The following is a 233,322-nucleotide window of genomic DNA, read 5'->3' on the forward strand; positions in this document are numbered from 1 at the left end:
GTGCTGCACATGGTGCAGCAGTGACCCCGGACTCTCAAGTGGCCGTCTGAGTGACTGTCATTGATTTTTCTTGTTCGTTAGATAAAGCTACCGAACACCGACCACCCCCTAGCTCATTAACTACAAAGAAAAAAGGCAGATAAAGTGCTCTCCCTGTGTGGCCGCTGTTCGTATGGATAGCGCTATTCTGTAGTTTTTTCCCACAAATTAGGGGTACAAACACTACACATGAGCCAGGGAACAGTTTGTGAATTTGTTCGGGTTTTTAGACTTCCCGAAATGGTCCGACCGCTACCTTGTGTGCGGTCGGTCAAATTATGACCTCCATGGAAATCCTGAACCAATCTGGGGGATTTTTGGATATGTTGGTCCACCAGATCGGTGCTATCAGGGATATTACTTTTTTTTTTAGAGTTTCCATGGGTTTTGAGGTACTTTCTGGTTGTTGTTTTTAAACCCCGTGCATGGGGACCTGCATATAAGCCAGCCAATTGGCCTGAATAAATTAATTCCTGTTTTACCCTTCATGTAGTCTAGGCTGATGTTTTGGTATCTGTCTGATTTGCTAGTTGAATTTACTTGGATGCTGTGTTTCTTCTGGAGAACGTTCGAATAAGCACCCGAACTGCCAGCGTTCGTTACAAACGACATTAAGCTGTAGTGGTTCTGGTGACTATAGTGTTCCTTTAAGAATTGCATTTTCTCAATGAAAATGACTGGCTCCTAACTTTTTTAGCTGGCTCCTAGATTCCAAACAAATGTGTCAAGTCCTGCTGTGAAGACTGAAATGTCAATGCCATTATTATATGAATGAAGCACAAAATTTTTTTTTGCCATAAATCCACTCGAGTGCACTCTGTATGGTGGATATATTTTGGATGTGAAACTGCACCCTGGTTGAAACTGTTGACTCTTTGAGTGCTGTATTGTTATATGTATATGTTTATATATCTATGTTGCTATCATGTTTATAAAACTTTTTTTAGAGTCAAATAATTCTTTGTATATATGTATATATTTAGCATATTAAATAATGTAGCTATATAACAAAATGAAAACAATTTTTTTTCGTAGTTTTGCTTATAATATTTACAATTTTAACTGTGGGATTTTTATTGTGTATCGTTTCACCAGAATCCTTTTGGCGCCTCGTCATATGCTCTCATAGACTTTTCTAGACTAGAACCAGCACAGTATTGACAAGATCAGTAAGGTCAAAATTGTAGTCCATAGCTGGGTTCTGGTCATTGGTCCTTTTGGATCACAACCCACGCTGTAGTTTACAAAAAGCTGTGTTTAAAACCGTGTCCATTGTGAAGTGTACCTGCAGAAATGAAGATTAAATTCTTACACACAGCGCTTGTTGGTTCTCATTTGTATATCAAGCTAGGAACTCTAGGATCATTTTGGAAACATGACTTGTTGGGTTTCCTTTCCTAAGTCAAACTTAAATATGCAGATGATACACAATAGTATTTTTTTTTTTTATTTACAATGAGAAGTTTTGGTTTTGATCTCACCACAAAAAGTCAAGCACCATAAAATATCCCCATATATCCTTCTTTGTCTTAACTGGAGCAATGCCTTGTGTCTTGGATGTCAATCATTTTTTCAAAGATATAGTGCAAATATTGCAATAGGGGAATTATCCTTTTAAAGATAAACGTTTGCAAAATTAGATATGCTGGAAGCAATCACAGAATACAAAACTGCACCATGGAAGTATATCATTGTAAAATGTAGACTCCTTCTGGGTAGTTTAGCTAGGAGCATTTTGACGCTATTTATGTAACGATTACCTCATCACAAACATACATTCATACAATTCAACAGAATTAAGCCCTGCGCTCAAACTCCCACTACTTCTGGGTGGGAGCATTGACTATAGAACACATCAACCCCAATACATACAAGAAAAAAGTTACTTGCGCATAATCCAAAATTCCTATGCACGTTTAAATAACTAGAGTTAATTTAAATTTAAGCACAGGGCTTAATTCTGTATGTTTGCTTTTGTATTACACAGCCATCTTACAGTGATGCCACCCACACCATGTGTTCCTTATTAAGGGTTAATATATGTGTTGGGTTTAGAAAAATACCTCTCTCTATCTCATCACAGGTTGCTACAGGGCCGCCATCAGGGGGTGACAACCATAACGGTTGTCACGGGCCTGGCAACCCACACACTTAGAGCCACCCGATGGGTCCTATATCTTCAGGGGACCGGTCAGCGCTGTGGCCGTTGTATAGCGCGACCGGGCCCCTTTAAAAAAAAAAAAGCAGCCGCAAGTGCTGCTGGGAGGAAGTGGTTACTTCCTCCCAGTACACTCCGCACGGGAGGAGCGCGCACGCGTCAGTGAAGTGGGAGAGCCAGGCAGTGAAGAGGCAGCCGCGCCGACTCCCATCATCCCCAGCCACCCTCCTGCAAAGAAAAGGTAAGAGACAGGAGGGTGGCTGGAAAATTAGCTATGTCTGTCTGTCTATGTATGTCTGTCTGTACCACTACATATGTATGCATGTATGTCTGTCTGTATATATGTATGTCTATGTATGTCTGTCTGTCTAACATGCATGCAGACAATGTATGTATGTCTGTCTATGCATGTATGTCTACGTATGTCTGTCTTTATGCATGCATGTCTGTATGCATGTCTGTGTGCATGCATGCATGTCTGTCTGTCTGTCTGTATGCAAGTATGTCTGTCTGTAGGTATGTCTATGTATGTCTGTATGTCATTATATATGTATGTCATTATATATGTATGTCATTATATATGTATATATGTATGTCATTATATATGTATGTCATTATATATGTATGTCATTATATATGTATATATGTATGTCATTATATATGTATATGTATATGTCTCCCTCTCCCCTGCCAGCACATGCAGGTGCTAGCCCTGCAATGTGCCTGCGGACCGGAGGGGAGATCAGAGGCAGGCACTATGCTGGCAGCCGACGGGGGAGGAAGAGCGAGGACACGGGAGCTCAGCCTGCAGCTCCTCTGGGTCCTCCTCTTGCGAGCTTAGAGCGTTGCCGCTGTTACCACGGCAACGCTCCAAATCTCGCGAGAGTGAACTCTAGCCCTTGAGCTACGGGCTAGAGTTCACTCTCCACACTCTCCATGCCTTATAACACACTCTCACACCCTACACACACATTGCCCCTCCCACACATATACTGCCCCCCCATACACACACACTGCCCCTATAAACACACAAACTGCCCCCCCATACACTCACACTGCCCCCATACACACATTGCCCCCCCATACACACATACACTGCAACTGTCACACACACATACACTGCCCCCCTAACATACACTGCAACCTTCACACACTGCACCCCTCACACATTGCACCACTCACACACACCACTGCTCCTATGTCCTATGACAGCCCCATTTCCCAGCAGACCTCAGGTAAGTTGTCAAACTGTTCTTAAACGGTTTGACTACTTACTCTGGGAGGGGGTCCCGGCACTAATGGCACCATAACCACTACACTGAGCTGTAGTGGTTATTGTGTCTGGATTATTTAGTTAAATCATCTACAAGTGCCCCTCCCGAGATCAGGCTCTGGATCTGCCACTGACCCAGTGGGCATATTTGGAGGCGGGCCCCACGGGGCCCAGACCCTAAACTGAGTTAGGGGCCCCAAAATTTCTGGTGGTGGCCCTGGGTTGCTACCATATAGTGGATTACTTCATTAGCCTCTGTCAAACTTATGGTTATATTTCACTTTTGTGTTTTTGCACACAACAAAATCAGCCTGTCTAAGCCTGGAGCTCTAGCTCTGAGCATTGCCCACCTTGAGGTGGCAGGTAGACATGAAAAACATTTAAAAAAATATTCATGGGGCGGAGCCTGGCAGCGAAACGGGCCGGTCGCCATTGCCGCGAGCTCCGACAACCACGGGCTCAATCCGACGGTTATCGGATAAAAGCATCACCATCCACCGGCGCAAATAACACCATCTCACGGAGGGGAACCCCCGGAACCGACCGATGCCATTCCGGTACACCCCGAAGCAGGCTAAGCCCAAAACTAGAACCCGGGCCTACCTCCCATCAGCCCACCACGGCCTGGATTATTTGTTTGACGGGGACTTCCTGGACGACGCGTGGGACACGTCCCAGCACAACTCCGACCACGGAACCTTCGGAATGGGGCGCAGATCGCAGAAACCCCAACCAGGTACAGCACAGCCTGATATCAGCACACTGCTACTAAAACAAACACCCGCCAAAATGGCGGCCGTATAAGGCCCTGTTCCCCCTCCAGAGCCTCACTCAGTGGAACATAGCCCTCAAGGGGTTAAACAGTCAAACCTCATACCCCAGCAGGTTACCACTGCACTTGCCACTAAACAAGACCTACAGCACATGCAAAACATGCTGCAAGAAATACAAAGCTTACTGGCTGCAGATCTGCCCACCCTCAAAACCAGCATGCAACAAATCACTGACAAAGTATTACACACAGAGGGAGAAGTAAAAGGGATCCAAAAAGAACTCACCTCGCTGCAGGAATCCCTTTCCCAAATGCAACATACTCAAAGAAACTTGGAGGTACAGATGGCAGCCCAAGAAGACAAACTCAGAAGCAACAATATCAAAATACGTGGTATCCCTGCATCAGTCTCCAGGGGAGATCTACCTCACTATGTGCGACGTCTCATGCAGTCCATACTTCCCCCCGGGGTGGCAAGGAAACTCACCTTTGCCGGAATATACCGACTACCCACTCCAACACGGGCATCCACACTCCTCGCTGGAGACGTAATACTCCGCTGCGCCCTTCCCCAAGACAGGGGACACAATGTCGGCACTCAAGGGCAAGACGCCACTCGACTTTGAAGAGTCCCAATTGACTTTTTACCAGGACCTAACTAGAGCCACTCTCCAATGGAGAAAAACCCTCAACGACTACACCAGCCAGCTACGCTCAGTGGACATACCATACCGGTAGGGAAACCCTCTGGTTACACACCAAGGACACACGTACAAAATCACTTCAGGGACTGAAGCTGCCTCGCTACTATCAAAACTGGGTATACCAACCAAGACCACCCAGATCGCTTCTCCCGCTTGGGACCCAGAGACGATCGAACCATTCGTCCCGAGGACACAGAGAATGGACACCCAGGCCACTTGACAGGATGGGGGGGGAGAAGTCTCCTACCCCAACCTGCTCACAGGCTAAAAATTGTAATTTGCCGTTTACCTATGGTTTTTCTCCTTTTTCCTCTATACTTTTTATCTTCTAATGTTAACGTTCTGTTGATTTCTCCACGACCTAAGAGCATGCCAGGGATGGCGCCGGCACGCTAGTGCACCAGGAGAATGTGTGCTGCACCAGGGCACACACCTTCCCCCCCGACAGCCCCTAGGTTAGGGCTACTACACCTCAAGAGTAGTTTAAACAGACCAAACAGTAACCTCTAGACAAACTACTCCCAAGACGACACGACCGTCACCACAGACCACTTACCAGAACCACAGATCCATTCAGGGGACATTCCCTCCTTATAAAACCTCGACTCCAAGCCTAACGCTGACTTGGTACAAACTTCTCTTCTAATCTATGCCCTAGAAATGGACGCCCACAAACCAAATAGTACACCACACCTAGTATTATACCAACCCACTTCCTAGGTCTTACGACGTTTCCTAAAATATAAAAATTGTGCTAAATTACAACATATGCAATGTAACTCTGAAACTGATATATACATGTTAATGTCCACTATTGTATGTGGTTACTTTACCCTATGTTAAACAGCACGCAAAAATAAAGAATTTAAAAAAAAAAAAAATATTCCTGGTGGTCCGTACACTATATTAATTGCAGTCCTTCTTGGTTATAGCACTCTGTGGGGGAGTCAAAGGGTGGCATCAGTATTCCCATTCTACCATTTGACTTCCTCACAGAATGCCAGACTGGAAGCAGCAATTGATATGGTCCACTCTACCACTGACTTGTGACTGCACCAGTAGCCCACTGGACGAGCAGGGAATGCATTATTGCCCTTCCAGCCCAGGAGATAAGCAGGAGGCAGGGCAAATGTTTTACACAAAAAAAATGCATTACAGTAAGGAGCCGCCTCACATATTACTCCCCCCACACAGAGTTGGATTGGGACAAGAATTCAGCCCAAGCACTTAAAGGCAGAGCAGCCCTAGGAAGGGCGCAACCCGGGAGGCACCAACGGATCCAGCAGGGGGGGGCAACGCGGCAATTGCCCCCTCTGAGGCTCTCCTCTGCCGGCTAATGCCAAGCGCCAGCCCTGCAATGTGCCTTCATGGACCAGAGGGCAGATCAGAGATCAACCTCCCCTACCGGCTGCCAGCACGGTGCCTGCGGACCGGGGAGGGAGAGAGGACCCAGGAGCTCAGCCTGCAGCTCCTCTGGGTCCTACTCTCGCGAGCACGGAGTGTAACCACGGCAACACTCCGGATCTCGCAAGAGTGAACTCTAGCCCTGGAACTGAGGGCTAGAGTTCACTCTCACCACTGCGACCACCAGGGATCAAGAAATGTCCCCCCTCCTCCCTCAGTAAAGGTAAGAAGGGAGGGGGGGACATAAATGTATTTAGTTTTTATTTTTAAAAAAAGGGAGATATCGGGTGAAACTAAATTTCAAATTACATATTTATTTTAAAAAAAAAACAAAAAAAAACAATATGTAAAGTTTTCTCCCCATCCTTCTTCCTTACCTTGATCATTGGAGGTAGGAGGAACCATTTTCCCCGGTGGTCCAGTGAATAAAGAATCTGATCTACACCCGTTGGCAGGTGTAGACCATGTGTACAGTGCCTGCGCTGTGCATCAGTGTGCAGGCTGACAAGTGAGATTTTAAATCTCCCCACCGGCCACAGAGCTCCCTCTATGGTCATGCAGCACCAGCTCCCCTCATCTTCCCTGTCGACCTTGACTCATTACCTTCGTGGCCCACCGGGCATTTGCCAGTCCGGGCCTGCCCCCACACATTGTCTCCCTGTCACACTCACATCCAAGTCTTGTCCCATTCAATAGCCCTCTCACTCTGCCACAATATACCTGTAACACACACCCTCTAACACTATCACTCACCTCCCAACTTTCACATTTACACTGTCACTCTCACCCTCTTCACATTGACACACTCACCCCATAATCATGTATATGTAGATATATACATACACAAAGTTTGGTTCAGAAACACTGACACAAGATTTATTTCAGCTGTTTGCTATAATAAGTTCATGTTACAGTTAAATAATAAATATGGGCTTTCAAAAGCAGTCTCTCTGCTTTAATTGAGGGTATTCACATGCAAATTGGAGAAATGGTTGTGGATTTACACCTCTTCAATATGTAGCACCTTCTTTTTCAAGTAACCATAATTAATTGGACAATTGACTTAAAAGCTGTTTCATGGACCTTTCCTTCATTATTTCTTCATCAATTAAGCATGTAAAAGGACTGGAGTAGATTCCAGGTGTGGCATTCGCATTTGGAAGCTGTTGCGATGAATCCACAATATGCGGTCAAAGGAGCGCTCAGTGCAAGTGAAACAGGCCATCTTTTGGCTGCAAAAAAAACCCAAAAAACAATCCACCAGAGAGATAGCAGGAACATTAGTTTTACATTTTGAGAGTAAAAAAACGCACAGGTGAGCTCTGTAAAAATAAAAGGCCTTAACGTACAGGGAAAACAGTGGTTGATGATTGTAGGATCCTTTCCACAGTAAAGAAAAAATCCCTTAACATCCAGCCTAGTGAAGAACACTCTGCCCCCCACTCAGCCCTCATTAACCCCCCTTACTTCCCATCCAGCCCTTATTATCCCTCCTCACTCCATCTCTTACCACCCATCCAGCCCTCATTAACCCTCTCACCCTCATCCAGCCCTCATTAACCCCCCTCACCCCACATCCAGCCCTCATTAACCCCCCTCACCCCACATCCAGCCCTCACTTCATCTCTCATCCTACATCCAGCCATCATTAACCCCTTCATCCTGCTTCCAGCCCTCATTAACCCTCTCACCCTCATCCAGCCCTCATTAACCCCCCTCACCCCACATCCAGCCCTCACTTCATCTCTCATCCTACATCCAGCCATCATTAACCCCTTCATCCTGCTTCCAGCCCTCATTAACCCTCTCACCCTCATCCAGCCCTCATTAACCCCCCTCACCCCACATCCAGCCCTCATTAACCCCCCTCACCCCACATCCAGCCCTCACTTCATCTCTCATCCTACATCCAGCCATCATTAACCCCTTCATCCTGCTTCCAGCCCTCATTAACCCTCTCACCCTCATCCAGCCCTCATTAACCCCCCTCACCCCACATCCAGTCCTCATTAACCCCCCTCACCCCACATCCAGCCCTCACTTCATCTCTCATCCTACATCCAGCCATCATTAACCCCTTCATCCTGCTTCCAGCCCTCATTAACCCTCTCCCCCTCATCCAGCCCTCATTAACTCCCCTCACCCCACATCCAGTCCTCATTAACCCCCCTCACCCCACATCCAGCCCTCACTTCATCTCTCATCCTACATCCAGTCATCATTAACCCCTTCATCCTGCTTCCAGTCCTCATTAACCCCCTCACCCCAAATCCAGCGCTTATTTGCCCACTCACCCCACATCCAGCACTCATTCCATCTCTCACCCCACATCCAGCCATCATTACCCCCCATCCTCCTTCCAGTCCTCATTAATCCCCACATCCAGCCCTCATTAACCCCTTGTTCCCCCAATCTAACCCTTATTATCCCCCTTCACCCACCATCCAGCCCTTAATCCCTCTCTCAGCCCTCACTCTTTCACCACCCCTTCCAGCCCTCATTAAGCCCCCTCACTCCCTCTATCCATTACTCAACCCCTCTGTCCCCACTCTTCCCCTGTACCTTATGTCTGTGTGTAGCGTGGCTGAGCGGTACCCAGTCTGACAAGAAGTGCTCTCTCAGTGAGTACTTCCTGTCAGCTGCTGTGCTTGGCCGCTCTACACACAGAGAAACCGGCAGGAGGGGAGCGGCACCGCACAGTGCTCCACTCCTGCCGGTCACCTAGTGACCGCGGGGCCCAGGCCGGTTCGGCAGTGCACCAGTTCTGAAGGTGTGGTGCCCACGGTCGCAAGGGTTGCAGCTGGGGCCAGGCCCCCTGGAGTGACTGGACTGGTCGCAGCTGCGACACCTGCGACCGTGGTAGGTACGACACTGGTACCAGAATATTTGGAAGAGAAAAGTATGGAGGAGGCTTGGAATGGTTCATGATCCGAAGCACACCACATCATCTGTTAAGCGAGGCGGCGTTGTGATGACATGTGCATGCATGACTTCCAATGGCACTGGGTCACTAGTGCTTATTGATGATGTAACAGAAGACAGAAGCAGCCAAATTAATTCTGAAGTGCATAGGGATATATTGTCTGCTCAAATTTAGCAAAGCTGATTTGACGGCGCTTCACTTTACAGATGCACAATGATACAAAGAATACTGCAAAAGCAACCCACAAGTTTTTTTTTTTTTAAGGCAAAGAAGTGGAATATTCTGCAAAGGCCGAGTCAATCATCTGATCTCAACCCCATCGAGCATGCATTTAATTTGCTGAAGACAAAACCTAAGGCAGAAAGAGCCAAGAAGCAACTACAACTGAAGACAGCTGCATTAAATGCCTGGCTAAGAATCACAAAGTAGAAAACCCAACATTTGGTGATGTCCATGCGTTCCAGACTTCAATCAGTCATTTTCAATTAACATTTTATTTATGGTTGTGTTAATTTGTCCAATTACATTTGAGTCCCTGAAATATGGGTACTGTATAGGGGAATGGTTGCAATTCCTAAACGTTTCATACAATATTTTTGTTCAACCCCCTGAGTTATTTCCAGACCTAACTGTATATAAGTGTGTGAAGTCACTTTCTGCTTATTGTGCAAGAAACATAGTTGGTGCAGAAAAAACTGATTGTATTGCATAAATTAACCTTTTTCTAGCCAAACAACATCAAACACGATTTTCTTATAAATTACAACTTGCATTTGCATACCTCCAAACATTAGGAGGTATGAATTGAAGGAAAGAAGTGGTTGGGCCTAAAGGGGCATGGCGGTGAGACCACTTTTGTCACTAGTAATACCATAAATGGATGATCCTCTCCAGGAAGTGGTGCAGCTGCCCTGATAAGGCAGCCTCTGTGGCTGGTCTCACTCAAGGAAGATCATGCAGACAGGACTGCTGAAACACTCTTTATATGTTCCTGGTGCCCTCAACTCAGAGCGATTACATCTAATGATGTAGTAGCACTGTGCCGATTGCGGTCTGTATTCTGGCATCCATGGATATATGACACCAGGTAATGATATCAGACAGTGGAACAGAAGTCTGAAACTGGGCATACACTTGGCTTATATTATACATTTATAGTAATTGTTAGATATTATTATTTTATTATTTATATAGCGCCAGACATGTAAATATAGTTAAATCTGCTTATAAAATACCAGACCATTTAAGATTTTAATATTTATGCAACAAATCACTTTATTAATTTTTTGCAAGAAAATGATGTCATGGCATGATCTGTTTTATAACAGACAAAAATAAATGCATTGCTTTAAACTACTTCAAGCTACCCTTCCTCCATTTTCAACTGGTTATATTATTCTAGGGAAGCCATTTCAAACCAGTCTCAAAGGTTATACAAAAATAAATGAAAAAGTAGATGTATAAGATAATGCAGTACCGCCCTCCCCTCCCCCCCCCCAAACAATATAGTAATAAAAAAGAAAATGTTTTACTTATGTGCAGCTGCTTCATAACCACTATGGTTTTCCAATAAGAGCATGCATGCATATAATATAGAGAAACAAGTAGAACAAGGGCAATCCAGAATACCAAGTACGGTATAATGAAGAACAACAGGAAAAAAAAAAAACATTTCAGGTAGACAACTCTTACTCAATGTACAATGCCCCAGTCTCAAAGGTTGGTAAAGGAACACTATAGCCACCCAGACCCTTTCATCTCAATGAGGTGTTCTGTGTGCCATGCCCCTGTCATTTTAACTCTGTAATGTAAAACATTGCCGTTCTGCAGTTGGCAGTGTTTAAATGCAGCGCAGGACCAAGAATGTGCTGCTTGGGTCCAATAATTAAATGTTGCCCACCCATCTCTTTACCAAAACAATGACCACCAAAATAAGCCAACATCCATTATGTTGTGCAGTTTGCACAGTGGATACACTGTCTGTGTTTGTGTAGAGGATACATTGTGTGCGTGTCTATAGTTGATTTAGTGTCTGTGTGTAGTGAATTAAATGTGTGTATAGTTGATGCAACAATGTGTGTGCAATGTCTGTTTGTGTATTGAATGCAACGTGTGTGGTGGATGCAGTCCGTGTGTGAAGGGGATGTAGTGTGTTTGTTTGTGTCGTGTGCGTAGTGGATGTAGTGTGTTTGTATAATGGATGCAGTGTTTGCATAGTGGATGTGTTGTTTTCTGTAGTGGATGCGGTGTGTCTGCAGGGCCGTCTTTAATTTTGATTGGACCTTGGGCAAGCATTTACTTGGGCCCCCTGACTACATATAGATACACACAAATACACTTCTCGACACACATGCAGATAAACACTGACTGCATATATATACACACAAGAACATACAGATACACACAGACTACATATAGATACACTGACACACAGATAGACACACACAAAGATACACAACCTGACACACATGCAGATACACAGATACATCCACTGACATACATGCAGATACAAAGGTACACACACTGACACACATACAGACACACAGATACACAACCTGACACACATGCAGATATACAGATACAAACACTGACACATACAGATACAAACACAAACGGACAACATACAGATACAGAGACACACACAGACAGCCATACTGAAACACACATACACAAGGACATACAGAACCACACGGACACTGACAGACTCACACACACAGACATGCTGACAGACATACTGGCACACATACACACAGACAGACAGCCATACTGAAACACACAGACACACTGACAGACAGACACACACAGACAGCCATACTGAAACACACACACACACACACATACACATACATACTGAATCACACTGACAGACACACACACAGACATACTGACACACTGACAGACATACTGGCACACATACACACAGACAGCCATACTTAAACACACATACAGACATTTTGACACACACAGACAGCCATACTGAAACACACATACACAGACACTGACTGACTCACACACACAGACACTGACTGACTCACACACACAGACATGCTGACAGACACACTGGTACACATACACTGACAGACATGCACACATACAGACATACTGAACCACACAGACACTGACAGACTCACACAGACATACTGGCACACATATACACAGACAGACAGCCATACTGAAACACACATACACGGACAAACACACATACAGACATTTTGACACACACAGACAGCCATACTGAAATACACATACATACTGAACCACACAGAAACTGACAGACTCACACACACAGACATACTGGTACACATACACTGACAGACATGCACACATAAAGATATACTGAACCACACAGACACTGACAGACTCACACACTGACAGACATACTGGCACACAACACAGACCACCACACTGAAACACATACATACTGAACCACACAGACACTGACAGACTCACACACACACAGACATACTGACAGACATGCACACATACAGATACACTGACAGACATACTGGCACACTAACAGACATACACTGACAGACAGACATACACACATACATACATACTGACACACACACACTCAGACACTCATGCAAAATTTGATAACCACCCTCTAGTTTCTTACCTTTTCCTGGAGGGTGGCTTCCCTGGGGTCCAGTGGGGTGGCTGGGAGTTAAGCTCTCGCTCTCTCCCAGCCTGGCCCCCTCCGGAACAGCTCCTTCCTCCCAGTGCTGCCGAAAAGCAAGGGCCCGGTCACGCTGTTAAAGCGCCACAACGCCCAACCGGGCCCCTGCTGACACAGGCCCACTGGGTGGCCCTAAGTGCATGGGCCACCCGATGGGCCCCCCATAGTTTGTGGGCAGGGGGCAAACGGAACAGCTGTCTTGGGCCCCCCAGCAGGGACAGGGCCCGGGGGAGCTGCCCTGTTTGCCCCGGGTTAAAGACGGCCCTTTGTGTCTGAAGTGCTTGTATTGTCTGTTTGTTTGCAGGTTTTTTGTTTTTGTTTAAGTTTATTCCCCCCCTCTCTGCCTTTTACTTGTGGTCAGGGAGGGGTACACTGGGTTCCCTGGTGGTCACTGACAGCCACTAAAGTTGCTGCTATATAAATAGCAGAGTGAAACTCAGCTATTCCAATCAGATGGTCTCACAGACATTTTGTCACACCTGCTCACTTGCTTCCCAATTCTATGGTGTTCATAAATACAAGCCCTAGCATACATTCTGCCAATAGGTATTAAGGAATCTTTACATGTTTACAGGGTGACTGGTAAAAGAACAGGTCAAAAATATTATATGTTATGCATTGATATCAGAAATTAAAGGGACAGTTTAGACTGCTTATGGCACCACAACAGCTTCATCTAAGTGAAGTTGTGATAGTGCCAGGAGGCCCCCAGACACACTCATCTTCTCGATTGGTTTAACCCTAAAGTTTCCTTCAGCATCAGTCTGACTGGAGGAAACTCTAGGGTTAAACCGTTCGAGAATGGTTTAACCTCTGAAGGTGGGAGTGGGCCCAGGGCCTTGTGGCACCATAGCAACTTCATTAGGTGAAGTTGTTATGGTGCCTGGAATGCCCCTTTATACGATGGAGCATGCCAACAGAATATGTATTATTCAAAGTAATATGACAGAGGCTGTAGGTTATCTTTTTTTGAAATGAACAAATAAATATGAAGAAGGAATATTTAAACCTGCTCTAATATACAATAGGCCTATGGTGGTATTCCTTTGGTTTAAGGCTGTTCTCCCCCTAGAAGGCAATCACATTACAGCCTATTGTTCATTCCCTAAATATTCATTTTTTTCCATCACATTCATAGATGATCAGTTGCATTTGTAATCGTGGCCCATTCAGGGAAATCATTCAGTTGGAAGAGGCTGATCCCCCAGGTGTTAATAGCGACCATAATGATTCCCAGACCAATAACATTTACACCCAGTCCTGCTTTCACCTAGAAGAACACAGAAAATATAATTACTGCAGGCACAGAGAGAATACTTAAAAATACTGTAACTATACATTTTATTGTTTATTTGTGAATTGCAACTTAAAGCAGAGGCAAATTATTTAAATTTGACTTTTTGTACACAATCCTATCTTTCTTTTCACTATTAAACAACACATTTAATGGTTTGATGCTTGTAGAGATATTCACTAAAGTGAGAATTCTCTGGAATTCTAAGTGAATTCAAAGATAATTCAAATCCAAGGCCACGATACATGATCTCTAAGCACAGCTGACTTGGATAATTCTCCTTTTTGGCCTTACATTGAAAATTGACTTTGAGTTCTTATCATAGTTCACTTTAGTGAGTAACCCTGTCTGTATTTAGTCTGACTTCACTGTCACTGGACCATGTACCCATACCTCCCAAGTGTCTCTATTTAACAGGGGCAGTCACTATGTTGGGCCCAGATCGCTCTGCCCCTCTTTTTTTAGGAGATCCAAATTGTTGGTGTGTCTGAGTATAACCGTGCTTCACAGCAAAATTACTGTCATTAACGTGTCTCTAAACTACATTAAAAGTGTTTAGAAACCAGTCTGTGGAAATAAGATACATTGTTCTTGTTTTAAATTACATTTTAGTTGCCTAAATTGTTACTAGTAAGTCACCTAATATTTCTCAGAACAGTCTGCCCCTAGCCATGCTCACATCCCACTTTGTTGATTTGAAATGTTGGGAGTCATGTGTGGCTGAGCAATGTGCTGTTGTTGTGCATGTGTGGTTGATGATGTAACACGTGGCAGGAATTCCCAAATAGCATCCCAACGCTTCATGTCCCAAGTTAGTATTAGAGTTCCCCTGTAGAGGAGCCTTGAGGACCATGGATGCATGTGCAGCACTCACTGCATTCTGCCAATGATTCTCTTGTCGTAAAGAATCATTAAACGCAATCATTCTCTATGACAGCAGTGATGCTATTGCACATGTGCACGTGATGTGACGGTATGCCTTGCTATGAGAGCAGGGAATCAAAAGTCCTTTAAAAAGCTTCAGAGGTGAGGCCTTCTAATTATTAAAATATATACATCTGGAGGCTAGAATATGGAGGCAGGGGGGCATTGCAGGAACTAGAACAGCTTTAATTATATAAAATTGTTATTGTGAGTACAGTCTCATAGAATATGAAAGTGCTTCTTTATTGTGCACATATGAAAAAAGAACCTCTAATTTGTAGCAAACAAAAAGCTTAAATTTGAATTTACCGTAAAACATGCACATTTACAGTATTTTGGAATAAGGCAAAAAAATTATTTTTCGCAAAATGAAATATACCACTGGCTGTGAAAGAGCTGATGAATGTATATATGTGTCTTACCATATCCTTGATTTGACAGTGCCCATAATTATATACAATTGCATTCGGCGGGTTTCCAACCGGTAGCATCACAGCAAATGAAATGCACATGGTAACAGGTATTAGAGTGTACAGCGGATTGATGTGCAGGGTTTCAGACTAGAAAAGATCACACAAAAGGTCTCATTGCTCAACAACAGGATGATACAGGAGATTTATACAGTTGTGTTTTGCAATAAACTACATGTGTCACAAGGTAATACGTCTAAAGAATAACCAAAAAAAAAAAAGAAAGTGCCAAAACATTTTTTGCTGTCAAAATATAATTTCTAGAAATCCAGTGGAAAACTTATTTTGTTTAGATGATGTATTGCACAAAATAAACAAAACAATTTTATGTGAACAGATTTTTCTCTGAAGAAAAAGTAACACTCTTTTTTTACTTTCGTGAAACAGTGCAGTTTTTTTCTTCTTCTCTTCAGCCAATTTAAGGCTATTTAACTTTTGACTTCTCTATTTGTTAGATACCATATTTGTTTGTGCCATATAATACATAGTTACATAGCTGTCTAGGTTTTGAAAAAAAGACTAAAGCCCATCAAGTACAACCTTTAAACCCATTATTTTATGCTGTTGATTCAAAAATTCAAAAGAAGGCAAAAAAACCCTAGTTGTAGCCCTTTCCAATTATGCCACCAAGAGGGGAAAAAAATTACATGATTTTGCTATTTCATGACGAATAGTCACTCTTTCATAAAAGACATGGGGGTGAGTATTGCTTTACCCTTCCTTTGCTGTCCACCAATAGCAGCAAAGAACAAACACAAATAGAAAAATAACATATAAAGTGACACCAGCCAATCCCCATTCAGGTCCCAGTATAACCATAAGTACCACCCCCAAACCTTCATCTTTCTTTGGTGATGAACAATAAACAATAATAGCAAACAACAAACCAATAATGTAAACATGAACAGTCCAGGACACACGATCCAACACGAGCAACTTCACACAGGAAACAGTCCCATCAAATTCTATGGAAACATGACATCCAATACAGGAGAATCTTCAAACCTAAGCTACACGTAATGAAGGCAAACATGGGACGTAGCAAAGATCACCTTAGTGTCACACTGTGGAGACAACAAGAGAACAGGAGCCTAGTGGTTGAAATAGAAGTGCAGCTACACCAAGCAAACACTCATAATTCAGAACTCAAAGAACATTAAATATAGATAAAAATCAATGACTAACAAAGCACATGCCACCAAAGCATAAAATAAACATCCAACACTGTTTACTAAGTACTTTAGAAACCTACAAAAGAAAGCAAAACAAATAAATGGGAGGGAAAAAACTAAATATACACAAACCAAAAACCACAAAGGAGGGACTATACTTGCCTTTGTGTCTTTGATAAAATCATGACTTTTTGTCATGAAATAGCAAAATCATGTAATTTTATGGCAAAACGCGGAGGCTCATATTGCAACTTCAAAGCTTCTCAATAAAAGTAGTAGAAAACGGTGAGACCGGGCGGAAACAAAATTAGCGAAAAGTAGATTCCCATGACCAGTCGTCAGTTCTCAACAAATCCTTCAAATGAAAAAATCTGGAAAACAGGCACTCCCCTGAAAGCGCTCTGAAAACAAATATAAACACCCCAGCTTGTTGCATTATCCATTTAACCCAACGTGCCAGAGTCATGCTTGAGACCGGTGTGTATGGAGGACAACAAAAAGAGATGCAGAATGTAACAGAATTATATATTATGCCTGGACACTCATACTAGTCACACAATGGAACATACAAAGAACCGAATGACTCGTTACAATTGGATTTACCATTACCCACGAATGGACTCAAAATACCGAACACGGGACCACCTTGGTGGGTAATTAAGGGATATTTTACCTCCCAGCTTGTATTCAGCCATTTGCATGGTCCAGCACGAATCCTTTGTGTAAAGTATAGGTGGCCGCCATTTCGGGACTTTGCACGTGTTAGCGGCCATCTTACGTACGAACAGCGGTGTTTACCAGCAATCGTCTGGAACTAAAAATGGAGACGCAAACAGGCGAACACCGCTGAGACCTCCAGGATCACGTAACTTCGTGCTGGACCTACCTAACGATCCGCCGTTCGGTAGAAAACCTTAAGAGACTATGGGGATTCCAGCGACCATAAGGATTCGACTGGATGGCAGAGTTTTCATACCGTTTCACCGTACGAACGAGGACCGACCGCAAGGCCAAAACGTATGGAACTATTTTCGGCTAGTTTGCCTGTGCGGTCGGTCAAAACTTTGGAACCCAATAACTCTCGAACCATTTATCCGAATGGACTGATTTTTCGATATGTTGCCCCCCTGAATGAGAGCGGTGCTATATTTAAAGCTGTACCCCCTGTTTTTGGGGTACATCCAGAATGTGGGTGAAATACTGTATATGTTAATTGTGTTAAATGTTTATCTGAGGGGAGGGGACATGGGGGTTGTACCATGTATATGATTGGTGAATTTATGCCTCCCCCTGGGTGTGCCCTTGTTGTACTAATTTGTAATAAAAACCAGGCTGGGTGTGCCAGCACCTCAGTTCTTCTTGACCCTTCATAACGTAGCCTCGTCTCGTTCTTGAAAGGGGATTATTTTGGATTATTGCTCTGCTCTTTTTACAGCTGAACCTGACTCTTCCTCTGGATATCGTGGATGGGATTATACCAGCTTTACTTTGACACAGCAGCTTGCAGGGAAAAGGACGTCTCCAATGGCTGATACCCTCTCACTACCTGGGTAGCCGTTACACAGAACTGAAGCCTTCCGATAAACATCGGTATGATTCTCATACTTCTTCAAACAGGCAACTGGACACAAGGCAAGAGTAGAGGGAAAAGCTGAGTATGACACAAATTTTATTGCAGTCTTAGTATGTCTGGATATGTTATATACCACCCCATCAGGAGTGAAGGAGCGCCAATCAAATTTCAATGCTCGGAAATCAGAAACCCTCTTGCAAGAAATAAGGCAGAACAGGGTGACAAATTTGATGCAAGGTAAGGTCTGAGTTAAATGGCCAAGAATCGAAAAGTGAAAGCACGCAGGAAACATCCCATGTTGTAGAATATCCAGGTCTATAAAAATGCAAGAGCCTGAAACGCTTCAGCAGACAGGAAACTAGAGGATGAAATCCACAGCCAGGCGAACCAACACTGCTGACTGAGTGCCACCCATATGGTTGATGTAACGAACTGTGGAGTCCATGTGTAGACAAATGCAAGTATTGGCACTATTCCTCAAGACATACTGAATCACAAAAGACACAGCAAGAAACTCCAGCGTATTGAAATAAATGTGCATCTTGTCTGGTGCCCAAGACCTCCAGTCGACCTCCGCAGTGAGCACCCCAACTGTAAAGACTGCCATCTGAGTCTATGGTTAAGTCTGGCTTAATTTCGTGTATGGCCTTGCCGTTCCCGGAAGACAGGTTGGATCCACCAGTGAAGTTTGTCTTTTGTTTCGTAGTTGAGAGTGATAAGATCTGCATATGAGGTGCCGGAGTGCAAATAGGCAATCTTCAAATGCTGGAGTGCCTGATAGTGTAGTGGGGCTGTAGTAGTGTAGTGGGGCTGGAAACTGATGATGCCAAGAGACCTATGATCTGGACCAAATGCCTGAGAATGATAAGTGGCGACAAAGGGTTAAACACAGTAGGCAGAGTGTTTCACAATTGATGATAAAACCCAGTTGATAGAGTACCCACACATCTGATGTTATGGCTAACCAGGCCTGAAAAAATGATGGAATCTGCCTCCTAATCATAAATGGAAGGTAGCATGGTGACTTACCGGCAGGACGTCTTGCACCCGTATTGCCTCTGTTTCCTCTGGACCTCCACTGTCTCCCTACGAATAGAGTATTGGGCCTTGTCCAGGGCCATGAAAGCTCCCACAAATCTACCCAGGTATTTTAGAAAAGTATCCCCAGGCGTGTGAGGCAAACAGAACATGCAGGGGAGCGTCGTCTGGACCGCTGATGTTGATCTTGCAAGACTACCGCGAATCTATGCCCAGATTGGGCCAGAATTTGGCCTGAAAATCAAAAGTGATTTCCAAGAAAAAAAGGGTGCGAGCATGGAATAATCTGTTAGGGAAGAGACTGAACCCGAGAACTAACTCAAGGAAACATTGAAAATGGCATAGGACAAAAGCCAAAAGGGAGAGAGGGTAAAATGGGGAACAAAAAGTCCCCAAAGGCAGTCTGGGTGCCATGGAAGCAGAGAAGACACAAAATCAACAATGTACACATAGAACATAAGCCAAAACAACAGACAAATGAAATAAATATAATTACCAATATGGATACCGCCCTCTCCTGGATCCCAGGGCGCAACTGGGCCTGAGGTTGGCCAATCCTCACAATGTGATTTGCAAAAAAGTAATGATGGTCCAGGCACTCAAGTTCAATCCAGTGGGCAATTTTTTTGGAGAAGAATCAAAACTATTTTGATTCTGCTTCAATAAATCTGCACACTGGATTGAACTTGAGTGCCTGGACCATCATTACTTTTTTGCAAATCAAATAAATATGGCAGAGACAAAACATATATCTGTTTTTGGAGCAGCAAATAAAGAGGGGGAGTTTGTGGGTGGTGCTTATACTGGGACTTGGATGGGGGTCACTGTATATATATTTTTTTCTATTTGTGTTTGTTCTTTGCTGCTATTGGTGGACCGTAAAGGAAGGTAAAGATATGCAATAGGAGTCTCTGTGTCTTGCCATACAACTCTTGACTCCATTATGGAGGACTTAGATTTATCCTTGGATCAACAACTTGTTTACATACACATAAATAATATGCTTGGATATTATGTTTATGCAAAAAAACATCCAAGCCTTTAACCCCTTAACGCCACTAGGGCTTACGGTGCCACCTCGCATTTAGTGATTCTAACTGCTTTTAGGGCGGCATAGTACGCCCTAACAATCGTTAGCTCCCCAGCCGCAATTCACTTACCTGGACCGGCGATCCACAGCGATCCTAGTCCAAGGGACACGAGTCAGGAAGTCCCCCTGCTTCCTTTCCGGCCCTCCAGGGCCATGTGATCCCGATGGACGTCGCAAATCACATGGCCGCAAAGCAGTCTATGAGACTGCCTGCAGGGGGACTGCCTGAGTGTACATACACTCTCTTTAAGTACACTCGCGAGTACAGACATACCCCTGAGTGTTCATAAAGGTGCCTCGCGAGTACAGACATTCCCGCGCCTCTTCTGTCGGCAAGTAATTACGAAATGGAAGGTTCTATTCTCGCCCGGAGCAGCTCAGTTCAGTGTCTTTGGGGCAATAACTCTTCATACCTTATGACATGGCACAGGTTAATCATCTCAAATTAATAATGTCTACTCCTAACTGAATATATATATATTTTTTCTGCCCCTACATTGTCCATATTCTGCAATCGGCGCCATCTGGTGAAAGGGTTTACCCTGCCATTTTCTATAACTATGACATAGCAGCTTAGCTGCATTAGCCATAATTCTGAGGATTCAAAGTTAAACCATAAATGCTTAAAGCGATGAGAGGTGTTTCTAAACAAAGTGTGCAACTAAGCTGCTAACAAATACAAATTGGCACTGTATTGGCAGAAAATGGCCCAGTGTGCAGGTTTATTTTACTTTTCCTCACAGTTTAAGGTTGTCAGATGAGTAAAACATTAAAGATAAATGGTACAATCTGGAATTGATACTGGAGAAACTGACGGAAGCCAAGCACAGAGAGATGGACACAGGTTTCTTCAGGAAGGAAGAGATTCTTTATTCGGTTCACCGATCGGCACTCAGAGGGACTAATGTCACCAAAATACAACAAGTTCTGAGCCCCGGACAATAGTGTAGGCTCCTTATATAAGCATGTAACTCCACCCATAAGTAACTCCACCCACACATTCTCTTACCCAATCAAACGAATAAGAACTAACTTCCTGTTTGACCGCATGGCTTGCCCAGCACAATGGAGGAGGGGAATACTACATCCGGTATTCTCGCACATGCTCCGTACACTACTGATCGTATCTTTGCCACGTGCAACCAACCGACCGATACACCAGTATATGCACGTACACATGCCACGTGGTAATCTTGGCCTACTAAATTTATTTTTACAGAGATTCCACCACATTCCCCCCTTTGATGCCTCTGATATTTTCACAATTACGGAGGCATCTCTTAACCTTAGTTTGCATATACCTCAGGTTGCCATGAACCAGACCAGACTTTGCGACTAATGACGTGAATCCCTCAACATTCTTCTTCCTGCACTAGTTCTCCCTGATTTAGAGCCTCATATCTATATATGGCCATTATCTGTGCAGCAGCCTTTCTCTCTGCTATATTTTCTATAATGCCCTGCCTAACTACCAAAGGAACAAGACATGGTAGGAGAAGACACAGCATTAAGATTAGCATGACTCCACCTACCAATGCCTTAAGTCCTCCAAACTGCTCATACCAATTACCAAACCAACTACTTGGATTATACCCTTTCCATACCTGAGTAGGCACATGCGCTAGTTTAACCATATGGCTAGTAAGGTCAGCTATTGCTTGCCCTTCATCATCTATTTGAAGACAGCAATTACTTAGGTTAAACTTCCCACATACACCTCCCTCTACTGCCAATAGATAATCCAAGGCTAATCTATTTTGGTAAACGGCTGTCCTCATCCTAGTATTATGCTTCGCTAGGAGATTGAGCGCTTGTGATGTCTCATTGGTAATTATCTCAACCACTGCCTGTAACCTTATAATGCGGTTGAGCATATATATTGGGGTTCTATATCCGAAAGTACCATCTTCTGCCCACGTGGCTGGCCCATAATAATCTATGATACGCTGGGGAGGCCATTCATTATCTTCCCAGGTACCTATCTCTAGGCGTCCCCTTTTCTTCCTATGATTCACATCATATACTTTAACTCCCAAAGTCTCACCTGTTTCAATAGGCAACAAGAAGAAGGATGGTTTGAGCATACCTAACACACATGCCCCTTCCCAGTCCTGTGGTAACTCCGAATAGGCTTTCTTACCACAGATCCAGTACAAATTTGCCGGGGCTTTCCAACTAGATGTGATAGATAGATCAAACCACACGTCCTTTAAATTGGTATAACTTGCAAACGGGTTAGGTGGTTCTGAGACATTTGAAGCCGACCACCAGGTTGTATTCTTTGTATTATCATCATAAACTTTTTGCCCTAGACAAGTTAGTTCTCCTACAGATGTGTTAAACATTATTCCTTTTCTTGCTATGCAAACATAACCTATGATGGAGGTCTTTAATCGCCACTCAGATTTACCTCTAACACTCATTTGATAATCGGCTTGAGAAGATATTATTTGTTCAATTGTCTCAGAACCGGACATTACCTCCTTTGCTTCCCAGGGACATTGGTCTCCCATGTTAGTACCTCCACATACACAGCAGTTGGTCACATTAAGACTACCAGCAATACTTTCAGCTAAATCAATAAACAGGTTTTTAGCATTATGGGGGATCTTATTTTCTACACTCATCTCTTCATAAAAAGAATGGAAAACCTGATGAGTTTGGGATGCTACGGTATCGGTCTCTATCCCTATAAATAATATTGTCCCAGGATCTAAACCCGTCCCATATATCTGGAACCCAAATAAGTTACCAAACCTATCTAAAAATTGTTCAGGATTATTAATAAGTATATGGACTGGGTTACACTCCATAGACTTACAATACGGTTTGGTAGGCAACTTAATAACAATCATATCCTTATCTACTGTCTGTCCCCAAGTTGCCCACCCCACACAAGACCAATATGGGCAATAATTATAATCCCTATCTGGGCATTTTGGACTTACGTACTTATTTTTACTACTGGGACAAATATACTTATCGTTAGACCCATACGTTCTCTCCCATTTAATATCCCCACATACATTCCACGGCTTTCTACCACTTGATATCGCCTTACATGCATCAAATAGCAGAACACCCAAGGAATGTACGGTTTCTAATACTGTTTTATTTATTAGGGTCCCCTGTGGATCTCCATTCCGGAGGGTCAACCAAATCGTACGGGGTTGATACTCTGGATTGAAGCACTTAGGGTCTCCTACTCCTAAATGGCATACACTATATTCTATACCTAAGTATCTACACCTAGACACATATCCTTTACACTCATATTGTGAATGCCAAATTAGGGTCTGGGAAATATGATTACCTGTTATAGTAGTCTTAATGCAAACCTCACAGCTAGGTGTGTCGGTACCTCTACCTTCCTGAATATTTAAAAACACAAAAATACACATTATCAAAAACACTTATTTCGACGTCTTCATCCTCAGTCTTCGTCCGTGCGATGGCACCTCAGCTTCCAGGATGTAAGGGCTGCAAGGAATGGAGTTCTGCTCTACCCTTCACAGAGGTCCCTTCGAGACACCCTGGCTATGACACGTGGGTAAGTGGTCAGGCTTTATTATGGCCGTCAAAACACTCACTTACTGATCTCTTTAAATACAATTGTAATCCCAATATCTCCTCGTCACTCCGAGTCGTGCGCTTTAACCGGATCTTGCAGGGATTCTCTGGATCTGGTGTAGCTTGCCAAGAATCTACTGCTGCTGGTTTAACCCTGGAGTGATGAATCCACAGAGTCACTTCAGCCACCTTTATTGCTGTAGGGGTAGACAAAAGAACAACATAAGGAACCCTCCACTTAGGCCCTAACGGTATACTGTTCCACTCTTTAATCCACACTTGATCTCCTGGATGATAGCTATGAACAGGGGGATAAATATTCACAGGTAATCTATCTTGTACCCATTTCTGTACCTCCTCCATAGTTTTACCCAACTCTACAACCTGCTGCCGGGTAATTCCTTCTCCCAACTGACTCAAATCCCCCCTTAAGTTACCAAGTACGGGAGGTGAACGCCCATACATGATTTCAAAAGGTGAGAGACCCATCCTTCTGGTAGATGTATTACGAATACGTAACAGAGCTATAGGCAAAAGAACATTCCACTTAAGCTGAGTCTCTTGACACATCTTTGCCAACTGGTTCTTAATAGTTCTATTCATTCTTTCTACTTTACCAGAGCTCTGAGGTCTATATGCCGTATGAAGCTTCCACTTAATACCAAGCATATGAGTCAGTTGTTGTAGGCACTGATGAACAAAGGCTGGACCATTATCCGATCCTATAGAGCATGGTAGTCCATATTGGGGTATTATTTCTCGTAACAGGAATCGTACAACTTCTCCTGCTTTCTCTGAATGAGTAGGACATGCTTCTACCCAGCCTGAATAGGTACACACATCTACTAGTAGGTAGCGATGTCCACCGGATTTAGGCATTACTGTATAGTCTATTTGAAGATTGGACATAGGGAGTCCCCCCATATACTGGACTCCTGGTGGTTTCACTGGTCCTTGCCTTGCATTGTTCTTAGCACATATTACACATCTTCGTACAATGGCTTGAGTCAAGTTGGACAATCTTGGTATGTAGAAATGTTTTCTGAGAGATTCTTCCATACTATCTCTTCCAGAATGTGTCCCGTTGTGATAGTTCTGGACAATTTCTACAGCTAGTGATGCTGGAATGACTATTCTTCCATCTTCTAACTGATACCATTTGTTCTCCAGGTACTAACCAGCTTCAGTCTTTAACCACTCTTCTTCTTGAGCTGTATAAACTGGAGTCCATTGAGACAGTGGAGTCGGTATAAGTGCAGCTATATGTTCTACATATTCCTGCCTTCCTGATTCAGCGGCACGCTTAGCTGCATTATCTGCCATCCGATTTCCTTTGGTTACATCACCATCTCCTTTCAGATGCGCCCGACAATGTATAATACCAACTTCTTTTGGTTCCCACACGGCTTCCAGTAGTTGTAATATTTCAGCTGAATTCAATAGTCCTCTTTCTTTATACAAAGCTCCATGGGCATGAGTGGTTAAAAACGCATACTTGGAGTCCGTGTAGATGTTCACTCTTAAACCTTCAGCCAATTGTAACGCTCGTGTTAGTGCAATTAGTTCTGCCTTCTGTGCCGATGTTCCTTTTGACAATGGCCGTGCTTTTATCACTTTGTCTATGGTTGTTACTGCATATCCTGCAAAGCGAATCCCTTCTTTCACATAACTACTGCCGTCTGTATAGTACTGGACATCAGGGTTCTGGATGGGAAAGTCACGAAGATCTGGTCTACTTGAGAATACTTCATCCATCACCTCCAGGCTATCATGTTGACTTTCAGTAGGTTGTGGCAAAAGGGTAGCTGGATTTAAGGTGTTAACAGTCTCTAAATTTTCACACAACATAGCTGATACTTAGTCATGCGGCTGTTACTAAACCAATGATTACCTTTATAGTCTAGCAACGTCTGTACTGCGTGCGGGACTCGCACATAGAGTTCTTGACCCAGAGTGAGTTTATCGGCTTCAGCTACCAGCAGGGTGGCGGCAGCTACGGCTCTTAGACAAGGTGGAAGACCACTGGCCACTGCATCCAGTTGTTTTGACATATATGCAACAGGTCTTTGCCATGATCCCAAGTACTGTGTCAATACTCCCACAGCCATTCTTCTTTGCTCGTGTACATATAAGTAGAATGGACGTGTATGATCAGGTAGACCTAATGCTGGGGCACTCATCAAAGCCTTCTTCACATCTTCAAATGCCTTTTGCTGTTCAGGTGTCCACAGGAAGGGATCGTGTTCTGTACCTTTTATAGCTGCATAAAGAGGTTTCGCCAATATCGCATAACTGGGAATCCATATCCTACAGAAGCCTGCTGCCCCCAAGAATTCCCGCAGTTGTCTTCTATTCTTGGGTATTGGTATTTGGCATACAACTTCTTTTCTCTCTGGCCCCATTATTCTTTGACCTTCAGAGATATGGAATCCCAGATACTTGACAGTTGGCTGACACAACTGAGCTTTCTTCCTGGACACCTTGTATCCTGCCTTCCAGAGAATGTGTAGTAGATCATGTGTTGCTTGCTGACATATTTCTCTAGTAACTGCTGCTATCAACAAATCATCTACATATTGCAATAGTACACACTCTCCTGGGATGGACTTGAAATCCAGTAAGTCTTGACTTAAAGCTGATCCAAATAGGGTAGGTGAATTTTTAAACCCTTGGGGCATTCTTGTCCAAGTCATCTGGCGTTTCGCGCCCATTACAGCATTTTCCCATTGGAATGCGAAGATACACTGGCTTTCCGCAGCAATTCGAAGGCAAAAGAAGGCATCTTTGAGATCTAAGACAGTGAAATAGGTAGCCCCGCCCGGAATTAAAGCAAGCAGGTTATATGGATTGGGCACAACTGGGTGTATACTTACGACCGCATCATTGACTGCTCTCAAGTCCTGCACAGGGCGATACTCATCTGTACCAGGCTTTTGAACAGGCAGCAATGGGGTGTTCCAGGGGGAAGTACAGAATTTTAGGATACCATACCTTATGAACTTATCCAAGTATGATTGTATATTCTTCTTGGCCTTTTGTGGGATATGATATTGCCTTAAGCTCACTGGATAGACCCCAAGTTTCAGTTCGATTCAAATTGGTGGGATATTGCGAGCAAGTCCTGGTGGGTTGTTCTCTGGCCACACTCCTGGTATATTAAACAAGGATTCATCACTCTTAGGGTTTTGGCTAGTCAACGCTGTATAAAGTCGCCACTCTTCTTCCTTTGGTACAGATATTGTCATTATACCTGAAGGTCCTTTGAACTTTAAAGATGTTGTTCCATTTGGTAGAAACTTTATCTGCGCTTGTAGTTTTGACAACAAATCACGTCCTAGCAGTTGGACTGGACATTCAGGCATATAAAGGAATTGATGTTTTACTACGTGGCCTCCCAATGTACAGAGTCGACTTTTAAGAACCGGTTTAGCAGCACTCCTTCCAGTTGCTCCTATTACGGTGATGGTTCTTCCAGATGGAGGAGCAACTAGGTCAGTCACCACCGAATGTTCAGCACCAGTATCGATCATGAACGCACTCCTTTTTCCCCCTATTGATACATCGACCATAGGCTCCGCTCGGCCAAGGGGGATAGAGCCCGGTCGGTATCAATAGTCCTCCATTACCGTGTCAGCCAATCCTACAAAGTCCCTATCTTCTCTATCGCGGTATCTCTGCGCTGCTGGATAATACCTGTCTTCTCTAACACTTCCTCTATTGCTACCATTATTCCCTCCAGGACCTCCTCTACCTCTCGCTCTGCCTCTATAATTACCATATCCTGCCCTAGGTCTGTCTCTCTCATACTGTTCCCTTTGTGGACACTCACTTCTCCAATGCCCTTCTTCCCTACAGTACGCGCACTGATTCCTACTCAGGGGTTCCCTATTCCACTTACTATCGCCTTTATCTGCTCCCCTATACACCTCTTTTTCCCTTCTATCTGCGCCTGCGATCGCTACCCCTAGCATATCTGCCTTTCTACGCATCTTGCGCTCTTCCTCTTTCTTCGTCTCAGTTTCCCTGTTCATATACACTTTATTCGCTACCTCCATTAGTTGGGTTATGGACATCCCTACGAACCCCTCTAACTTTTGTAGCTTGCGCTTTATATCCCCGTAGGCTTGGCTGACAAAGGCAGAGTTAACCATCCGTGAATTCTCAGGGGCCTCCGGATTAAAGGGGGTATACAAGCGGTATGCCTCCAATAATCGGTCATAAAAGACACTGGGCGATTCATCACATTTCTGCAATACCTCAGCCGTCTTAGACATATTAATCGCCTTCTTTCCTCCAGCTTTCATGCCAGCAATAATAGCGTCCCTATAAGCTTTTAAATGAACCAAGTCTGCACCATTGACATTCCAATTTGGATCGGCATTTGGATAATGTGCTGTGGCCCATGCTGCTGGGTTGGCCTGATTTTGTGTACGGGTCTCTTCTTCCAGCGCTTTAGTTGCCGCTTGATTTATCCTAGTCCTTTCCTCGTTATTAAACAATGTCATTAATAATTGCTGGCAATCAGCCCAAGTGTGATTATGTGTCTGGACTATTGAAGTAAACAGATCCGTCATGGCTTGAGGCTTTTCGGTGTAAGAGGAGTTATGGGTCTTCCAATTAAAGAGATCGGTGGTCGTGAAAGGGACATAGATGTAGACTGGATCAGCATATTGTATCTGGCCGTCATCATTAATGTGTGTCGGGCCAGGAGTCAATCGAAGTGGCATTTGATAATGTCGGGGTTGGAGAGTACCGGTCAGTTGTCGGGTTAATATGGGGCTTCGTAGGGATGCGTCAGTTAGGGGTTCCGGTCGAGGGGTAGTAAGACAAGGGGATGGGGAAGCTTTACTATGGGGAAGGTTGGTGAGTAGAATATTCCGGGCCGGGCTAGGGGGAGCCTGACCGGAAGCTAGATATGGCGCCAAATCTGGGTATGTGGAGTTAACGGAAGCAGGTATCGGAAGGGGAGGGTTTAACACAAAGGGGCTGGGCTCTGAGCTAGAGGAGGAAGTAGGTGGGGACAACGGGGCAAGGGGAGGAGCGTTTCCAGCAGCAACTCCTCTTCCTCTTCCGGTGGAGGAGGAGTAAGGGGGCAGCATAGGGATCTCAGACTCAGGGGGCGTGTCCAAAATGGGCGTAATTATGGCCTTAGTGGACAAGCGAGTCCTGGCCACCATGAGGCGACATTGTTCCTCGTGGCATACTCGGATCCATTTTGGCGAGTCTTTTACGGCCTGCCTCCAACAATCAATATATGGAAACTGGCCGTAAAGTTCAGGCCTACCTGATACAGCCACGTGTACACGCTGTACCAGATTAGGATCCAAACTGCCACGTGGCGGCCATGTGGCAACCAAAATAGGCCATTCCCTACTACACAATGTAATCAGGCGTGCTGGAGACATCTTTACCCCAAAATCACATGCTTTATATCCCTTTTTAAAATTCTTTATCATACATCCTAAGGGATCCAAAATCGTCGAATCCGACGCGCCCATACTTAACAATGGAGCGTCGTTTCCAACAGAAACTATACAAACACTCTACCAACGGTCACACCCGTTCCCTTGGCAACAGCACCACGTGGAACAGTTACTAAGTGAAACGCACACAACAAAACACTCAGGGAATTCCCGTACACACACAGCTGTTACACCAGTCACTAAGTAACTAATACTGTGCCCTTTGGCGAAACTATACAGTCACCCACGCTATAATTCCCTATATTTGAATTACCCGTCTATAACATACCCCAGTAACATCGTCTTTACAAACAGTAGTTACAGTACGGTTAGCATAGGTTAAAGTACAATTTAAAGTCACAGTACAATTAGTAGTGGTTATGGTGTTAAACATGCAACATAGATGACAATTATTAGTACTTATTTACAGTGTCAGTAATTATACATGGTTATGGTACCGTGCGCTATAATACAATTACATACTATTCACACTCTCGCTAGACGGCAGAGCTCACGCTATCTAGCAAGATATACACGCTACTCCAACAATCTTTAACACATATACAATTCCCAACTAATCTATTGGCCAGTACCTTGATGGACTACCTAAAACTATCTACATACGTTTTGGTTAGCCACACTGCCCAAGCACCACATATAGCGAACTAGAGGGCGGAATTTACAACAGTACCCTCTTAGTCTATCTACTCTATCAATAGTCTAGTGGGTTCCAAATTTACACGCCTTCCCACTTAGCCAAGATAGGTTGAGATCTAGCGAACCGAATTTACACAGGCGCCGCTTAGTCTCCCGGTCCCTCCGACCTAGCGAACGTAATATACACCCTAGAACGCTAGTCTAGACAAGACACCGGTGTCCGGCTAGGGCTATTTACACCAGAACCCCGCCTGACTCCAAACCAAAATTAAACGGGCTTACTAAAGGGCATTTAATTGAGCGGTGCGCCTTCGCTCCTTCCCTCCACTGGAGGGGGCAGATTCAAAATAACCCCTTATGGGCCTACCGCACAATCGGTATCCATTACCCCTAGTGGGTCCGCCGTCTAAAACAGCGGTCGTCTTACCTCCTCGTTCCTGAACCTGAGTTCACACTCATCGACGGGGACACCCCAGCACTTACTACGTAGAGGCCGATGATCTCCTGGACAACAAACCAGTGGCGCCGAGACGAAGGGAGGTCCACGCAGAAGTTCAGGGGTGCAGCCGTAGAGAACGTGGGCAAAGATAGACCGTCTCACGCCTCTGCTTCTCAGCTACCGTTGAACGATGAGCTTCCCGGCCAATGCACCAAATGATACCGGAGAAACTGACGGAAGCCAAGCACAGAGAGATGGACACAGGTTTCTTCAGGAAGGAAGAGATTCTTTATTCGGTTCACCGATCGGGACTCAGAGGGACTAATGTCACCAAAATACAACAAGTTCTGAGCCCCGGACAATAGTGTAGGCTCCTTATATAAGCATGTAACTCCACCCATAAGTAACTCCACCCACACATTCTCTTACCCAATCAAACGAATAAGAACTAACTTCCTGTTTGACCGCATGGCTTGCCCAGCACAATGGAGGAGGGGAATACTACATCCGGTATTCTCGCACATGCTCCGTACACTACTGATCGTATCTTTGCCACGTGCAACCAACCGACCGATACACCAGTATATGCACGTACACATGCCACGTGGTAATCTCGGCCTACTAAATTTATTTTTACCGAGATTCCACCACAGAATGAGATTGTCTTCAGACTGTTTGTTTTAACTGAACAAAAGCCCACTGGAAATAAAATCACTGGAGATCTGCAGTTGCATGTCAGTTATGCCTGTAAATTACTATTGCAACTCAGTACATGCATTGGGAAGTGAAAAAAGGTATTGCTTCACTTTAAGTACATTTTTGTTTTACATACATGCTCTGGTCCCATTGTGTACTTAAAAGTGGGGTATGCCTGTATGTATAATATGCTAATCATATGTTTTAATTAACTTATAATATATTATACATATATTAAAAAATATACATGAACATTTTTTTATGTCATAAGGATATATATATATATATATATATATATATATATATATATATATATATATATAATACAATTTTAAACAAAAATCTGCACACCAGTCAAACCAGAAGATTTGCTTTTCCCACAGAAATCACAAATCTGCAGTGATGTTACTAACGCAAAGGATTCTGGGTGGGCATATGCAAATTAGTTTAACAAAGAATCCCATTTTTGCCTCATTGCATTTTAAACATGCATTCCGTTGAGTCTGTGTTTGCTGTATACAACAGCTTTGAAAAACAACTTAGGAAAATATGCAAAGCCAGTGAATCACTCATGGACAGTTGTGTCATTGTTAATGCAAATTATCAGCATGAGGTTGGTTACTGGTTTTCTACTGAGGCTTGGTGGTGCTTGGGAAGCAAAAACCAAAAAGGTTATGGTGGGGGAAAAAAAATTGTGATTTAAAACCCCTTCCACCTGAAGTCTGTGGAGAGTGAATACAATGTTAAACAAAAATCTGCACACCAGTCAAGCATGAGGCAAAAATTTGATTGTTTGTTAAACTAATTTGCATATGCCCACCTAGAATACTTTGCGGTAGTAACATCACTGCAAATTTGTGATTTCTGTGGGGAGACTTTGCTGAACACAAATACGAGTGTTTTAAAAAGTAAAACTTATCACGACAATGATAACACCAGTAAAAGTGCAGTTTTTGTAAAAAAAAAAAAAATGCAAAAAACAAATAAAAATGCTAACTTTGGCCAGCGTTTGTACTGGCTACTACAAAAGACTGGAAATACCCCATTTTGAATACCCTGGGTTGTGTACATTTGAAAATGATATGCTATTATGAGGTTAATTCACATTCCTGGGCTACCATATAGTCTCAAAAGGCAACATAGACCCAGCAAACCAATCTGGCAAATTTCAATGTGCAAATATGGAGAAGGGGAAGCCCTACATTTGACCCCTATAAGTTTGCAAAAACCCATAAAACCTGTACATTGTACTCAGGAGATGTTGCTGAACACATAGTGGGGTGTTATTTGGCAGTAACATAGGAGATGATAATCCATGCCTAAAGTACAATGTGTGTGAAAAATAACACAAAAAAATGACAAAAGTTTGACAAAGACTGGTGGTAGAATTAGTGCATGGAAAGTGTTAAAATGCCACCATTTGAAATACCCTAGGGTGTCTAGTTTTCAAAAATATATGGTTTGATGGGTGTAAATTACATTGTCCGGCTTCAAAAATGTCCAAATAGGACTTGGGTGCATGATGACCAGCTGTGAAAATTCCAAGTTGGAAAATTGGAATGGGCACCCTCCAAAAAAGGTCTTTTAACCCCCCCAGAGAACCCAACACACCTATACATGGCTGGTATCACTGCACTTAGGAGATGTTGCTGAACACATATTGAGGTGTTCTTTGGCAGTAACCCTTAAAGATCTCAGTAAAAGTATTCTTAAATTGCAATGTGTGTCAAAAAAAATCAGCATTTCTTTTTTTTTTTTTTTTGGCATAGATTGGTGGTAAAATGGTTGCATGAAAAGAGTCAAAATATCCCAATTTTAATACCTTGGGTTGTCGTCTTTTAAAAAATATATACATGTGAAGGGTTATTCAGGGATTCCTGACAGATATCAGTGTTACAATGTATCTTTTGTTCATTTTGAAAAAAAAATGGTTTGGAAATAGCAAAGTGCTACTTGTACTTATTGCCCTATACATTGCAAAAAAAAAAGCTAAGAACATGTTAACATTGGGTATTTCTAAACTAAGGATAACATTTTGGGTGTTTTTTTTGGTGGTTGTAGATGCGTAACAGATTTTGGGGGGTCAAAGTTAGAAAAAAAATATTTTTTATAGTAAATTATATTATATGATGAAAATAATGGTATCTTTAGAAAGACCATTCATTGGCGAGAAAAACGGTATATAATGTGTGGGTACAGTAAATGAGTAGGAAAATTACAGCTAAACACAAACACCGCAGAAATGTAAAAACAGCCCTGGTCCTTAACGGTAAGAAAATTGAAAAACGGTCTAGCCACTAAGGAGCTAATATGAAAGAGTTGAATTATGGTTGAACAGACATATAGTGAAAATTCCAGGTTTTGTGTACGTTTTGTTTTGACCACAACTTGTACAGCTGAATCCGTCCTTAAGGAGTTAAAAAAAAAAAAAATCAAATCTGATATGACAACCTGTTTAGGTAGAGAATTCCACAACTTTTTTTTTTTCCTCCTAAAATAACTAATTCCTCTACTGTAAGCACCTTTCTTCCAGTCTCAGTGGATTACCTCTTGTTTGTTCTATATTCCTTCTAATGAACAGGTTAACACATAGCAGTTTGTACTGACCCTGTATATATTTGTGTAGTACTATCATATTCCCTCGTTTTGCTTAAGAAAATAAAGGCAGTTTTTCTAGTCTTTTTTCATAACTAGTGTTTTCCATCCCCCTTACAAATTTTTTAGGTCATCTCTGCACCTTTTCTAGTTCTACAATAGTTCTACAATATCCTTCTTTAAAACTGGTGCCCAAAACTGCACGCATGTTCAAGGTGGGGGTCCATTGATTTATAAAGTGGCAAAATTATATTTTGATCACTCTGAAACTGCTATGTTTACAGCAGGCAGGGTTAATCCTAGATGGACCTGGTACCCAGACCACTTCATTGAGCTGATGTGGTCTGGGTGCCTATAGTGGTCCTTTAAGTTAATTGTAAATGGTATATAACTGTATTTGTATGCACGTTTGAATATGCTTGCACCTGAGAAAGACCCGGCTGTGGTTTGAAACGCGTTGTGTTTCCTATCCTATATATACTATGTGTACAGAATAAAAAAAGCTTTTTTTCACTTTGGACCTGGAATTCCCTGTTCCTGTGAGACAAGCTGAAAAACTCTCAATATTTGAGGAGCTGATGTGCCTTATAAGTCCAAAGCCAACTTACAATAGGCTCTAAAAATTGTGAGTGTGCTGACCTTGTATAGACCTTTTATAAATATTCATACAGGCTATACTATGTATTAATTTATTTCCTGTTTTATATAGGAAACAGTGCAACTCTTAAAGAAATATCCTTTGCCAAGTGTTTATTGTTAGGTAAACGGTATGTGTGCGCTGAACACCTTTTTCTTGGTTTACATTATCCATATCATATACAATATACATATATGTAAAAACAATAACCCACTCACACTGTGTAGCTCTAGGTGGATAGAATGTGGATGGTATAATCCCCATCTTGGGGGTGTAGATGGAAGGCTCTTGATATGTCTTCAACTCAGTATATGTAGATATGTATAGAGAAAAGGCAAATACATAGCATAGTATACCAGAATTATATAGGTATATGCATAGATAACCTACTAACATATCAAGAGCCTTCCATCTAAATCCCAAAATGGGGATTATACCGTCCACCGTTTTCTTCACTAATCACCAGTTTGTTTATTATTAGTGCAGCATTTCTTTTTCTTTTAATTTATTTCTTGCACATGTACAGGGAATAGAAATTTCCCATGTTTATGTCTTAGCAAAAGAGGGGAGAATCCCTGTTGGAGAATGCAGCCACTTTCTTGATTATATTATAGTACTTTTACCCAATACATGGATGCTTGGGCCTATATTCAAGAACCATAATTGTGCCCAAGATTTTCTAATTAACAAATAATTAACTATATCTGTAACTTAAAGGGACACAGCTTCACCTCATTGAAGTTATTATAGTGTCTGGATCATGTTGCCATTCACTTATTAAACGTTAAACCAGTTTTAGGGCTTTTATGTTAAATGTGTGTTTCCAACAGTGCACCCCCATGAGCCTGAGCAGCAATGGGTGGCTGTCACTAGCTGACAATTGATTGCTTTAGGCCGATCACACTGGCAATTGCTGACATTAATCAATAGGTATGGCTAGAGGGAAGAGTGTAATCTCTGCTTTAGCCATACCTTCAGGAAAGGGGGGGGGGGGGGAGGGAGGGGGGGAGAGGCACTGGAGGTAAACTGCATTAAAATGGTTAAACAACAAATTGTGAGACAGCAACAGAGGACTCCAACACTATAACTAGTTTGATTAGATAAAATGGTTAAAATGCCTAAAGTGTCTGCTATTTATTACACTGAAAATCTAAGGCTTCTTTGTCTCACGAGGACCTAAACATGAGTGCAATGATAAAAATAGAGAATTATTAATACTTACCAAGCTGCACAGTATAGGCAAGAAAATTGTAACAGTGGCTGGGTTACTAACAAATTCTGTCACAGCAGAGACCAGCATGCAGGCGAGAAGAGTCACAGCCCAAGATGGCAGACTGCTGAGACATTCCATCTGGCGTCCAATCCAGAGGGAGAGCCCAGACTTCTGTTGAAGAGATACAAATACATCAAATCACTGCTATCCACTGTATACCAAATGTTCCACCAAATCAATTTGACTAATGTTGGAAGGTACAAGCAAGAAGTGCTTATTATCCAATAGGATTAGTTGCCTATATCAGGGGTAGACACTTTCAGAAGCAAAAATAAGACTTTGATGTCCCTTGATTTGCTGGATTGTTTTTTTTTTTTTTTATAAACTTGTTTGTTACCATATGCTGTTTGTGTTGTCTGTCGGTGATGCAGTTGTTTCTAGGTTGTATTTGTGAGAATGTTGGCTGTACTATAAAGTGTACGCGCACAAGTAGTTTGTGGTAAGCCTCCAATGCACACTGCCAGGGCACACAGTTATACATTGCCACATACACTACTAAACTCACACAATGCTAAAAACACACACAATGCAGCATATACACACTTACACTGTTACAAACAAACAAACTGCAGGACACATTATAACACACAATACAACACCGCACATTGATAATCCTGCTATTTTTAGCTATCCCTCCTTTTTGCTTACCATATAGCAGCTAGAGGGTGGCTTTCCTGGGGCCCAGTGGGGACTGAGCTGGCCATGCACAGGACACGATAGATGTCATAGTTTACATCCATGCTAGCAAAGCAACAATACTAGCTTAGTAGCTCACTTTCATACTAGTATCCAATGATAGCAGATGAAGATATAAAACATCAAGCAACACATATAGGCCAAGGGTCAGCAACCTATTTCATGCAAGATGTGGAAATCTGAGGACCTCCCCTGGAGGTCAAGAGGTAACGACTAGTTTTCAATTGTAGTGGGCAGTGAGGGGCTGCCCTCAATTCACTTGTGGCAGCCCTGGTAGAAACTGATCCTTGATCACTTTCTCCCAAGCACCTGTGAAGGAGACCCCATGCAGGAAGTGAGTAGCCTTCTGGCAATGGTCCGAATGTAGCCTTGGCATTCCAAGCTTTCGTATGAAGAAGTCACCAGCAGAGTTCCAAAATGACCTTCTGTGAATGAGGAATCAGTTAATTGTTGGTGGGTCTTGAATGAAGGAAGGTGGCCTTGAGGTGCTGCATCAACAAATAATGCCCACGATCTGGATAAATTGCCTCGATGGCTGATGAGAGAAGAACTACAAGACGCGTGAACATACGCAGACGTATGTGAGAATCCGTCTGATCTCCTTCCTGATTGATGCGATCTTTGACCATGACAATCAAAGAACACACATCACAGTATCGATTTTGAACCCCAGGAACTTGATGACCCATGAAGAACCAACAGCAACCTTTCCCAATGTACCACAAAGCCCACAGATTCCAGTAAGAAAACCACAAATCTTGTCTGACACTGTCGCAAAAATGTAACAAATCGTCCAGATTAATGAAACAATGCATGACCCGGGAATTAAGTCATGACTGGCTTTAGACTTTTGGTGAAACACTAGGGGGCTGAGCTGAGCAGGAATGGAAGGCAAATAAACTGGCACAGGCGACTGTGCCATAGAAACCTGAGGAATCGATGACACTCTGAAACAATCAGGACCGAAAGGTAAGCGGCCTTCAGATCAAGACGAGTAAACCAATTTCCCTTCTGGAGGAGATCTTGCAGAAGATGGGTACCTTTTTTTATTGAAATACCCGTAATCATTGAAGGCATTGAGTTGTCGGAGGTTGATAATCAGATGGAAATCCCTTGTCCGCTTGCAAACAAAAAATATATTGTTGAGGAAACCTCCATCATCCGGTGTGAACTGAACAGCGCCTTTGTCAAACAGGGTGTGAATCTTCTCATCTATGAGGCAATATTGATATACCGAAACCTGCAATGGACATGGTTCTTGAATGAGGGTAAAATGAAACTCTATAACATACCCCTACACCATATGAAGGATCCATGCATCCAACAAAATTATCATCTATTCCTGGAAAAGCAGAGAAAGTCAGCCGGCAGTGAACAACAGGGAGTAATTTGTTAACAAGGGGCTCACCTATGTACAGTCGAGCAGTACCTCTGCCTCTGGTTCCCCTTCCACATGTTGGGAGGAAAGGGAGTTTCAGACTGTTGACTCTGGGAAAAAGAAGTAAGAAGACAGGTTGATAACCTCTGGGGCCCAATGGCCAGTAACAGCTGGAGGCATGGCCCTGCTGCCTAACAGCCCTCCCTAAAGCACCCCTGGATGGAGGTGCTCTAAACACTTTCCATAAGAAACTATGCACCTTGATGAGAGTGGTGAACAAGTTAACATGTTTTTGCAACTCTTTGATGAACAGCTCACCAAACCAGAGGCACACGGCTAGGTGTGACAAATCTTTTGTGTCCAGGTCAGATACTTTTGGGTTGATCCGCGCAACAGGGTGGCCTTCCAATGTTCAGTTGACAAGCTGCAGCTCATTCAAAATAATGCATTAAGGAATGATGACCACACTGGGGTGACCCAGCCAATCTATAATTTAGGCAGTAACTGGGGCTTACTCACATATAGCCAACTATGCAATCATACTGGTCATAGACGCCTTGAGGAGGGTAAGGAAACATGACAGGGCAACTATAATAATGAGACTGTTTTGTTTGAGTAACAGTATCAATTTAAAACAGTGCAGTCTGCTGAATAATATTATTGGAATGGGGAACCTAATGTGCACCAAAGAATCACCAGAGTGAGAAGCCAGTCCATCCAGCTAGCAAAGGTAATAGTAGAGACCGGCTTATGAGGGCGCACATATGAAATCAGAAACTAACCTGACCCTGATGCACGAAGTGATGCCATAACTTCAACATAACAGCAAAGGGCAGAAAGTTTAGGGAAATCCCTAAAGTACAGATAAAAAACTGGTAGACTCACACACATTGAACAGCAGGGACCTTACCCCTGTTCCTCAACAATGCAGTATAAAGCAAGCAAGGACCTATGCACCAAAGTGAGGCTCACCCCAACATGCAGCAGGGATCCAACATAATCCAGTATAATCCACATTAATAAAAGAGATGTCTGTAGCCATTACCTCGTGAAGGGGGTAATTGGAGCTTAACAGGGACCTACACAGAGCCGAGGAGGCCTATCTCAGTGAGTAGGCCAAAAAACAAAGCGACCACCGAGGGTCTTGCGATACTGCAATCACCAAGATAACTGCTGCACGCAAGCAGTCAGTAAGAAATGCCTCTTGTGGACAGAGCAGCACCAAAACAAGTATCCACAAGTTCAGCCCCACAAAAACCCAGAACACCATGAAAACGGAGAATGCCAATCGAGGACGTAGAGGAAAAGAACAATATATGACAACCAATGAAGATAGATACAAAGGAACAGAATGGTACAAAAAGGGGTAGCAGGACAGAGACAATCAATCCAAATAATCCAAATAAACAATCACCATAAAGAACAAACTTATATCAAGAACGTAAGTCACAGAAAATGAGAATATAGGAGCAGCAAAGAAAGAGGAGGGCTCTTGTTGTTCAGACATTATATTACTAATACTAGTTTTTCATTGGTTGATGTTTATTTGTTCTGATTTGTGCTGCTATAGAGTTTTAGTAAAGAGAGAGTTAAGCAAAATATGAAGCCTTCTGACAGTTTTACCCAATCAATGGCACCCCTGGCCTTGGCTTCCTCTTTCAAGATTCTCAGCAGCGGAAGAACAGTTCTAAAGGCGATTGGGCGCTAGATACTGAACTTTGATGTTAAACTTAACTGGAATCAGGGGAGGGCTGGCAGCCTTAGGCCTGGGGGGCAAATCCAGTCAAGTGGCCCATTGCACCAAGAGGAGAGTAAAAACACCTTTCCCATCTAAACAGACACACTCACTGACAGGCACACACACACTTGCTGATTTGACACACACTTAGAAACACACAATCACTGACAGGCACACACACACACAGTTACAGGCATGCTGACTCACACAGACAGACATACTGACAGACACACACACAGACAGACAGACATACTAGCACATACTGACACACACACTGACAGACATACTGATACACACACTTTTAAAGCCAGTAGACAGGGGCTGAGTAAGGGGACAGGACTGTAGTAGGAGCCAGGGGCTGTAGTGGGGGCAATGAGCTGTAATTGGGGGGATTATAGACAACCTGTAGTGGGGATGTTATGGGGGCTGTGGTGGGGGGCATGGAGCTGAGAGGGGGGGACAGGAGCAGAGAGGGGGTTGCAGGAGCTGAGAGTAGGGGACAGGAGCTGAGAGGTGGGGTTGGGAGCTGAGAAGGGGCGACAGGAGCTGAGAGGGGGTGACAGGAGCTGAGAGGGGGTGACAGGAGCTGAGGGGGGGGTGTCAGGAGCTCTGAGTGGAGGACAGGAGCTGAGAGGGAGGGACAGGAGCTTAGGGGGTACAGGAGCTGAGAGGTGGGTACAGGAGCTGAGAAGGGGACAGGAGCTGAGAGGGGGAGACAGAAGCTGAGGAAGGAGGACAGGGGCTGAGGAAGGGAGACAGGGGCTGAGGAAGGGGGACAGGGGCTGAGGAAGGGGGACAGGGGCTGAGGAAGGGAGACAGGGGCTGAGGAAGGGAGACAAGGGCTGAGGAAGGGAGACAGGGGCTGAGGAAGGGGTATTAAAAAAAAACCAAAAAACTACAGTGTATTCCCCCCCTCCCGGAGTCTTACCAGGAGCAGGAGGCAGGAGCCAGTAGCCAGCAGTCAGTGGAGTCGGCCAGCCTCTTTCTGATGATGTCAGGAGGAGGGGGCGTGACTTTCTCTGTTCTTCACCCAGACTCCCCAGCGGTCCTTGGAGAAGAGCAGTGGATGTCAAGCCCCCTCCTCCTGACATCATCAGGTAGAGGCCGACCGACTCCATTGACTACAGGCTGCAAGGAGAGTGAGGTAAGTTGAAAAATCCGCATCCCCAGCCAGAGGCAGGGGATTTGGATTTTTCCTTTTTTTTGCTGGATGCGGGCGTCCCTGGGTTTAGGCCGCATCCAGCCCCCTGTGCCATGCTGCCTCTGACTGGAATGTTACTTTTACATACTTGCTGTACATAAATATACATCTGTGCATTAACACACACATACATGCAGTGGGTTATACCACTGTAACCTGTCAAATGGTTTTGGTACACTTACCTGGGTTCTGCTGGGCACCCACGCTGCTTCTAGTCTTCAAGCTGCAGAAGGTGGATATCAATTTTACCACATGACAGGAGGCTGTATATCTTGCATTAACTCTCTTCACTAACTCCATGGCAGCAAAGAAAAAACAGTTGAAATGAAATAAAGAACACAGTCAGAGTGTATATAAGTGAAAGCATTTCCAGAGCACTTCCTCTTTACTGCTCCATCACAAATCAGGTCAGAGTACTTGTTCTATGCCTCTGTTTTAAAACTGTACTTATTGTATGTGATTACTATTTTAATTTCCTGTGGGGGTGGCAGGGGGCTATCCTTTATCTCCACCTCTCTAGTGGGGTTGTTTATTTCTCTGATTGGGGTTCTGTCCCCTCTCTCCCCAGGCCTTCTCTTCCCTGAGACCGCCTATTCCCCCCCCCCCCACCCCGGTGACTATGTTCGCCACTTACCTTGTTTTCCCATGCCGTTCGCATTAACTTCAGTGCGTTCAGGCAGGGGATTTGTGAATTTAGGCACGAAAGGGATGTTCACAAGTTTTTCCCGTCTGCGCCTATTCTGTGCATAACGTTCGGTGGCTTGCTCACGAACTGGACGTTTGCAGTGTTTCCTGTTCACATACAGTGTTCGGTAGTCTTTTTTAAAAAAAATTTTTACATTCTTTATTTTTCCGTGCATATGAATTACCGGTAGTCGTTTTGTCAATGCCCCAACAGTAGTGACAAACATTCGATTATACATAGCTTAACATTTAGAGGCATGTAGTTCTATAGCACATTTTTAAGTATGATATGATTAATTGTCGAAGTTATACTTGGGCTATTCTGGTGACTGTACATGCAGTGTGGGTACATTATGCAGGTCGATTATATGGGCTAGTGTGCTTTAGCTATTTAACAGTGTGTCCATAAGGTACACATTCCTCTATCTAATACATGCTATACTCTTGTGTCCAAGTGAGTAATTAAACTCTTATGACTTTTCCGTTAGACTATTCATAATTTTAACAAGCTCCGTTAAACATTTGTGTCGTCAGCGTGTAATAAAATAAGATAATATGCAGCAGATACATCAGCACATTTTTAAAGAATAGGAAAACGGTTAAACTAAGGCGCTGAGAAAGGTGAACTGTGAGACAAGCGTTTTAAGGGCTGTATATGCCCAGATTAGTCTAGCTAGGGTAAACAGTGATAAATGTAGTAGAACGAGAGGAGCAAATCATAAGCAACTCGACATTAAGTGCAAGTGAAGCATGCCAAGTTAGCTGGCATTTGAGTTAAACATAATCACACATGTAAATTCAAACAATATGCAGCTGCAACGTAAAACAATAATGCTTATTGAGGTTTTTGGTACCGGAGAGGGGAAAAACTGGTAGAGTGCTATGTTCGCAGATACCGTGTGGAGATGGAAGGTAAGTGATCGGTAGCCTGTAGTAAGTCCCAGTTCATGAGATCAGTTCACCCGATGCCAGCTAGTGTCAGGGTACATTCCCCGAAAAGCGTGTGTTCAGGGTCGTGCTTTGTCCGCCGGGTAGGTCCCTTGGGTCTTGGTGCGGTATTCTGCTCACGGTGGGTGTCGTAGGGGTCTGGGCTGGGACCGGAGTTGGCGGCTCGGTGTAGGCAGGGTAAGTCCTCCCCTCCGCCCCAGGCCATCAGAAGGGCCGACATCTTAGATCCACAGGTCCGGCTTTCACGAGGGGCCGAACCTCTCTCCCTGTTGGAGTGGTAGGGGGTCCCGGTGGTCGGCTGCTGAGTGCGGCGGCGAACCCTCCTCCAGTGTGGGCGATGTCTCGAGGTAGCACCCCCTTCGGCCTGGGTAGGCCAGTAGTAGGTGGCACAGGCTTTTGTAGTTTCGTTGGGCCCGAGGGGGGCCCCCGTGCTTCACGGCTCTCACCTCTCCGGTCTGTTTCCCATGGCCGTGCCGGTTTGGTCGTGCAGGGATACCGCAGAGCTTTCAAACGCTGTGGTGGTGTGGGTGGACACAATTTGCTCCGCAGTTTCCGCCCGAATTCTTGAAAGTGTCCAGTCGGGTGAGTATGTCGCTGGAATGCGGGAGCCACGTTTCCTCCACCATTATGGTGGAACTGCGAGTTTGCAGGTCTGTTTTAGCTTTTACTCCCCATGGTTGCGTGAGGATCAGCTCTCCCAGCGCGGGCAGTGTGGTAGAGTCTGACCTGGTAGGTCTCTGTCTGGTTCGCCGGGCTGAGTGACAAGCTTCCGCCATTTTGGAGGCCCCTTCCCCCGTTTTGCCAGGAGATGTCGCGGGCTCATGTGGAAGGAGCCGGGCGGGGCTCTCCGGCTGGCGGGGACCGGGATGTCCATGGGGGGGGGGGGGAGGTATTGCACCAAGCTCACTGTTTGCTGCGTGCTTCTGGCGGGAAAGCGTACGCCTTTCTCCACCGCCTCCCTCAGTAGGCCCTAGTCTGCCGATGCGGTTCCCGGTCACCCCGGACATTGAGTTTGGTGTCTCTGGGTTCGGGACGGTTTCCCCAGTCCAGTGGGCCCTCTTGTAGGAGGATGAACGCAGGTTAGCCAGAGTTATTCACCGTTTTTGTGCTCGGAGCTAGTTCAGAACACGTCTGCCCTGTTTGGTAGTCAGGCCCCGCCCCCAGTGTTCGGTAGTCTTATGCGAACGGATCGTTTGCGGAATTCTGCGTTCGCGTCTAATAACATTCCCTTTTACATTCGTATGTTTTCCTGCTAGCTCATTTCGCAAGCTTTTTATACCATTTTAGCCTTGGTTCCTGCGAGACCCACGGTGGTCATCTTGTTGGTGTTGTTAGTCATGGATTTTACTCCCATCACAAAGAGGCTCTCTGTGTTTTTGTTTTGTGTTTTGCAGTCCAGCTGTGCTGATACTGTCAGGGACCTGGTCAGGTTGGTGTAATACCCCGGGTGAGTGGGACCGCCAGTCAGGTATACCCTAGTATTCTGGCAAGGGGTGAGCCTCCATTTGGGTACTACCCAGGTGCTGCTGAACAGAATCTGTATTTGCAATTCCGGTTTCCTGGGTGAGCCCCAATGATCATAAGAGTCTGCTTAAAGGAGCACTCGTTTTCCTGGCACTATAGGGTCATTAGGTCCCCCCCACCCTCATGGCCCCCCCTCTGGGTGCCTATAGTGGTCCTTTAATTGATGCACCCACAACACCTACAACAATTCTACCCGGAAGTGGGCACAAGACAACAATACCCCTACTACCGGGGATCGGACAGAGGCCGCGGAGGTCACGGACGTGCCCGTGCAAGATTCCCCACAGATAAGAGACCATCAGTTACATGTGTCTACTTTTATCGTTACTGCCGGCCGTATTTTTCTTTTTTTCCAGAATTTGAAAACTGACGGCAGATGCATTGGTGTTACAGACCGTCAAAGGTTATCTTATCGAACTTCAGACGTTCCCTATACAGAACCACCCCCTCCCTCCCCCCCTTGCCTCTTCCCCACGGACGCTTATCTCATAGAATTGGAATTCTGCAAATCACGCGAAGGGCGCATTTTTCAACCCGCACTCGGATGAGGGGGCTTCTTCAGCAACATGTTTCTCGTTCGCAAGAAAACCGGCGACTTCAGACCAGTGATTAATTTGAGGGATCTAAACATACATATTACATACCATCACTTCAAGATGGAGGGAATCCACCTCCTCCGAGACCTCCTACAAGAATGGGACTGGCTTACACATCTAGAGCTCAAAGACGCATATCTGTCGATCCCACTTCAAAAAGACAGTCGCCCTTTCCTTCGGTTCCTATGGCACGCCATCCCTTGGCAGTTCACTTTCCTCCCTTCCGGGCTCAGCTCTGCACTGTGGTGCAGAGGCGGCTCTCTAATTAGGTGATTTAGATGGTTGCCTAAGGCCTCGTGCTGATGGGTGGTCAGAGACCAAGGACCCGACACAGGAGGGGGCCCGGCGGTTTGCCCATAATCCTGTCAGTCTGCCCGGGAGAGAGACAGCCGTCAATCTGCAGCTCCAGAAGTGCTGCAGACTGAAGTGTCTTGCGATCTCCCGCCTGTCAGAGCGTTGCTGCGGGTTACCACGGCAATGCTCTGACTAGAGATGGCGAGATTAACTCACTCCCGGAGCAAACCAGGGAGCCGGACCACCAGGAAGAGAAGGCGCCCACAGGACCACCAGGGAAGATATTAATGAACCCCCTTTCACAGCTCCTCCATCCCCCCTACCCCCTGTTACTGCCTCTCCAATCCTCCTACCCCCTGTTACTGACCCTCCACTGACCCTCCATCCCCCTCACCCCCTGTTACTACCTCCCTACCCACTGTTACTATCATACTACCCCTGTTATTGCTCCTCCACCCCCTACCCCCTGTCACAGTCCCCCCTACCCCATGTTAGTGCCACTCCAGCCCTATCCCCTGTTACTTCCCCTCCACCCCCCCTATACTCTGTCACAGCCCCTCCATCTCCTCCACCTACCTCCCTACCCCTTGTTACTACCCCACTACCCCTGTTACTGACCCTCCACCCCCCTACCCCTGTTACTACCCCTCCAACCCCCCACCCCCTGTTACTACCCCCTACCATCTGTCACTGCCCATCCACCTCCTACTAACTGTTACGACCCCTAACCTTTTTACTGCCCCTCCACCCCCTACCCCCTGTTACTGTCCCTTCATCCCCCTACCCTCTGTAACTGCCCCTCCACCTCTCTACCCCTGAATAGCCCCTACTACCCACTGTCACAGCCCCTCCACCCTTACCACCTGTTACTACCCCTACCACCTGTTACCACTCCCTACCCCCTGTTACTTCCCCTCCACCCCTTACCCCTCTAACCCCTGTCACAGCCCCTCCATCCCTTACCCCCTGTTACTGCCACTCCACTCCCCTACCCCCTGTTACAGCCCCTCCACTCCCCTACCCCCTGTTACTGCCCCTCCACCCCCCTACCCCCTGTTAGGTTCAAAAGAACTGTCTATTAAGCGCTCTCTGGGCGGCCGCCGTTCGTATAGCCGAATGCCACGTGGAACAGAAAATGGTGGCCATCTTGTTTGCACGAAAACAGGCAGCAGGACTTGGTCGTCGAGTGTCTGGAACTAAAATCGGACACTCGACCTCCTGAACCACCGCTGAAACTACCACCGCCTGCTTCCTTTAGTAGCCGAACAGCCAGGAGAGCGCCATTCGGTGGTTTGGTTCATACAAACAAGGGGAGCAATCGCTCCTATTAGCCAGGAGGATCCATTCAGGACTTTATTCGTTTTTATGCCATTTACTGAATTGACCGACTGCACACGCTGAATTCGTGGAACTGTTTTGGGCAGGAGCCTCGTGTGTGGTCGGTAACTTATGACTTCCATACTTTTTGAGAACCCCTGAACCGATCTGGGTGAAATTTGGATATGTTGGTCCCCCAGATCGGGGCTATCAGGGGATATGTGGGGATACCTTGTGTGTAAAGGGGTGTTCTAATTTTTGGGAAAATTGTGTGCCCTCTGCCTGGAGATAATTGAGTTATTCCTTAACTTATCTCAATATCTCCCAGGCAGAGAGAGGGCGGGTGTTACTGTAAATCTGTATGCTGATTGGTTATTGTCTTTGTTTACTGTGGGAGGTCCTCTTGCAGGAGGATTCTCATAAAAGCCAGTGTGGCCTCAATAAAAATCATTCCTGTTACACCCTTCATGAAGTCTAGGCTCATGCTTGGGGAATATTCTACTTGCTGGGGATAATCGTCTTGGAAGCTGCATTCATCTACACTATTCCTCTATCTCCTAACTGCAGTTATAATCACTTATGCTCAGCTATGGGGAAAGGAATAGAAGACTGCAGTACCATAACCACTGCAGGTCTCAACAGTGCCACACTTGGCCTTTTATGACAATAACCATGCAAGGGGCACTGCCACACGGACCTTGTGGGGAACTCTGTTACAAAGTCACAGACCAATAAAAACAGTGTTACAGTGCATGACACTCCCATATACAATACAATAAGCCTTCCCTTTTACTTAGGAGATAATTGAGTCAAGCACTATACTCAATTATCTCCAAACACAAAAAAACACACATTTTAACAAAACCCCCAAAATACCTTAAAACACATAAAATCCCCACAAAAACATCCCCTGATAGCTCTGATCTGGGTGACCAACATATCCAAAAATCACCCAGATCAGTTCAGGAATTTCCTGGAAGTCATAGTTTTTACCACCCCACGCATGGCCCCATGCCCAAAATGGTTGCATAGAATCGCGGCTAAGTGCCGTTGGCGACCGAACGGGAACCGCAAAGTCTTTTGAATGCCGAAAATAGTTCCATAGATTCGCGGCTAAGTGCCGCTGGAGGACCCATTTGGATCCGCGAAGTCTTCATGCCGAAAATAGTTCCAGGGCATTCGCGGCTAAGTCCCCCTGAAGTTTATTTGCGTCCATGCGAACGTCCGCCAGGGAGCTAGTGTTCGGTTCTATGGAAAGTGCTGAACCAGGGGAACCAGGGGGAAGAAAATATGGGTCTTTACAGTCGTTGACTTGGCCCGTAGTCTTTTGGCAAGAGGCTGGCCAGCAGGCCCCTCCAAGCACCCGTGACGAGGTTCAGTTCGTCACAACCACACCGCAAGCAGCTACCCCACACACATATGGTCCCAGACACATACTCTTAAAGACATACATTCACACACAAGGATACTCTCGGTTAGACAAATGCTTTCATGCACATACACAGGTAGACAATGCCAGACACACTCAGAAATACACACACTAGCAATATAGTGCTTTTATGGCGGGCGGGTCAGTTTCGGATATCTTACAGGCGGCGGACTGGTCACGCAAATCTACGTTTCGGACATTCTACTTCCATCCACTGTCTAACGCTGCATTTTCTCTTCTTCCTAAGTGTTAAAATTGCAAAATATGAAGCCTCCTGTCATGTGGTAAATTGAAGATTATACTAGCGTAGTGTACTAATAATCTTAATTTTACTAATGACAGGAGGCCATAAGACACATTTTTGTAGTACTTTATAAGTCTATATGACGTGTATGAGACTTATTATCGGTTATGGAATTTTCATTCTTGCATGTGTGAATAATTCTAGTTATGATAACATCTGATATTGTTAGATAACTTTAATCTTATTAACATCTGCTCACTCGATTCCGTATCACTGAAACTAGTCTCTTTTCTTTCATCTTAACCAGTCATCAGCACCTATGGGAGGAATTAGTTTCCCTTGGATTTTCATACAAAGTTATCCATTTGGTTATGGACTTGTGATGTCGCATTTGTCAAGAGGAAGTGCTCTGGATATGCTTTCACTTATATACACTCTGACTGTGTTCTGATTGGTTTTTTATTTCACCTGTTTTTTTCTTTGCTTTTATGGAGTTAGTAAAAAAAGTTAATGCAAAATATTCGCCTCCTGTCATTATTAAAATTAAGTTTATTAGTACATTAGGCTAGTATAATCTTTAATTTTGTGCAAGGTAGGAGCTCATTTCCTGACTATAAACTGATGCTTTCTGCCAATTAATTAATTCCTATCTTGCACAGAACAGACTTCTACAGCTTCAGAAGTGAGCAGTGTGGGCTCCCTGGAGTACCCAGGTAAGGATTGCACCATAACAATACAGATTGACAGGTTAAAGTGGGATAGCACCAGGGAACTCCTAGCACTAAACCTACTACAGTGAACTGCAGTGGTTATTGTAATCGGAGTGTTTCGTTAAAGAATAGACAAATATGAAACACGGTTCATGCATATATACGTTTAAAAATATTTCTATTGTTTGTTATATTTTTATGTTTATTGATGTTGTTTTTTTTAATAATCCAGTTTTCTATTCTGAACTAAAAACCTTTTCAATCAATTTTTATTATGGCACTGTAAAATTAATTACACATTTTTAGTTTGTGTTTTTGATTTAATGCATTTCCATAATCCTTAGCACCAGACTTATGAAATTAATGCTGTCCTGCATATGTGTTAAACACAATGAATTGTATATCACACACAGAAAAGTTTACCTTACTCCCAGCAGCCAAAGCATATCCCCCTCCAACAAGAATGACAATCTCCCAAGGCATGTGCTTCTGGAACTCTGACCAGGTCAGCATTGGTCCATCTGCATTACTTTCTCCGTCACTGCCCTTGCTGTCTTTTTCTTAAACATGCAAAATTGCCGGGGACATAACATATTATAATTATACAGTTATGGCAACCATTAATCTAGCCCAATGAATATGCAACTGTCACATTCTCTAAATCAGATATTATTGTAATATGTGTCATCACAGGGCAAGGGCTTTCCAACTGCAATGGCAGAGCCACATAACCCTTCTAACTGTGGTTAAGACTATAATCATCTGTCTTCCCATGTATCCTTGGGATGGCGCCCTGGTTTCACATATAGTACATTTGTAAACAGGAATGCTTGATGGTGACTTTCCCAGCTTCACTGGAGCACTGTACTATACTCTGTCTATAGTTTTATATATATAGTAGCATTGCTACACAGTATATTCAGACATACTTTTAATTCTATATTAATCTATATTAATGCTATATTAATCAGAATGCACCTGTCATGGTTGATTATATATTTCCTACCTGTTCTATGTTAAATTTTGTATTTATTGTGTATTAATATTGTTTTTGTATTTTATTGTACCCTAATTGTAACAATGCAATGATTTGTTGACCCAGGACATACTTGAAAACGAGAGAAATCTCAATGTATCTTTCCTGGTAAAATATTTTATAAATAAATAAATATGTGCAGTCAGGTTTTTTAGTAATTGAGAAAAACAAGTAGCAAGAGAGGTGAGAACGGACAACAGTTCAATTAGCCTGCCCTTCGGTGGGTCCCCGATCAGATCTCAAGCTGGTTTTAGCTCATCATTACAGAGACAACATATCTGAAGCATATCAGACTGGTCCCACCCATACGGGCAGTCCAGATCCGAAATGCCAGCAAGTTCCCTCTGCCCGAGAGATACAGCAACCCCAGACGATCATTTCAACCTTGTAAGGTATCATCAGTGAGGCATAGCTAATATCCCTCTAGGCACCGTGAGCAAGGAGTCCACGTCTGGATTGCCCTTTAAACTTAAGGAGAGAAAAAAAAGTAGCAAGAAAGGTGAGAACAGACAACAGCTCAATTATCCTGCCCTTTGGTGGGTCCCTGATCAGATCTCAAGCTGGTTTTAGCTTATCCAATGCCATTACAGAGAAAACATATTTGAAGCATCGCAGACTGGTCCCACCTGTACGGGCAGTCCACGTCCGAAATGCCAGCAAGTTCCCTCTGCACGAGAGATACAGCAACCCCAGACGATCGTTTCAACCGTGTAAGGTATCATCAGTGAGGTATAGCTAATATCCCTCTAGGCACCGTGAGCAAGGGGCCCACGTCTGGATTGCCCTTTAAACTTAAGTAGAAAAACAAGTAGCAAGAGAGATGAGAACGGACAACAGCTCAATTAGCCTGCCCTTCGGTGCGTCCCCGCTCAGATCTCAAGTTGGTTTTAGCTAATCTAGTGCCATTACAGAGAGAACATATCTGAAGCATATCAGACTGGTCCCATCCGTAATTGAATTCACTAAATTGTAAATTGACAAGTGACTTGACTGCATTGAAGATTTTTTTTTTAACCTTGATGGGTTTTATCTAGATTTGTTTTAGTCATTTGTGAACTCAACAAAACACAGTGTGTATTGAATAACCTCCTAGGAGTCCAGTGTTACCAAAATGACAACTCAGAGGGCCTCAGACCTTATCTTCCCATACATCAAGATGTATGCAATCCTATCCACCTCAAGGCTTACAATGTCCTTAGTTATCAAACTAAATCATGTACTAAATTAATAACTCATAGCAAGTTACCTGATTCCTTCTTCCCATTGCAAATAAAGGTTGGTCTCTTGGCAGGAATTAGAAACAATAAGAAGCCAAGAAAGACTGAAACAGTGGCATCTGTCCTGTATCCTTTCCTAAAATCAAAGTAGAAACCTGGAGTTATATTTATCACAATATATACCTTATTAGTAAAAGAGGACTGTATGAGCATGTAGGTGATCTATACAATATTCTAGATATAAGGAACAGAACTTGGCTAAAACTACAATTCAAAACTATTATTCTACGAATAGAATACTATATTTTTTAATCTACCAGGAACTCCAGTAAAAACTGAAAAAGTCTCAAACTACTTAAAAAAAGGAAAAAAAAAGTATAATTAAAAAATAATTATGCTGAGTGCCAGATAATGGCCTCAAAATATAAACACTTGCATATTTACACTCACGGTCTTGTATATATATTCCTTTTTTTTTCTTCACATTGAAGTAAAAGTATCTCTCTACATAAATGCCGACATTTCAGTCCCTGGTCTGGACTTTCTTCAGGACAAATAAAATTTACGTTATAACAAATCGCACTATAAAAAGGGAAAAAATTATAAATAACTAGCTTACCCACAGTGCAGGTGTGATTGCTCTGTGTGATCCACTGTGAGTTCAAATGCATGAATGTGTCCCACACCCAACGTGATCCGTATATGTGCAGCCATTGTCATGACAACTATTCGCATCACAGGGAATTTAAAAAAATATTACATACTGAAGAGTATATTAAACATAATCCACTTTATTAATCAAGAATTTTTATTAAGCATTAGCACTTTCTGCAGTTTTGCTCTTAAGCACTTATCCCATTATAATGGGTAGGTATAAGAGTAACCATGAAAACATGGTATGCGTATCCTGCACATAAACCACATTGCAACACTACAGAAATAAAACATTTTTGACTCCCTGAAACATGACATGTAGGGATCACGTTGGGGTGGGACATGTTTACACATTGAAGCACGCTGGACCAATCGGGGTAAGTTCGTTATTTCCTGTTTTCCTTTTATATAGCACAATTTGTTATAGGGTACTTTTTATTTGGCCTGAATAAAGTCCTAATCAGGGACTGAAACGTCTGTATTTATGTACAGAGATACTTTTCCTGGCCATATCCATGGCGGTACAACAATGGGTTAGCTCCTCCTATTCCCTGATAGGAACCAATTAAATAGAGTTTGAATATGCCCTCCTACCTCCCAACCCTCGGTCTTTTTGTTTCTGTCATATTCCCTATAGGACAAAAAAGTTTTATGGGTAATTTTAAGGGTCTTATTTAGAATCTCCAATTTTCTTTTTGGCTTACCAAGGGTTCATTACCCCTGGCTCCAAGGGAGTTCAGCCTCTCTACCCTTGAGGAGTGCCCTTCAGTGACCAGAGGCAACATCTTGCTGTGATCTTAGAGGTAGCAAGGAAGTTAAATGGACAAGGACTTGCTTTTTTGAACTCTCAGAACTCTACTTGGCTTTCCTGGAATCCGTTGCTGCTGTTTCCTCAATGTTTCAAGTTATTCTTAATCTGAATTCCGTTCGCCATTTTAGATGTCTGTCTGATTCCACCTTAATTCGAGGTCGAAATGCATTAAATACCAGGTTTGTAAAATGTTCTTCTTTCCCGAAGGTGAATTTCATTCAGGGTTTTTATAACCTCCAATTGTTCACACTTTTTTGGGGGAATTAGGTCCACGTTATTGCGCATGTTCAGTCCAAACATTCAGGGTTGTGCATGCGCAGTACGTAAGATATCGGCCATATTGCACTGACTTCATTATGACGTCTCCAATCCTATTTAAAGCTAAAAAATTTGAAGTCTGAATTTGGAATGAATTCCTTAGTAATTCTGGGATTATCCCTCAAGACCTCAAATATGGATTTGTATTTGTCTATTGCTGATAAAAGGTCACAATCTAAGAGTCATAGGAAAGCTATTTAGTTTTTAATTAATTTCTCGTTCACTAGGCTTGTCTATAAACAATAGAGAGCAGTTCACTTACATTCCCTTTCGTTACAGTTCAACAGGGTAAAAGTCAAGAGATTCAAAAGGGAAGTCTACCAGGAAGCATTTGTGGGAGGTGTGCAATTCTAAAGCTTTAGAAGGGAAGTGCCTCTGCGCAGCCTGCCTGAAGGCAGCAGCAGGCCCTTCCATCTTACTCTGGACATCATGGACTTCATCAAGCAAGTGGTGTCCCAGGGTATTAAAGAGGCCAGTCAGTCACGCAAAAGACCTAGATACCAAGGACCGGCTTGGTCCAAAGATGATACCTCTGAGTCTGATATAGAAATATAATCCTTGCATTAGGCTTTCTCTTCTGAGTAAGAATTACAGCATTATCCAGATAAACTACCTACAACCTCGTTGATATGGTCAGAGCAATAGCCAGAAATATAGTCCTCTAAGTCTCCGCCAGATGAGCTCTCTAGCTCAGAAGCTGGATGAAGGAAGGCATTTTTACCTCAGGATTGCAGACCTTGAAGATCCTTCAGAAACAGGAGATAAATAGTACAGAAGGATCTTTTTTGATTGCAAATCCTACCACACAGACTGTGAATATGATAAGTCTTGGAGAGGACGTCACGCTTCTAACAAAGGTAACAGATCTAGAGGATCAGCATCAACTAAGAACTCCAGATGATTATGATGGCCTGCACTCCCAATTAGGAGGAGTAAGAGCTTGTCTGCTTATATTTTCCCCCGTCTGTCAGAATTCTATCCACGACAAATGGGTTTTAAATATCTTGGCAAAAGGCTATTTTCTAGAGTTTGACAACTCTCCTCCAGGTCGCAGCTTCCAGATCACAAGGTGGCCAGGAAACAAAGAGAAAAGAGAGGCTCTAAGAAACTTCATGACAACTCTTCTAGCAGAGAAAGCTATCATAAAGGTCACAGAGGAAGAGAAAATGTTTGGTTTCTATTCTCACCTATTCCTAATCAGAAAAGCAACAGGTAAGAGACAGATTCTAGATCTGCACATTCTCAACAAGTATCTGAAAGTCAGAATGTTCAAGATGGAGTCTCTCCAATCAATCTGAAAGGTGATATTTCCAGGCCAATAGCTGATGTCCAACGACCTAAAAGACGCATATTTTCATGTCCCTATTGCAGTACAACAATCAAAGATTGGCAATAAAGGGAGAACACTTTCAAGCCTTCTATTTGGATTGATCACTGCCCCTCGAATTTGTACCAAAGTCCTTGTAAGTCTAATCGTAGAGATAAGTAAAAATGGCACTGCTATTTACCGCTATTTAGATGATATGCTTATCCTCGCAGATGACAGAGAAACTCTTCTGTCTCATGAACATCTTTGTATAATTACATTGCTAAAACAGCTTGTTCCTTCACAGAGCATTATCTATTTGGAATCCTTCTTCAACTCTTTCCAAGGCAAAGTGCAACTTTCTCAGGACAGAGGATGGTGCCTTCAATAAAATATCAAAGAAATGTTGCCTGTCAGTATAACTCCAGCACAAAACATCATGAACCTGTTGGGATCCATGTCTTAAACAATCAGACTGACAAGATGAAAGATGAGACCACTGCAAAAACATTTTCTGAGACAGTTTAGGTCAGGTAACCTTTTTCTACCCATCATAATTCATCCCAGGGTATGTCCTTCTCGTCTATGGTGGCAACAAGAAACAAATCTATACAAAGAATTCCCATTAGAAGTTCCATGGTTCATCTTGACTACAGATGCCAGCCACTGAGGATGTTGAGCTATTTCTATAGTCATCTGCCTTTATTGGCTTTATGAATTGCATCCTTCACTACAAAATGTAGGATGTTGTCACATGCAGTGTCCTGGAGGAGGCTTCAAAGGGGATACAGCACTCCATGCCTCCATGGCTGTTCCTTGAAGTCCTCTGCTGGTGCCAAAATCCACAATGGTAGCACCACAGTGGCAAGATGACGGCCATCACATGGATGCATACTTGGTACACAGTGGGGAGTAGAGGGAGCCATGGATGGATCAGGAAGTGGAGAGACTATGATGTAGAAAAAAATATGCTGAGTACCAGGGTGCATTATGTAGCTGCTGGAGGATCCGCGTAAAGGGAGGTGGTGACTGGTAATGTGACTTGGTCAGCTTTTTAAAACCCAGGCAACTCCCCCCAATCAGTGCTTGGTTGTTCTTGTGTTTTGTAATAGACTCCTTGGGATTTGTGCTTTGTCTTTCCCAGTTCCTGACTCTTTTTTCAGTATTGTGACTTCTCGGCTTCTGACTTTTAAATCAACTAAACAGTATAAACGCACTCTCAGATAACAAGAACCAGGACTGGAAAAAGAAACAAGGACAACCAGGAAGTATATATAACATATACGGGGTGTGACTGGTTACAAAGGGCCATGATGTCACAAGTGTGTAGACATCTTAAAAAGTGCCACATAGGGGGCGTGGCCTGGAGCTCAAGCGCAGCGGTCGCATGTTGGTGTAGCTCCGTGCTACCACGGCCTAAATTTAGCGGACCAAGCACCTAAAATGCGGAAAAAACTGTACCCACGACGATGTCACAGTCTAAGGGTCGCAGGCAGACTGAAAGGAGCGACAAAAGTGATTTTTTTGCCGCTCTGAATGCCCAGGGGAAATTGCCAGTGAGACCGGAGGAGTCTCAAGATGGCGCCCAAGATGAAACCTCTGTACTGCAGGGACAAACAACAGCGGATGGGCCCGCAACTCAAAGCATGATCCAAAAAATGCTGGACGCTATGTACCAAAAGTTACAACTTACCCTCCACACATCACTTAACGAAATCAAGTCTGAAATCCATGATCTGGGCACACGCACGTCGTCATTGGAAGACAAGATGGCGGACCACGCTGAAGCTTATAATGTCATGCGGGCTGAAATGAACGAAATGCAAGACACAATGGTGGCATATGAGAACAAGCTGGCAGACATGGAAGATAGATCCAGACAAAATAACCTGCGCTTGAGAGGGATTGCAGAAACGGTCAGCACAGCAGATCTGCACGCATACATACAGGGGCTGTTTAAACTCCTTATCCCAGACTTGCATCAAGACATGCTCCTACTAGACAGGTACCACAGAGTCCCTAAACCGAGATTCCTTACATCTGAAGAGCCCAGAGACACCCTAGTGAGACTCCACTACTTCCATGTAAAGGAAGATATCATGAGGGCAAACAGACAACGCCCGAACCTACCATCACCCTACCAAGGGATTACAATCTATGCTGACATATCGGCAGTAACGCTGAAAAAACGGAAATCCTTTGCAAGCATCACAGAGAGCCTGAGGCAACATAAGAAGCCATATAGATGGGGATTCCCAGTTAAACTACTGGTTATGCACGAAGGCAAGATGACAGCCATCACGTCTCCTGAAGCGGGTATTCAAGCATTGAAAGATTGGGGCCTACCACCGCCGAAGACACCACCCCGAGGCACAGGACGGACCACACTACCTCCCACGTGGAAGAAGATCACCAGAAACAGATAGGGCCGTAGCCCACAACCTAAGACTGTGGCAGGTACCTCATAGAGACACTGAGACTGAGACTCTAAAGGGGAAAAGTGCCCGCCAAGGGGTCCAAGGTCGGTAGAATCACCATGTTTTTACGGTTACACTCCTAACCAACAAGGTAAAACCGGGGACCTGGGGGCAACACAATTGACTTCTCCAACCATGGGACTCCTAATGCTACTGTTACTGTTAATGTTAATTCTAAAGGTAATTTTAATGTCTAAGATAACAGGTGCGAATACCAATGATCCACCCAATACAGGCCGTAAGACCGTTGTGGACAGGCATGGAAGAAAGATACTTCCTACCCCACTGTGCCAAAGTTAGGCACCAAGCCATTGCCATGGCAGTATGTTTAGTTTTACTTGTTTATGTTCATCTGTTAGACCACCATGTTTTTCTATGTACACATTCATTGCAGGTACCACCTCACACCTCAACACCCCCAATAGCGCCACCTCCGGATGGGAATAGCCCCACACATTGCAAACGCCACAGGGAGCGGACACCATGTTCGATGAAGCTGGGAAAGGTGTCCCTCCCAAAAACAGATAACACTAACACACCACAAATCGTAATCCGACTGTACAACCCCCCATGAAAATATACTCTCATAATACTAAAGGGCTTAATCACCCAGCGAAGCGTGGGCTGCTTCGAAAAGATTTGCAAAAACTAAAACCCGACATAGTGTGCCTACAAGAAACCCACTTCAAAGCCAATGCCCATTCACCTCTATTCCGACAAGACTACCCCCACCAATTCCACGCCACGTACTCCAATAAATCGAAAGGGGCATCAATACTTATTAGTAAGGATGTGGCGTTCACACTAATATGTTCGGAGGTAGACACAGAGGGCAGATATGCTATGGTGGTGGGGACGTTTAATGGGGTCGTATATTCCATTGCAAGTGTTTATGCCCCAAACAAGGAACAACGAAACTTCCTCCACAAGGTGTTCAAAAAATTGTCGTCTATAAGCCAAGGCATAGGGGTGGTTTGTGGCGACTTTAACCATGTACTAGACCCTCTGATAGACACCACTGGACCGCATACACCAGCCAGACTGAAACCGCTTAAGAGACAAGGCAGGGCAATACAAAAACTGCTCTAAGACAACCATTACTATGACGTGTGGCGAGCATTACATGTGGGAGAAAGGGGGTATTCATTTTTATCCACTGTACACTGTACAATACCTACTCACGCATAGATGGCATATGGATTGCAGGCCAACATCTGGAACAAGTCAGGGACTGCTCTATAACTCAATTAACGTGGTCAGATCATGCGCCAGTAGTGGCGACATTGACAGACTTATACGACTCCACACATAGAAGCCCATGGAGACTAAACGCGTCGCTTCTTACAGATAGTAAATTCAGGAAGACATTAGAAACAGAGCTCGTTCACTACTTTACAGAAAACGATACGGGAGACATATCCCAAAGCACACTGTGGCAAGCACATAAATCAGTAGCCAGAGGCCTATTGATAAAAAGAGCATCACATTTAAAAAGGTTGGCGCAAGCACAGATGAGGCTATGGCAAAAGGAGCTGCAGGACCTTAACACCCAAAACCAACATGCCCCCACACAGGAACTAAAAAAGCGCATTATGGAGATAACTCAGGCCATACACACAAAAGCCATAGAAAGGACAGGGCTACACCTGCAAAAACTAAAAGCCAACCAATACTCTCAGGGAAATAAAGCAGGCAAACTAACAGCTAACCTCCTCAAAACGAAGCAAGCACAACAGAAAATAGCTTACTTAACATCGACAGAGGGACACAAAATAACAGCACCTAAAGATATAAGTAACACATTTGCAAAATACTATGCCTCTCTGTACAACCTAACAGAGGATGCGAACACTCATCAGCCCACCCCTCAAGAGATTAGTTCTTACCTACAAGCCATACCCTTGCCAACATTCACACTGCAACAACAACAAATACTCACGGCTAGCATAACTACCAAGGAAGTAGAAGAAGCTATCAACCTACTACCATCGGGTAAGGCGCCGGGCCCGGACGGTTTAGCAAACTGCTACTACAAGCAGTTCGCCCCCATCCTAACGCCTCACCTGACAAAAGCGTTTAACGAGGCTACAGCAACACAACAGTTACCGTCCGAATCCCTGCTTGCACACATCATTACACTTCCAAAACCGGGCAAACCACCCACATGCCCTCAAAACTTCCTCCCAATATCCCTGCTTAACACTGCCGTCAGGCTGTATGCAAAGATCTACGCAAGGCGACTGAGTGGAATGCTCACACAGATCATCCATACAGACCAAGTAGGGTTTATAAAGAATAGACAAGGGGGCGACAATACAAGTAAAGTACTTAACATTGTTCACAGTATCCAAAAACTAAGAGTGGGATGAGTGCTAGTGTCTTTAGACGAAGAAAAAGCCTTCGACCGACTGGGATGGGAGTTCCTAGAGCAGGTCCTCAGGAAGTTTGGGGTACCAGAGGAATTCATCTCAGCGGTCAAGGCTCTATACCACACACCAACAGCGAGGGTCATCAATGCAGGTTGTCTCGGAACCTCTCAAAATCACAAACGGCTCCCGACAAGGTTGCCCGCTGTCGCCCCTCCTATACGTCATGGCCCTAGAACCCCTAGCAGCAGCAATTAGACAACATTCCTCCATACATGGGGTAACAATAGGAGATAAAGAATACAAGGCGAGTCTATTCGCGGATGACGTCCTTCTGACCCTGACACAGCCCCACATATCACTTCCCAACCTCATGGCTACCATCACGGAGTTTGGGAAACACTCCTACTACCAGTTAAATGTCACAAAGACGCAGGCGATGGGGATGGGGCTGCCAAAGGAAACACTAGCTAGACTCAAAGCGCCTTTCCATTTGACTGGCGAGGGGACCACTTAACATACCTGGGCATACGCATCCCACCGAGTACCGACAAACTGTTAGAACTCAATTACACCAAGCTTCTGAAGGAAACAGCAGCCACACTGGGATTGTGGGAAGGGAAATATCTATCATGGGTAGGAAGAATTACAGCGCTAAAAATGATGCTGCTCCCAAAACTCCAATATCTTCTGAGAACCCTCCCCATAAAACTGCCACTCGCGTATCTGACCTCCTTCCAGAGACTGATAACCAGATTTGTGTGGGCGAACAAAAAACCCAGGGTAGCGAATAGAACACTACAAATACCACTAAGAAAAGGGGGATTAGGCATGCCAAATGTACGTGACTATTATAGGGCGGCCCAACTGTCAGTGATCAAAGTAGCAACGGCGGGAGGGGAGGCTCCACAATGGACAAAGATAGAATCATACTGGACACAATGTACATCCCTCAAGGAACTATTATGGCTACCACAAAAACTCCGACCCCGACACATACTCCCATTAGCAACCACCCAACTCACACTGCAATTCTGGGACGAAAACAGGAAGAGGGAAGGGACAGAGGGGACACTCTCTGGGGACGCCCCAATCTCATGCTTAGCAATAGGGATCCCGACGTTTGATGCAAAAAAATGGTCAGAAAGGGGTTGCTCTAAGATTGCCCACATGTATCAGGGAGACCAGCTAATGCACTTCCCAGACCTCCAAGCTAGGTACGGCATATCCAGCAATGCGTTATTCTCATACTTGCAGCTGAAATCCTTACTCACAGGGATATCAATAAACCACCAAGGGTCAGCCACTAACCAATCCATAGAGCATCTATGCCTCTCTAGTAAACCTCCCAAAAAAACGATCTCCAAGATCTATAACGCGCTCATAGACGACAGGTCAGACCCAGGCATGACATTCCAAAAGACATGGCATACAGAATTGGGGCAAGACATAGATGAGGAACAGTGGCAAAGGGCGTTTACAATACATAAAGGCAACACACGATGCACATCTCATCTAGAAACTATCCGAAAACTGCAATATAGATGGTATAGGGTACCCGAACAATTAGCTAGGATTTATCCGAACACTCCCAATGTATGCTGGAGATGCGGGTCAGAAAAGGGTACAATGAGCCACATCTGGTGGTCATGCAAGGAGATTGGGGACTACTGGGAAATGGTAGAAGGAATAGCTAAAGATCTAATGGGCAGGCAATGGAAACTTTCCATCCAACAATGCATATTATTCATGTTACCACAGGCACTGACCAGAGTTGAGGAGGCTCTGCTGTTCCACTTGCTGATAGCAGCGGTGACATTAATAGCCAGATCGTGGAGGTCACCATTGCCTCCAACCAGGGAGGCTCTCATGAAGCAAATATCACTAAACTGGCAATACGAAAAAATGGCAAACACACATATCGGATTCAAAAAACACGTAGGGCCAGCTAGCGAGAGATGGGAAGAGTACAGGGGGGAAAACAAGGCAAAGGACCGAGGTGGGTCTTAAAAGACAGGAGGGACGGATAGTTAAGAGGGAAGAGGGAGGAGGGAAGCATGGAGGCGCTCACTACATAGCGCAATACTAACGTAGATGACAATCCCAACAACCACGAGAACCCTTAAAGAAAAGGGCACAGACCATAACAACAGGAACAGAGCTAGATAGCAGCTAGTCACCACACCAATCAGAAAACACCGCAAGAGAGTGTAAGGGGCGTGGAAGGGTGTTGATATTGTATTAATGTATTAATGTATAATGTTAAGGTACAACACTTCTGATTGTCAGGGCATGGTATGTCAACACTCTAACCCCAACCAATTTCCTTTCTGTACCCATGTAATGATTGTAGTATTAATGTATTACTGTACAATGTTAATGTACAATACTTAGGATTGACATGGCATGGTATGTCACCAATTGACCCCAACCCTTTTTCTTTTCTGTACCCCGAGTTTATTTTTTTTTGAGAAAATATTTGAAAAACAATAAAAATTGTCAAATTTAAAAAAAAAAAAGTGCCACATAGACTGACATTGCTAAAGGAGACCAATGGGAGGGTTCCGTGTCATATATGACGTTATAATAAGGCAGCACAAAGCTAGGGATGAGTGGGTGTGCATCAGAATATAGAGGAGACATCATTTCTGTGATAGTATGGTGCCACAAGGGACAGGTATTTTGGCATTATGGACCCAAAGGGCAGATTGGTGCCAGCCAGATCCCCCAACCAATTTGACATCATTTGGCTAATTGCCTGTAATACGTTTGCTTAAATGTACTTTTTGTTCATCACTTCAGAATGTAGCAGGAGAGCTTGTAGCCTTGTTGCCCTACAGACATCCTGACATGTTGTTAAGGTTGGACCTTAGTCACTACCACACCATGTCCAGGTATGGTGGGTATGCTGGACACTAGGAGCATTCTATAAATATGTGGTGAGGTGCAACCACTGACATATAGGTTTAGCCAGTCACTCCTTCAGTAGTAGCACACAGGAATGGTACAGTGATGGTAGACACAGATGGTGGTAGTTGGGTGCGCAGAATCAAACTTTGATGTGGTGCAATAGATTAGCCTTAACCCATCATCTTGTGGCTGAAGAAGATGGATTTGCATTGATTGCAGTGGAAGCTGTTTCAACAATTGCCTATGCACTAGCACTTGGTTGAATAATGGGAATGGAAGAGGTAGTGTTAATAATAATGTGACTGGGTAAGCAGTTTCTCACTCCAACTTGTTTTAAGTGCCACTGGCAGTAGCTAGCTAGATAGATGCAGAAGTAAGCTAAACCTAGACTCTCAATATAATCAGTGACACAGGCTATCTCTCACTCTCACACAGCACAGGTAAAACATACTACATCACTGCTGGTCTATCTCTCTAGGTAGCTACAGTCAAAGTGTCTGGGAGAATTTAACTTGGAACCGTAAATGTTGTTTTACTGCTTCTCCTTTTTCTCTCTCATTTGGTTAGTTGTCACTTGATCAGTAAGTAATTTAAGTACTTACCTACTGTCCCCAAACAATTAATAATTTATTTTTCTAAATCTTGATTGGACAGGAGATACAGTCCACATGATGGCACCTCAAAAAAATTAAAATAACAGCATCTTCTCCATTCCATGAACTGCACTCAAAATGACAACTCAAAATGAGCATGCTTGGGTGTTGCATGAGCCTTTTGTTCCAGGATTCTGGTACTTACAGTGAGGGAAAAAATATTTGATTCCCTGCTGATTTTGAACGTTTTCCCACTGACAAAGAAATGACCAGTCTATAATTTTAATGGTAGGTGTATTTTAACAGTGAGAGACAGAATAACAACAAAAAAAATCCAGAAAAACGCATGTCAAAAAAGTTATATATTGATTTGCATGTCAATGAGTGAAATAAGTATTTGACCCCTTCGACTTACTTGGTGGAAAAACCCTTGTTGGCAATCACAGAGGTCAGACATTTCTTGTAGTTGGCCACCAGATTTCCACACATCTCAGGAGGGATTTTGTCCCACTCCTCTTTGCAGATCCTCTCCAAGTCATTAAGGTTTCGAGGCTGACATTTGGCAACTTGAACCTTCAGCTCCCTCCACAGATTTTCTATGAGATTAAGGTCTACTCCAGGACCTTAATGTGCTTCTTCTTGAGCCACTCCTTTGTTGCCTTGGATGTGTGTTTTGTGTCATTGTCATGCTGTAATACCCATCCACGACCCATTTTTAATGCCCTGGCTGAGGGAAGGAGGTTCTCACCCAAGATTTGATGGTACATGGCACCGTCCATCATCCCTTTGATGCAGTGCAGTTGTCCTGACCCCTTAGCAGAAAAACAACCCCATGTTTGATGGTGGCGATGATGTTCTTGGGGTCATAGGCAGCATTCCTCCTCCTCCAAACACGGCGAGTTGAGTTGATGCAAAAGAGATTGATTTTGGTCTCATCTGACCACAACACTTTCACCCAGTTGTCCTCTGAATCATTTAGATGTTCATTGGCAAACTTTAGACGGACCTGTACATGTGCTTTCTTGAGCAGGGGGACCTTGTGGGCGCTGCAGGATTTCAGTCCTTCACGGCTTAGTGTGTTACCAATTGTTTTATTGGGGACTATGGTCCCAGCTGCCTTGAGATAATTAACACGATCCTCCCATGTAGTTCTGGGCTGATTCCTCAACATTGTCATGATCATTGAAGGTAAGATCTTGCATGGAGCATCAGACCGGGGGAGACAGACAGTTATTTAGTGTTTCTTCTATTTGTGAATAATTACACTAACTGTTGGCACCTTTTCACCAAGCTGATTGGCGATGGTATTATAGCCCATTCCAGTCTTGTGTAAGTCAACAATCTTGTCCATGACATTCTTGGACAGCTCTTTGGTCTTGGCCATTGTGGAGAGTTTGGAATCTGATTAATTGATGGCTTCTGAGGACAGGTGTCTTTTATACAGGTAACGAGCTGAGATTAGGAGCACTCTCTTAAAGGAAGTGCTCCTAATCTCAGCTCGTTACCTGAATAAAAGACACCTGGGAACCAGAAATCTTGCTGATTGATAGGGGATCATTTACTTATTTCACTCATTGACATGCAAATCAATGTATAACTTTTTTGACATGTGTTTTTCTGGATTTTTTTTTTTTTGTTATTCTGTCTCTCACTGTTAAAATACACCTACCATTAAAATTATAGACTGATCATTTCTTTGTCAGTGGACAAATGTTCAAAATCAGCAGGGGATCAAATTGTTTCCCTGACTCAGTGGCGGATCCAGGGGGGGGCAACGGGACAATTGCCCCCCCCGAGATTCTCCCCTGCCGGCTAATGCAGGTCTGGCATTGTCCAAGTGCCAGCCCTGCAAAGTGCCTGCGGACCGGGGAGGGAGATATTATACACAGCCCTGGTCAATCAGCATCTCCTCTATCAGAGATCTCCCTCCCCGGTCCGCAGGCACTGTGCTTGCAGCCGGGAGCAGAGGGAGAGGGAGGAGAGCGGACCCGGGAGCTCTTACCTGCAGCTCCTCCGGGTCCTACTCCCGCGAGCACGGAGCGTTGCCGCTCTTTGATGTTGTACTGCAATAGTGACATAGAAAATATGCATCTTGTAGGACGTTGAACATCAGCTATTGGCTTTCACATACTTGTTGAGAATGTGCAGATCTAGAATCGGTCTCTGACCTGATGCTTTTCTGGTTAGGAATAGGTTAGAATAGAAATCAAATGTTTTCTTTTCCTCTGGGACCTTTATGATAGCTTTCTCTGCTAAAGGAGTTGTCATGAAGTTTTTTTGAGCCTCTCTTTTCTCTTTGTTTCCTGGCCACTTCGTGATCTGGAAGCTGCGACCTGGAGGAGAGTTGTCAAACTCTAGAAAATAGCCTCTTGCCAAGATGTGGACAATTCTAATGGTAAACCACAAAATTTGAACAAGAAATAAGGAAACCTGTCTGTATTTTGTGGACACACATATGTACCTGTTTCTGTTCATTACAACAGCTTTTGGCAGATATTTACTGAAAACACTGAAATCAAGTCTTTGTTTCTTCAGGAATGTATAAGAAACACTTACTTGTCAAATAAAGATTCCCATCCCGGCACAAATCCTGGCTCACGAGTAAACCACAGGATTGTCATCAAAATGAAGAAAAAAACTGTAACTTTCTCTGGGTAGCTGTAGAGAGACATAGGAGGAACATGTACAATCATGCATGCCTAAACACCAGCCTAGGATGATACTCAGTTAATACATTAAATACATATCTCAATAAATCCCTTATATTACATCCCTTAGGCTTTAAACTCTCTCCCACTCTCCTTCTCGGGGGGTTGGGAACATGTCCACACTAAACATGTCCGCTAAACAGCCGACAGCGAGCAGCTGTTTCTATTAAAGGGACACTATAGTCACCAGAACAACTACAGCTCATTGAATTTGTTCTGGCTTTCCTCGTAGAGATGAAATGGCTCAGAACAACACTTCTGATGATGTCAGTCAAGTAGGCAGATCAGGGGCAGAGCCAGGAGCTGTAAACTTGAACAAAAGTAAGATTTTTCTATATTTAGGGATGCAAAGGGGAGTCAGGGGGGTTTGATGGTGGTTTTAACACTATAGGGTCAGGAATACATGTTTGCGTTCCTGACCTTATTGTGTTCCTTTAAGTCTCGAGATAAGCAAAACTTGCCTTTCAGGGAGCTTATTTTTAAAGTTGCAATGGGTCTTAATTATTGTGGCCGCAGAAAAGAAGTTTGAAGACATAAGAAGACTTTTTTTTATTTTTAGAGGTATTGGATTATTTTTTGTGTGAAAGGGGTAGGCTGTTTTTTTTTCTACAGGTAAGAATTACACCAAAATATTTTTGTGCCCCTATTACATAAGTTCCAGGCAGATTTAAAACAATGGTCATACCCACGTATATTGTGGCATAGCTGAGTAGCAGTGGTTAAATTAACATTTGCCGAGACACAACTTGCTGTGTCTGCCTTAGGCAGGACTGACTCTTCCCAATTTTTAGAAGTACCATAAAGCTACAGCACTTCAGAGAATTGCACATTGCTCCAAAGCCTAAACAGTGGGTGATGATAGATTTGGGAGGAGTAGACATAACTTAACCTTTGGCAATCTGGATTAGGAGGTTGGAGGCATCGGAATGTAATAATAGGGCTTCCCCAGTGATCTAGATGCTTCGGACTTGTCAATACATAAGGCTAAACATACATAAGGCTAAACATATCTCTCCCATGCTGGGTCCCCTGCTGCCTCTGACACACATCCATGGAATCTGGTGGGGTAGAGGGGTTCCATCTGGGCCTTGGCTTGTTTTTGGTGGGGAGGAATAGTTAGGTCAAATATTTTCTGCTGCACAATGGGAAAAAGTTTTAATTTTACAGCACAAAAGCTTATTAAAGGACCACTCTAGTGCCAGGAAAACATACTCGTTTTCCTGGCACAAGAGTGCCCTGAGGGTGCCCCCACCCTCAGGGTCCCCCTCCCGCCCGGCTCTGGAAAGGGGAAAAGGGGTAAAATGTACCTTTTTCCGGCGCTGGGCGGGGAGCTCTCCTCCTCTTCTCCGCCTCCTCTCCGCCTCCTCTCCGCCCCGTCGGCTGAATGCGCACACGCGGCAAGAGCTGCGCGCATTCAGCCGGTCGCATAGGAAAGCATTTACAATGCTTTCCTATGGACGCTTGCGTGCTCTCACTGTGATTTTCACAGTGAGAATCACGCAAGCGCCTCTAGCGGCTGTCAATGAGACAGCCACTAGAGGATTAGGGGGAAGGCTTAACCAATTTATAAACATAGCAGTTTCTCTGAAACTGCTATGCTTATAAAAAATTGGGTTGACCCTAGCTGGACCTGGCACCCAGACCACTTCATTAAGCTGAAGTGGTCTGGGTGCCTAGAGTGGTCCTTTAACTCCCAAGGCAAGTGTGACAAACTGCTATCACTGAGTGCCATACCCACGTGTACCCACTCACTTGTCTAGTCACAATAGACCCCAAAGACTTGATCTGTGGACTCACAGGGGGAGTGTCCAACCAACAGGCCCATCGTGGGTCTGGCACAGGTCAGTCTATTTCTATGGGGGGGAGATATGTGATGGATAGCCTGATTTGTCTGGTGCGGGCCACAAGCTTGCAGCGCCATTTTTGTGACTGTTTTACATGTGTCTAGATGTCGCTATGTTGGGTGCCTGTATTCTACATAGAGCAGTGTGTGTGTCTGTATATGCAGCTATGGGTCAACAAAAGGGCAACAGCTCTATAGACTAAAAAGTATTGCTTGTCTGTGCCTCTCCCCCTTCCTTTTCTGAATGTATTGCTTGTCTGTGCCTCTCCCCCTTCCTTTTCTGAATGTATTGCTTGTCTGTGCCTCTCCCCCTTCCTTTTCCTGTCCTAGCAGGGCGTGTCCGAGGGACACTGCCAGCCCAGTTTAAACCAGCTGCTTTGTCCCTCCTCCATCCCCCATCAGCTTCTTGGGATTTAAACCCCTGTTGTTCTGTGTTGGAGACCCCTTGTAGGGGTCTGTCTCTGTAAAACCACGTGTTACCAAATAAACATAGTTATTTCTGTTGTACCCTTCATCAAGTCTTGGCTGATGTTTGGGTACCCAAGGGCTCTGATCACTGTTTCACTTGGGATTTGGGAGACTTACAATGGGTATACTCAATCGGAATATAGGGGATCCGTTACAGCAAGTACATACACTTTATTTGCTTTGCTACTTTAGGTTGGTGAAACTGGGGGATTATTGGTAAGGGCAGGGCCGGCGCTACCATAAGGCGGCCCAGGCGGCCGCCTTAGGGAGCACCGGCCCTGGGGGCGCAAAACCAGGCGGACCGGAAGGAGGGAAGCGCACTGCGCTCCCCTTTATCCGGCTACTACTTGTAGCGTGGCCGAGCGCAGCCCTTACCGTTCCGCCTGCAGATCCCAGCCTCCGCCCGCCCACCTCCTACCCTGCTGTCTGCCGCAGGCTGTGTGGAAGGGGCGGGGATATGACATCATATCCCTGCTCCCTGTGGATCACTCAGCGTGGCTGGCGCACAGTGATGAGGCTGCGCTGCAGGACAGGACTCCAAGGAGCCGGACAGCATGCACCCCAGGGACACGCTTTAACAGATGTAAGTATGTAATTTTGTATGTATGCATGCATGTATGTTTGTTTGTATGTAACTAATACAGAGTAATGGGGAAGAAAACTAGGGCTTAAATGGCTAAATGTATTTTTACATTGCTTTGTAATAAAAAAAGGAAATGAAGACTGTGTAAACATGGTGTTGAAATAAAAGAGGTTTACATTTTCGGAATGAGAAATTATGGATACATTTTAAACATGTGTTGAATACTGCTGAAGGAAAGTAAAAAAAAAATACATTACTGTACAATATACATTTGTGAATAAAGCTAAACTATTACCTTTATAATAAACACAATATATACCATTGAAACACATAGGAAAGTGCTTCAAGTTAGGTTTAGAAGTATAGTATAATGTGGAAAAAAATGATTAAGATTTTTTGTTGCTTAAAAAATCATAATATTCCAGTCCTAAACCACATCTATTTTGATTGTATGTTTGTCTCTGAAGGTCTATATATATGTCTCTGTATTCATGTATGTAACTGTATGCCTTTATGTTTCTGTATGTATGTATGTATGTATGTGTCTGTATGTATGTGCCTGAATGTCTTTGTATGTATGTTTCTGTATGTCTGTCTGTATGTATGTATGTATCTGTATGACGGTATGCCTCTGTATGTATGTATGTGTCTGCATGCCTGTATGTCTTGTACGTATGTTTCTGTATGTCTCTGTATGCATGTATGTAACTGGATGTATGTTTGTCTCTGAATGTCTGTATATATGTCTCTGTATGCATGCATGTAACTGTATGCCTTTATGTCTCTGTATGTGTGTGTCTGTGTGTCTCTGTATGCCTGTATGTCTTTGTATGCATTTTTCTGTATGTATGTATGTGTCTGTATGACGGTATGCCTCTGTATGCATGTATGTCTTTATATGCCTGCATGTCTCTGTATGCATGTATGTCTCAGCTTGTATGTCTCTGACTGTATGTCTCTGTATGATTATTTCTGTCTTTGTATGCCAGTGTACCTGTATGACGTTGACTGTGTGACTGAAAAATGATGCCTGTGTGCCTGTGGCTTGGGAGGAAAGACACACAGGTGAAGATGCATTTTTTTATTTTTTTAATGAGGGTTGGGGGCGCCAAAATGCATCTTCGCCTGTGTAACTAAAAATCCTAGCACCGGCCCTGGGTAAGGGTATACTGTAGCATTCACTGCTGGTTTACCTACTAATGTTTAGGCTTTCCATGCATAATATGGTCATGTTGAAACACCTCTGAAATTATATAGTGCCAATACTTAAAAGGGACCTGCGAGTTCTGCTACATTTTGCTTTTTGTTTTGATTTTTGGTCTTGCGTTACCAAACATATTTCACGTGCATAGAGACCTTTGTGTCTTATTGTGTATTCTGTAATTACTAACATTTTGTAATTACTCAAAATAAACTTAAATCCTAGACATATGATGTACTCTGTAAACCAGTACAAATAAATTAATGTATTTTAAAATACTTTCATTAGCTCCAATAATTATACACACAATAGTATTTCCAAACCTGTGAAAAAAATGCTCTTTTCCCCTTTTTTCTTGCATTTTTTTGTATTGTTTTATAATAAAGAATGTATGAAAATTTATATATGTATATGTCACATCAAATGAAAGCTGTTTTTGCCCCTCATAAGAAATAATATGCTCTAAGACTAGAGACCTAAAATTTCTGCTCTAGGTAAATCTGTCTTATTGTGATGTCTTATTGTCCTCTGAATGTGAGGTTTATTTAGTCATCTTATTATGATTATATAATAGAGTAAGCTTCACTGTGGTGATTTGTAGTGTAGTTTTAAATGGTTTCCTTGATACTTGGGATAACATTTTATTTAATAAATCATTTAGCTGGAGTCAATAATTATTTCAAATTAAGGTGTTGTGGTCTATTTACATATCCATGAGTTTGTGGTTTTTGTATTAACAACTCTGCTGAGTATCCATTTTGTGTATCTTCTACTCTTAATTGTGTCACACCCTCGAGTGCGTTGGAAGCTTTAAGTCCTAATGTGGAGTTAGCTGCAGCATAAGGAAACATTTCTCTGGGTCGAAAATAGTAGTTCCAAAAACGTTATATAATAATATGTAATGGTGCTGTAAATGAAAAAGATAGAAATTGCGGATAAAGACACACATAGCTAAAATTGCTTTGGTCCTTAAAGGGACACTATAGGCACCCAGACAACTTCAGCTCATTGAAGTGATCTGGGTGCAGTGTCTCAGCACAATTAAAGGGACACTATAGTCACCAAAACAACTTTAGCTTAATAAAGCAGTTTTAGTGTATAGATCATGATCCTGCATTCTCACTGCTCAATTCTCTGCAATTTAGGAGTTAAATCCCTTTTGTTTCTGAAAAAATGGTTTCACTTTCAATCAGAGGTAACTTACTTTAAAAGTTCTTAATCGTACACAGGAGGCTTCTGTGGGGTCTAGCAAGCTATGAACAGTGCAGGGGATAAGAAGCTTTAAATTAAACAGAATTTGCAACGAAGGAAGTATAAACATAAGCTGACTCTTTACAGGAAGTTTTTAGGAAGGCTGTGCAAGTCACATGAAGGGAGGTGTGATTATGGTGCCTAAACAGAGTGATTTAATTCCTAAATGACAGAGAATTGAGCAGTGAGACTGCAGGGACATGCTCTACATACTACAACTGCTTCAATAAGCTAAAGTTGTTTTGGTGACTATAACCCTATTTATGACAGTGAGCTTGTATGTCAGTGAGCTTGTGTGTGTCAGTGTGCTTGTCTGTAGTGAGCTTGTGTATATGTGTCAGTGAGCTTGTCTGTAGTGAACTTGCTGGTGTTAGTGAGTTTGTGTGTGTCACTGAGCTTGTCTGTAGTGAGCTTGTGTGTTTGTGTGAGTAAGCTTGACTGCTGTGAGTTTGTGTCAGGGAGCTTGTCTGTCAGTGATCCACAAGTAAATGTTGCTTGAGACCCCTGCTTTAGTGCATTTATGTCAGAATACAATTTATGTTAGACTACAATTGTGAAGCCAGGTGGAGAATATAGGGAAATGTAGTCCAAGAAAATCTGGAAGGCAAATATTGGTAGAGATTTGTCTTCATTCTAAACATACCTCATTTCACCCAATTTCTCATATTCATCCTGAATTCTTTTCTCAGACATTTCCTCCTGTTTGGTCTTTTTCTTCTTACTGAGAGAACATGTCTCGCTGAAGCTGGAAATAATCAGGAATAAATCAAAATTTCCCTTAAAAATAAGATAACGTAAACTCCTTGATCTGGTCATTCCTGTGCTTTGTTTGTAGCCCTGATCTGTATTTCATTCCAATTAAATGAGCTTTAACAATCTGATTTATTTCCAGTCATACTCATAGTGATATTCCCCCCAATTTGAACCTTGTCAGCCTACCATTGTTATTGGAAGTATTGTGACTCACAAGTCACAAAAAGCCCTTATTAATAATTTATATATTATCCAATAATCTTACAGTATTTTGCTATAGAAGTACATAAAAGAAATTAGGTTTTTGAGTGTAAATTTGTTGAGATTAAAAGTCCACTTTACGTTGATAATGTTTTTTTTATTTTTTATAAATTCTTTATTTTAGTTGTGCTTGGAGTAACAGTAATCGAGCAGAGCCACAACAGCTGCTGCAAGCATAGTCGTAGCATTTCACATTGCGGCATTTCAAACAGCACATTTTTGTTATAATATGGAAGTAACAAACTTTGAGGTATCATCGATTTGTAGTGGTTAATAAACATGCTATAACATAAAGTGGTCAAGCTAGGCAGTCGTGGTAGTTAACATTAACTAGTGAACATGTTACACGCTAAACTAGGGATGTACACGATATACGTTTTTTTCGCTTAGGGTTATGCTCCTATGAAGGTGTTTAGCACTGCGTTAGGAGAGATCAAAGGAGAGACAAAAAGGTAAAACAACCGGCATTTACATCACAGCAATAGAAATGTTGCATGGTGGGTTTTGTTGCCATGGAGTTGTGGTTCAGTTGGTGTCATATATGTGGATATGTGCACTGTGGTGCTAAAAATTCTGGGTGTAGCTTGTCTAGGTCTGGCTTGTTGGACTTGCTTACTAGTACGACATGTATTCTAGTGTGATCTTTAATGCTCTGTTACATATCTATGCATGGGAACGTGCTAATCTAGGCACACATCTCGCTGGGAGGTTTTCCAGGCATCTTGTTTAAGATTGCGCGGAATGTCTCTGTTCCCTGCTCACGTGGCGAACGATTGCACCCGGCGGCGTTCAACCAACCCCACTTGCGGGCCATGCTGGGGGTATTTCCTCTTGTCTTCTGTCTCCTAGGTCGTGGCTCAGTTTATGATAGTGTCCCCGTGGGTATCTAGGGTGACTGGTGTGGTGGCATCAGGGCCGTCCAAAGCTTCCAGCCCGGGATTTTACGAGGGTCACTTCCCAGTGTCCAAGGGTCCCTTTACCTTGTGGGCCCTCCGGAGCTCCGCTGCCCCGAAGCCACTCCGGGTATGTGGACGGTGGGTCGGTCCGTGGCCCTGTATGACTCCCTGCCCAGAAGGAGGTTTATTGCTCCGAGTAGTCGCTGGGATTAGCGGGTTGTTGTGCAGGGGTGAGCGGTGTCGTTGGCTCTGTGCGCGCTGCGATTGTTTTGCCGCGCCCATTTTACTCCCTCCTCATGGTGGCTTTATTATCTGGGTTTCGTTTTTAATTTCCGCGCGTTTTTGCATGCGCTTTTCAAGCTTATGCCAGAATGCTGTAAAGAGTGCATCTAACCTTGCTGTGTAATCCACATAGTCTGTCTGACATTCTTCTGGTTGCTCCATGCTCTCTCTGGGTTGATTCAGTGCTTTTGCAGCTGTAGTTCCAGGGGCACACTGAGTCTGTTGGGTTTCACGCTTTAGTGTGGGGTTGTTCGTCCCCAGCGAGGACCGGGATATCCTCCACCGGTCCGGGGTGGGGGGGGGGGGGGGGTAGCAGGGATGTTTCAGATTCTCGCTTGTGAGCGTGCCCCCGTCGGGAGATCGTCCGTCTCCCCCTGACTTCAGGCTCCGCTCTAGTTTAGGCCGCATCAGGCAGTTTCGTGGCGTTTCTGTTCAGGACGGGCATCATCCTTATCCCCGGTCGGTACTGCATCGCTTGCCATGCACCGTGAGCTGCTGGCGGTGATTCTTTTAATCAGAATTAGTGTGTTTGGTTCTCCAGTGCTGGAGCTCTCATGAAATGCGACCGGCCATCTTGGCTGTCAAGCCCCGCCCCCCACGTTGATAATGTTTTAACATTGAGGATGCCACTTTCTCCAAACAGTCTTGAAGGACCAATAAAAGTCTTGTTTTCTTGGTCATCTCTACTGTAGTTGGTGACACCAGCTATAGCTACAGTATACATCAGCCCAAATACATTGAACAAAATCATAAATAAATCAAATAAATAAATAAATAAAAATTATCTGCACTTTCATGACCATTGAAATGATTTGGGACAGTGTGAAGTTACTCTTTTTTTGCATTTGTTTTATGTATTTGGACTGATACTATATACTATATTATAGCCATTGCTATCTCCCAGGAATATTGGGAGTTTGAGTGTAATGTTCAATTTATGTCTGTTTGCAGACACATGAGTGTTGATTTGACATTTGCTGCCCTACACAAAATATATTTTTTCAAACTTTTCCCCATTTCTCCTCATTGTATTGTGAATTTGTGGCCTGGATTGAGCAAACTAGTGTATAAAATTATTACAAATCTGTTAGTGTAAATGTTTTCCGAAACCTTGAATTCCTAGTAAAATCACTTAGATAATAATAAATGCATATTGTTTAAAGGGTGGTTTAATATCTATCAACAGTGAGAGACATATCAATGTAATGGCTTATTGACAAGCTGATCCTTTATTAAGTAAACGTGATGACCCCTTCACTTACAGAAGGATAGGGTTTGTCATGACATATCCACAGCTTTCTATGTTATGTCAACTCATGAATCTCTCAACACATTAATAGTGTGCTGCTGTTCTCCAGGATCTCAAAGAAAGCATAGTCAGAAACAAGCACATGCTGTTCAGCCGGGTTTTCAATGTGATCCTAACCTAGCAGAGGTGTGTGTCAAGGATTTATTATCCCCCCAGCAATGCCTATAATCACTCAAATGAAAATAAATAAATAAATAAAGGCAGCTGTTGAAATGATAGCTGAGAACAGCAGGTTTCTATGTACATTTCTCTGTTGTATAATTCTTGTACTGATACCGGAGAAACTGACGGAAGCCAAGCACAGAGAGATGGACACAGGTTTCTTCAGGAAGGAAGAGATTCTTTATTCGATTCACCGACCGGGACTCAGAGGGACTAATGTCACCAAAATACAACAAGATCTGAGCCCCGAACAATAGTGTAGGCTCCTTATATAGGCATGTAACTCCTCCCATAATAAGCTCCACCCACACATACTCTTACCAAATCAATCGAACAAGAACTAACTTCCTGTTTGACCACATGGCTTGCCCAGCACAATGGAGGAGGGGAATACTACATCCTGTATTCTCGCACATGCTCCGTACACTACTGATTGTATCTTTGCCACGTGCAACCAACCGACCGATACAACAGTATATGCACGTACACATGCCACGTGGTAATCTCGGCCTACTAAATTTATTTTCACCGAGATTCCACCACATTCCCCCCTTTGATGCTTCTGATATTTTCACAATTCCAGAGGCATCACTTAACCATAGTTTGCATATACCTCAGGTTGCCCTGAACCAGACCAGACTTTGCGATTCCCTAAAGACATGAATCCCTCAACATTCCTCTTCCTGTACTGGTTCTCCCTGATTTAGAGCCTCATATCTATATATAGCCATTATCTGTGCAGCAGCCCTTCTCTCTTCTATATTTTCTATAATGCCCTGCACAGATCTAACTACCAAAGGAACAAGACATGGCAGGAGAAGACACAGCATTAAGATCAGCATGACTCCACCTACCAATGCCTTAAGTCCTCCAAACTGCTCATACCAGTTACCAAACCAACTACTTGGATTATACCCTTTCCATACCTGAGTAGGCACATGCGCTAGTTTAACCATATGGCTAGTAAGCTCAGCTATTGCTTGCCCTTCATCATCTATTTGAAGACAGCAATTGCTTAGGTTAAACTTCCCACATACACCTCCCTCTACTGCCAATAGGTAATCCAAAGCTTATCTATTTTGGTAAACGGCTGTCCTCATCCTAGTATTATGCTTCGCTAGGAGATAGAGCGCTTGCGATGTCTCATTGGTAATTATCTCAACCACTGCCTGTAACCTTATAATACGATTGAGCATATATATTGGGGTTCTATATCCAAAAGTACCATCCACTGCCCATGTAGCTGGCCCATAATAATCTATAATACGCTGGGGAGGCCATTCATTATCTTCCCAGGTACCTATCTCTAGGGGCCCCCTTTTCTTTCTATGATTCACATCATATACTTTAACTCCTAAAGTATCTCCTGTTTCAATAGGCAACAAGAAGAAGGATGGTTTGAGCATACCTAACACACATGCCCCTTCCCTGTCCTGTGGTAACTCCGAATAGGCTTTCTTACCACAGATCCAGTACAAATTTGCTGGGGCTTTCCAACTAGATGTAATAGATAGATCAAACCACACATCCTTTAAATTGGTATAACTTGCAAACGGGTTAGGTGGTTCTGAGACATTTGAAGCCGACCACCAAGTTGTATTCTTTGTATTATCATCATAAGCTTTTTGCCCTAGGCAAGTCAATTCTCCTACAGATGTATTAAACATTATTCCTTTCCTTGCTATGCAAACATAACCTATAATGGAGGTCTTTAATCGCCACTCAGATTTACCTCTAACACTCATTTGAAAATCGGCTTGAGAAGATATTATTTGTTCAATTGTCTCAGAACCAGAATACATTACCTCCTTTGCTTCCCAGGGCCATTGGTCTCCCATATTAGTACCTCCACACACATAGCAGTTGGTCACATTAAGACTACCAGCAATACTCTCAGCTAGATCAATAAACAGGTTTTTAGCATTATGGGGGATCTTATTTTCTACACTCATCTCTTCATAAAAAGAATGGAAAACCTGATGAGTTTGGGATGCTACGGTACCGGTCTCTATCCCTATAAATAATATTGTCCCAGGATACAAACCCGTCCCATATATCTGAAACCCAAATGAGTTTCCGAACCTATCTATAAATTGTTCAGGATTATTAATAAGTATAAGGACTGGGTTACATTCCATAGACTTACAATATGGTTTGGTAGGCAACTTAGTAACAATCATATCCCTATCTACTGTCTGTCCCCAAGTTGCCCACCCTACACAAGACCAATATGGACAATAATTATAATCCTTATCTGGGCATTTTGGATTTACATACTTGTTTCTACTACTGGGGCAAATATACTTATCATTGGACCTATACGCTCTTTCCCATTTAAGATCCCCGCATACATTCCACGGTTTTCTACTACTTGATATCGCCTTACATGCATCAAATAGCAGAACACCCGAAGAATGTATGGTTTCTAATACTGTCTTATTTATTAGGGACCCCTGTGAGTCTCCATTCCGGAGGGTCAACCAAATTGTACGGGGTTGATACTCTGGATTGAAGCACTTAGGTTCTCCTACTCCTAAATGGCATACACTATAATCTATACCTAAGTATCTACACCTAGATACATATCCTTTACACTCATATTGTGAATGCCAAATAAGGGTCTGGGAAATATGATTATCTGTTATAGTAGTCTTAATGCAAACCTCACAGCTAGGTGTGTCGGTACCTCTACCTTCCTGAATAATTAAAAACACAAATATATACATTATCAGGTGCATTTCTCTTGACGTCTTCATCCTCATTCTTCGTCCGTGCGATGGCACCTCAGCTTTCAGGATGTAAGGGCTGCAAGGAATGGAGTTCTGCAGGTCCTCTCTTCCCTTCACAGAGGTCCCTTCAAGACACTCTGGCTATGTCACGTGGGTAAGTGGTCAGGCTTTATTATGGCCGTCAAAACACTTACTTGCTGATCTCTTTAATCACACTTGGAATCCCGATATCTCCTCGTCACTCCGACTGAGTTGTGCGCTTTAACCAGATCTTGCAAGGATTCTCTGGATCTGGTGTAGCTTGCCAAGAATCTACTGATGCTGGTTTAACCCTGGAGTGATGAATCCACGGAGTCACTTCGGCTACCTTTATAGCTGTAGGGGTAGACAAAAGAACAACATAAGGACCCCTCCACTTAGGCCCCAACGGTACACTGTTCCACTCTTTTATCCATACTTGATCTCCTGGATGATAACTATGAACAGGGGGATAAATATTCACAGGTAATCTATCTTGTACCCATTTCTGTACCTCCTCCATAGTTTTACCCAACTCTACAACCTGCTGCCGGGTAATTCCTTCTCCCAAATCCCCCCTTAAGTTACCAAGTACGGGAGGTGGACGCCCATACATGATTTCAAAAGGTGAGAGACCCATCCTTCTGGTAGGTGTACTACGAATACGCAACAGAGCTATGGGCAAAAGAACATTCCACTTAAGCTGAGTCTCTTGACACATCTTTGCCAATTGGTTCTTAATAGTTCTGTTCATCCTTTCTACTTTCCCAGAGCTCTGAGGTCTATATGCCGTATGAAGCTTCCACTTAATACCAAGCATATGAGTCAGTTGTTGTAGGCACTGGTGAACAAAGGCTGGACCATTATCCGATCCTATAGAGCATGGTAGTCCATATCGGGGTATTATTTCTCGCAACAGGAATCGTACAACTTCTCCTGCTTTCTCTGTACGAGTAGGTCATGCTTCTACCCAACCTGAATAGGTACACTCAACTTCTAGTAGGTAGCGATGTCCACCGGATTTGGGCATTACCGTATAGTCTATTTGAAGATCGGACATAGGGAGTCCCCCCATATACTGGACTCCCGGTGGTTTCACTGGTCCTTGCCTTGCGTTATTCTTGGCACATATCACACATCTTCGTACAATGGCTTGAGTCAAGTTGGACAATCTTGGTATGTAGAAATGTTTCCTGAGAGATTCTTCCATACTATCTCTTCCAGAATGTGTCCCGTTATGATAGTTCTGGACAATTTCTACAGCTAGTGATGCTGGAATAACTATTCTTCCATCTTCTAACTGATACCAAGTGTTCTCCAGGTACTTCCCAGCTTCAGTCTTTAACCACTCTTCTTCTTGAGCTGTATAAACTGGAGTCCATTGAGACAGTGGGGTCGGTATAAGAGCAGCTATATGTTCCACATACTCCTGTCTTCCTGATTCAGCGGCACGCTTAGCTGCATTATCTGCCATCCGATTTCCTTTGGTTACATCACCATCTCCTTTCAGATGCGCCTGACAATGTATGATACCAACTTCTTTTGGTTCCCACACGGCTTCCAGTAGTTGTAATATCTCAGCTGCGTACTTGATTTCTTTACCCTCTGAGTTCAATAATCCTCTTTCTTTATACAAAGCTCCGTGGGCATGAGTGGTTAAAAACGCATACTTGGAATCCGTGTAGATGTTCACTCTTAAACCTTCAGCCAATTGTAACGCTCGTGTGAGTGCAATTAGTTCTGCCTTCTGTGCCGATGTTCCTTTTGACAATGGCCGAGCTTCTATCACCTTGTCTATGGTTGTTACTGCATATCCTGCATAGCGAATCCCTTCTTTCACATAACTACTGCCGTCCGTATAGTACTGGACATCAGGGTTCTGAATGGGAAAGTCACGAAGGTCTGGTCTACTTGAGAACACTTCATCCATCACCTCCAGGCAATCATGTTGACTCTCAGTAGGTTGTGGCAAAAGGGTAGCTGTATTTAAGGTGTTAACAGTCTCTAGGTGCACTCTCGGGTTCTCACACAACATAGCTTGATACTTAGTCATGCGGCTGTTACTAAATGATTGCCTTTATAGTCTAGCAACGTTTGTACTGCGTGCGGGACTCGCACATAGAGTTCCTGACCCAGAGTGAGTTTATCAGCTTCGGCTACCAGCTGGGCGGCGGCAGCTACGGCTCTTAGACAAGGTGGAAGACCACTGGCCACTGCATCCAGTTGTTTGGACATATATGCAACAGGTCGTTGCCATGATCCCAAGTACTGTGTCAATACTCCCACAGCCATTCTTCTTTGCTCGTGTACATATAAGTAGAATGGGCGTGTATGATCAGGTAGACCTAATGCTGGGGCACTCATCAAAGCCTTCTTCACATCTTCAAATGCCTTTTGCTGTTCAGGGGTCCACAGGAAGGGATCGTGTTCTGTACCTTTTATAGATGCATAAAGAGGTTTCGCCAATATCGCATAACTGGGAATCCATATCCTACAGAAGCCTGCTGCCCCCAAGAATTCCCGCACTTGTCTTCTATTCTTGGGTATTGGTATTTGGCATACAGCTTCTTTTCTCTCTGGCCCCATTATTCTTTGACCTTCAGAGATATGGAATCCCAGATACTTGACAGTTGGCTGACACAACTGAGCTTTCTTCCTGGACACCTTGTATCCTGCCTTCCAGAGAATGTGTAGTAAATCATGTGTTGCTTGCTGACATATTTCTCTTGTAACTGCCACTATCAACAAATCATCTACTTATTGCAATAGTACACACTCTCCTGGGATGGACTTGAAATCCAGTAAGTCTTGACTTAACGCTGATCCAAATAGGGTAGGTGGATTTTTAAACCCTTGGGGCAGCCTTGTCCAAGTCAGCTGGCGCTTCGAGCCCGTTACAGCATTTTCCCATTGGAATGCGAAGATACACTGGCTTTCCGCAGCAATTCGAAGGCAAAAGAAGGCATCTTTGAGATCTAGGACAGTAAAATAGGTAGCCCCGCCCAGAATTAAAGCAAGCAGGTTATATGGATTGGGCACAACTGGTTGTATACTTACGACCGCATCATTGACTGCTCTCAAGTCCTGCACAGGGCGATACTCATCTGTACCGGGCTTTTGAACAGGCAACAATGGGGTGTTCCAGGGGGAAGTACAGAATTTTAGGATACCATACCTTATGAACTTATCCAAATATGATTGTATATTCTTCTTGGCCTTTTGTGGGATATGATATTGTCTTAAGCTCACTGGATAAACCCCAAGTTTCAGTTCGATTCGAATTGGTGGAATATTGCGAGCAAGTCCTGGTGGGTTGTTCTCTGCCCACACTCCTGGTATATTGAACAGGGATTCATCACTCTTAGGGTTTTGGCTAGTCAACACTGTATAAAGTCGCCACTCTTCTTCCTTCGGTACAGATATTGTCATTATACCTGAAGGTCCATTGAACTTTAAAGATGTTGTTCCATTAGGTAGAAAGGTTATCTGTGCTTGTAATTTTGACAACAAATCACGTCCTAGCAGTTGGACTGGACATTCAGGCATATAAAGGAATTGATGTTTTACTACGTGGCCTCCCAATGTACAGAGTCGACTTTTAAGAACCGGTTTAGCAGCACTCCTTCCAGTTGCTCCTATTACGGTTATAGTTCTTCCAGATGGAGGAGCAACTAGGTTAGTCACCACCGAATGTTCAGCACCAGTATCAATCATGAAAGCACTCCTTTTTCCCCCTATTGCTACATCGACCATAGGCTCCGCTCGGCCAAGGGGGATGGAGCCCGGTCGGTATCAATAGTCCTCCATGACTGTGTCAGCCAACCCCACAAAGTCCCTATCTTCTCTATCGCGGGGTCTCTGCGCTGCTGGATAGTACCTGTCTCCACTAACACTTCCTCTATTATTACCACTATTCCCTCCAGGACCTCCTCTACCTCTCGCTCTGCCTCTATAATTACTATATCCTGCCCTAGGTCTGTCTCTCTCATACTGTTCCCTTTGTGGACACTCACTTCTCCAATGCCCTTCTTCCCTACAATACGCGCATTGATTTCTACTCAAGGGTTCCCTATTCCATTTACTCTCGCCTTTATCCGTTCCCCTATACACTTCCTTTTCCCTTCTATCTACGCCTGCGATGGCTACCGCTAGCATATCTGCTTTTCTACGCATCTTACGCTCTTCCTCCTTCTTTGTCTCTGTCTCCCTATTCATGTATACTTTATTGGCTATCTCCATGAGTTGGGTTATAGACATCCCTACGAACCCCTCTAACTTCTGCAGCTTGCGCTTTATATCTCCGTAGGCTTGGCTGACAAAGGCAGAGTTAACCATCCGGGAATTCTCAGGAGCCTCCGGATTAAAGGGGGTATACAAACGGTATGCCTCCAATAATCGGTCATAAAAGACACTGGGCGGCCACGTGGTGGCCATGCGGCAACCAAAGTAGGCCATTCCCTACTACATAAAGTAGTCAGGCGTGCTGGAGACATCTTTACCCCAAAATCACCAACAGTATATCCCTTTTTAAAGTTTACAACATACATCCTAAGGGATCCAAAACCGTTGAATCTGACGCGCCCATACTTAACAATGAAGCGTCGTCTCCGACAGAAACTAAACAAACACTCTTCCAACGGTCACACCCGTTCCCTCAGCAACAGCACCACGTGGTACAGTTACTAAGCGAAACGCACACAACAAAACACTCAGGGAATTCCCGTACACACAGCTGTTACACCAGTCACTAAGTAACTAATACTGTGCCCTTTGGCGAAACTATACGGTCACCCACGCTATAATTCCCTATATCTGAATTACCGTCTATAACATACCCCAGTAACATCGTCTTTACAAACAGTAGTTATAGTACGGTTAGCATTGGTTAGAGTACAATTTAAAGTCACAGTTCAATTAGTAATGGTTATGGTGTTAAACATACAACATAGACGACAGTTATTAGTACTTATTCACAGTATCAGTAATTATACATGGTTATGGTACCGTGCGCTATCATACAGTTACACACTATTCACACTCTCGCTAGACGGCAGAGCTCACGCTATCTAGCAAGATATAAACGCTACTACAACAATCTTTAGCACATTTACAATTCCCAACTAATCTATTGGCCAGTACCTTGATGGACTACCTAAAACTATCTACATACATTTTGGTTAGCCAGACTGCCCAAGCACCACATATAGCGAACTAGAGGGCAGAATTTACAACAGCACCCTTTTAATCTATTTACTCTATCAAAAATCTAGTGGGTTCCAAATTTACACGCCTTCCCACTTAGCCAAGATAGGTTGAGATCTAGCGAACCGAATTTACACAGGTGCCGCTTAGTCTCCCGGTCCCTCCGACCTAGCGAACGAAATATACACCCTAGAACGCTAGTCTAGACAAGACACCGGTGTCCGGCTAGGGCTATTTACACCAGAACCCCGCCTGACTCCAAACCAAAATTAAACGGGCTGACTACAGGGCGTTTAATTGAGCGGTGCGCCTTCGCTCCTTCCCTCCACTGGAGGGGGCAGATTCCAAATAACCCCTTATGGGCCTACCGCACAATCGGTATCCAATATCCCTAGTGGGTCCACCGTCTAAAACAGCGGGCGTCTTACCTCCTCGTTCCTGAACCTGAGTTCACACTCATCGACGGGGACACCCCAGCACTTACTACGTAGAGGGCGATGATCTCCTGGACAACAGACCAGTGGCGCAGAGACGAAGGGAGGTCCACGCAGAAGTTCAGGGGTGCAGCCGTAGAGAACGTGGGCAAAGATAGACCATCTCAGGCCTCTGCTTCTCAGCTACCGTTGAACTATGAGCTTCCCGGCCAATGCACCAAATGATACCGGAGAAACTGACGGAAGCCAAGCACAGAGAGATGGACACAGGTTTCTTCAGGAAGGAAGAGATTCTTTATTCGATTCACCGACCGGGACTTAGAGGCACTAATGTCACCAAAATACAACAAGATCTGAGCCCCGAACAATAGTGTAGGCTCCTTATATAGGCATGTGACTCCTCCCATAATAAGCTCCACCCACACATACTCTTACCCAATCAATCGAACAAGAACTAACTTCCTGTTTGACCCCATGGCTTGCCCAGCACAATGGAGGAGGGGAATACTACATCCTGTATTCTCGCACATGCTCCGTACACTACTGATTGTATCTTTGCCACGTGCAACCAACCGACCGATACACCAGTATATGCACGTACACATGCCACGTGGTAATCTCAGCCTACTAAATTTATTTTCACCGAGATTCCACCACAGTACTAGGTGTACTAGGAGCAGTGTTGTCTGACATAAACAACCCGGATGTTTATGAAGTATGATGTTGCTTACAGTATTACAAAGGTTCATAGGAAACACAAACCTCAAACATTTTGGTTCTAAGGTATAACAAGACTAGTGTAGCGCTTAAAACAATTATTGTACTGTTAAATAATTAATGTACTTTACCAAATAAACTAATAAATAATAAATTACAAAAAGTTAATAAAATAAACAAATATAAATTGTTGCTGTGCTTAGACAATCAATGGTGTGTAATTAGTAAAATACCAAGAATTATGTGAATGTGCTTTTCAGTCAATTTAGCTCAAATTAATCTTTCCCCTCCTTCGGGATTCTTCTGCCTTATTTAACTTTCAGGGAGAAGAATACCGTGGGAGGGATGGAGTCCCTTACACAAGACTCCAAAGCTAAAAAAAGAGAGTCAGCCTTTTGGCTCTAGCCTATGTGAGTAGGCCATCTAGGGGCACCATATAGAATGTGTACAATTTTATTAGATTGTCTGCACTATTGTGTGTTTTTTTTTCAGAAGATCTATGTAAACCGTGAAGATAAATGTATTACCGTGTGTATCACAAGATCACTTGAGAAAAATTGCATATCTGCACAACAGATCTTATAACACTCTATTGAATTGCTCTTTATAGATTGTGACAACAAAGCAATACTTTGTTTAGTTTTTATATGCACTTTATTGGATTGCACTCTGTACATTGCGATTATAAGGCAATATTTTTTTCCTGCACATTCACATATTTCTTGGTATTATATTACACATCATTGATTGGCAAAGCATGGCAACAATTTATTTTTCACACAGTGCATATTGCATCTATTAACTTTTGTCATTTCATTTTTATTTATTTATTGTTATTACATTTATTTTTCTCTTAAAGCAGATAAAAAATTATTTTATAGTGCAGTAATTGTTTTACACGCCCCACTAGTCTTGTTATACAATAGATTTTCTATTAGGGGTATTAACCCCTTAAGGACACATGACATGTGTGACATGTCATTATTCCCTTTTATTCCAGATGTTTGGTCCTTAAGGGGTTAAAGGGAACACTTGATAATTAAGTTTTTCACAACATAGGAGCACAGTTGTTAAACGATTTTTAAGTGCCTTTACACTCAAAACCTCTTTTAGTATTTAGGTTGTAAGATTGATAATTACTACTAATTATTACTTTCAAGTAGGAGTTAGAAAACCAGGAGTTGCTTGGAGTGGTTTGTATACTGTGGAGAGTGGTTTGTATCAGTTGGTAAAGTTTAAAAAAAAAAAAAAAAAAAAGGTTTTGTTTTTTTTACATTTTTTATTTTATTTTTTTCTGTGTTCTGGTTTTTCCCCCTCTTTTGTGCTGCTGCTTGATTGATTGGGGGGATTGTTCATTAATTGCACCTGTGTGGGATTTGTATCCCCATAAAGGCACACCCCTAACTCACTGAGCTTGCTCACATTACTTGGAAGCAGACTCTATTATGTAGACTCTTTCAAGTAGGAGTTAGAAAACCAGGAGTTTAAACTATCAAGGTAATTTTTTATTTTTATTGTTCTGTATCTGGGGAAATGAGTGTTAGCAAGATTGCTGGTTTAACTCAATGCACATCTTGTTGCATGTATGGATGCCTGGATGTACCCGTCCAGGGTCCATACCTCTGTGATGGTTGTGTGCGAGTGGCTTCTCTGGAAGCTCAGATTGGAGATCTCGAGAAGCAAATCGCAACTTTGAGGGAGATCGACAATCTTGAGAGGACTCTGCTGCTGACTGAGCAGAGTTTAGTGGGGACAGGTAGTGGAGAGGGAGAAGATAAGACAGATGGGGAACAGGCATGTAGCTGGGTGACAGTGGGGTGAGGAAGCAGGAGGGAGGGAAGAGGAAAGGGCTAGCTAGTCCTGTTTTGGTGCAACCTAGCAGATATGCCTGTTTGAGGGAAGATGTTGGGAGCATCAGCTCAGGAGTAGCTGTATTAGAGGAAGCTGTTACTTCTAACAGCCGAGCTAACAGCCCCCCTAATACGGGCGGGAATCAAAATGTAAGGAAGGCAAGACAGGTTGTGGTGGTAGGGGACTCTATCATTAGGAGAGCAGATAGGGCAATCTGCTGCTCTGATCGGCTCAACCAGACAGTTTGCTGTCTCCCGGGTGCTCGGGTCCGGCATGTTGCTGACAGAGTGGATGGATTATTGGGAGGGGCTGGGGATGACCCAGTGGTCATGGTCCATGTTGGTACCAATGACAAAGTAAGAGGAAGATGGAAGGTCCTAAAGAATGATTTCAGGGAATTAGGTAGCAAACTTAAGAAAAGGACCTCCAAGGTGGTATTCTCTGAGATATTACCTGTGCCACGCGCTACAGTGGAAAGGCAGCGGGAGATTAGAGAGGTTAATGCGTGGCTGAAGTCTTGGTGCAGGAAGGAGGGTTTTGGGTTTTTAGAGCACTGGGCCGACTTTGCGATTGGGTACAACCTTTATAGTAGTGATGGATTGCACCTAAACGGGAGAGGGTCTGCAGTGCTGGGGGATAGGATGGCTAGAAGGTTGGAAGAGATTTTAAACTAGTAGTAGGGGGGGAGGGTCATAGCAATTTACAAAATGGAGATAGGACAGAAAGGAGATGGGCTTTAGCACAGTATAAGGAGGGCGGAGACGGGGGGAGGGGCAAGCTCAGAACAGAGAAGCTGTGTAATGTAGATAATTCACAAAATATACAAGTGACGCATGGTATTAAATGTATGCTTACTAATGCAAGGAGCCTAAATAACAAAATGGGGGGACTAGAGGCATTAGCATACACTAAACAATATGATATAATAGGCATAACTGAAACATGGTGGGATGAGACACATGACTGGGCAGTTAACTTAAATGGGTACATGTTATTTAGGAAGGATAGGAAAAACAAGAAGGTTGTTTGTATGTCAACCATGATTTAAAGCCAAATCTTAAGCAAATGGAATGCGATGAGGAAAATGTGGAAGCTTTATGGGTAAATATCTGCTTGGGGGAAAAGAAGGGAAACCAACTATTGGTTGGGATATGTTATAAACCACCTAATGTTAATATTGACGAGGAACAACAGCTGTTTGAGCAAATTCAGAAAGCTGCAAATTTGGGTAACACTTTAATTATTGGAGATTTTAATTACCCGGACATAAATTGGGACAGAGGGACTAGTAGCTCAGCAAAGGTTTTTAAACTTGTTAAATGACACCTTCATGTCACAACTAGTACAAGCACCAACTAGAATGGACGCTTGTCTGGACCTGGTTTTAACAAACAACGTTGATCTTTTGACCAACATTCAAGTAGGTGAGCACTTGGGAAATAGTTATCACAATATAGTGTCCTTTGAAATAAACTCAAAAAACAAAAGCACATGGGGTATACTAAAACATATAATTTTAAAAAGGCCAATTTCAATAAGTTAAGGGAAGCTTTACAATATATTCACTGGCATAAACTCTTTAGTGAAAAGAACACTGAGGATAAAGGGATCATCTTCCAACAAATATTAGAAAGGTACATTTCTCAGTATGTACCATTGGGAAATAAATATAAAAGAAACAAATTAAAACCAATGTGGCTTAGTAGAAAAGTAAAACAAGAGATTCAAATTAAGAAAAGAGCATTTAAAGCATTTAACCCCTTAAGGACACATGACATGTGTGACATGTCATGATTCCCTTTTATTCCAGAACTTTGTTCCTTAAGGGGTTAAATCGGACAAATCAGATGCATCTTATAAAAGATATAAGGAAGCAAATAATGCGTGCAAAAGGGCAATTAGACTTGTTAAACTTCAAAATGAAAAAATGATGGCTAAAGAGAGCAAAACCAACCCCAAAGCATTTTTCAAGTACATAAATAAAAAAAAAAAAAAAAAAAAATGTAAGTGTAGGTACACTAAAAACTGAAACGGGGGTGTTAGCCAATGAAGACCAGGAAAAGGCAGGAATTTTAAATAACTATTTCTCCTCTGTATATATTAAGAAATAACCCATGGCAATAGATGTGCAAATGCTACTAAAAACTTGCAGAATAATTGTCATTGGTTAACTGAAGACAAGGTGCTGCAGCAACTAAAGAAAGTTAATATAAATAGAGATGTCCTGAATAGTTCGCTGGTGAATAGTTCCTGGCGAACATAGCTTGTTCACGTTCGCCACGGCGGGCGAACATATGCGATGTTCGGTCCGCTTCCTATACGTCATCATTGAGTAAACTTTGACCCTGTACCTCACAGTCAGCAGACACATTCCAGCCAATCAGCAGCAGACCCTCCCTCCCAGACCCTCCCACCTCCTGGACAGCATCCATTTTAGATTCATTCGGAAGCTGCATTCTTAGTGAGAGGAGGGACAGTGTAGCTGCTGCTGATTTAATAGGGAAATCGATAGCTAGGCTAGTGTATTCAGTGTCCACTACAGTCCTGAAGGACTCATATGATCTCTGCTGTAAGGACAGCACCCCAAAAAGCCAGTTTTAGAACATCAGTCTTTTTTTTTCCTGTGTACTCTAATTGCAGTTGCCTGCCTGCCAGCGTGTGTGTCAGGCTCACAGCGTATACTGTGCCCACTTGCCCAGTGCCCTCACTCATATCTGGTGTCACAATAGCTTGCATTTAAAAAAAAAAAAAAACATTTTTGACTGTGAAATAATAGCAGTCAGTTTCCTTCACACATGTGCGTTTCAGGGCCTGCCAGGGCACAGTGTCACACCAGTGCAACTCATATCTGGTGTAACAGTAGTGTACATTTAAAAAAAAAAAAAAAGAATTTTGACTGTAACAGATTGAATAGCAGTTAGTTGTCTGCAAGCGTGTGTGTCAGGCCTACAGCGTCTACTCTGCCAACTTCTGCCAGTGCACAGTGCCACTCATATCTGTTGGCACAGTAGCTTGCACGCATAGTACCACTAATCGAAAAAAAAAAATGACAGACAGAGGCAGGCCACCCCGCAAGGCCCTAGAAAAATGCTTAGTGTTCAGAGGCCACGTACCCTGAACTCTGAAAGTTCTGAGGACATAGTTGACTGGCTAACACAGGACACCCAATCTTCTACAGCTTCCGCTCGGAACCTTGACGCACCATCCTCCTCCAGTTTAGCTTCGGGCACCTCTTAAGTTACCACTCGCCCGCCTGACGCCACTACCAACACTAGCACTACAGCCGCTTCACTTGATCTGTCAGAGGAGTTATTTACACATCAGTTGGAAGAAATGAATGATGCACAAGCATTATTGCCAGAGGATGTAGATAACAGCGATATGTCTCAGTCAGGCAGCATTACACACATGGACGTACGGTGTGATGATGATGATGTTGTACCCGCTGCTGCTTCCTTTGCTGAGTTGTCAGATACAAGTGAAGCGGTTGATGATGACGATGCGTCCGTGGATGTCACGTGGGTGCCCGCTAGAAGAGAAGAAGAACAGGGGGAAAGTTCAGATGGGGAGACAGAGAGGAGGAGGAGACGAGTTGGAAGCAGGGGGAGGTCGTCGCAAGGAGCTAGTGGCACAGTCAGACAGCATGCATCGGCACCCGGGGTCAGCCAGACAGCCAGACAGCACGCCAATCAAAGCATGCTGTTGCTACCACCAGAATGCCGTCATTGCAGAGCTCAGCAGTGTGGCATATTTTTTGTGTGTCTGCCTCCGACAATAGCGATGCCATTTGCAACCTGTGCCAAAGGAAACTGAGTCGTGGGAAGTCCAACACCCACCTAGGTACAACTGCTTTGCGAAGGCACATGATCGCACATCACAAACGCCTATGGGATCAACACATGAGTACAAGCAGCACACAAACTCAAAGCCGCCATCCTCCTCCTGGTCCAGCATCTTCAGCCACGTCAACCACTGCTGTCCTCCTTGCCCCCTCTCAACCATCCGCCACTCCGTCTCTGCCCACAGTCAGGTGTCTGTCAAGGACATGTTTGAGCGTAAGAAGGCAATGTCACAAAGTCACCCCCTTGCCCGGCATCTGACAGCTGGCTTGTCTGAACTCTTAGCCCACCAGCTTTTACAATACAAGCTGGTGGAGTCTGAGGCGTTACAAAAACTTGTAGCTATTGGGACACCGCATGGAAGGTACCCGGACGAAATTTCTTTGCACAAAAGGCAATCCCCAACCTGTACTCGATTGTGCAAAAGGAAGTAATGGCATGTCTGGCACACGGTGTTGGGGCAAGGGTCCATCTGACCACTGATACCTGGTCTGCAAAGCATGGTCAGGGCAGGTATATCACCTACACTGCGCATTGGGTAAACCTGCTGACGGCTGCCAAGCATGGAATGTGTGGCTCTGCAGAGGAGTTGGTGACACCGCCACGACTTGCAGGCAGGCCTGCTGCCACCTCCTCTACTCTTCCTACTCCATCCTCTTCCATAACCTCCTCGGCTGAGTCCTCTTGCGCTGCTGTGTCTTGCTCCACATCAACGGCACCCCCCCAGCTCCCCAGGTCAGGAAGGTGTGTGGCCATTTCAGGCGTTCCTACACGGCCATGGCGCACTTTTCAGATATCCAGCGGCGAAACAACATGCCAGTGAGGCGCTTGATTTGCGATAGCCCGACACGTTGGAATTCAACACTCCTAATGTTCGACCGCCTGCTCCAACAAGAAAATGCCGTTAACGACTATTTGTATGACCGGGGTGCTAGGACAGCCTCTGCAGAGCTGGGATTTTTTTTGCCACGTTACTGGACGCTCATGCGCAATGCCTGTAGGCTCATGCGTCCTTTTGAGGAGGTGACAAACCTAGTCAGTCGCACCGAAGGCACCATCAGCAACATCATACCATTTGTTTTCTTCCTGGAGTGTGCCCTGCGAAGAGTGCTGGATCAGGCCATAGATGAGCGTGAAGAGGAAGAGGAAGAGTTGTGGTCACCATCACCACTAGAAACAGCCTTATCAGCATCGCTTGCTGGACCTGCGGCAACGCTGGAAGAGGATTATGAGGAAGAGGAGTCAGAGGAAGAATGTGGCTTTGAGGAGGACTAGGAAGACCAACCACAACAGGCATCCCAGGGTGCTCGTTGTCACCTATCTGGTACCCGTGGTGTTGTACGTGGCTGGAGGGAAGAACATACCTTCAGTGAGATCACTGAGGACGAGGAACGGGACATGAGTAGCTCGGCATCCAACCTTGTGCAAATGGGGTCTTTCATGCTGTCGTGCCTGTTGAGGGACCCTCGTATAAAAAGGCTGAAGGAGAACGACCTGTACTGGGTGTCCACTCTACTAGACCCCCGGTATAAGCAGAAAGTGCCTGAAATGTTACCGAATTACCGCAAGTCGGAAAGGATGCAGCAGTTCCAAAATAAATTAAAAAGTATGCTTTACACAGCGTATAAGGGTGATGTCACAGCACAACGGGAATCTAACAGGGGAAGAGGTGAAAGTAATCCTCCTCCTCCCACGACCACGCCGGCAAGGACAGGACGCTTTACAGACGTGTTGTTGATGGAGGACATGCGGAGCTTTTTAAGTCCTACGCATCGCCACAGCCCTTCGGGGTCCACCCTCAAAGAACGACTCGACCGACAGGTAGCAGACTACCTCGCCTTAACTGCAGATATCGACACTCTGAGGAGCGATGAACCCCTTGACTACTGGGTGTGCAGGCTTGACCTGTGGCCTGAGCTATCCCAATTTGCGATAGAACTTCTGGCCTGCCCCGCTTCAAGTGTCCTGTCAGAAAGGACCTTCAGTGCAGCAGGAGGTATTGTCACTGAGAAGAGAAGTCGCCTAGGTCAAAAAAGTCTAGATTACCTCACCTTTATTAAGATGAATGAAGGATGGATCCCGAAGGGACTGACAGTGGGCAATACATTAGACTAAAAAAGGCCTGATGAGGGGGACGTAACAGGGATTAAACTGATAAGAATAGTACTACTTAACACACCACTCCTATCTGGTGGCACAGTAGATTGCACGTGCAGTGCCCCAAATTTGAAGTAGGAGGACCGACCAAGCATCTTTTTCCATCTCCCTGTTCCTAAAATCGATGCCATATACACGTCCCCTAATAGGGGACGTAACAGGGATTAAACTGATAGGAATAGTACTACTTAACACACCTTATAATAACGCAGAGAGAGGCAACGCAGAGAGAGGAGTCTGAAGAAGAGGAGTCAGAGGAGGAAGGTGGCTTTGAGGAGGTGGAAGACCAAACACAGCATTGGTCCCAGGGGGCTTGTTGTCACCTTTCGGGGACCCTTGGTGTTGTACGTGGCTGGGTGGAGGAAGAGACCTTCAATGACATCAGTGAGGACAAGGAACGGGACATGGCTAGGTTGGTATCCAACCTTGTGCAAATGGGGAGTTTGTGGTTGTGCAAATGGACTGTTTGCAGTTGTTTGCGGTGCGTTAAACGGGGAGTTTGGTCTGTCACTGTGAAGCGGGCGTAACCCTTACACTACCTGATCGATACAACATCATACCTGATGTTTTAAAGCACGTTATTCCAAACAATTTAGGAATGTTAGGTGATTTATGCCCTTTATGGATTAAAACCAGACTCTGCATCAGCTATGTAATTTTCCATGGGAGTTTTGCCATGGATCCCTCTCTGGCATGCCACATTCCAGGTGTTAGTCCCCTTGAAACAACTTTTCCATCACTATTGTGGCCAGAAAGAGTCCCTGTGGGTTTTAAAATTCGCCTGCCTATTGAAGTCTATGGCGGTTCGCCCGTTTGCGAACATTTGCGGATATTCGCGTTCGCCATTCGCGAACGAAAAATGTTATGTTCGCGACATCTCTAAATATAAACAAAGCTCCAGGGCCTGACGGTATCCATCCACGTGTACTTAAGGAACTAAGTGTAGAAAAGTGAATCTCTGTTTTTTTTTTTTGTAAATCTTTATTTTTCAGTGTAGATTCAATTTTACAAGTTTGAAACATGCCACAACAGCAAACGTACAAAGCGTTTCAACAATCAATATATTCTGCCATTGGGGCTAGGAGTAGTCATACACATTTTTTCATATAAGGCTAAATAGTTATAACGACATGGTCGCCGATACCAGTATGGACTATGTGTGACATGTCTAGTGTGAAAGTAGGGTGTTGCACCTAAGACGAAATGGTTCTGGTATGGGGGTTGCGCTATGAATCCACCTGTCCCCTTTAGTCGCGGGAAGGCTTAGGTGAGTGTACTAGGGTAGGGACTAGGGGTTCGAGTGTCGTCTATGTGTGGGTGGTCTATAACCCAAGATATTTGTGTCTGAGCTGTGTGGAGATGGGGTTCTCGAAGATGGTGGTGGAGGTCTGTGTGAGTGAAAGATTGGACCATTCAGGGCGTAATGTGTTCCAACGGTTGCTATGCCTCTTAACCCTGAGACATTGGGGGGGGGGGTATACGGCATTCTGCTGCCGTGTCGCCTTAAGGCACAGGGTCAATTATGACCTAACTTCGTTAGAGAAATGGATCTGACTGTAAACATGTTATACATAACTTGGTATAGTACGTGAGACAGGAGATTAAAGCATAATAAAACTTTTAACAATAACAAGAACTGGAGGTCTGGCGTGTGAACAGTCCAGGTTTCAGGGGACTGGTTCTGGGTGCGAGATGTCTTCCCCGGCAGCGTTGTTGGAGAGTCCCAGTGTGTGCAGCAATGCCCGCCCTTCGTCCTCGTTGGCGATTCTGTAGTGCTGCTCTCCTTTTGTCACCCATAGCGTTCTGGGGGTTGCCCATCTATATATCAAACCCGCTGTGCGCAGGGTGGTGGTTACGTTCTGCAAACTATTGCGCCATGCTAGTGTGTCTCTGCATAAGTCCTGAAAGAACGTGATTTGGTGAGTTTCAAAGTCATATGGCGTTTTCCCTTTTATGGCCGTTATTAGGGCTATTTTATCTGTGACGGTTTGACAGCGTAGGATTATGTCACGTGAGGCCGACTTGGGTGCCTTTTGGGGTTTAGCAATACGGTATACTCCGTCAAATGTAAAGTGCTTCGCCTGCTTGTTAGGGATGAGCGAGGCCACCAAGCGTCTTACAAAATGGGGTAGTTCGTCCAATGGTATTGATTCTGGGACCCCCTGATCTTGATATTTTTCCTCCTACCCCTATTGAATCTCTGTTTTTAATCTTTCAAGATTCTTTTCTTTCAGGAAGTGTTCCGGAGGATTTGAGAAAGGCAGATGTGGTTTCTATATTCAAAAAGGGTTCAAAATCCTTGCCTGGAAATTATAGACCTGTGGGCTTAACTTCTGTGGCTGGTAAAATATTTGAAAGGTTATTAAGGGATAATATTCAAGAATTCCTTGAGAAGAACATGGTTATCAGCAAAAATCAGCACGGTTTTATGAAACACACAAGGTCGTGTCAAACTAACTTGATTGCAAGTAGAAGTATAGATCAGGGTGTTGCAGTGGATGTGATCTATTTGGATTTTGCCAAGGCATTTCATACAGTTCCACGCAGAAGATTAGTGTTCAAACTCAAGGAAATCAGTCTAGATGAAAATGCTTGTTCTTGGGTAGAACATTGGCTTAAAAACAGAGTACAAAGAGTTGTCGTTAATGGTAAATTTTCAAGCTGGACAGAGGTGGCAAGTGGTGTCTCTCAGGGGTCTGTTCTGGGACCCTTTCTATTTAACATGTACATAAATGATCTTAAAGACAGCATTGCAAGTCATGTTTCAGTGTTTGCAGATGACACAAAACTTTGTAAAATAATACAATGTGACCAAGATATTACTTTGCTGCAGAGGGATTTAGATAGACTGGAGGACTGGGCACTCAAATGGCAGATGAAATTTAATGTTGAAAAATGCAAAGTTATGCACTTTGGCGTAAAGAATACACAAGCAACGTATACCCTTAATGGAAGCAAATTAGGGATAACAACACACGAAAAGGACTTGGGAATTATTATAGACAACAAACTATGCAACAATGTTCAATGTCAATCAGCAGTGGCCAAGGCCAGTAGGGTATTGTCATGCATGAAAAAGGGCATTCATTCTCGGGACGAGAATATCATTTTGCCTCTTTATAAATCACTGGTAAGACCACACATTGAATATGCTGTGCAATTTTGGGCACCTGTTCTAAAGAAGGATATTATGGCACTAGAAAAAGTGCAGAGGCGGGCTACAAAATTAATAAAAGGAATGGAACATATCAGCTATGAAGAAAGGTTAACAAATTTAACCCCTTAAGGTCCAAACTTCTGGAATAAAAGGGAATCATGACATGTCACACATGTCTTGTGTCCTTAAGGGGTTAAACCTATTTAGTTTAGAAAAACGTCGCCTGAGAGGGGATATGATAACATTATACAAATATATTTGGGGCCAATACAAACCATTGTGTGGAAATCTATTCACAAACCGGACTTTACATAGGACACGAGGCCTTGCGTTTAGACTGGAAGAAAGAAGATTTCGTCTAAGGCAAAGGAAAGGTTTTTTTTACTGTAAGAACAATCAGGATGTGGAATTCTCTGCCTGAAGAATTGGTTTTATCAGAGTCCATACAGATGTTCAAACAGCTACTAGATGCATACTTGCAAAAACAGAATATTCAAGGATATAATCTTTCAATGTCGGGTAATAACTGCTTGATCCAAGGATAAATCTGACTGCCATTCTGGGGTAAAGAATGAATTTTTTTCCTAGCTTGTTGCAAAATTGTGCTTCAAACTGGTTTTTTTTGCCTTCTTTTGGATCAACAGCAAAAAACAAATGTGAGGAAGGCTGAACTTGATGGACGCAAGTCTCTTTTCAGCTATGTAACTATGTAACTACTATAGTGGGTGGAGCAAATCAGTTGCAGAGTCAAAAACATTGGTTCGCCAAACATTTAGGAATCCCTTAGCTCATCGTGTACTCCACTGGCATCTCAACTTCTCTCTTAGAATTAGAGATCAGTGAAATGTATTTAAAGCTAGAACCATTCTTGCAACTATACACAACAACAGAGAATGCAGCACTTTTATGTCATTCTTTACCACTCTTAGCAATAACATCATCAAGCATGAAAGAAGTGCAGATCATGATCTGTGCCCAGAAAAGGCACTTACCAACCTGGTTCTTTCACTAGATCCACAAATGATGGGATATAGAGAGTGCACAGCTCCATTTTGGACTCTAAAATACCTATCATAACTTCACTAATCCACCTATTCTTTATTCCATCGTTTTTATTTACTCACTTGCATCCCAGGAACAGCCAGTGCATCCAGACCCAGGTAAACAGCAGTGTAATAACGGTAATAGGAAAACTGAACACAAACCAAGTACCAAAATTCAAAACCTCAGCCTCAGGATAACGGCTAGAAAAGAGAAAATACATAATTAAATAAGTAGTATTTTAAGACTTTTCACTTAACTATTTTATTAACACGAAGAAAATGAAAAGAAATAACCTAGGGCCAAACTTTAGATATCACAAGGTAGAGGGCACAAAAAGGGGGGGTAACCCCTAAATAGTGAATATCATAGAGAATAAACAAAAAAAGAAAAAAGTGCCATTCTACCTGTGTATGATTTACTGAGAAGATTATAGGCTTAAAAAGTAACTTTTAATAAATAAATCTAAAATAAAAATATGTTAAAGAAAAATCATATGAACAACAGGAGTGGGTGGAGACTATACAGTGAGTAAAACTCTGACTACTTATACAAGCTGTAAAAGTGTATACATAACACTAATGCTGAAGCAATACTGTTTTGCTATAATATAACATCAGTGTATTCCCAAGTAATAGAAGTGATACTATATTATATATCACTAATAGCTGTAACAAGAAGGGGGAGATAAGACGACTGCTAAACCAGTGCTGTCAACCATTATCTTGGATCTTTCAGAGGTTAAGCACCATAGAACATTATCAATTATTGTATGTTGAGCTTACCCATGTCGTTAGTTGTACTATCATGTAGGGATTTACTTATCCATAAATCTTTTAACTATTGACAGCACTGGTTTAGCAGTCGTCTTATCTCCCCCCTCTTGTTACAGCTATTAGTGATATATAATATAGTATCACTTCTATTACTTGGGAATCCACTGATTTAAATATTATAGCAAAACAGTATTGCTTCAGCATTAGTGTTATGTATACACTTTTACAGCTTGTATAAGTAGTCAGAGTTTTACTCACTGTATAGTCTCCACCCACTCCTGTTGTTCATATGATTTTTCTTTAACATATTTTTATTTTAGATTTATTTATTAAAAGTTACTTTTTAAGCCTATAATCTTCTCAGTAAAATCATACACAGGTAGAATGGCACTTTTTTCTTTTTTTGTTTATTCTCTATGATATTTTATTAACACAGATTATCCAGCACTGTTGGAATAGCTTCATCTCTAGCCCTACTGCATACATCTTCAGGCATAGTCAATTCTCTTGATCTGTCATTAAAAAAAGATCTGGAACAGTAATCCAGGTTACAATCAAATACTGATGGACAGGATGGACATTTCACCCACTTCTTACTTCTTAAAATGCTCCAGAAAGATGAGGCTGGTGGAGGTTCCAATAATGGTGGTAAGACCACCAATGGTGGCTGCATATGAAACACTAAGTGACAGACATTTGCAGATCATGTGGTCATGTCTGGATCTGTATTTTCCCTGGTGCTGCAGGTCTTGAGGATCACTAGTTGGGAGAACCAGAATCTGAGTCTGCTGATGGGAATAAATGCACAATAGAGAATCAAAATATTTTCTACTCTCACAATTTTTTACAGGACAACCTCATGGAGGTTCATAAAAATACATTCTTACCTGGGGAACAGATTGTCCATTGGCTAAAGGCTTCACAACCCTCATGGGATTTGCAATCATATGTACACCATTAAGATTCTGCTGGTGAAAGGGAAATATCTGTAAAATAACTCCTTCTCAATATTTACAGCATATATGGATAGTAATGTCCCACATTTAAAAACATTTGTGTATTATGCTAGGAGTGCTCTAGTTTGCTGTAATCTAGCATTCAAACAGTTTCACTTCTTACCTGGGTCACTTCCTTTATTGAGAGCTGAAAACTCCTGCGAGGAGCTTCTGTTAGCTCTCCTGAGCTAATCCCTGCCATGCTGAGAGATTCAGATGAATATTTTTAGCCAAAGAGCTTGGACCTGCAACACAGGCAGTGCAGGTCTAAGCTCAGCAAAGATCGTTTTCACCAGTGGCAGAAGCAGACTCCAGGTTAAAAGTCAAACCATTAGCAAACAGTTTGTCTACTTACATTGAGCGTGCATCGGGGCACTCCTGGCACCATAACCACCAAAGTGTGCTGTAGAGATCTGATGCCTGGAGTGCTCCATTAATTCCCGCTAACCTAAAAATCCTCTTGTTCCCTAGGTAAACCATCAGCCACATAGTCCTTCCAATCCTAACCCTAAAACACTACACTATAATTCTAAGCTCATGCAACCCTAAATAAACAATAACTCTAAACTGACTGTATCCTAATCCTTAAAACCTTAACCCTAATAATAATTTCTCACATTTTTATGGGGAGTGTGCTAGATTTTGTCATGTTCGCCTGAAAGCCTGATATGTCCCCGTACACTGATATGACCTCACCCAGTGCCCTCATAGAAATCTCTGGTCTCGTAAGCGTCAGTAAGACATCATCGGCGTACGCTGCCACCTTAAACTCTCTACCTCCGACCCTCACCCCACGTGAGTGCCTGTAGGAATGGTTCCAGGGAGATGACGAACAGTAATGGAGAGCGGGCAACCCTGTCTAGTGCCGTTAAAAAGCGGGAAAGGCTATCAGTGCTCCTGATATCTGAACCTGTGCCCTGAGGTTACTGTACATACTACTGTGAGGTATTCTGCAGGAAATCCCATATGTTGAACATATAATGCCATTTCACCCTATCAAAGTCCTTTTCTGCGTCTATGGAGATGGCCATGGTAGGTGTGTTCGTGATTGTTTGTTTCCATATGAGGTCAATGTTTCTACGAGTATTTTCGAACAATTGTCTCCCTGGGATGAAGCCGACTATTAAAGAAGTCAAGTGTGGTGATAGTCGGTCGGCCTGTATGTTAGCTAAAAGCTTCATGTCATGATTAATGAGGGTTGCACCCTGTTTAAAGAAAAAAAACAGGTATGTGTATGATATTACATGGAACATAAAAACTTGCGGTGCCACGACAGCAGTAGCAACCATGTTAGAACAACAAGTGACATGGCATGTTAGAAAACAGCACAATTTAAAAATAAATGTTATGTTACGATAGAGAGGCTAGATATGCACGAGTAAACAAGCGTAAACAGGCTTAGCATGTGTATAAACAAGATCAAGGTGATCAGGCTAGCTCAGTTATGCTTGAGTAGATGACATAGCCAGAGGTAACAGAAGCAGGTAGGCAATGTGTAGTAAACGGTGTAGTGCTAATAAAATAGTACAAACTGAAAGAATGTCCTAATCCAAAGGTGTCTAATATACCTTAAAGAGTAACGACAAGTGTTATTTGTCTCAAGATCATATACCTTTAAGAAAAATTATATACACAATAGTGCAATACCTCACAAAACAAATTTACATTTAATATTGTGTCAAGGAAATGATTCTCTGCAGGTTGAGAACTTTGTGCTTAAAATCCCTCCTAGCTCGGAGCGCAATGCATTCCAAACAGTTACTTCCATGTACAGTGCCGTCACGTAATATCCGGGTCTTGATCCATCCGAGACCATTAGGAGCCAGGCAAGGACTAGGCAGAACAGGGACATGTGAGTGTGAGCGTAGTGTATACAAAGGACTGGCCCACCGGGAGTGTAGTGTACACAGAGGACTGGCCAACCTGAGGCCGGGCAGACAGCTGTCTGTGCTGGCGGCCGCAGGGGGAGCTCTAATGGGGGCCGCAGGAGTAGCTGTGCTGTCATAGAAAAGGCAGTGTTTTACAATGCTTCCTAGTGACACCTCTAGTGCCAGTCACTCAGACGGTCACTAGAGGTGCTTCCTGTGTCAGTGCAGGGACAGGCTATATACACCAGAACCACTACATTAAGCTGAGCGTGTGTGTGTGTGCCTGCTAGTGAGTGAGCTTGCTTGCATGTGTGTGTGTGTGCCTGCTAGTGAGTGAGCTTGTGTTTAAATGTCAATGAGTTTATGTGTATCACTGAGACTGTTTGTCTATGAGGCTGTGTATCAATGAGCTTGTGTGTGTCAGTGAGATTTTTCTGTGTCTGCATGTGAGCATGCTTACTGCATAATTAAACGTTTTACTCTGAAAGGACCAATATTTTATATTAGAAAAAACAATGTATATTTGATATATATATATATATATAACTCAATCATCTGGGGTGGCAAGACATAGCCTTACATATTCCATTCGACAATATATGGGGCAATGACTTATGGGACTGGCATAGATTTTTTTTTTCAGGGCTGCTTTGTATCCCCAGTCCGGCCCTGGTAAAGTGGTCTTGGGACAGTGGGTGGAATAGTAAGGAGTAGATGGGTGGTGTAGTATAAATAGGTTGCCATCTTACAGGATAGCAGCTATCTTAATTATCAGTTGGTAACAGCTTGGTAATTGCTGGTTGTTGTGCTCGGTATACCTGATTTCCAAGTGCTGTTTGCAGCCAGGGTATGGATATCAAAGCTGTCCTCTCAGCCCTCAGGGCTGAAGCCTTACAAGATGGGGGTCTATACCTGTAGGCCCAGCTGGCTTGTTTTCAGGCCTCCGCAGCTGTTGCCACCTCCCCTCCCGGCGGTAGCGGAGGTTACAAGAGGCGGGCTCGGCCACCGGAACGTTTTGCCCCACAAGGGAAAGCTACAGGCCTGCCCTTCCAGGTCTGCTGGTCTGCTTCACCTCCCTTTCGGGCATCTGTCTCTATCCGGGCAGCGGATCAGTCTGCGGTGGTCCACGCCCTTATCTTCCCCATCTCCAGCCCCACGCAGCAGGAGCCGCAGTCCTTCTTCCCGGGCCAGTTGGCCTGTGGCTTCACAGACGGATGGTGTTCCTGCACAGGCTGATTCTCCTTCCATGGTTGCCGAAGGCTTTCCGGCTACCTTGTCTTCATCGGCGGACCTGCCACGTGAGTCCTGCGGCCCAGGGGGGTGGCTCCATGTTTCAGGCCTTATAGAATTCGACGCCGGTTTCGCTCCCTACGGAGGTGGCAGCCTCCAGTGGTTATGGCTCCGCTACTCCAATCCACTCCTGCGCCCTCTGGTGAGACCGGTTCTGCATTGGTAGATGGTCGGGTGGCGGGTGGGGGTTCTGGGTTTCATTGATGGGTGCCTGAGTTATACTTTAAAATAACTGGTAGCATAGTTACACGCCCCCGTCCTTGGACGCACAGTTACTTCGGTTACTTCATCCGGAGTGCTGGGGGTGCCCGTCCCAGGTGGGATGCTGTTAGCCTCTTCCCCAGTGGTCCCAGAATGGTTTGGGTGGCAGGCCCAGGGACTCTGATGGCAAAAGTGCATATAGAGGCTGCTTTTCGGTTGCTTCCAGTCCACCCGACTGCCATCATCTTTTGGGTTGTTTCTTCCAGGGCAGTTATTACATGGACCTGCGTTTGCCCATGGGTTGTTCTATTTCCTGCTTCTATTTTGAATGTCTTAGTAAATTTCTGGAATGGGTGGTGCGGGAAGAGGCAGCGTTTAACTCGCTGTTGCATTATTTGGACGACTTCTTGTGTGTTGGTCCAGCCGGTTCGAATGTGTGCACACACCTTCTCTGAACCCTGGAAACAGTCTCTGGGTTCTTCGGGGTCCCGTTTGCACCTGATAAAACAGTGGGTCCTCCCACCTGTCTTAGCTTCTTGGGGATTGAGATTAACTCGGTTTCTGGGGTTAAGAGGTTAAGGTTTTGGAACTGCGCGGCTTGGTCTCAGCCGCCATGTCCCTCAGGAAGATTCAGTTGCGACACCTGTAGTCGCTCTTGGGTAAGCTGCAATTTGCATGCTGGATTATTCCTATGGGAAGGGTGTTTAATCGCAGGGTAGAATGCCCTCATCATTACGTGTATATCACTAAGAAGGAGCTGGGTAAGTTTAGTCTGATTCACCATTTGTCCTACCCATTAGGGGGTTCAGTAAATAGTGATATCGATGAGGAGCTGTGTAGAGTGTCGTATGCGTCATTTGATGCGGCGGTTCGGATGGTTTGGGTGGCAGGCCCAGGGACTCTGATCGCAAAAGTGCATATAGAGGCTGCTTTTCGGTTGCTTCCAGTCCACCCGACTGCCATCATCTTTTGGATTGTTTCTTCCAGGGCAGTTATTACATGGACCTGTGTTTCCTCATTGGTTGTTCTATTTCCTGCTTCTATTTTGAATGTTTTAGTACATTTCTGGAATGGGTGGTGCGGGAAGAGGCAGCGTTTAACTCGCTGTTGCATTATTTGGACGACTTCTTGTGTGTTGGTCCAGCCAGTTCGAATGTGTGCACACACCTTCTCTGAACCCTGGAAACAGTCTCTGGGTTCTTCGGGGTCCCGTTTGCACCTGATAAAACAGTGGGTCCTCCCACCTGTCTTAGCTTCTTGGGGATTGAGATTAACTCGGTTAAGGTTTTGGAACTGCGCGGCTTGGTCTCAGCCGCCATGTCCCTCAGGAAGATTCAGTTGCGACACCTGTAGTCGCTCTTGGGTAAACTGCAATTTGCATGCTGGATTATTCCTACGGGAAGGGTGTTTAATCACAGGGTGGAATGCCCTCATCATTACGTGCATATCACTCGCCCATTGTGCGATGATCTGGTGGTTTGGTCCGCCTTCTTGGATGGGTTTAATGGTCGGTCGTGTAGGCAGGCATCTGAGGTGTCCAATGCTGAGCTCCATCTGTTCACCGATGCCGCAGGTGCCTTTTTTTGGTTTTGGAGCCATCTTCGGGGGCCCACTGGTGTGCTAAAGCTTGGCCGGAAGCTTGGCATTCAGCAGGGTTGACCAGAAACCTGGCTTTCCTGGAGCTTTTTCCTATCATGGTGGTGGTGGAGATTTGGAGTTCTCTTCAACGATCGCAGGTCTTCCACTGTCACAATATGGGGGTTGTAAGGGCCATCAACAATTTGTCTGCTTCCTCTCCTCTGGTGGTTCGGATTCTGCGGCGCTGTTTGCTTCTGAATGTGTATTGTAGGGCTGTACATGTGCCCGGGGTTGCCAACATTACAGTGGATGCTCTCTCGTTTTCAGTGGCAGTAATTCCAGGTGGCAGCACCCGGGGTGGACAAAGTGGGCTTCCCGTGCCCAGCGGACCTGTGGGGCCTCTTTGAGTGTAACGCAGCTATTTATTTTAGGAGTGATGGGGTCCACCTGACGGAGGTAAGACTGGATCTGTTTAACCTAGCGTTGCAGGATGCATTGGAGGATGCCATAGCTTTGGTGTTGGGGCGGCCCCGCTGATTTAGGGGGGAAACCAGCAGGTCTTGTGGCGGTATATGGCCCTTGTCAACTGTGGGTTGGACCAACGGTCCGTGGAAAGTGGATGGGTAGGGCTGTCCCTCCCCTAACCTCAGGTACAGTTATGGATAACAGACATGACCACTGAGCCAATAAATGGCTAGTGGTTAGCATTACGTCAAGGATTGCCCAAGAAAGGGCCTTGTACTGGTTGGAAAGGGGGGGGCGGGCAGTTTCCCTAAGTTATGTTTGGTTGGCAAAGTGGTACTCTAGATTATTTTGCCCTAGACATTTTTCTACAAACTTTCCTTAGCAAAATGTCCCATGTAAATGACATAATCCAGGCATCACGTATACTAAAAAACACGTACAATAGTATATTCAGTGAATCCATCTTGCCTTCCACATGCTGCAGGTTTCCAGTGCCAGAGGATGCAACACGTTTAGGTCAGTAGTCGTGTACATCTTGGAGTTCTGGCATGGAAGCCTTACTGTGCTCACTGCCTGTTGCCACCAAATTTTGCTGCAGGTCTTTTGTAGTCACTTGAGGGTTTTTCACAACCTGCCTTCTCAGAAATCTTTTCTTTCCCATCCAGGTAGTGTAACCACGGTTTCTTCAACTTTGAAATTGCAAACTTTGGTTCCAATGGGGTCTCTAGGAACATTCAGTGCCTTTGCTATCTTTTTGTATCCTGTTCTTTTTTGTTAAGGGCAATGATCTCTTCTCTTAACTTTGTGAACCATTCTTTTGACTATATTTCTAATGAGAAGTCAAATATGACACTAAACAAAGCCCAGACCAGTTCAGGTATTTAAAGTGTTCCAGCTTAAGCACACCTGGTGCAACTAATGAAGTCTTTGATAAGTTACATCAGGTATGCTTGAGACAACAACTGTTTTGCATATTTGTGCTGTTGTGAGGGGTTCTGCTCAGGGGGTTTAATAATTTTGAGACTGGAAAAATCATTATAAGTTGCATTTTCAGTTGTATTTGGAGAAAACACTTGAAGCATTTGATGGCACCCTACATCCAGTGAAGAGAAATCTTAATGCTTCAGCAAATCGAGAGAATTTGAAGAATGCAATGCTTCCAACTTTTTGGGAACAGTTTGGGGAAGGCTGTGACAAACGCTCCTTCCCACAAACGTTTGCCACAAACTCCTGGAGGAGTGTGGAAGCTGGCCTCCTGCCCACCAACTATAGCCCACGTCAGAGAACCCGTTCGTGAGTTACCCTTCCCAGCTTCCATTAGCAGGTGCCCCTGGTTCGGCACTTTCTCTTCATTCAAATGGAAGCAAACGCTAGCTACCTGGCGGCCGTTCGCATGAACCAAACCTACGAATGTTCCACAGCGGTACTTAGCCGCGACCAATATGGAACTAATTTCAGCATGAGGACTTTGTGGTTCCCAGTCACCTCAGCGGTACTTAGCCGCGAATGTTATGGAACTGTTTTCGCGCATGAGGTGACCTTGCGGTTCTCTGACAACTTGGTTCGGGGTTTTGAAACACTTTGCGACATGCTAGGAGAGCACTTTTTGGAGGGAAAGTGTCTGAGACTAAGGAGAGCAAACGCCCCCTGAATAAAAAAATCCTTTTCTATTCCAGCATGAGTGTGCCAAATCAGGGTGCATAAAGACAGGGTTGGATGAGTTTATTGTGATAGAAATTGACTGGACTGCACAGAGCCCAACCTTAACCCAATCAAACACCTTTGGGATGAATTGGAACAGAGATTGCGAGCGAGGCCTTCTTGCTTAACATCAGTGCCTGATCTCACAAAACACTCCAAAATCTTGTGGAAAGCCTTCATAGAAGAGTGGAATCACTTATAGCAGCAAAGGGCAGACCAACTACATATGTCTATGTATTTAGAATGTGATGTCATAATAGTCTATTTTGCTGTAACGGTCAGGTGTCCCAACACTTTTGTCCATATAGTCTACATATACACAGATTTACACACACTGTATAGAAACACTCAGGACTTGGATATGCCATAACGGTCATAAACCTATTCTAGTCCGGCTCTTGGGCATTAGGTTTTAGTTTGTTTACCTTGCTTTGGATTAATTTGCTCAGATCCTTTGCGGTAGCTCTAGAAAGAAACAACAAACAAACAACATTTATAATTAATTATTTTTATTATAAACATTACTGTACTATGCGTCATATTAAGCAGAAGTCAGCAAAACATCTATTTATATGGGTTGCACAAACTAAAAAGCAAGTTTGACTTGTATAAATGTATATAAGAGAAGGATTGGCTTTTAGAATCCAACATTTGTAGGAAGTGATCCAGAGGATTTTGTGATACCCATGTTTTTTGTTTATTTTGTTTTGTAAATACACTTTTTTCAAGGAGAAACAGATAAACAGAAAGGGATTCACAGGGCCCAGAAAATAAAAAAAGGAAATCATGTAATAACACCAATGATGCATGCTGTTCAGAGTCAGTTCCAAGTAAAAACCAAAGGTCAGAACCAAAGGTCTGAAGCTGAGAAGGTTTTCTGGGAATCTGAAACCAGAAATCAGGCACCAGGAACCAGGATCAGGAACCAGAAACAAGAACCAGGATCAGGAATCAGGGACAAGAATCAGGAATCAGATGCTAGGTGACTGGGATAGGCACCAGAATAACTAGCCACTGATTTTTAGGCAGAGCAAGTCATGTGACCAGCCGCCACCCCCTGCTTGTTGAGTCCCCCGGTGACTATAAAGAAGGGTATGGAACTGGGCACCATCTTGGCTATTCCAGAGTCCCTCCCCTCTGTCTCTTTAGTCCCAGCTCCCTCCGGGCTTCCCGATTCTATCCGAATGCCGCATGGGCGTCCACATGGCGGCTGCCATCTTGCAACTGAGGCCGATGGCAGACATCGGAGTGAGGAGGGAGAGAGGTAAAGAGCAGGCATCCAAGCTCTCCCTGGGGCAGGTAAGTGACCTGTTACAACAGAAGAGCTCATATTGCTGAAAAACTTAATGTTGATAGAAACGTGTCGCAACACAAAGTGCATTGCAGTTTGTAGTCGCAAAATGGTCAGAGTACCCATGCGAATCCCTGTCCACTGCCAAAAGTGCTTTCAATGGGGATATGACCGTTAGAACTGGACCATAGAGCAATGTAAACAGGTTGCTTGGTCTGATGAATCACGTTTCCTTTTAGATCAGGCAGATGGCCAGGTGCATGTGCATTGTACTTGAGGAAGAATTGACAATAAGATGTACTATGGGAATAAGGCAGGCTGGCGGAGACATTGTTATTCTCTGAGCGGTGTTCTTCTGGAATACCTGGGGACCTGACATCAGTGCCACCATCAGGGGGTGACAACCATGACGGTTGCCATGTGCCCGGCCCCCACGTTCCCCATCTGTAGCGGCAGAACTGCCCCTGGTGCCGTTGCACTTGGGCACGCATGCTGATGGGGCCCATTGGGTGGCCCATGCACTTAGGGCCACTCGATAGGCATTTGTCTTGAGGGGCCTGGTCTGCGCTGGGCCCTTTAAAAGCATGACTGGGCCCCTTTAAAAATGGCAGTCGCAACTAGTGCTGAGAGGAAATTAAGGCCGGTCACTTCTTCCCAGATTACTCCATGCAGGAGGAAGGAGGAAAGAACAATCCGACTCCCATCAGCCATGGCCACCTGCCCCGAAAGGTAATAAACAGAAGGGTGGCTTAAAAATGAGCTGCATGTGTGTGTGTATTTGTTTGTCAATATGTATGTGTGTGTGTCTGTATGTATGTCTGTATGTATATCTGTTAGTATGTATGTGTGTGTCTGTATGTATATCAGTATGTGTGTGTGTCTGTATGTATGTCAGTATGTATGTGTGCTTGTGTGTCAGTATGTATGTCTGTATGTTTCAGTATGTGTGTGTGTGTGTCAGTATGTGTGTGTCAGTGTGCGTGTGTCTCTGTGTATCAGTGTGTGTGTGTGTGTGTGTGTGTGTGTGTGTGTGTGTGTGTGTGTATCTGTGTCCCTTGTGTCAACACTGTTTTTTGTTTTGTTTTGTTTTTTAAATTGGGGTAGCCCCCAAAATATTGGGACATATAAAAAAAGAAAACAAAGAATAAGTGCACTTGAGTATAACAATGGCTCGGTGAGGCCGGTATAAATGTCTATTCTGCACAAGGTACAGACAAGTCTGATGGGATCCATGCCTGGTTCATTTTAATAAACGTGAGCTTGTCCACGTTGGCTGTGGACAGGCGGCTGCGATTGTCTGTGATCGTGTGCTAAACGCACGTTCAGACAATACACTGGCTGCAGGGCAGGCCAGCACCTCCAAGGCATTAAGGGCAAGCTCAGGCCATGTGCCCAATTTGGAGACCCAGAAGTGTAATGGGGCAGACCCATCAGTCAGTACGTGGAGGTGTGTGCACACATACTGTTCCACTATGTTGCTGAAATGCTGCCTTCTGCTAAGACGTTCCATATCAGCTGGTGGTGCTGGTTGTTGTGGCGTGCTGACAAAGCTTTTCCACATTTTGGCCATGCTAACCCTGCATTGTGAGGTGCTGGCGGTGCCCCCAGCTGTGTTGGCGACCTCTTCCTCCTCCTCTGCCTTTGCCTTGTGCTTCCACTGAGCCCCCGGTGTCAGTTGGGAATGCCCTCAGCAGCGTGTCTACCAGCGTGCGCTTGTAGTCGCGCATCTTCCGATCACGTTCCAGTGAGAGAATGGAGGACGGCACGTTGTCCTTATAAACGGGGATCCAGCAGGGTGGCCACCCAGTAATAAGTTACTGAGTAACAAGTTAGGCCACCCAGCACAAGTTAGAATGTGGGCAACTTGGCAGTCATTGCGTAGGCACTTTGGTGACTCTAGATAACCTCTGGTCGATCGCACATCCCTGTGACGGCGACGACGCATTCGGATGTCTGCCCTATCAACTTTCGATGTTACCTTCTGCACCTACCATGGTGACCACGGGTAACGGGGAATCAGGGTTCGATTCCGGAGAGGGAGCCTGAGAAACGGCTACCACATCCAAGGAAGGCAGCAGGCGCGCAAATTACCCACTCCCGACGCGGGGAGGTAGTGACAAAAAATAACAATACAGGACTCTTTCAAGGCTCTTTAATTGGAATGAGCAGGGCCGGCGCTACCATTAAGGCGAATAAGGCATTCGCCTGGGGCGCCGGCCTCTAGGGGGCGCAAACCGAGAGGTTTCCCGGTGGGCTGCCATGCTGTAGCTGTTTGGGAATGCTGTGCTGGGTGAGCGGCTCCTTAGCCACCCCCCAGCGCAGCCACTCACCTGCTGGGCTCCCTCTGCAGCCGATTACCTTCTCAGGCAGTGGGGTTTGCTGTAACCCCATCCCCCGAGCAGAGCACTGTGCTTCCTGGAGGCAGGGGGAGCCTGTGAACACCGGAAGCATGGTGAAGGGAGCAGGAAGCAGGCTGTGCTCACAGTGCACGGCTCTCCTGCTCCCCAGGATAAAGAGCAACATCCTGGATCCTGCAGCCTAGACCTCTTCTCTTCACAGTACCCAGGTATGTCATGGTTAAGGTGGATTTATTATTGTGTGCATGTTTGTAAATGGGGGAGTGTGTAAATTGGTTTGTTTGTGTGTGTAAATAAAGTGTGACTTTATGTAAAGTTTGTGTTTGAGTGACAGTATGTGTGTTAATGAGTGTGTAAGTGACATTGTGTGTTAGTGTGTGCAAGTGACTGTGTGTGTGTGTGTGTGTGTGTTAGGGAGAGTGTGCAAGTTACTCTGTGTGTGTGTGTGTTAGGGAGAGTGTGCAAGTGACTGTGTGTGTGTGTGTTAGGGAGAGTGTGCAAGTGACTGTGTGTGTGTGTTAAGGAGAGTGTGCAAGTTAATCTGTGTGTGTGTGTGTGTGTTAAGGAGAGTGTGCAAGTTACTCTCTGTGTGTGTGTGTTAAGGAGAGTGTGCAAGTGACTGTGTGTGTGTGTGTTATGGAGAGTGTGCAAGTGACTCTGTGTGTGTGTGTTATGGAGAGTGTGCAAGTGACTCTGTGTGTGTGTTATGGAGAGTGTGCAAGTGACTCTGTGTGTGTGTTAAGGAGAGTGCAAGTGACTATGTGTGTGTGTGTGTGTGTGTGTGTTAGGGAGAGTGTGCAAGTGACTCTGGGTGTGTGTTAGTGAGAATGTGCAAGTGACACTGTTAGTGAGTATGTGTTATGGAGAGTGTGCAAGTGACACTGAGTGGTGTTAGTGTGTAACTGACAATGTGTATGCCAGTGAGAGTGTGTATAAGTGAGAGTATGTAGGTGACACTGTGTTTGTTAGTGAGAGTGTGCAAGTGGCACTGTGTAGGTAAGTGAGAATGTGTATGTGTTAGAGTGTGTAAGTTAGTTAGAATGTGTAAGTGTGTATGCCAGTGAGAGAGTGTGTATTAGTGAGATTGTGTAAGTGACACTGCAAAGGTAATTATTGCAATTTTTAAGAAACTTCTATAATTACCGTTCAGGGTTAACTCCTCTAGTGGCTATGCACGGGGACGTCTAGTCACGGAAATACCACTGCAAGCGTGGCCAATGAGGAGCGAAGGCGGAACGAAGCCAGCACAAAAGACTGCTGGACCCAGGTAAGTGACAGAAGGTGTTTTAACCCCTGCTGCACCACGAGGGGAGATGCGCTTGATGGAGGGGGAAGCTATAGTGACAGGATAACAAGTTTATTTTCCTGGCACTATAGTTTCCCTTTAATATCTACTCAGTGTGCCTCTTTCCCTAAATGTCTCTTTAGTGTAATTCAGAGTTTAGTGAATAAGCCTTTGAGGGAATGTAGCTGCGTTCATAAGGGGGGCGTCAAAATGTATTCTTGCCTAGGGCGGCAAGAATCCTTGCACCGGCCCTGGGAATGAGTACACTTTAAATCCTTTAACGAGGATATATTGGAGGGCAAGTCTGGTGCAGAGCGACTGACCCGTGCGTGCTGCAGCTGAAACTCCACCATCGCCTGCTGCTGCTCGCACAGTCTCTCCAGCATGTGCAAGGTGGAGTTCCACCTTGTGGGCACGTCGTATATGAGGCGGTGAGCAGGAAGGCCGAAGTTACGCTGAAGCGCAGACAGGCGAGCAGCAGCAGGGTGAGAACGCCGAAAGCGCGCACAGCTGCTACAGTGAAACTGCGAATGGCTGAAACTGCGAATGGCTGAAACTGCGAATGGCTGAAACTGCGAATGGCTCATTAAATCAGTTATGGTTCCTTTGATCGCTCCATCTGTTACTTGGATAAATGTGGTAATTCTAGAGCAAATACATGCCGACGAGCGCTAGGGGACGGTCGCTCCGCTTTTGCACCCATTTGCAAAAAAAAAAAATTCTCGCCCATCTTCTGTGGGTTATTGCATTTTTAAGATGTAGACTTATTGTATTACACTAGCCATGCACAGGTAGATTGTCTGGCACGTTGTTTTGGTGTTTGGTTTTTAACTTTGTAGTTGTGTCTTTACACAATATAGAAATGTTTACACACTACATGAAGGTCCTGTTCACTAGAGTGTGTAGTCATGAATGTAATAAGTAAAACTTTGTTTTTACAGCCACTGGTTGGCCCATACATATTTTAAAACTTGTTTAATTTTGTTATAGCATGACTTGTAGTCTTGTTTTTAACTTGTCTATAATACCTATTTTTGTATGACACTTAGTGTGTTTTTTCATTGATTATTGAATTCTAATGGTCTAAGATAATTAACATGTCAACAGGCAAACATAACCGAAAGATTTGTCTCAGTCTTGCCTTCTATGCTACCTGCCCCATAGGCTTTCTTGAGAAGCGGTAACTAGCCAGTGTTGCACACATACACCAGATATGAAGTGCACACCCCAAATGTACTATTTAGCACCCAAAAAAATTGAATTTTTAAAAATGTGCTGTAACCACAGTATTTGACGGTTCTATTTGACTCTCAGATATGAAGTGCACTGCAGGCTGCAAATGTACTATTTAGCACCCAAAAAAATGTTCAAAGTGCAATGTAATCACAGTATTTGACGGTTCTATTTGACTCTCAGATGTGAAGTGCACACCCCAAATGTACTATTTAGCACCAAAATAATTAAAAAAATTTAAAGTGCGCTGTAACCACAGTATTTGACTGTTCTATTTGACTCTCAGATATGAAGTGCACACCCCAAATGTACTATTTAGCACCAAAACAATTAGAATTGTTTAAACTGTGCTGTAACCACAGTATTTGACGGTTCTATTTGACTCTCAGATATGAAGTGCACCGCAGGCCGCAAATGTATTATTTAGCACCAAAAAAATATGAATTTTTCTAAGTGCAATGTAATCACAGTATTTGACGGTTCTATTTAACTCGCAGATGTGAAGTGCACACCCCAAATGTACTATTTAGCACCAAAAAAAATAGAATTTTTAAAACTGCGCTTTAAACACAGTATTTGACAGTTCTATTTGACTCTCAGATATGAAGTGCACTGCAGGCCGCAAAAATGTACTATTTAACACCAACAAAATTAGAATTTTTAAAACTGCGCTGTAACCACAGTATTTGACGGTTCTATGTGACTCTCAGATATGAAGTGCACCGCAGGCCACATATGTACTATTTAGCACAAAAAAAGTGTGATTTTTTTTAAACCAACAATGTAATAGTAGTATTTAAGGGTTTTATTTGACTAAAAGAAATGCAGTACGCAAATGTACTATTTAGCACCAAAAAAATTGCAGTATTTAAAAATGCCTAGATGTTGCCCACTGAGCTACCAGAACAGCATTAAAGTAATGTGCCTGGCACCAGGGCCGGTGCTAGGATTTTTAGTTACACAGGCGAAGATGCATTTTGGCGCCCCTTACCCTCCTTACATTTAAAAAAAAAAAAAAAAATGCATCTTCACCTGTGTGTCTTTCCTCCCAAGCCACAGGCACACAGGCATCATTTTTCAGTCCCACAGTCAAAGTCATACAGGTGCACTGTCATACAAAGACAGAAATAATCATACAGAGACATACAGACACATACAGTCAGAGACATACATGCATACAGAGACATGCAGGCATATAAAGACATGCAGGCATACCGTCATACAGACACATACATATCAAACACATACATACAGACAGGCATACAGAAACATACATTCAAAGACATTCAGGTACATACATACATACATACATACATACAGAGACATACAGGCATAAATAAACATACATACAGAGACATACAGGCATGCAGACACATACATACATACATACAGGCATACAAAGACATACACACATACAGATACATGCATGCATACATAGACATACCGTCATACAGACACATACATATATACAGGCATACAGATACATATAGGCATACATAAATATACATACAAAGATATACAGGCACACAGACACATACATACATAGGCATACTGTCATACAGACACATACATACAGAAAAATGCATACAAAGACATACAGGCATACAGAGACACACAGACACATACATACATACAGAGACATAAAGGCATACAGTTACATAAATGCATACAGAGACATACAGAAACATACGTACAAGACATACATACATACAGAGAAATACCGTCATACAGATACATACATACAGAAACACACATACATATACATACATACATACATACATACATACAGAGGCATACCGTCATACAGACACATACATATATACAAGCATACAAAGACATACAGGCATACAGAGACACACAGACACACACATACGTACATACAGAGACATAAAGGCATACAGTTACATACATGCATACAGAAACATACGTACAAGACATACAGGCATACAGACACATACATACAGAGGCATACCATCATACAGAAACATGCATACAGAGACATACAGAAACATACATACGTACATACAGAGACATAATGGCATACAGTTACATACATGAATACAGAGACATACAAAATTACATACTTACATCTGTTAAAGCGTGTCCCTGGGGTGCATGCTGCCCGGCTCTGTGGAGTCCTGTCCTGCAGCCCAGCCTCATCACTGTGCGCCAGCAGCGCTGTGTGATCCACAGGGAGCAGGGATATGATGTCATATCCCCGCCCCCTCCACAGCCTGCGGCAGCCACCAGCATAGACATAATAAACATGTCTATGGGCACCAGGGTAGGAGGTGGGCGGACGGAGGCTGGGATCCGCGGGCGGAATGATAAGGGCTGCGCTCGGCCACGCTACAAGTATTAACCGCCTTATGGTAGTGCCGGCCCTGCCTGGCACACGTGCAGTTGCAAGTGCACTGCACTCTCTGTGGCACTGGGCTCAGGGCAGGGAACAAAATAATCAACAAAAATGATCGTAGTTTGCAGATTCAACACCAGAATTCTTTCCTAATCTGTCCCTCACAGCTGCAGTCTTCCTACACTAATAACAGCTCATGTGAAGTGCAGCGCTACATGACTCCAACTTATATATAGAGGCTGGGGCACATGCTACACGGGCCAATCACAGCCATGCCATTAGTAGGCATGGCTGTAATGGCTTCTAAGGGCACACAAGTCAAACGCTTGTTGATTGGCAACTGCAGCCTTTCAAAACGCGCCATTAAATTGCCGAACACCGAACTCCAACCCAAACATACACTGAAATGTCCGTGTCCAAAAACCGTAATGTTCGGTACGAACCCTCATCTCTAGTGGTAACTAATATCTCCACGCCAAGCAAACACATGTGTATAACAAATATACATGTAAAAAAATAAAAAGGGAACATCCTTTCATGCAAAAAAACATGCATATATGCACAATCTAAATACAGTTTGTAGACAATGGCTCCAATTAAGTAACTTACAGACTTTAGAGCCCCCCCTCGGCTTTATGTATAATGCTCAGTAATGGATATGGTGGTCAGTCTTCATGTAATGTGAAGTTATTAACTCCCTACGAGAGATGCAGGACATTACACATATATGTTTATATTAGGCCCTCACTTGGCCTTCCACAACATATGCTTCATATGGACCTCATTGGGCAACCTTCCACAACCACTATTTTAGGACATATATGTGTATTGTGATCAGTAGTACCATGTTGCTCAAATGTCTTATCTCTAATTAACAGTCCTACCATTCGGGCCTCTCACAGGTCAAGTTATATACACGTTATGATATGGAACAGGTCTGCCATTTTGCATCCATGTGTGTAAATTGCAACTGCTCCACAACCCAACAAACATCAACCCACGTCCTATCATTTCATACACCCACTAATTTCAAATTCTGCCCTTAAATGGCCACCCCATTACTCCATACACCACAATAAAAATAAATAATTACATAAAATCAGATCGACCAGATCGAATACGAGAGCATCACTATTGTCCACACGCAATTCACAGTCCTCAAAACTAGTAAGATATTTCAATACAGGCTCCTCCGCCAAACCCTCAACCCCACCTAGTTAATGAACTCCAGCCGTAACCTAGGATGCCCCAGTTGAAGTTCCTGGAGATCTGGTTTTCCAGCTCTGGGCTCCCCTACCTTGTGTCAGCACTCAAGCTGGAAACACAGCCATCATGGCAGGGGTGTAGGCCATGATGGCTCCCATTCTTTCATCCTTATGCACAATTGTTGACAAACTAGTGACATTTATAATCTCCTCACTTTGGAGGTCTTTCCTTCCCATGTAGTACCCTACGTCATGCTCCTTACTTCCATCCCCTCAGGATTATACCGCCAGTTACTATCCAACACATGTTTCCTCATCTAATGTTATCTGTACAGTAAGTTCCCCAGTCCTTGAGAAGGACATAGCTACGACACTTGTCAGTAGTTCAGAGATATCGAACACAGACAGTACAATCTAATTGTTCCATATTCGTTCTCGCCTTCTGTCACTAAGCTGCGTCTCCCTTCCTATTCACACTTCCCCTCCTTGTTGATTTCTAATTACTGGTTTCACAGTAGGTTTCCATACAGGCGTCACTTCTCTTCTCTCAGGTATTAGGGTTTATCCTAACCACAAATCTAATAGTAAAGTCTCATTCAACTTAGTTACTATTAGTGGCATAATCAAGTATTCATTTGATGCTGGGGCCCTTCTGACAACCCTTCTATGTGTGGCGCACTGACCATATTAGCCTAATCAATGGGAATCTCAATAATATCTGCTTAATTTTATTATTGGCTCCTCATTCGTTCAAGTTCCCAGCATTAGGACATTGTAGGCAATGATATTTGGCCTATCTTAAGGACCACAAAAGAAACCCGACTAGGAAAATGCCATATCCCTTGTCTTAAATGTGCTCCCAATGCATCGGTCCCAGTGATATTTAGTGAACGGAGCATTGTACATTGCCACCTGTCTTATGTTTGGAGCGGAGAGCCGCCCAAAGTGTTCAATATAGTTGCATAATATCTCTGTCCCTCAGTAGTACATGATCTATATGATTCTAAGGATAAATGAACCGAATGCCATACCACAAAGCAGATGTGTCCTTTATATCTAGAACATCCTTTGTCACTCCACTGTATCGATCATCCCTTGGCCCCTACACCAATTTAAATTCCTGAAAATCCATTAGACTTGTTATCATTGCAGTTAAGCCTCCCTGCATATCAGTCCAGCGTATCAGGGAAAGGGAAAATACTTTCTGTGCAATGATGCTTGTTTCCCATAGGGATCTCCAGTCTCCCCTTGGTCCGTTGAACTTTACCATGCACCTTACACGAGGGAGCTAATTCATTTCCCATCCACTCAACCTGCTCCCAGGTTCACCTACCAACAATAGCGCTGTTACATTCCTGTTCATATTGCTAAATGTTCTATTACACCAAAACAGGGAAGCCATGTTCACTCCATCATTGCCCCTCATATCTGGACTGATACAGCCACCCACACTAGACTGTAGCCAATTTCATAGTTAACTGGGTCCGTGACACATTTCCCATACTGACACAGAACCTACCCTCATTTAGTAAATCAGCAGCATGGGAATTATTACTGGTCAGTCCCCCTCACTAACAATAATAAGGTTGATTAGGAAGTTATCAGAATGGCGGCATCACAGAACCTCTACTTTGTCTACATACCCATACCAGGCTGTCACAACATAGCAACTGATGCCATGACTTGATCACAATTTCTCGTATTCTTCCAAACTCTCTCCATGCCTGTCAAACAACCTACCAAACCACTACATTCCAGGATTTAATGCTGGATTTGTTTATCACATGGCCTTGGTAGGTTGCTGACAATTGAGACATTTAAGTATTGGCTATGTAATGTCAACATGTATTTAGTGTTAAACTGTTAAACTTGTTGCGCTCTTTTACACGCCTACCTGTATGTTAGTTCCGGTACACCACAACTGACTTACTTACACCACTATTATTATAACTTGGCTTATTGTATCCGGCCACAAGGCTGAACCGGTAGGCGAAGCCTGTAGTTGTGGGACGAGTTACCCATCCTATAAATACACAGACCTCCCTTTCTTGTGGGCTGAGACCACCTGGTTCAACCCACCCACTACTCCCTTTAAGAAAGCCATTCATCTAGGTGATCCCTCTTTTACAGGCCTACCCTACGTCTGTTCAACCACACCACAACCGACTTACACCACCATTACTATAACTCGGGTTATTGTATCCGACCACAAATATAAATATAAATATATATATATATATATATATATATATATATATATATATATATATATATATCTTTTATTTTTATTTTGTACTTGCCCAGATGCTGACAACACAGTTATGCAGGACTGCAAACAAATGAAAATTATGTGCACTGGTTGATGCCTAATAAGATGTTGCAGGCGCAGAAGTCCTATGTCCATAGAAACTTAATTATCAAGTTAATTATCAAGCTGATCTAACACATTAATCAGATCCTGGCTGTTTGACTTGTTGATGTCGACAATTGTGAAAACTGTAGACAGGAAGGAAGAGACAGACTGTCATAGAATATAAAGAAAGGGATCTAACTTCAATTTCAGATTGTAGGGCTGACATCAAGGAAGGGGAAACTGATGGCAATACTTGAATGCTTCAAGTGAGAGGAACATCTGGATTCAGACATTGGCAGAGTGTTTTAATTGGAGGAACTGACAGTAATGGAAGGGCCATTTAGGCAAGAAACCGAGTGAAGCATGCATAATGGAAGGGGGAATAAGAGGACAGAAACTTAGTGTGAGTGAGACTTATAATGTGGGGGGATGGGGAATTTACAGGTGAGCCTACTTGTTAGGACAGAATGATAAGTAAACATGGCACGAAGGGTGACCAGTTGACTAAGATAGGACCAATAAGAGAGAGATGGTTTTTGGAAATTTAACTGGGATACAACCAAAGGTTTGGCCAGGATCCTGTTATCATCAAGACGTCCCTGAAATTAATTAAAAGAGGAGCATATGACCGCTGTCCTACACAAGGGTACACTTACTCTTCGTTGATAAAGATAAGCTCAATTGAAGGCTGGTTTTGTTTCTCATTCTCACCTGTAATAATAAAACACTGTGTCAGGAAAAGAGGCTAAAGAACCATAGAGGCACTCAAATAAAACCTACATCATGATGTCACTGTAGGCAAAACAGAAAATATGTGGGATACGGCTGAACAGAATCTAAAATATGGAATATAAAAAAATATACATAGCGTAATACAGTAATTTATAAATGTAAATGTATAAATCAGGATGTCACTGTCATTACTCTTCTTCCAAAAATAAATCCACAACATTTTAAAGCAGATCTGACACCTGCAAGTAACTTAATGTTACTTGCAGGCTATGTACCGTATATACTCGAGTATAAGCCGAGTTTTTCAGCACATTTTTTGTGCTGAAAAATCCCAACTCAGCTTATACTTGAGTCAATTGTCTGTATTATGGCAATTTACATTGCCATAATACAGACAATGGGGCTGTGTAGGAGGGGTGCTGGCAGGGAGCTGTTACTTACCTCTCCTGCAGCTCCTGTCAGCTCCCTCCGCCTCCGCGCTGGTCCGGTCAGCACCTCTGTCAGCTCCCAGTGTAAGTCTCGCGAGAGCCGCGGGGTCATAGTGCGGCCGCGAGACTTACACTGGGAGCTGCACTGACCGGCGCGGAGAAGGAGGGCGCTGACAGGAGCTGCAGGAGAGGTAAGTAACAGCTCTGCCAGCCCCCCTCCTACACAGCCCATCCACTGGACCACCAGGGAGTGAGAGCCCCCCTCCCTGCCATGTATCAAGCAGGGAGGGGGGGGACGAAAAAAAATAAAATAATAATAAAATAAAAAATTATTAAATAAAAAATAATAAAAAAAATTAAATAATAAAATTGCCCACCCCCACCAAGGCTCTGCAACACACACACACACACACACCCAGTGCATTCATACACACACACTGCACTCATACACACACACACTGCACTCATACACACATACGCTGCACTCATACACACGCTGCACTCATTATATACACACACCGTAAATAAATATTCAATTAATATAATTTTTTAGGATCTAATTTTATTTAGAAATTTACCAGTAGCTGCTGCATTTCCCACCCTAGTCTTATACTTGAGTCAATAAGTTTTCCCAGTTTTTTGGGGTAAAATTAGGGGCCTCGGCTTATATTCGGGTCGGCTTATACTCGAGTATATACGGTATGTTAAATAGATATGTCTAAATCACATCATAAAAATTCACTTGCATCATAACATATATTATGATACTGGCATAGATCAAAGGCTTTCATCTAATTACCCCACAACATACCACCATGCGGACATCTCTTCTGAGTCTCACACTAGTTACAAAACACAATTAGTCAGGAAGGAGATCAGGATATGTTCATGTAGAGAAATAACATAGGAAAGAAAGTCAACAGCATACCAAAAGACTAATAGAAGGAGAGTCATGGGTCCCAACATATCAATACATTTGGGACTATTCACAACTGCAGATATAACAAAATATCTGTATTCCTGATCTGTATGGTATTTACAATTCCTGGTTGTCTAGTTAAAAGGAACAGGGAATATGTGGTGGCATACAGCATCTTCCTTTTCTATACTTACTCTTATATTTTCACTACGGTATAGACTGGGGGTGCTAGGACTAGGACATTACTTCACAATCAGCAAGAGAACTTTGTAAATGTGTTTGTCTAGAAATTACCCCCTTTCTTCTTTCCATGCAGACAGAAATGGGTGATCTTGGACAGAAATGGAGTTACTATCATCAAATACATTAATAAAACCAGGGCTATAAGGCAGATGGGGTAGTGCTGTTTTATGGTCAAATCCAAGCTGCAAAATTACAGTCAAAGCTGTCAATTTCAGGGTCACTTTATCAAGCCTTGCATGAGCAAGTGTAAACCTAACCCATAACTCCCAATTGTCCCTATGCAGGAGGGACATCCCTATTGTGTGCCCAAATCCCTACATCACTCTTTTTATCATAATGTCCTTTGTTTCTAGGAGCGTCTTATGTCATTATATAAAAGATTTGTCTGAACATTATTCCTTCAGGAATTAAATCAGTGAAACATTGTTTGTTTTGTTTAGTTTTTTTTGCATTGCAAATACATATTTAAATGACCTTTCTGCTGCGTGCCCTCTGAGGCTGAAGACCCATTGGCAACTGTCCCATCGTGGTCCTCCTCAGTGCTTGTCAGCTGTTTCAGCACTGCGTCCACAATGGGCATGACCATGGCAGTGGAGGATGTATTAGAGAGCCACATAGAGAGTAAAGCGGTGCAGGACATGAAGCACATTAACAACCTGAAAAAGTAACATAGGAGATTGCAGTCATTGGTCACAGTGATGTGTGAAAGAACAAAACACAAAAGAGACGCTCAGACAGAAAAACAGTCCGTGCTGGACCTCTTTACATATTAATGCAGTAAAATATTACGCTGTGATGTATAAATCACTGCTTATTGTTAAACATAGCTACTATGTGATGGGCGACACCCACACTGTTTACTAGCAAATGCTGGCAAAAAGAAACCTGTGTCTATGTGTAACAAATTTGTGGTAACCACACACCAAGCCAAGTACCTGATTGATGGATTTTTAGAAAAAGCAACCTGTGCATGTTGGGCGCCTACCAGCTGCCACCAACAATTTGTTTCATCAACTACATTCCTAAATGGGTAGTCCATCATACTTAGTGGACCCATTGGCAAATAATCCTGTTGTTATCTACATAGGAGCCCCAACAATCTTGTGGGAGAAATCTACCTTTCACAAAGAACTTAGAGTATATTTACAACCACACAGTTTTTGTAATGACTATTAAGCAGCCTACACAGAAGTGTCAGGATTTGCCTATTCCTGTTGCTCCAGAGTACTTACATGCCTGGTTTAGCCCCCGAAAGCATGACCATTCGTAGGGCAATTCTTTTGTGCAAGTTCCATTTCTCCACTGATGCTGCCAGACAAATGACACCCATAAGAAGTAGGGTGGTATTCTTTACATATTCTCCTGCCACCTAAAGAAAACATACCACTGTGGTTAAATGTATGAAGGTTACATTGATTTAAATTCCAAATGAAATGTGTAGACACTTATATTTTAAGAGATTCTGTAGTGTTAGGAATACAAGCCTCCCTCTGGCATATAAAGGGTTAAAAAACCTTTAGTCACTTACCCGATTCCAGCACCAATGTCCATCGGTGCTGGGTCGATACTTCACCTCTGCATGCGTGGCACCATGCATTAGGCCTTACCCATAGGAAAGCATTGCCTCCATGCAGATCGTGAGGACGTCCAGCATCCTTTAACCGAGTAAAATTCTGTTAGACAGTCACTAGAGGCAGTCTTAGTCCTGCAAAGTATTCATTGCAGTTTTTCAAAAACCACAATGTTTTACATTGCAGCACCCTTTAAGGTAATCCCATATAGGAGAGAGAACAAGCCTAACTTAATGTAATAAAGAATATTTTTAAAATAAATATGACCATGTGAATATTTGGTATGTAAGGAGGATTGTATGAACTATTAATCTGAAGTATAAAAGTCCCAAAATTTAAATATATAATACTTTCTCTTGTCCTCTGGTACACTTCCTAAAAAAGAAAAGAGATACACTTATTTCCACACTTAGGTCCTTAGGTTCTCATGGCTGAATACCGTCAGGCCCTGGGGCTTTGTTTACTTTACATTAACTTTCATTAGTTGCTGTAGCACCTTGTTTTGAGTCATTTAACCACAATTTATCTGCAGTTTTTTTGCAAATCTCTAACCAAAGGTTCCTCCTTAATATATGTTTAATTTCTGCGTTTCCTGGTCTTCTTCAACTAACATACCAATTTCTGATTTCAGTGTATCTACACCTATTCTCAAGAGTAAAAGCTCGGGTCAGCCCAGACGTAGAGATTGACTGCTTCTCCCACCAGGGAAACACCAGGCTGCAACAAGGTGGAGGCTGCAGCTGCTGCTTTTTTTGTAAGGATGGTGAGCCCAGAACCAGCTTCAAAGTTGCCACCGCAGTATCAGATGAGGGTGTTGATGTGGGTATGATCTGCATCAGGATTTTTACACCCTCTGGAACACTTTTAAATATTGTTTAAGCAGGAGCTTAAGCTGCCTGCTGTCAGGATTACAGAATGATCCAGCACGTAGAATTGTGTAACACAGAGGACTGATAGGTAACATATACCGGACCTTAGAATGGCCAGACTAACGTACCAAAGAATAATCAGGAATAGCCGAGGTCAAGGGATACAGAAAGAGACACAACGATAAGGAAAAGCCAGGAGTCAGGGATACCAGAAAACAGGGAAGTCAAAAACAATGCCAAAGTCAAACAACCAGAAATACCAGAATTAATAATGCGCTCTCGGACAACCACAAGGGAAACCACGACAGGGCACTGAACAGGATGAGAACTGGGCCTAAATACCCCTCCTCTAGATCTGATAGGCTGTACCCGGCATTGCCATTTGCATAATTGCTGCTCAGCATTAACCCTTCTATGGATGTGGTTGCTGCTCGGCACAACTTTTCCTGTGTGGACAGTAAATGCCATTAACCAAATTTTTGTAAGCGGATGAATACGTGACACCTGCAGCCTTCCAGCATTATTTTTATATGGTGCTTTTACTAATTTTGGCATGAAGATGTAATTTAACAGATTCAAAAACCTGATTTACCTTGCTGAACTACTAGTCACATTATTTCAATTTATGTCTGGGTAATTAAGATCTCTAAAAATGAACGTGTTACCCTATTGTGAAGCTTTCACAATTTGTGTTAACAGTTGTTCTTCCTCATCAACATCAACTAGGTGATTTATAACATATCCGAACCAATAGATAATTTACCTTCTTTTGTCCCAAACAGATATCTACCAATAAAGCTTCCACAGTTTTCTTGTCATATTCCACTTGCTTAATATTTGGCTGTAACTCATGGTTGACATACAAATATACCCCCACTAGGGGGCAGAGCCAGCTACTGACTGGAGCAGATGCATCTTGCGGAGATCTGTGTAAACTCGTACCATAAACCCGAATTTGTAGCACAACTTGGCCACTCACACAAGTGGAAAGTTTACTCTTACTACAGGAGATTGCAATGGGCCAGAAAACAAAAGAATCTAGTGCTGAAAAGGCCCAACCAGACGGGTCATCGGCGACCTCTTGCGGAGCTAGCAGAGGGTAGCGTGGGAGAAAATGCCACTGGGAGAACGGCTATTCATACTCATCTGAAGATGCCTACTTTGATTCTGGAGAAGGGGGTATGCCCACCAACAGTGCCCAAAGCCAAGACCACGCCGGCAGAGGAACCTGCCACCACAGGATTACTAAAGCAAGTACTGGCTGAACTCCGCCAGAGCATAACAGCGGATATGGCCTACTTCAGGACCACAACAGAAGGCGCCTGCACAAAAATCGGCCTCTTAGAGTCCTCAACCAGCTCTCACGACACCCGCTTCACCTTGGTGGAACAAAAAATGTCTGAACTCCACGGTCAACTATGGCAGCTCTGTACTAATGAGAAAATCGAAGTTCTAGAGGAATAGAGAAGGAAATATAACATGAGGATCCAGGGGATTTACCACATTTCCTCAGACGACTGTTTGCCACCTAAGCTGGCAAAATCACTGAAGTTGGACGGGCTTTTTAGGCTGCCAAAACCAGCAAATGCGCCTGCCACAGCCATGCAGATATCATCATCCGGTTTCAGTCACTCCAGGAGAAAACATCACTGCTTGCAGCTGCTCAGGGGAAAACTCCACTTGTCTTTGAAGGCTCCAATCTGCTGTTCTTCCAGGACCTAACTAGGGACACTCTAGCCTGGTGAAAAATGCTACAACCGCATTTGCAGCAGCTCAGGTATCCCTTCTGCTGGGGGGTACCTAGACTCCTTTTGTTTACACATCAGGGGGCTACCTATAAAGTCTGGAACATGCAGGAATTGGACTCCCACTTAACTATCCTACGCATGAAGATGCCGCAACAGGCAAGAGGAACTGGGGTGTCTACACTGGATCCATATAAGATGGTATAACCAAACCAAGCAAACATACCTCACCCGGGAGAGCAAATACCTGAGAGTCCAGCTGGAATGGGATACCCACCTACTTATTGGGACGTCCCATGTTCCACCACTGACAACCAGGACTCAGCTCCTACAACAACACACGTGCGCTGACATGTTAAGAAGCCTTTTTTCGTTTTTGTTTTACTCTTATCACCAACTGTTTTTATCCTTGCTAAAATAATTGATACTCGTTTTTGTTTGCCTTTGGACTGTGCGCATACATGGTCTAAGGAATGTATATTGTTCCCTGACTCGTACATAGTTACAAGATAATGCCCAATAATTTTTCCGTTCAACTACTTATACACCAACCTTTATGCCACTTCTACCCAACCTTGGCAAGCATAACTGTGCTAGCTCCCATACTCTCTCTCCTCCTCCCCCCCACACATACACACCTGGTACTAGAATGATACCCTAGAAGCATACATTCCCAATGTTACCGGAGGGGGTAGGTCCCGCAATACAATTACTCTCCAGCAAGGATAATTTCACACTTCACATGTATTGCAGATACACTTGTATATCCCACATCTACGCAAGACTCCAGCAGTGGCTACAGGATGTTCTGCGCTGTATTGATGACCCTATCTCAGACAGGAGAAAACCAGAATGGTGAGTGGCACTCCAAACCAATATCTGGAAGAAGGACCTCGATGAAATTCGACCTTTCCGAAACGAGGACTTCTCGACCACCAACCAGCGCCGATGGGAACAAATGGAGTTGCAGATGCGGTTCCTGCGAGAACAGCCATTAGAGGACTGGGTAATAAAACTTGAGATGCTGGTTATGACGCAAGTGGGTCCGGATGACTCATACTGGGCCTTACAGTGGCATGCGGCAAGCCTCTACCCGTGGCTGATAGAGCACAAATGCATCGAGGGATGCCCTGGTTGTTTGTGGGAGGCTTTTAAACATGGTATGGCATTCGGAAACCCAGACAGTTCTCACTTCTGGTACATTCACAATGTAAGGAAAGACAGCTTGGGCCTTATGGAGTCAGCGGAAATGCAGGCGGATCTGACTTTTTTTGGCTATCAGGGAGTAGGAGCTTCAACAGGACTACGCACACCTGTTACGCCGGATAACGCCGCCAGTCTCCGAAGTGATGGAGCTCATGAACTAGGCAACCCAGGGAGAGGAGAGTATCGTCCTCCATCCCCAGCAGAAGTGTGCGCCCCAGGGAGAGGAGAGTATCATCCTCTATCCGCAGAGGCAGTATTTAGTTTATTATTAGACTTAGTTGTGGTTAGGATTCAGTTTAGAATGCGCACGCGCATTAGACCTCCCCATAGAAAACCATTATTCAATGCTTTCCTATGGGGATTTCGGCAATGCTGGAGGTCCTCACATAGCGTGAGGATGTCCAGCGTCGATTAAAACACTTTTCGTGTTCTATGACCACGGAAGTCCCTCTAGGAGGACTTAACCCTGCAAGGTAAATATTGCAGTTTATGAAAACTGCTATAATTACACTTGCAGGGTTAAGGGTAGAGGGAGTTGGCACCCTAACCACTCCAATGGGCAGAAGTGGTCTGGGTGCCTGGAGTATCCCTTTAATAACAGCCTGTAATCTTTTTTTTACATTCTCTGCCATGCCCATACTAGAGGATCCATACTAGAGGAGAAATAGCTTTGTCCACTACAGCTACTCCTGAGCCGATACCCCCAACATCTTCTCTCATATGAGCAAATCAGGCTGCACAAAATCAGGACTAGCCAAATCTTTCCTATTCCCTCCCCCATCGTTACCACATTTAACTGTCACCCAGCTATGTGCCTATTCCCTAGCTATCTTATCTTCTTCAACTCTACTAATGGCCCCACTAAACTTTGCCAAGTGAGCAGCACGGCCCCTTCAAGATTGTCAATCTGTCTCAAAGTTGCAATTTACTTCTCCAGATCTCAGGCGAGCTTTCAGAGAAGGCACTCGCTTACGCTTGGCACATAGGTATGGACAGATTACAAGATGTGCACTGAGTCAAACATGCAATCTTGCTTACACTCATGCCCAGTGACAGCATAGACCATCATGGAGTAAAAGTACCAGCAGGTGTTAAATGGGAATTCAAATCAAAATTATTGCAATGCTGTGTGAGCAGAGATAAATCCCTGCTCCCAGCAGGAACCTTGTCTGAACAGACCCTGGTGGCTATTTTGATCAGTGCTGGGCTATGTCAGTTGCCCAGCACTGATCGCAATGCAGTGGGCATACTATTTTCAATGTTAAAGATGGAAAGCTGTCATGGTTAAAAATAGCCAGTAGATGGCAGCAAAATACCACAAGGTTTTAGCTTCAAATTCCATTTGCTGATATCAGTTTGATATTAGCAGCAGGAAATCCTTTGGGATTAGGATTAAATGAGAGATTAAGGTTATGGATTAAGATTAGGATTACTATGAATATTAGGTTTAGTATTCAGTTTATTATTAGACTTATATTAATTTATAGTTGGGGTTAGGATACAGTTTAGGATTAGGGTTTGGTTTAAAATTAATGATTTAGATTTGGATTAAGATTATTACTTTGCAAGATATACATATGGAGTATTGCTGTACTCAGGAGATGTTGCTGAGTAATAAATTAAGATAATTTTATGGCAATGGGACAAGTTACAATGTATATGTAAACACAAATGTAAAAATAAAAATTAATATCACAAACTTTGAAAAAATGGTTAAAAATGGCATCTTAATAAAGTTCAAAATATATCATGTGAGAGTTCCCATGGTGTCTACTTGTACAAATCGTATGCATTTATGGAGTAATTTAAATATGTAAGCTACTAAAAACAAACAAAATGCATCATAGACCAGTTTTCAATCTGTCATAAAAAAAAAAACATTAAAAAAAATGCAAGTCAGCTCTGTATTTACACAGAAACTTGGAAATCGTATACCGTGAGAAAAAAGTATTTGATCCCCTGCTGATTTTGAACGTTTGCCCAGTGACAAAGAAATTATCAGGCTATAATTTTAATGGTAGGTGTATTTTAACAGTGAGAGACAGAATAACAAAACAATAACAAAAAGCCAGAAAACACATGTCAAAAAAGTTATAAATTGATTTGCATGTCAATGAGTGAAAAAAGTATTTGATCCCTTCGACTTAGTACTTGGTGCAAAACCCTTGTTGGCAATCACAGAGGTCAGACGTTTCTTGTAGTTGGCCACCAGGTTTTAAGCACTCCCCATAGGAAAGCATTGAAAAGATTTTCAATGCTTTCCTATGGGGAAATGAGCGACGCTGGAGGTCCTCACACAGCATGAGGACATCCAGCGATGCTCTAGCACAGATAATCTGTGCTATAATCCAGGAAGTTCCCTCTAGTGGCTGTCTAGTAGACAGCCACTAGAGGTGGAGATAACCCTGCAAGGTAATTATTGCAGTTTATAGAAAAGTGCAATAATTACACTTGCAGGGTTAGGAGTAGTGGGAGCTGGCACCCAGACCACTCCAATGGGCAGAAGTGGTCTGGGTGCCTGGAGTGTCCCTTTAAAGTAGCATATATCAGGTTTACAAAATAATCTGGTAAATTGCAATGTACCTGTAAAAAAAAAAAAGGAACAAATAACATACTTTAAACTTTCAAAGAAATTGGTGCTAAAATGTCTAAATAATGGCACTCAAAATATACTATATGACATACCTTTTGGTATCTGCTTTCACAAATGGTATGCATTTATGATGTGAGTTGAACTGTGAAACTGCTACACTGCTCCAAAATTTGGAATAGGCCCAATAAGGTAACCAATTCAAATTCTTATTGTAAAATCTGAAATAGTCCAGTGTTGTATGCCACTGTAAGATCGCAAATTAGTGCCAAAGGCATACATTGGGGCAGGGGTCAAGTCCTGGGGGGAAAAGTGTGGGAACTCAACCGAGATCCCCCCCCTCCCCCCAAAGATACACTTGTATGCATAGACGCGCGCACAAACGCACACATACTGATGACACACAAATACACTCACAGACAAATACACACACACACACACACACACACACACACACACTCACAGACACATTCACTCACAGACAGACACACAGACAAACACACTCACAGAAAAACACACACTCACAGACAAAGATACATACACTCACAGACAAAGACACATACACACACTCACAGACACACACACACACTTCCAGACACTCACAGACAAACACACACACAAACACACTTAAGCTCACACTCACAGACACACACACTCCCAGAGAAAGATACATACACTCACAGACAAAGACACATACACACACTCACACTTCCAGACACACACTCACAGACAAACACACTAACAGCCACACACACATAAGCTCACACTCACAGACACACACACTCCCAGACACACAATCACAAACAAAGATACATACACTCACAGACAAAGACACATACACACAGACACACAAACACACACACACTCAAAGACAAACACACAAACTCACAAACACAAACACTCACAGACACACATTCACAAACATACATTTTTACAAAATGCTTAACAAATGTCCACCCAGCCTCCCTACCTGGAGAGCTGGCGTGGACTTGTTCCTGGGGTCCAGTGGGGCTAAAGCCCGGCGGGCGGCTGTGGTGCCTGATACACACGGCGAGGGAGTTGCTGGTCTGTCTCCACAGCTGTCCGCCGGGCTTTAGCCCCACTGGACCCCATAACAGGGGGAACACGGGGGTTCCTGCAGGAGCAACGGGAACAGCGTTCCCGCTGTAAAAAAAAAGTGCAGGAACGCCGTTCCCACGCGTTCCTGCAGGACTCGATCCCTGCATTGGAGGTATTGATGTGTACAGAAGAGTTCACCAAGCTTACTTTGAGTGGGCTTGATCACAGTGTCACATGCCAGATTTTAGAAATGGACAGTTGAATTGTAGTGAATTATGTATAAAAAAATGCAAATAAAATAAAGTTATCACAAACTTTACATAAACTGGTACTATAATGGAAGCACGGTATGAAACAATGCACACCATATGAGATATCCCCGAGTGTTTACTTTCACAAATGGTAGGCATTTTGGGGGTTATTTCAACAGCCATACTGCTATAACACCCCAAAATTAGACAAAGGCCAATCAAATCCATCTATAAATATTCTAACTGAAGAAAATTGACATGGTCAAGTCTATTATATGGTGCAGTAGCTTCACAGGATAGTTGCAAAGGCATACATTGGGGATATTATTATACTCAGAAGATGTAGCTGAACACATGTAGCTGGGGCTTTGTACAGTAGTAGCCCACATCAAGTGTGAAATACTTGAAAAAAAAAAAAAACCTCCTATGCGCGTATGTTAAAAATCAGAGAATTTTTTTTACTACATTAGCAAAGATTGTCAGTGAAATGGCTACATAATAAGTCTCAAAATACCCTAAGGTAAATTGCCTGTGATGTCTACTTTATATAAATATGCACTTGTGTGACAATTTTGTTTTCGTGATGGCTATTAAACTTACAAGACAAACATACCAACTTCTAAAATCGTTCCACATTGAAATTTTATTTTATTCCTTGTTTTTTGTGTCCAGTAATTTCACCCAAATATAAACCAAAATCCTAGATAGACTTTGTAAATCAGGACAAATAAATTGATTTTTTTAAAATTATTTTTCTCAAGCTGCACTTATTATGCACACATTATTATTGTCAAAACTGTGGAAATTTTTTTTATTTATTTTTTATTTGTTGTTGCACTTTTGTGTATTTTTAATAACAAATGAAAATTTGTATATGTATTTGACACATCAAATTAAAGCCAAAACTGTATATATTATGTGTTTGTGCAGTAAATGAGAAAGATGGAAATTGAACCCACACAGAGCAAAAATGCAAAACTTGCTTTTTTAAATGAAAAACAAACAAATTAAGCTTGGTCTTTAAGGGGTTTAGCAACTCCAAGTGAACAAACTTAGTGAGTCAGCTGTGGGTTTATATGAGTATCAGAAAACCCACACAAATGGAAGTTAAGGGGACACTCCTCCAATTAACTCAGCAGCACACAGAGAAAAAACAACAAAAAGAAAGAAAAGAAAGAAGAAAAACAAATCTACTTGTTTATTCTCTAATAGTAAGACTCATCAGCTGATTAGAGCAGAGCTCCCCATGAACATGGAACATTTTGCATATTGTGAAGAATGCATATTAATTTAAGAGCAGTGTTTTTTCCAAATTTGATTGTTGATTCTCTTTTTCCAAGGAATGAGTGGCATTCAGTTTCAACATCTCCTAGACATGTACTATTCCTTTAGTTATGGTTCTACCTATTTTTCCTTTTTCTTCATACACTAATTTCCCTTACAGTCATCCATATAAATCCATATGATAAATATTAGCTCATCAAGGAAAGAATAAATAAGCGCACACAGGTCACTGAAGAATCAATGTCCCCATGCGCATGGCGGGTACAAGGCACAAGGAAGAGTATTTAAGTGAAAACATAACTGTTAACTAGCACATCTCATACATTTTTACAATTAAAAAAATAAAAATATGAATTAAAGTTACAAACGGAAAACAAAGACTCAACCACAATAGCAAGTGTACTTCACATACACCTCCTATAAATATAACAAAATAAATTATATATATCAAAAAAGGTATATAAAACAATGGTGTTATAACTCTATGATACACATAGGTAATATATATGAAAAAATACAACCTTAAAAATCAGAATAATTATAAAAAAAAAAACCTGGTGATAAAATCTAAAAGATAATGGAAACTGTATATGGTGAAATAAGTTAGGTAAATTAACCAGAGGGACAGGGAGGGAGAAACTGAGACAAATCTCAGAGAATCTTAGAGATTTTCTTTTGTTTTAAGCTGAAGCAAGCAAACAAGGTGAATAGTTAGTGTAGGACCCACCTAAGAGTTTTGCCTTGACGTGGCAGGTGGGTTTACACCCATTGGCCATTGGAGTGGAACTAAAAACCTTCATTGTATAAATATGGACAGGGATTTGGAATAGTGTGCAAGTAACATTTTTTCTTTGGTTTTATTGTATGTATTGGGGCTGATGTATACTATGGTCATTGCAGCCGCCCAGGAGTAGCGGGAGTTTGGGCACATTACTTCTTTTTGTGTACTAGTCTTTGTCCAGGTTTAAATAGGCGTTCACAGCTGTTTCCAATGGGCAGCGTGGTTCCGCTGTGGGCAGCTATCACGATATCCAGTTTCCCAGCATGGCGTGTGTTTCACCGCGGATCGCATATCTGGAGTTTCTGGTTTCACAGTTCCTCTTGCATAACCATTAAAATAGTTCTGCCTTAATTGTAAATGAAGAATCAGCGTTCACACACAAAATCAGTGTGGTGCCGATAAAATACCACCAGAAACAAGTGTCAGTCTGAAAAGGTTACTAAAGGATAAATGTTATAATATGAAAGTATATGATATATATTTGTGGTCGGGGCAATATTGCCGTAATGGTTAGATAACACATAATTAGCAATACAGATCTTAGATAGATCTTATATGGCAATACAGATCTGCCGGAACCGACAGTGCAGTAGACCTGTAATAAAGAGGGCAAAAAGAAGTGTACCATACAAATTATATATATATATATATATATATATATATATATATATAATAAATACACAAGATCCAGCGCACTCTCCTATCTACTAAACAGCAACTTCAATGTTGACAGGTTTTATTAGTTTGTAAAAGTTTTTATTAAAAACACCTAATCTAGGCAAAAAAATGGGGATTTAGTTACATTATATGATCATACATTGCATAAGCCTGCCACAACGTCAATGTACCCCATCTTTGGCAGGTCCTACTCTCACAGTCTAATGTCTGCTCTTATGAGATTAACCACTTACTTGGGAAAAAATTCCATCTGAGGCTCTCTGCAGTACAAGGCTAAATAGGGACCTGAGATGAGGCACCTGTAACAGGGAGGGGTGCAGAACCAAGGAGTTGGCTAGACTCCCAAATATATATAGGAAACATGGGGGGATGGTTGCACTCACCTAAACATGCTTAAATGGGGTGCTGCTGGGGGCCATATTATACAATAAATACACAAGATCCAGCGCACTCTCCTATCTACTAAACATCAACTTCAATGTTGACAGGTTTTATTAGTTTGTAAAAGTTTTTATTAAAAACACCTAATCTAGGCAAAAAAATGGGGATTTAGTTACATTATATGATCATACATTGCATAAGCCTGCCACAACGTCAATGTACCCCATCTTTGGCAGGTCCTACTCTCACAGTCTAATGTCTGCTCTTATGAGATTAACCACTTACTTGGGAAAAAATTCCATCTGAGGCTCTCTGCAGTACAAGGCCCCCAGCAGCACCCCATTTAAGCATGTTTAGGTGAGTGCAACCATCCCCCCATGTTTCCTATATATATATATATATATATATATATTCTACTATACCTTAATATTACTTGGATACGACACGAGATGCCTGATGAATCCCTAACCGGTTCAGGTATAGATAATGTATAAGAGGATGATGTCCGGCTGTGATTCGTGGAGCAGGCCCGGCTCTAAGGGATGCTGGACTATCTGTGTATACTCGGCGAGATAAATCCCAGACCTGCAAAGGTGTTGGGTAGAGATGGTACTCCAGTGATTTGTGAACTCGAGACATACGATTTATACAAAGCCACCATTAGTATGATCCATATAAAGTACCGGTAGGCTAGCTATTGCCAAGTGGCGAAGAATTCAACTTATGCGTTGGCCCGAGGGGAGGTAGAAGCCACTGAAACGTAAGTGGCGGGGTGATGGCCTCTCGGTGACTACTAAAGCATAAGATAGAATGGGAGTGACAGGTGAGGCCCTCTCTATGCAACAATGCGAGGCGAATAACTATGCGTTGGGCCGATGGCGTCGCCCTCCGAGTATGAGGGGTACCTCCGAGTACCACTACACTATGGCGTAGAAGCCAGAAACCGACCATAGTGGGCAATTAGATCCCTAACAACCAGCACTTATCTGCTAATAGGGAACCTCCGCGTGGGCCAGATCGTGGACCCAGCTAGCTTGTGGACCCATTTAGAATGGAGTCCGAGAACGTATGCCTCTGCGCGATTGGGTCATGAACCCAATCAGACTGGACTCTGAGGACGTATGCCTCTGCGTGGGCTGGACTGTGGATCCATTTAGAATGGAGACTGAGAACGTATGCCAGTGCGTGGGCCAAATCGTGGACCCGTGTAGAACCGTGACCGGGAACGTATAATTCACAGTGGGCCAGACCGAGGACCGAAATAAGAGGCAAGGATGAGCTCCTTGGCAGGACATCGGTTAGACAAGCGTGACACCCAGATAAGTAAAACCTGGGTATAAACCATAGAGTAGGGAAACAGGAGAGTATAGTAACATGGCAAAAAGAAGTACAAAATGTGCCCAACCCAGAAAAGACAAGAGGTGCAGAACCATCCAGCGATCCAGGTCAAGTGACAGAGACCCAGTAACAAGAGCATACCAGCGAGCACGTGAGAGGCACAAGAGAGCAAACCTCAATGCCGAAAACACCAAATAAGTTAAAGGGACAAGCATACACCAGACAAGCGAGCAGGGGCGCACCAGACAGTAAAACCAAACGCAGAATCATAACAGGCAATCACACCATACGGAGAGTGACTAGAAATAGCAAAATACACACAGCCGAGTCACACATGCCTGCAATACAATGACAACCAGCTATCAGTACAATAAATGACATAACGTAATAATGTAACATGTGCAAGAACTAAGCACCCATGATACAACCGGATTGTGAAACGGGAAAACATAATGCCCCCGGAACATACAACAAGCAAAACCAAACAGACTTTTTTTTTTGTTTTGTTTTTTTAACATGTCAGTCATTTACATGAAAGGTTGTGCTCTTCGAAATTATAATTTAATTTTTCCCCCATACTTACTTCCTGTATCAAAACAGAAGACAAATCATCGGGGAATAACAATTACACACCACATGGGAATACATCACATACACAGAACTAAAGTGTATACGATTCCCAGGCTGCATGACTTAACAAACGCCCCAGAGGTCCGACCAATAAACAGACTGGTGATTGCAAACCTAGCAGCAGGCAGAGCACCAAGAGTGCTCAATCCCATACCAGTTCCGCGAATGGCAGACACCATACCAGCAGGCAGCGCACCTGGAGAGAGGTAGACATCCCAGCAAGGGTACCAGAGGTCAGCCAAGGCAGGTAGTGAACCAAGGGAGCCGCGGGCGACAGCAGACGGCATGCCATGCTATGCCCTGGTTCGGTGGGTAGTCACAGCTGCAGAAGAGAGGCGCAGCCAAGTGCAGGAAGGGACCCGGGCCCGATGGCATGCCGAAAAGAACCCAGCAGGCAAACACACTAAATAGAGAGCAGACCTCGTGGAACAGACAGGCGCTCAGCAGCGACAGGACCTCCATGAGGTGATGGTACAGGGAAACCATGTGGGAGGTGAAGGTCAGCGGTTGGCAAACATGAAGAAAAGTGGGCAGCAAGCCAGGAGACTGGACCATGAGGATACAGGTAAGTGGGTGAAAAGAACATAAACTGAATATAAACATTTATAAAACATCATAATACATATGCACTGAGCCCAATAAACTGAAGTGTTGGAAGATAGAATCAAAACGGGAACAGAGGCCTCTAGAATGCCACAGTGGCTGAACAGGCTAATGGCCGTACATAATACGTAGGAAAAGACAGGAGATATAAGGCATACATTAGAAAGACCTACACCTGAAATGCTTAGGATGATGATAACTACTTCTGCATACACTGCTGGCATAGAAGATTAGAGTTGAAAGCAACAGGAAATGCTAGAATAAAGCTAGAATCTCTCAGTAATATTAACATCAGATATAAAACTATATTGCTTAAACTGAACATGACTGAATGTTCCCAATGCATGTAGACCGTACCAAGAAAGTCTGGGTGGTGTTAGAAAGTGAGGGAATGCAAAAGGAGCAGACAAGAGAACTGCAGGCTTAGCTAGCAGTTATTAGATTATACCCCAATGAAATTACATAATTAAATGCATGCAGGCTGTCCCTTGGGGCATATCTACCAAACAATGTTGGCCCAATGAGTACCTGAATACCCAGAGTGTAGACAAACATAAAAATGTAGGTTGACTCACTGAAATGCATATGATACAGTTTTATGAATTTGAGGTAATTTAGGAAGAAGATTTCATACATTTAGAAGATATTCCCCTGTACAGAAATTAAGGAATTTTACATGTGTGTGTGCAGAGAATGTATATACAAGTTTATATTGTATTTCCTTTACCACATGTATAGGCCCAAGTTTGGGCCTGACATAAATTTAGACAGTCATTTGCCACAACCAGCCACATAATTACTAAACAATGAAGGCTCAAAAAGTGCATGAATACCCAGGACAGACAAATACAAGTTTAAAATGTAGAGAGATAAACATTAAATTGCAGGGTGACTAACTAAAATGCATATGATAAAAGTCGATATGGCCTAGTGTGGGCCAAATACAGTAAGCAGAAGGAGGCATCGCTGCCAAATACAGTAAGCTATGTACGATTGAAATAGACTGACTTTGCGTTACTAGTAAAATTTTCCATATCCGAAAGGTTGAACAAACAAACTTAAGGTTTTGTCGTATAGAAGATGAGGCTGAGCTGGACGTAGGCATTGCTCTCTGAGCTTTGAGACGGCTGTTCACTAGAGTGAGGCAAACAAATACTTGCGTGGGCCACACTAGGCCAAGACGAGCTTATTTGGAGTTTAGGCAGTTTGTGTTGATGACCTTTGAACTGGAAGTAGATGGTTCTGAACCAGACAGTCTCATCAGTCTGCAACTCGCCAGACCAACCATAGTGAAGTGGGAGAGGATTGGATGCCCTTATAAAGGGGAACCAAGCCCCTCCCACAACTACAGGCCCAGACTTAAAATATATGTGTGTATATATATATATTTATATATATATACACAATATACAGAGAAGGGGTCTCTATGGTGGAATATCTATACACATAAGGGGAAAAAAGCATGTGATAATGAAAATAATGACATTTTAAATAAATGTGGAAAACACATTAAAAAATAAAAAAAGGACAGATGTTCCATTCAAATGCTCTGCATCAAGGAGCATTGTGGACTGTAGTGGATGAGCGTGCATCCAAAACTTTCATATAGGAAAGAATTGTGTTCAATGCTTTCCTATGAGCTTCTACATCATGTGACCGCATTTTGGAAGCATATCTAATGACAGTCTGGAAGACAGTCTCTATAGATATTTAATGGTTACAAGGACAAGGTCACTGAATCCAGACCACTTTATTGAGATAAGTCCCTATAAGGTGTAACTGCTCCTCCCATCTGAGGCAGTGTAACGGTGAAGACCTAATAACATGGGATAATTTAGAAATGCCATGTGGTGGTGTTTCCGATATATATAAAGTCTCCACCGGAGAAAGTGGGTCTGTGGGGGGTCTGATAGGAATAAGCGTGCATTTGAGAGTTTAAGACAGTAATAATGAAAACGCATCAGCAAAGACACAACAATTCTTTCGATAGAAGGTAATGTGACTTTAGTGAGCCACTTTGAAATATGGATATTATTTTGGGGGTAGTAACCTCCAATAGTTTGTGAGTGAGTAAGGAGAAATAACTATTATATTAATGTTTGCTTGAGAGACAAGTAGCAGTTCAGGCTATTGAAGGGGTTAAATTGCCAGTAAGATGAGGGGACAGCCTTCATTTGTTATGTAAAAGAGAAGCTTTTTGGATTTTTACTCAAGGTATGAGGAAGCCAGTAGAATGGGATGTTAGCTTTTGCGTGAATCTGTGTGCATATAAGATGTGGATATTAAACTTCTTTTATACAATTTTGACACTGGTGATATTTTTTATTATACAACTTATACCACATGTACGTCATTTATAGTGGGAGGTATTTCCCTCTATGCGCCTCTAAGTGGTAATAGCAATAAAGTTGTCGGAGTAAGTGGGAGTTTTCAAGTTATGTGCCCATCTTCTCTGGTGTCCAGACCACATGTGTGGGTGCAGTGGTGTATTTCCCACGAGGCGAACAAGGCATTTTCCTCAGTCGGCACTTTCAGGGTGGCGGCAAAAAATGCAGCCCTCCCCCAAGTGACATGACAGATGCAACCTTGTTAGACTCTCTCATGGTGGGCCGAAGAGCTAGCTGACTGGCCATTTCAGGGCACCCCGAGGCCTTCAAATGCTCACATTGCAAGCAGGCGTGTTGCGAGGGAGAGCTGTCCTCTGAGCTCTTCCTGCTCAGCTCCCTTGCATACCACAGCGATGCCAGGAGCCATAATATGACATCAATTCATCTCTCCGCATCACTAAGTGGCGCGCGAGGGAGCTGAGCAGGAGGATAACAGCTCTCTCGCCACTTGTACTGTGACCACCCACCCACCCATTCAGCCGTCCAGCCGGCCAACAGCAGCCAGCACCACTGGACGCCAGCGAAGAATCCACTCCAGCTCTCCCAAAGGTAGGGAGGCTGGGTGAATTAAAAAAAAAATATATATATATATATACTGTATATATATATATATATATATATATATATATATATATATATATATATATATATATAGTTTGTTAGTTCGTGAGATAATGTGTATGTGTGTATGTGTCAGTGTCAGAGTGTCTGTCAGTGTGTCTGTCAGTGAATCTGTGTGTCTGTCACTCTGTGTCTGAGTGAATGTGTGTGTGTGTCTGTGAGTGTGTGTCTGTGTATATGTGTCTGTCAGTGAATGTGTGTGTCTGTCAGTATGTGTCTGTGTCTGTCATTGAAAGTGTGTGTTTCTGTCAGCAAATGTTTGGGTGTCTGTCAGTGTAAGTCTGTCAGTGAATGTATGTCTGTCAGTGAATGTCTGTAAGTGAGTGTGCAGCTATTAGTGAGTGTGTGTGTCTGCCAGTGTTAGTCTGTCAGTGACTGTTTGTGTCTGTCAGTGAGTGGGTGTGTCAGTGTGTGTCTGTCAGTCAAACTGCGTGTTTATCTTAAATAGGTAGGTGCGGTGCAAATTTAGATTTGGGGTGTGCCAGGGTTTTGTCATGCCTAGGGTAGTACAAATCCAAAATACACTGCTGTGTGGGTGGATTAATATTAAGGTTAGGTTTGTAGGCCCAGTCAAGCACAGATACATTTCCAGAATGTATGACCCTAGTTAATATATAGGTGTCAAAATTGGAATAATTACTAAAAATACTTTAAAAATCACAAGATACTTTATTATAAATACCAAAAGACAAACAATTAACAGAAAAACCCTTGCAGTAACTACCTGACTTAACAAAAGTCAATTACAGTAGTCTACGCAAAAACACAAAAATAAATGGTAAAGGGAGTAAGGAATGACATAAAAAATGAGAAAATAGATAGAGATAACAAAGGTAGGTATGCCAATAATAGGCAGTGTATCAAAAATACGTCTAGTACACTGAAATGTAGCCAAATTGTCTTGTAAAGCTAGTATTGTATTGCTGTGATCAGCCAAAGAACAATATCTAATTCTCACATAGATTTGTAAATAGAGAGATTAAATTGGTAGAAACTGTCAAAAAGTAGCCCCTTTGAAGTTTCATGCACTGCAACGATAACAATATGTATCCGTGTATCAAGAGTGCGTATAATACGCTACAATGTATCTGAGTGATATAATTGAAACAGTGCTCAATTTCGTGGGGCAAACTGCCAAAAATCACTCTATAGAGGAATGCTGTTATCAGCAGTTTACAATGTTAGTGCTGAAATGTACGGTCTATGGGTAGAGTCATACTAATTAGAGAGAACCACATATACAGCCCAGATACCTCTATCGGTATTTGAACTGAAGATAGGCGCTAGTACGGCTGCCTTGTAGTAATGGGTAATAGTTGGTTTATTTTAACCTTTTAAGCACTTTGCACTCTAGCACTTGGTTTTGTGCACTTTGGCACTTATGTTTTTGTAGCGTTAGCTGTTACTGGGACTTCAGAGGCTTAGACAGACTTTAGATTAGAACACCCACGAAGGTGTTACATAGGAGATAGTGGGTTAGTACAGTGAGTAAGGTATTTGTGTGGGAGGCTCTGTTTTTTTCCCCCTCCCTTCCTTCCTTGTTTACTCCTTATATACCCTGAGCTATGTGTGGTGGAATACACTGCGACCCTCTTGTGAGGGTTTTTCTGTTATTGGGCTGTTTTTGAGCGTTTTCTCTACCATATATATCCCTCCTTATGCCAGTCTGCCTATCTCTGTTCTGTCCCTGTATTTTTAATAGATTCTAATAAAGTTTTGTTATTTTTTACCATACTACTACATCCCTACCGAGATTGGACTAGGTCTTTACCCTTTCTGGTAGTCTTCTTGTAAGATATGCTTTTTGGGTTTTCTTGTTTTTCATTTGCAATTGTCAGGGTTACCCCATATAACCTAGTCTAGGTGACCTTTATCCTCTTAGGGTACGTGAGTGGGGTTTTGGGGGGATTTTCTCCCTCCCCTCACCCCTTTCTCGACCCTTTGAGGTTTCTTTTAATTTTAGTAATGGGTAATAGTTGGTGCAAAAAATTTCCTCAGAGGGCTAAAATATTTCTTTACTGTGGTGTGCTAATAAGGCACTGTTTACTCTCTCATAAGATATAGAGTACAACAATTGGTAGCCTCTCGCACATACATTAAGGCTAGATGATAATCTGAAGACCCATTGCTAAGTGCAGATGGTAGAGAGTAAAGGTAGCTGGAATGGTACCTTCGTGGGTACCTTGTATAGAAAGATAATAGTATAGAAATAGCAGATCTTTATAGTAGAGTGAAAAATGAAACAGTTCTTAGTATACAAGGACTACAGGTTCTAATTAGCTGTGAACAGGCTACCCTGATCGGTAGCTTGTTTCCCTTCTTAACATGATTGCCCAGGTACCTAAATGACTGCCTGATATAGCCAGCGGTAATCATCAAACCGTAAAGGAGATGCCTAGGAAAGCGGGAAACATAAGTAAATGTCGAGTAGTGTCACGCCCGACGCGCATTTCGCCTTGATTAGAGGCTCATCAGGGGGAACTGACTCCCCGGTATGACTGGGTTTAAATAGCCCGTACATCCTCTGAGTCAAAGCGTGACCAATCAGACTCAGGGGATGTACGGAGGTATGGTAGCTGAGATGGCTCAAAAGCACTATAGTTCCCTTTGCAGACCCAGCCCCCTCGCGGCCTGCCTGCGGCATTAAAAGGGTTAAAAAAATGTTTGTTTACTTACCCGATCCTTGTGACAATGACAAGGTCAGCACTCCGCCTCCTCCAACATCATCCGAAGGGGGGGCAAATGTGTATGTGCATTGACTCAATACTTTCCTATAGGGATTTAGCGGACGTCCAGTATCAGTTAGGTGACCAAAGGTTGCCTAGCAAACAGGAAGTGCCTCTAGTGACTGTCTGGTAGACAGTCACCGGAGGCAGACTTAGTGCTGCAATGTAAACATTGCAGTTTCTCTAACACTGCAATGTTTTACAATGTAGGACTATGTGGATAAGGGGCACTGTACCCAGACCACTTCAATTAGCTGGGTGCCAATCATGTCCCTTAAGTTTAATTTTTGTCCCTAGATATCTTGTCCTTATGCTGAAAATATCAAACAGGCAACTCTATCAGCACAGAAAATTCTCAAACATACTACATAAGAAATGTAGCTAGCAATGCACACCATGCCTATCAGTGACCTAGACTCAATAATAAATAAGGAAACATTTTAAAAATAACCTACATGGTAATTCAATTGTATGATTAAGGATCCACCAGTCATATTATAAATAGCATGGTTAGTTACATAGATATAATGGTATATGGCACAGTTTTCAGAGAATCTTGCTCCCAGCTTAAAATTGCAAAATGCACCCCCCCTCCAAATTTTACGATCACATTTTTTCAACTTTCTCACATATCCCTTACTTGTGTACAACTCAACCCATGTACACCGTTACCTACTTGTGTACCTTTCTTCACATTCCTTCGCTTATGTTCCTCTCCCCATATCCTCCCCTATTGGGCTCCTCTTATCTCTCTCTCTATTCCCTAAATGTATCTCTCTCTCCCCACTTTCTTCCACCTGTGGCCCTCTTCCCATTTCCCATATCTTGTGTACTTCTCCCTGGAGTCGTATTTCAGATATAAATATATGAACCAAGATGTTTTAAGTTGTAGCCCACAGACTTTTATTTCTTATATCCTAAGGGGCAAACACAAGCCTAGGTATTAATCAACACAGTTTTGAATGCTTTTTATATGAATTCCCGATATGTATAAAGTTGAAAGAGTTACTGCATGTCATTCCTAAATTAGGACCATGTGTAGAACAAACAGCAGAGCAGTAAAACCGATAGCCAATATCACAGATTCCCTTCAGTCTGCCCACTCTCTCCCTGCTAGTTACCATCTAAAACAGAAATTGTGACATTTCTTTTATATAACAAAAAAACAAATAAAAAAACAAAACAAATGTCAACCTCATCGAAATAGCAAAAAAATGGGAGAGGTATTTGACTCATAATCTATTTCTATGGAGAATGCAGACATGCTAAGAATTTCCAGACTGTCGAAAAAAATGCTTTGGCTTCTCTGCTACAATAACGTGCTTGATTTCAAAATGTTTAATAGCAAAAGTATTTTAGTAACCTTGGTGACGTGGATGGAAACTTTACCACCTTTCCCCTACTGAGGTGGCCCAATTTACCGTTTTTTAGCTTCCTGTATAGCTATTTCTAATAAAAAACCTCTTACGCTGGAGTGCAGGAATCCCGTAGCCTGGAACTGAAAGGCTGTATTGTCTTGTATTATCCGCATGACATCCCGCTGAGGTTGTTAAAGATTTGCTGTGTGTTGCAAAGTGCAGCTAGACAGCTCTCCCATGTGCTCTTTGTGTACAGAAACAGGATTATTCACTAAAGTGAGAATTGTTAACTAAAAGTACATTTCAAATTTCAGAACAAAGTAACTGAACTGCAAGCATGCCTGAATTGGATAATTTTTCCAATGCAGCTATTTTCACCTTACATTTTAAATTCACTTTGATTGCTGACAGTTCTCATAGGATAAATGAGAGGGGACATAGCTCTCTCCAAATACTTTGCTCTCAGTACAACCCATGCAAAACACTTTGGGGGTTTAATCACTATACTGTGGGTTGTAGTAATCTAAGCTAACAAAATGCTTACAAAATGTTAGTCAAAATAACAGCTGCATTAGCCTAAACATTGAAATTCTGACAGGACTATTCACTAAAGAGTTACGTTGTGGGAAGTTGTGGGAATTCACACTGCATTTAATGTGAATTTCAAGTTTTAAAGGAAAAGAATACAAAGTTGTATTCCTTACACTATAGAGCCCTTTGGTCCCCCCCAACCCTACAACCCCAGCTCATAAAAGGTTAATAAAAAAACATTTTTCACATAATCTACTTCAGTGCTGGGTCCACTTCCTCTGACATCATCCAATGGGGGGGCCTATTGCGCGTGCACGGTGAGTGCCACAAGCGCATTAGGCCCTTCCCATAAGAAAGCATTGTCAATGCTTTCTATAGGGATTTAACTGACGCTGCATGTCCTCATGCAGAGCGTGAGTATGTCCAGCATCAGGAAGGTTACCAAAAGTCGATTAACCACCAGAACGTGCCTCTAATGGCAGTCTGATTGACAGCCACTAGAGTCAGTCTTTGTCCTGCACTGTATTTATTCCAGTTTCTCAAAAACTGGAATAATTTACATTGCAGGACTAAGTGGGACTGGGACACTGTCTCCAGCCCACTTCAATGAGCTGAAGTGGTATGGGTGCCTATAGTGTACCTTTGAGCCCAAATATTCTCTTTTTAATAAGCTATTTTGGCCTAATATTTTAAATGTACTTTTAGTTCCCCAAATTTCACACTTTAGTAAATAACTCTGAGAGGTTTTATTACGTGAACTATGAATAGTAGTACACTGCAATCTGATTTTGGCAAATTTAGACTAAAATAGTTGACCTGGAGAAAATATTAACTTTAGCATATTTCCCAAAAGTTTTAAATGGACAAAGAGGGATTCTTTAATTTTAAGAGGGGTGAGTGGGGGTGTGGCCATGGGTGGGGATGCTCTGAGAAATTATGGTGACTTACTAATAATTATGTATGCTGCCAAGTCCAATCCATCGTGTTTACACATACAGATTTCTAGACATTTTGATTGTAGTTTAGAGACACGTTACTGTGAGTAATACTGCTGTGAAGCTCTGTTATACACACAAATACACCAACAATATGGAAGAGGGATATAGCATGGAAAAGAGAGACAGGTGGATTTGGGCCCAAAATAGGGACTGTCCCTCTTAAATAGGGACTTTTGAAAGGTATGCTATAGTAACAGCTTGACTAGTTTAGCCTTAAAGAGACATGCATCACTTTGAGACAATGGTCTCATTCAAAACGTTTAGCTTCGAAAGAAACAGCTGTTTCATTCTACAGGCTAAAAAAAAAAGCAGGTAAATTTGATTTTTAAAATTGTACACTGAAACATGTGCAAACTCTCATGGCCATTGGAGGTAACTAAAAACCTCAATTTGTATAAAAATACATAGGGATGTGGAAAGAGCGCAGGTAACTTTTTTCTTTGGTTTTTACTATATGTATTTTGGCTGATGTGTACTACGGTCATTGCTGCCTCCCAGGAGTAATGGGAGTTGGAGCGCAGGACTTGTTTCTTTGTATTTGTATTCACTTGTGTATAACAAAGCTAGGTTGCAATGCTGCTGCCCATTCCATGTGTTCCCTATTAAGGGTTAATAAGCATGTAGGGATGTATATAAACAATACCTACCCCATTAGAGAAATTTTTGCCAGAAGCTCAAGGAAGCAAGGTGAATGGTTAGCGTTAGGACCCACCTAGGGGGGTCTGCCTTGACATGGCAGGTGGGGATGCCCTCTCATGGCCATTGGAAGTAACTAAAAACCTCCATTTGTATAAAAATACATAGGGATGTGGAAAGAGCGCAGGTAACTTTTTTTCTTTGGTGTTTACTATCTTTACAGTATATATCCATCAATTGATTTGTGGTTGAGAAAGAGTTATAATTGTAGTGAAAGCCTTTCACCATGCAAATGCTATAATGGGAGCTATATTGACTTATCAATGTATCAATCCTGCAAATCATGAGATCAGATTTACAGGGTTATTTACTGCAGTGTATCGTGTCAGAAATTCTAAACAAATTTAACATTTTACAGAACCTTGTTTCACAATAATTGTTGCAGAAAATGGATTTCCCGAGGCATAATATAACATGGGGTTATTCCTTTATCATTTTGTTGCAAATTAAAGACCAAGTGGCAAAGTTTAAACTAAAACAGACAAGCTATGACTATAACTGAATTGGAAATTTTTTTTTCCAGATCAGCTATTTTAGTTTGAATTTTGCTATTTGGATTTCCTGTGCTATAATTCTCTGTATGAAGAAAATCAGTTTCTGATTAATGTTTCTCTGAAAGTTAGTATCCTTTGCTCTTAAGTCAGAAAAAGTCATGAGCTTGCACATAGCTTCTAATGCTTGGACAGTGCTAGGTCATATGAAACGGAGATGAGAGGATTAGTGGGTTGGTGAGGGGTAGGTAAGAGGCATGGTAAGAGGCTGTAGAAACTGCCCTAGCTAGGAGGTGTGCCAGAGAACGCATACTGACAACGTTTATGGTAAGTTTCAATAAGGATTTATCATATACTTTACAAACCTTTCTTGCTTTATTTGAGTTCCTATGTGTGTGAAAAAGTGTTTGCTTGCTGGGTTACAAAAAAGCATTGTCAATTGTCATTCTAGTCTTGCAATTTGCATTTCAATTGGCTACAGTTTGGAGTATAGTGAATAAAACCACTGAGAGTTGTCAGTACCATCACAACTTACTGCAAATGTAATATACTATTAGCAAGGGCTTATTTGCTAAACTAGAAATTTGAGGTAAAAAAATAACAGTTTGGGAATTTTAATAACATATGAATAATTATGATTACATTTTATTAATCCTCTTGTCAGTTCTCCCGAAAATCTAGTTTATTCACTAACTTTAAAGGGATACTATCGATAACAGAACCACTACAGCTTAATGTTGTGGTTCAGGCCCTGGGGAGTCAGCACAGCTAAACAGACAAGGGCACATGTATGAGTGTGGGGATGGTGCTAGTGATGGTGTGTATGTGTTTAGGGGAGTGGTTATGTGTTTGTAGGGGGGAAGGGATCCTCTTACCTCAGTGCCTTCCCTCCCACCCACCCACCCACCCACCGACGCTAATTTTATGTTTTGTTCTGTCACAGCTAGCGGGGAGTGTGTTCTTGCCAACAGGGTTGGGGAGCAGATGGAATGTCAGGAGATGTGCAAGGTGGGTCTCAACCTACCCTGCTCTGTAAGGTAAACTTAAGTTACTGAATTGGACGTGCCCACCGAGCTAAAAGCCCGCTGGTGGTAGAGCATTTAAGATGATGGAAATTTTGGTTTGGACGAGGGGGGAGGCGAGACACCCGTGGGTAAAGTTTTTGGTGCATAGGCACCTGGTTAAGTTCGTTGGCAAGGACGGTTATTTAAGTTGGAGGCTGTAGGGCAATAAGTGTTAATTTGTATGTCTGTATGTCTGTATGTCTGTATAAGGAAAAAGAATAAAGTTCGGATGAGTCCTACAGTTGTAAGTTTAATAAATGCTGTGGCCTGTTTCATCCAATATTCATTGTCTGTCGTTATTGGGGGGATAAATGGGGTAGTCTCTTTACTCACACCATATTCCCCGCTACGTACATACATGGGCCATAGAGACTTTATCTGCAGACAGGCCCGGACTGGCCATCAGGCACACCGGGCAAATGTGGCCGCGATGGCCGTGGGGCCGAGGCCAGCAGGGGAGATCACAGGACCTCCCCTGCCAGCCCCTGCAGGGCCAGCGCTACCCGAGCGCCAGCCCTGCTGTGTGCCTTCATGGGCCGGTGGGGAGATCAAAGATCTCCCTCACCGGCCCAGAGACACTGACATGTGGCCACCGGCAGGAGAGGGAGGGAGGCAGGAGAGAGGACCCGGCGGAGCTCTAGCCAGCAGCTCCGCCGGGTCCTCTCGCGGGATTCTGAGCGTTGCCGCGGTTACCGCGGCAATGCTCAGATCTCGCTAGAGTTCACTCTCACCACTGGACCACCAGGGAAGGCAGCACGGCTCCCCCTCATGGCAGAATGCCCCCCTCCCAGGATAAAGGTAAGAAGGGAGGGGGGGTTATAACTTTTTTTTTATTGTTAATAAAAAATATATTTTAATTTAAATAAAAATACATTCACACACACAGCACCCTCAGACACACACACCGCACCCCCAGACACACACACAACCCTCAGTGAGTTAACAAAGAAAATTAGAAACCTAGAATGTGACGGCAGATAAAAACACCCTCACACACAGCACCCCTCTTACATACACACACACCCTGCGCCCCTCAGACATACAATGCGTCCAAATATATATATACACATATATATATATATTTATATATACACACACTGCACCACTACACACATTACGCTCCAGATACATGCTAGATCCCTTACCCTATATGCACTCTTAATCCTCTATACACACACACACACACACACAATCTCCTATACACACTCTGGGTCCTTTACACACTAGATCTCCTACACACACACACACACACACACACACACACACACTGCATTCCTTGTCAGCAAACGCATACAACATTCTCTAAACACACCCTCTCTACAACCCCTACACACACTACGTCACCTATATACACACACACACACACAAACTATGCCCCCTATACACACACTCTCTACAGCCCCTAGCCACACATATTACACCACAAACACAAATGAAATTGACCTATTTACACAATACCACACCACACTCTACACACACGCAATCCCACAAGCAGGCTCCAAACACATGCACCATACACTTTCCTGGCCCTTTTGTCCTCTGGTATCCCACTTGTGGAGGCACCAGAGACAATTTAAAAGCAAACACAGCGCAAGCATGTTATTAAATTTGGTGCGCTGTGCAGAACAAATTCAGGGCCTTTTTCTAATGCCAGAGCTCTTCAGCGGGGCTCTGCGCATTGAACCAACATGCTCACTTTGAGAGGGGGCGTGCTTGTAATTAGTGATGACAAAACACACCTTCTCTGGCCCCGCCCCCTTCTTAGGGGGCCGCTCTGATTGAAAAATGCCCGGGCCTAATTTCTTTCCCAGTCCGGCCCTGTCTGCAGACATAGAGACTGTTTCTGAGAAAAGCCAGTGTTTACAGTATTTACAGTGTTTATAGTGCTATCTACCGACACCTTGAGTTGCAGTCATTCGGAATGTTGCAGAATCAACATTTACCATCTCCATGCTCTGCATGAAGATGTTGAATACACTTGCTAAAATGCACTAACCTAATACATCTCTGTGAGGCGATTTGCCTTGTGCATTTGCACCAACCTCCAAATGCTTTCACATGGGAAAGCAATTGGATTGGTTGAGATCATCAGATTTGATGATCATAGCTGGGGAGACAGGGTGGCTACATCAAGACCGGCACGCAAGGGAAGTAAAGATGAGTAAACCTTTTATTTTCTTTGTTCTAGGAAGGGGGGTGGGCAATAATCCAAAGAGATGGTGTAACAATATAGTATTAGGAATACATGTTAAATTAATACATCGGTTTTAATTTATTTAAACAAACTACGTATTGGTTAGAACATATTGAAATCTTAATGAGGTGGTCTTTGACTCTTTAAATTAATTAGTACCTTTGATAAAAAAATTAAAACTATATCCAGGGGGCGGGGCCGGACCGCAGAGCTGAGCGGCAGCAACCCTTAACAGCTCCTGCGGCCAATACCTGAAAAAGCGACAAAACTGCCAAAAGACACCCAAAAAGCCAAACTAGAGTCACCAAATGGCGGGGGAAGTCGGGGCCGACAGAATGATACCCCACAAGCGACGACCGACCCGATTTACACCCGCTGCACCGTTGAGGCCTACTAGTATGGCAGGCGCGGGAGAGGCGGCCGCTCTCCTGCCGCCGAGAATAAGGGTTAGACGGACACAGAGCCCTCGTTCCCCCCCTCTGGACCGGCGGGGGTCATCCCGGTCCTACCTCACAAGCTCAGCAGAACACGCCATGCTTGAGCAACAGGGCCACAGAGCCCAAGGGCCTCTAGCGGAGCATACAATATGGCGACTGGCCCAGGCACCAACATCATGTGCGAGACTAGAAGGGACATGGAGCTCCGATATGCTCCGCCTATTCAGGGAAATCTGGGCGAAGCTGGAGGCCCTACTGCAGCCCTCAAGCCCGGAACGCTCACCCGGCGGTAGGCTGCTGGGCCCGGAGCGCAAAGGCAATGAGGGAGATGGGTCCAGTCCCACACTCACACCGTCCACACGCCAAAACAGGCGCGCCCCGTCAGCACCGAAACGGAGCCGTGCCGCAACCAGCCACAGCTTGCGCACAGCAGTTCCAGCTACGCAGATTCCAGGGAAAAGGACACACAGACAGCCCAGCCGACAGGCAACGACCCAGAACGGGCGCAAGAGGGATACAACACAACCAATTAACCCGTGCAGACCCGTGCGGAAAGTAAAGCCCAACCTGGCCGTGACCGCTACGCCAACACCACGAACCGGCAGCAGACAGCGACTACTCCGACCTACACGACTCTCAACCGGGGTCACGTTTAACCCCCCCCACGAACTGCCCTCCGGATATGCCAGTAAGCCTCACCTTTACCTTACACCTGCCTCAAGCTACTCACCGGCTGTTTCCAGCAGCCTCCCTCTGCGGGGCATCGGATGAAGAGGACTGTTTTGGACTCTTGCCAACCACCCAGGGGGACATATCATTAGTGCACAGCGCTAGATACCCCACCTGAGTGCTTTTTACGTATGCTAGGATGTCTTACACCCCTTTTTGCTACACTACTCAAAGCATGCCTCGCTCTCTTGATAAAACTTGGCACTGTTGGTTGCAATATATTTGTACTATCTGATAAGGTCAGCTGGCCTCAGTGTTGATGTCACTAATATGATCTGTTGTATAGGTTTAAGCTGCTTACACTTTACAGACACCATGATCTGCACTACTTAATCACTGCTTGGGCAGACTAATATGACATACCACTGTTTAGCCGATCAACCCTGGCGCACTCTTGATTATATAATCTATATCTTACAAAATTGCCTCATAGCAATAGTTACCTAACTTACAGCGACAGTTACTCTCAACCTGTTTTACTGTATACACAAGCAGGTTAGAGGTTGCCCAAATTTCTACATTGAGCACCTTGATATAGCATATTGTTAAAACCTTGTACTACACACACTAGGCATGCACTCAGCACAACACTTAGATAGAAACGTTTTATCTTGTATTAATCGACTACTCAGCAACATTTGTTTTTTCTGCATGTATAATCTTACTTATATACCATATAGCATATCGTTAAAACCTTGTACTACACACGCCAGGCAAGCACTTAACGCAACACTTAGATAGAAATGTTTTCTCTTGTATTAATCGACTACTCAGCGACAATTGTATTTTTTTTTTTTCTGCATGTTTAATCTTACTTATATACCATATAGCATATCGTTAAAACCTTGTACTACACACGCCAGGCAAGCACCTAGCGCAACACTTAGATAGAAATGTTTTATCTTGTATTAATCGACTACTCAGCGACAATTGTTTTTTCCCTTTTTTTCTGCATGTATAATCTTACTTATGCACCTACACAAAAAAAAAAGCGCACAACTTCTTGACCTTTTCCGCATATACATGTGACCATACTTCTTGTGAAATGCATATGTCTTATTTTGAGCTTGTACTTAACATTGCGCTTCCAAAAATAAAGAATTAAAAAAAAAAAAACTATATCCAATATGTCCTCTAGTATCAGTATAGTATACTTTGCAACTATGCAATTGCAACTCAATTTAAAGGGACACTACAGACCCTTAACCTTAAGTAAACATGACATGTCATGATTACCTTTTATTCCAGAAGTTTGGTCCTTAAGGGGTTAAATCACTTAGGCCTGCGGAAAAGCATTATGTGTGAAAAGTGTGTCCTATTTTTTTTCATTTTGAAAAAATAGCAGATTCCAATAGAAAATTACAATTTTATCCATTATACTGGTTAAACTCCCTGGCTTTTCAAGCAGACAACTGGCCCTGTTAATTCCTGATTTGATTATTTGCACTAAACTCAAGAGGCAGCAATTGTCCAGAGCACTGTCTTGGAAAAACTTCTTATTGAGCTGCATTGGAAAGTCTGTGATTGGACGGCCACAGAAAGTCTGGGCAAGGTTAGGAAGGAAGGGCTTGAAAAGGCTTTAGACAAGAGAACTTCATGCTTTGCAGGCTGTTTTTAGATGTAACTCCAATGAAAACATGCATAATAAAATACATTCTTGTTATAATTGGAAGTACATCTACTAAAGAGTAATTTTTATTTATTTTGTATGGACAGTTGTGTGTCTCTTTAAGTTTGCCTATCTTGTGCTCCTTTCACTGTAAGTAATTGTTAGGGTTACCATCGTGAGCCCAGAATACCTAATGTTTAGTGATTCTCTCCTCCTGAGTATCTTGTGTTGTCAGTATGCCTAGATGATTTAATTATTCTTTTTGCTTATGTCCTGACTCACTCCTGTATATATTATTTTTTTACTTAATTCTCTGGACTTGTGTGTGAATCCTTAATCCCGTGAACAACCATTTATTTTACTTTAAAATATTGCAACTTCTTTTCATGCCTATTTAACAATATGTCAGTTATTGAACGCATGTTGATGCTGTGGGGGCATCAGAATCTTGAATGCAATTACTTGCACTGCAGAATAAAGAATGTAAAAATGAAAAATCAACACTTTCTGTATTAATTCCACATCATGCTGCATTAACCCTGCAACCGTAGCATTAATCCCATACTTGCAGCATTAAACCTACATTATCTACATTAAAACCCTGTACCCAGAGCAAAGCCTTCGCCCCCCATGTTCTCCAAATAGGGCGCAGTCACTAATATAATAGGATATTACATTACATATGTATACACGTACACATTTATATATTATATTGGCCGATTTCTTACTTGATCCGTGTATAAAACATCTTCTGATTGTGCCTAAAACATCAATCATAATTTTTCCCCACCAATCATCACGGTCGGAATTTACAATCAAGAGTGAAACAGACTTGTTCACCAACGTGTTTCGGTTGGTCAGGTGATTCAGGTTTATTTTGGCTCAGGGTTTGGAAATGCTATCAATTACCCAAATTGATACATAATGCACGGCAGTTAAGAACCCAGAAGTCTAATCTACCCACAAAACTATAATATGGACAGCATCATTTTATTGTCTTTTTAATCTTTGTTTAGAAAAATATAGCTGTTCTATATATATCTGACCTCACTTGACTTGAGGAGCCCAAACAGAGGGAACAGGAATGCTGGGACCAAGGCAGCAGCTCCTAGTGGCACGGCCTCCGACACCCAATACACTGCAGTCACTATCAGTACGTAAGCACAGGAGGATTCCTACAGTCAATAAGGAAAGAGAAGAACATTTGATGAATTCTATAACTAAACTACTACAACTAGTATAGATTTACCTTGGTCTAATGTCTGTTTAGTGAGCACACTGGCGTTGGGGTTATACCTCCCACCATTTCAAATGGGCATAGAATGAAAGCAGAGAGGTAATCACTAGATCAAAGCAATCGCACATAGCACATTATAGATATCAATATGGTCATGTAAAATAGAAATAGAGCAACTTACGCTTAAAACAAGACTTAAATTCATCAAGTTTAACTTTTAATGCAAACATATTGTAGTCATTGAGCCAAAATCTAAGCAAAATCTCACACACATTTTTTGTACTAAAATTGGACACCTAAACAAGTAACTTATTAATTCTGGATCAACTAGTTACTATTAATAATGATGACATACATACATACATACAAATATATATATATATATTTTGCTTTGATAAAAGTAAATCTATACCAGGGGTACCCAAAATGTTTTAAAACTACATCTGCACGATGTTTGGTCATTCTAAAGGCATGCAAAGCATTTTGTAAGTTGTAGTGAGTTGTAGTTCTACAACAACAACATCTGGGGATCTACCTATTGGGCACCCCTGATCTAGACCATTTTACATCCATCTATTTTATTTAATAGCACAAACTCCTTGGCTAATGAATGATTTATATCTCTTAGTTTGGATTAAATTCTTTATTTTATTTTGTCTCATTCCGCACTTTATGAGAACATGTTTGAGCAAGCGATCAGGTACAATGCACAGATCAACACAGTTTTTCAATCATAAAAAAAACAAAAGTGGAAAAGAGGAAACACGATGTTTGAGAAACTCTGCCCTATAAAGAGTGTGGAATAAAAGTTTTATTTTGTGAAACAAACGTCAGAAAGTAGCTACCTGATCCTGATCCCAACCTCTTTCTTCACGACACTCCGGGGAGCACTGGGGTCCTATGTGTGGAACGGGAGGAGACCCAGACTGAAATACTCACTGCTCACACGGCCCAAAGACAAAGGAGGACTAGCCCTCCCAGACTTTCTGCTATACTACAAAGCGTGTCACCTACAACGAGTAGTGGAATGGTCCAAACTAGGGGTACACAAGCTGTGGAAGTCCTTAGAGGGACACGCAGCGGGGGTCCCCGCCGCCCTACTCCCATGGCTCCCAGCGGGAGGTTCTGGGAGGGAAGCCCGTTACACACCCTACACAAAAGCGACTCTGACGGTATGGAGAAGGAGTATAGGGCGTCATGCTCTCAGTACGCACCCCTCCCCCCTTCTGCCCCTCACCCATAACCCGGACTTCCAACCAGGCCTGGACCCGAAGGCCTTGCAAATTTTAGTGGACGACCCCCTACCCCGACTGAGACATGTCTGTTCCAACCGGGGACTGAAAGACCTGACAGAGCTACGTGGGGTGACCCCTCAGTCCTTCCTGACGCGTTTTCGCTATGCACAGGTACGCAACTACATAAAACTCCTCCCTCAGGGACAGGCTTTGGGCAGAGATCTCACAACTTTTGAGAGACTATGCTCAGCCCCTGACCCACTACCACATGGAATTTCACACCTCTACTCCCTCCTCCAAATGCAAACTCCAGTAGAGACACCTAACTTTATGGGGAAATGGGAGGACTCCCTAAATAGGACGTTTAGCGCCCTTGAATGGGAAAAGATCTGCAATACTGTCCACCACTGCTCAACATTCAGCAAGAGTCAGGAGACTGCCTATAAACTGCTCACGAGATGGTACCACACACCAGCTACTGCGCACCACATAAACTCTCAAGACTCCCGCCTATGCTGGAGGTGTGAGAAGGAGATAGGCACACTCTTACACATTTGGTGGAATTGCGAACTGATTCAACCGTTCTGGCACACTATCCACCAAATCATAGCCCGCTTCTCAGATAACCCCCCACCCCTTGAACCGGCAGCTATGCTGCTCCACCACACGCCCACCCCCACGTCCAAATATAAAAAGACACTCACGATCCGAATCATTAATGTAGCAAAACAATTAATCCCACAGTTTTGGAAGAATAAAACGGCCCCGCCCTTATCTCAGTGGTTTGCCCAAATGGAGGACCTCAGAGCAGTTGAGGAACTTATCATGTACGCGGCTGGCCCGCAAAAACAACAGCAGACTTACCTAGACATATGGACGCAGTGGATACTGACGACAACGAAACCGGAATTCCAGTCCATGCTAACGGACTACACGACCGATACCCCAAGACTAACAACAGCGGAGACAGTAGACTAACCCTATCCCCTCTTCCCTACCTGGACCCTGCCCCCTTTTTCCCTGACTCCCTTACTTCGGACCGACTAGAGAGACGGAAACCTGTAACCAAGAGCAAGCAGACACTTTAGGCTGCATGAACACGAGCATTGGGCACTGACGACTAACGTGCACAACCATGCCCATCGGCCTAACCGACCTACACACCTGAAGACCTGGTCGGTAGCCGAACCCGCAATGCCCATTGCGATCTTACATGCCACCAGACCTAACTCACGATAGCTACGGATCTGGCCAGACGAATATTGCTTGCAGACTTCTGAAGTACACCTGTGAGCTCTGAGCTTTATAGGGCCTGCGCGCCCACAAGAATTTGTTATTGTTTTTTTTGTTTACGGATACTATGGTTATGTGAAGTATGACACAGCAGTTTTGATCACTGACGAGGACCTGCGAGTCCACTTCTACATGGGGCCTGCGCGCCCACAAGTTTATATTTGTGCTTTACTGTTTTCCTATGGTTGGCCTCACGTTGAGTCCTAAATATTGCTAACAACTGTACGAGGAGACTTGCACGTCTCGGAATGATTCACATAATTTTGAAATAAAAATCATATTTACAAAAAAAAAAGAAAGTAGCTACCTGCTAGTGTGTCCTATTGGGTCTTGAATGAGATTATAGGAGACTGGTATCCTACATATAGCATGATCCCACTCCATGAGAGTCTAGTGTGGCTGAGCTATGTTCTCAGCCAGCTAAGGAGAGAATGTGGGAAGGGAGAACTATACGTGTCTAGAGCAGCATTTCCCAATCTGTGTGGAGAACAAAATTGGCGTTACACTGAAATTTGCCTATCGGGTGGCCCATGCACTTAGGGCACATTGATCGATATTCCTGAACAGGGGCCAGGTCAGACGCCACAGCCATTTAAGAGCAAGTCCAGGCCCCAAATAGTATGGGATGCTGGGAGGAACTGACAGCGTGTCACATCCTCCCAGGCATAGAGCGCACCAGCAGGGTGGACCGAAGGCAGGAGAAGGGAGAAAGCAGTAGCCCGCCCAAGCAGCAGCACCCCAGCCCCCAGCAGCAGCCAGCAGCACTCCAGCCCCCAGCAGCACTCCAAGCAACTCACCCTCCTGCAAATAAAAGGTAACATAACAGGAGGGTGACTGCAAATATAATCATTATGACCCGTGTGTGTGTTTATGTATCTGTGTGTGTATGTATGCAAATTGAGAAAGCTGCAAATCTTGGTAACACTTTAATTATTGGAGATTTTAATTACCCAGACATAAATTGGGACATAGGGACTAGTAGCTCAGCAAAGGGAATTAGGTTTTTAAACTTGTTAAATGACAACTTCATGTCACAACTTGTACAAGCACCAACTAGAATGGACGCTTGTCTGGACCTGGTTTTAACAAACAACGTTGATCTTTTGACCAACATTCAAGTAGGTGAGCACTTGGGAAATAGTGATCACAATATAGTGTCCTTTGAAATAAACTCAAAAAAACAAAAGCACATGGGGTATACTAAAACATATAATTTTAAAAAGGCCAATTTCAATAAGATAAGGGAAGCTTTACAATATATTGACTGGCATAAACTCTTTAGTGAAAAGAACACTGAGGATAAGTGGATCATCTTCCAACAAATATTAGAAAGGTACATTTCTCAGTATGTACCATTGGGAAATAAGTATAAAAGAAACAAATTAAAACCAATGTGGCTTAGTAGAGAAGTAAAACAAGAGATTAAAAATAAGAAAAGGGCATTTAAAGCATTTAAATCAGACAAATCAGATGCATCTTATAAAAGATATAAGAAAGCAAATAATGCGTGCAAAAAGGCAATTAAACTTGCTAAACTTCAAAATGAAAAAATGATAGCTAAAGAGAGCAAAACCAACCCCAAAGCATTTTTTAAGTACATAAATTCCAAAAAACCCAAAAATGAAAGTATAGGTACACTTAAAACTGAAACGGGGGTGTTAGTTAATGAAGACCAAGAAAAGGCAGGAATTCTAAATAACTATTTCTCCTCCGTATATATTAAAGAAGAACCCATGGCAATAGATGTGCAAATGATTGCTACTAAAAACTTGCAGAATAATTGTAATTGGTTAACTCAAGACAATGTGCTGCAGCAACTAAAGAAAGTTAATATAAACAAAGCTCCAGGGCCTGACGGTATCCATCCACGTGTACTTAAGGAACTAAGTGTAGAAATAAGTGAACCTCTGTTTTTAATCTTTCAAGATTCTTTTCTTTCAGGAAGTGTTCCGGAGGATTGGAGGAAGGCAGATGTGGTTCCTATATTCAAAAAGGGTTCAAAATCCTTGCCTGGAAATTATAGACCTGTGAGCTTAACTTCTGTGGCTGGTAAAATATTTGAAAGGTTATTAAGGGATAATATTCAAGAATTCCTTGAGAAGAATATGGTTATCAGCAAAAATCAGCACGGTTTTATGAAGCACAGGTCATGTCAAACTAACTTGATTGCGTTCTACGAAGAAGTAAGTAGAAGTATAGATCAGGGTGTTGCAGTGGATGTGATCTATTTGGATTTTGCCAAGGCATTTGATACAGTTCCACACAAAAGATTAGTGTTCAAACTCAAGGAAATCGGTCTCGATGAAAATGCTTGTTCTTGGGTAGAACATTGGCTTAAAAACAGAATACAAAGAGTTGTCGTTAATGGTAAATTTTCAAGCTGGACAGAGGTGGCAAGTGGTGTCCCTCAGGGGTCTGTTCTGGGACCCCTTCTATTTAACATTTTTATAAATGATCTTGAAGACAGCATTGAAAGTCATGTTTCAGTGTTTGCAGATGACACAAAACTTTGTAAAATAATACAATGTGAGCAAGATATTACTTTGCTGCAGAAGGATTTAGATAGACTGGAGGACTGGGCACTCAAATGGCAGATGAAATTTAATGTTGAAAAATGCAAAGTTATGCACTTCGGCGTAAAGAATACACAAGCAAGGTATACCCTTAATGGAAGCGAATTAGGGATAACAACACACGAAAAGGACTTGGGAATTGTTATAGACAACAAACTATGCAACAATGTGCAATGTCAATCAGCAGTGGCCAAGGCCAGTAAGGTATTGTCATGCATGAAAAAGGGCATTCATTCTCGGGACGAGAATATCATTTTGCCTCTCTATAAATCACTGGTAAGACCACATATTGAATATGCTGTGCAATTTTGGGCACCTGTTCTAAAGAAGGATATCATGGCACTAGAAAAAGTGCAGAGGCGGGCTACAAAATTAATAAAAGGAATGGAACATATCAGCTATGAAGAAAGGTTAACAAATTTAAACCTATTTAGTTTAGAAAAACGTCGCCTGAGAGGGGATATGATAACATTATACAAATATATTCGGGGCCAATACAAACCATTGTGTGGAAATCTATTCACAAACCGGACTTTACATAGGACACGAGGCCATGCGTTTAGACTGGAAGAAAGAAGATTTCGTCTAAGGCAAAGGAAAGGGTTTTTTACTGTAAGAACAATCAGGATGTGGAATTCTCTGCCTGAAGAAGTGGTTTTATCAGAGTCCATACAGATGTTCAAACAGCTACTAGATGCATACTTGCAAAGACAGAATATTCAAGGATATAATCTTTCAATGTAGGGTAATAACTGCTTGATTCAAGGATAAATCTGACTGCCATTCTGGGGTCAAGAAGGAATTTTTTGTCCTAGCTTGTTGCAAAATTGTGCTTCAAACTGGGTTTTTTTTTTTTTTTTTTTCTTTTGGATCAACAGCAAAAAACAGGTGTGAGGAAGGCTGAACTTGATGGACGCAAGTCTCTTTTCAGCTATCTAACTATGTAACTATGTATGTATCTGTGTGTCAAGGTGTGCATATGTTACTGTGTGTATCTGTGTGCCAGGGTGTGAGTCTGAGTGTGTGTATGTGCCAGTGTGTTTGTCTCTGTGTAAAGATGTATATCTGAGTGTCAATGTGTGTATATCTGTGTGTCAGTGTATCTGTCAGTGTGTGGGTACCTGTGTGTCAGTGTGTATGTGGCAGTGTGTACTGGCACTGTGTATAAAGATGTGTATCTGAGTGTCAATCTGCGTATCTGTGTACGTGCCAGTGTGTATCTGTGTGTCAGTGTATCTGTCAGTGTGTCAGTATTTGTATCTGAGTGTGTATGAATGTGCCATTTTTTATATATGTGTGTTGGTGTGTGCATCTGTTTGTGTGTGTATGTGTCAGTGTTAAACATGTGCAATTAGTTTCGGTCCGAATAGGAATTCGGACGAATTTCGGACAATTCGGACATTCGGGTACTTCCGAATGGCCGAAGTGCCGAAGCACAGTATTGCCTAAGTACTAATATACTTACCCAGTGAAAGAAGAAGAATGTTACATTGTATACAATTTTAAATACTAGGTCCCCCCTTTATTTTACTGTAGGGCCCCCACCCCTGAGCGGTGGGTGGGGGCCCTACAGTAAAATAAGGGGGGGGACCTAGTGTCCTCCCCCCTGGCCCCTACCCTTGAGCGGTGGGTGGGAGCCCCGAAAAACGTCCCCTCCCCCCCAGGTGACTAGAGGTCCCCAAACCCCTAGTCACCCCCTTCCCCCTAATAAAAATTATCCCCCTACCTACCCCCCTCACCCTAAAAATAATGAGGGGGCGACCTTTAAAGCGGCACTGTCATGCCGAACTTACCTTTCCTCAATCTCTTCCTCTTCTCCCCCTCTCTCAGGATCTGTTCTTCTTTTCTTCCTGTCTTCTTTAGTTTTCTTTAAAACCATAAGACAAAGTAGGGACTCTTTGTCTTATGGGATTCCTCCGCTTGACCAGCTCTGACCAGCGGAGGAGCAAAGTGTGCTTCATTTCCGCTGGTCAGAGCAATTTTCCCATGATCCCTAGCTTTCCTCCCTGTTCCCACAATGCTTCCTGTCAGTATTGCCGAACGTCCTGTCACTTAGACAGAACGCCGGCAAAACTGCCGAATTGCATCCTAACAGAATGAGCACTGTTTCTCCATTGGTGTTAGGATGCAATTCGGTACTTTGTTTGTATCGGAATTTCATTCTAATGAATGAAACTCCGATCCTATTCATTGCCGCGGCTGCATCTTGCAGCCGCTTAGTAGATAACTCCCTAATTCTCACGGTATCAGGGAGCTATCTACTAAAAGGCTGAAATACCTGAATTGGTCTTTCAGCCAACTTTACTAATACTAAGTAAAGATTACTTAGTATTAGTAAATAATATGCCCCTACTCGCTATACCGCGAGTAGGGGCATGTCTAGTAAGCAGTGAGCAGCCTGTGGCTGCTCACTGTAAAAAACAAAAAACAAAAAAAAACTAATAAACACCCCCCCTCCCCTGCGCGGGGGTTAAAGATTGGGGGGGGGGCCCTAATAAAACAATAAGGGGGGGGACCTACTGTCCTCCCCCCCCGGCCCCCACCCCTGAGCGGTGGGTGGGGGCCCTAATAAAACAATAAGGGGGGGGGACCTACTGTCCTCCCCCCCGGCCCCCACCCCTGAGCGGTGGGTGGTGGCCCTAATAAAACAATAAGGGGGGGGTCCTATTGTCCTCCCCCCTGGCCCCCACCCATGCGCGGTGGGTGGGGGCCCTAATAAAACAATAAGGGGGGGGACCTACTGTCCTCCCCCCCCGGCCCCCACCCCTGAGCGGTGGGTGGGGGCCCTAATAAAACAATAAGGGGGGGACCTATTGTCCTTCCCCCCCTGGCCCCCACCCCTGCGCGGTGGGTGGGGGCCCTAATAAAAACAATAAGGGGGGGGGACCTACTGTCCTCCCCCCTGGCCCCCACCCCTGAGCGGTGGGTGGGGGCCCTAATAAAAACAATAAGGGGGGGGACCTACTGTCCTCCCCCCTGGCCCCCACCCCTGCGCGGTGGGTGGGGGCCCTAATAAAAACAATAAGGGGGGGGACCTACTGTCCTCCCCCCTAGCCCCCACCCCTGCACGGTGGGTGGGGGCCCTAAATGACCCCCCCCCCCCCCATCAAGGTGACTAGGGGTCCCAAGCCCCTAGTCACCCCCCACCCAAAACATTCTATCCCCTACCTACCCCCCTCACCCTAAAAATAGTGAGGGGGGAATAAAATAACTAACCTGTAAAAAAAAAAAAATTAAACTTGCCATTTGACGTCTTCTTTTTTCTAAATTCTTCTTACTTCAGCCCCCCAAAAGGCCAAATAAAAATCCATAAACCCGTCGCACTTTAAAAAAAAAAAAAAAACGAGCGCAAACAAAAATTAATCCATCTTCACCCATGGAGGGCACGCCGCGTACTGAGCTCCGCAGGGCGGGTCACGGCTTATAAAGCCTTGCCCCGCCCTGCAATTAGGCTTAGAACACAATGATTGGTTGGTTTAAGCCAATCATAGTGCTCTGTGTCATTTTACACAGCGTGGGAAAGTTCAATTTTCCCACGCTGTGTAAAATGACACAGAGCACTGTGATTGGATGGCTTGAAATCCATCCAATCACACTGCTCTGTGTCATTTTACAAGCGTGGGAAAGTTCTTTGGGATTTCCCCACGCTTGTAAAATGACACAGAGCACTGTGATTGGATGGTTTGAAAACCATCCAATCACAGTGATCTGTCATTTTACACAGCGTGGGAAAGTTCTTTTGAATTTTCCCACGCTGTGTAAAATGACACAGAGCACTCTGATTGGCTTAAACCAACCAATCATTGTTTTCTAAGCCTAATTGCAGGGCGGGGCAAGGCTTTATAAGCCTTGACCCGCCCTGCGGAGCTCAGTACGCGGCGTGCCCTCCATGGGTGAAGATGGATTCATTTTTGTTTGCGCTCGTTTTTTTTTTTTTTTTTTTTTTTTTTTTTTTAAAGTGCGACGGGTTTATGGATTTTTATTTGGCCTTTTGGGGGGCTGAAGTAAGAAGAATTTAGAAAAAAGAAGTCGTCAAATGGTAAGTTTATTTTTATTTTTTTTACAGGTTAGTTATTTTATTCCCCCCTCACTATTTTTAGGGTGAGGGGGGTAGGTAGGGGATAGAATGTTTTGGGTGGGGGGTGACTAGGGGCTTGGGACCCCTAGTCACCTTGATGGGGGGGGGTCATTTAGGGCCCCCACCCACCGCGCAAGGGTGGGGGCCAGGGGGGGAGGACAGTAGGTCCCCCCCCTTATTGTTTTATTAGGGCCCCCACCCACCGCGCAGGGGTGGGGGCCAGGGGGGGAGGACAGTAGGTCCCCCCCCCTTATTGTGTTATTAGGGCCCCCACCCACCGCTCAGGGGTGGGGCCAGGGGGGGAGGACAGTAGGTCCCCCCCCCTTATTGTTTTATTAGGGCCCCCACCCACCGCGCAGGGGTGGGGGCCAGGGGGGAGGACAGTAGGTCCCCCCCCTTATTGTTTTATTAGGGCCCCCACCCACCGCGCAGGGGTGGGGGCCGGGGGGGAGGACAGAAGGTCCCCCCCCCTTATTGTTTTATTAGGGCCCCCACCCACCGCGCAGGGGTGGGGGCCGGAGAGTGGGGGGGGACAGTAGGTCCCCCCCTTATTACCATTTTTTTTTTTTACAGTGAGCAGCCACAGGCTGCTCACTGTTTAGTGGTCATGCCCCTACTCGCGGTATAGCGAGTAGGGGTATTGGGGAGATTTTAATCTCCCTTGTGCTATTATGGGGGTCATATTGACCCCCATAGAGTGAGGGGGGACCTGGGGGGCTTATGAAGTGGTGGGGAGCACAGCTCCCCACCGCTTCTGTCTTTACATATTACAAGGAGGGAGCTGCACGCCGGTAGCTCCCTCCTTGTAATAAACTGAACGAACAAACTAACACTGATACACAGTGTTAGTTTGTTCATCTGATTTTTTCTATTCATTCATTCGTCTGTCTGATGAATGAATGAATAGGTGAAATTCCCGTTCGCATGTCCAGGTGTTTCACTGGGCATGTGCGGGAATCTCACAGTCTGTGTAGTGTGGGTAGATGACGTGTCCCACAGGGACTTCACCTACCCACACAAAGATGGCGGCGCCCTGAATAAAGATCGGGGCAGAAGATAAAGAATGAAAAAGAGGTAATGTGGGGGGCTTAGGGGCATTTGGGGGTGACTAGGGGGTCGATTGGATGTAGTGGAGGCGGGAGGGGGGTTAAAAAAAAAACGGGATTCGGCATGACAGTGCCGCTTTAACTAAGAACCTGTAAAAAAACAAACAAAAAAAAAAACTTACCATTCGATGTTTTCTTTCTTCTAAAATCTTATTTTTTCAGCCCCAAAAAAGGCCAAATAAAAATCCAAAATAACCGACGCAATTATAAAAAAAAAGAGTGCAAAAAAAATAATCTCCATCTTCACCCATGGAGGGCTCGACGCAGACTGAGCTCTGCAGGGCAGGGGAAGGCTTATAAAGCCTTGCCCCGCCCTGCAATTAGGCTCAGAGCACTCTGATTGGTGGGTTTAAGCCATCCAATCAGAGTGCTCTGACAGGTAAAAGAAGAGACTGACAGGTAAGTCTCTACATTTACCTGCCACAGCACTTTCATTGACTGGTTTGAAATCCACCAATCAGAGTGCTCTCTGTCATTTTACACAGCGTGGGAAAGTTCTTTGGAATTTTCCCACGCTGTGTAAGTTGACTCATAACTCTCTGATTGGTGGATTGGTTAATTAACGCTCTGTTAATTAAAAGTTTTGTGCTGTGGTTTATTTATGCCGGTACACAGCACTGTTGATTTTTCATTTAAATCTACAAACTATTACGCTATAGTTATCAGGTTATAAAAAAATTAAATTAAAAATTTATAATAGGAGTGAATATATTTCACATTGAAAGCTGTTTATACAGAACATAAATGGCATTATTCACACTAAACTTACACCTCCTTATAACAATATGGGCTTATAGAATCAGGTAGGTGGGGGGACCAGAAGGAGGTATCAATAGTTTGTGGGCCTGCCCATAAAGTGGGAATGGCATGTCTCTCATAGTGATCGTGTTGCAATGACAAGGATCAAGACACAATATGGTGCTCACAAACTCCCAAAATATAACTTTTATTAGGAATCCACAAGCATTTTTGCTGCTTTTACAGCAGCAAGGGGGTGTGCCAGTCTGCCATGTGGGCATGGCAGCCTAACAGGCACTCTAGCCAGACCAACTCACGGCAGACCATGCACAGATCCCTCCTGATGAAGAGCTCGTACTGCACTGATTGAGGACATTTCCCCGATTTCCCCAGATTTAGGAACCCCCAATTCAAAATGGACCTGCTGAACCTGTGAGACAATTGGGAAGTATAAAACAGTGAGTTGTGGCAATTTGAAAAAGGATTTGCTAGATTTAAACCTAAATTGCTAAGATGGGGATAGTCAACCCAATTCACTGAAGACTTGCAAGTCAACCCAATTTACTGAATATTTCAGCAATTTTGACTATACCTGCCAACTTGCAAGATGTGAAACTCATTATTCTAGTAGTAGAAATTCCCCAAATATTTAACAATTCGGAAAATGAACAGTCAAATGGGACTGTGGCACATGCTAGGAAATATTATGTAATGCTTAGAAGGTTAAATATAAACATACGTGGAAATGTATCAAATAATTTACAGAATTGCTGAACACGTAAAAGAAAGGAAAGATGCAATGCTGTAATAGATTTGTGCATGGCAAAAACAGAACATTTTGCAGGGTGCCTGAATTTCTATTCAGCTCAGCAGAATGTCAACACGAAAAATCTGATTCAAAAACTGAATCAGTTGAATCAGATGAGCCAAAATGGCACAAAATGGGCCAATCAGTGTACCGCAAAATATATACATCATATAATCTTATGTATACATTTAGCACACTGATAAAAGTATTTTTCCACCATTTGATTCACAGATCAGAATTTTTTTAATTGATTATCCTTTTTTTTGTGTGTGTGCGTGTGCCAGGGCAGAATTAAAAATCACAAACTGAAATTCAGGTACATTTCATCTCAGAGTTTAGGAATTCGACCCGATCAGCCCAGATTCAGGCAAACTGCAAGTCAGACTTGAATGAATCTCCATGTCTATGGTATATTGATGGACAGAACATTGAGATGAAATATTTCTTTTAGACGAAATATGAACCTCACAGGAATATTTTACTAACATATCAAAACATGTTAGCAACAACAGGTTAACAGCATAGGCTAAGAGCATTCTTAACTTTTTATGGACTTAAATGTGAAAATCGTTTCCTCAAATGAGGAAATGCTGCAAGTAGAGATGTCGCGAACATAAAATTTTCCATTCGCAAACGGCGAACGCGAACTTCCGCAAATGTTCGCGAACGGGCGAATCGGGAGAACCGCCATAGACTTCAATAGGCAGGCGAATTTTAAAACCCACAGGGACTCTTTCTGGCCACAATAGTGATGGAAAAGTTGTTTCAAGGGGACTAACACCTGGACTGTGGCATGCCGGAGGGGGATCCATAGCAAAACTCATAGGAAAATTACCATAGGAAAATTACATAGTTGATGCAGTCTGGTTTTAATCCATAAAGGGCATAAATCACCTAACATTTCTAAACTGTTTGGAATAACGTGCTTTAAAACATCAGGTATGATGTTGTATCGATCAGGTAGTGTAAGGGTTACGCCCGCTTAACAGTGACAGACCAAACTCCCCGTTTAACGCACAGCAAACAACCTCAAACAGTCCATTTGCACAACCACAAACTCCCCATTTGCACAAGGTTGGATACCAAGCTAGCCATGTCCCATTCCTTGTCCTCACTGATGTCATTGAAGGTCTCTTCCTCCACCCAGCCACGTACAACACCCAAGACCCCTGGGACGCCTGCTGTGTTTGGTCTTCCACCTCCTCAAAGCTACCTTCCTCCTCTGACTCCTCTTCTTCAGACTCCTCTCTCTGCATTGCCTCTCTCTGCGTTATTATAAGGTGTGTTAAGTAGTACTATTCCTATCAGTTTAATCCCTGTTACGTCCCCTATCAAGGGACGTGTATATGGCATCGATTTTAGGAACCGGGAGATGGAAAAAGATGCTTGGTCGGTCCTCCTACTTCAAATTTGGGGCACTGCGCGTGCAATCTAATGTGCCACCAGATAGGAGTGGTGTGTTAAGTAGTACTATTCTTATCAGTTTAATCCTTGTTACGTCCCCCTCATCAGGCCTTTTTTAGTCGAATGTATCGCCCACTGTCAGTCCCTTCGGGATCCATCCCTCATTCATCTTAATAAAGATGAGATAATCTAGACTTTTTTGACCTAGACAACTCAGCAAAGGAAGCGGCAGCGGGTACAACATCATCATCACCACACCGTACGTCCATGTGTGTAATGCTGCCTGACTGAGACATATCCCTGTTATCTACATCCTCTGGCAATAATGGTTGCGCATCACTCATGGACGCACAGACTCCAGCCGCCCAGGCTGACATACTCATCTGCGACTCTCCCAATATGGCGGCAGCTGCGTGTCCTCCTGGTACCAGCAAAGCATGGTAGGATATTGAGTCTAAGCTGGACAGACTCTTTAACCCCTTCAGGACGGAGTCAATAGTGCACGTTCTGATCAAAACAAAATGTAAACAAAAACTGGAATTTGCGCTATATGTCTGTTCAACCGTAGTTCCCCTCTTTCAAATTATATGCACCCACACTTATTATATATCATTTTGTTCAGGAGAAACAGGGCTTTAATCTATCATTAACTATTCATATATGGAACATAATTTATTATGAATAAAATAAAAAAAAAGGTGAGAAAATAAGATTTTTTTTTTAAATTTGTATTTCCGTCTGCCATTTTAGCTGTGAATGTCATAATACTGTTAGGTTTTACTGCAAAAAAATGCGCATATTTGTAATCAGCGATGTCTCACGAGTACAACAGTACCCCCCATTAACAGGTTTTATGGTGTTTTGGAAAGTTACAGGGTCAAATATAGAACGTTCCATTTTCAAATTGAAATTTTCCAGATTAGTAATGTTACCTTTGAGACGGTGTGGTAGCCCAGGAAAGAGAATTACCCCCATAATGGCATACCATTTGAAAAATTAGTCAAGCCAAGGTATTGAAAGTGGGGTATGTTTAGTCTTTTTTAGTAGCCACTTAGTCACAAACACTGGCCAAAATTAGCGTTCATATTTGTTTTTGTGTGAAAAAAGCAAAAAACGAATATTTGGCCAGTGTTTGTGACTAAGTGGCTACTAAGAAAGACTGGACATACCCCACTTGCAATACCTCGGGTTGTCTACTTTTGCAAATGGTATGCCATCATGGGGGTAATTCTCATTCCTGGGCTACCATACGCTCTCAAAGGCAACATAACCAATCTGGCAAATTTCAATGTGAAAAAAATGAAATGCAAGCCTTATATGTGACTCTCTAACTTTCCAAAACACCATAAAACCTGTACATGGGGGGTACTGTTATTCTCGGGAGACTTCACTAAACACAAATATTAGTGTTTTAAAACCGTAAAACATATTACAACAATAATATAGACCATAAAAGTGCCGTTCGTTTGTAAAAAATGCGAAAAACGTCACTTTTACTTAAAATATCATTGTTGTAATACAATTTACCAGTTTGAAACACTAATATTTGAGTTCAGTGAAGTCTCCCGAGTAAAACAGTACCCCCTATGTACAGGTTTTATGGTGTCTTGGAGAGTTACAGGGTCAAATATAGTGCTTGCGAATTAAATTCTCTGCACTTTCTCCCTGTGTTGTCAGGCATGTCAATCAAATTTTAATTAATCAAATCACATAATTACGTTAAAAGATTATTTAAATATACACGTAGAATTTTAATATATATGCATTTATAGGTATTTAAATTCTACGTGTATACTAATGTAATCTTTTCTGTAATTATATGTATTTATCTATATATATATATTTGCGGTTATTTGTATTTTATACAACGATAGATATATATAGAATGTCATTCTAAGTGTATTTTGTTACCGATATATATATATTAATAACAAAATACAGTTAGAATGAAATTACATATGCATATATAATTTATATTAAATTTTGTTTCAATATTTTATTTATTTATTTTATTATTTTATTTATTTATTATTTTAATTATACGTATTTATATATAATATATATATGTACATCTATTATATATATAATATATATACATATTATATATATGTAACGTCATTCTAAGTGTATTTTAATATTAATTTATATACTTATATTAATATTAAAATACACGTTGCATGACGTTACATATATATAATATGTATATATATTATATATATAATATATATACATATTATATATATATTAAAATATATTTAATTTATTTTTAAACATGTTTATTTTATTTTTTTTACACCTCCTACCAGCAGGGGGACTGTCTGATATTTCAAACAGTCCCCCTGCTGGCAGATCCATAGCCAGCTATAGGGGGCCATGTGATCGCTCTTTGAGAGCGATCACATGGCCCCCGGGGGCCTCATTTGCCGGAGGGGGGCTGCCTGGGCTCTCAGGCAGACCCCCAGAAGAGGATCGCGGCGGAGGTGAGTAGTTGCTGGCTCCTGGGGGCTTAAACCGTTACGGCGTTCCATGCCGCCGCAACGGCTTTAAAGCCCATTTAAAGCGCGACGGCATGGAACGCCGTAACGGCGTTAAGGGGTTAATCAATTTTGGAAGCAAATAACAAGCAGGAAGCCCCAACAAGCTCCACCACAGCCCCAACAAGCTCCACCACAGCTAAGCGAAGCAGTCCCCATTAAAATCCACCAACGCAAAAGGCGTCGAAGACGGGACCGGAGGCACAAACAGAAATGCAGAGCCTGCCCCACGTCAAGCACTCGCCTCCACCTTAAGCCACCACAATCCCGCATCGGACGTGAAGCACCACCAGGACAGATCCGACCACCCGACAAAACAAGCTTCCACCACCTCAAGCCACGAATCCGGCACTCAGCCAGAGACTTGCCTTTGTTGTTACAGGTATCAGGGACTCCCAGGGTCTGCACCTGGCACCCAGAAGGGATCGGATGAGCACAAGCCGTAAACAGCAGCCTGCCAAGCATGTCCCATTATAGCCGATCCTCCACACCATGCCTGTGATCACATGAACTGCTCTCTGCACATTAGCTAATCGTAAAGTAGCAAGCGTTTAAACATGTCATTATTTCACCTCCTAAAGAGTTTATTGTTGTAGTTCCTTACATGCCTTTACATTAACTGTTCATGTATTATGTTATTCACTAGTCTCATCTCATGGGGCAACTCACACTTGATTTATAACAAGTGGTGGAGCTGCTGATATAAATACACAGTTGATAACGTGCAAGCTACACCCTAAACATGACAGCCATCTTTCACAACAATGTACTGCTATATACTCATACCCTCAGTGCAACTAGCCATGATATACGCACGTTCAGCCTAGCATGCTCAAATATAACACACTTCTGTCTAAAAAAAAAATACAAAAAAAAAAGAATGCAGCTTCCGAATGAATCTAAAATGGATGCTGTCCAGGAGGTGGGAGAGTCTAGGAGGGAGGGTCTGCTGCTGATTGGCTGGAATGTGTCTGCTGACTGTGAGGTACAGGGTCAAAGTTTACTCAATGATGACGAATAGGGGGCGGACCAAACATCGCATATGTTCGCCATCCGTGGTGAACGCGAACAAGCTATGTTCGCCAGGAACTATTCGCCAGCGAACTGTTCGGGACATCTCTAGCTGCAAGCACAGCTCTTTTATTGTGGAGGGGAGCAGTTTACCCCAGGTTTGGTGGGAAGCAATATGTGCAATACCTCTTTTTCCAAATACATTAATTATAGAGAATACAGTTTGCAATCTATCATTCTAGTAAAGCTATCTGAATGGTATTGCCTTTCTCCATTATTATTATTGGCATGCCTAAGGACTGTAGATTTTTATAGAGACAAATATATATATATATATATATAACAAATTCCAGAGAAAAATTCTATAACATGGGCACTTAGTAGAAATAAGTTGGTTTCCACAGTGATAACTATTTTTTTTTTTACACATTTTAGTCCACAATTATTCTTCATGTCCCCTTTATAAAGGGATAATAATATAGGACAAAATGTCCTTCAACAGCAAAGAGTCCAACATTCCACCACTAACAATCATTTAGTAGTACAAAAATTAGCCTCTAGTTAATTTTATTTGTAAGAATTTCCATGGATATATAAACTTGCCAATTAAATAACATATTTACTTAAAAAGACACAAGCAATATTGTTTTTCCTGTTGAGAGAATTTTTAGAGTCAAGCTATAAAAATATACTGAAATGTAATCATGTACAGAGTCATCTAAATGAAGGCAGTTTTTTTTTCTGTATACAGCTTTAATACATACATATTTCAATTTTATCTAAAACTAGAAGAACATCTTTGTAGACATAACCATATAACTAAACCTAAAAATTGACTTCCAACCATCGGTTGCCAATTGAAGGCACTTGCAAACTACTTTGTTAGTGCCCCAAGCTTTTCATTGAGGCTCCTACCCAAATGACCTTCATATGTTACTTATATGACTGTTGAATATTGACAAGCCATTATATCGTAGTTAGGGAGAGGTTAATGGAGCACTATAAAGTTTAAAAAGGTTAAAATAGAAATCCTATTGTGGGCTAATTCTTTTATATTTGCTTTGTCACATCTTGGAATAGCTTCTATAAACTTCTATGAAAATACCTCTTTGTACTTACACTGCTAGGATGCCACAATGGTAGAGGCAGCAGAAGCAAAGGGATAGTAACCGCCAGTACAAGGTTTTTGGATCTGGAAAGCTGGGTCCATAATGCCATTCTGACCAGTCCCAAGGCACAGGCTGTATGTTAAGCTCTTGTCCTCTCCTTGTTGTGTCTACTAGAGAAATCTCTTTTGCAAATCTAAAATCTTATGACGCTCATTAATCCTTGACCATGCCACCCCCCTCATTTAAACAGTGATTTAGGTAGAACCTGTTAGCTTGTTCTTAGCTAGAAATATTTCCAAGGATACCATTCTCAAGGATTAAAATCGATTGCACTTTTTCAGTAATAAATATAAACTCTTGTTTTTAAATGCCCTCTAATGCTAATGTAGAAAAAAGTGCACTTTATAATGGGTATACTGTCTAAATGCTGTGTAAATACATGTTGCTGCTGAATACCAATAATTTAAATAATTATATATATATATATATATATATATATATATATATATATATATATGGGGTACATTGACATTGTTGCATGCTTATGCAATGCATGATCATTTACTGTAACTAAAATAAATGCCCAATATTTTGCATAGATTAGGTGTTTTGAAATAACTAAAAAAAAAAACTAATATAATCTGTGAGCTTTGAAGTTGCTGTTTAGTGGATGAGTGAGTGTGCTGGATCTTGTGTATTGTTTACATAGGCCCTAGCAGCACCCCATTTATGCATGTTCAGGTGAGTGCAGCCCCCTGGTTTCATATATATATATATATTTGGGAGTCCTCCCTGTCACAGGGGCCTCATTCCAGGGCCCTATTTAGCCTTGTACTGCAGAGAGCCCCAGATGGATTTCCCTCCCAAGTAAGTGGGTTAATTTCATAACAGCAGACATTAGGCTGTCAGAGTAGGACCTGCCAAGAATGGGGTTCATTGACGTTGTGGCAGGCTATGATTGTATACTGTAACTAAACCCCCATTATTTTGCCTAGATTAGGTTATATACAGTGCCTTGCAAATGTATTCACCCCCCTTGGCATCTGTCGTGTTTTGTTGCCTCACAACCTGGAATTAACATGGATTGTTTGAGGATTTGCATAACTTAATTTACAGAATATGCCCACAACTTTGAAGATTTTTTTTTTTTTTTTTTTTATTGTGAAGCAAACAACAAATAGGACAAAATAACAGAAAAATTCAATGTGCATAACTATTCACCCCCCTAAAGTCAATACTTTGTAGAGCCACCTTTTGCGGCAATCACTGCTCCAAGTCGCTTTGGATAAGTCTCTATGAGCTTGCCACATCTTACCACTGGGATTTTTGACCATTCCTCCTTGCAAAATTGCTCCAACTCCTTCAAGTTGGATGGTTTGTGCTTGTGAACAGCAATCTTTAAGTCTGACCTCAGATTTTCTATTGGATTGAGGTCTGGGCTTTGACTAGGCCATTCCAACACATTTACATGTTTCCCTTTCAAGTGTTGCTTTAGTAGTGTGTTTGGGGTCATACAGGTTTTGCTCAAGAATATCCCTGTATTTAGCACCATCCATCTTTCCCTCAACTCTGAAAAACATCCCCACAGCATGATGCTGCCACCATCATGTTTCACTGTGAGGATGGTGTTCTAGATGTGATGTGTTGGGTTTGCGCCAGACATAGCTTTTTCTTCGATGGCCGAAAAGTTCAGTTTTAGTCTCATCAGACCAGAGCACCTTTCTCCATACATTTTGGGAGTCTCCCACATGCCCTTTCGCAAACTCAAAATGTGCCCTTTTGTTTTTTGCTGAAAGTAATGGCCACTCTGCCATAAAGCCCAACTCTATGGAGCGTACTGCTTATTGTCATCCTATGTACAGATACTCCAGTCTCTGCTGTGGAACTCTGCAGCTCCTCCAGGGTTACCTTAGGTCTCTGTGCTGTCTCTCTGATTAATGCCCTCCTTGCCCGGTCCGTGAGTTTTGGTGGGCGGCCGTCTCTTGGCAGGTTTGCTGTTGTGCCATTCTTTCCATTTGGTTATGATAGATTTGATGGTGCTCTTGGGGATCATCAAAGATTTGGATATTTTTTATAACCTAACCCTGACTTGTACTTCTCAACAACATTGTCCCTTACTTGTTTGTAGAGTTCCTTGGTATTCATGACAGTGTTTGGTTAGTGGTGCCTCTTTCTTAGGTGTTGCAGCCTCTGGGCCCTTTCAAATAAAGTGTGTATATGTAATGACAGATCATGTGACACTTAGATTGCACACAGGTGGACATAATTTCACCAATGATGTGACTTCTGAAGGTAACTGGTTGCACCAGAGGTTTTTATGGGCTTCATAACAAAGGGGGTGAATACATACACACATGCCAATTTTCTGTTTTCTATTTCTAAAAAAAATTGTTTTATGTATATTTTTTTCTCATTTCACTTCACCCATTTAGACTATTGTGTTCTGATCCATCACATAAAATTCAGATTAATAAAACATTGAACTTGAGGCTGTAATGTAACAAAATAGGTAAAAAGTCAAGGGGGTGAATACTTTTGCAAGGCACTGTGTGTATGTATATGTGTGTGTATATATATATATATATATATATATATATATATATCTTAATTTCATAAGAGCACCTCCTGAGTTTAATGTTTTCTTAGCAACGGTTAAAAAAAGAGCAGTTTACTTGCTTGGTTAGAAAGCATATGGTTTGGATTTACATTTTTTTGCCTTTAAGCAGAGATGAATGGAATATTATGTCAAATAAGAACTCGCTGACCCCATCTTATCAACGCCTTAAAAAAAAAAAAAGCACAGGCTTAGTTTTAGACTTACTGTAATACTTAAAGGGACAATCCAAAAACCATAACTTCTAGAGTTGATTGGTGAGACAATGGTTGCAGTTCTTATGAATGTCTGCCAAATAATTTTAAGGTGGATACCCAGCACCAAAACCAAATCCTTCCAACTATCCTGAATTTAGCAGGACAGTAGCAATTTCGGTCTCACAGTCCCAGGGATTTTTGCACTGTGAGTGTGATCACATGGCCCACAGGGGCCTGATGCGCAGTCAGGCATTCCCCCCAGAAGCAGATCACTGGGAAGCTGAGTATCCTGGAGCTGCTGGGGCCAAAAGCTGTTATGGTGTTCTATGCCACTGCAACAGCTTTTAAGTCCATTACATGCGGGACGGCATAGAATACCATAACGGCGGGAAGGGGTTAACGGCACATTCCACTGGGCAAATGAAATAAACACACATATCACTGTTTAGTAGATATACCACCAACGATCACTTGCATGCATTCAGTTATGTTTTTCTTTTTTTTCATGGGGGTATATCTTAAAACAGCTTGTAAAAACTGCAGATCTCTTGTTGCAGCTTTTGCAAGCCATCCCCTTCTAACTCAGACCAGAATTTCTGTGGCTGTCCAATCACAGACTTCCCAATGCATCTCAATAAGAAGGCTATGCAAAGCAAGTGCTCTGGGCAATTGCCTGCTAAGAAGTAAGAGAACTAGATGTTTGATTGACAACCAGGTGGGTGTATTAAGGTAATTTTTTTTTTCAAAAGTGCTGATTTCTATTGAACAAAAAGGAGAATCCCCCCAATAGTAAGATGTTAAAGGCTAATGTTACAAAGTGCTAGTGAGTTCCAATAATGGGCACTATATTAACATGTTAAATGGAACTGTTAGAAACTGCAAGCAAATTAATACAACCTCTACTCCTATCCAGGCATTCTAACTGATATTTTATAGTTTTAAATTATCCCCCATTTCTTTTCTGTCCTCCATTTTATACATACGGCATGACATTTTTGCATGATTTTTTTCATCATACATGGGCACTCCCTTCTCTTCTGAAAACTATAAATATTACAGTCAGTTGAATACATTTTATCATTCTTGTTGTACTTACCTGATCAATGTGCTGCTTTGACCTTCCTAAGTGCGCTGCACACGTAGTTCGGGAAGTACCAACTCATGGTTCTCTTCAGCCTTCCCGATCAACACTTGCATTCGGACATCCCGAACACGCTGATTGGGAGGTGAATGCTTTTGAAACTAACTGATAGAGAGAGGGACGCTGCACTCTTGCAGAGCCCCTCTACTTTACCACCCCCGGGTTAGCCCCCCCATTTTGAGAATTTGATCAAAACTTTATTCCATTTGTTAGATCTTTGTTAGATCAGGTTTGATCAACGATTTTTTTTGTTAGATCTACTCTAAAATATGCGATATTAACAATCATTGTCAGGGGGGGCTAACCCGTAGCCAGCCCCCCCTCAACAAAAATTTGTACAAAATGTTGTTGATTATGATAGCTCTACGTTAGATCAGGTTTGATCAGGCAAAATTTTTGTTAGATCTAGTCTAATTACTGAGATATTGCATATATAATTAGGGGGGGCTGGCCCCCCCTCAACTGAAATTTTTTTTTTTTTTTTAATGGATTTTGGTAGATATTCGTTAGATCAGGTAAGATCAACAGTTTTTTTCGTTAGATCTATCACGCAAGAGGCGGTATTCACTACTTAACTTTGTGGGCGTGACTACGGGTTAGCCCCCCCTCAAGCAAAAGGCGGTATTCACAATCTTATTTTAATTTTGCACATAAATACCAGTAAATTTTCATATCAAGCCACAGGTGACATCATTATTTACGGATTTGTTAACACAATGTGTAGATCATTTTCAATATTTCTTTTTTTTATTCTCTACATGCACAGTATTGAGGTGAGAAAGTCCAGCATATGCCCAGCCTGAAGTTATTAGTGATATTTAAATATGCATGTATAACCTGAGTAATGCTGTGTATGACTGTGTTAATAAAGGGCATGCAGTGTGTGTCCGTGGTGTTGTATGTTTGTGGTAATACCGTATATACTCTAGTATAAGCCGACCCGAATATAAGTACATAGCCGTACGTTTTACATGTGACAATACATGACGCAGTGACTTATGGGGCTGGCATAGATTTTTTTTCCAGGGCTGCTTTGTATCCCCAGCAGCAGGCATTTTTCTCCCCCGAGCCGCAAGAGCGTTACCACGGGTTGCCATGGCAATGCTCCGCGCAGCACGTACTGCATGCCAGAGCGTTGCCATGGCAAACTGTGGTAACGCTCTCGTGGCTAGAGAGAGAAGAGTCCCTGCTGCTGCTGGGGATGGAAGATCACTCTCAGGGCTCCCTCTACACTGTATACAACAGCAAGGTCCGGAACAGCACATATATATAGCAGTACTTGCTATATATATATGTACAAATAGGCGGCCCGGGCCAGGCTCCAGATTTCTTAAAGGTACAGGGGCTGCCCCTGTCACAGTGCCGCCTGGAGCCGTGGCCCCACTGGGGCCAATGAATGGGCCGGCCCTGGACAAACATATTTGGATACCAGACCATTACACCAACAGGTTGGCGTATTATTATTATTATTATGGGAAAAGGGTATTCATGGAGGTGATACCTTGACAGACTACCACAGTTCATAAGCACTAATAATGCCAAGACAGATCAAAATTTGACATGGCAGGACACAAAAAATGGAACTGTCCCAGCAAATTAACCCCTTAAGGACACAACTTCTGAAATAAAAGGGAATCATGACGGAATATATCCGTCATGTGTCCTTAAGGTTAAGAAATGTTGACAATTACCACAACAGGAGGACAGTCATAAATCTGAGGGGCAAATGTTTAAAAGTAATAACAGGAAGTATGTTTACTGAGAGGGTAGTGGATGCATGGAATAGCATTGGAATGGAATTTTTGAAAATTGCTAGGGTGGCAGGCATTTGTTGGTATGTAATTACTTTTTTTTTTTTAATATTAAGTCAGCATGTGTTGTCCTGTTTTGCAGGATTCAGTAATGTATCCGTATTCAGAAAGAACTGAACTGTGTTTTTTTTAACCACGGCCATTACCTTAGTATTGTTGCCAGATTCTAAATGAGCACATTGACAGTTTTCTTTTTTAAACAGTTTAATTAGTATATTAAAAGTAAATATAAAAGTTGTTTGCATTGTCTAAATGTGAGTAATACTTTGTAGAAATAAATGTTGCAGGGCTTTTACAGAAATATATAAAAATGGAAACATGAACTTCTGAAATGCAAATCTCTGCTTTAACATAGAACTACTTTTGAAAGCCCTGATACCCGATGAAGGTATCTATGGATTGAGCTATATCATCTCAGACATTTCCTTTTCCTCTGCAACAAATACTGTAATGGCTATTTTAAATATGCATTATAGATGCCCATATGGTGCAAACCATATCACCTCATTTGAAAGTTTAGAGAAACATTATTTTGTTTTGTTGTGAACCAATATGTAGCTCGATTAAGAGGTGTGGGCCAGGTTTACAAATAATTGTAATATGGTGGATGCAGTTATGTGAAAAAGGTCTATGAATGACCCTAGATAACTTTAACTTAGATAATTTTATAACGAATGTTTAAAACTATGACTTAGATCATTTGTTATATCTGTTATGTTAACAGAAAAGGTTACACTTTAACATATATAACTACTTAAAATTTCACTTGAGGGGGGGCTAACCCGTAGTCACGCCCACAAAGTTAAGTAGTGAATACCGCCTCTTGCGTGATAGATCTAACGAAAAAAACTGTTGATCTTACCTGATCTAACAAATATCTACCAAAATCAATTAAAAAAAACGAAAATTTCACTTGAGGGGGGGCTAACCCGTAGTCACGCCCACAATGTTAAGTAGTGAATACCGCCTCTTGCGTGATAGATCTAACGAAAAAAACTGTTGATCTTACCTGATCTAACGAATATCTACCAAAATCAATTAAAAAAAATTAAAATTTCACTTGAGGGGGGGCTAACCCGTAGTCACGCCCACAAAGTTAAGTAGTGAATACCGCCTCTTGCGTGATAGATCTAACGAAAAAAACTGTTGATCTTACCTGATCTAACGAATATCTACCAAAATCAATAAAAAAAAATTAAAATTTCACTTGAGGGGGGGCTAACCCGTAGTCACGCCCACAAAGTTAAGTAGTGAATACCGCCTCTTGCGTGATAGATCTAACGAAAAAAACTGTTTATCTTACCTGATCTAACGAATATCTACCAAAATCAATAAAAAAAAATAAAAATTTCACTTGAGGGGGGGCTAACCCGTAGTCACGCCCACAAAGTTAAGTAGTGAATACCGCCTCTTGCGTGATAGATCTAACGAAAAAAACTGTTGATCTTACCTGATCTAACGAATATCTACCAAAATCCATTAAAAAAAATAAAAATTTCAGTTGAGGGGGGGCCAGCCCCCCCTAATTATATATGCAATATCTCAGTAATTAGACTAGATCTAACAAAAATTTTGCCTGATCAAACCTGATCTAACGTAGAGCTATCATAATCAACAACATTTTGTACAAATTTTTGTTGAGGGGGGGCTGGCTACGGGTTAGCCCCCCCTGACAATGATTGTTAATATCGCATATTTTAGAGTAGATCTAACAAAAAAAATCGTTGATCAAACCTGATCTAACAAAGATCTAACAAATGGAATAAAGTTTTGATCAAATTCTCAATATGGGGGGGCTAACCCGGGGGTGGTCTCTACTTTTGCCTACTGTAATTTCCTTTTCTGGCAGTGAAACATACTAACTGCTTTTCCATTCCCACACTTTTTGGGGTTGCAGGGATGATGTCGGCCAATTAATGTTCACCTCGGTATTTAAATAAAGTTTTAGACCCATTGTCATTACCCTGCCGTGTTTTCCACTTCCTTCCTTGTATAGTGCATTCTATGTCCACTGATTTTCTGGATCTTCGATTTTGGCTTGTTTTCTGACCACTGTATCTTGACCAGGATAGTTATATTGTATTTCCATATTACTGGTATTAAACCTGGCCCTTCTAAGTAATATGTAATTTCTGTCTACATATTCCTGACCTATACTTGTAAGTTGGGTAGTGTAGCCCTGACATTATTACAAGGCATGGATCAGGCAGGTGTAGGTCAACAGATGGCAAATTATGAGGTTAATTTGCTCAGTCTTTATAGACCATGTTAACACACACAATTTATTTGTCTCCTGAGACTCAAGCTCCTGTACCATCCTCTCAAATGGCCTGTCATGGCTGAACCATCATGAAAAAAACACGCACAATGCTAGGGTTGTGCCCCTGTGGGGGGGCAACTACCAAGCAAGCTGGTAAAGTTGTAAGTACAGCATTAATATTAAGCCTAATGAATCTTAGGATCTGGAATCCAATAGACAGAAAATGACAGGGTAGAAAGAAGGTTTATACAGAGCAATACTTGAATACTATTGATACAGTGCCTTGAAAAGTATCCCTATATCAACAAAAAAACATTGAAACTTTATTAGCCTATTACAAGATACAGGGATACACTAGCACCTATGTATCAACAGATTAACTCTGTTGTCTATAGTAGCCTTTAAATATCTATCCTTGGTATATAGTAAGAGCCTTCTTTATTAGGGTTTACACCAGGGAAGCTTAGGCTTATAATACCCTAAACAGCACATTCCCTTAAAGATCTCTCTGTAAGATCAATCAGTTAGGCTGTAAAGCCGCCCAGTCTGAACATAGTATGGAGTCATAGGGATGTTTAGCAAATACTGGTAACAAGAAGAGCAGCGAGATCAGGATATACGGTTAAAAAATAAAATCTAATGTAGCAACAACCTGTCACTGTTCTATAACTATTCCCTCACTTCTGCTAATAAACACCTTCGTGGGTGTTCTAAACTGAGTGGCTAAACTGAATGCTGTAGTACTGTCTAATGAGATTGGACTCCAGGAAAAATCATGAGAGTAATGAGTGATTAACAAAAAGTGATAGTCATAGCCGAAATGGTGAGAGGAGGGATTCCCTTAGTGCATATTGTGTAGTGCACTGTAATGTGCCGAAGTGCGGTGACTGGGGATCCCTCAGTCACCATTCTGCGGAGCTGCAGACTGGAAGCAATGGCCACCGGACTACCAGGGAGCCCACTGGACCACCAGGGAAGAAAAGGTAGGTTCTCTCTCACCCCCCACCACCCTTAGCCTTACCACCCCCTTCAGCCTCACCACCCCCACCACCCTCAGCCTCACCACCACCCTCAGCCTCACCACCACCCTCAGCCTCACCACCACCCTCAGCCTCACCACCCTCAGCCTCACAACCCCCCCACCAGCCTTACCACGACCCTCAGCCTCACCAACCCCCCACCACCCTCAGCCTCACCAGCCTCAGCCTCACCACCCTCAGCCTCACCACCCCCACAGCTTTACCACCTCCCCCACAGCCTCACCACCTCCCCCACAGCCTCACCACCCCCCCAGCCTCACCCCCCCACAGCCTCAGCCTCACCACCCCCATAACCCTCAGTCTCACCCCCCCCCACCACCCTCAGCCTCACCACCCCCCCACCACCCTCAGCATCAGGGGCGGACTGACCGGTCGGGCACTTCGGACATGGTCCGAGGGCCCGGCCGGGAGGGGGGTCTGCCATCAAGGGGCCCGGCGGCACACTCTGAGGGGGCCGGCCACCCCTTTAAATGCTGCAGCCGCCTGAGCGCTCTCTTAAGAGCCTCAGGCGGCTGCAGCTTCTCACCTCCCCTCCCCTGTAGCGTGGCCGAGCTGCTCTCCAGTCCGCGGTGCCCGGCCGGAGTCATAGGAAGGTGCACACTCAGTGTGCACCTTCCTATCACTCCGGCTGGGCACCGCGGACCGGAAAGGAGCTCGGCCACGCTACAGGGGAGGGGAGGGGGTAAGAAGAGAGAGGGAGGGGAGGGGGTAAGAAGAGAGAGGGAGGGGAGGGGGTAAGAAGAGAGAGGGAGGGGAGGGGGTAAGAAGAGAGGGAGGGGGGTAAGAAGAGAGGGAGGGGGGTAAGAAGAGAGGGAGGGGGGTAAGAAGAGAGAGGGAGGGGGGTAAGAAGAGAGAGGGAGGGGGTAAGGAGAGAGGGAGGGGGTAAGAAGAGAGAGGGGGGTAAGAAGAGAGAGGGGGTAAGAAGAGAGAGGGGGTAAGAAGAGAGAGGGGGGTAAGAAGAGAGAGGGGGGTAAGAAGAGAGAGGGGGGTAAGAAGAGAGGGAGGGGTAAGAAGAGAGGGAGGGGGTAAGAAGAGAGGGAGGGGGTAAGAAGAGAGGGAGGGGGGTAAGAAGAGAGGGGGGTAAGACGAGAGAGGGAGGGGGGTAAGACGAGAGAGGGAGGGGGGTAAGACGAGAGAGGGAGGGGTCAGAAGAGAGAGGGAGGGGGGTCAGAAGAGAGAGGGAGGGGGGTCAGAAGAGAGAGGGAGGGGGGTCAGAAGAGAGAGGGAGGGGGGTCAGAAGAGAGAGGGAGGGGGGTAAGAAGAGAGAGAGGGAGTAAGAAGAGAGGAGGGGGGAGTAAGAAGGGGGTAAGAAGAGGGGGAGGGGAGAGTAAGAAGGGAGGGGGGAGTAAGAAGGGGGTAAGAAGAGGGGGGGAGTAAAAAGAGGAAGGGGGAGTAAGAAGAGGGGAAGGGGGAGTAAGAAAAGGGGGAGGGGGTAAGAAGAGGGGGGAGGGGGAGTAAGAAAAGGGGGGAGTAAGAAGGGGTAAGAAGAGGGGGAGGGGGGAGTAAGAAGAGGGGGGAGTAAGAAGGGGGTAAGAAGAGGGGGAGGGGGGAGTAAGAAGAGGGGGAGTAAAAAGAGGAAGGGGGAGTAAGAAGAGGGGGGAGGGGGGTAAGAGGAGGGGCAGGGGGAGTAAGAAGAGGGGGAGTAAGAGGGGGGAGGGGGGTAAGAAGAGGGGGAGGGGGGTAAGAAGAGGGGGAAGGGGGTAAGAAGAGGGGGAGGGGAGTAAGAAGAGGGGGGAGTAAGAAGAGGGGGGAGTAAGAAGAGGGAGGAGTAAGAAGAGGGAGGAGTAAGAAGAGGGGGGAGGGGGTAAGAAGAGGGGGGAGGGGGTAAGAAAAGGGGGGAGGGGAGTAAGAAGAGGGGGGAGTAAGAAGAGGGAGGAGTTAGAAGAGGTGGGAGTAAGAAGAGGGGAAGGGGGAGTAAGAGGAGGGCAATTGCCCCCTCCCCTGTCCGCAGGCACCGTGCGGGCAGCCGGCAGGGGAGGGAGGAAGAGAGGACCCGGAAGCTCAGCCTGCAGCTCCTCTGGGTCTTTCTTGCACGAGCACAGATCGTTGCCGTGGTTACCACGGCAACGTTACGGCTCTTGTAGGAGTAAACTCTTGCCCTGGAGCTACGGGCTAGAGTTCACTCTCAACACTTTGACCACTAGGGATTCCTGGTGGTCACAGTGGTGAGAGGGAACTCTAGCCCCATAAACACACTGCCCCCACACACCATACACATTCACACACTGCCCCCATACACACACACTGCCCCCCCACACACCATACACTTTTACACACATTGCCTCACACACACACACATACACTGCCCACCCATACACACACAGCCCCGCATACTAACATTGCCACACACATACACAGCCCCCTCATACACACATTGCCCCACACACCCTACACATTCACACACTACACCCCCTCACACACACTGAACCTTGCACACACACTGCACCCCTTACACATTGCACCACTGCTCCTATACCCTACTACAGCCTCATATCCCAGCAGACCCCAGGTAAGTTGTCAAACTGTTCTTAAACGGTTTGACTACTTACTCTGGGAGGGGGGCCCGGCCCTCCTGGCACCATAACGACTACACAGAGCAGTAGTGGTTATTGTGCATGGATTATTTCTTTAAATAATCTACAAGTGCCCCAGTAGCCAGCAAGCCAGCCAGCCCACAGGCCAGCCAGCCCACAGGCCGGCCAGCCAGCCCACAGGCTGGCCAGTAGCCAGCCAGCCAGCCCACAGGCCACTAGTTAGGCTTACAGCCAGCAAGCCCACAGCCTGCCAACCGCAGCCAGCAAGCCACAGCCTGCCAGCCAGCAAGCCACAGCCAGCAAGCCACAGCCTGCCAGCCGCAGCCAGCAAGCCCACAGCCTGCCAGCCGCAGCCAGCAAGCCCACAGCCTGCCGGCAGTAGCCAGCAAGCCCACAGCCTGCCGGCAGTAGCCAGCAAGCCTACAGCCTGCCAGCAAGCCCACAGCCTGCCAGCCGCAGCCAGTAAGCCCACAGCCTTCCAGCAAGCCCACAGACTGCCAGCCAGCAACAGTAATTAAGGTAAGAGGAGCCAACTTGGCCAAGGTATCAGCGAGCTATGTTGTGTTGCTATATTGTGAATAGGAGCCAGAGTGTTGGAGAGACTCTGCTAGAATGCTCCCGCCCTCCATGGCCCATTAGCCCTCAATTGTAGTCTCTACTGGGGCCTGGAGGCGACTGTTTCCAGCAGGGACACTGAGATGGCCTCTGTTAGAAAGACCCCCTTCCAAGCCTATTAGACTCCATTGTAGTCTCTAATAGGGCCTGGAGGGGATTCTTTCTAACACACTCTCTAAAGGACACTGAGATAGCCTCTGCTAGAAAGACCCCCTCCATGGCCCATTAGCCCTCAATTGTAGTCTCTACTCGGGCCTCGAAGGGATTATTGCACTTTTGTTCCTTTTGTCTAAAGATTGGATAGGGTGTGGCTGGAGGCGGTGACATGGGTGGCGCTTGCTGCGGAGTATGGGTGGGGCCTGTAAGGGGGCCCTTGATTTATTTTGCCCGGGGGCCCTGAGGGTTCTCAGTCTGCCCCTGCTCAGCATCACCCCCCCACCACCCTCAGCATCCCCCCTACCATCCTCAGCATCACCCCCCTCGGCATCACCCCCCTCGGCATCACCACCCCATCACCCTCAGCATCACCACCCCACCACCCTCAGCATCACCTCAGTATTTTTCAACATCTTAAGATAATCACTGTTCATTCCATTAACATACCCATTGCTCCTCCTCTTCCTACTTTGATACATGAAGGTTATGAATCTGAGTTCCATGAATGAGTCAATTCCCTTAACCAAAATTATATCGGGCTCCAATTAACATCAGTATTTGGTGACAAGTCCATAGAATCTTTGGACCTTGCAATACAAATCAATTCTGAATCAAAACTCATAACAAAATTATATAGAAAACCTTGTTTTCGCAATTGGCATAGCCACCACCCCGAACCTCTCAAGTGCGGCATCCCTTATGGTCAATACCTGAGGGCCCACAGGAACTGTACCAATAAAGATGATTTCATTAGAGAAGCAAACTTGCTAAAATACTTTTAAAACAAGCTTTCAACCGTGTAAAAAATAAAAAGGAATCTCTTTCTCCTTATAACACAGTGGATAACAAAGTGGTAAGGTACAATAACAAACACACAATAAAAAAAAAAACAATAAAAAAGGCACATATACAAGTATAGTTACCACCAATAATCAAGCCTAATGAGACAGAACACGAGTCAACAAACGTTTCGGCAACACACCTGCTGCCCATATCAAGGCACCCTTGTTTGTTGACTCTTGTACTGTCTCATTAGGCTTAATTACTGGTGGTAACTATACTTGTATATCTGCCATTTTTGGTTGCTTTATTTATTGTGTGTTTGTTATTGTATCTTTTTTTGTGGTATTTCTAATAAAGGATTTATAAGCAATTTTACTTGCTGGTATAGTAGAGTGCATCCTTATTTTGTTTAATATATATGTTTTGAGGGCATTTAAGGGAATGCCTTATGAGGTTTTGCCCCTAAGGATATAAATAGTTTGTTTTGTTTTTGTGTTTTGTTCCTCCGTGAGTTTATGATATGGTAAAGTGGTAAGGTGTATCACATGATTTAACACTGGCTGGGAACCAGTACGGGACATTATAAATAAATTCTGGCCAATACTACAAAGCGATGAAATAACAAACCAGGTAGTAGCCAAGAAACCATCAATGATAGCCAAAAGAGCCCCCAATCTCGGTGACATATTGGTACATAGTCATCTTTCTCAATCTCCACAACAATGTACATGGCTCACACATATGAAAGGAATTTTCCGTTGTGGCTATTGTAAAACCTGTCAGTATATCACTCCCACTAAAGAAGTAAAAACCTTTGTAACCAACGAAACCTTTAAATTGCGTTCTTTCATCAATTGCTCCTCATCTAATGTAGTATATCTAGCAAATTGTAAACGTGGCATCCAATACATTGTAAGACCACCCAACAGCTTTGCCGTAGGATCTTACAACATATATATATATATACCATCAATGCGAAGACTGATACATCATAATTGCCACAATGGGGATGCCTTGAACCTCTCTTTTCAAGCCATAGAAAATCTTAATATATATCCAAGAGGGGGCAACATTAACCCCAGATTGTTACAGCAGAAATCAAGATGGATCTTTACCTTTAAAATGTTGAGCCCCTCTGAACTTAATGAAGAGTTCAACTACACGGCATTTATTACCTAATGTTTGGATGTACCAGCCCATGGGTGGCTTACATCATTAACCCCTTAAGGAATAGACTGTTTTTGCGATGTTGTACACTTGCGACCTGGCCTCTTTTTACACTTTTGTGGTGTTAGTGTTTAGCTGTAATTTTTCGCACTCTCATTAACAGTTCCCATACCAATTATATATTGTTTTTTTCAGGACTAAAAGGGCTTTCTTTACATACCATTATTTATATAATCTCATGTAATTTCATTAAAAAAAAAGAAGAAAAAAAAACACACTAACACACTTTCCATGCACTAATTCTACCACCAGACTTTGTCAAACCTTTAGGTAGTAATTTTTTTGGTGTTTTTTTCACACACATTGTACTTTAGGTATGAATTAACAGATCCTGTTATGTGACACTGCCAAACAACACCCCAATATGTGTTCAGCAACATCTCCTGAGTACAGTGATACCACCCATGCATAGGCTTGTCGGGTTGTTTGGGGGCTAAAAGGCTACATTTGGCAGGTGCGCATATCCATTTTTTAACTTGGAATTTTGACATGTAGTCAACCTGCGCACATGTCCTATTTGGGACATTTGTAAGGCCGGCCAATGTATTTTACCCTCACCAAACCATATATTTTTGGAACGTAGACACCCATTTCAAATGGTGGTATTTTAACACTTTCCATGCACTAATTCTACCCCCAGACTTTGTCAAACTTTTAGGTAGTAATTTTTTGGGTTTTTTTTTCACACACATTGTACTTTAGGTATGAATTAGCAGATCCTGTTATGTGACATTGCCAACAACATACACTATGTGTTTAGCAATATCTCCTGAGTACAGTGATACCACCCATGCACAGGCTTGTCGGGTTATTTGGGGGCTAAAAGGCCACATTTGGCAGGTGCGCATATCCATTTTTCAACTTGGAATTTTGACATGTAGTCACATGTAGTCCTATTTGGGACATTTGTAAGGCCGGCCAATGTATTTTACCCCCACCAAACCAGATATTTTTTGGAAAGTAGACACCCTAGGATATTTCAAATGGTGGTATTTTAACACTTTCCATGCACTAATTCTACCACCAGACTTTGTCAAACATTTAGGTAGTAATTTTTTTATGTTTTTTTCACACACATTATACTTTAGGTATGAATTAACAGATCCTGTTATGTGACATTGCCAAACAACATGCCAATATGTGTTCAGCAACATCTCCTGAGTACAGTGATACCACCCATGCATAGGCTTGTCGAGTTGTTTGGGGGCTAAAAGGCCACAATCGAGACTTGTACATATCAGTTTTTCAACTTGATCTATAGGTATGCTTGGCCTATCTTCAGTTGGGCATATTTTTGCATCCCCCTGTTAATGTTAATATCATGAAAGTTTATATTTTTATAAAGTAGACACTCTAGGGTATTGTGTATGGGGTGTTTTCACATCCTTCCCCCATCCATTGTGCTAAACAAATTTCAGAGAACGTTCATGGTGGTAATTTTTGAATTCTGCTTTTTATGCACACGTCATCTGGTTTTGGCCAGCCAGTTATATGTTACTGCCATAAAACTTTTTTAACCAAATGTGCAGATATCAAATGCACCTTTAGCAGCATTCTCTAATCTAACTCCTGCAAAACGAATCTAACTGGAGATTTGGGGGAAGGAAACTGACTGACTAAAATTTGCTTCTTTCAAAAGAAAAAAAAACAGTGCAAAGGGGTGTCAGTCCTTTTCCCTTTTTTATAACAGACCCGGCAACATTTCAGGGGATTTGTTTTTTTTTGCAGTTGGCGATATCTTAAAAATAAAATGTCTGGACTCCTCTGGCACCGTTGTTGGAACTTGACCATCTCCATAAATTATTGTGGAAATCAGCTTGAACTGAAATTGGAGAAAAGTGGTTCTTTCTGGATTCATTTTTTAAAGAGTAAAATGAATTATTTGTTGCTACTTGCATCAGGTAAGCCTTTTTATACCAGGCTTTTGTCTTTCTTAAGATAAGATATGGCTGCATCAGCTGATCAGCCAAATCAACACCCCCATGTGCCTGTTATAAGCCCTGATGCAAACAGTTTTTGTCTGTACTCTGCCTCGGACAGTGACGTCTGACATGCTTTCGTCATGGATGGTGGTTAGTATATTAACATCCTTCCTGTCCTTAAATTTTATTGCAAGCACTTTAGCTTTGCCCAGAACTTTACATTCACCTTTTTTTTTTAATTTGGCCTCTATAAAAGGTCTGGGGAAATCCTTGGCATTTCTTCTCACAGTGCCACAAGCCAGTATCTGCAAACCATAAAGAGTTTGAAACAAACGGACAATGCTATAAAAATTGTCCACATAAAGGTGGTAACCTTTATTGAACAAGGGGATCAGTAGGTCCCAAACAAGTTTCCCGCTTGTCCCCAGAGAGTCAGGACAGCCAGGAGGGCTCTCGCACAGTTTGTACACTTTAATGCCATACCTAGACCGCTTTGAGGGGATATATTGTTTGAACCCTAATCTCCCTTTATAGTTGATAAGGGATTCATCAATAGATACATTTTATTGGGGAGTATAAACTTCTGAAGATGGTTTACCAGTGGGCGAATTTTATGAAGCCTATCATATTGCGGATGATCTCTGGGGTGACAGAGGGTATTGTTGTTGAAATGGAAGTATCTCGGGGGCGTAGCCACGCAACGATCCAAGATGGATGCGTAAGCCACAAGCTCCTGCGCAAGGGATTCCCATACAGCAACTAAACGAGCACACACCACAGCCAAAATAACCCTATCCCAGTGCATGACAACAATGGCACAACGCGCAATGAAAAAACCGAGGCACAAAGCAGCAGACCTGCAAATAACCTACCTCACCGCAAACGAAAATCCAAGATGGCGCCGTCGCCCCGTCCTCGCCAGCATCCTGCTCAGACAGGAGCGACAGCACGTCCATTTCAATACCAGCCTCTGCCCCAGCCACAGATTCCTCTATACAGAGGATGTTAGCAGATCTCAAGAGCTCCATGCAGTTAGAATTCTCAAAACTGGCAAGAGACATCAAGGCTGATATCCAGGCCATAGGTGAGCGCACCGCCCATTTAGAGGACAAAACTGACGAGATTATAAGCGCTCATAATACCTTAGCGGATGCCCATGCAGATATCACTGCCAGACTTGACCTACTAACCGACAAAGTGGCAGATCATGAGGACAGGGACAGGAGGAGCAATGTACGCATAAGGGGTATCCCAGAAGACGTAGCCCCACAAGACCTAGTATCTTATGCAGCGGACCTCTTTCATACACTGTCCCCAGAATTATCCCAGTCAGATCTCCTTCTGGACAGGATTCACCGTCTCCCACGGCCGAGAAACCTACCACCATCTCTCCCACGTGATACCATCGCAAAATTCCACTATTTCACATCCAAAGACAAGATCATGAGAGCCTCAAGACTTCTCCCCGAACTACCGGGCAAGTTTGCGAACATAAAGCTCTACACCGATCTCTCAGCTGCCACGCTCCTCAAAAGGAAAGCGCTGGCGCCCATAACAACAGCCTTAAGGGATGCGGACATTCTCTACAGATGGGGATTTCCAGCACGTTTAATGATTCGAAGGAATGGGGTCGAAATATAAATATCTCAGCAGCAGCTCATATCTTGGTCTAGGCATTGTTTACCCAGTGAAAGAAGAAGAATGTTACATTTTATACAATTTTAAATAAAAAGTATACAAACATAGCCAGGATTCAGCTGTAAGCATTTGCAACACTTACAACAATCAAGTAACATACATTCATATAAAATGTTACTTAGCCAGTCAATGTAATGACAGGAATGAATAAGTAGATAACTCCCTAATTTCTACGGTATTAGGGAGCTATCTACTAAAAGGCTGAAAGACCTAAATTGGTATTTCAGGCAAATTTACTAATACTAAGTAAAGATTACTTAGTATTAGTAAATTATGCCCCTACTCGCTATACCGTGAGTAGGGGCATGTCTACTAAACAGTGAGCAGTGGGTGGGGGCCCTAAATCTGTAGTTGCTCTGGTGACTATATTGTACCTTTAACTTCTTGATTAAGTGTACCAATGACCCTTCTAGTTTTTGAAGGTTTATTAATATCCTTCCCATAGAGAATCTTATCAAGGGGTGAGTCCTTAATTATAAGTGTTTCATGTAAGAAATCTATTATTCTTAAATAGGTAAAATATTCTTTATTAGAAAAATCTAATACTTGATGTAAATACGAAAATTTACTAATCCCAGAAATACAGTACAAATCATTTTTTTTTTTTTAACAACTCCACCTCTTACCAGCCAGACAAATTAAGATCCTAGATTAAAAGATTCAAGACTTTTAAAGGAGCATTTATAGAGATTTGATTTTGGGAGAAGAACAATTTCTTTATCGGCTCTACAGATTGGAAAACATGGGAAATAAGTAAATTACCAATATTCAAATTTTTAAATATTTTCTTGTCAGCCCAAAAAAGACCTAACAGATCACCTGGCACCCAGACTGGGTACCTCCGTTGAAGGATGCTTCTAGCGCTTCCTGAGGGCTCCAAGCACTGCAGCAGACACCATAACCACCGTAGACTCCTCCATAGAGCAAGGCAGGAACAAGCTCTTACAAGAGCTTAGTAGTGATTTAGCAAGGGAGTATGACAAGCATAGCAATCCCTTGTAGCAGATTCCCCCAATAAGAGACAGCACTCCAAATTTAGGGTGAAGTAGATCTGAAGCTTTTAATCAAACACTCTTCTTTTATGCACATTTTACACACATAGTACTACCCACAGGTAGTATAATTCCTATTATACTTAACAGAACCCACACATTTAACCTATCCCCAGATAGCTTGGATCTGAGCGCTCACTATATCCGAACAGCGCTCAGATACCACAAACACAGTCAAATCTTCATGGGGTTAAACCATAGCAACAAGTTCCAACTGGTCTGGCAGTGTCCCTGGGACAACGCCCTGCTGGAGAACAATAGACAGAAAACAGGGGAGGGGCACACCTTCTCATGTATTCAAGTGGCAGAAAAAGTGTTTCAAAGTCCAATAAGCCCAAATAATGTCTTTAAAGGGCAATACATCCCAGGGGCCATAGTCACATGGCAGGAGGCTGGCAATCAGTTTTCCCCAATGCCCAGTGGCGAGGTCGGTTTCGCCACACATATATATATACCATAATTTCATTGCTGAATTTCTGTTTCCCCATTACAAAAAATGGGAAAACATCACAGTATCATGAATATAAAATATATTCGGGAAAGATAATCCTCTATCTGCTAATCTGGCCGAAATAACTTTAAACGCAATCTGTGGTTTCTTACCACCCCAAACATATAATATAAATAAGCAATGGAATAAATGAAGTGTATTATTTGGAACTCTAAGGGGAATTCTGTGAAAAAGATATTCCAATTTTGGAATAATATTTATTCTTCCCAACCATGATATCTGTAATGTGGACCATCGTATTTAAAAATTCTTTTGAGAAGTGCATTATAGTTATCAACGATCTATACATCAATATTAAAATTAATAATTATTTTCAGATAACAAATGGAATTAGTAGACTAGTTATATTTATGAACATTGTTCATTTTTAAAGGACTTTTATTTGAGGACTTTTATCATCTTTGTTTTTATGTTTATTTTGAACCAATAAATTCACCATTTTCATTCAAAACCTCATCCAAGTCCTTTTTGGAGCCTCCAAGGAATCCTCACAGGGGAAGTGCCATCCCCATTCAAATTGGCACAAAACCTATACACCTAGAGCCGGGATTCGTAGGCTCAGGACCAGGTGAGCACCCCATTTATTGAACACATACCTGTGTCATTTATCACCATAAGTCTACACATTGGTCTGCTTTCTTCCCTTTTTTTCGTGTTCCTGAGAAATTCTTCAAGCCGAAGTAGGAGGGTGGTGCTACCATAACAGCACACAAGCCTTTATACGGAGCCAGTGTTTTCTATATACAGGCTCCTTGAAATGTGAGTGTAATATTCAGCACGATATCATTATAATCACTGTGAAGCCATTTTTCAGTACCATCTACACTATATTGTATTTTCTGTATTTTACTTTGACATGTACCCCATATTTTACCATTGAATGAGACTACGTTTTGGTAAGATTTATCTGTGTTTGAGCGCTCCACTTATAGGTGTAGGTCCTTGTCACTTACACCGCACCAATATCTACTAAATTTATTCAGTGGAATAGAGGATATTTCCACACTAGTGTATTGAGCTGCCTGTAAATCACTTTCTGACTTTTTTGAGCACTTTTGTTATACACACTCCTCTGTAAAAAGAGGCAACCTTTGATTGGTATTCATAGATTACAATGTATAACTTGCGTTTTTTGCATATTGATTTTATAATTAGAAAATCAGATTAATTCTTATATACATTGTAGTACGGCTGATATAGAGACCTCTCGGTATGTTAGTGTCATAATTATATCATCCGCGAACATGGTTATTTTTTGTTCTTGGTCACCTAAAGACACACCAGTTATATTATGAGTTTGTCTAAATATGTAGCTAGTGGCTCAATAGAAAGAGCATAAAAAGGGGTACTAATGTGAATCCCTGACGGGTTCCATTTTTAATATTAAACCAATCGGAATCTAAGCCATTTCCATATATTTTTGCCAGAGAAGAAGATTATAGGGACATTGCCAAGTCTTTAAATACTCCCTCAATCCCAAAAGCAGAAAGGGTAGCTGATGAGAAATTCAAATTTACCCTGTCAAATGCCTTTTCGGCGTCGACAGCTATAAAAACTGTAGGAAGAGTTTTGTTTTGTTTTTTTAAATCCACTTCTGTTATCAAATTTAGGATCTTACGTACATTGTCGCTAGCTGATCTTGATATTATAAATCCTGATTGGTCTATATGGATTAAATCCGAAATTTCCAGACTAAGTTTGTCTGCTAAAATTTGAGAGAATATTTTTATATCTAGATTTATAAGTGAAATCTGACAGTAGTTGTTATAGAATTTAAATCCTTTCTGGGTTTTGGGAGTGGGGAGATCGAGACACTTAACATTTCAGAGGAAAAGCATTTAGAATTTGTTTTATCTGAAAAAGTTTTAGGAGTAAAGGAGTTATCACTGACTCAAATGATTTATAAAAGTAGGATGTATATCCATCTGGACCATGTGCCTTCCCATAGCCAAGCTTAATAATTACTCTTTTAACTTCTTCACATTCAATAAGTTTATTTACATTTTTTAGTTTTTCAGGTTTTATTTTAGGGAGATTGAGCTTTGCAGGAAAAGCATTTAGTTCACTATGAGAAAATGTATTTTCCTTAAGATTATATAAAGAGGTGTAATATATTGCAAGGGCGTCACCTATGTTGTGAAGGGAAAGACAGATTCTATCACCATTGATGATCTTTTTTAGTGCATGTTTTATTTGTTCTGGTTTAAGTTTTATAGACAGAGACTTCCTTACTCTAGTGTTGCTACTATACCATCTTTGGTTCAGGGATGTAATTGATTTTTTTAAGTTTATCTTCTAAAAGTGTTTTAATTTAAAGTTGAACTGTTTTAATTTGTATTGAGGTAAGCCTTGTTGGTAGTGATGTCCCGAACAGTTCGCCGGGAACCGTTCGCCGACGAACATAGTGTGTTCGCGGTTGCGAACACGCGCGATGTTCGGTCCGCCCCCTATTCATCATCATTGAGTAAACTTTGACCCTGTACCTCACAGTCAGCAGACACATTCCAGCCAATTAGCAGCAGACCCTCCCTCCCAGACCCTCCCACCTCCATGACGATAGGGGGCGGACCAAACATCGCGCGTGTTCGTGACTGCGAACACGCTATGTTCGCGACCGCGAACACGATATGTTCGCAAATGCGAACACACTATGTTCGCAAACGCGAACACGCTATGTTCGCAAACGCGAACACGCTATGTTCGCAAACGCGAACACGCTATGTTCGCCAGCGAACGGTTCCCGGCGAACTGTTCGGGACATCACTACTTGTTGGATTTTTTGTATTACTGTATTCCAGTTTAGCCAACTGTATGTAAAGATCCACTAAGTTGGCTCCTCTGATTTTTCTGATTTTTGCCCCCATTTGGATTAAGTTCCCTGTCATGACAAATTTGAAAATTAACCAGAGAGTCTCACTAGAGACCTGTCAATTGGCCTTTTTATTGGCAAATTATTTTGCCAACTTTTCAAGATGTTCTCTATTTTCTTTCTGATGCTAAAATTGATTTATCTATACGCCAGTGGGGTCTATGTTTGCAGTCTCGATTATTTTCCAACACTACACTAATGGGGGCATGATCTGACAATAGGGCCAATTTCAGAGCTTGCTAATTTTTTTCAGGTTTATCATATCAGTTAAGAAATAATTGATTCTAGAGTAACTTTGATGAACTTTAGATAGAAAGGTAAAGTCTCTTTCTTTAGGGTGTTGCACCCTCCAAATGTCAAATAGCTCATATTCAGAAAGGATATCCTGAAACCAGGTGCAACTAGTTCTATAAAATTTAGTAGTTTGTTTAGAACCCCTAGACTTCCTATCCATTTTTACATCAAAAATATTATTCCAGTCTCCTCCAATAAGTAACACCCCCTTTTTAACTATTTACATTTTCCTATAAATCTTCCTATACAACGTTTGTGACAATACATTAGAGGCATATATGTTAGCTAAAGTATATTATTATTATTATTATAATTATCGCCATTTATATAGCGCCAACAGATTCCATAGCGCTTTACAGTATTATGAGAGGGGGGACTTAACTATAAATAGGACAATTAGAAGAAAACTTACAGGAATGATAGGTTGAAGAGAACCCTGCTCAAACGAGCTTACAGTCTATAGAAGGTGGGGTATAAAACACATTAGGACAGGAAATATCAATCAAATTAGGTAGGAGTGAAGCAGAGCTGGAGGAGGGAGTAGAGTGCTGCCCTTTAGGAGAGAGCAAGAGACAGGTATATGAGGTAGAGGTTACTCTGGGACGCCATGAGCTTTCCAAAAGAGAGAGGGTTTTTTAGGCACTTCTTAAACGATTGAAGACTAGGGAAGAGTCTGATGGCGGAAGGCAGGCTATTCCATAGGAAGGTAGTCGCCCGCGAGAAGTCCTGCAAGCATGAGTTGGCCGTACGGGTGCGAGCAACAGACAGGAGAAGGTCACGGGCAGAGCGGAGAGACTGAGAAGGAGCATACCTATAGATCTGTTAAGTGATATAAGAGGGGCTAGAATTGTTCAGTGCTTTATAGGTATGGCTTAGCACTTTGAATTGACTCCTATAAGATACAGGAAGCCAGTGTAAGGACTGACAGAGAGGTGAGATGTGAAAGGACCGACTAGAAAGGAAAATCAGTCTGGCGGCAGAATTCATTACAGACTGTAGAGGGGTTTCTGCGAACCTGCCACCACGTAAGATCGCCTGGGTGGGGAGCAAACTGCATACGTGTATACAAGTCGCTGAGGCTTCCGTTAGTCCCCCTTGAGGTACCCAACAAAATAAACTAGACAAACCCAAGTGTTAGTGTTGTCTAGTGGCCTGAGGATCCAGTCTGCAACTTCTGTGGGTGGACCTCTTCTGGCCAGCATAGGGGGATCCAGTCATTTTGGTGCCGTGCAAGCAGAGATGCCTCGTTCCCGGAGGAGTGACGTGACAGGTCGCAGGGCCCTCCGGGCTTCTAGTGTGAGTGGTGACAGGTCCTGAAATAAGGCCACCTCCGCTCCACGGAATCTCCATACTGGTCTCGAGCGTGCTTTAGCCATGATTCGTTCTTTGTGTTTGTAGTTGTGTAGGCAACATATTATGTTGTGTGGTGTTGTTGTATCTTTTCAATACTTATCTTCTCAGTGGGAATAACTGTTAACCTTTACCCTTTTTATGTTATAATGTTACTCATTGATTCTTAGTAGTACCAAGAGGGTAAAGATAGAAAAGGGCTACATTTGTAAAAAAAAATTAAGGATTACCACGATAACTTTCAAACAATTATGCCTCCCCATTATGCGCAGCCTGTTCGCTCTGTGTGCCCTGTCAAATTCCATGGACTCCAGTGCGACTGCCCTGAGAATTTCTCAGAAATGGGCCCTCAGCGTGGCCTCCACATCCTCCTCCGCAGTTGGTTCAGGTATTCCACGTACGCGAATGTTGGATCTGCGACCTCTATTATCCATCTGGCGTCCTAGGGCGAGCAGCATGTTTCCCTGTTGGAGACAGCATGGTTCGATTTCTCTGCTCGCTCTGTTATGGCGTCTGCCGCCATTTGCTGAAATTTTGGTCCGTAGCACGGCGACTTCTGAGCGGATTGCCGCGTGTATGTCATCGGAGAGGGCATGGAGGTCTTCCTTAGTTACCATTTGGCTCGAGGGCACTCGTATGTCTGCACTGATGTCCAATAGTGTGAGTCCACCAGGCTCCGAGTTATGGGACCGGGTCGGGGAGTCGGCCATATTTCGGTCTGTGACTTTGTGGGACATGCCCGCTGATGAGTGCAGGAACCAGTCCATGGGTTCTGCTTGGGACCTGCTGGGATTGCTCCATGGAGTCTGAGAGCCATCAGGGCATTTTGTGGGTCCCGTTTTTGGTCCACGCTATAGGTTTAGTGTGCTTAATAAAGCTGTGTGGGACGGAGCTCTCTAGTTAAGCTGCCATTTTCCTCGGTGTCTAGGCCAGGCTATCGTTATTTAATACTTCATAGATAATATTAATATGTTTTTAAATTTGTTCTAATAAATTTCTAATGTTATATGATAAGCTTCCCCCTTTTTTTCTTCTTCTTTCTCTCTTCGCTCCCCTCTTTTTGTTGCATCAATCTATTATCCCAAGATTCTTTTATTTGGAAGTTTCGTCTAAAGGATCTTTAATAGTGACATTCTTTCCATTGTGAAAAATTATCAATTTAGTTGGAAATCCCCATCTATAGATAATATTTTTAGATCTTAGTTGTAGGGTTAGATCTTTGAAGCGTCTTCTATTTAGTCTTGTTGCCAAAGAAAGATCTGGGAAAACCATCAAATTCTGACATTTTTTGTTGCTTATTGGATTAGGTCTCATCTGTTTCATTAACACATCTTTTACTGAGGAATTCAAAAGCCTTACTAGAACAACTCTAGGAGTTATATTCTATGTTTCTTTGGATCTAGAGATTCTGTGGCATCTCTCCAATGGAAAAGGGGTTAAAAGTGGAGGATTGACATATTGAGTGATAAAATCCATAATATAATCGCTTACATTTTCTTGTTTAATTTCTTCCGGTATACTTTTAAGTCTTATATTATTTCTACGTTATCTATCCTCAAATTCTGTTAGTTTATTATCAATTTCTTTGATCTGATTTTTTAGAGTAATATTTTGAGTTGTGATCTCTGTTCAAATTTTTTTCAAGCTCATTATTTTGTTCAATCATTTTGGAATTAAGAGTGGATATCTCCTTAATTACCTCAGACATATTTTCAATAATGTATTTTTTTATTTTTCTATAGAGATCATCCATCATTTTAGTAAGGCTTTGATTAGTTATGGTTTCCATAGGAAAATTAGAAACTTCTGGGGCTATATGTTTTGTTTGAGATGGAAGTTTATTGGAACTTATCTGTCGGGAATGGTTTATTGGGGGACATAATTGTTTGAAAGTTATCGTGGTAATCCTTAATTAAAAAAAAAAATGTTACAAAAGTAGCCCTTTTCTATCTTTACCCTATTGGTACTACTAAGAATCAATGAGTAACATTGTAACATAAAAAGGGTAAAGGTTAACAGTTATTCCCACTGAGAAGATAAGTATTGAAAAGATACAACAAGAAACAATCAAGCAGCAAAAAGATAAATATAAAAAAATAAATAAATACCCTAACAGTCTTTCTTTTCTTTTTTCTTATTTCTTTCTTTTTTAAAAGATTTCTTCAAGCTTCTGATGTCTCTCTTGATGTTTTTACTCTCAAGCAGTAAGATTTTAGGAGAGTAAGCTTAAACAAAAAGGTGCAATTAGTAACCAGCTTAATTACCAAATTGTCTGTAAGGGTATTATACCCCACCAATATATATTCGATAGCACTTAGCTGACAGGGATACTTATTTCCATGAAACAATGTAATCCTTGACTTGTTTAGACTGCATTTGCTTGCTTTAGTTTGCCATTAGGCCTCTGGATATTACTCTCTGTATTTTCCCTGCATTTGCTTTACCTTGTCCTACTGCAGATAGCACCGTGTTCGCGGCACTGTCTCCTCTTCAGACCTGCATGAGTTGTTCCTGCCGGGTCCTTGCACGGTAGCCATCTTGAATCTCACAAGATTCATGGTGGCCATTTTGTTTCTTGTTCTAGTACTTTCGGTTAATGTCTACAGCATTTTTTCAGTAACAAATCTGTACCAGGACACAACATAATACTGTCACACTGCTCCTTACTGCCTGTCAAAACAAGGAATCCTCCTGTGGTATTAAAGAGACAGGCTTGGAGACTATGGTGATGTCTAATAGAAATCAGTTGTTATTGGGGGATTATATTATAAGAGATGTGGAGATGGACAATGGTGGTCTTGTGTGATGTCTTCCTGGAGCTACTGCTCACAGAGACAGGAGACGTATCTGTAATATTGTTAAGCGAGCAAAGCAGGAAGGGGAATTTGATGTACTTGTCCATCTAGGGACAAATGACTTGGCTTGCAATGAGGTTTCAGAGGTTAAGGAAGTTTTTAGTGTTTTTTGCCAATGATATACGGCAGGTTGCTTCCACACTGTCATTCTCTGAAGTTCTACCTGTGCATAACATTTAGAATGAGGCGGATGCGTATTAGGGACTTTAACTTGTGGCTTGGTGAATGGTGTCAGGAGCAAGGACCTGGCTTCATTTCTCATGGTAGCTCTGTTTGCAATGGAAATAAACTGTACAAAAAAGATGGTTTGCATCTTTCTCAAAAGAAACACATTTTCTCAGTGAGCAGTTAAGAGGTTTTGCTAGGATGTATTTAAACTTGGATGGGGGGGGGGGGGGGGCAATGGGTGATAAAACATCAATCCAATTGCCCCTCAAAACAAGAACAGAAAGTGCCTTTAGCAAGTGTGTTAAAAAAATTATAAGCTTAGAGTCATGTCTACAAATGCCCGCAGTTTAGGGAATAAGATCCATGAACTTGTGGCAATAATGGCAACTGATAATGTAGATTTAGTCACTGTTACTGAGACATGGTATAATGAGAAAAATGACTGGGACATAGCAATACCAGGGTACTCTTTATATAGAAAAGGCAGGGAAGGCAAAAAGGAGGAGGGGTGGCCCTGTATGTGAAGGATAGCATAAAATCTAGCCTAATAAAAGTTAGTGAGTCCATTTGGGTTACGTTAGAATTTGGTACTTTAATCTTCCTGATGTGAACTGGAAAACCAAAATAGCTGCTTGTGCCATGAGCACACATATTCTAAACTCCCTACTGGGATTGTCTCTAAAACAAGTCATTAAGGAGTCAACTCGTAAACAGGCCATACTAGATTTAGTGTTAACGAATGGAGATTTGGTATCAGATATTACTGTAGGTGAAAGTTTAGGACCCAGTGATCATCAGTCAGTGTGGTTTAATATAAGAACAGTAATGAACAATATGAAAGTATATACAGTAATAAGTGGGAATAAGTGTGGTAGCACTAAGTGCCACAGACCACCTGAGTGGAAACCCCTTACACCACTCAAAGGAATGCAAGCATATAATACATACAATACAATAGGTGGATCACACTTCTGGATGCATACAGTGCATACCCTGTTGACATCAGGATCATGCACTGTATGCATCCAGAAATGTGATCCACCTATTGTATTGTATGTATAATATAAGAACAGTGACTGAGTCACACCACACAAAAACAAAAGTTTTAGACAGACTTTTCTAAAATTAGAATATGTGTAAAGGAGTCATTATCAGACTGGAGCAATTTAAATGGAGTCCAAGAGAAATGGGATTATTTAAACGTTGCACTGCTGAAGGCAACATAAATTTGCATTAGGCTTGTCAGTAAAAGCAAATTCAAGAAACCACTGTGGTACTCTGAAGATGTGGCCAAAATAGTAAAAAAAACAAAAGTTAGCATTTAGTAATTGTAAAAAAAACAGAGTGAGGAAGACAGAATGATCTATAAGATTAGACAGAAAGAGGCTAAGCAAGTTGTAAGAGCTTCCAAATCACACACAGAAGAGAAAATAGCACAGTCAGTAAAAAAAAAGGGAGAAAACATTTTTTAGATACATAAATAAGAAAAGGAAAATAAAACAAGGATTAGTTAGATTAAAAACAAAAGAAGGAAGGTATGTAGAAGAGGATAAAAGTCTAGCTGACTGTCTCAGTGAATATTTCTGTTCAGTATTTACAGATGAAAATGAAGGAAAGGGGCCTCAGTTAGGAAAAAGGACAAATGAGTCATTTGTTACATGTGAGTTTACACAGGAAGAGGTTCTATTTCAAGTGTCAAAAGTAAAGAGAAATAAGTCAATGGGACCTGAAGGAATACACCAAAAATTATTAAAAGAGCTTAGTGATGTACTAGCAAAACCATTAATAGATGTATTTAACCAATCATTGTTAACAGGAATAGTCCCAGTAGATTGGAAGTTAGTGAATGTTGTGCCCATTCACAAGAATGGTAGTAGGGAGAAGTCGGGCAACTATAGGCCAGTAAGCCTTACTTCAGTAGTATGGAAAGTAATGGAAACCATGTTAAAGGATAGGATTGTTGAACATCTAAAATCACATGGATTTCAAGATCAGAGACAACATGGGTTTGCTTCAGGGAGATCAAGCCAAACTAATTTTATTGATTTTTTTGATTGGGTCACTCAAATAATAAATAGTGATGTCGCGAACACGAAATTTTCGGTTCGCGAACGCGAACTTCCGCAAACGTTCGCGAACCGGGCAAATGCCATAGACTTCAATGGGCAGGCGAATTTTAAAACCCACAGGGACTCTTTCTGGCCACAATAGTGATGGAAAAGTTGTTTCAAGGGGACTAACAACTGGACTGTGGCATGCCGGAGGGGGATCCATGGCAAAACTCCCATGGAAAATTACACAGTTGATGCAGAGTCTGGTTTTAATCCATAAAGGGCATAAATCACCCAACATTCCTAAATCACAATGGATATGGATTGACACCTGACATGACATATTGACACCTTGACATATGGATTGACACCTGTCCTCAGAGCCCCTGATACACACTGACACAGAGCAGAATAGGGACTGTTCCCCCTACATAGGGTCACTTGGCAGATATGGATTGATACCTATCCTAAGGATCCCTGATACACACTGACACAGAGCAGAATAGGGACTGTTTCCCCCTACATAGGGTCACAAGGCAGATATGGATTGACACCTGTCCTCAAGGACCCTGATACACACTGACACAGAGCAGAATAGGGACTGTTCCCCCTACATAGGGTCACTTGGCAGATATGGATTGACACCTGTCCTCAGGGACCCTGATACACACTGACACAGAGCAGAATAGGGACTGTTCCTCCTACATAGGGTCAACATTTTTAGCCCAAGGCAGCTCATCTCATCAGGCCTTTTGTAGTCGAATGTATCGCCCAGTGTCAGTCCCTTCGGGATCCATCCCTCATTCATCTTAATAAAGGTGAGGTAATCTAGACTTTTTTAACCTAGGCGACTTCTCTTCTTAGTGACAATGCCTCCTGCTGCACTGAAGGTCCTTTCTGACAGGACACTTGAAGCGGGACAGGCCAGAAGTTCTATTGCAAATTGGGATACCTCAGGCCACAGGTCAAGCCTGCACACCCAGTAGTCAAGGGGTTCATCGCTCCTCAGAGTGTCGATATCTGCAGTTAAGGCGAGGTAGTCTGCTACCTGTCGGTCGAGTCGTTCTCTGAGGGTGGATCCCGAAGGTGTCAATCCCGTTGTGCTGTGACATCACCCTTATACGCTGTGTGAAGCATACTTTTTAATGCGGTAACATTTCCGCCACTTTCTGCTTATACCGGGGGTCTAGTAGCGTGGACACCCAGTACAGGTCGTTCTCATTCAGCCTTTTTATACGAGGGTCCCTCAACAGGCACGACAGCATGAAAGACCCCATTTGCACAAGGTTGGATGCCGAGCTACTCATTTCCCATTCCTCGTCCTCAGTGATCTCAATGAAGGGATGTTCTTCCCCCCAGCCATGTACAACACCACGGGTACCAGATAGGTGACAACGAGCACCCTGGGATGCCTGTTGTGGTTGGTCTTCCTCCTCCTCAAAGCCACATTCCTCCTCTGACTCCTCTTCCTCATAATCCTCTTCCAGCGTTGCCGCAGGTCCAGCAAGCGATGCTGATAAGGCTGTTTCTGATGGTGATGGTGACCACAACTCTTCCTCTTCCTCTTCACGCTCATCTACGGCCTGATCCAGCACTCTTCGCAGGGCACGCTCCAGGAAGAAAACAAATGGTATGATGTCGCTGATGGTGCCTTCGCTGCGACTGACTAGGTTTGTCACCTCCTCAAAAGGATGCATGAGCCTACAGGCATTGCGCATGAGCATCCAGTAACGTGGCAAAAAAATTCCCAGCTCCCCAGAGGCTGTCCTAGTACCTAGGTCATACAAATATTAATTAACAGCTTTTTCTTGTTGGAGCAGGCGGTCGAACATTATGAGTGTTGAATTCCAACGTGTCGGGCTGTCGCAAATCAAGCGCCTCACTGGCATGTTGTTTCGCCACTGGATATCGGCAAAGTGCGCCATGGCCGTGTAGGAACGCCTGAAATGGCCACACACCTTCCTGGCCTGCTTCAGGACGTCCTGTAAGCCTGTGTACTTATGCACAAAGCGTTGTACGATCAGATTACACACATGTGCCATGCACGGCACATGTGTCAACTTGCCCAACTTCAATGCCGCCAAATTTTTTTTTCCGTTGTTACAAACCACTTTGCCGATATCCAGTTGCTGCGGAGTCAGCCACTTTTCCACCTGTGCGTTCAGGGCAGACAGGAGTGCTTGTCCGGTGTGACTCTCTGCTTTCAAGCAAGTCAAACCCAAGACGGCGTGACACTGCCGTATCCGGGATGTGGAATAGTATCTGGGGAGCTGGGGGGGGGGGGGTTCCGTTGATGTGGAGCAAGATGCAGCAGCAGAAGAGGACTCAGCCGGGAAGAGGATGGAGTAGGAGGAGTAGAGGAGGTGGCAGCAGGCCTGCCTGCAAGCCGTGGCGGTGTCACCAACTCCTCTGCAGAGCCACGCATTCCATGCTTGGCAGCCGTCAGCAGGTTTACCCAATGCGCAGTGTATGTGATATACCTGCCCTGACCATGCTTCGCAGACCAAGTATCAGTGGTCAGATGGACCCTTGCCCCAACACTGTGTGCCAGACATGCCATTACTTCCTTTTGCACAATCGAGTACAGGTTGGGGATTGCCTTTTGTGTAAAGACATTTTGTCCGGGTACCTTCCACTGCGGTATCCCAATAGCTACAAATTGTTTGAACGCCTCAGACTCCACCAGCTTGTATGGTAAAAGCTGGCGGGCTAATAGTTCAGACAAGCCAGCTGTCAGACGCTGGGCAAGGGGGAGACTTTCTGACATTGGCTTCTTACGCTCAAACATGTCCTTGACAGACACCTGACTGTGGGCAGATGAGCGGGAACTGCTCAAGACGGGAGACGGAGTGGCAGATGGTTGATAGGGGGCAAGAAGGACAGCAGTGGTTGACGTGGCTGAAGATGCTGGACCAGGAGGAGGATGGCGGCTTTGAGTTTGCGTGCTGCTTGTACTCATGTGTTGATCCCATAGGCGTTTGTGATGTACGATCATGTGCCTACGCAAAGCAGTTGTACCTAGGTGGGTGTTGGACTTCCCACAACTCAGTTTCTTTTGGCACAGGTTGCAAATGGCATCGCTGTTGTCAGAGGCAGACACACAAAAAATGCCACACTGCTGAGCTCTGCAATGACGGCATTCTGGTGGTGGACACAGCATGCATTGATTGGCGTGCTGTTAGGCTGACCGCGGGTGCCGATGCATGCTGTCTGACTGTGCCACTAGCTCCTTGCGACGACCTCCCCCTGCTTCCAACTCGTCTCCTCCTCTCTGTCTCCCCATGTGAACTTTCGTCCTGTTCTTCTTCTTGCCGAGCGGGCACCCACATGACATCCATGGACGCATCGTCATCATCAACCGCTTCACTTGTATCTGACAACTCAGCAAAGGAAGCAGCAGCGGGTACAACATCATCATCATCACACCGTACGTCCATGTGTGTAATGCTGCCTGCCTGAGACATATCCCTGTTATCTACATATAACCAATAATGGTTGCGCATCACTCATTTCTTCAAACGGATGTGTGAATAACTCCTCTGACATACCAAGTGAAGCTGCTGTGGTGCTAGTTTTGGTGGTGGCGGCAGGCGGGTGAGTGGTATCTTGAGAGGTGCCCGAAGCTAAGCTGGAGGAGGATGGTGCATCAAGGTTCCGAGCGGAAGCTGTAGAAGATTGGGTGTCCTGTGTTAGCCAGTCAACTATGTCCTCAGAACTTTTCAAGTTCAGGGTACGTGGCCTCTGAAAACTGGGCATTATTCTAGGGCCAAAGGGAATCACAGCACCACGACCACGATGGTCCCTGCGGGGTGGCCTGCCTCTGCCTGTCATTTTGTTTTGGATTAGTGGTACTATGCGTGCAAGCTACTGTGATGCCAGATATGAGTGGCACTGTGCAGTGGCAGAGGTTGGCAGAGTACACGCTGTAGGCCTGACACACCCGCTTGAAGACAACTACATTTTCTTTGTAAAGGCACGCTATAGAGACACCAGATATGAGTGGCAAAGTACACTTGCAGAGGTTGGCAGAGCACACGCTGAAAGCCTGACACCCAGACGCTTGCAGACAACTAACTGCTATTAGCTTACAGTGAAAAACTTTTTTTTTTCTTTGTAAAGGCACGCTATAGAGACACCAGATATGAGTGGCAAAGTACACTTGCAGAGATTGGCAGAGCACACGCTGAAGGCCTGACACCCAGACACTTGCAGACAACTAACTGCTATTAGCTTACAGTGAAAAAACTTTTTTCTTTGTAAAGGCACGCTATAGAGACACCAGATATGAGTGGCAAAGTACACTGGCAGAGGTTGGCAGAGTACACGCTGAAGGCCTGACACCCAGACGCTTGGAGACAACTAACTGCTATTCAATCTATTACAGTGAAAAAATATATATTTTTAAATGTCAAGCTTAAGCTATTGTGACACCAGATATGAGTGGTGGCACTGGGCAAGTGGGCACAGTATCCGCTGTGAGCCTGACACAGAAGCTGGCAGACAACTAACTGCAATTCAATCTATTACAATGAAAAAATGTTTTTCTTTTTAAATGTCAAGCTTAAGCTATTGTGACACCAGATATGAGTGGTGGCACTGGGCAAGTGGGCACAGTATCCACTGTGAGCCTGACACAGAAGCTGGCAGGCAGGCAACTGCAATTAGATTACACAGGAAAAAAAAGCAGACTGATGTTCTTGCCCTAAAAAGGGCTTTTTGGGGTGCTGTTCTTACAGCAGAGATCAGATGAGTCCTTCAGGACTGTAGTGGACACTGAATACCCTAGCCTAGCTATCAATTTCCCTATCTAATGAGCAGCAGCTACACTTTCCCTCCTCTATCTAAGAATGCAGCTTCAGAATGAATCTAAAATGGATGCTGTACAGGAGGTGGAGGGTCTGGAAGGGAGGGTCTGCTGCTAATTTGCTGGAATGGGTCTGCTGACCGTGAGGCACAGGGTCAAAGTTTGCTCAATGATGACGAATAGGGGGCCGATCGAACCGCGCATGTGTTCGCCCGCCGCGGCGTACGCGAACACGCTATGTTCGCCCGGAACTATTCGCCGGCGAACAGTTCGGTACATCACTACTCGGCACAAAACCAAAAACCCAGGACTTACAGTCCATAATTGATGCTGCATTGGTTCTATCCAAGATAGAGCCAACCTCCTCCTGATGTCCCTACTCAAGCCTTGGGTTTTGCTCCTCCAGTAGACAAGGATACCTTTGGCCTGGCAGCTTCCAGAAGAGACCTACCACCCATGGCCAAAAACTGCAAAAAGGGCACCAAGTTTACCATCTGAATTAAAAGGGAAGGCGCCAGCTGAACACACTAGACGTTTGATAGTAGCGGGGCTGCCCACTCTGGTACTATCCTCAGAAGAGGAAGACGATGATGAGGATCGCTGGCAAGATGTGTCAAAATATGTAAAGGAGTCGTTCATGGAATGCTTCCTCCCACATGATGACACCTGGGATTCTCATCCACAGGACCGTGAGGAGTTTTTCCTGGATGCTCAGGGTTGCCCCTGTTCCAAGAGATGTACTGTGATACTAATGATAATAGACCATGTTTCAAAGCAGAGAGATGCTCTGTTTACATGGCATTCCAGAAGATATTGTGTTTGATCAAGGTAACTTTGTTTGTTTCTTGTTTTTGGAAGGTCTTTTGTTCAGAGATAGGTATTTCTCCAATTTTTTTTCTTCCGGTTACCATCCGCAGTCCAATAAAGCTGGTGAAAGTATCAATCAATTCTTAGATCAATATGTATTGTTGCAATCAATAGTGAATGCAGCAGCAAGGCTCATTTTACTGTCCGCTCGCACCTCCAATGCCTCGCCGCTCTGTCAGTCCCTGCATTGGCTTCCAGTTAGATATAGGTTAGATAGAAACATAGAATGTGACGGCAGATAAGAACCATTCGGCCCATCTAGATAGGTTCCAGTTAGATATAGGTATGTCCCGTCAAAGCCGCTATGCTTTGCCAAAGACCTACGTATATCTTCTGTCCATACTCCCACCTCTAATGCTCGCCTCCAAGACTTTTCTAGGGCTGCACCTCTTCTGTGGAACTCCCTTCCCTTCTCTGTAATAATTTCACCTAGTCTCCACTCATTCAAAAAAACTCTCTCTTCTTCAAGAAAGCATATCAATTAAACTGTTAGTAGGTTTTTATCCCCCACCCCCCATGACTCCTCTCCTGCAACTGTCAAAAATTACCTACTAAGCCCTCAGTGAATACTTTTCTAACAACCTACTTTGTACCCCTACTTTTACCCTTTGTGCCACTATACATCACTCCCTCTAAAATGTAAGCTCATTGAGCACGGCCCTCCACCTCTCTGTTCCTGTATGTCCAGTTGTCTTGTTACAATTACATGTCTGTTAGTCCACCCATTGTACAGTGCTATGGAATCTGATATAAATAATAAAATAATAATAATAATAATAATAATTAATAATAATAATGTACGCTGCTTTATCTCGAACCACCACCATGATGACTGGGCTGGCCTGCTTCCTTGGACAGAGTTTGCTCACAATAATGCCTCCCATGAATCTTCTAGATATAATCCATGTTTTTAACTATACGGCCAACATCCTACAGTTCTTCCTCCTGCATTCTCTTTTCAGGGAATACCTGTTCTGGACGAACATCTGGCTAATATAAGCAAAACTTGGGTGTAGGTACAGTGTATTTTTGTTGAGGCTACTAGACGGCATAAGGTTCAGGCTGATAAATGTCGTTGTGCAGCTCCTACTTACCAGGTGGGGAATTGGGTTTGTCTATTGACCCGCAATATCCATCTCTGAGTACCTTCTGTTAAACTGGCTCCTTGATTCATTGTCCCATTTTGGATCCTGCGTAGGATCAATTCAGTATATTCTTGATTTACCTAAAGGAATACGAATACCTAATGTATTCCATGCCTCTCTGGTGAAACCCCTTGTTTTTAATTGTTTAACTAAACCTATTTCTTCTCCTTTATTGTGGAGGGACAGGAGTCATTTTAGGTTGAGTCTATAGGTTACCTAGTCACTAGTTTTAATTTTTAGTAGATATGCTAAATACCAACCTAATAGGAACATAGAGGTAATAGGCTCTTTTTCTTAATTCATTTTTTTTTTTTTTATGTGGTGGCTCGCTAGAAAGCTGACATTTAATGATTTGCCTGCTCTCTACTAATGCTACATGTGGGCTTATTTTATTCAGGTTTAAATGCAAAAAGCGTTGATCTTAATATGAACACAGAATGCATCCTGGTGATTTTTGCAGATTTGCATCGGTTGGTCGAAGCCAGATTTGGCTTCGGTAAATATAAGAATTGCCATTCAGGAATTCAGAAAATTCAATTTTCACTGGATTTTGTATATCGATCAAAATCAAGTGTTTGGTAGATAACCCAGTAAGGATTTTTATTCTAATGAACATTATCATGTAGCTCTCTCCCTTCTTGCCTCCTTGCTGTACATCCTAAATATTTCAGCATGATTCACTAAATATATGTCACTCCCTCTCTATTCTGCCCTCCACTCTAGTCTATACATATTCTAGGCTTCTTAGTCTGATACATTTGATCAAACAATGTGCCTTTTATCCCTTCTTTTGTTCAACTGATACACAAGGTATTTCAGTCTCATATATGTTACCATATCTTTCCTAGTAATTTTCCTCCTCCAGTGTACAGGTTTTTTGGTGAAGTCATTTTGGTGTGATAATTTCATAATTCCTTCCCTTCTAATATCTTTTATTCCACAGCACATTTTAAAACCCGGACATATTTCTATTTGAACTGTAGAGGGAGCCTATGGTCAACACATTCCTAGTATACCCTAATCATTTTCTGCGATCAAAAATAATAAAACACATTGCAGCTTCCTCAGATTTGATCTGTGACTTCATGTTAAAGAATGCTTAGTGAATTTACTATGTAACATCTAACCGACTTTAAGTGAAGGGAAACCAATTTTTGCCAAACTGGCAGGGACCGCAGCTTTTAGGTCGACAGAAAATCCTAGTACTGAAGCCAGTCCATAATGACAAGCTGCAGGCCACCTGGCAGGGCCCACACCGAGTGGTGGACCAGAAATGCGACACCACCAATGTGATCGGTCCTTGCTCTGGTGAAGGGGTGAGATGCATGCGCCATGTGAATATGCTCAAACGCTATCATGAGAAAACAGAGGAAGTGGCAACAATGTGCGCCCCTGCCTCTAAAGACTTAAAACCTTCCCCTACCTTACCTTGTACGGAAAGACAATATGGCAAGGTACCTAGAGGAGGTATAGCTAGGAGAGCGGCTGGGTGCCCAGGTACAGGTACAACAATTAGGGATCACCTTCTCCCCTGTACCGTATCCTGGAGTCTGTCAGAGAGGGAATGAGGAAGGAGGTCGATGAAATGCTCCAACTTGGAGTTATTGAATTATCCAAGAACACCTGGACCTCCCCAGTAGATCTTTTGCTGAAGTAGGACTGTACGACTAGCTTCTTTGTAGACTACCGGGGGTTGAATGATAAGACCATGTTGGACACTTATCTTATGCCCAAAATAGATGAGCACCGAGACAGAATGGCCCAAGGCCAGTACCTCACCACAATTGATTTGTGCAAGGGGTACTGGCAGATCCCCCTAGCAGTCAGCGTTTGTCACCTCGTTTTGGGTCATGAAAAATGCCACGGCTATGTTTCAGGAAATGTTAGACCAGCTCCTAGACGACCTGTGCATACGACGACATCGCTATCTTTAGTGACACATGGGAGGAACATTTAGTCCACATAAGGATCCGGGGAGTGACTTGACTCTCAAGTCAAGAAAATGTAATTTATAGATGGCCGTGGTGCAGTGTCTAGGGACCGCAGGATATTACCGAAAGTTTGTCCTGAATTCTAGTGCCATAGAGAAGCCAGTCACTGACCTGACCTGGAGTGTGAGCAGGCATTCCAACAACTAAAAACGCCCATTGTGAATGTTTCTGTCTTGGCTGCTCCAATCCATCTAAACGATTTCTAGTCCATACAGATGCTTGGATTAGGAGTAGTACGAAGCCAAGTCGGAGACATCCAGTAGCTTATCTCAACAGAAAACTTGGGTTATCTACCTGGGTTATCAGGCAGTACCCCCAATCCGGATTGCCGCAAATGGCAATTATAAATTGTGGGGGAGGGTGGGGGGAAATCCACAAGGCGCACTATGCCGCCCTGTGGTGTTAAAGCCCACATTTTGCATGACGGCTTACTATGCCCACCTTCCTTAAGGGATTAAGGAACAGCGCACACACACACTAAAAAATAAATGAAATAAAAACAAAATGCAGTTTTACATTTTACAAGACTCCTTAAAATCTGTTTAAGGCAAACAAATATGGGGATTCAGTTACACCATATTATCTTCTAAAATTAGATTTTCAGTAGCCTTGCAAAATTTAAATTGTATTTTTTTTTGTGTGTGTATGCTGTTCCTTAATCTGTATTTTGTATATATTTTGGCTTTACACCAGCACCACTACTGAGAAATGCATGGTCTGGATGGGCCCCCAATTATGTTTTTTTCTGTGTATATACACATACTGACAGACACAAACAGAGTCACACACACAAGCTGTCAGAAACACACTGAAACAGGCACATACACATAAATAGATGTATTTCTAGAATGTTTATGGTTGTCCCCATCCCAACCTCCCACATTACCCTAGTGGTGTAGTGGCGACAGTGTGCGATGAGAGCTGCTGCAAACAGCGGTGTACATACCGCGGTCGCAGGGGTTGCAGATCCCTGCGAACGGGTGCCCGCCACCATGTGTTGCGGCCCCGGCCTCGCAGTATAATTGGACCCATCGGGTGGCCCATGCTGTTAGGGCCACCCGATCGAAATGAATATCATCATCAAAGTGGGCACGGTAACAGCGCAACCGGACCCACTCTGATGATGTCAGACGCTGGGAAGAAGTGATTGCTGCGGTCAATCCTCCCAGCAACCACCAAGAGCTGTGCGGGAGGAAGCAGAGGGAGTCAAAGTGGGAACTCTGACTCCCATCAACCTGAGCCACTGGACCCAAAGGGAAGTCACCCTCCTGCACCTAAAAGGTAGGTAATAGGAGGGTGACTAAAATATTTTGCATGTGTGTGTGTGTGGGTCTGTATGTCTATGTATGTGTTTGTATGTATGTGTGTGTGTATATGTATGTGTGTGTGTCTATGTATGTGTCTGTATATATCTGTGTGTGTCTCTGTGTCTGTATGTGTGTCTATGTGTGTGTGTGTGTGTCTCTGTGTGTCTGTATGTATATGTGTGTGTGTGTCTATGCATGTGTCTGTATGTATATGTGTGTGTATCTCTGTATGTATGTGTGTCTGTATGTATCTGTGTGTATGTATGTGTGTGTCTGTGTATGTATGTATGTGTCTGTCTCTGTACGTATGTGTCTGTGTGTCTGTATGTGTCTGTGTCTATGTATGTGTATGTGTGTCTGTATGTCTGTCTGTGTCTATGTATGTGTATTTATGTGTCTATGTATGTATGTATGTCTGTATCTCTGTGTGTCTGTATGTGGTGGTGGTGGGTGGCCCCATGGATCAGTTTTGCACCAGGGCCCCATAGATTGTGTGTTCGCCACTGGCTGCAGCCATCAGACAGTTTCTCTGTACACATGGCTTCCTTGCTCCATTGTGATGTGAAGTTTAGCTTTGCGATAAACTAATTTAATTTGCAATTATGCAAAATGTGTATACATGATTTCAGGGTATTGTGTATAAACAAGTGCCAACGTGAGCGTGTTAAGAACCAATGGGAAAAATGTAAAAATAAAAATAAAACTATATATATATATATATATATATACAGGTGATACTCGAAAAATTAGAATATCGTGCAAAAGTTCATTTATTTCAGTAATGCAACGTAAAAGGGGAAACTAATATATGAGATGGACGCATTACATGCAAAGCAAGATAGTGCAAGCCGTGATTTGTCATAAGTGCGATGATTATGGTTTACAGCTCATGAAAACCCCAAATCCACAATCACAGTAAATTAGAATATTACATGCAATCAAGAAAAGAAGGAGTGTACATAGAACAATATCGGACCTCTGAAAAGTATAAGCATGCATATGGACTCAGTACTTGGTTTGGGCCCCTTTTGCAGCAATTACTGCCTCAATGCGGCGTGGCATGGAAGCTATCAGCCTGTGGCACTGCTGAGGTGTTATGGAAGACCAGGATGCTTCAATAGCGGCCTTCAGCTCTTCTTCATTGTTCGGTCTCATGTCTCTCATCTTTCTCTTGGTAATGCCCCATAGATTCTCTATGGGGTTCAGGTCAGGCGAGTTTGCTGGAAAATGAAGTCAGCATCCCCATAAAGCTCATCTGCAGAAGGAAGAATGAAGTGCTCCAAATAGACGGCTGTGTTGACCCTGGACTTAATGAAGCACAGTGGACCAACACCAGCAGATGACATGGCTATGGAAACTTCACACTAGACTTCAAGCATCTTGCAGTGTGTGCCTCTCCATTCTTCCTCCAGACTCTGGGTCCTTGGTATCCAAATGAGATTCAAAAGTTACTCTCATCAGAAATGAGGACTTTGGACCACTGAGCAACAGACCAGGTCTGTTTTTCTTTAGCCCAGGTAAGATGCTTCTGACGTATGTTGTTCAGGAGCGGCTTGACAAGAGGAATACGACATCTGAAGCCCATGTCCAGGATCCGTCTGTGTGTGGTGGCTCTTGATGCACTGACTCCAGCCTTAGTTCACTCCTTGTGAAAGTCCCCAACAGTTTTGAATGGCCTTTTCCTGACAATCCTCTCCAGGCTGCGGTCATCCCTGCTGCTTGTGCACCTTTTTCTTCCACACTTTTCCCTTCCACATAATTTTCTATTAATGTGCTTTGAAACAGCACTTTGGGGACATCCAACTTTCTTCGCAATTACCTTTTGAGGCTTTCTCTCCTCATGGAGGGTGTCAGTGATGGTTTTCTGCACAACTGTCAGGTCAGCAGTCTTCCCCATGATTGTAATTCCTACAGAACCAGACTGAGAGACCATTTAAAGGCTCAGAAAGCCTTTGCAGTTATTATGGCTTACTTAGCTGATTAGAGTGGGACACTGTGAGCCTAGAATATTGCACCTTTTCACAATAATCTAATTTACTGAGATTGTGGATTTGGGGTTTTCATGAGCTATAAGCCATAATCATCGCACTTATGACAAATCACTGCTTGAACTATCTTGTTTTGCATATAATGCATCTATCTCATATATTAGTTTCCCCTTTTATGTTGCATTGCTGAAATAAATGATCTTTTGCACGATATTCTCATTTTTCGAGTATCACCTATATACCTAGTGTGTATATATATATATATATATATATATATATATATAGTCAGTACAATGTTAAACAAAGATCTGCATGCCAGTCAAGCCTTAAGACTTTGCTTTTCCCACAGAAATCACAATTTTGCAGTGATTTTACTGCCGCAAAGGTTTCTGGAATGGTATATGCAAATTAGTTCAACAAGGAATCACATTTGTGCCTCATTCCATTTTAAATATAGATTCCTTAGAGTCTGTGTTTGCTGTATACAACAACTTTGAAACACAATTTAGGAAAAGATGCTAAGCCAGTGAACGACTCATGGACAGCTGTTTCATTGTTAATGCAAATCATCAGCATGAGGTTGGTTACTGGCTTGCAATTGAGGCTTGACAGTACTTGCGAAGCAAAAACCAAGTTATGGTGGGGAAAATTGTGATTGAAAACCCCTTTCACCTGAAGTCTGTGTATAGTCAGTACAATGTTAAACAAAGATGTGCACACCAGTCAAGCCATAAGACCTGCTTTTCCCACAGAAATCACAAATTTGCAGTGATGTTACTACCGCAAAGGATTCTGGGCGGGCATATGCAAATTAGCTTAACAATCACAATTTTTCCCCACCATAGCTTTCTTGGTTTGTGCTTCACAAGTACTGCCAAGCCTCAATAGCAAGCCAGTAACCAACCTCATGTTGGTGATTTGCATTAAAGCGGCACTCTCATGCCGAACTTACCTTTCACCAACCGCTTCCTCTTCTCTCCCTCTCTCAGAATCTGTTCTTTGTTTCTTTGTCTTATGTATTTTTACGCTTGACCAGGGTGATCAACCTCTGGCCCCCACCCATGAGTGGCAGGTGGGGGCCTTAAGTGACAAAAGGAGGGGCGGAACTATTGTCTCCCCACCTCCGGCCCCCACATATGAGCGGTGGGTGGGGGACCTAATTAACAAAAGGGGGGACCTATTGTCTCTACCTAACGTAATACCTGTAAATGAAAAAAAAATCATACTTTCCATTAGATGTCTTCTTTTTTTCTTAAACCTTATTTTTTCAGCTCCAAAAAAGGGCAAATAAAAATCCATTATTCTTGTTGAACTTATAAGATAAAAAAAACCTGAGCAAAATGTGAAGAAACTACCCTGTTTATTCGGTATTTTGACTTTTCCCTGTTCGTTAGTCAAAACTACTGAACACCGACCACACCCCGGCTCATTAACTTCAAAGAGAACAGTGAATTAAGTGCTCTCTCTGTGTGGCCGCCGTTCATATAACCGGCCATCTTGTCGCATGAACAGAGGCAGCGGGACTTGGTCGTTGAGTGTCTGGAATTAAAATCGGAGACTCGACTTCCCGAACGCCAGTAATACTTCGAGAATGTCTGCTTCTGTTCACTGACCAGCCAGGAGAGCGCTGTTCAGGATCTTTGTTCCCACGAACTAGGGGAACAAACGCTACCTTTGAACCAGGGGAACAGTTTGTGGATTTGTTTGTTTTTGGACTTCCCGAAAGAGACCAATCGGTCAAATTATGACTTACATAGAACTCCCAAACCCCTTAACCGATCTAGGTGATTTTTAGATATGTTGGTCCCCTAGATCGGGGCTATCATGGGATATGACTTTTGTGGGGTTCCAATGGGGTTTAAGGTACTTTCGGTTTTTTTTGAAAATATGTGTTTTTTGTGTTTGGAGATAATTGAGTTGAGCTCAATACTTGACTCAATTATCTCCTAAGTGAAGGGGAATGATTTTTGTATTCTATGTGGGAGTATCCTGGTCCTGAGAGTCAATGTAACTACAGTATGTGATTTGTCCCTGTGCCCTCTCAGGTCCAGTGGGGAATGCCCCTGAAATATGTTATTGTAAACCCCGTGCCTGGGGACTTGCATAAAAAGCTGAAACAAGTCATTCCTGTTTTACCCTTCATCTAGTCTAGGCTGATGTTTGGGTAATTGTGTACTTGCTGTTAAGAAACTGCTTGGATGCTGCATTCATCTGGGAAACATTAAAATCTACACCTGAACTGCTAGCTATAATCACTCAGACTTCAGCAGTTCGGGAGGAAATAGGCGAATGAGTATCTACAATACCAGCGTTCGTAACACACAAAATAAATAAACATGCCGAAAAAAGAAAAACCTGATGCAAAAAAATAATAATCCATCCACACAATCCCAGCAAGGGCACCATGCAGATTGAGCTCCGCAGGGTGACGAAAGGCTAAAAAAGCCTTTCACCGCCCTGCAATATGACTCAGAGCCTTGCAAGTTACCAATTAGGCAAGGCTCAAAATTTCACTCTCAGTCAAATTGAAGGGTGTGGGAAGGCTTTATAAGTCTTTCCCCACCCTGTGGAGCTCGGTCTGCGTGGTGCCCTCGCTGGGTGATGATGGAACCTCTTTTTAGCATCTAGTTTTTCTTTTTTTCGACGGATTTTTTAATTTTGTGCTCAGGTGTTTTTTTATTTTATAAGTTCAATGGGAATAATGGATTTTTTGGACCTTTTGGGGGGCTGAAAAAAGAAGACATCTAATGGTATGATTTTTTTTTTAATTTACAGGTATTTCGTTTTTTGTCCCCCCTCAACATTTTAGAGTGAGGGAGGTAGGTAGGGTTTAATTTTATTGGGTGTGGGGTATGACTAGGGGCTTTGGGACTGCTTGTTACATGTGGGGGGGGGTGGGGCTTTACATTTAGCCCCCGCCTGTCGCCAATGGGTGGGGACTGAGAGGGGGGACAATATACCTCTCCCTTTTGTCACTGTGGGCCCCCACCTGCCACTCGTGTAATTGCTAGTCCCTGCAAGAGCCTCATGTATGTGATTAAAGTTCAATTTACAGAGAAGAGATACGATTGTTTAAGGTAAATTATATCTGATTGAAAGTGAAACCAGTTTTTTTCATGCAGGCTGTGTCAATCAGAGCCATGGGAGATGTGACAATGGCTGCATAAACAGAAGCAAAGTGATTTAAAGGGACACTCCAGGCACCCAGACCACTTCTGCCCATTGGAGTGGTCTGGGTGCCAACTCCCACTACCCTTAACCTTGCAAGTGTAATTATTGCAGTTTTTTATAAACTGCAATAATTGCCTTGCAGGGTTATCTCCACCTCTAGTGGCTGTCTACTAGACAGCCACTTGAGGGCACTTCCTGGATTATAGCACAGAAAACCTGTGCTAGAGCATCACTGGACGTCCTCACGCTATGTGAGGATCTCCAGTGTCACTCAATTTCCCATAGGAAAGCATTGAAAAGCATTTTCAATGCTTTCCTATGGGGAGCTCTAATGCGCATTCACAGCATTGCCGCGCATGCGCATTAGGTCTCCCGGGCCGGTGGTCGGGATCAGTCTCGCCCACCGGCCGACGTGATGACTGGGAGGAGTGTTGGCGAGAAGAAACCACCGCTGAGGGACATCGGCGGGGTCTCAGGTAAGTGACCTGAAGGGGTTTTCACCCCTTCAGCTACCGGGGATTGGGAGGTGGGAGCAGGGCCAGATTAAGAGCCCAGTGGGCCTAGTGCTGACCATGATGATAGGGCCTAATTACAGAATCTTATCAACAAAAAACACTAAAACAGTCATACCTCTCAAGTGTCATGTATCTGATGGATTTGGTGTTGGAGAGAAACTCAAAGGATGCAGCTATAAGAAAACACATACTCTATGCTAATCTCTCTCTAATTTATGCTTTCATCTTTCAAGTAAATCTAACAGCAGTGTGCAGTGAAGCAGGAAGTCAATGGGCGGGGTAAAAGAGTGAGCCACTGATGCGAATCACCTGACCAGAACTGCCAAAAGGGGCGAACATGCCCAAAAAGGGGGTATGTCTGTCCAAAGAATTGGAAGGCCAGCCTGGCATCAGTGTCCCTATGTATCACAGTGCCTGTGTCCCCATTTCTCCCAGTGTCCCCATGTCTCAGTGTGTCCCGTGTCACTAGGATACCAGGGGCCACTGAGAGACATGGGAACACAGTGAGACACTTGGTGTAACGGCTACCGCAGTGGAGACGGGGTATCAGCCGTTGGAGATGTCCTTTTTCCCGGCAAGATTCTCTGCAGTAATGGCGTAGCCTTCTTTCTATCAGCTGGATCCAAGTAGAGAGAGAGAGAGGTAGAGCTCTTAAAAGAGTTAGTGATTAGCTGAGCAGGTTCCCTTTCAATAATGAGACAAAGCTACGTTTGGAAGGGTAAAGTAGAACTGAGGTTTAATGACAGGTACTCTCCTTTTATGTGGTGCAACCATTTAGACGTTAACCAATCAAGCAATGGTTACAATCCTGTGATCTCCCCTGCCGGCCTCGGCCACGCGGCCATCGCGGCCCACCGGGCATTTGCCCGATGGCTAGTCCGGGCCTGCCTATGGGCTCTGCAGGCTATTAATAGTGCAGGGGATTAGAAGTTTTAAATTAAACAGACTGTGCAATAAAGGAAGTTTAAAAGGTTAGACCTCTCTTTACAGTAAGTGTTTAGGAAGTGCTACATAAACAAAGTGATTGAACTCCTAAATGGCAGAAAACTGAGCAGTGACACCACAGAGTCATGATCTATAACCCAACACTACTTCATTAGGCTAAAGTTGTTATGGTACTTATTATATTCACTTAAAAAGCGGTATTCCTGGTGCTATCACTTCCCCTGCCAACCCCCTTCCATTGTGCCCCCCCTCCCTGGTAAATAAAGGGTTAACTCTTTATTTACTTACCTTACCCAAGCGTTGATGTCCATCGGCGTTGGGTCGAAGCTCCTCTTTCGTCACGCAATGAGCGAGCTCTAATGCGCTTATGTGGCAAATGCAGCGCGCACATTAGACCTCCCCACAGGAAAGCATTGAATTGCAGCACTAAGGACAATAGGGACACTGTGCCCAGACCACTTCAATGAGCTGAAGTGGTCTGGGTGCCTACAGTGTCCATTTAACTCTGACACATTTAGAATTTGTATACAAACTGTGTATGCCGAAATAAAACTACATTAAATAATCAGAAGTCAATGAATATAAACTAAGCAATAGCTTAATGAAAAAGATGCTCTGAAACCTGTATTTCAAAAAGATATGAATAGATCGTTACATTTAAAAAAATATACCTTACCACAATCAATGAGGGTATGTACAATTCAAATTATGCTGTAGCAAACTGTAGCATTTTGCAGCTGAACAAAAAAACGAACCTCCATTTTGGTATCCGTCACTCAGGTACTTGACTCAAATGCACTTTTTTTTATCACAATATAATTGATCATGAGAGCAAATAACAGCACAACTCGACCCACTATAATGAAAAAGCACAACCAGTTCCAACCCAGTAGTTTACATGAAAAAAGATTGGCCAAATCTGAGGAAAAAAACTCCAATTACTACCTTTGACCTCAGAAATGTGAAAACACAATTTTATTCCTGTAATGCGGATTGCTGTGTAAAACTAATCAAATACTAATAACCTCAATTTTAGATTGCAAGTCTCCTTCCCTAATGGAAACTCATTAGTCTATGCAGCACCTGTTTCCGCTCATTAATTCTCCAAAGATTAACCCATTAGAGGGAGAATAACTCCAATGCAAAACATTGCTTTCAGGCATGATGTATACATATACAACAGAATTCCAAATAATAATAGTCGCTTTCCCTTTAACTGCTTAGGGACAAGACTCTTTTTCAATTTCACTTACCATTAAGGACCAGAGCTCTTTTTATATTTCTGCGGTGTTTGTGTTTTGCTGTAATTTGCCTCTTATTCATTTACTGTACCCACACATATTATATACCGTTTTTTCTCGCCATTAAATGGTCTTTCTAAAGATACCATTATTATTATTATTTTCCTCATATCATATAATTTACTATAACATTTTTTATAAAATATGATGAAACATTTTTTTTAAAAACACACTTTTTCTAACTTTGACCCCCAAAATCTGTTGCGCATCTACAACTGCCAAAAACACCCATGCTAAATAGTTTTAAAATTTTGTCCTGGGTTTAGTAATGCCCAATGTTAACATGTTCTTAGCTTTTTTTGGAAAGTTATAAGATTATAAGTACAAGTAGCACTTTGCTATTGCCAAACCTATATCTGTCAGGAATCCCAGAATAACCCTCCGCAGGTATATATTTTTTTAAAAGAAGACAACGTAAGGTATTAAGGTATTTTGACTCTGTTAATGCAACCATTTTATCACCAAGCTATGCCAAATGTAAAAGAAAAAAAAAATAGATTTTTTTTTACACATAACAATTTAAGAATATATGTACGGAGAACTTTAAACTTTAACGAGGTCATTAGCCTCACCTGTAGGGGCTGTGAGCAGCTATATAACTACAGTTAAAGCAAGGTGGCGTCAGTAGCGGATCCAGGGGGGGGGGCAACGGGGCAATTGCCCCCCCCCGAGATTCTCCCCTGCCGGCTAATGCAGGGCTGACATTGCCCAAGTGCCAGCCCTGCATTGTGCCTGCAGACCGGGGAGGGAGATCAGTGATCTCCCTCCCCGGTCTGCAGGCACATTACTGACAGCCGACCGGCAGGGGAGGGAGAGAGGACCCGGGAGCTGTTACCAGCAGCTCCTCCGGGTCCTCCTCTCGCGAGATTTGGAGCGTTGCCGCGGTTACCACGGCAACGCTCCAAATCTCGCGAGAGTGAACTCTAGCCCTGGAGCGCGGGCTAGAGTTCACTCCTACCACTGGGACCATCAGGGAATCCCCACTGGGACCACCAGGGAAAGAAAGATGTCCCCCCTCCTCCCAGTAAAGGTAAGAAGGGAGGGGGGACAAAAATTATTTATAAATTTTTATTAAATGTTAAAAAAAAACACACACACATTAAAAAAAAAAAAAAGCCCCCCCCTATCTTTCTTCTACACACACATTGCCCCTGCCCCCCATACACACACACACACACACATTGCCCCTGTCCCCCATACACACACACACACACACATTGCCCCTGCCCCCCATACACACACACACATTGCCCCTGCCCCCATACACACACACACACATTGCCCCTGCCCCCATACACACACACATTGCCCCTGCCCCCATACACACACACACATTGCCCCTGCCCCCCATACACACACACATTACCCCTGCCCCCCATACACACACACACATAGCCCCTGCCCCCCATACACACACACACATTGCCCCTGCCCCCATACACACACACATTGCCCCTGCCCCCCATACACACACATTGCCCCTGCCCCCCATACACACACATTGCCCCTGCCCCCCATACACACACACATTGCCCCTGCCCCCCATACACACACACACATTGCCCCTGCCCCATACACACACACACACACATTGCCCCTGCCCCATACACACACACACACACATTGCCCCTGCCCCCCATATACACACACACACATTGCCCCTGCCCCCCATATACACACACATTGCCCCTGCCCCCCATATACACACACATTGCCCCTGCCCCCCATATACACACATTGCCCCTGCCCCCCATACACACACATTGCCCCTGTCCCCCATAAACACATTGCCCCCACATACACACACTGCCCCCCATAAACACATTGCCCCACACACACACTGTAACTGTCACACACACATACTGACCCACACACACACTGCACCCCTGACATATACTGCCGCCCTCACGTACACACTGCAACCTTCACACACACACACTGCTAATACACTGTCCCCCTCACACACACACACACACACACACACACTGCACCCCTCACACATTGCACCACTCACACATACCACTGCTCCTCTGCCCTACTACAGCCCCATTCCCCAGAGGACCTCAGGTAAGTTGTCAAACAGTTCTTAAACAGTTTGACTACTTACTCTGGGAGGGGGTCTTGGCATTATTGGCACTATAACCACTACACTGAGCTGTAGTGGTTATTGTGTCTGGATTATTTATTTAAATAATCTACAAGTGCCCCTCCCGAGATCAGGCTCTGGATCCGCCACTGGGTGGAGTGAGGGAAGTGTTTTGAGGAGAAAGAAGGTTTTGCTGCTTGGTGTAAAGGGGAAGTTGTGAAAGTTTTGTTGCAAACTACAGCGGCATAGCAAAAGGCTACAGCCGGACAGCAGGAGGCCACAGCCGCACAACAGGAATATATTGCAGCCCTACAGCAACTGGTAATCACACAAAAGGCCAACACAGATGCCATGATCCAGCAGGTTGTGGCATCCCAAGCTGAGGCAAACCGCCTGCTCAGGGAGGAGCAACTTCAGGCCTCCAGCATGATACAGAAGAAGATACAGGCTTTGACCAAGGGACTAACCAGAGTTTCGGATGGGACGCAGTCCGAGGTTAAGATGATCAGAGCCAGCCGTTACCTGCAGAAGATGACACCTACAGATGATGTGGAAGCATACCTTCTAGCTTTTGAGAGGACAGCTGAGAGAGAAGAGTGGCCAGTGACTGAGTGGGCAAGCATACTGGCACCTTTTCTTATTGGAGAACCCCAGAAGGCTTTCTATGACCTGGAACCAGCACAGGCAGGGGTCTACTCCAGGCTGAGATCCTTGCACGACTTGGTGTAACTATGGCAGTTCGTGCCCAAAGATTTCATGCCTGGACTTTCGACCAAGAGAAACCTATACACTCCCAGATGTTCGACCTGATACATCTTGCTAGAAAGTGGTTACAACCAGAAATAAATACGGCAAGCCACATCATGGAACTTCTTGTGATGGACAGATTCCCGCGGGGCTTACCTGCTTCACTGCGTCGATGGGTCAGTCAGAGTGATCCACAATCAGCCGATGAGTTAATTAGTTTGGTGGAAAGATATGTTGCTGCGGATGACAGACAGTGGCTTAACAAAACAAAATCTATGCAGAGAGTTAAGACTGCTGCAAGACCTGTTAAGATTTTTCAAGGTTTCAGAAACACAGAGGAACAAGAGACACATTCTCAGAGACCCCATTCGCTTATGCCTAGAAATGTAAATCCTGGAAAAGGGTCTAGGTGGGGGACAGATTATAATATAATATAATATATATAATAATATAATATTTTATATATTCTTTATTTTTGTCGTGCAAGAATTACAACAGTGTCTGTGTAGCCACAATAGCCATAACGTACGCGATCACATGTAACATATAGAAATAGTTTAGTGGCGTAATTAAACTCAGCACTTTTTTGTTATATAATGCGTCATGCAAATAAACATTGAGCAGTGTACCGTTCGACATTTCTGTCATTTTGTATTTTAAGTAAGATGTTACAGGTTTCTCAATCGCTGCTATAAAAGTGTGTTACCTGAATTTCAAATAATAAGCCGTGGTGTTTTAATGCGCACTTCGATATATATAAGTGACAAGCTTGTCTAAGCATTTTTTTCAGAGTAGTGTTGAATATGTGTTATGTAATGTGACCGTGTTTGGTTACGCTAGCTGGGTTGCTTCGTGCTCTTATTATAGCGTACCATTTAGTTATAGCCGGTGCCTGCATGATGTATGAGTGAGTCTTTTTCTATAAACCTAAGTCATGGCGGCCCATAGGCTGGTGGCTTCGCCATGTCGTGCCCGTGTCTGCGGGTGACATTGCCGGCCTATCGGCTAGTGTAGTATTTACATTAGTGGTATACATATATTAACTATTTGACAAGGTGGTAAGATCTGCTCATACTTAAACATAAGGTGGGGTTACACATGAATACCGTGTCCTTTGTCAAGGTTAATAAGTCTTGTTCATATTAACTGTGTCTGTATTTAGACAGGTTGACCTTGCATTGTGGCTAAATATAGAAATTTACATGTCAGCTGTCAGTGTACGCTAGCACAGACCATATAGCTGTGTGTATGAGACCTCCTTACTAACTTTAGATCCTTACTAGCTAAATCAATAAGGTATGTGGCGTTCAGCCACTTTTGACTGGTATAAGACTGCCACTTCGTATAAGCTTAAAAACACCTCTAGTATCTAATCAGGGCTACATTAGTGCCAGAACGAAACAAAACAGAACAAAAAAGAGGTTCAATGCAGGTTGAAGATATGGGCAAGAAGACAGATATTCTAACCGGTTTTCTGTATATGCGTAATAGTAGAGTTATTGTGGGTGATGCAGGGCCAGTCTCGATCCACTGCCCTCCAATGTTGCTAAGTTCGAGGAGCATCCGGTTGGCTTGTGCCCATCTTCTGCTGGTGGTGTTTTTTTTGGTGTGTCCATAAGAGATGGGGGGTGGGTCAATAACTAGAAATCAACATGCAACTTTTCATTAGTCCTGCCTGGGGGTTTGTTGTAGTTCGGGTACCTGTCCTCTCAAGTGTCTGCTTGGTGCTGGTTTACCCTTGTAAGCAGTGGAGGGCGCGGCGTTGGTGTTTGCGGGTTGAAACGGTCTGACGTCCCAGGTGTGATGGGACTTTGGCCTCTGTTCGGTTGTAACTTGTTCCTGTCGCGGCGGTGGGTCCAGCGCTGCCAGTACTGTGTCTATTTCCGAGGGGTCAGTTACCCATGTTGTTGCGCACTTGTGTGTGATAATTAAGCTTCTGGGGAATGCCCAACGGTATGGAATTGAGTTTTGGCGGAGAGTGGCTGTCAGAGGTTTGAGGAGGCCTCTCCACAGCAGCGTAGGCCTAGATAGGTCCTGAAAGAATGACAGCCTGGCTGACTCAAAGAGGTGGGATGCCTTCCCCCTCACCACCGCCATGAGGGTTGCTTGGCCTGTCCGCATTTGAAATTGGAGGATGATATCTCTCGGGGTGTCCGCTGGGGCTCTAGCGGCCCTCGGGATTCGGTATATCCCGTCTGTAAGGGCCATCTTTGTCTGCTGTGGCGTGAGTAGGAGGGTGAGGAGTCGTCCAATATATCCCTGTAGGTCATCCTGGGTCACTGTTTCGGGGACCCCTCTTATCTTTACATTCCGGCTCCACCGCATCCGGGTGGGTGGTGAGCAGGGTCTGGGTGCGCTGCAGCTCTGCGTTTTGAGCCTCTAATTGTATGCAACGTGCGGTGAGGCCCTGCGAGTCCACCTCTGTCTTTTTTACTCGCCCCTCCATGGTGTGGATCTCCTCTCTCAGGACCGCCATGTCCGCCGCAAAGAGGGAGCGGATATTGCAGAGGAGGGCTTTTATGTCTCCCTTAGTGGAGGGCAATTCGTTGTCTTTGTCTGAAGATATGTTATGTAGGCCCCCTGTGCTGGGGAATTCGTCTAGTTCGTCTAGGATCTGTTCTCCGGAGAAGGCTGAGGCCGAGTCGCCATCTTGGTTTGGCGCGGGAGTTTCTGCGGCCTTGGCGGGTCAGAGGAGAAGTGCTCCGATATCACGGGCCTCCGACGGTTTTACGACCCCCTGGTGTCTGGATTTCTTTCCCATCTTGTGGCGCTGTATTTTAGGTTATTATTGTTGCGTTATAATCAGTTCATTTGCGGTTTTCAGGCTTTTGGATACGGAGCTCTGATGATGCATGTCTGCTTCAGTTGGCTGTTGGCTCTGCCCCCTCAGATTATAATATTAAATGTTTCCAGTGTAATGAACTTGGACATAAAGCTAGAGACTGTCCCTTGATTGATGAACCTATGCAATGCAATATGATTAATCAGGATGTACAATTGTCTTGTCTGCTGAATTATATGGAATCTGCTGTTGCCAACTGTAGTCACAATCCACAGATATGTTCCATAAAGGTGAATGTGAAAGAGGTTAGAGCTCTATTAGACTGCAGAAGTATGGCTACTTTGATAACAAAATGCCTTGTATCTGAAGCCGATATTGATGCATTTCAGAAAATTTGTATAATTTGTGTTCATGGTGACAAACGTGAATATCCTACAGTTCTGCTGACATTTGAAAGCCTTTTTGGTACTGTGAATCATAGAGCGGGGGTGGTGGATAAATTGGCTTATGACGTAGTGTTGGAAAGAGATTTCCCCCAATTTTTAGACTTGTGGGGATCTCCAGGAAAAGTAGCCCCTGATTGTATAGCAAATGATGATGATTCTGGAAATGTGTTTCCTTTTTCTGACATAGAATGGGAAGGACTAGGCATAGGAACAGAGAAGGCTGAAGCCTCACGTCACATGCCAGCTTTAATAGGAGATGACCCAGGCCATGATAGTCAGGAATCCGATAACGATCAGGATCAAGGCATTAACCTTCCTGAATTAGAAGTCAGTCCTGTTAACTTCAGGAAAGCCCAATGGGAAGACCCTACTCTTGCAGAGACCTGTAAAAATATCCAGGTTTCTAATGATGATTGGTGATGCACCGAACTGTTAGCTGACGAATAGTTCCTGGCGAACATAGCGTGTTCGCGTTCGCCACGGCGGGCGAACACATGCGCGGTTCGATCCGCCCCCTATTCGTCATCATTGACTAAACTTTGACCCTGTGCCTCACAGTCAGCAGACACATTCCAGCCAATCAGCAGCAGACCCTCCGTTCCAGACCCTCCCACCTCCTGTACAGCATCCATTTTAGATTCATTCTGAAGCTGCATTCTTAGATAGAGGAGTGAAAGTGTAGCTGCTGCTCATTTGATAGGGAAATGTATAGCTAGGCTAGTGTATTCAGTGTCCACTACAGTCCTGAAGGACTCATCTGATCTCTGCTGTAAGGACAGCACCCCAAAAAGCCCATTTTAGGGCTAGAACATCAGTCTGCTTTTTTTTTGTGTAATCTAATTGCAGTTGCCTGCCTGCCTGCCACCTTCTGTGTCAGGCTCACAGTGGATACTGTGCCCACTTGCCCAGTGCCACCACTCATATCTGGTGTCACAATAGCTTGCATTTAAAAACAAAAAAATTTTTTCGCTGTAATAGATTAGTTAGCAGTTAGTTGTCTGCAAGCGTCTGTGTGTCAGGCCAACAGCGTGTACTCTGCCAGTGTGCACAGTGCCACTCATATCTGGTGGCACAATAGCGTGCATTTAATATCCCACAAACTTTTTTTCACTGTAATAGATTGGATAGCAGTTAGTTGTCTGCAAGCGTCTGTGTGTCAGGCTCACAGTGGATACTGTGCCCACTTGCCCAGTGCCACCACTCATATCTGGTGTCACAATAGCTTGCATTTAAAAACAAAAAACTTTTTTCACTGTTATAGATTGAATAGCAGTTAGTTGTCTGCAAGTGTCTGTGTGTGCCAACAGCGTGTACTCTGACAGTGTGCACAGTGCCACTCATATCTGGTGGCACAATAGCGTGCATTTAATAACCCACAAACTTTTTTTCACTGTAATAGATTGAATAGCAGTTAGTTGTCTGCAAGCGTCTGTGTGTCAGGCTCACAGTGGATACTGTGCCCATTTGCCCAGTGCCACCACTCAAATCTGGTGTCACAATAGCTTGCATTTAATAACAAAAAAATGTTTTCACTGTAATAGATTAATTAGCAGTTACTTGTCTTCAAGCAGGTGTGTTAGGCCAACAGCGTGTACTCTGCCAACCTCTGCCAGTGCACATTGCCACTCATATCTGGTGTTACAATAGCGTGCATTTAAAAACAAAAAACTTTTTTCACTGTTATAGATTGAATAGCAGTTAGTTGTCTTCAAGCAGGTCTGTCTGGCCTACAGCGTGTACTCTGCCAACCTCTGCCACTGCACTGTGCCACTCATATCTGGTCAGTAGCTTGCACGCATAATACCACAAATCCCCCAAAAAATGACAGGCAGAGGCAGGCCACCCCGCGGGGGCCATCGTGGTCATGGTGCTGTGAATCCCTTTGCCCTAGAATAATGCCCAGTTTTCAAAGGCCACGTACCCCGAACTTGAAAAGTTCTGAGGACATAGTTGACTGGCTAACACAGGACACCCAATCTTCTACAGCTTCCGCTCGGAACCTTGACGCACCATCCTCCTCCAGCTTAGCTTCGGGCACCTCTCAAGATACCACTCACCCGCCTGCCGCCACCACCAACACTAGCACCACAGCCACTTCACTTGGTATGTCAGAGGAGTTATTTACACATCCGTTTGAAGAAATGAGTGATGCGCAACCATTATTGCCAGAGGATGTAGATAACAGGGATATGTCTCAGTCAGGCAGCATTACACACATGGACGTACGGTGTGATGATGATTATGTTGTACCCGCTGCTGCTTCCTTTGCTGAGTTGTCATATACAAGTGAAGTGGTTGATGATGACGATGCGTCCATGGATGTCACGTGGGTGCTCGCTCGGCAAGAAGAAGAACAGGGCGAAAGTTCCGATGGGGAGACAGAGAGGAGGAGGAGACGAGTTGGAAGCAGGGGGAGGTCGTCGCAAGGAGCTAGTGGCGCAGTCAGACAGCATGCATCGGCACCCGGGGTACACCCGACAGCACGCCAATCAACGCATGCTGTGTCCACCACCAGAATGCCGTCATTGCAGAGCTCAGCAGTGTGGCATTTTTTTTGTGTGTCTGCGTCTGACAACAGTGATGCCATTTGAAACCTGTGCCAAAAGAAACTGAGTTGTGGGAGGTCTAACACCCACCTAGGTACAACTGCTTTGCGTAGGCACATGATTGCACATCACAAATGCCTATGGGATCAACACATGTGTACAACAGCACACAAACTCAAAGCCCCCATCCTCCTCCTGGTCCAGCATCTTCAGCCATGTCAACCACTGCTGTCCTCCTTGCCCCCTCTCAACCATCCACCACTCCGTCTCTCGCCTTGAGCAGTTCCCGCTCATCTGCCCACAGTCAGGTGTCTGTCAAGGACATGTTTGAGCATAAGAAGCCAATGTCAGAAAGTCACCCCCTTGCCCAGCGTCTGACAGCTGGCTTGTCTGAACTATTCGCCCGCCAGCTTTTACCATACAAGCTGGTGGAGTCTGAGGCATTCAAAAAATTTGTGGCTATTGGGATACCGCAGTGGAAGGTACCCAGACGAAATTTCTTTGCACAAAAGGCAATCCCCAACCTGTACTCGATTGTGCAAAAGGAAGTAATGGCATGTCTGGCACACAGTGTTGGGGCAGGGTCCATCTGACCACTGATACCTGGTCTGCAAAGCATTGTCAGGGCAGGTATATCACCTACACTGCGCATTGGGTAAACCTGCTGACGGCTGCCAAGCATGGAATGCGTGGCTCTGCAGAGGAGTTAGTGACTCCGCCACGACTTGCAGGCAGGCCTGCTGCCACCTCCTCTACTCCTCCTACTCCATCCTCTTCCATAACCTCCTCGGCTGAGTCCTCTTCTGCTGCTGCATCTTGCTCTACATCAACGCCCCCCCCCCCCCAATTTCCCAGGTACTATTCCACATCCCGGATACGGCAGTGTCACGGCGTCTTGGGTTTGACTTGCTTGAAAGCAGAGAGTCACACCGGACAAGCCCTCCTGTCCGCCCTGAACGCACAGGTGGAAAAGTAGCTGACTCCGCAGCAACTGGATTTCGGCAAAGTGGTTTGTGACAACGGAACAAATTTGTTGGCGGCATTGAAGTTGGGCAAGTTGACACATGTGCCGTGCATGGCACATGTGTGTAATCTGATCGTACAACGCTTTGTGCATAAGTACACAGGCTTACAGGATGTCCTGAAGCAGGCCAGGAAGGTGTGTGGCCATTTCAGGCGTTCCTACACGCCCATGGTGCACTTTGCAGATATCCAGCGGCGAAACAACATGCCAGTGAGGCGCTTGATTTGCGACAGCCCGACACGTTGGAATTCAACGCTCCTAATGTTCGACCACCTGCTCCAACAAGAAAAAGCCGTTAATGAATATTTGGATGACCGGGGTGCTAGGACAGCCTCTGGGGAGCTGGGAATTTTTTTGCCACGTTACTGGACGATCATGCGCAATGCCTGTAGGCTCATGCGTCCTTTTGAGGAGGTGACAAACCTAGTCAGTCGCACCGAAGGCACCATCAGCGACATCATACCATTTGTTTTCTTCCTGGAGCGTGCCCTGCGAAGAGTGCTGGATCAGGCCGTAGATGAGCGTGAAGAGGAAGAGTTGTGGTCACCATCACCACCAGAAACAGCCTTATCAGCATCGCTTGCTGGACCTGCGGCAACACTGGAAGAGGCCCCAGTAGAGACTACAATTGAGGGCTAATGGGCCATGGAGGGGGGGAGCATTCTAGCAGAGGCTATTTCAGTGTCCTTTAGAGAGTGTGTTAGAAAGAATTTCCTCCAGGTCCCATTAGAGACTACAATGGAGTCTAATGGGGCCTGGAGGGGGGTCTCTCCAACACTCTGGTTCCTATTCACAATATAGCAACACAACATAGCTCGCTGATACCTAGTCCAAGTTGGCTCCTCTTGCCTTAATTACTTTTGCTGGCTGGCAGTCTGTGGGCTTGCTGGAAGGTTGTGGGCTTACTGGCTGCGGCTGGCAGGCTGTGGGCTTGCTGGCTACTGCTGGCAGGCTGTGGGCTTGCTGGCTGCGGCTGGCAGGCTGTTGGCTTGCTGCCTGCGGCTGGCAGGCTGTGGCTTGCTGGCTGTGGCTTGCTGGCTGGCAGGCTGTGGCTTGCTGGCTGGCAGGCTGTGGCTTGCTGGCTGTGGGCTTGCTGGCTGTAAGCCTAACTGGTGGCCTGTGGGCTGGCTGGCTGGCTACTGGCCAGCCTGTGGGCTGGCTGGCTGGCTACTGGCCAGCCTGTGGGCTGGCTGGCCAGCCTGTGGGCTGGCTGGCTGGCTGGCTGGCCGGCCTGTGGGCTGGCTGGCTTGCTGGCTACTGGGGCACTTGTAGATTATTTAAAGAGATAATCCATGCACAATAACCACTACTGCGGCCGGGCCCCCCTCCCAGAGTAAGTAGTCAAACCGTTTAAGAACAGTTTGACAACTTACCTGGGGTCTGCTGGGATATGAGGCTGTAGTAGGATATAGGAGCAGGGGTGCAATGTGTAAGGGGTGCAGTGTGTGTGAAAGGTTCAGTGTGTGTGAGGGGGTGTAGTGTGTGAATGTGGAGGGTTTGTGGGGCAATGTGTGTATGAGGGGGCTGTGTATGTGTGTGGCAATGTTAGTATGGGGGGCTGTGTGTGTATGGGTGGGCAGTGTATGTGTGTGTGTGAGGCAATGTGTGTAAATGTGTATGGTGTGTGTGTGGGGGCTGTGTGTGTGTATGGGGGGCAGTGTGTGAATGTGTATGGTGTGTGGGGGCAGTGTGTTTATGGGGCTAGAGTTCACTCTCACCACTGCGACCACCAGGAATCCCTGGTGGTCACAGTGTTGAGAGTGAACTCTAGCCAGTAGCTCCAGGGCTAGAGTTTACTCTCGCAAGAGTCGTAACGTTGCCGTGGTAACCGCGGCAACGATCTGTGCTCGCGCAAGAAGGACCCAGAGGAGCTGCAGGCTGAGCTCCCGGGTCCTCTCTTCCTCCCTCTCCTGCCGGCTGCCCGCACGGTGCCTGCGGACAGGGGAGGGGGCAATTGCCCTCCTCTTACTCCCCCCTCTCCCTCTTCTTACCCCCCTTCTTACTCTCCCCCTCTTCTTACTCCCCCTCCCCCTCTTCTTACTCCCACCTCTTCTTACTCCTCCCTCTTCTTACTCCTCTTACTCCTCTTTTTACTTCCCCCTCCACCTCTTCTTACTCCCCCTCCCCCTCTTCTTACCCCCTTCTTACTCCCCCCTCCCCCTCTTCTTACTTATTCCCCCTCTTCTTACTCCCCCCTCTTCTTACTCCCACCTTCCTCTTTTTACTCCCCCTCCCCCTCTTCTTACCCCCTTCTTACTCCCCCTCTCCCTTATTACTCCCCCCTCCCCCTCTTCTTACCCCCTTCTTGCTCCCCCTCTCCCTTATTACTCCCCCTCCCCCTCTTCTTACCCCCTTCTTACTCCCCCCTCTCTTCTTACTCCCCCTCCTCTCTTCTTACCCCCGTCTCTCTCTTCTTACCCCTGTCTCTCTCTTCTTACCCCCCTCCCTCTCTTCTTACCCCCCTCCCTCTCTTCTTACCCCCCTCCCTCTCTCCCTCTCGCGCGGAACAGGAGTTTCTGTTTCCTGTACCCGGCCGGACTGACAGCAAGGTGCTCATTGTGCACCTTCCTTTCACTCCGGCCGGGCACCACGGACCGGAGAGCAGCTCGGCCACGCTACAGGGAAGGGGAGGTGAGAAGCTGCAGCCGCCTGAGGCTCTTAAGAGAGCGCTCAGGTGGCTGCAGCATTTAAAGGGGTGGCCTGCCCCCTCAGAGTGTGCCGCCGGGCTCCCTGATGGCGGGACCCCCTCCCGGCCGGGCCCTCGGACCATGTCTGAAGTGCCCGACCGGTCAGTCCGCCCCTGGAAACAAACATCAATTTTTCTGGCCGCTGCTACAGCAGCGGCTGCAACAATACCTAATTTTTCAGGCATGTGTACATGCCTAATTTTTAGGCCCTCTGGTGCTGCACTGTGGCTTCAAAAACCAAACCCAAAAAAAGGCACATAGTGACCCTATGTAGGGAAAACAGACCCTATTCTGCTCTGTGTCAGTGTGTATCAGGGATTTGACTATCTTTATTCAGATTCAAAAATTACAATTCCAGGAAACATTTAACAAACATTTACAAGAACATGTTATGCACAAATAGAAACAACGTGAACCTCTTTAAAGCCACAAACTTAAGACAAAAAATACGTACACACAATGTGTAAGGGTTTGAAAGAAAATCCTTACATGTTTACTTTATCGTTTGTTTGATTTTTGTGAACCATATATAAACTACAAGCAGCGTGAAAACTATAAAAACTCAAGTGACCATGCTGATCAGATTAAATAGTATGCTTTACACAGCGTATAAGGGTGATGTCACAGCACAACGGGAATCTAACAGGGGGAGAGTTGAAAGTCATCCTCCTCCTCCCACAACCACGCCATATCTGCCAGGTGACCCTATGTAGTCCCTATTCTGCTCTGTGTCAGTGTGTATCAGGGGCTTTGAGGACAGGTGTCAATCCATACCTGCCAAGTGACCCTATGTAGGGGGAACAGTCTCTATTCTGCTCTGTTTCAGTGTGTATCATGGGCTCTGAGGACGGGGAACAGTCTCTATTCTGCTCTGTGTCAGTGTGTATCATGGGCTTTGAGGACAGGTGTCAATCCATACCTGCCAAGTGACCCTATGTAGGGGGAATAGTCTCTATTCTGCTCTTTGTCAGTGTGTGCTTTGAGGACAGTTGTCAATCCATACCTGCCAAGTGACCCTATGTAGGGGGGACAGTCCCTATTCTGCTCTTTGTCAGTGTGTATCAGGGGCTTTGAGGCAAGGTGTCAATCCATACCTGCCAAGTGACCCTATGTAGGGGGAACAGTCCCTATTCTGCTCTGTGTCAGTGTGTATCAGGGGCTTTGAGGACAGGTGTCAATCCATACCTGCCAAATGACCCTATGTAGGGGGAACAGTCTCTATTCTGCTCTGTGTCACTGTGTATCATGGTCTCTGAGGACGGGGAACAGTCTCTATTCTGCTCTGTGTCAGTGTCTATCATGGGCTTTGAGGACAGTTGTCAATCCATACCTGCCAAGTGACCCTATGTAGGAGAACAGTCCCTATTCTGCTCTGTGTCAGTGTGTATCAGGGGCTTTGAGGACAGGTGTAAATCCATATCTGCCAAGTGACCCTATGTAGGGGGAACAGTCTCTAATCTGCTCTGTGTCAGTGTGTATCATGGGCTCTGAGGACGGGGGACAGTCTCTATTCTGCTCTGTTTCAGTGTGTATCATGGGCTTTGAGGACAGGTGTCAATCCATACCTGCCAAGTGACCTTATGTAGGGGGAACAGTCCCTATTCTGCTCTGTGTGAGGAGGAGGAATGGGAAATGAGTAGCTCGGCATCCAACCTTGTGCAAATGGGGTCTTTCATGCTGTCGTGCCTGTTGAGGGACCCTTGTGTAAAAAAGCTGAAGGAGAACGACCTGTGCTGGGTGTCCACGCTACTAGACCCCCGGTATAAGCAGACAGTGGCGGAAATGTTACCGAATTACAAGTCGGAAAGGATGCAGCATTTGCAAAATAAATTAAAAAGTATGCTTTACACAGCGTATAAGAGTGATGTCACAGCACAATGGGAATCTAACAGGGGAAGAGGTGGAAGTCATCCTCCTCCTCCCACGACCACGCCATATCTGCCAAGTGACCCTATGTAAGGGGAACAGTCCCTATTCTGCTCTGTGTCAGTGTGTATCAGGGGCTTTGAGGACAGGTGTCAATCCATACCTGCCAAGTGACCCTATGTAGGGGGAACAGTCTCTATTCTGCTCTGTGTCAGTGTGTATCATGGTCTCTGAGGACGGGGAACAGTCTATATTCTACTCTGTGTCAGTGTGTATCAGGGGCTTTGAGGACAGGTGTCAATCCATACCTGCCAAGTGACCCTATGTAGGGGGAACAGTCCCTATTCTGCTCTGTGTCAGTGTGTATCAGGGGCTTTGAGGACAGGTGTCAATCCATTCCTGCCAAGTGACCCTATGTAGGGGGAACAGTCTCTATTCTGCTCTGTGTCAGTGTGTATCATGGTCTCTGAGGACGGGGAACAGTCTCTATTCTGCTCTGTGTCAGTGTGTATCATGGGCTTTGAGGACAGTTGTCAATCCATACCTGCCAAGTGACCCTATGTAGGGGGAACAGTCCCTATTCTGCTCTTTGTCAGTGTGTATCAGGGGCTTTGAGGCAAGGTGTCAATCCATACCTGCCAAGTGACCCTATGTAGGGGGAACAGTCTCTATTCTGCTCTTTGTCAGTGTGTATCAGGGGCTTTGAGGCAAGGTGTCAATCCATACCTGCCAAGTGACCCTATGTAGGGGGAAAAGTCTCTATTCTGCTCTGTGTCAGTGTGTATCATGGGTTCTGGGGACGGGGAACAGTCTCTATTCTGCTCTGTGTCAGTGTGTATCAGGGGCTTTGAGGACAGGTGTCAATCCATACCTGCCAAGTGAGGGGATGTAAGGGGAACAGTCCCTATTCTGCTCTGTGTCAGTGTGTATCAGGGGCTTTGAGGACAGGTGTCAATCCATACCTGCCAAATGACCCTATGTAGGGGGAACAGTCTCTATTCTGCTCTGTGTCACTGTGTATCATGGTCTCTGAGGACGGGGAACAGTCTCTATTCTGCTCTGTGTCAGTGTGTATCATGGGCTTTGAGGACAGTTGTCAATCCATACCTGCCAAGTGACCCTATGTAGGGGAACAGTCCCTATTCTGCTCTGTGTCAGTGTGTATCAGGGGCTTTGAGGACAGGTGTCAATCCATACCTGCTAAATGACCCTATGTAGGGGGAACAGTCTCTATTCTGCTCTGTGTCACTGTGTATCATGGTCTCTGAGGACGGGGAACAGTCTCTATTCTGCTCTGTGTCAGTGTGTATCATGGGCTTTGAGGACAGTTGTCAATCCATACCTGCCAAGTGACCCTATGTAGGGGAACAGTCCCTATTCTGCTCTGTGTCAGTGTGCATCAGGGGCTTTGAGGACAGGTGTAAATCCATATCTGCCAAGTGACCCTATGTAGGGGGAACAGTCTCTAATCTGCTCTGTGTCAGTGTGTATCATGGGCTCTGAGGACGGGGGACAGTCTCTATTCTGCTCTGTTTCAGTGTGTATCATGGGCTTTGAGGACAGGTGTCATTCCATACCTGCCAAGTGACCTTATGTAGGGGGAACAGTCCCTATTCTGCTCTGTGTGAGGAGGAGGAATGGGAAATGAGTAGCTCGGCATCCAACCTTGTGCAAATGGGGTCTTTCATGCTGTCGTGCCTGTTGAGGGACCCTTGTGTAAAAAGGCTGAAGGAGAACGACCTGTGCTGGGTGTCCACGCTACTAGACCCCCGGTATAAGCAGACAGTGGCGGGAATGTTACCGAATTACATGTCGGAAAGGATGCAGCATTTGCAAAATAAATTAAAAAGTATGCTTTACACAGCGTATAAGAGTGATGTCACAGCACAACGGGAATCTAACAGGGGAAGAGGTGGAAGTCATCCTCCTCCTCCCACGACCACGCCATATCTGCCAAGTGACCCTATGTAAGGGGAACAGTCCCTATTCTGCTCTGTGTCAGTGTGTATCAGGGGCTTTGAGGACAGGTGTCAATCCATACCTGCCAAGTGACCCTATGTAGGGGGAACAGTCTCTATTCTGCTCTGTGTCAGTGTGTATCATGGTCTCTGAGGACGGGGAACAGTCTATATTCTACTCTGTGTCAGTGTGTATCAGGGGCTTTGAGGACAGGTGTCAATCCATACCTGCCAAGTGACCCTATGTAGGGGGAACAGTCCCTATTCTGCTATGTGTCAGTGTGTATCAGGGGCTTTGAGGACAGGTGTCAATCCATACCTGCCAAGTGACCCTATGTAGGGGGAACAGTCTCTATTCTGCTCTGTGTCAGTGTGTATCATGGGCTCTGAGGACGGGGAACAGTCTCTATTCTGCTCTGTGTCAGTGTGTATCATGGGCTTTGAGGACAGGTGTCAATCCATACCTGCCAAGCGACCCTATGTAGGGGGAACAGTCTCTATTCTGCTCTTTGTCAGTGTGTATCAGGGTCTTTGAGGACCTGCCAAGTGACCCTATGTAGGGGGAACAGTCTCTATTCTGCTCTTTGTCAGTGTGTATCAGGGTCTTTGAGGACCTGCCAAGTGACCCTATGGACGGGGAACAGTCTATATTCTACTCTGTGTCAGTGTGTATCAGGGGCTTTGAGGACAGGTGTCAATCCATACCTGCCAAGTGACCCTATGTAGGGGGAACAGTCCCTATTCTGCTCTGTGTCAGTGTGTATCAGGGGCTTTGAGGACAGGTAATAGGTAATAGGTAATAGTATTACCATTATTACACAATTAGGTCAATTAGGTCTCTGAGGACAGGTGTCAATCCATACCTGCCAAGTGACCCTATGTAGGGGGAACAGTCTCTATTCTGCTCTGTGTCAGTGTGTATCATGGGCTCTGAGGACGGGGAACAGTCTCTATTCTGCTCTGTGTCAGTGTGTATCATGGGCTTTGAGGACAGGTGTCAATCCATACCTGCCAAGTGACCCTATGTAGGGGGAACAGTCTCTATTCTGCTCTTTGTCAGTTTGTATCAGGGGCTTTGAGGACAGGTGTCTATCCATACCTGCCAAGGGACCCTATGTAAGGGGAACAGTCCCTATTCTGCTCTTTGTCAGTGTGTATCAGGGTCTCTGAGGACAGGTGTCAATCCATATGTCAAGGTGTCAATATGTCATATGTCAGGTGTCAATCCATATCCATTGCGATTTAGGAATGTTAGGTGATTTCTGCCCTTTATGGATTAAAACTAGACTCTGCATCAACTATGTAATTTTCCATGGGAGTTTTGCCATGGATCCGCCTCTGGCATGCCACAGTCAAGGTGTTAGTCCCCTTGAAACAACTTTGCCATCACTTTTGTGGCCAGAAACAGTCCCTGTGGGTTTTAAAATTCGCCTGCCCATTGAAGTCAATGGCGGTTCGCCTGGTTCGCCGGTTCGCGAATGTTTGCGGAAGTTCCCGTTCGCCGTTCGTGAACCAAAAATTTCGTGTTCGCGACATCACTACTAGCCAGCATCTGTGATGGGAAATCAGGCAGTCATCTAAACGTTTAGATTGAGCTTTAGCTTAGAACACCCTTGAA

The 233,322-nt window shown here is 43.6% G+C and overlaps 1 protein-coding gene across 3 annotated transcripts; it reads right to left on the reverse strand.

Moving 5' to 3' along the window:
• Positions 1-13,212: 13,212 nt before the first annotated feature.
• Positions 13,213-168,527, reverse strand: SLC13A4 (solute carrier family 13 member 4). 3 transcript variants are annotated; one of them, XM_063447568.1, is made up of 16 exons: positions 168,391-168,527; positions 150,301-150,429; positions 119,660-119,796; positions 118,902-119,083; positions 116,762-116,816; positions 104,451-104,490; positions 96,815-96,892; positions 96,525-96,715; positions 95,235-95,354; positions 70,987-71,088; positions 64,846-64,947; positions 50,884-50,990; positions 49,025-49,161; positions 35,792-35,953; positions 15,593-15,730; positions 13,213-14,222 (listed from the first exon to the last, which is right to left on the reverse strand). In XM_063447568.1, the coding sequence occupies exons 1-16, from the start codon at positions 168,487-168,489 to the stop codon at positions 14,085-14,087; spliced, it is 1,917 nt and encodes a 638-aa protein (XP_063303638.1). In that variant the 5' UTR covers positions 168,490-168,527; the 3' UTR covers positions 13,213-14,084. The 3 variants fall into 3 exon arrangements, with proteins under 3 accessions (XP_063303638.1, XP_063303639.1, XP_063303637.1); XM_063447569.1 differs by having other exon boundaries at positions 96,525-96,712; positions 96,815-96,895; XM_063447567.1 differs by having other exon boundaries at positions 96,815-96,895.
• Positions 168,528-233,322: the final 64,795 nt, after the last annotated feature.

Source organism: Pelobates fuscus, chromosome 3, assembly GCF_036172605.1.
Source record: "Pelobates fuscus isolate aPelFus1 chromosome 3, aPelFus1.pri, whole genome shotgun sequence".
Lineage (NCBI taxonomy): Eukaryota > Metazoa > Chordata > Amphibia > Anura > Pelobatidae > Pelobates > Pelobates fuscus.

Coding starts and splice junctions, on each gene's coding strand:
- SLC13A4 (XM_063447567.1), bottom strand. CDS start 168,489: ATGGCATTATGGACCCAGCTTTCCAGATCCAAAAACCTTGTACTGGCG. Junction 64,948..70,986: donor GAGAAATTGGGTGAAATGAG/GTATGTTTAGAA, acceptor GTCTCTCTACAG/CTACCCAGAGAAAGTTACAG. Junction 15,731..35,791: donor TGCCTATACTGTGCAGCTTG/GTAAGTATTAAT, acceptor GATCTTTTCTAG/TCTGAAACCCTGCACATCAA.